Source organism: Lepidochelys olivacea (genome assembly GCF_965140295.1).
Source record: "Lepidochelys olivacea isolate rLepOli2 genome assembly, chromosome: 10".
Lineage (NCBI taxonomy): Eukaryota > Metazoa > Chordata > Testudines > Cheloniidae > Lepidochelys > Lepidochelys olivacea.
The window spans coordinates 9,236,264-9,524,621 of NC_140420.1; the positions used below are offsets into that span (position 1 = coordinate 9,236,264).

The 288,358-nt window shown below is 44.9% G+C and overlaps 4 protein-coding genes, 1 long non-coding RNA gene and 1 pseudogene across 10 annotated transcripts in view; 3 read left to right on the top strand and 3 right to left on the bottom strand.

The window, feature by feature from the left end:
* KPNA7 (karyopherin subunit alpha 7) overlaps positions 1-1,002 on the top strand; it is a 21,672-nt gene extending 20,670 nt beyond the window's left edge. For all 3 annotated transcript variants that reach the window (XM_084640479.1, XM_084640478.1, XM_084640480.1), the window contains one exon: positions 771-1,002. In XM_084640479.1, the coding sequence (XP_084496605.1) occupies positions 771-857 (87 nt within the window). In that variant the 3' untranslated portion in view covers positions 858-1,002. The remainder of the gene's footprint in view (positions 1-770) is intronic.
* An 8,787-nt stretch (positions 1,003-9,789) lies between these two features.
* SMURF1 (SMAD specific E3 ubiquitin protein ligase 1) lies at positions 9,790-68,906 on the top strand. Of its 2 annotated transcripts, none has more exons than XM_084641289.1 (18): positions 9,790-10,020; positions 41,397-41,435; positions 42,912-43,020; positions 43,633-43,766; positions 43,902-43,967; positions 45,338-45,413; positions 45,906-46,144; positions 46,949-47,033; positions 49,419-49,565; positions 50,237-50,438; positions 51,568-51,671; positions 54,132-54,246; positions 58,361-58,539; positions 59,393-59,530; positions 61,067-61,187; positions 62,843-63,044; positions 63,955-64,039; positions 65,190-68,906. In XM_084641289.1, exons 1-18 carry the CDS (start codon positions 9,966-9,968, stop codon positions 65,287-65,289), a joined length of 2,196 nt encoding a protein of 731 aa, XP_084497415.1. In that variant the 5' UTR covers positions 9,790-9,965; the 3' UTR covers positions 65,290-68,906. The 2 variants fall into 2 exon arrangements, with proteins under 2 accessions (XP_084497415.1, XP_084497416.1); XM_084641290.1 differs by having other exon boundaries at positions 63,964-64,039.
* A 15,272-nt stretch (positions 68,907-84,178) lies between these two features.
* Positions 84,179-85,282, bottom strand: LOC311526866 (urotensin-2 receptor pseudogene; annotated as a pseudogene). Its single transcript has one exon. The product of its transcript is annotated as a urotensin-2 receptor pseudogene (transcript).
* A 26,780-nt stretch (positions 85,283-112,062) lies between these two features.
* Positions 112,063-231,020, top strand: RNF216 (ring finger protein 216). 2 transcript variants are annotated; one of them, XM_084641098.1, is made up of 17 exons: positions 112,063-112,166; positions 139,884-140,009; positions 141,247-141,380; positions 144,855-145,724; positions 149,055-149,131; positions 152,071-152,173; positions 152,988-153,152; positions 154,386-154,500; positions 154,810-154,949; positions 156,003-156,053; positions 157,175-157,312; positions 158,720-158,868; positions 159,377-159,455; positions 204,357-204,454; positions 207,446-207,668; positions 221,280-221,349; positions 224,780-231,020. In XM_084641098.1, exons 2-17 carry the CDS (start codon positions 139,943-139,945, stop codon positions 225,097-225,099), a joined length of 2,799 nt encoding a protein of 932 aa, XP_084497224.1. In that variant the 5' UTR covers positions 112,063-112,166; positions 139,884-139,942; the 3' UTR covers positions 225,100-231,020. The 2 variants fall into 2 exon arrangements, with proteins under 2 accessions (XP_084497224.1, XP_084497225.1); XM_084641099.1 differs by lacking the exons at positions 221,280-221,349; positions 224,780-231,020 and adding an exon at positions 209,669-209,870.
* LOC311527738 lies at positions 117,349-121,661 on the bottom strand. Its single transcript, XR_014713430.1, has 2 exons — positions 121,551-121,661; positions 117,349-119,253 (listed from the first exon to the last, which is right to left on the bottom strand). It is a non-coding gene; the product is annotated as an uncharacterized lncRNA (long non-coding RNA).
* A 15,780-nt stretch (positions 231,021-246,800) lies between the features above and the next one.
* FSCN1 (fascin actin-bundling protein 1) lies at positions 246,801-272,814 on the bottom strand. The gene is made up of 5 exons (XM_084642253.1): positions 271,820-272,814; positions 252,745-252,901; positions 250,607-250,728; positions 250,013-250,180; positions 246,801-248,397 (listed from the first exon to the last, which is right to left on the bottom strand). The coding sequence occupies exons 1-5, from the start codon at positions 272,640-272,642 to the stop codon at positions 248,195-248,197; spliced, it is 1,473 nt and encodes a 490-aa protein (XP_084498379.1). The 5' UTR covers positions 272,643-272,814; the 3' UTR covers positions 246,801-248,194.
* Positions 272,815-288,358: the final 15,544 nt, after the last annotated feature.

The following is a 288,358-nucleotide window of genomic DNA, read 5'->3' on the forward strand; positions in this document are numbered from 1 at the left end:
GGTCTAGAAACTATTGTTAAAAGGAACACTCATCATGACTAAAATCCTGCAGTTTATAGGGTAGCTGTTCTGGGTAGCTGACCCGAATCTTGAAGGATTAGGGGCACAGGAAGAAGTCTGTTTTTGCCATCTTCCTTTTGAAGACACTGTCAGGCTGTAACAGCAGTGATCAGAACTTGAGTGAACCCTGATTCTACTGCTATGCTTCTGTGAGACACTTGACCTGTAGCCATGACAGTCAGCCCATCTACACAATCAATACAGGAGGCCTAGAATATCACTGCTTTGTGCAGTACTAGATGGCTTGGAACAGCACCTGAACTAGTCCCTCATCTTCATGGCACTGGCAGGGAGATGACTGATCTGAGCATTCCACTGCTATAAGAAACGAGTCATTTAGTCAAGTCAAATGGCCAGTCTCCATTGCATGAAATAGTCTTAACTAACTGCCCCCGATATGTTCACACTACAGCTGGAAGCAAGCTCAGGCAGCAGCTTGACCTCACAAGCCCATCCAACTTCTTGGATCGGAGCAAGGATGGCAAGCTGCAGTCTCTTCCGCTATTTCTAGTGTACTAGATTGAGTGAAGCCAGTCAGAGTGTCTGCCTACTTGGGCTGGGAGGCTTGCTCCCAGCTGCAGCTTAGACCTACCCTGAGTACTTTCTAGATTTTAGAAGAGCAACAAGAGGGCATAAACTTGGGCCACGGCAATCCCAACAAGCTGCTACTGCCACTATCATTCAGCTGAGGAGTATCTGTCTTTCTCTAGGAGAATCCAAACCTGCAGCCAGAATCTGACCAAGAAAGACCAACCTTCAACTTCTCAGCAGAGAAACCGGATTTCTACACCTTCTAAAGACAAAGCACCACAAAACACTGAGATGGTGGGTGGAGGTGTCCTCCTGTCTGGCAGCCAAGCCCTTAAAGAGGAACAAAGATGTTTAGTCTTTTTTTGTATTTCTGAAATCTGACAATAAATCACACTTTCTGGATTTGTACTACATGCTTCTGAAGCCTCTTTCCAAATCACTGCTGTGAATGTCTTCAACAGGGTCTGTCCTAATCTCTCACTACTGGAGTCTAACAGACTGGTTTTCAGGCAAGGGGCATGGATGGAAAATTCAGTCCACCTCATTCACAAAGCAAAATAAAAGCATTCTTAAGTTATACTCAGACTTCGTAAGAGAACACCCTGCTGCTTAGAGCATTAGAATAAAGCAAACTTTTATCTAGCCACATGAGATAAAATTTTCAAGTAAGCTTGGATGTGACTGAAACCTCCTTAGCTCTAAAATAAGCGATTTAAAGAGTTTCCATCTCGTAGGTGCAAAAAAAAAAAACCTGACCAACAGAAGGAAACTAAGGGCACTCTTTCGTGGTTGACCTAAGCATCTGCTAAAGAAGATTTGTACTTTCTAAAACTGGCCTCAGTTGCTGATGGCCTAAAATGAGGCCTGAACAAGTAGAAGCTGCTGACTTTATCTCATAGTAGTGGCAAAACTAGCTGTTGCAGGCAAGCCACAGCTTGCCTCAGGGGCCAAAAAAATAAGTTTGAGCCCATGTTTACTGTTGGAGTTTCCTGCTAATTTGCCAATGGCAGCTGCATTTTGAGCCATGTTAATGGAAGTTACATTTCCCTGGGGGGATCAGGAGGAACTAGCTCTTCCATGTTCTCATTGCAGGCTGAGCATGGGGTGTACAGGCTAGGGTGAGAAGAGAGAATACTCCACTGTACAGCTTTTAAAACTGGTTCCATGAGTCAGTCTAATGTGTACCTGTACTATAAAGATAATTAGCTTGATTAAAGCACAAGCATGTACTGAGGCTGCTTTTCACCAGGCTCTTTGCATAGCAATTATGCATTTCATTATATGTAGCCTGAAGGCATTACCTATTTCACTGAGACTATCTTTTTAGATAACCATGAATTTAGCAATTTCTGTTTTGCTAGTCCAAGGAACAGCTGTCTGCAAGAATAGGCCCCTTGACTGTATAGTGACACTGGCTTTGGAGGAAGCCTTATTGTCTAGTTCTCAAACTAATACTCTTCAGAGCAGGAGCTGCATGACCAGGACTCCCAGCTCTGATGGGGACTAGAACAGTTAAGATCTCTACCCTAATTATTGCCTTGATTTAAACATAGCTTGTTATAGCATCCAACTTCTGAAGCCCTTGTTCTCATAGTAATGTCACACTGCAGAGGTCTGATCAATCTCTATACCAGTGGTACCCAAAGAGTGGTCTATGAGTCTCCTGCTGACTAGTAACAGGATAGCTTTTAATGCTGAGGGGAATAAAACTACATTAAATGCTCTCAAATACTAATCTAGGCAGTGAGTGTAGCTGCTGCAACATTGTGTAGACTACTTCCTGCTGGCAAATAGATGGATAAAGCAGTCCATAAGACTATCTAAGATCTGGCCTACCTCTCTGAAGTCTATTTCAAACAGGTCCTCATGTTCAAGGATGAACTTCAGAATTCCCAACCCCTCAATGCTTTCACACAGCACCAGGAGCTGCAGTTAGTAGTACAGAAGATGCCCTCAACTGTTTGAGGGTGAATGATCTCTCAGTGCTTCATAGAAGGTAAACCAGGGAAGGAATGAGTCTCCTAGAAGACTGCACTGTTCATAGCACTCTAATGAACTTTATCCTTCAAACCTCTTCATAAGAACTGCTTCCAACACCCCAATTCAGGAGTTAATAGCAGAAACCATAAAGTGTCCTAGCTATGGACTTGGTCTTCCATTAATAGATGCCTGATGCTCTGACACTTCAGCTCCCTGATGTTTATCTTCTATAAAGCAGATTCTGCTGCAGGCCATGAGGAGGTGGTGGTGATAGAAAAGGGAGGGGCTGGGCAGAGGGCATCCGAACCTTGGTGTTTGCAGACACTTCCTGTGCCTGTAATTACTTGACTCTACGAAAGGCTGCCTGTGGTGTCCAAATGAAAAATACATCACAGCTTCTTCCTCCTATGCTTTTTCTCCTAATTAACAACTCTTGCCTAAAGACCCTCTCACAGAGCAGATCAAGAACCTGCCTATTCATTCCCACATGCAGTATCCAGTCTTCTGTAGAAAGCAATCTTGGTTTGGGTGGCACAGCAACTAGGCTTGAGCAATGCTAACCTCTAGCTAACTCATTTGACTATAGCCCCAGGCAGTTATAAATGAAATCCTTGCTAGTTGAAAGCCATGTGCAATATGAGGCTGCCTCAGTCCTGGTGCAGAGGGTTTGCCCCAGCCTTATCCAGCTACTACAACAATGAGGGCAAGGGTGATGTGGCAGTTGGACATGGTGCAATCTCAGTTGGAGCCATTGCTTCCATCATAGAACTGTGACCAGTTGCCAGGGGAGCTTGCATGGCCCCTGTCTAACTCAAGGGACATTTAAGTATTGCAGAAAACCCCAAAACCAGAAACTTCCCTAGCAGGACTGGAATATGCTGGAAGGCAGATGAACATCGGTGATGAATTTGCTTGAGGTAGATCTACACATGCAAGTGAGACTGCAAAACAGATGGGCATGTGTGATATGTCTAGTTACCTTTTGACACCCTACGAAAAAAAGAAATTAGGCCTTGGATTATTCGCTCTGTGCTGGCCAATCACAAGCCGCAGTGACAAACACTTGAATGGCATGTGGGACAGTTCAGATGGCTGTGATGATCATGAGATGGGAAACAGGTATAGCCATAACTACAGAATAAAAGCTACCGCATAAAGGGTAGGTATTATCTTGATCTTCTAATGTCTGTAGGAGTAATGGCTACCCTATTGGTGATTGGTGCAGAGTGGCTATATAAGGAGAAATACATAACGTTTTCATGGAATGTCAATTCCACCTGATCTCTTCTCCTCTCCCGAAAATTTACCACAATTTAAGATTTCATGCCCCATTCAGGTTTCCTTTTGACCAAAAAAAAAAAAAAAGCCCTAGACTTGTTTAGGGGTTTGCACCCAGTGTTGCAGTGTATTAGGAAAATCTGGTACTGGAGAATAGAGAACCTCCTTCCATTAAAGTTAATTCAGCCTGGAAGCAGAACTGAACCTATTTCCTCCTCTTATTTACCCAGTTGTAACTGAAGTGTTAATATGGCCAAGAGTCGCACACACGATCCATCTGCCCTGGTGAGATGCATGCAGTTTTAATCATGTGGGAGACGTGGGTATTCTTCTCTGTTTAACTTTAAAATACCAGAGCTGCTGAATTACAAAGTGATCCTTTATTGTTTTTTTATTTCTTGGACATGATACTGTATATTCAAAACTGGGACAAAAGGTTGCCTGAACATGTAATTTAAACTATTAAATCTTTTGTCTGGGCCAATGGGTTAACGTCAAAAGGGCTCCTCAGCTCAGCTGCCTGCTCCTTCTGGCATAGCATTGCTGCTGAGACTGATATTGTAGCTGGAAAGTATTGTATTTCACCAGGTAAAAAGAATCTGAGGCAGATGTCTCTTTGGTGTAAATTGATACATAGCATAGAGGTGTCTCAGAGTAACAGCCGTGTTAGTCTGTATTCGCAAAAAGAAAAGGAGTACTTGTGGCACCTTAGAGACTAACCAATTTATTTGAGCATGAGCTTTCATGAGCTACAGCTCACTTCATCGGATGCATACTGTGGAAAGTATAGAGGTGGGCCTTCCTCAGCCACCCTGTGACTGTCGCCTTGAGATTGGATTACTTTAAAGCACTGTACCTGGTTGTGTCTGTGCTGAGCTTTTTCATAATCTCTTACCAATAGTCTAGCAGTGGTGAGTACACCAGTGGAAACTGTCCTCTAGCATTTGAACCACCGAATTGTTTAACTTGGCAGCGCTGCTAGATGACGTGGGACTGATCTAAGCTAGCTCTACCGTCAATAGAGCTCCAACGATGGGCGATCTTTGAAAGATGCTCAGAATAGGCCAGGTCCATAAGACTCTTACTACTCAGAATCTCAGCTGCCCAGTAACCAAGCAGCGTCTTTCTCAGACAGTATATTTCACTGATGCTCTGTAGTCTGCACTGGCTTCCTTCAGTTTCAGGGAGCAGTTGGAGGAGCTGTAAATGCTTGGGATCTGGCTAGGCGAGAGACAGCCTCTTTCCCCAAAGGATGCGACAGGGGAGAAGCTTGAGCCACTGCACACTGGTTTAAAGGGGCAGGGACTGGTGCTAGGGTGTTGTCAGGGAGAGGTCTTTTCCTCTGCAGCCCGTTCTCCTTGGGCTGATAGAGCCCTGCCTTTGTTGCTGCTTAACATTTCTATTGCAGCAGCATTCGCCCTGCACCATTCAAGTGCATATGGCAGAAGTCAAATGACACCAATCATCTTTATCCTGGGCTTGTTTTTCCAGCTCTTTTATATCCAGATGTAATAATGCTGCTTCAGCCATTACTGTGCAACAGAGCGTGCCTCTAGGTCAGCGGCTCAGTCTCTTGGCTTGGGGTCATCAAAGAAATGCTTGTTTAGGTAGCTTACTCTCAGACATTCTCATGAGGTGTCCCAGGTATATTCCATCTCTTCGTTTGTACTCCTTATACTGTTTTGGTAGCTGTACCCACTCTAGGATCTCTTATTATTGCAGTAACACCTAAGTACCACCAAAGGGATCAGGGGGCTGAACACTGTGCAAATGCAAAGCCAGGATCCCTGTCACAAAGAGCGCACATGAATGCACGCTGCAATGCTCCTTTAGTTTCCTTGGCTTTTGTTGTGGGGCTGTTGGATGAGCAGGGGTGAGATGCTATCCTTTGGCAGTTGACTTTACTGTGACTGGCTGAGCTAGCATATTCTTGTACAAGTGGCTAGAGTATTGGGATAGATGCCTGAATAAATATGCACATACCAGTGTTCTTTCAGTTGTCTCCTAGTGAGTGACTTTGCTACCCACAGGAATCTGCTTGCCTGCTTCACGGATGCTGCTAATCATCAACCTGAGAGGCCCCCTGCCTCAGGCACTGACTGAGTGTGAGGTGGCAATTTTCACTTTTGTTTTTACTGGGGCGGGGGTGGAGGAGTGGGGGGGGGACAGGAGGGTGTTTGAACTGCCTGACTTCTCTCATCATTGAAGGAAGCATCAGTCTGGCTCCAGAGTGTAACCCTACCCCGCCCAATCTATGCAATAAGAGTAACTGTTAGGATCTTTTGGTGGTATATCATTGCTAGGGCTAAATAATTCAACCAAAAGAGAGTTGTAGGGCAAAGGATTAATTATCAGGGATTAGTTGTCTGACTACCTAGGTCTCAACCTTGTATGAATCTGATCTCTCCTCTGAGAAGTTTGCATCCAATATAAGCACAGAGTGGAGATCAGATACACAAAGCTTAGGGTGAAGGTCCAGGCTTCAAGCACTGCTGTTTAATTCAAATACAAAATGTATGTGATTGTCCATGTCGAAAGGCTTGGAATAAGTGTTTTAAAGGAAGGATTTGAATGTAGGAAATCATCTGATGGTCTCCATTTCACCCATCAAACCCGAACATCTTATCCAACGGTACTATTCAAGAAGACCAAAAATTCATGGAGTTTTCCTCTCTTTGCAGTCTACTTCCTGGAATTTATAAGAGAGGTGGCTGAGGTAGTATATTTTATTGGCCCAACTTCTGTTGGTGAAAGAGACAAGCTTTTGAACTCCACCAAGCTCTTCTTCTGTAGAGCTGAAAAGCTTGTCTCTTTCACCAACAGAAGCCGGTCCAGTAAAAGATATCTCACCCACCTTGTCTCTCTCATATCCAGGGTTACCCACAAACTACAACGACACTGCAGATGACAATGGAATTTATAAATAAGTTTCCCCCTTTACCGCAACATAATTCCATGTATAGAGAAGATTCACTGCTGAACTGATGCTATGCTTAGTTAAGCCATCACAGACCTGTCTCAGCAAACAGATTGCAACGTCTACAACCTTTGTTCCTAAAAACGACAATCTGGAGACGAAAACAAACGGCAAGGAAAGTCTGCTGCTGGGAGACAAGGCATTTAGCCATCAGCATCCTGAAAATCAAACAGCAGGGATGCAGGGGTTAGTCTTAATATCCTTGCCTTCTTTCTCAGTCCTAATTTCTGAAAATATTTAAAGGAGTGGGACTTCTGGACTGAAAATATATTTCAGGCTGTCCAGTCCCTAGCTGAGCTGAGGATCTGGCCCTACCTGCTATATACTTCTAAATCCTGAATTATTATTTTTTTAATGGGAAGGGGCTTGAAATAACTGCATTTAGCCACTACCCCCCATCCCCTTCATGCTCCAGGAATCTTCATCTCATTCATCTGTCCAGGCTTCAATTTTTTCACCCCAAAGAAGGGAAGATTAGAAACTGCTATCTTAGCCTGTGGAAGGAGCCAGCCATGTCACTTTCATCCAGCAGTAGCAGATGATGATTTCAACCTAAATACACTCAGAAGCAAAGCAAAACCCAAGTGCGTATTGTCCTGATTCCAGCTTCCAGTTCAATAAATCAGCAGGAGTGGGGAACTAGGTCATCTCCTTGCCAGCAGAAAAAAGAAAAGCTAACATTTGCCACACACTAGTGTTTACTCCTTCTGTCTGGCTATGCATAGCCTCATCTAACCTCCTCCAGTAACATGTTCTATGTTCAACCTAGCATGTGCTTGCCTGAGACACAAAGCACCACATGCAAATAAATAATCAAGGCATGCCAGTCTTAGCCCTACCAAAGGGTATAATCTATAGATTTATTAATGGATTGAATACAAGAGACACAAGCAGAGTTTGGAGGAGACTAAATCCACCTCTTTTGGGGGAGGGATTATGTTGTATTTATTATTCAAATGTTCATCATTGTTTGTTTTATTTTGCTGATAGCATTGTGTAGCTCCCTGAGCTAGGACGGCTTTGCTGTTTATAAAGACAATTATGTTATCCTAGCTTTGTAAATCAAAGTTTTATGATATCTATGCAATTTTTATTCTAGTTGATATTCTGTATCAGCGTACATAGGCTATTTCAAAGTTTGGGTTGGATGGGAGAGTAATGGTGGTAGTTATAGCAGGAGACAGGGTATCAGGACTCCTAGGTTCTGTTCCTTGCTCTAATTTGCTATGTAATCCTGAATAAATCATTATACCCCTCTGTGTTCCAATCTCTTTGTAGCACAGAATAGTTGAGAGGGTTAATTAATGTTTGGAAAGCACTTTGAGATCCTTAAATAGAATGCTGTAAAAGAATAAAGAAAAGATGGGAATTGTCACAACCTGGCATGAGAGTACCGTTGTGATTTAGCATAACACAGAGACCTGGAAACATGAGCCTTCAACCTGGCCATGTGGCAAAGGAATGTAAGCATGATGCATGGAGACATCATGGTGTGGAAAGTTCAGCAGATTCTGTGATATTGTGGCATGGAAATGTGCCAAAATGCTTGTTGTCTTGATATTTCCATGCCATGCCATATCAATCTTGTTATATATGTATATACTCTCATCACTGTAATATTTGAATACCTCTGAAATATTACACATAGATATATCAATAACCATCTCTCTCTCCTTTCCTAGCCAGTAGGAGAAGTAGCTTGATTCGTTTTGCTTTATAATTTTTTGTGTGTTTGTTTACATGTATGTGAGTCACAAAATTATTGAGGGAGTGAGCTTTGCCTTTAGTTCTGAGGGTCATTCTTAGCTCTCATGGCTATGAGTTCCAAGTTCTTCCTGTCCTGTAACGCACGTACAAGAATGCATTTATTGACATTGAAAGGCAGTAAATTCATAACTGAGAAAAGGAAATACTTTAATTCAACTGTGGAACTCATTGCTACAGGATGATGTTGAGGCCAAGAATTTCGCAAGGTTCAGAGAGGGACTGAACATTGATATGGATCACAAGAATATCCAAAGTTAGAATAGTTAATGCTAAAAAAGGTATTTTCAGGATTTAAACCACTCTCTAACGATTAAGGGATTAGGATTAAACTTTCTTCAAAGGCAGATTATCCCACATCTGTTTACTAAGGGGTTTCTTGCATCTTCCTCTAAATAATCTGGTGCTGGCCTTGATTGGAGACAGACTACTGCACTAGATGGGTTAGGGGTCTGATCCAGTATGTAGGAGAATTCCTATATTGTTCCTGAGAAATGTAACTGCTATGGGCGGTCACGGTTGCAAAGGAAGCGGGTATCTTCCAGGTACCTTGAACCAACCCCAAAGAGGGCTTTGAACATCATGATGGAGACTTTTCCCTGTATCCTGTATTCAATGGGGAGCCAATGCCTTGGAGAGCACTAGCATGAAGAGTCCACAGCAACTAGTGATATTGAACAAGACAGGCTGCTGCGTTTGGTACCAGCTGGAGCTTTTTCAGGGTGTCCAGCTTCGTTCCTACATATGACAAACTGCAGTAATTGAGATCAGGAGTGCATGGAGCTGGGGCTGAGCCCCATAGGAGGGGAGTCCAGCATGGCTCAGTCCCAGAGGGCCCTGGAGGGGCAATGGGGGTGACCCATGACCCTTCGGGGGGAGGGGGCACATGGTGTGTAGCATGGCTCAGCCCCAGAGAACGGAGCGCAACACAGGCCTCAGTTTCCCCGTGGCCACCCTGAAATCCTGCACAGAGTCGGTCCCCTCCCTGGTAAGAACCAACCTGCTCCCCTGTGGCTGCACTATTCATGCCCTCCGCTGGGGGCGCTGCCCGTTCCGCCCAGAGCGTGACACCGGCCAGGCTCAGCCGGCGACCTCCCCGAGATGGCGGCAGCCGCTGGCCGCCGCGCTTGCGTCACGCCGTCTTCTCGCGCAGGAGCGAGGGCGGCGCGAGCGCGCAGTCCTCGTCCGGGTCGGGCTGGGCGTCGAGCTGCGAGCGGCGGCTTGCTGAGGCGCTGTGGCGGGGCCGCTGTGTGGGGCGGCGGCGGCGGCCGGACAGGGGCAGCCCGGGCCGGGAGAGGCAGGGCCCGGATGGGGGTGACTGTGGCCGGCGGCTGATTCCTACCCCCCCTCCCTCCACCCCTCTCCGCGGGGAGCGATGTCGAATCCAGGGACCCGGAGAAACGGCTCCAGCATCAAAATCCGGCTCACAGGTAGCGGAGCGGCGAGGGGCGGGGCGGCCGGGGCGGGGGTTTTACACCCCCCCCACGCGCCCACACCCCGTGGGGCCTTGCACGGTAGAGAGGGGTCGGGGGAGGGGGCCGGAAAGGGATGGGGATCAGAGCCCGTCTGTGATTAATCCGGTGTTGCTCCTCTGGCTTGGGGTGTAGTCCTGGCCAGTCGGGGCCCCGGGGGGGCTGGGTTTCCTTTCCCCTTCCCTGGGAAGGAAGCCGGGGTGAGGAGGGTGGGGGTGCTCGGTTGGGTTTCCTTGACCCCGGCGCTCATGGGAGGGCCCACCAGGGATTCTTTCCTCGAGTTGCAATTGGGGCCGAGTTCCAGAGCGCTCAGGGCTGGGGGGGTGTGGGGGGACGCTTTTCTCTCGTGTGGTGTGGTTTCTGAGGAGGCTGTAGCTTGCTGAAATCCAGAATAATTCTGGGGACTGAGTTAGAGAGTGCTGGGTAAAGTTGAGAATTTTTCTTTCCTGTTTCTCTTCCTCTTTATTTCTAGCCAGACTCTGTTTCCTAGCAATGGTTTTTCCATTCTCACCGCTTCCTCCTGCAAATCTCCTTACCTGACAGTCTACCATTTGTATTTCTCAAGCTTCTTTCTTCTGTTCCTGTTCCTTTCCCAGTTGGCGTTGTCAAGTGGGAGGTGTGTGAAATCTGAAGTCCAGACACCACTGAACTGCCTCTTTGGCTTTTTTTCTTCAATCAACTTTACATGTCTCCCCTCCCATTGTGTTTTGCATTTGCTCATTAGAGATCCCTTAACTGATGAATGTGTGAGTCCTGGTGTATGCATGCCTTATGGGGGATGGACAGTTCCTGCTGGGAAATATCCCTCTTTGGCAGTCTCCAGATGTCCTGTCCATTCCTGGCATCTTTCCTTTCCCCACAAAAAAGTCTGGTTTTGCTAGATGTGTTTAAAGAGTCATATTTTTCTGCTTGTCAATTTTGCTAGTGGAAAATCAGTTCCCCCCACCCCCCTTAATAGTTTATATGTTGTTAGCCCTAATTAATAATGAATTTGCTTTTTTCTGCAGTGGAGAGGTTCACTTGCTGGAAAACATATATTGGAAAATGAATCAAACATTTGTTTAATCTCTTTCAGACATTTTCACCTAATTCACTTTCCTACTTTGAAGTTCATGTTTGGTCATGAGGTTGTAGTGGGTACATCAGTTTGTTATACCCTTACAGAGCTGAATTACCTATTATTTTATAAAAGGTGCAGCCTGCACTGGCATTTCTTGTTTAAGGGAAAGACATGTGATTTCTGTTTCTAAAGATGACAGCATCATGAATTACTGATGAATAAAATCCAGTACAGGTTTTGAAAGGCAACAGGTACATCCATGATAGGATCTCTTTGATTGAAAGAACCATAATGCTATGCTACTGCGTGAACTTAAGATATATAGTTTTTGTTGGTACATAAAATATCATGGATTAATGAGAATATGGCATCAGTTAAGCTTTAATGATAAGCCTAATTTAGTTCCTAGTTACAGTGCAGTCAGTTATAAACACCTGCGTTAAAACCCATTTCCTTTTATAAAGTGCAAAGCTAGCTGATTTCAAATAGTATTTCTAGGAAACAGGGTGATTAAATATATGTTTCGGGGGGGGGAAGTAATTGGCTGGAAGATATCAGCTCATTATTCTTTTTGGATCTAAACTACTACTGGTTTAGAATTTAGGCTTTGTGAGAAAAGGGTTTTAAAGATAGAATGAGTGTTTTATGAAACTGTACTTTAAACATTTTTAAACGTTTTATAGATATTTGATAGTTTTATACTGGTGTATGTTAAATACATGCTCACAGATTTGTATAATTGTTTCTAAAACAGAAGTGCAGAACATTTTTTTGCTGATTTCAGAAGGAGTGGAGTAATTATTGTATAAGGGACACTGGCAGTCCCCTTCAGAACCCTGTACACAGCCCAAGTAAAAATTATTCTGAACAGAAGTTACTGGTTTTGCATTTTTTAAACTAATACTGCATCAGGTAGCTTGTATCTTCATTTTCACTTCTGGTTTGCATGAATCGACCTTCATAATTCAAAGCATTTCAGGAGATGCTGCATTTTTTGTTAATGGAGTAACTTTGGTGTCTTGTTTGAGCATAACGTTTTTTAAACTATATTGAGGGAATCTCCCACTTGGTCAATCTTACTTTCAGTTTTATTAATAACCCCGACAGTGAATTAAAATCGGCAAGATTTACTCTAAAAATAAATAATTACTTTTGGAGATTTGTCCCTTCAGAAGTATTAAACACATTTTACGTCTTGCTTCATTTGAAATGTGCTTGTTGACTGATCAACTTTGAGTAACTATAGCTAATATGCCTTTTGTTACTACATTCTGTTTTGTTGTTGAGAGATATAAGCTGAATTGAAACAAAACAGGACATCTTCTGTTTGATATACTACCTACATCATGTTGCCTTGTGACTTGCAATTTCTTTTCCTGTGATTATGAACCAGCTCTGTGGTTTTACATGAGCTGAAAATTACTATGTAAATACCACTTACATAGAAGATGCCTTCAAGGACCACTTCATAAATGAGATGTGAATATTGGTAGAATCTTTCCTGTGTTTAAAGAAATGAACTTCATTCTTGTACATACACAAACATTTGCATTAACAGAAATGTTTTATTTATTTTTACTTATCCCAAGTTCTCGACACTTTGACAATGATTAAAAACACAGCTACTTGTGGACAGGATCAGACACTGTGGGCACTGCCACAATGCTATCCATAAAAAAAAAAAGAGAATTGCAAATCCCACCCCCCGGTTTAAAACAAAACAACAAAAAGCCAGTCCATGGAATAGAATGATCCCACCTTTCACAGACCCATGCTCTCTGATGTCCCCCCTATACTCCAGACTTCCTCAAAGCCTGAGCAAATAAGGTCCTGGTGGAGGTAAGGCGTGCACAGGTTTTTACCATCATGTTGTCTGTTGCTTTTCAAAGCAACTCTGGACAACACAGTGTAAAAACATGTGTATATTAGTGTTGTTATCAGTGGTAGTGTAAGAATGAGAGCGTGCGCTCTCTTTAAAAAAAATAAATAAAAAAGCTAGGTGCTTTGGTGGCAGTGTTGGGAAGCAATTTCAAGGAAGAAAGGATAGTATAGCCCTATGGATCAGTTCTGGGGAAAGGGGTTCATGCATAAGAATCTGAGTGAAAGAAAATGCAAAGATCCTTATGGGCTGAATGGACAAGTTGGTAGTAGAGGCAATTCTAATTGACAGAAAAGAAAGGGAGCTGGGGCGGAGAGGAGCAGTGTGATAAAACATGAGCTGATAAGTTGGGAGGGACAGAATTCTGAAGGGCCTTGAAAAGTAAGACAGCCATTTTTAACTTGATATCATGGAGGTGGGGAGCCACTGGAGAGATTAAAGAGAAGGATGATATGGTCAGAGTGATAGGCAAGGAAGACTATTTTAACTGCATTTTGTACAGATTGGAGGGTGCAGTAAAGGTGTCAGTGAGGGTATAGATGGGAGTCCTAGCTGTCTTGACAGGAAAAAACGGTTGGATTTAGAAATGTTACGTAGGAACAGGCAACAAGATTTGGAGGCCGCCTGGATGTCTGAGGCAAGTGGAAGCACTAAAAGGTGACTCCTGGGTTACAGATCTGATTTTTACAGGAGAGATGGTTGTGTTAATAGTAGCGGAGAAAGGAGGAGAAGGGAGAATGGTGATACATACACCAATACCTTACAGTAAACCTTGGATGAAATTTGGAGTAGTTCAGGTGCATTTAGTGTATAAAATGAAATGATCAGTATATTTCAAAAGCATGGCTTCCAAACGTTTTGTAAGTAAACTCACCTGTAACTTAAACCTTTGGGGAATAAATTGACTTCAAGTTCAAAGTAAAATATTAAATTATATTTTAGATAGAATGCACTTACATTAGTGAAAAGGCAAATTTGAAAAGCACTTGTCACAAATGTATTAGCTTGTCTTGCTTTGGCTTCATTATTAATGTAATATTGCTTGCAGCAAAGTTAACTGATTGATCAATAGCAACATTGAGACCGGTGATCCAGACAGTTTTATGTCTCATTTTCAGAAATGTTGAATAGCACTGCACATCTGTCTTTGTCTTGTCAGAAGCAGCTATGTACAACATATTAGGTACTTAGTATTTTTCATACAGAATGTAGTATACTGGTTGTAGAAAAGGATTGTCCTGGTACTGGTCTGACTATTATTATCCAGGGGTGAAAATTGAAATGGCTGGTTAATAAGCTCAGTATGTTACACCAGTTGGACAGGGAAATGATTTTGTTGTAAACAGTAGGGTGGTGGGGAGGGGCAGGGAATAACAGTTGAGTCACTACAAACTCTGGATAATAGCATGGGATTTCATCAAAATCTGTGACCAAAACTTTCTTACTTTTTTACCTCAATTTCTCTCCTGTGATGATTCTCAACCCCTTTACTGCAGACACTCTTCTGGGAGTCAGGTGGCTTTGTGGTTGGACCACTGGACGGAGTTCAGTCTTGGCTTTGTCACAAACTTCCTCTGTGACCTTGAACAAGTCACTTAATCTCAGTGCCTCGGTTCCCCATTTGTTCAGTGGGGATAATACTACTGCTTTTCCACACAAAGGGGCTGTGAGAGTAGTCATAAGATGTAAGAACGGCAATACTGGGTCAGACCAAAAGTCCATGTAGCCCAGTATCCTGTCTTCCGACAGTGGGACACCTTGTACTGGCCAGAGGGAATGAACAGAACAGGTTATAAATCAAGTGATCCATTCCCTGTCGCTCATTCGCAGCTTCTGGCAAACGGAGGCTAGGGACACCATCCCTGCCCATCCTGGCTAATAGCCATTGATGGACCTATCCTCCATGAATTTATCTAGTTCTTTTTTGAACCCTGTTATAGCCTTGGCCTTCACAACATCCTCTGGCAAGGAGTTCCACAGGTTGACTGCGTTGTGTAAAGAAATACTTCCTTTTGTTTGTTTTAAACCTGCTGCCTATTAATTTTATGTGTGTTATGAGAAGGAGTAAATAACACTTATTTACTTTCTCCACACCAGTCATGATTTTATAGACCTCTATCATATTCCCCTTTGTCTCTTTTCCAAGCTGAAAAGTCCCAGTCTTATTAATCTCTCCTCATATGGCACCTGTTCCATAACTCTGATAATTTTTGTTGCCCTTTTCTGAACCTTTTCCAATGCCAGTATATCTTTTTTGAGATGGGCGACCACATCTGCCCACAGTATTCAAGATGGGGGCGGTACCATGGATTTATATAGCGGCAATATGATATTTTCTGTTTTATCTGTCCCTTTCTTAATGATGCCCAACATTCTGTTCGCTTTTTTGACTGCTGCTGCACATTGAGTGGATGTTTTCAGAGAACTATCCACAATGACTCCAAGATGTCTTTCTTGAATGGCAACAGCTAATTTAGACACCATGGTTTTATATGTATAGTTAGGATTATGTTTTCCAAAGAGCATTATTTTCCATTTATCAACACTGAATTTCATCTGCCATTTTGTTGCCCAGTCATCTAGTTTTGAGATCCTTTTGTATCTCTTAGTTAAGTCCCAGGGAGACAGCAATCTTGTGTAGTTTTGTATCATCTGCACATTTTGCCACCTCACTGTTTACCCCTTTTTCCAGATCATTTGTGAATATGTTTAATAGGACTGGTCCCAGTACAGACCCCTGGGGGACACCACTGTTTACCTTTTTCCATTCTGAAAACTGACCATTTATTCCTAGCCTTTGTTTCCTATTTTTTAACCAATTACCAATCTAAGAGGGAAGGTCCTCTCATATCCCATGATAGCTTACTTTGCTTAGGAACCTTTGGTGAGGGACCTTGTCAAAGGCTTTATGAAAATCTAAATACACTATATCCACTGTATTCCCCTTGTCCACATGCTTGTTGACGCCCTCAAAGCATTCTAGTATATTGGTGAGGCATGATTTCCCTTTATAAAAACCATGTTGACTCTTCCCCAACCAATTATGTTCATCTATGTGTTTGCCAATTTTGTTCTTTATTATAGTTTCAACCAGTTTGCTTGGTACTGAAGTCGGGCTTACCGGCCTATAATTGCTGGGATCACCTCTAGAGCCCTTTTAAAAAAATTGGTGTAATATTAGCTATCCTCCAGTCATTTGGTACAGAAGCTGATTTAAATGGTAGGTTACAGACTACAGTTAGTAGTTTTGCAGTTTCACATTTGAGTTCCTTCAGAACTCTTGGGTGAATACCATCCAGTCCTGGTGGCTTATTACTGTTTAGTTGATCAATTTGTTCCAAACCCTCCTCTAATGACACTTCAATCTGGGACAGTTCCTCAGATTTGTCATCTAAAAAGAATGGCTCGGGTTTGGGCATCTCCCTCTCATTCTCAGCCATGAAGATGGAGGCAAAGAATTCATTTAGTTTCTCCGCAATGGCCTTATCGTCCTTGAGTGCTCCTTTAGCATCTCGATCATCCAGTGGCCCCACTAGTTCCTGCTTCTGATGTACTGAATTTTTTTTTTTTTGCTATTACTTTTTGAGTCTTTGGCTAGCTGTTCTTCAAATTCTTTTTTTGGCCTTCCTAATTATATTTTTACACTTCATTTGCCAGAGTTTGTGCTCCTTTCTATTTTCCTCACTAGGATTTAACTTCCATTTTTTAAAGGATGCCTTTTTGCCTCTTACTGCATCTTTTTCTTTCTTCAGACACAGTGGCAGTTTTTTGGTTCTCTTACTATGTTTTTTAATTTGGGGTATACATTTAAGTTGATCCTATATTATGGTGTGAAACTCTCATAGTATGGTGATATGGAAGGGGAGGCATATAACTAGAGAAAAAAAAACGTAAATTTTTTTTTCTTTGTATTTGGTGGGTAAGAATCCAGAGTGCAGCTTTTGTAATAGGCCTGCTGATATCTTCATTGAGCTACCAGAGTGGGAATCCAGAGAACAGCCTTTTCTTATGGGCAGGCTCGTGGGTAACAAGTCTTTTTTTTTTCCTCCATGTAAGTCAAGACCATCTCAAAACCTTTGTCCTAGTAGAAGAAAATTAAATTTTCAAAAAGAGTTTGCTTCAACATCCCCCTCGGGTGGGGGAAGTAGGAATAAAGTCGCCATTGTTCCTAACTCAGCTTTCTTTTCTCAAACTCAGAATCTTCATATAAAGAATATAATTTGGAATACTGTTGAACAATTTAATTACTGCTTTTTCTTCTTTTTATTATCTACCAGGCTAAGAACTATTCTTTTCTCACCCGTTCCTTTTAACGCTCTTTCATCTTGTATTTGTGTTTCTAAAACTGTTCTGAATGTCTTCTTTCTGTGTCTGCGAAGAAGTTAAACTTTTACTGAAAATTGGTTTCAATAGTGAACCACTGAACCAATATTGAAATGGCAGAAGTGGAGCAGATAAAACATCTTCATTATCATTTCAGATACAGAAAGTGTGAGATTTGCTAATTTTTAGTCATGTTTTCTGAAACAGCATTGAAGATGATGTATTCGTACATACACCACTTTTATTACTGATTTAGGGATGGAGTGGGACATGCTTCTGAAAATTATTTAGTAATTTCAATTTTGTAGTGTAGAGGTGATTAAGTTTTACCTTGTGTTCCCATTTATACAAGGAAATTGACCTATTGCTGACAGGAGCTGGCAAACACTTTACCTGCTGCTGGTGAAACAAAAGTTTTCAGCATGGAGTGGTATCAGTTATATATAGCATGCTGAAGTTGGAACTCTGTGCTTCACAGAATACAAAAACATGCTCTCTGCCCCAGAGAGCTTACAATATAAATTTTAAACTGGACTTAGGCCTTGATTCAGTACAGCACTTAAGCATGTACTTAACCTTAAGAACATAAGTAATCCCTTTGTCTTCAGTGGGAACACTCATGGGCCTAAAGTTAAGCACATAAATCCTTTGGTGAAATGGGGCCACAGTTATTGGGAATGATTAACAAAGGTGGGAATAAGTCAAAGAAGGATGAAGGCTATGCCAGTTCAATACCGTGGTTACTTAATTTAGTCATGTGCACATCATGTGGTTCATTTAATGTTCTTTGGTATAAAAATAAGTAAGATGAAGATATAAAGTAGTGAGTTCTCTTCTCTATCTTTGCTGAATATGGTTCTCTACACTGGTTCCATTGGAACCAATACTTGAAAATATTTCAAGTCCTCCTGTGGACAGAATAAAATTCTGGAATGCTGCTGAAAAATTTTGTCTGTACTAGCACTTTAACCATATGCAATTTTGGTTCAGAGGGAACTGAGAACTATTCTCAGCAACCATTCAGCTTCCCAGTATGGACAAGGCATCTGCTATTTTGTTGCTGAAGATGGTTTGTCTCTTTCTACGCTGGTAGTTAAACTTTATAGAACATTGGTCCAGGATACCTCTTACTGACAATCATTGTAAAGTGCATATGTTTCCTGTTGTAGACAGGGTTTTGAGTTTGGTGTGAGTGCCTGTGGTCTGCACTGAAGTCTTTCTGAAAATCTGCCATATTTGCTTGACACCTCCCGCTGTGCTAGAAATGAGTGCTAGTGTTGACTGACCACCAGCTTTTTTGCTGCCATATTATCTAACCCTATTTAGAGCAGATTGTTAAAGACACAGTCAGTCCACATTAGAATTCCCACTGTTGCTAGTATTGATAGAGTTGGTGGAAGATTTTCACCAGTACCTCAGTGTAGATGAGGTCTGTGTACATGGTAGGAGAAGAAACTTGAATCTAAAACCTTGTTTAGCTTTCCTTTTGAAAAAGGAAAATCTGCAATTCCATACTCCAGTTAAATAGACTGTCTGCTTGTAAATTGTGATTCAAGACAATTTGATAAGAGAATTGCAGTGGCATTTTAGTAATTTCTGAATGGGAAATCAGAGAATATGTTCTGCCTCTTCTCACATCCCAGTAACTGCCTTGTGTAGACCTGAAAAGGCAACATTTTGAGCCTCCCCCACCCTTCTGTGGTGTGTGTGTGTTCGTATGGATTAAATTATTCTTTTTTTAAAGAGAGAGACACATCCTGGAAATATTTTTGGGGTGTCTAAATTGGAAGATATGTTCGTGACACTAACTTGGCTTAGATAGCAAAGTAGGGTTGTATTCTGGGAAGAAAACTGTTTAAAAAAAAATCTCACAAAGGGGTATAAATAGCTTGATACCTTCCTCTTCAGCAAATTATTTTTTTCAAGTTAAAGGCCAAAATTCATACTGGCTTGTTGTCAAGGTCACTGTAAGCACAGTAGTCAGAAATCCCTAAGGCCACCAAACTCAGAGCATAGATGGGTAGAGTAGGCAGAGCAAGATTTTTTTAACCTCTTTTTTTGTTTTAAAGATATCGAAATTACTGTGTGTAGTAAGGCAGTTTAATAAACATAAGTATTTAATTGGAATGTTTGTCCATCTATTTGTGGGTAAAACAGTCCACGGTTGTTTCAGAATAATGTTAAAATAATGCCTATTAAAATGAGTATGTGGTGATGCATGCTACTCCATCAATTCCAGCTGTGTTCTCCTCCATTGCAGCTGAAAGGAATTCTAATTGGCTGAGGAATGTCTGTAGCATCATGTATCAGTGAACCCAAAGGTTTAGGCTGGCTGTGGCATGATGAAGCAATTTAAATGTTTTAAGATCCATGAGTCTGACTCTTGCTCTTACGGTTTCTTGAAATTGTGACAAATCCTCTGCAGCTAGGCGCTTATATTATAGTAACTTTCTATTTTATTCTTTAATTTCTAATACTCAATTAGAGTGTGATGTAAACAATGTAAGTTTGAAGGAACACTGTCAATTCAAAATTATCAATTTAAAAAATGATTTCAGATATACTGTCTGTCATTAAGTTTCCTTGCCAGTGTTTATGATCTTAGTTATATTTACCAAATACTTAGATTTTTTTCTCTCCCCAATGACTAAAAGATCTACACAAACAGGGGAGACTGACTATGCAGGAGAATGAAATATACAAAAAATAAGCTGAAAAGTAAAAGATAGTGTTCTCTAACCTTTTAGTTAGAGTATCTTAGCTCTTATCGGTAATATAGGTTTTAAAAAAAATCAGATGAGTGATTTTTTTTTTAACTTGATAGTCTCTCCTTGTAAATTTTGCAATTTAGCATCTTTCAATAAAGGGGGGTTTATTATTGTACTTTTGGGGAAAAGTATAGAATGCTCATTATGCTTTTTGTATCTTTGTACTTCAGTCTTCTGATTATACTTTCACTCAAATGATTAGATTAAAATAAAATGCAGCACTCTTCTGAAGCCTCTGTAGTTCAGCATATTACTATCTGAAGATTTGCATCTCTTGTTTCCTTTACAAAATGGCAAGATAAATCTGATTATGTTGATAAAGGAGGTAATATATTTTGTTTGAATAGTAAACTTTTTGGTCTCTGGAGTGTGGAGTATATTACAATAAATCTTTACATTATATCATTCTCTTTAAGTTCTAGATAAAAGAAAGTTGTGGAAATGTATTTTAGACAGCTGGCATTTGATTCGCTTTGTACTCAAGATGACTATTAATGTAAAGCTGAAATGTTTTTTCAGATGCTGAGTGGTGCCTGGCTTGCATCCAGTGTATGTACCATGCTTTTGAAAACTCTGGGTTGAAAACTCTGCCCCTTTGATCGATACTATTATATTTACTATAAATCCCATGGCAAATACTACCCAAAAAGCTTTTTGAAAAGAGAGAGCATTTTGTGAAACTAACACTCCTAATTGTTATACTGAAAGTGCAAAGGCTAAAAAGTCCAGATTTTTAAATGCATGTGAAGAGCTAAATGTACTGTACCAGGCTTGTGCTACATTTACTTAAGTCAATAGCGGTTTTGTATGCATAATCACAAATGCTTAGTAGTACTTAATCCAGCTATGTAATTTATATGCTTTACAGTGATAGGTATATTTTGGGTTAAAATCTCCTGTGCTTGCTTTTCAGCCCAAAGATAATCATAATGAGAAAGTTTGGTAAATTTATATTTGTGTGTTTTTGATTAATCAGTGTATATAACAGTTTTTTTTAAATGGACCTGATGCTGCACTCTAACTGAAAATTATGTAACTTCATTCTTCAACAATGACTAGTGTTAATAGCTTTTTTGAATACATCTTAGACAGATATTCTTTAGAAGTCTTTGGAAACATCAGTATATGATTTTACACTCAAGCTTACAATGCAGAACTCCAGTTTTACACATGCAGTTCAAATGTGTGTCAGATTCAGGGATAATTAATATTTGATTGTTAAAAGAAATTATTTTAAGAATAATGGAGAAACCCTGTTTAACAAGAGTCTGTCTACACTATAGCAGCGCAGCTGCAGCATCACAGTGTAGATGCTTCCTACATCAATGGAAGGGGTTTTTCCATTGTTGTAGTTAATCTACCTCCGTGTGAGGTGGTAGCTAGGTTGATGGAAACATTCTTCCATTGACCTAGCCATCTCTACAGTGGAGGTTAAGTCAACCTAACTGCATCACACAGGACATGACATTTTTCATGGCACTGAGCAATGTAGCTAGGTTGATCTAACTTTTTTTTTTTTTTTAAGTGTAGACCAAGCCTACGTATCTGAACTGTTTTCTTCTGACCAGGGTATGTGAGCACAGGCTCGTGTTGTGATGTTAACCTTGTATTGAATGTTTGCCAGTTTTGTTGGGTTCTTGAAGTAGCATTTACTTTGGCATTGTTAGACAATAGCTGAAATATCAGCAGTGTCCCTCTTTTCTTTAAGATGGACACAAATAAGGTCAACCTAGCTGTTTAAGGTGATTGTTTTTAACAGGCAGTTCTCTTATCTCTAATTTTCATATTATGCACACTCTCATTGTTTGTAAATGTCTTATTGAAATAGTAGACTCCTCAAATACTTTAGCATCAAGGAAAGAAGAAACGGATGGGTGCAAAAATAGTAACGTACCACAATTTTCTGGATCTGTGACATTTTCTGAAAATTCTGTGATCTTGATTTTAAAAACCCTCTTTCCATTAGGAAGAGCACCTCCACTATGTGAAGTGATATACTGTTGCTTTGTTAACCTAGACTTAAAATTCTCTACCACCAAACAGCAATGGTACTTATCTCCTTTATATTTAAAAAGCTTAACAAATGATTGTTATCCCCAATTTACAGCTGAGTACTGAGGTGCAGATATGTGAAATGGTAAAAGGGGTAATTTTTGTAAGATTGCCCAGCTAAATCAGTGACAGAATTAGGAATGGAACCCAGTTCTTTTGAGACACAGTCCATTCCCTGTCCCCTGGACCATGATGCCAGCAAAGATATATATTTGCCCTTCTTTCATCACTTTATTCAATTCAGGTGTGAAATTTAGTACTGGCATGAAGCATTTACTTGGTAATGTGTGGGGGAGTTTTTTTTCTTCAACTCAGAAGTTAAATGCAAACCAAAAGCTTATTAATGTAACATTAAGTTTACAAATTTAAAAGCATATCAGAAAATGAAAATGATAGTTTTCTTTTCAAGATTAATGTACACTTACATACTGTGTAGTGAAGTATACATTTAACGGTAACTAGTCATTTAAAGTGTTGTAGTAATACGGGCAAATTAATGTTACATTGAGCACCATATTTTTTCATTTCTTGACTTCAAGGTTAAATTTAAAACCTGAATGTTGTATTAACATAACACTTTTTATTCAATAAGTATTGTTTAGATCTGTGTGTATATAAAAATATGGGCAACAAACATAATCAGAGTTGTTGTAATTCTCCTGTCTACTCTCTCCACCTGCTGGCAGTAACCTTCTTGCCTCATCTTGCAGGACTTTTGAAAACAAAATAAAAATGTAAAAGGTCACTGTTATTTTCAGTTTTTAGTTTAAAAATTAAATGCCCTCTCATTTAGAGGCCTCCGTTCAATAGCAAAGGTCCACCAGTATTTACGGAGCAAGTTTTGCTTCCCTGTATCTGGATTGTTTGAAACTCACATAGTGGTGTAAGCCACGGTAGTGATTTTCATTCTTCTTTGACTTGTCTAGCCATAGTGTTTTGATATGCGTTAGTGGAAATTAAAAATTATAAAACCACCCATCAAACTGAATTTGTAAAAACTTGCTTGGGAAAATAAGTGTTCTAAGTAGTCTGCAATCCAAAGCATTTCCTGTTCTGCATGCTTATCAAGCCTGTGAGCTCTACTTCCAAGCTGAACTAGAACAGATTTGAGAATTATTCCTAGCTGACTGGGGATGGGGTAAAAGGGAAGGAATAAAACAAAATTTTAGAGAAAATAGTACCACTTTTTTATTATTATTTCAAGCTACTAAGCGTACAAATGTTGTACACAGAAAACGCTTCATACTTTTGGGAGACCAAAAGAAAGAATTACTGTTCATTTGCGGAGGTGTGAAATGATATAAATGTTGTTTCAGAGTAATATATATAAATGTTGTTGGAATACTTATTTGTGTGATCGATCCAAAGACTCTGTACATTTTGACAGAACAGCTTCACTGTAGTAATCCGCATACCAAGAAAAAACAAAATGGCCTACTTGTTTCCTGGAATTTTTCTGCATTCACGCAGTTGTCAATCGGCAATTAATTGTTAAATAAGGCTGTTATGCTTTCAGATGCCTGAGTGGTGCTCCTTTTATGGTTGTAGCAATGGAAAGAATCATGTTGGAAGTCCCACACCTGGTCTTGAGTCTGATTTTTCTTTTTAGGACTATGGAGTCTAGATGTAGGAGGCTGGAAAAAGTGGTCCAGGGAATCAGTAGGTACTTTATTGCAAGACTTTTGGCCAGCATGACTCGTCCAGAGAACCAGAAGCTGATACCTGTCAGTTTTATAGGTATTCATTAGTTCTATATAGCAGCAGTGAAAAAAGGCAGTCCTGGTCAGATTGCACTCTTCCTCAGTTTGGCAATCCTGTAAGCAAGAGCAGAGGTGCTCTAGAGCTATCTGTCTGCAGACTTCAGAAGGTACCCTAACTGCTATGTTCATAACCATAAGGGATAGAAACTTAATTTTTTAAATGTAAGCTTTGACTTTGCAGAAATTGATAGTCACTAGGACAATTTCCTACTTACTTCAGGTGAACAGTTTTGACACGACATTTAGAACCCCTCTTTGTTGTCTTGGTAGAATACTATTTAATTTATCTTTTCCGACTACGTCCTTCAAATATTGATTATTTTTTTACATGTGCAAAGTGCTCTACAAAGATCTCACTAGTTCACATTCAGGACAATGCATCAAATTTCTACCATTCTGCAGTAGTTTAGAATAGCTTGTGCTTTTTTTTTAAACACCATATTATTTCATTTTGAAGTGTTCTTTGTGTGTTCCTAATAAGGAGTGGAACAATGTTTTCATACTTTTTGAATGTGGTATACGGAAGTTTAAATTTTTATCGGTTGTGTACTGAATTCTGCCTGATTTGGCTCTTTTCATCCTTTCAGTTTTAGTGTTACATGTTCTAAGTAGGTGTGTCCTTTGTTTTAGATGTTTGGGTTAGAAATCAGACATTTGGGGTATGAGAACTATGAATATGACATGAACTGAAGCAGTAGGTTAGGATTGAATATCTTGGACTGTTCTGTGGAAAAGAACAATTTAAAATTATTCTGTTGCTAGTGTAATTTTTAAAATGATTGAGTATGTATAGTAAAGCTGTCATAACAAGTGCAAGTACATTAAATAGGTTGAAAGTATAATGAGGAAACCCATCTTTCTGAGAGTCTCTATACTCTGCATTGCAGCAGTCTAGTAGCAGTCACTGCCTCCAGGGATGTAGCATGAACTTTATGTTGATGGTTTTGTAATTCTGTTTCTCTCTCTAATTTGAACTGTTCATTGGGACTGTTTTAATGGAGTATTGTGGAGGTAAATGAAATATCTAGTTAGAGGAATGTTAAAATCAAACCCAAGCAAATACTTTCCTCCATATTTAATTTAATTTGAACTAGAATATTAGCATTGTATATGTTAACCATCCATGTGAAATATAATATGCTTACTTGTTCAGTCAGTTTAAAAAAATCCTTCGTTTTCTACTGAACAGGTTTTCTCAATTAACTTCTAAAAATTATTAATTATAAGGTTTTAGTTCAAATCTTAGCATGGTTTGACTCTGTTAAATTTATTTCCCATGGAAAACGCATCAAAATTAATATTATGTAATCTCTGAAAATATTGCATCTTCTCTTTGGACCCAAAAGTCCCATATTTTTGCAGGGTGGGGGGCAGCTTTGGTATATTTTCATTGGAGCTACATTGCAATTATTTATCACCTTCCAGATGAGCATTTCAAAGTAGTACTGGAATTAAAATTTGTTCATTCATTGGACACTGATTTTGGATGTAAGAACAATTTACTAATAGCAGTAACACTAGAAATTTCTCAATTTTATGTCTTTAAGATCTCAATCCTAATACTACATTAAAGCAGTAGTTGTCTCTTCAGGTTCTCATTCATTGTAGATATAGATTTGATTGAGGTCAGTTAAATTGGTGGTATCCTGTTAGCACAGAAGTGTGATCTCAGCTGCCAAGCTGTATCCAGAAAGTCATAATATTTTAATAATTATGCATATGGAAAAGTAAGCTAATAAACTAGCTTTGCAATGAAAATAATTATGGCATAGGTTGAAAAGTTTTAGCTAGAAAGCTTTGACTATAACACTATAAAAATCTATTGCTTTCATCCTGAACTGGATTGTCATTTTGTTCTTTTTGGTTTGCAGTCAGTCCTTAGGTAAAAAAATTTCTAGCATCTTTTGATGGAAAGTTTAGGCAGTGACACTTATCCTTCTCCATCTGCTTCTAAGAGGATTCTTCTTGTCTTTCCAGATTCCATTCCAGTATGTAGCCTAATAGCTTTAAGCGGCTTTTCACGGTTGGCTCAGTGAGGATAAGGACAACCTAATGCTTGTGGTCCAAGGGCTTACTGTGTTTCTCAGATGCCAGGGAATTGTCATGTCCTGCAGAGCATGAGCTGAAAACAAACTTAAATATTTAACATAGTTATGTGGTACAGGATACAGATTGGAATCATTTTGTATCCATGTTGTAAATTATGCTTGAGTTCACTAAACTCACAAGCAGGTTGTGAGCAGAATAATAAGGATAAATATTTTATGCATACAAGAGACATAGTTTGCTTGTATCAATTCTGTAATGTTCATAGACAGTGGGATGATATTGATCAATCTTCTAAAATGAGAGGTGAGCAGGGATCTTTGTAACTGCGAACATGGAAAATATGATCTGCTTCTTACTCTGAAAACATTTCTCTTATTCCCATTGTATCTCAGTTGGTAGATTTGGTGTAACCAGTTTTTGTTTTGTTGTTCAGCCCTGGTGACTGCCAGTAGTGCTATGCTGTACAAACAGGGACTATTGATCACATTTGAAGTCATTAACTTGGCTGTTTAAATAGATGCTGTCCTATATAATTAGCGGAACAAGAGAGTAACACTGGCTGATACAACTTTATTCTAAATAAAAGCTTTCTTTTCATAACGTCTTAATTTGATGCCATTCAGATATTTTTCTTGTTTTGTATATTTAGCTTGCACAAGAACTAGGTTTTTAAAAAATTATTAAAATAAACAAAATATATTTAAAATCGAGGATAATAATTTTGTAAATGTAAGTGAAGAGTGGTATCAATATGATGTGAGACTGCAAAGCCTTTGATGCTAATTGTAAAATCATGCTTGGAGGAAATGGTTACCAGGGTGTTTTGTGAGGTAAATGACTAGTTCATCTCATGCTGCCAGACAATTTCTTCGGTAGACTAATGAAAATATTTGGGGAGGAATGGCTTATCTCTCTCTGGCTCCAACTGCTTAGAGTACTCTGTACAAAATGTTTCAGCTTGCCGCCTCCTGCCCATAGTACCTTGTTTACACACAATTTACCTTTCACCTCTCCTTAGCTGAAAGGAATGAACATCTTAGCAGTTCTGAATTGTTATACTCCAATGGAGAAAAGAGGCAAGATATAATAGGTGCAAGCTGTTTTTTCAGTGGCTCTATATCTTTGTGGTATGCCTGTCAGTCTTCTGTATAATTTGTATTTCCTAGGTGATGCTTAGCACAACTGAATGTGAAGGTCAGCTACACAGTGTTTTGTGGTACACATGCTGGATTCCTTGAATATATATTACAAATGAGCGCTAGATATGCGTTAGTGTAGTGTGAACAGCATTGGAACAGAATAGTGGTAATCTCATTAATATGTGTACAGTATGTGCCTGCAGACAGTCTAGTGTTCCTGAGTCACATTGTTGCTAGTCTCTCGAGAGTCTGCAAATTCAGCAGTAGGATGCATGCTTATTGACCCACATTTCCTCAGGCACAGAAATAGTCACGTGTGTCTTCCACACCAGGAAATGCATCTCATTTACTGTTTGGAAACCAGACAAGCATTGATGTACAGTAACTTGGTTCATCAAGCATTTATATGACTCCAACCAAAGTGCTTTCAGGGATTTACTCTTGTATGACTGATATGTGATTTAGATAGACCAGGGGTTCTCAAATTTCATTGCACCGCAACCCCCTTCTGACAACAAAAATTACTATAGGACCCCAGGAGAGGGACCAAAGCCTGAGCCTGCCCAAGCCCCATCACCTCAGGTGGAGGGGGCAAAGCCAAAGCCCCGCTGCCTTAGGCCGGGAGGCTAAAGCCCAACATCTTCAGCACCAGACAGGGGGCCTCTAACCTTAGCCCTGCTGCCCAGGGCTGAAGTCCTTGGACTTGGGTTTGAGCTTTGGTCCCGGGCCCCAGCAAGTCTAAGGCAGCCCTGGCAACCCCATTAAAATGGGGTTGTGACCCACAAATCACTGAGATAGACTATAGAGAGTATATGTGTATGCTTCCTTTAATTTTTGTCTATCAAGAAAACACAAATCTCTATGTGCACACTACTGCCTTATTCTTACAATAGCCAAGTAAAAAATTGCTTACCTCTAAATCAAGTGTTTTAATTGTTTACCAGATATTAGAAATTTTTATATTAATCCAATGAAAATGGTATTATATAGGGGTATTTCCTACGACAGGTTAGCTGCTGTTATCTAATAGAGAACAGTGATTTTTATATTAGGATTAATAGACTCTGCAAAAGGATCAGGAATTGGGGGATGAATGAGAAATTTGATTTAAAAGAAATACTATAGACAACTTGTTCCATACTTTCTATGCATTTTCAGCTCTAAGCAAGAAGGCTTTAGTGGTGATCTTTAGAGAACTATAGGTGTCCAAATAGTAATGGGAATAAGAGTTTTAAGCTCTTTGTGCCAAACTACAGTAATTTGGACCGATAAATGGAGGGAATGTACGATAGTTTGGGGATGTATAATAGTTTGAGTATGTATAAATCTCAGAATTTGACAGTTGAAACTTTGTAATGATTCAATTACGAGTAATATTTTAATCGAGAGACTTCTTATATTCAAAATCAAAGTTGTTGCCAAGAATCTCATGTTGTTTGATGTCTTGTTGCAGAAAATTTCTGTTCGCTACCTCCCAAGACTTGAGAAATAAATTGCTCCCTAATGCTAAAACTTCCAAACTTGAGTTCCTAAAATCAAACACCTAACTCCGTATTTAGGTGCTTAGGTAATAGGTCTGATTTACCAAAAAACAAAACAAAAACTTGGTGCCTCTAGTTTCTGTTGAAATAGGTGGGAGTTATCAATGCACTTCTGAAAATCAGAGCAATTACTTAAAAATAGATTTTGGTGTGCAACTTTAGACACTTAAGTTTTTGGAAAATATAGGCCTTAGTCTTCAGATTTGGCTGTGCATTTTTATTAATCTTCTGGGAATGGCTTAAGAAAATTATGCCTTGTTTTCTACTTCTGATAGAAATAATGTGGCTATCAAGGATTATTAATAAAAACCAAAATTGATTGATAGATGTTTGACCGCTAATCTGATACTTTAGGTGTTCTGTCTGGTGCCAGTGTATAGAATCGGTGGAGTTTTACTGTTTAGGTCTGTCTCTGTCTAGCTGCCATGGCAATGTGACTATAGAGCAGTTTCACACTTCCTGGGTCCAGTATTAAATGGGTTTCACTGTGTCCATTGCACAAATGGCTAAACTATGTGCAGCCACAGTTGGAAGGGTCCTGGAGGGAACAGTGATTGATATTGGTTTTCAAACACAGCCTCATTCGAGATGTAGACATGGTCAAATGTGGGTAATGAATGAAAATGGCTTTCTCCATTTTTAGTACTTATTTTCCTATAGGAAGGAATCCAAATGGTGTTTAGAATGACTTTAGGGTGTTTATGCTGCAATAGCTTCATGTGGCAGGCTCACTTTGTTTGGCTGAGTGTTTTAGAAAGGACTACATTGAAGAGAAGGCAGTATATCTGTGCTAAGAAGCTGATCTTTCAGTATCAGCAGGGATTGAAACTGTTCATCAGGATCTCATGTATAGTAACTAGCTGTGCATCAAAAAATGGGTAATCTAAAATCTTTAGAATTATAGATAAATCTTTTAAACTAATCTAGCTGATAGGCAAATCTTGCACGTGAAGGTCTTAAATGTGAATGTCATTAATACCTTGATACGGTCCTAGATAAAATCTAAGACTTTATTAGTGATCTGCGGGAATTCTTTCAAATGACATACGACACAACTGTCAACTTAAAATAAATATAACAGGGATTCAAGGCCGGTCACTCATATAGTTGTGAAATGAAGTTATATTCATGGGAAATAACTAAAACTGTATCAAGTATGTGTATTTTCTCCATATTGAAAACTAACAGTACCCCTGTCTAGCTGCTAGTATCTGAGCAGTATCAGTGCCTTGATGCCCGGCTGTGTGACACTGTACCTGGAAAAAATATTGGTGGGGCGGTGGAAGAGAAATGCTTTGAAGAACTTGCAAGCACCGGGACATTATTCTCAGCGTTCTATGTTAGTATGCAGATTTTAGGTTCCTTTAGGATTCTTCAGTGATACTGGATTACCAGATAGCATCAGCTGCCAAAAATAATTTCTTCTATTGGCCAGGAAGCCATGCCCCATCCTTTGGATGTGTGGTCATCCACACATTTGTTACCCTTGGCTTGAGTATGGCAACACACTGTACCAAGGAAGGAAAATGACACTGATGAAAAAAGTCCACCTGGTTCAACTAATGGCTGTCCATCTGCTAAGTAGCCCAGATCAATATGAACACCTCATCCTAGTCTTTTGGACACTCTTAGCTCCCCACTGAATACTGGGTTTAATGTCCTGATCTTGATATTTATAGCCTTCAATGGGCTGGGGCTTGGTTACCTCAAAAATTGTCGCCCTTGTTGTCATGCTTACCCAGACAGCTGTATCTATCAGGAACAATGGAACTGTTGATAACAAGGGTGAAATTTGTGGAAGCAGGGAACAGAGTTGCCTTGGCAGTGGGGCCCAGAGCTTTGGAATTCTCTCTATCACAAGGATTGATATAAGTAGTCTTACTAAATTTAGATGGAAATGTAAAAGCCATCTTTTCGCCATAGGTTTCTTACTAAAATATAAATGTGAAAGCCAGGTATATGCTCTAGGAAATAGGGGAAAATCCCAGACCACTGGTTGCTTACGGTACTCAATATCAAAATGGAGGCTGCAGTATTAATACCTATATACAATAGTAAGTAAAAGCAAAATAAATCCTATAGGTTTAAAAAAAGGAGAACATGGAATGTGGACTTCTTGAAAAGTACTTCAGTATGTATTTATTAAGAGGCCGCTCCAGTAGTAATGTCAGATTAATTTAAGAGACTTTGATTTTATAATTTTACTTTAAAGAATAACCCTTAGTTCCAGTAATTAGTTGATGTAAGATTAACTGCTGGAGATGTAAAATACTGGTTTATGTTTCATGTTTAGACGTATTCAAAATCTGACCTTAAAGTTTTTGTGTCTGATATTTTACAGAGTGAAGTTTCCTTCTTTCTTAAATTGATGTCTTGTACTGGAAATCCTTCATTTGAACGTATTTAGTGATTTAAAAGAATTTAGGGAAAAGGGGGTGCTAGGGTGCTGTGGTTATGATGGTTATAGAAGTACCTTGGATAGTATTAGTTGCCATCAAAAGAATTGGTTGTAATTGAAAGTTGGAATATCCCTGTTGGTTCCAGGTCATTAATTGAATCTACAAGAGTGTGTGTTGGTTTCAATCTATTTAAATAGCAGATCTCCCCTGGACTTTCACTTGCTGTTGGGTCAGTTTACTCCTCTCTTACCTTATAATGAAAAGGAGTACTTGTGGCACCTTAGAGACTAACCAATTTATTTGAGCATAAGCTTTCGTGAGCTACAGCTCACTTCATCGGGTGCATACTGTGGAACAAGTACTCCTTTTCTTTCTACTTTATAATGGTATCTTTTAGCAGAATTAAGTTTACTGTTTGCTTCCCCCAGTTAAAAAGCTTTTTTCTTTCTGGTGGCTCTTGATTCCATCATCCGAAGTGATGTATAGTTTCAGCAGAAGCCAATTGCTAGCCACCTTTACACAGTGCATTACATAGCAGCTTTTGTTAGATCTGCTCAGCTGAGTGCCAAGCTTTGACTGAAGTCATGCCTGTATTTTTACTTTAAGACCATGTTCCATGCAAGTTGTTTAACTGAAATCTTTCAAAGTGATACATTTAAACTCTCATGGGATGAACTAGCAGTTTGCATAGTTTACAGCTTACAGATGGCTTAACTGCATACATTTTTAAAATAACATTGTTTGTTTTTAAGCTCTTGCAAACATTCCTGTTGAGCGTTTGATGAAAACCAGACACTAATCTGTACCAAAAAAAGTATTGTCTATAAAAATTCCAGATAGGCTTATTTTCATTTAAATACTTTTGCTCTTGTATTGGTTCAACATAAGAGACCCTGATTTTTTTGTCGTCTTCCATTTATTTGAAAAATAAAATTTAATTTCACATAATTGATTTTTAATATATATGGAATTCTGAATCATATCCTTGTCTCTTTTTTGGTACGATCTTTACGTAAATTAAATAGCATCTAAAATTGGAGGTAGTCTTTGATATAGTCTATGTGAAGGGCTATAAATCCCAAGCATTATTTGGCTGAGATGCAAAATGCTTTTTTATGAAGATTTCAGGATTGAAATGGCAAATAAATGCTTGCCATTTGGATGGATGTTTTAGAGCTTTGACCATTTGGGAATACTATAATGTCACTGTTGGGCTTTTGTCTTGTTATATTTAAATAAACTTTCTCAACAGCTTCAATGCAGAGGCTTCTGCTTTCCACTGTAGGACACTTGAAGCCTATGACCAGTCAGGTTTTTGCTATATTTTTACTGATGAGATAATTTATTTGGCGCTTAACTGTGTGTGTGTGTGTGTAAACAGGGTCAAAGATAATACTTGGTTAATAAGTATAATAGCTAACCATGTTTTGCCCTTGCCAGAGTTATATAAGCTGGCATGTGGTTCTCTTTTTGTCACCATTTCAAATGTTTTGCTCTGTGGACAATATATATAGCCGTCCAAGTTTTCCCAGTATACAAGGGACAAAGAAAGATGTTTCTTTGTAAGGACTCTCAAACTTGGTTGACACATGGATATTTGTTTTAAAAAAAAAAAAGAGAGAGAGAGAGCAGCTGTGTGCACATAACTCGACCCTTGTCATTTGTGTTTCACGCATTGGTCACAAAAACATAATTATACTAGTAGAGTGGCTGGCTGAGCCCTTCGCTTTCAAAAGGGAGAACAGAGAGCGTATCTGGTAAAAGAGCAAGATCCAAAATGGTGCATTTTAAAACTAGTATGTAGGTTTTCAGAAGACCATTACATATTTGAATTAGCACCCAAATGATCTGCTACACACAAGTTTTATAAAAATATATATTTTAAAGAAAATCAGTTTTTGAGAAATTTGAAGAGCTTTCAAACTTGTGAAAGAAGAGGTTGAATATTATCTTAAATTCATTCAGTAAATAGCTATCTAAATCATCTGAGTATTCTGTAAACACTTTTCTGCTAAATATGTACAAAGGAATTCCAAAGTAATTTTGGAAGAAAGCTTTTTGGATATTCACTTGGTTCTTTTCCTATTTCTCATGTCCTTAGAAAGTTACTCATTTATGTTTTGCATGAATTTCACTGTACAGTTGTGTTTGTAACCATTCATAAGTGGATGAGTAGTTTAAGGCTAGAGTTTGTATTTGTGGAATGTTTGATTTCCTGGAAAATTAAAGGGGGGGGGGAGTCCAGGCCCCCATCTATATATTTAGTAATTAAGAATGTTTTTGCCTAAATATTCTTGTGGGTTTGATGTGTTACTAAATGAATGCTGTCTGCAGTTGGCAGCCCTTTTGTTTAGGTGGTTCTGTACTCTGCCAAAAATCTTAAATAATTTGAATGAATACTGATAACATTAACAGATGGGTAATTAAAGCACATTCATATAACATATCTAAGTGACTATTTCCATAATTTTTTTTAAAGAAACAAATAGTCCTGCCTTCCTAATATTAAAAGTTAGTACAAACTGATAAATGGCCTTTGCATCATACTTAGCGTTGTTCCTTCCTATTCCACACATGTACAGGATCCCAATGTCATTTAAAGATGTAGCTTCAGTCTTTTCATAAATAGGAAAGAACTACATTTAAAGGTTGAACCTAAAGACAATTTTAATAGCTAAAATCGGTACCTGTATTGTGTTCCGATCTCAAATTTTGTATTGAATTAACCATTCACTGTCGCACCTATGATATTTGTAAAAATCAAATGCATATTGGTGAAGTTATGATTAAAGATGCTGTTGTCAGATGCTTGCTTTTTGGAATATTATTTGTTTTGCTGTTCAGCAAAGGCTGGGACTATGGTATAACGTTAAGATATGGGGCAAGAGTCAGAACTCTTGAGTTTGATTACCAGCTCTACCTCAGACTTGCTGTGTGCGCTTGGTATTTTCATGCTTTAAGAATGTTTTTAGTGCTTGGATAACAGAAACAGCTAATTTTAAAACTTCATCATGGGCTTATTTCTCAAAGGTTTTGATGTTATTTCAAGAAAATTGTGTTGCATATGTGCAACACTTGACCTTCCAACAAATTTTTTAATTTTATGGCAATGGTGGGGAGCTGTGCACGTCAATATCTGTTTCAGAGAATGATCAGATATGTGGGAAACATTCAGATAAACATTGCTAGTCAGAGTATTTTTTTTAAATTGAGTGGAAATGAATATAATTTTATGGTTTTAAGAAATAAAACTCCCAAGAAATCCAAAATTGTGGTTACCATAGCAACTGTAACTTGGATGTATTGTTCCTACATCAGGGCATAAAATTAACAGCATAAACAGAAATATGCTGCATATATGGAAGGGAATATTACTACAGCTTTTGTTGGAATTGTAGCTTTGAATTTCCTGATTTTTGTTTAAATTCTCAGCTATGAAGTTGCGTTTTATTTTCTGAACTTTATTCCCTGTATATACATCACGTAAAAATAAAAAATTCTAACCAGTCTCTTAGTTGTCCACTTCTCAAAATACATATTGTATCCAGACTGTGACAGAAGACAATGGTGTAATTAGAGCATAATGTATTCTCAAATAGTTGAAAGATAATTTGTGGGCATTTCATAAAGAATTCACTTGGTCAGATTTGTTGGAAACATTTGTTAGAAAAGAGGGAAGAAAAATTTGACTGACTTTGTTTTCACTTTTGTTGTGGTTCTGGTGGATATGTTACTTAGGAAAAGATTGAGAATAGTATACCGTGCAGTGGGAATATGTGGCTGTATTCCTCTGAAATGTCAAGGGAGGCAGAATAGTCCAATGAATATGGCACTGAACTGGGAATTGGGAGATCTGGGGACAGTTCCCCGCTCTGCCATTTACCCATCTGTAAAATTGGAATACTGATAAGACTGAAAAGTGCTTTGAGATCTGTGGCTAAAAATCACTATTAAAGATCTAAATTGTCTTCATTTGTTTTGTGAGGCTGGGAGATAGTTAAGGGGGGAACATATAGGTAAAAAGGTGACTGAATAAAAGGAGTAGGTATTGGGTAGGAATTGAGTATAGAGGCTAAATGAGTGCGGCTGGTGAACAGGAATCAAAGGAAACTCCTACTTTCAAAAACTGATCTGCTTCCAGGAGAGGGAGCAGTGGCTGCACTAACAAGGCACTTCTGACTTATTGAATTTCTGTTACAGAAATAGTAATTGTGCAGTGGGAGTGGGTGGGTTCTTGGCACAGAGGTGGAGGGGAGGACACAGGGTGAGAGTGGCTATGTTGTGTTGGGGCACAGGAGGATCATTCATTAAGTGATACAATAGCTAGAATTGAGGGCATTTAAATAAATATTTAGGTTAGTAGATAAGTTGGATCGGGCACTAATTATGGGTGGGTAACGAGGGGGACAGATGGGGAAGTTAATATTAAAAAAAAAAAAAAAATTCCGTACCTGCTAATATCTCCTGACAAAATTAAATGTGCGTATGTTTGAATAAATAAAATTTGATTTAATTCAACACCAATTAATCTTCTTCTTTCCCACATAATTAATTCTAGAACTCTTTAACATGCCCCCCAATTTATTCTCTATTCCCCATTTCTGTAATTCGCCACATATGCACAAAGGCCTAATTCTGTTCCCCTGCACACATTCGTCCCCTAATTCCTTCTGTAAATTCCTGCACAATTCTGCTCAGAACTCTAATCTCAGTCCTCATGAATCAGCACTGCCCCACCATTTAGCCCTATATTTTTCGCTCGTGTGTGTGAGGACAGTAAAGGTTAAAATATTTCCAAAAGCTTGGAAAGCTAGCCAACTCTCCCACATGTCCAACCCCCTGCTCAAAGCAAGACCAATCCCCAGTTTTTGCCCCAGATCCCTAAATGGCCCCCTCAAGGATTGAACTCTCAACCCTGGGTTTAGCAGGCTAATGCTCAAACCACTGAGCTATCCTTCCCCCCAATTGCTAGCTATCGCTTAATAAAAATGACTCGCTCTAGGTGTGTGGTTTTTGAATCTCTCTTCAGAGGTGCCTACTGTTTGTAGATGGATATGTAGTGAGTTTCAACCCAGAAAAAAAAACATACTTTGAACCCCACTGCAGCCCACATAAAAAGGCTGCATAAAAAGACCTAAATATCTTAAATCTAGTAACTCTTCCTTTGGCAGTTAATTAAGAGAGAACTTCTTAGGAATGTAAAGGATAATGTATTGATTCAGTCCTGTAGCCCAGTTGAGTTCTAGTTTTAGTTAAGATGGAGTGAAATATCAGGATAGGCTTGTATTTCCACTGAAGCCTGTTCTTTGCTGACTAGCGAACTGTCGTCATTATAATACTATTCTCCATCATTAATGCAGGTCAGTCATGTGATGTTTGCAAAATATTCAGATTAGTTATTACATGGACATCTGTACAGGTTTTCAGTTTGCCTCTGGTCTCTGGGTTTTAAATATCAGAGATCCAAGTATGTGATTTCTGAAAAGTTAAATACACACCACCCTCTGAAATCTTTCAGACCCTGAAGTGCAAAGTTGACTGAATTGTAAAAAAAAATTATTTCTGTGTCTCTCTACATTGGGAGCATTTTGCTGATATAACTATACTCGTGAAGTGCTCCTAGTGTGGATGCAGCATGTACTGGCAAAAGCACAGTTTTGCCAGTATAACTGTATACACGAGGGGCTTTTGCTGATGCAGTTACGTTGGTCATAGCTTGTCTCACCCTCACCAACATAGCTGTGCCAACAAAAACTTATAGTATACACCTGACCTCAGACACACTGGGGGCTTTCTACACATGGAACTCTGCAGCCATGCTGCTGTAGCACGTAGTGAAGGCGCTGCCTACGCCAGTGGGAGAGCTTCTCCAATCTGTGTAGGTATTCCACTTCACCGAGAGGTGGTAGCTATGTTGACGGGAAAAGCCCTCCCATCAACATAGTGCTGTCTACATCCGAATTTCAGTTGGTATAACTGTGTCACTCAGGGTAGTAGATTTTCCACGCCCGCTAAACAACGTAGTTATACCATAAGTTTGTAATGTAGACCACATCTAAACGTAAACTAAATTGCAGCCCGATGTCCTTGTGTGGTATACAGTAATATTCATTACAATGTGTCAGTTATTTTGCATCTAGGACTTCCCGTTTTTCACTTTTACTCCTCTCTTCCCATAAGGAAACTTTCCAAGTAGTCATTTATAAATAAGAATTTAAAAACTTAACAGCATTAAAGATTTTAGAGCTTAAATAGATATGACCTGTTAAAGTTCCTACTCTGTGCTAACTAACTTGACCTATGATTAGGGAGGGAAAGTCAAGACTGGTGTCAGATGTGTCAGTATTTTCCAAGTCAAAATCTTTTCTGCACCCTTATGTCCGCCAATCTGGATTAATGCATCTGACTGAGAATGCAGAGGGTTAAACACCTCTTGGAATGCAGTAATTGAAAGTGCATTTATACAAACAAAGATAATTAATTATAATACCTGATAAAAGCACAAAGATGACCAAAACCTAGCTCTGCAGACATCTTTCAATAAGACCTCCCTTCTTTCTGCACAGGAAGAGGTGACCATTCTCAGAGGACTTGTCTTCACTGCAAAGTTAACTCAAGTAGTTCAAGTGTTGCTCCTAATTAGAATCCCATCCACACCCAAAAAGCCCTGACTTGAGTGCAGTGCTCCTTTTAACTCAAGTTGACTGGCCTGAGAAGGGGTATTGGCTAAAACTCAAGTGAACACAACTTGTCAACTTCTAACACAACCACTCTGTAGTCTGGGTACAGGTTAGTGCCTCTGGTGTGCTTCTAGTCCTGCAGTATCTTCCCACAATTCCTTCCATGTGCCCAGAAAGGATGGACAAGTTCTCCTACAATGCAGTGGCAAAGAGTTCAAAGTACCTCTGCTTAAAACACCACCGGTATGCTAACGTATTGCGCACTATTTGGCTTATGTAAACCCTTCTGGTGCACACTAAAAGTTCCATAGTGTGCTTTAACATAACGCTGTTTGAAACAGCACTACATTAAAAGCACACGAAGGAACATTACAGTGAGATTACTCATTACAGTATATACAAAAGAGAGAGGCCTAACTCCTCTATTTTTTGGCATCTACGTAAAACTCAAATTGCAAGAAATAAGCCCCAAAGAATAGAAGCCCTAAGTATAACAACAGTGTGGACGCAGAAGCTCAAGTATTATTTCTCATTGGGGCCACTCCCACTTGAGCTCACCAATTAAAGAGGAGTAACTTGAACAGATAACTTGAGTTAACTCTGCAGTAAAGTCATACCCAGAATGAGCACTGACGCTGAGGAAAAGACATTTTCCATACTTGCTGCCAAATATGGTTCCACAGTAGTGCTTTACAAATCTGGCTCATGTGGTCTTTGAATCTGCTACTAGAATTGGCAGGTAGTTCCACAAACCCTTAAAAAAATATTACAATCTGGATGTAAAGGCTACCTTTGGGATGGAAAGCAGCAGTCATTTAAAAATGCTTCTCAATTCTACGCAACAGTTCAGGACAGAATGTGAAGAAAACTATATCCTGTTGAAACAAGGTGACGGGAAGCTATTTGGAAGGCATAATGTAAATGACCAGCATGCCAGGGTTAACACCCCCAATATTTTTGCAGCAAATGCAGTGAGATTTTTATGTTTACAAGTGGTATATAGCGCTCTGGCAGTACAATGCCCATGGCTAGACTACCATAGTGCACCCTGCCAGAAGAGTTTCACTGGCGGTAGTGCACTTTAAGAAAAAGTCTGGCATAAACACAGCCTGGAGGAGGAAAGCCATCTCCTCAATCACCAGCTCCACTTCCTGTTGCAGTCCCCTATCAAGTGCCTTTGTCACCTCTTTGTTTACTTGGATTTAAAAATCTGAGTTTTGTAAGTGAACCCATTGATAGGGCAGTTAAAAGCATTTTTGCTTCAGTGAGTTTAGTGCACAAATAGTGGAATGAAGCCAGGGTCACAGCTTAGGGATGCTGGCTACTGAGACTGCTTCATAAAGGTGTTTTTGGAGTATTGACTGTTTTGTGGCAGGAATTTTGTGTTACTAGAGTGAATAATAGCTTTAACTAAAAATGAGGGTTTTACAGACTGCAGTACTAAAATTGGCAGTAACACTCTACTACAGTAGACCAAAAGCTAGTGGCAAAGAAAAAACATTAAACAGAGAATCTAATCTTTCAGTAGTCAGGAGCTGCAGTGGCTTTTATTCAGGAGCTCTGCAGAAGGAATCTGCAAGAAACCCCCACAAAACTTGGGTCAGTCTGAAAATATTTAACAATGAGATTGAGTATAGGATTTAACTTGTATATTGGGAAATTTTCCCTTACTTCTCCAATAAGCTTTCATATTGATGGTGAGAAGTGGGGTGAGAGGCTGAACAACTCCATACTTTAAAGGGATTTTGTTAATTAGAAATTTCAACTAACAGTTTAACATTTCTGACTCTAATTTTTCCTATATTCACTTTTTTCTGTTTATTTCTTCCTTTTTTCTCAAATCAACCCCAGCAGTAGAAGAAAATTAAATTTTGCTCTAAGTGCTCACGTAGTAACTGACTCTGATTCTGTAATGCTATTTTATTTCAAATTGTGTCATCAGTGTTCTTATGAGTACAATGCTTCACAGACCTGCAGATATTTCATTTTTTGTTCAGGGGGGAGGGGGAGGGAAATGGTTATGGAAGAAGATCCTGTGATCTAGTGCTCAATTTAAAAAGACACTTATGATAATTGTATTAAAAAAAATCTTTACCTGTTGCTACAAAGGATGTAAAAGCTAATGGTTTATTTTTGCAGTTAATTCAAGTTGAATAGCAAGCTAATCTGAACAGTTTCATTTGGTTGTACATTTTATGAATTTAATGCAGTGTTGTTTTCAGTCATATTTGCTCTTTGACAGCCTCTTACTCCACTTCCTAGTTGAAGGCAGATGCTGGTGGCATTGCTCCTAGGAAGCTGAAAGGGTCTCAGCAGAGGTGTGCCAAGATCGTTTTTCCCACACTCTTGTTACAACTACCTCCTAAGTCTAGCTTAGCCAAGGTGAAGATGCCTGTGTCTGACCCCACATTCCTAAGGCTGATTTTTGTGTAGGATGGGAACCCGTTAGCTGTAGGATGGGGAAGAATGAGGAGAGCTGTTGATAGGTAGAGTGATGGCATAAGCATTATACAAGCATCCTGCTATTTGTGTCCAGAAGTCTCATCCTGACAGAGAGGAGACCTTCTCAACAAGTGGTTAGTGATACATGAATTGAACACTGGTTTACAGCTAGCCGCCTTTCTCTCACACACTCACTTAAGTAACACTTAAATATTTTGAAGATATTAAAGTTAATATTTGACAGTCAGTGGTTATGCTTCCTAGCCTGATACAGAAGTTTAATGAATATTGGACAACTCCTTTGAACTGAGACTGGATACTGAAAAGCTCTTATTGAACAGTAGAATTAAGATTGGAGTCTTGAACAGAAGAGGACCTTATAGAAGTGGAGATAGACCAAAGTCTTTCCTTCCCTTACGTCACTTCACTTCTGCTTTCTCTGCTGTTCTTTTCTGTAGAATTGGGAAGAGGCAAATAATGTCTGATTTGTGGACCTTCAAGAAGGTCATGGATAATTGGATGCTTTTTTGGCTGTGTTCCCTTGGATGGGGTCTTGTCTTATATCTAGGGCAAAAAGATATTGTATTGAAGATTCCTTGAGCGCTTTTGCTTTTTTCCCTTCCTCTTTTATCTTATTTTATTACATGTAAAAATACCTTTGAATACAAGAATTGAATTTGCTGGCAGATTGAGGTGGAGAAAGCTAGGGTTCAGTAGGAGGGTAGGTTCAAAAATTCTACAAAACTGTTACTGGTACAGTACAGTAACAGCTGCTCGAAAAGCTATGACCAACAATCTGAATGGGTGGCCATGAGGCAAGAGAAGTCACTTTTGGGTATGTAAATATAAAATACAGAGAGCACTTTCTGCATTGGGAAGTTCAGCAAAACTGGCACACTTTGAAAGATACTGAACTCTGTCTTTGTCATATTAAACAATTCGTGCCAAAAGTTCATAAAGACCAAGTTTCCTTTTATTTATTTATTTTTTGGTATGAGGCCAGCATTGAGGTATGAGGGTAAAGGCAATAGGGGATTAATTTAACTGCCTCTGTACATGAGTGCATGCAGAGACTACACTGATTCAAGATTTTGAGGGCAAGAAGAAAGCAGTGTTCATATTTAACTAGGTCAGTTTTAAGTTAAGATCAAGATTGAGAATTTTTGGTGTCTAATCAATATGGGTGTTGAAGATATTTTTATAAAAGGATTTTAGATACATTAATCTGTTTTTGTTTTGCAGTATTATGTGCCAAGAATCTTGCAAAAAAAGATTTCTTCAGTAAGTATAACTGACAGATTTCTGATACTGTATAAATAGCTTTATGGTATTGTTCTCACACTTGTATTTTTAAACTATAAATTATTATTGTCCTAACTCCTATGCATGTCTAACTCTCTCACAGAGAAACAGGGATAACTTCCACATTTGCCAGTAGCATTGGATTACTATTTAGGTTCATATGATGTAGACGGGCAGCCTAGATACAAGACTGGAGCGGGCAGAGGGGCAATAATTCTAGTCCTGACTCTACCACTGATGTCACTTACCTCTGTTTCAGAGTAACAGCCCTGTTAGTCTGTATTCTCAAAAAGAAAAGGAGTACTTGTGGCACCTTAGAGACTAACCAATTTATTTGAGCATAAGCTTTCGTGAGCTACAGCTCACTTCATCGGATGCATACTGTGGAAACTGCAGAAGACATTATATACACAGAGACCATGAAACAATACCTCCTCCCACCCCACTCTCCTGCTGGTAATAGCTTATCTAAAGTGATCACTCTCCTTACAATGTGTATGATAATCAAGTTGGGGGGGGGGGCAGAGGGTGAGAAAACCTGGATTTGTGCTGGAAATGGCCCAACTTGATTATCGTACACATTGTAAGGAGAGTGATCACTTTAGATAAGCTATTACCAGCGGGAGAGTGGGGTGGGAGGAGGTATTGTTTCATGGTCTCTGTGTATATAATGTCTTCTGCAGTTTCCACAGTATGCATCCGATGAAGTGAGCTGTAGCTCACGAAAGCTTATGCTCAAATAAATTGGTTAGTCTCTAAGGTGCCACAAGTACTCCTTTTCTACTTACCTCTGTGTCTATGTAAAAGAGGCGTGATACTGACCTCAAAAGAGATGGTAACACTTAATGTTTGTAAAGCACTCTGAGCTTATAAAATACCATACAAGTGCTGGAGCCTAAACATCATACCAAGAAGTGCATAGAAATGCATAGATACTAATGAAGGTATTTGTTTAAATGAAATACTGTTTTAATTTAAGCAATATTTAATGTTTTTTCCCCTAAAGAATTTCAAAATTTGCTACTGGTTAGAATTATGTTAAGCAAATCTGTGTCATAAAAAAATCTTTTTTTACATCCGATGAAGTGAGCTGTAGCTCACAAAAGCTTATGCTCAAATAAATTTGTTAGTCTCTAAGGTGTCACAAGTACTCCTTTTCTTTTTCAGAAAAGAATTTTAGGATAACTAAATTTTCCTTACAAGAATGTTAAAAACTCATGGCAGAATTGGGATAAAAAGGAAAACTGAACAGGAAAAAAAAAAGTACAAAGGTCAAATTATGGTCAATGCTTTATTGGCCCTATATAAAATTACAAAAAGGTAACTTGCTGAAACTGAAACTTGTGATTGTTTTTTTTCTTTCAGTTGCTAATGCATTAAAAATGTCTCTCTCTCTCTCTCTCTCATTATTAATTTGACGCTGTGATTCTAATTGTACCTTTTCCCCCTCCATAGGACTTCCTGATCCATTTGCAAAAATAGTAGTAGACGGATCAGGTCAGTGCCATTCAACTGACACTGTGAAGAACACGTTAGACCCCAAGTGGAACCAGCATTATGATCTGTGAGTTACTTATTCTGTAAAACCATTGCAGGAATCTATCTGGAAAGTAAAACACAAGTGTAAGCAAGCCTCCTTTTCCCCCATCTGTTAGCAAGAAGAGCCACGCTTCCTGAGGAAGCTTGACTTTATAATAACTTGTGGTTCTTAAAATATTCCTGGTGGGTTTTCTTTTTCTTTATGGACACTTTAAAAAAAAATTAGGCATGATTTTAAAGCATCAAGGTGTTTCAAACACAGCATGAAAGCTTTGACTCTAAGCTTGGCTAGGTTCCTGCATCAAAGTTATTTCCATTCTCCTTGTTGCAGTGATTAAAATGTTTTCAAAATAATAAACATAAATCTATAAGAAATAAGTTTGGCATGTAATGAATTCATGTCTCATAACTTTTAATGAGGTTGTCTGTAATTAACCAGAGCTGTAACATTAACATGCTGTGCAAAGTTACAGCACTCTAATTAATGCCGTAGCAAGATTAAGTGTTTCTGTATTTATGATAAAGCGACATGACTAAAATATATCAGAATTCAATCGAGATGGAGCAAAGTGAAAATACTGTAGAATAATAGAACAAGCTTGAATTAATCTGTTCTTCTAAATATATATTTTTCTAGATATGTTGGGAAAACAGATTCTATAACCATCAGTGTATGGAATCACAAGAAAATACACAAGAAACAGGGAGCTGGCTTCCTGGGGTGTGTCCGTCTCCTTTCCAATGCCATCAGCAGACTAAAAGATACTGGATGTTAGTATATTTTTTTTACATGCATTTTAAAAAATGTATTTTGCAAAAGTCCTTGGTGGTATATATTTGAGTTGTGAATATTAACTTCAGTTCAATATTTGCTTGGGTTGAGTTTTTTTAATTGTTCGTTTGCAGACCAGCGTTTGGATCTATGCAAATTAAACCCCACAGATACTGATGCAGTACGAGGCCAAATAGTGGGTAAGAACATTCCTGTCTGTATAAAAAGAAGCAGTTATAGTTCACACTTACAACTCCTCGGATTAAAACAAGATTCAGATGGTTGCTAAAAGGGAAAACTTGCCTAAAAAAAAAAAAAAATCTTTCAAATGTCATTTCCTGAAGTCACTTATTGCTTCAATCCCCTTTGTGTTCCTTATACTAATATTAATTAGATGTCCTGGTTACTGAAAATGAACAGGGACTAGGTTAGATCATTTGAAATTTGTTTAATCATTATCTAAATTGCTTTCTTCCAACTGGTAATTGTAAGCGTAAATGGTATGAATAAGTGGGAATGGACGATTTTGGTGGTGGTTCTAATACAGCTACTTAGGGTAAACTTCCTATATGGAAAACCAATTGTACATGTAGGCCAAGGTGATATATAACAGGAATTCATTGGTATTATCAACCCTAAAGGAAGATATTGAGATATAAACATTTTGCAGAACACCATTTTTAAGGCACTTTCCTGAGAATACCACCTGATAGAGAATTGTTGTTTTGACATTGTGGTAGTGTGCTTGCCTAACCATCTTAGTGACAGGTTTCAGAGTAATAGCCGTGTTAGTCTGTATCCGCAAAAAGAAAAGGAGGACTTGTGGCACCTTAGAGACTAACCAATTTATTTGAGCATAAGCTTTCGTGAGCTACAGCTCACTTCATCGGATGCATGCCTTGGAAACATCGGCATGCATCCGATGAAGTGAGCTGTAGCTCACGAAAGCTCATGCTCAAATAAATTGGTTAGTCTCTAAGGTGCCACAAGTACTCCATATCTTAGTGTAAGCTGATCTGTAACTTGGGGTACTTAAAAATGAAGAAAGTTTGTCTAATCAGTTGTTGTTTTTCTTGCTCTGTTCGGAGCATTTAGCCCAAATTTTACTCTATTGTTTTGTTTTTTAAATATTTTGAACTATGCCTTCAACTTAAAAATACAATCAAATCCCCTTTCTTTTCCCGACTCCTCTTCACTGGAGGCAATGTAATTGGCAAAAATTGTAATTCTCCATTGTGGTGACATCTAGTGGTGAATAAAGTTCTAGTTCCAGGCTTCCTTGACTCGGTACTCACAGAAGAGATGTAGAACCTTCGTGAATGCTGATAAATAAAAATCATCCGTATTATAAACAAAAGTAAATGCTAGCTTGGATTATTCATAGGGAAGACTCAGCCTAGCTTTTGGAGCTGTGATGCTAGTAGTTTGCATTTGGGAAATCAGGATACTACCTCTTTCTTAATCAAGAACACTTATTAAAATATTGATTAGTGCAGATGTGAAGTATTGATAAAATGATGCACTCTTGGAATGGCAGGATTTGTCTTCAATATTTCTTTTTCTATTTCAGTCAGTTTACAGACACGGGACAGAATAGGCTCAGGAGGTTCTGTGGTAGATTGTAGAGGGCTGTTGGAGAACGAAGGGTAAGTGTCACATCTGATTCTGCTGAGTATTTAGTTTCACTTAATTCCATTCATGGTATTTTTGTTCATGCTATGTGTTATGCTTTGGAAAAATAAAATCGGGAATTCTTGTGAATAGTAATGCAGCCAAATTAACTAAGAAATGGTCCTGAGATATAATATCTCTGGACCATTTCTTTATAAATTTGTGTGTATTGCTAATCACACAATTTAATTATATATTTATACATACTTGTGTGTGCAAGCACATAAACATATACTGAATGAAATTTGTGTGTGTGTGTATAGAGTGTACACACTATATTTAAACATAAATATAAATTCAATATGTGTGCACACATTGAATGAATGAAATATATAATTATTTAAAGTAAGGTATAGTATGTGTCATAGAAGTTGCAGTTCATTCAAATCAAATAATGGAGAGGAAAAAAATTAGCCATTTTTGTATACAAACCTTTGTGTTAATTTTGTGAGCGTCCCTGCTTTCAGAACGGTTTATGAAGATTCTGGACCTGGAAGGCCACTCAGCTGTTTCATGGAGGAACCAGCACCATATACAGATACTACTGGTGCTGCTGGTGGAGGGAATTGTAGGTTTGTGGAATCCCCTAGTCAAGATCAGAGGCTTCAGGCACAGCGACTTCGAAACCCTGAAGTCAGAGGTCATGTACAAACACCTCAGAATAGACCACATGGTCATCAGTCACCTGACCTACCTGAAGGTTACGGTAAGTGTTTCCGGAACTGTACATTTGCTGAAGTCTTTTAGAGAGCTTTATGTCTAAACTTAATTTCAATATAAAATACATGCTTTACTTGTTAGTACAGGCAATATCTGTATGTCTGTAATGGTCTGTATTTAGGAACACGAGATAAGCAGTACAGATATAAACTGAAGAATGGCTGCTTAGAAAACAGCTCCTGCAAGAGACACCTAGCGCTGATCGTAAACTAAACATGAGTTTGTAGTGTGATGCTGTTGCAGAAAAGCTAATGCTAAATTTGAATGTTTATGCATGGAGAGTGCATTTAAAACCCTCTTAAACTAGAGTAGCAGTGCTATTTTGCTTTCCCTGTGACCATATTTTGTACAGGGTTGAGGCCCATAGTTTAGGAAAGAGTGAGAAAAACTACAGGAAAATATAAAGGCAACAAAGAAACAAGAATCAGAGGATAAGGTGAGAGGGAGAATTAAATCTTATCTAGGAAAAAAGACGACACCAGATTTGGGAGTAAGGCAATTATCTAGTTTATTTTAAGATAGTAGTATAATCAACACATTATAAAAGAAGAGAATTAGTTCAAGGCATCGTGATCTGAACTTAAGATATTAGAAATATTAAGAGCAGTTGGATAGTGAAACATACTAATGAGTCCAAAGTGCAAGAGATCAGACTGGATGGCTTAAGTTATCTATTCTCTCCCTGATTATGTTGTAAAAGTATATGCTTATAGCTTTAAGAAACTGCTTATAGATTTTTAAGAATTTATAATTTAGAATAATTAAGGAATATTTTCCCTCCTTTATGTAGAACAAAGGACAACGGTACAGGGACAGGTTTATTTTTTGCACACACAGACTGGAGTTAGTACGTGGCATGACCCCAGGATACCAAGGTATGTATTCATAGCTACACAAAGTCAGTTATTTTCATCTTATGGCAGTCAGCTGAATCATGAAGTGCTGATATGAAGTGATTCCTACTCTGAGAGACAGCAGAATAAGGAATCATCATAGATTTCTTTATTGACTTCAATTCAATCCCCTCAGGATACTTATTTGCTTATTAATTACAAATTAACTACCAGCGACTTTTAAATCAAGTAAAAACTTCATGTAACCTTTACTGAAGTCACACTGATAAAACATTGATTTGACTTCATCCTTTTAATAAAGTTGCAAATTGCTTTGTTGAATATGACCTAAAATTTTTCTGAAATTGAGAGCAGTTTGAGTGCTCAATTGAGAAAAGCTAAATTCTGCTGGCTTTAGACTACTGATAACTTCTGACTCCTGAATGGTTGGTTGATGTCTTCAATTATAGTATGGCTCACCTTTTGTGCAGCTGAAGCAGAAATATTTTGCCAATTCTACACTCTAGAGACTTGAAAAATTACTTTTAAAGAACTATTTAAAATTCGCTTAATTTCAGACCAACAAATTTCAGCTGGGAAAATATGAATCCTCCACAAAATTAATTTGGTAAAGCCTTTTTAAAGAATTAGCCTGTGCTAATCCAGTCTTTTGTGACTATACATCCATCGCTGGCTAGTTTCCCTGAGGGGATTTGCTTCTCCATAATGTTCCTATAGGCAGTCTGTGCCCCAAAGCCTGCAAAGTAAAACTATGAAAGTTTGCAACTTTATGCTCACTGTGCAGACAACATAACTAACTGGAGTAATGCAAGATACTGGATAGATGAAGCAAAGTGCAGAGACAGGCTTCCAAGAACAACAGTTTAAGTAAACAGGTCTCAGTGTCTTACTAGCGATAACATTGCCTTATTTTTTAGCAAAGGTTGTTCTCTTTCTGTACCTGTTCTGAGACAAGACTTCATAATTGGGGCAGAAACTTGTCCTTGCCATTAAGCACAAATGTACACTAAAAATTGGATGTGATCAGATCACTAAACTACTGTTTCAGATGTACAGCTGATCTAAACACATAGCCATAACCGAAATCTTTTAGAAAACCTGATGAAAACCTGCTTTTTCCTGCACTAAGGAAGTTTAGATGATTTAAAATGTGCTTTCCCCATAGCCTCACAATCCACTGACTTATGTTCATAATGTATTGCTAGATTTAGGAGTATTCCCATTCAGAATATCTGTCAGGCAGCATCTTGAACCTCAACTAAAATGTGCATCATAGCAGCTGTCTAGTGCGTTTTTCACTTCCTTATTAATGAGAACAACTTTGCTGTCTAAATAAGTCTTCAATGACTCCATCCCTTTTTTGCCCCTACTAGTATTTTCCTATACTTAGGCTGCTGGAGTCCTCTGCCTTTGCAATTCTGCATGTGTAAAATACATCATGTCAATGGAATTGAAATGTTACCTGTAAGTAAGTGTACTGTCTTCAATAGCACTTGTAAAAAATTACATTTGAGATTACCTAGAATGAAAAGGAAAATGTTGTCAACAATGCCTCCCTAAATAAATGAGTTGTACTGAAATTATTAATCATATGGTTAGAATCAGAAACTTGCTCATTAGAAGTGATATCTCCTTGCCTGCTTGTACCTATTTTTATCACTAACACTTTTAAAAAGATAGTGGGAATAGTCAGCCACCTCAGCTTTTAACGGTCTGGGTTCTTGAACACTGTAATTCATAGTCTTACATTTCTGAATGCTGTATTTTTTGGGAAGAAACCCCTGTTAGCATTTAAAGGAGTTTCCTTTAATGCATTTGTATTGGTAGTCCTCTTCCCATGAGAAATCCCTCCATGGTGTTTATGCCATTTGAAAATATTCCCCATTTAATTGCTTAACCAAGTATCCGTATTTAGTTCTCAGTTATTCTTCAGTTCTAACCCTCTGGCTCCTAATCACTTTTATTGCTGTACTCTGAACTCCTTCCAATTCCTCATTCTCTGTGTTAATAAGATGTTCAGAAATGACTGCAATTTTCCACATGCAGTTGCAAATAGGGTCTATTATCTCATTGCTCTGTAGTGATGTGCCTCCGAATGTGTAGTCCAAAACTACGCTGTCAACACTGACCTTTCTTTGCTGCCATATTGTATTGCAAACTCATGTCTAATTTGCTTTCTGCTATCACTCCAAGGTGTTTATAATATTCCTGGTTTTCAGATCTATCCCTCCTGTTTGAATATCTGGGTTTCTTGCATAACAAATAAAACAGAATGCCATGTAAGACGGGGGCCAATCTCCCCTCGCCTTCATGAACTCTAAGTTCACTCATCTTATTTTCAGAGTAATTTGTTTTTCTTTTAATTACCAATACTTTCTAACTGTTTTCCTTCTCCTCTCTCTCTAGAGACCTTAACAGTGTGAATTGTGATGAACTAGGACCTCTGCCACCGGGTTGGGAAGTGAGAAGTACAGTGTCTGGAAGAATATATTTTGTAGATCACAATAACAGAACCACACAGTTCACAGACCCAAGATTACATCACATTATGAAGTAAGAACTTCACACGGTAGAGAATTCATCTTTTAATTTTAGGCTCCTGTGGTTTGAAGTATCTTTTAAAATAGCTTAGCTTTTTCTTTGTCCCTAATCAGTTAAATTTAGATATAATGCTGTAACTTTTTGAGACCAGCATATTTTTTTAATCCTAACAATAGATACAGTATTTACTACCTCATTTTGGTGTTTGTTTTACTTGCATGGAGCCCAAGTAAAATGCAATGAGAATGTGGTCTTAAGCTGTTTAATTTATAAAGCTCTTATGCAAACAGTTTTGTAATGGAATGTCCTAGCTCTTAAAGTGGTCTCAATGTTGGAGAAGTCAATGAAATTTTTCATCACTGTTCAGTCAGCAGTCAATATAAACGTTGTACAAAGGTGAATAATATTGTCTTTCAGAACTTCTTAATTAATAGTATTATCATGAACCATTGAATTGGGAATAGTTGAGTTATCTCAGTTTTTGTATGTATCCTGATTTGTTACAGCCTCCAATAAAAGGCAGCAGGGCTGCAGTAATTACGCTGCTCAATCCACTTTGCTTCATTTAAGTATTAATGAAAAGGCGGGTTAACTAGTTCTTTCATTGTCACGACCATTGCCTTATGCCACATTTTCTACTGCTTTGCTTTTAGAGTAAATGTTTTACTTCGTTTTTTCCAAAGCCATCAATGCCAACTAAAAGAACCGAGCCAGCCTTTGCCAGTCCCAAATGAGGGGTCATTAGAAGATGGTGAGGAGTTGCCTGCACAAAGATATGAAAGAGACTTAGTACAGAAATTAAAAGTCCTTAGACATGAACTCTCTCTTCAGCAACCACAAGCTGGTCACTGCCGCATTGAAGTATCCAGAGAAGAAATATTTGAGGTATGTAGCTTTGTGCATCACCGATGAGATGTGAGAGTCAAATGCTGCTGTTAGTTCTTATGCAAAATTGCTCTTTGGTCACAGTGAATCTGATTCATCCTAGGGCATGTACAAAAGTAGATATGGCTAAGGAGATAAAGCTGCCGTAAAACATAAGCTTGGGCTACAAAATTGCAGGATTATTTTTCATACTTAAATTTGTGGCTAGAGAAGAGCAGCTGAAGTACCACATCAGGGCATATTGAATTATCTGTCTGGTTTTTTTTTTTTACCTTTCTGACTGGGTAGCAGACCAATCCTATTACCTTCTTAACTCTGAGTTTCAGTTTGTGATTAGAGCCCTTGCTTGTTTTGAGTACTTCCCTTCTCAACCCCCTCCCTCCCCCGCCCCACACACTTCCCTTAGGAGCGTGGGGAGGGTAGGTCATGCAACGCGACACCGACAGAGTTTTTTTTTTAAATGCAGTGCAGCACAGTATGAAAATATACGGGAATAACATTGAGGAAAATGTTAACTGCTGAGGTTCAAATGTTGAATATAAGGTTGTGGTGGTATGAAAATATCTTCAGAATGTGCCATGCAGAGAGAAGTCTGTGCCGGCGTTTCCACACTTGTGCAGCTTGTCTTGTCTCACTGAAACCTTTTTTTCTTTCTGTAGACTTCGCAGGAAACTTGACCCTCTTTATCTAAAATTACAAGTAGTCAAGAATTTAATGTGACAGTTTGGTTAGATTTTTAACAAATTAATCTGAATTTTTCTTAGTGAAATCCCTTAGTTGTATTTTCAGTCCATCTATCGTTGATTGACATTATTGCTTGTGCTTTTCAGTCATAAAAAGATTTATTTTAATTGGGGAAGTCTCTTCTTATTCTGGGAATGGGTAATATTAAGATCATGTGTACATAGAAAAAACATCTGAATTTATAGAATCAGACTCCATGTATCTTCTCCTATTTAACACTAATACTAATGGGATGTTATTGGAGTTCACATTGACACCAACCATGAAATACTCTAATGCATTATACTGGGGAAATCTTGACTCAGATGACAACCTATATGGTTCTAGTGTTTTATAGTAGACTTATAACCATGGAAAGGAAAGGTCTTATTTGTAATATATATAGGAGTCCTACCGTCAGATAATGAAGATGAGGCCAAAAGACTTGAAAAAGAGGCTGATGGTGAAATTTCGAGGAGAAGAAGGCTTGGATTATGGTGGAGTGGCAAGGTGAGACCTTGATTTTTTTAGTCCTTTTTGTCTGGAATGTTTTAGTTTAACTGTACAACAGCCTTTTAAAGTGCTTAGTGACCCTCACCTGTTGCCACCACTAACATGCTGTGAGAATTCATCTTTACCCTGACAATGCCTCTGCTACAATGTTTATTCAGGTCTTAATCACTTCCTGTCTAGACAGATGCTGTTCCATATCTTTTTATGATTTTCCCAAATCTCTGCAGACAACTTCAGAGAATCCAGAATTATGTAGTTAGACTACTCTCTTGTTCCAGATAGTGGAACAGTATAACCCCTGCTACTTTCATCAAGATCCTGTCCATCTCCAAATTCTATCCAAAAACTGACTTCCCACAAAATTCTGCTTGTAATTTTTCTTATTTGCTTTATTCTTTTTGGTTTTGCCCCTCCTTTTTCATGTCACATCAATGCTTAACAATTGGAAGCTGCTTTTTTACTATTACTGTGCTGTCTGTGACTCTTCCTTCCAGCACCTCAGTACTTCTGAGTCATTTCCCCTTTAAATATTACTTTAAAACCTTGCTTTTTCTTACAGTGAGTCACTTGGTTATACAGTTTGCTTTAATGAGAGATCCTTTAGGCAAAATATTTACTGTATGTTTGTTTTGCTGCTGCATTCCTCCTTTGCTTTTGTTACTGGAAGTGTGGGAAAATACGGGTTGAATTGCAGATCATTTTGGAGGGAATACTGTCAACATAAAACTCTCACTTAAGTATGAAAACTTTTCCTACTATTGTTAGTAATAATACCTAAAAATTCTATAACTGAAGTAGGTTTGAAATAAACCTCATTTCAGTTGGGCATACTTTGGATAGTCACACTTTTCTTCCAAATTGTCAGCTTTGTATGGTTGTCACACAGCAAGAGGAATTAAAAGAACATATTTTTAAATATGAAAATGTGATTGTAAATCTACAACCCCTTGGTGGGGCAGATGTGTAGTACATGAAACTACTGAATACTGCTCCCCCCCGCCCCCCCAAAAAAAGACTAATTCAAGTTGATGTCCCTTCAATTACATCATTGCCCTTAAACTTGACTTTTCCTCAAAACTCATGTTCGTATGTGTTCTCAAATGTATGCATATATAAATCTGTAATTTTAAAGACTGGGTGCTGAATTAAGGCACCAGTGGGTTGTAAAGGAGCGCAGACTCAGCCCTGCTGCACCTCCTGCTGGTTGCTGGGAATTAGCTCTTTTCCAGCCTGGAGCACCCTCTGCAGGCCGGTGATCTGCACAGCTCTGGCCCCCATGTCCCTCACAGACCCCAGTGCCCCTTTCTCTGGGGTTCTGCCCCCTGGCCATACCCCCACACTCTGCCTCTGGGTCTCCCCTTCTTGGGGAATCCCCAACCCACTATCCCCACCTTGCCTCAGTCTGGGCTACTGCCAGTCATCGCCAAGCCCCCGCACCCTGAGGCAGACGGCAGTGTAAAGGCCACTCATCATAGGTAAGGGGGTTTGGATCTGTTGCCTTCCTCTGCCTCCCAGTACCTCTATCGGCCTTGGACCAGGCCCTACAGCCTGGGGAGTTGACAGCCTGGAGCACCCCTGCTCAGCCTGCTCCTTCCCCAGCATGGCACCACCCACCCTGCTGTCAGGCAGGCAGCCAAGTCCTGCTCTCTCCCAGCCTCGAGAGAGACTCCTTGGCCTCTGGCTCACAGCCTTTTCATACAGGCCAGCTGGGGCCTGACTGGGGCGTGGCCCAGCTGTGGCTGCTTCCCCAATCAGCCAGCCACAGCCCTCTCCAGGGCTGCTTTTGGCCCCTTCTATTTTAGGAGCAGGGTAGCCACCCCGCTATATGGGTAAAATGTTCAAAAGCACACAAGTGGCTTAGGAGCCTAAAGCTCCTGGAAAGTCAGTGGGGCTTAGGCTCCTACATCACTTAATCACTTATATGAACATATGACCCAAATACACATTAACTGCTCAAAAACTTTAATGCATAGTAAAGGTTGCCCAGTGGTGCCTCATATCCTTCCAGTTAGCTAGCTCTGCACCAAAAGTTAGTTAGCTAGCTATCTGGAAATATTATGAACGCTCATGTTAGGGGGGCTCCTGCCAATCCACTGATTTAAATAACCCAGCAACTTGTTTTCCTTTGGTCACACTCAGTCCCACAGTTCGAGTGAAAAGTATGAGTTATGATTACATTACCCTAACTGCTTACTAGAGTCTGTTTTCCGACTTCTTTTTATTAATGCTAATTTCCTTGACAATACTTTTAAAGTAAAATCAAAATCTGTATGTAAATGAGCCAGACTTTTCCTGGCTTCCTAGAGGAAGCTTTATCGTTCTCCACCCTCAGCAATATAGATTGCCAGATTTCTGATAGAAAATTGAAAATAAATCATTCAGGACTGTTTGACAGAGTTATAATAAATGTTTGAAATTTCAGTGAAACTTTCACTAAAATCCTGCTTTGTTTGGCAGAGAGTGGTTGTATTTACTGTGCCATGAAATGTTGAACCCCTATTATGGACTCTTCCAGTACTCTACTGACAATATTTACATGCTGCAAATCAATCCAGACTCTTCTATCAATCCTGTAAGTATTAACATTAGGGCAATAATCATATGTGTTAAACTTCAGTGGGAGCTCAACCGCACTTCTACTTCTGTAAATAATTGTCCAATCTTAAGAGGGTAAACAATAAAGCTTTGTGATGGGATATGAACGAATGCGATAGCAAGTTTTAGAGTGATGTACCAGGAAGTAGTATGTGGTTTATGATATGTCAGCACTGCTGTGTGCTGTCATGTGAGCTTCTTTGGTACTGTTAAACACCTGGTCCGTTAAGACCATATGCATGGGTGCAGCTTCTCTTAAATACTAGGGTTGGGAAGTATTGGAAAGTGTAAGCACTATTCCTTCCTGAACAATGCCTAGCCAACGAGTGGAGTGGCCCCACATATTTTGCCCTCAGTCAGAGAAGTCAATATGAGACTCCATTTAATAAAGAATTAAACGAGGGTAATATAATGTCAGTCACCATGGGTTTATGGAACATAGATCCTGTCCAACTAATTTAGATTTTTATGAGATTACAAATTTGGTTGATAAAGGTCATAGTGCTGATGTAATAAACTTAAACTTCTTTAAGACATTTGATTTGGTACCACATGACATTTTGATTAAGAAACTAGACTAGTACAGTATTAAACATGACACACACTAAATGGATTAAAAAGTGGCTCATGGACAGGTCTCAGTACATAATTATAAACTGGTGATTGTCATTGAGAGGGTGTTTCTAGTGAGGTATACCGAGACTAGTTCTTGGCCTATACTATTTAATTTTTTTATCAGTGACCTGGAAGAAAACATAAAATAATCACTGATAGTTTGCAGATGACACACACATTGGGGGAGTGTAAATAACACTGAGGACAGGTCACTAATACAGAGTTATCTAGGTTGCTTGGTAAACTGAGCACAAACAATATGCTCTTTAATATGGCTTAAATGTAAAGTTATATATCTAGGAACAAAGAATGTAGGTCATACTTACAGGATGGGGGCCTCTATTCTAGGAAGCAGTGACTGCGAAAAAGACTTGGGGATCATGGTGGATAATCAGTTGAACATTAGTTTCTAGTGTGACTCTGACCAGAAGGGCTAATGTGATCCTTGCATGCATAAACAGGGGAACCTCAAGTAAGAGTGGGGAGGTTATATTACCTCTGTGTTTGGCATCTGGTACAGTCGCTACTGGAACACTGTGTCCAGTTGGGGGGGTAAACAACTCAAAAGGATGTTTATTAATAAACAGGATAGAATTCTGAGAAGTGCCAAGTAGAAGTAGACCAGCCACATGTTGCTTATGCTTGCAGGTTTGCCTCAATTTTTGAGTAGGCTTTTTCAACCTGAGGCCAAATTTCTTCCAATACATCCTCTTGCACAGTACCATCTTAACTTGTCAACATTGGGATTTTAGTCACTGATTTAACTACATGAGGTGTAAGTCATGCCTACACTAGGGATCCCCCCAAAAAAATCACAGCCCAGGAGGCTGTGGCTGCAAGAAAAGATACTGATTAAAGAATTGGGAGCTATGCCTTATAGTGAAAAACTTCGAGCTCAATCTGTTCAGTTTAACAAAGAGAAGATTAAGGGGTGACTTAATCACAGTTTATAAGTACCTGCATGGGGAACAAAAATTTGATGATTGGATATTCAGTCTAGCAGACAATGGTATAACAAGATCCAATGTCTGGAAGTTGAAGTTAGACAGACTCAGATGGGAAGTTAACCTTTGGAACAACTTAACAAGGGTTGTGGTGGATTCTCCATCACTTCCGGTCTTGGTTTAAAAATTGTATGTTTTTCTGAAAGATTTTCTCAGTTCAAACAGAAATTAATTCAGGGAGGACCTCTGGGCTGTGTTATGCAGGAGGTCAGAGTAGATCAGCGTTTCTCAAATGCGGCCACTGTGACTGCATGTGACCACCAGGGGCTTTTCTTGCAGCCACAGCCTCCTGGGCTGTGATTTTTTGGGGGGGATCCCTAGTGTAGGCATGACTTACACCTCATGCAGTTAAATCAGTGACTAAAATCCCAATGTTGACAAGTTAAGATGGTACTGTGCAAGAGGATGTATTGGAAGAAATTTGGCCTCAGGTTGAAAAAGCCTACTCCTTAAAAATTGAGGCAAACCTGCAAGCATAAGCAACATGTGGCTGGTCTAGAGCTGGATGAAATGAACTATTTGCCAACTTCCAACAGAAGAAATTATCAATAAGATTTAGGGGTGAAGGGGTGAATATTCTACTTCATGAGCATTTGATTTGTTTGGATTTTCCCTTCTGCTTGTATTTCTAAAGGGTTTCTTTGGGTTCATGTTCTTGCATTTCTTTTTTCGATTTTGGACCCTTCAGATGTTGTTTGGAGACCATTCCAAATTAAGTTGATCTAGTTAATTCATTAGATATCGTCTGTGACATCTTATCATTAAATGGCTCTTTTGTGCTTGGTCATATGACAGTAGGTGAAATAATGACTCTTTGGGTATGTCTACACTGCAGTGTAAGTCCAGGGTTAGTGGGACTCGCGTCAGCTGACTGTGGGTTAGAAAACCCAGGGCTTGATCATCTACACTGATTGTCAACTGTACATTAAGAATTTTCTACCCCAGGCTTGAACTCAGAGCTCTGGTGTCTGCAGTGCACCACGCAGGCCTGAGTCCCACCAACCATATCCCAGACTTTCCGGTGACTCCTGAAACGTGGCAGCTTTAGCCTTTTGACCATGGTGCAATGTGGGAAACTTGACTGTCCACCCTGCATGTTACAGGAAATTTGAACAGCTAGCTAACACATCCTGCCAAGCAGTCATTTTGGTCTCTGTGCTCCCAGCTGTCAGAACCAGCAATGTTTTGGCTTCTCTTGCTTGTGCTTTCACTCCTGTGTCAGGAAACAGGCAGAGCTTCCATGAGAAGCTGGTGAACATTTCAGTGGTGTTTTCTGGCCCATCAAAGGCACCTGACAAAGCTTATGATGGAGGCGGAGGAAGAAAACAAGGAGAACACAACATGGTAGACTTAAAGAGGCTGATGCTGCACATTCAGTACAGCTGCTGATGCCCCCTACGTAGATCAGCTCTTCTGGAGTAGAGCCACAAGCATAGACTGGTGGGACCACATCATCATGCAGACGGGATGATCAGCAATGGGTTCAGAATTTTCACATGAAGAAAAGCTACATTTCTGGAACTTTGTGAGCAGCTTACCCTACCTCTCCCCTACCCCCACCTACACCTCCCTCCAGCATAAAGCTACATGAGGACAGCCATGCTGGTCCAGAAGCAGGTTGCTATAAAAGTCTGGAGGCTGGCTACCCCAGACTGCTACGGGTTCTTTGCCAACCAGTTTGGTGTTGGAAAAATCAACCGTGGGTAAAGTGGTGGCAGAGATTTCTGAGGCAATCAGGTGTGTGGTTTACTCCAGCATGTTGAGCATAATAGACATTCCTGAAGTAATTTCTGGCTTTGAGAGAATGGGCTGTTCCTAGGGGTGAGGATGGGGCATCAAAAAGCTCCTCCAAGTGTGGCCCCAGGTTGTGCTGCTCCTGAGGCAAAGCCGCCTCTGGGACCAGTTTCAGCAGCTGTCTCATTTCGCTGGCCTCACTCACTTTTTCTGTTCAGTCTCCATTGCAAACACAGAAAGCTCTCTGATGGTGTGTTTGCAGCTCGCTGGTCAGAAAACAATGCATGGTTTAAATACTGACCCACCAAGCTTCTGTATTACAGCAAGGAGGAGGGGGGCGGATGCTTCCATTTCCCTGCAGTCAGCTGGCGGTTCTTGGGATAGAGAGGACAAAGGAAGTTGGCCCATGGGATTGTGGGATACCTTTGGTGGACTTCTAGGACTTCAGTCAGGAGGCTGCATCTACACTGCAAAGCAGAAGGGTTTGATCCCTCTAATATTGCAGGACTCTAGGTCTGAACCAGAGCCTGAGAGAGTTGTGTGTAGACAGAAGGGAGTATGGGCTCAAACGTGAGTGCGCCCAAGCTTGCATAGCAGTGTAGACATACCTCCTGGTTCCCAGCAGGTTGCAAATCCTTGGATACAAAGTCATTGCTACTGGCATAAATATAGCCACAAGATGTCAGCAGTGGACTGCTTTTCCAATGATTTATTCTTTTTCTTCTGTGTCCCCTGCAGGATCACTTATCATATTTCCATTTTGTTGGTCGGATAATGGGTTTAGCTGTGTTCCATGGACACTACATCAATGGGGGTTTCACAGTTCCCTTCTACAAACAGCTGCTGGGGAAACCCATTCAGCTATCTGATCTGGAATCTGTTGACCCAGAACTGCACAAGAGTTTAGTTTGGATTTTGTAAGTACTATTCATTTACCAAGTACTTAACTGTTGAAGACAGAGCACTAGACCTCAGGGGTAGTAAGATATCACATTAAAAGAGAGCCTTCACAGTAGAGCAGATTTTGCAAAAACACGCAATTTCCTAGCCGCTGCTTCCCAATCCAAGAATTGAAGGTACTTGTGAAGGAAAACTCTTATACAGACACCGCTCCGCTCTTGCTGGATCCTTCAAGGAAATCCTAACCTTGTCCTTAGTCGCCTAATATTCAGTTGTGGAAATTATTTATATCAAAATCTAATGAATTCTGTGTGTGATTGCTTGGGAAACAATCAGTGAGGGAGTGTGCCCTTGGTTCTACTGTTTTAGACATACATAAGAAATTATCTTTCATAGTCACATCCTCTTAGATTTACTCAGATATATTTGAAATTCCTTCAGAGTTTCATTGGTCATAAGACAAATCATTTTTATCCATGCAGCTTTTCCTTTTGTGTTCTAATTCATTGTCAATTCACCAGCAGTTCAGAAAGTTACATGATCTTCCTCATACTTTGTGTTGAAATCTGGCAACAAATCAGTTAATTATATTTTAAATATAACAATTAACTGTCTGTTTACTAACAGGGTGTGCCAATGTGATAGAGAAAAGGGAAACTAACATATAGGTTGGGCTTACGAAACCCACAAGGCAATATATGAGAGAGGCAACTTAGGAAACAGTAAATGTAGGGCTTATGAAAGATGGCAGATGGACCCTTCACTCCACAGATTAACTTGCTTACTTATTCAATAAACAACTGGTCTGTGTGCATCAACAGATTTTGGGGGGGGGAATGTCAGTTTTATCCTTTTCCTTTTAATTGACAGAGAGAATGACATCACCCCAGTGTTGGACCATACTTTCTGTGTGGAACACAATGCTTTTGGGCGGATTCTGCAGCATGAGCTCAAACCAAATGGCAGAAATGTTCCTGTTACAGAAGAGAACAAGAAAGAATATGTCAGGTATCACAGGAAGAACCAGCTGCCCCAGACATAACAGGAAGGGGTTGGAGAAGATGAGTTCTTTATACAATTCTTAAGATCTGAAAAGTGAAGTAACGAAGAGTGCACATTTAGAGGGAGTTCTGAAAATTGTTTTTAGTGAACAAGTGTATGTTTTGTTTAGGACTCGGAGGAAAAAAGATTCTCCTAGAAAAAGCATGTTGGAAAATCCTTTGCTTTCCTGAAAGTTCCCATTTCCAGCCCATCACAACCACTTGTGTCCATTATAATGACTCCTCCTTTGTCTAGGGAGGAATGAAGACCTTTCTCTGAGCAAGTAAACAGTGTTCCTTCAATCAGGCAGAGCAAATTACTAGAAAGTAACTCCTTGGCACTTAAGCCCCTGCAAAGCCATTGGAGTGAAAGACCAAGTTCTGTTCTGAGTTGTGGTTCTCTGCATGGCAGTAGTTTCTGCTGGCACTAAATCAGTCTATTCTGAAGGATAAATAGGTCTAAGGGTCTTAGATTTGGGGACATTTTTGCTGCAGGATTTATAAGGTATGGATTTTAAGGCCGGGAGAGGACTAGTATAATTCTCTAGTCAGGGGTTCTAAACCTTTTCCATACCAGACCCACCTTCTATTTAGCAATATGGGAAGGGCAGGTTATGACCACCTGATTGAGAACCCATCATCTAGTCTAATCTGCAGCATTGCACAGTACATAGAATTTCATCCAATAATTGCTGGATGGTGTCCAATAATTTGTGCTTGAGCTAGGTCATCTCTTTTTAGGAAAAAATCCAAAGAGAATTCAAGATCGCACCTATATCAAATGTAGAGAGCAGGTTCATATTTCTCCCTTAGTTGTTTATTTTTATACATATTAATTAATTGCTGCTTTCAGTTGACTTCTGTCCTGTTACTTACTGATATTGAAAAACATGACTAAAATCATTTTGGGATTAGACTTCTGAGCTGGTGCTTAGCAGACATGCCTAAAAGTGGTGATAGGTATTTGAAGGGAGACTGATGGTTGAGGGCAAAACTTTAAGATTTTCTTTTAGAAAATCTGCAACACCTAAGTACAGAATAATACTTTTTTTTGAGGTATTTCAAACATTAATTTGCTGCTTTCCCTTAGGCTGGGAATACAAATGCTCTGAATTGATGGGAGATGTAATGAATGATACAAACAAGATCCAGTGACCTATTCTCAGTAGCTAGTTAGGGCTGATTTTTCTGGCCTGATTTTGTATGAAGTTTTCATCTTTATATACCTTCCTGACACACCAGTGTAATTTGTATATGTGCCATAAGAGCTAGGAGGAATAAATAGAGTTTTTTTTAAAGTTAGTTCTTGTTTTCTTTGTGTTGATATGGAACTGGTAGTTATGGAAGGAAAATGGTCAAAAACGTTTTTTCTGTAAACACAGTTTTTGTCTATCCAAACCATAATAGGTCTTTGACCAAACTTTTCTACTCTGCTAATATAAAAAGGCCCTGTTCTAACCAACACATTGCTCCTAACTTTCCATTTTGGGCTTCCCCCCCCCAGGTTGTATGTAAACTGGCGATTTATGAGAGGAATTGAGGCACAATTTCTGGCTCTACAAAAAGGTTTTAATGAACTTATTCCTCAACACTTACTAAAGCCTTTTGACCAGAAGGAGCTTGAGGTACACGTGTTAATCATTCAGAATGACTTTATTTTGTGATCAGGATGACCCATGAGCAAATGTTTAGAGTATTAATGTAAAAATTGTTTTGCCCTTTTCAATGATAATGAACAGTACTAGAAAGCTGTCTCATTTTAATCACAGTTGCTAGTTTGTTCTGGCTTTTTTGTACACGTGAGATACTAGCATTACGGCTAGGGCTGTCTAAAATGGGAGAAGTTTAGACAACATGTATTTTTACCAAGGGCTAATGCTGGAGGGTGGACAGTTTTGGTTTTTTCAGCAATAAGACTGATTCTATATTGCAGATCGCATAAACAGGGAATTGAGAGGGTCTAGCTTGTTAGCCTCCTCAGAACAGCTTGTCTTCTGTAGTTGTTTACAATCCAGGTCATTTATTGACGCTACATAGAGCAAAGATTAGAGCACTTAAAATGAAAGCAGAAAATTTAAGTATAGAATATACAGAAAAGACCTGGGCCTGTTATTTAAAACCTGAATTTCAAAATGCAGCCACTTAAAATAGTATTTTTTCTTTATATCACATTCATTTATTTCTGTTTTGTGTTCTTTCAGTGCAAATGGTTTGCTCCTTTAATAGTAAAGCAGATGTTCTCAGCTTGTAGCTTGCGGACCATTGATGGTCCTGGAAGCACTTGCTAGCAATCTGTGGCATGCCAGCTAGTCACATAATGCTATTTCTTGTTTCAGTCTTCTAAATTGCCTTGAAAGGCAAATAAAAAATGCATTAAAAACTTTGTAGCAATGGCAGCATTTGTTTATATGGAAAATATCACAATGTTAAATGAATGTGAATGAGAGGGAAGGGGGTCTACAGATCATGGCACAAGACAGATCCATGAGACAATACTCTTTTTTAAAATGTGGTCCACCACCTGAAACAGTCTGAGTACCTTTGGAATATACGATATCATTAATTTTAAGCAATTGGATCTTGTATCCCCACTTCCTTATCACCATTCCAGCTGGTTGGGACCGTGGCCTATCATGACTTTTTCCCACTACTCAGCATTCCATTTTCACTTATGGAAGAGAGATGAGGAATTTGTTTTGTAGTCTATTATTAGAGATGATAAACAGAATAGTGTATAGATATATATGCCATGGCACAGTTGGCAGTTATCTGGTAAGATCTCACAAATTAAGCAGGGTTTCGCTGTAGTCATTGGTGGGATGGAAGACCTCCAGATAAAGTGCTATGAAAAGTGGTGTGTATGATTCAGTAGGTGACCCTCATTTGCCTAAGTCTGAAGCTCTGGTATAGTGTAAGGAGTCTCACTGTGCTTTTCAGGTTACATGTTTAAAAAAAACAAAACAAAAAAAACAAACAAACTAGTGATAATTAAAGTAGGGGGTTGGCTCTGGTTTCTTCTCCAAAACCCAGTTTAAGTAATTGCATTCGCCTACCTAAAATCCACTTGCCGTTTCAATTGGAGAGGGTATTCACCTCCTGTCTTGAGCTGTTTAGTAGCATTACTATATACTGTGTACCAGAAAACTTTTTCATTGTGGGTAAAATGATTTGTGTATGTGCAGTATATTACAGTTTGTAAAGCAGATTGGGGTAATAGATATTAACGTAAGATATCATTTCAGTGCCTGTTGCTTTAAAGTGTTTTTTAATTATGTAACAGCTAATAATAGGAGGCCTGGATAAGATAGACCTGAATGACTGGAAGTCAAACACACGTCTAAAGCACTGCATGGCAGATAGCAATATCGTAAAGTGGTTTTGGCAAGCCGTGGAAACGTTTGATGAGGAAAGAAGGGCAAGGCTGTTACAGTTTGTGACTGGGTCCACACGTGTCCCTCTTCAAGGTTTCAAGGCTTTGCAAGGTGACTGATGTGGAGTCTGAGTTAATGCATAGTCGTAGAAGGCAGTAAAAGTTGTTCCATATTCACTGCACAATAATAGTAGCATGTCAATATGTGGCCCTAGAATTTAGTAATCTAATTACCGAGACCCTGCCCTTGAATTGAAGTTCTCGTTTTTCAACACCTCTGCCAGTAATGAGCACGTTAGCGGTTGCCAGTAGTGACAAGTCTGTATTCCTGTTATCAGGTAGCAATTCAGTTGGTGTCACCACTAGTATGTGCCAGTCTCCTGAGAAGACTATTTTCTGGCCCGGTGTAGTTAAAATCATTGTATATACAACCACTGTATATTTAAGTGCATGAAATTTACAAATCTCATTGGGTCCCCGAATACACATGAACAACTTAAACTGTTTCTTAAATGAAGATTTTATACTCTGACTCAAAACCTTTGCTATAAGTATTTTTTTATTAGACTTTGAATGTATTTCCCGAAATTGCCTTTCTGGCAACAGAATTTCAGGGTCTTAAACGCATTATGAATGGACCCGTTATAGATGCATGTTGGCTGAGAATAAATGGAGCCTTGCAGACGTAATGCTTTGTGTGCATCTCCCAAGTGCTGCTTGCCCTCACATCTCTCCCATTTTGAAAACGGGGAAGCTCTTATTTAAGTAAAAACCCATATGTTTTCTGAGGGCCATGTTGGGTGATATCTTTGTTCTTAACAAAGCTACTTCCAGCTACTTCCCCAAAACCCCTGGGCCAACTCTGCACTGACTGGTGTTCGCAGTTAACCTCTGGTACATTCCTGCTTGAAATTGGAATGAATTCCCTTCTTCCCCCCCCCCCCCCCCCCGGTATTTGGCAAATTCATTATGTATTATAACTGTGTTGCTGAAGTGCGTTAACTAGAATATCTGTCTGTAAGGTTCTACAGGCGCTGCAGGACCCAGGCTGTTTACCATCCATTTGATAGATGCAAATACAGACAACCTTCCAAAAGCCCACACTTGGTAAGATGAAGGTGTTGTTAAAATCTGCTGCCTCTTGTGTTGGTGCACAGTATATTAATTTATTTCCATTGTCCAGTCAAGTCTTCACAGATAAGGGGATACACGTTACAAGAAATAATCAAAGACAATGATTCAGTAATTCCATGTATTCCTTGTGCAGCAGTACAGTAATGGTGTTCTTGCATGTACATTTAGCTATAAAATTAGAAAAAAGGCACTACTAATATGTTTGCAGAATTGAGCTTCAAGAGAATCTGAGATTAGCTTTTGCATAGACCAACTCTCTCTCTCTCGTGTACAGGAAGCCATTTTAATAGGTACCCTAAGTATTTTGGCATTCAGAACCAAAATGTAGGAAAACTCTTACTTTGAAGCAACACTTCCAATAAATTATCCACTTAACTGCCTCCCTAATATGCCTCATACTTGGGGCAAAGTACGTAGCCAGTACTGCCCTGTATGTTAGGCACGCTGCTGTCTGACATTTCATTGGACCATCAGCCCCTCAGACAGCAGTAGCATTGTCTTGATACAGGAAACGCTTTGGATTCAGTAACTTCTCCCCCTGTTAGGCGAGGAAAAAGTTAGCGTTACGATGACTAAACCAGTGCTTCAAAATGCTTTGGACGCTAGCCAGAGGCACGGTAACCTGGTGCCTTTTACATGTTGCAAGTGTTTTCAGGTCAAATATTGCATGGAAATGTTTGTATTGTTATTGAAAGCTTTTAACTTTATTCCACCATTGGAATTATACATTATTATTAAGCAAAAAAAAATTATCAAACATTTCACGTGTGAAAGCTAAATTTTTATTTTAAAAAGTGTAGCCATATTAGAGGCAATATTTTTTTAAAAAAAAACTAGGTAAAGGGTAACACTGAACAGTGAAGTTAAACAAGCTCAAATGCTAACAAAATTCCTTTTTCCCCAGTTCACATCTCCCATGTGCAGGTTCATGAACTACAGGAAAAGGTGCTAAGTAAGCCCTAATCTTGTTTAATTTGGTCACTGAAACAGCTAATAATTTTCACCTCTACCACGGTTCATTTTATAGAGTACATCTTTAAACATGGGTTAACTAGGTTTTTGTAAGTGAAATGTTTTGGGTCATATACAGCAATGTTCATACTGTTGTTTTCATCTTGGCTAGCTTTAACCGGATTGACATTCCGCCTTATGAGTCATATGAGAAGCTTTATGAGAAGCTACTGACAGCTGTGGAAGAGACATGTGGATTTGCTGTGGAGTGAAGAGGCAACCAAAGGAAACAGACACTAGCTCATGGACCACCAGATCAAAAGCTAGAAGAAGCTTGCTGTGAACTTCCTGCTAAGCTGTCTGAAGCATTGGAACACTAGACAACTTAGAGAGATGCGGTTGTTTCCCCTCCTTTGTTGGTGGGGGGAGGGGGCTTTTGGTGGTGGTTCCCAGCCATTTTCTCCCCTTTGTTACAATAATCCCCACCCTCTTCTTTCATCCCCATAAAATGAAATGCAGCCAAGTTCAGCATTTGGCTTTGATTACACCAGATATTCTGCTAGACTTGTAACACATATTGTGATAGGGTCAATGACCTGTGGTCTTTTTATAGGAGTATCAATCTGTAGTTGAGTATCTGAGCTTGGTTTGCTGAGGACTTGCAACTGGTAGGAGTACCTGGCTATTTTGTCTTAAAGCAAGCTTGAGCCTCTTGTAGAGTCCAGCAGCTATTGAATATCTGACTGGCACTGGAATTCAGAATTGCACGTTTTAAACACCTGTTAAAACAAATTTCTAGCAGAAAATAAAACTCCATATGCACATGTAACTGAAGTTCTGCCTTAGCAGGAAGCTCTCAGTGAAAGTAGTGGCTCACGTCTAGAAAAATGAAGGAATCCAGGGCAGCTTAAGTGGTGTATATTATTTCTTTTTGGATGTCCTGGTTGAAATTTAATTGTTTTGCACATGGGAAAAATATTTCTCCTGCAGATTCACTTACCATAGTCTGTCCAAATGTAACTACTTTTCAAAGAAGCTTGGTAAAGAGAAAGCAAACAGACAAAATTTTCAAATCAGATAAATCCAAAAAGCTGTGATTTCTGTGCCACTGTTTTATCTGAGAGACACTTGTGAGTTGAAATTCTAAAAGATTTTATGAGGAAATTGCTAAAAGCTAAGCTAATGGAACAAAGTTCTGTTAAGTCATTGGCCTTGTGAAAGGTGTTTTTGAGGGGGAGGTAAAAGGATAACTATATAGTGAATAAAGTCTAAACTTTACGTAAAGCTATTGGAAGGTTTTATCTTAAGTTCTATAGAGATGGAAATTACTCCAGAGTGCCACATATGGCATTTTTTTCAACTATCTGAAACTAATGTTCAAGGTTGGTACTCTAACTCATTTGCTAAAATGGATTCCCAGTGCAATGGGAAACGAAAGCAAATCAAGTACCTGGGTCAAATAACATTTCTTCCAGTTTGCACACCAAGATAAGACAGTATTTTAACAAAATAACATGACTTCATAAAGAGCAAGTTAGCCATCAAACATGTCTAAACATAAGTAAAGCAGACTTGCTTTGTATAGGATTTTCTTTGGCAAGCCTGATTTTTAGAGAGATTCATTACTGAAACATTTAACAGATGTTATGTTTATGGAATAGTGCATTGGAATTCAGCTGTGGGTCAGAGATTGTTCATAGAAAATGTCTACTGGAATATTTCTATTTTGTCTTTTTTAATTGAATTTGATAATAGCTTTAAACTGTGATAGGACAAAAAGTTATATACTTGTCAAAATCCTGGAATCTTCCCCCTTTGTTTTATTTTCCATTGACCATAAGTCTTGTGATTTGATGTTGGGGGTATCAGAATTGCATTCCAAGTATGAAATTGTATAATTTTGAGAGATTTGCACAGTTTGGCTAGAGAAGCTCACATGGCAGGATTTTGTAAGAAAGACCTGTTCAGACAGCTGTACGTAGAGTCTTTAGAATCTGGTGGCACTTAAGGACCAGTTTCTGCATTATGGGTTATTGGGCATGGAAGGAGAAATTGTGTGACACTTGCAGTAGAGGGAAAAATGCAACTTTCTGCAGCCGCACATCTGTGCAGTCTTGTATTGGGTAATGTAATTCCACTAGTCCTGGCTTGTTGAAAATGGCTATGAAATCAGTCACTGCCAATGGGATGTATTTAACCCTTTCAATGCATTTGTATGTGCAATATACCATAGGCAGATAGGAAAAATCCAAAACAGGTTGTTGCCCCAAAATATTATATGCTGTCTCACGTTGTGTTTTTTTTCACTGAAAGGGCTAACAATAAATAAATAAATAAACCCACCAGCTTCACACAAAAGCACAGTTGGCTCTCTAAAACCAATCAAGGTGAGGATGAGGGCTCTCAGTCCGGAGAACTGCAAGTCAGCAAGCAAGTTAGCATGTGATAGTTTCTCTCTTTTTAGATCAACACTTCGTTGGTTGCACAAAATAGGCAAGGATTTCTGTTTTGTAAAATTCTATGTTTTTGTATATTTAAAAGCCGTGCTAATGTCCCTTCTCCATGTTGGCAGCAGTGAGGAGAGGGAACTGTCCTCTAAATTACTTAAGCGATAAATCTTTGGAACAGCTTTCCCACCTCTCCCGTTATGTTGTCTTCAATTTTGTGCCACTACCGTAACGATGGAGCATTAATTTTATCATTCTGTACATGAATGTGTGAGGGAGGCCTTGAAACTGTCTGGATGGAGAAAATAAACAAGCTAGGCAAGTGTGGGTTTAAAACAATGCTTGGTTCTGCCTAAGACTCAGTATTCTGGTTTCACATCTGGTTTCATGGCCAAGAAATTGTGAAAGACAAGCAGAAAGTTGAGATGAGATGGTGCTGGAGGGAACTTAGTCATTGATTGACTGAGGTTTTTACTGAGTCTGTTCTTGTCACCTCTGACACCCAGAATTTTAAAGCATGTTCTTTCCCTTGTGGTCTGCCAGCATGAAGAAGATGGAACGTGTTCTCTGCAACAACTTCCAGTGTTTGAACTGGTTGGTTGTTTACAGACTTGCCCAAAGAATAACACAGAAAAGTTTACCGTTCACATTTCACTATCACCCATCTGCCTTGTACACAAATACATTTTGGAGCAGACCTGAGGAAAGTGCAAGTTACATCTTCTGAATTCTTTCTTGTACCTATTCCAAAAGCAAATTTAGAAACTGCTCCAGTGGTACAGACTTTCAGTCCTTGCCCTGATATTGCTTATCAGCCGATCCTATACACTCAGGGATGTAGGAGACCACCACTCTGCTTGTGTTTTAAATCGGGAAGAAATGAGACTGCTTTATGAATGTTAGAGTTAACTTGGGCATTATGTTTGACAGAGCCCTGCTTTAAAAGGCTGCTTGTTGGTTGAGATGGTGAAATCAAAGCTTGCTCAGCTGTACATTTTTAGTTCAAGTCAAGGAAGGTGGTTTTGAAATCTAGCAGGTTTCATAAAAGTAAAGACCCCGCCACCACACACTCTGTGCCCAGGGTCACTGCTGTGTCGCACAGCAGGGTCCCGAAACACAGTATATGTGATTCTGTTTTTAATTTGTTAATTTTTGTTCCTTGACCACTTTATAATGTATTTTTAATTTATTATTTTGTAATGTCTTGTTTAAGTATTGCTGCTATCCTTGTTATTCTTCCCACTGTTTTTATTGCAGATTTATTTTGTGAAAGTTGTACACTAAAGTTTCATTTTATGTCTAAATCAAAGTATTTAAAGAAATACTAGTTCTATTTAATGTGGTTATGGAACCAGCTGGAATAAACAGTGATTGTATAGTAGGCTGGACCCAGGAGGTCATGTTCATTTTTGTTACATATGCAATAAACTCACAACTTTAAACTCTTGGTATCTACCATTTTGTTTCTCAAACTGTGGATAAGAAGTGATGATTGTGACTAAGGGAGTGATGTCAGTCAGCCCATATTTGGGGAATGGTAGAACAGTAGGGAAGGCAACAAAGAAATGGATTTGAAATGCAACTAAACTGAGTATTTAGCAAAGCTTACAGTAGAACCTAAGGTGTTTGACAGTCTGCATCTATAATGTTTTTTACAAAAGCTATGTAAAGCATTGGTTAATCACTAATGCAGCACTAGCAATGATGGACGCTCTAATGGTGACCAGACACTTTTACCACAGCATTGGCTAATTCTCTGCAGACAAGCTGTGAAAGGTAGCAAAGAAATCCGTTAGATTTAACTGAGAACACATGGGTTCTTCAGATGAAAATCTTCCCCAGGTAGCATTCGTTATCTTTTAAGCTGTACAGTTTGTTGGGACATTTTTACCAGTCCTAATTTGCTTCCCTCCTCTGGCTTGTCATGATCTTTGCTGCTCCTTCTGCAGCTTCCTTCCTTTCTGCGAAATCTCTACCCCCAGGAAAAACAGATATTCCATTTTAATGGTACTTGGGTAAAAGTAACTGACAAGTGTGGTCTCATATTACTAATGTTTTGCTTTGGCAATGAGAAACTTATTTTACCGAAGTGACATAGACTACTGCTTGGCTGTATTTCCAAGGTGGATATGGGTGTTCTGGGCTTGATACGGGGGCATGTGTTGTGGCATAGCCTTTCCTGTCTAAAGCTTTTCTTGCTATGGTTTGTTTGATCTTCATGCATATTGTTACAAAACTGGGATCATTCATCTGTTTTTGCTGTTTGTTGTTGAGTCAGTTTCATGGTATAATAAGTGAATCTACATGTAATGAGTGAATGATTGTGGCCTTAATCCAAGTTTTTCCTTTTTCAACCAGCTAGTAGGGATTTAACCACTTTTGCTGATGGTTTGGAACAGAAAAAGCCATCAATTCTTCACTGCTCTGTCAAGCATTTGTGCTACCTTGTGTTTTCTTTATTAAATACTTTGGAAAAAAAATTCCTGGTCTCCATAGACTTCTTTTGGTATGCAAACCCATAGAGTGCTTTGGAATTTTTTTTTTTCTTCCTGACACTATAAATAGGTGGCCATCTGTCAATTAATTGATACTTTTTTGAAGTGAGGGTCTTGGATTTTTTTGCTTTAAAGCAACTGAGATGACAAGGCTATATTGTACTCTCTGAACTTTTAGTAGAGACAGAAAAATGTAAAGTTTCTGCTAAAGGAAAATATAGGGATAATTAGCGGACAAATAACTTGCCCTCTTATAAACAGAAATGCAGGAGGTCCAGATGGAATAAATCTTTTGGATTACGTTTTCCATTTCCTCTGCCTTCTTTCGACAAGTCTGGTGGAAACAGCATCCGGTGATAAGGATCTGCCCATTAATGACCTCACTTGTTTATGTATTTATGATGCTGCCTGTGGTGTGCTATGCACTGTACAAACACGCGGGAAAACAGTCTCTGCCCCAAAGAGCTTAGTTTAAAAAAGCAAGACAAAAGGTGGTGGGAAGAGTTGTAATATACAAACAGTGGGATAGGTGGTGATTGGTAAGCTTATTTAATACATTTGTACAAATGTATCTTATATTTTGATCCCCAGCTACCCCCTTCCCTATCCCTTTAGTTCATTCCACACCCCCTGCCTCTCTCATTTCCCTTTTACCCAGCCCTCTTCTGCAGTTACCCCATCTGTAAAATGGAGATCATTATACTGACTGTTGAAAAGCGCTTTGAGATCTACCAAATGGAAATCTCTCTGAGTGTTATATGGCTGAGTTGCAGAAAAACTCAGCCAATCAGAGCAGCTAAACAGAAAACACCCTTTAAAGTCCACCTCATCTTTAATCCATACATTTTACCTTTTGTAAATTACATTTTCTCATTCCTTAACCTTAACCTTAGTGGAATTATCTCTGAGTTGTAAAAGGTTAACCGATAAGCTTGGTGCTTATCAGTTTCTGTTAACAATTTAACTCCACCCATGGTCCCTGGCTGCCACCGGCAGTCGAACCCCACCTAAAACGTGGGAGTGCTGCAGCACCCCTTGCACCCAGTTAAATGTTTAACCGTGTAACCAATAGAATTTTAATCAGGTACCTGGTTTTTTACACGTTATTTACATGCCTAATTTATTACCCCTTTCACTCTCCCTGCCCTCAGATGCCCCACGGTTCTCTCTCTCCTCATTAGGCCAGAAGCAGTTCAGAAACACACTGGCGACATCAGAGCACCGTAAAACGTTGTGTTACTGCTTCTCTGCCAACCCCTGCTGCAACCCCTGACTTCTTCCAAGAGAGGTGCTGGAGCTTGTCACTGCTGCTGATGGAGTAGGTGCTGCAGCCACGTGCCCTAAGCAGCTCTGTCCACTGGTCCCAGTGCTTAAATGGGGAGTTTGGCTTGCAGCGTTGAGCAGAGAGGTGCCAAGGTCATGGTAGTGTTTTCTTAGCTAGTGGAACCTAGTTAGGGATGTTCACCCAACAACTGAGCCATATTTTGGGTGGCTTTACCAGGTATTCATGGCTGTGGGTTGCTAATTACGGCATGACCTGAAAGGGGAGGGTTAATTGTTCTGGCAACTAGCGATGGTGCTTAGTCTCTCTAGACTCTCATTGGCTGTCAGTTATTTACTAGGGGGATTGTCCAAAAAAATGCTTGTGTATTGAATGTCTTCTCTGAGCCCTGCTTGGACCAGTTTTCTTCCATTCATCTGGCAGCACTGGTTTACAAGAGGTTTGCAAGGAGATAAGTGAACAGTCACAAGGAGTTGGGATTGGAAACTAAACTGAGTTGCTGGTCTCCAGTTGTAGGGCTCTTCTTGGAAAATTAGGAGCTAGGCATCCAGGATGCAGGCTGCTACCTTAAAAGGTTCTCTCCAGGCTGTTCGTTTGTGGCTGGGATGTTTAAAGAAACCAGAGGGAATCCGGTGTCCCATTCTTACGAAAATTGAATAGGATTTAGGTGTCTAACTCAAGTTCCTTTGCAAATCCTAGCTTGTTTTAGCAACAAAGAGTAAAACCAGCTTGAATGATTTCTTGGGGGTTGTATTTTCCAAAGGGGAGCTGGCCCAGGTCACAGGGGAACTACCTTTTTAGAAAAGCTGATTTGTCTGTGCTTGGAGCAACCACAAACCTAGACAGGACACTTGAAATTAATTTACTAGTCGTTGGGTGTCAATCTTGCCCCATGTAAATGGATGCTATAGTGATGAGTATAGATACCTTAAGATTTACCACCAAAGGTTTCTGGGAAAGCAACCGGTTGTGGCAGTAGAAGTAGAATCCTTGAAGGTTCCTACTTAATTACACAACAAATTAGACCTCAAAGTTTATATCGAACTACCGAGTGAATTGCTGGTCATGCTACTTGGGTAAAGGGTTAAATCTTTCCAGGAACTGGCATCTACTGAAGATTTGAAACTGATTAGCAGCTACTTTGCTGTTAAAACAGGAGTCAGGACAAAATGTACCCCCCAGCTGCTAACCCTGTCAAAGCCTCTAATTGATGGTGAAAGATTCATTTAAACAGAACCAGCTGCCCTTGCGAGCCAGGGCCTATCTATTGGGAGCTGAAGACTGTCTTTTTTTTTTTTTTTTTTCTTTTACAGGCAGATGCCCTTTGATGAGGAAATCTTTGAGAAGAGAGAGAAATTATGGGAAGTCTGTCATGGTTACATTTACCCCACTTGTGCCAGGTTTCATCACGATTACATAAAATGATAGGAAGAAATTTAACACTTCCAAGATCCCCTTGTTGAATCTGTTTAGCCACTAATCTTCGCTTTTGTATGCTGAGAATAAGGGCTCAGCCCTACTGCTGTGTGCTGAGTGGGTGTGGTCTTCATTCCTTTTACCAGCTCCTCTGTAGGGGTCAAGTCCCAAGTGAGAGGGCTGAGCCTGGGTGTGGAGAAGACGCATGGCTGAAGCTACGTGTGAGGATAGGATTCCACTGAAATGAGATTATGCCTTCCAGCAAAATCAGGTGTGCCCGGGGATAGCATAGGGGCATTTTGATCACATGACTGAACAGATGGGGGAAGCAATTATTTAGGTGAACTTTCGGGATGGCCTGTAAAACTTGCCATCGAGTGAAAAGCTAAAGAAGTTGAATCTATTTAGAAAGATCAAGATTTATCAAAGAGAAAGTTAAGAAGGCAATTATCACAACCTGTAAGTACCTACATGGAGAAAAATTTCTGGTTGTCAACGGTTCTCTAATCTAGCATAACAAGATCCAGTGTCTGGAAGCCGAAGCCAGACAAATTCAGACTAGAAACGAGGTGCAGATTTTTAAGGAACGGGATTAACCATTGGAACAATTTACCTAGGGATTTGGTGGATTCTCCATCACTCAACATCTCTAAATCCAGGGTGTGTGTCTGCTCAACCAGAAGTTATGGGCTTGATACAGGGATCCCTGGGTTAAATTCTATGGCCTTTACTATGTAGCAGGTCAGACTAGATGATTACAATGGTACCTTTTGGCCTTAATTTCTGAAAATACCTGATCCAAAACTCCTAGAGCTAGCACTGATGTGTGTTATTGTTGGCTCCTGGTCAAGGCATGTTGGACTGAGATGCAGTTGAGCCACTCTGCATCAAACCTTGAGAAATGATGCAGGGCTTGGGGCGGGGAGAAAGCAAAGGAGAAAAGGATCTTTTTCTTCTCCACCGAACCAGAAAGATCTATCACTCACCCAGATGATGGAGATGGTACCACAAGCGTCTCCCAGGACCTTGCAGAGTAGATGAATCCCTGTGGTCAATTTCAAGTGCTCCTGCTCTTAGTTCTTTCCATCTTCCATCGATTCCTTCAGTGTTACTTTAACTCTTAATATGTCTGCTTAGTAACTCCCTGTGCACCGGCTCTTTGCCTCCAGCCTCAGTGATCCCTAGGAGGGCACTTCAGATAGAGCGTGTTAACATGTGTCTGAAAAACAGAAGCAGCTCTGTAAGAGGCCAAACTACACAAGCTAGGCCCTGTGTCCCTGGAAATGAAGGTTTCTGAAACCTTCTAGTGCTTGGCCGCCATCCTATTTGGCTCTGCTCACCTCCTGAAAGGGGTTATTAGGTTGGCTTAATGATTGCTGTGCTTTTGGCAATCAAAAATTGTCAGCCCACAACAATCTGCTGCTCTTGGCAGAGACTGCCACTGGTTGGCCCCCACTGCATACGAGCAGAGGTATGTATGTATGGGGAGAAATTATTTTCTGAACTTTCTGCTGCTTACAGAATAGAACCTATGGAGTGGGTGGGAGGGGACATGAAGGGGTCCCAGGGTGTGCTCAGGAGCTCAGCGGGTTTTGGGGGGGAGGGGTGCTGTGCGGAGAACGTGGACCTGCGCCGAACTTCATCATATTGAAGTATTTTGGCCTCTGTTTTCTTTTGTTTTGCAGCAGCATGATCACTCAAGGGGCCTTTGGTGCAAATGTTGACAGCACATTTTCTGCAGGTCGTCGAGATGGGAGCCCCAGTCGTTAGTGTCAGGTCCATGCGGCACAGCGCAGTTCCTCCAGGCCTGAGGATGCTCGGATCTGGTTGCCAGGTTGGGAGGTGTTTGGATCCAGAGTGCAGGCGCACGCCCACTCATTACAGGAAAAGAACATGACTGTAGCAGCTGTGAGGTCTGAATGGTTCTTGACGGGATTCAAGTCTGCCCGAGGAAGAAGCCAACAGTCTTTATTCAACTCCAGTTACTGATTTATTTCCCCCTCTCTTGAAGGGCTGCCAAGGATTCAGCAAATTCTACTGCAGCAGTGTCAACCCGCTGACCCCAGTGTGACAGGCTCCTCCTGAGGACTAATTTATGACTTAATTGGCCATGATGTGAAGAAATGCCGTTAAATAACCGCTTTCAAGGGGACGATCTTCCTAATCATTACATGTTGTTGTTCATTGAGAGTGTCGGTTTGATGCGCATCCATGTGGATTTTGCTGGGCCCGGTGCCTTTACAGTTAGCTTGTCCACTGAACTCAAGGTATGCTTTATGTGCTTCATCTTGAGGAGACATCAGGGCCAGAAAGTTTAGCAGAACTGTGCGGGAGGGGGACAGGGAGGGCCAATGTAAATTAGAGGGGATGGAGGATAAGAGGGAAGGGCAATGAGAAAGCAAGGGGGAAATGTGTAGCCATCATATGTGAGGGACATTGTGAAGGAAGGAAAAGGAGGCAGGAGTGTGCAGAAGACAGACTGGGGAAGGCCTAGGGGCGGGGCACTAGAATACCTAGGAGAGCTATGTTTGTATTGCATGTGGAAACCAAGCAGCTCCTTTCCTTTCTGTGCTTAATGCCCCCGAGACTGGCCTAAGGTGGTAGCCCCTTGCCAGAGCAGGCAGTGTCGATGATGGGGAAGATGCAGAAGCGAAGCCATCCTGACGTCCAAGGTCCCAGGGGAGGAAGGGTGAGAGTGACTCTGGGCATGAGGATTCAAGAGGGAAACGGCAAAAAGTCAGGAATGCAATAGTAGAAGCCTACCCAGTGTGCCTAGTTCATCCCGTCTGCAAATTATGGTATTGTGGGCTAGTGGTTAGGGCAGGAGGCTGAGACAGGGGCAAACTGGCTCTGCCAATAATTTGCTGTATGGCATTGGGCAAGTGGTTTCACTTTTCTGTGCCTCAGTTTCCCCATCTGCAACAAGAGGATAACAGCCACCCTTACAAATCACTCTGACACATTCCAGTGGCCGTGCTCATAGGGCTCCCTTTCAGCACCCTGGACAGCATTTCCTCCCCCACTCCTTTTCCTTCGTTTTGACACCAGGCTATTTCTTCACCACCCGGGGCTCAAAAACCCAGCAATGCTACTCCTTGACAAGTGGACTCGCTGGATCTTCATTAGCCAGAGCCCCCTCCTTGCTGAGCCTTGATTGACACATCGCTCCCATTTTCCCCCTTGACTTCTTGTGCCGGTCCTGAAAGGAGGTTGGTGCTTCCCCAGGGGCACTACTGGACCTTCACGTTGGGAAGCTGTAATTCAGTCTTGTGTGCTCTCAATCAGAGATCTTCTCAGCAGTGCCCGTGGGTCCCTGCCTGTGCCCTACACATCCTCCAGCTCTAGTATGAGGGTATGTAGGGAGGGGCAGACCCACCACTACTCTAGGTCCTTCTCAACCACCTGCGGCTGGACACGACCATTGCAGTGTGGTTTTGTGGTTATACCCAGAGGTAAAAGTAAGTTGGTCCGGTCCAGCATACTGGACCGGCTTCCCTGGTGGGGATTTAAAGGGACCAGGGCCGCGGCCTCTGCGGGGAGCCCTGGGCCCTTTAAAGCACCGCCGGAGCTCCGGCAGCTCCCCGCAGCGGCCAGAGCCCCTGGCCCTTTAAATCACCTCTGGAACCCTGCTGCCGCTACCCCGGGGCTCCAGCAGCCAGGCTCGGGTGGTGATTTAAAGGGCCCAGAGCTCCACGGCGGCTGGAGCCCTGGGCCCTTTAATTCGCCCCAAGCCCCGGGGCTCTCAGCTGCCTGTGCAGCTGGTAGCTCCAGGGTGATTTAAAGGCCCTGGGGCTCCCAGCCAGAGCCCTGAGGCCTTTAAATCTTGATTTAAAGGCCCTGCCTCTTCTGGTTGAGGCCATGCCCCCTCAGGAAAGTACCTGTAAGTCCCTTAGGTTACTTTCAGCCCTGGTTATACCTCTTGACAAGAATGTTTGTATCTCATGCTGATCGTCAAAGCCTTCAGGAGGGAACTTTTTGACCCCAAACACAGCATTACAACACTGACCAGACACGGCCCTTTCTTTGGGCATGTGCAGGAGCAGAGTTGCCTTTCTCGGGAGCAATAGCTATTGGGTCCCTGCCAAAAGCAGGGTATGCCTACAAAAACCTCAAGAGTGGTTCAGCCAGTGGTGTGCTGGGGGCCTTTGTCCTGCGCCCCAGTATCCTCTTGTTCTTACCTTGTGCTTCCTGTCTGTCTGAATCCACCCATTGTCTCACCTTATGCTTAGATTGCAAGCTCTTCGGGGTATGGATGCTGTCTTTTCATGATGTGCTTGTATAGACGTTAGCACTGATCAGTGATTGGGTTCCTAGGCATTACTGGAGAACGCATCATAACAGACTTGGGGCACCAAGCGGCTGCTCTGGCCTGTCACGTCTTGTGTTCTAAAGGCCTGGCCCAAAGGCCCACTCCACATAAACCTAGCAAAGACAGCAAGGGACAAGTGAAATGGAGAGCCGACGAACTCCAAGAGATATTGGTTAGGATCAGCCCATTTTGTTAGCAGTGTCCTTCAGTCATTTAGGGCTCTCGTCTGGTGCTCAGGCTTCTTTTCTATGCCAAGAACTCATCCTGGGATAACGTCTCCATTTAGAGATGCCATTACGAGATTCACCATGCTGGAAAGGATCATTCAGCCACGATCCCTTCATCTTCCCTGGGGTGAGTGGAACATGTCGTTCTGGTACCGCGTGTCCTGGAATTGTCATGGCTGCAACGCCCCTCCTGGGGGTTCCACCCTTTGCCCAGGCAACTTTACCTCTGTGTTAGGAAATGATTTAAGGCCTCAGTGGGAGGGGAAAGACAGTAACAGCCCATTGCCCCACCAATTCAGGGAAGCGATGGGCAAGCGGCCATGCCCAAGGTGAGGCTAGCAGGAATTGCAGCCTGGCTTCTTTTTGTAAGGCTGCAGGATCCTGACCTGATTTGAATCAAGCCCCATCATCGCTGTCCATTAATTAATTGTGTAGCTGGTGGAGACTTGGAGGATGCAGCTGGTGGGAGCTTACACACAAGTTGTTGCTGAGGTCTCTCCTGATGCACTGCTCGCTTCTCCCTAGCAATCCTGTCCCCTCCAGGAGGTGGACTTTCCCCCCAAACTTTATGGATATGATTTATTCTCCCTCCCCCTCACCACCCCTGGGTGTTAGATTAATTGGAGATGGCTTTCACTTCCTGTCCTAAACTACTGGGCTGTGTTGCTTTGCATGTGTTACTGACTGCTGGCAATGTCTGTACTGACACCACAGGGATTGGTGAACACTGGACCTGTACCCGTTAGCACCAAAAACACAAGCACCCACCACTAGAGCTAAAGGAGTCCTCTCCTCCCCTTCTCTTCTACACAGGTTCTCCACTCCACTCTTCACTGTGGTATCAGCGTGAATTCAAAAAGGGCATTTCTAAGCAGCAGGCTTTTAGCCTTGCTTGAGCTGGCCACTAAAGGGAGACATGATGCTGCCTTCCTCACCAGAAGTGGTAACATTTAGGTAGTGGGGGCAGTGGTTCGTGTAGGGGCAGCTTGTGAAGCTCTTTGAGATCCTTCAGACTGAAAAGATACTCTAGAAATGTTGGATGATGTCATATCAACAGCTTCCCAAATGCCTAGGGTTTCTTTTGCTAAAGGTCAGGACGTACTTTGATACTTAATGCATCTAGGTGAGTGAAAGTGTTCTGAGTTTCCAAGCTTGGTAGCAATCCTGTGAGAGATTTTGGGCGGGATGGGCCCACAGGGCCTCTGTACTTGTGCTTGCAGCTACAGCCCAGTGGAGAGCTGATTGTGCGCAGTGTGAGGGCAACTGGCTTTCTGCTCCCCGCACAGGAATCAAAGGCCTGCTCCACAGAGTGCGAGGCCGCTGCAGCCGAGCAGGGAGGTAATAGGTGGATGTAAAAATGGAGCGTGGACGAACAAAGGTAAGAGAGGGGGAGGAAAAGTCACTATGGAAACAGGTGCCTAAAGAGGCACCACCGGGGGTTTAGAGAGAAGAAATCCAGCCAGACAAGCCTGACTGGTCTTTTTGTTCTGAAGGGTTACAAAATGCCGGGCCAAAGGGCCCGCAGGTGGTGCAGCAGATTGGGATCTCAGTAAAGCCTCAGATACAGTCTCACAGAATCGTATTTAAAGATCCAATCAGGGCTTGCACAGAAAAGCTGGCCTGTGGCCTCGGATCCGAAGCGCTAGGGTAGCTGTGGCTCGCAGCGCATCAAGCGGGGCAATTGCCTCCTGAGCACCGCAGGGACCAGCGTGGGGTCCGTTCTGATTGTACGTCTTCGTTACTGATCTGGAAGGTACATCTACCCAGCCTGTGGCAGCGAGGCTCAGAGCCCGGCTCGACAGACCCAGGCTCGCGCCACGGCACTAAAACCAGCAGTGTAGACGCTGTGATTCAGACTGGAGCTCACCCCCCTCTCTAGCCTGCACAGCTCTTCTTAGTGCTAGAGCGTGAACCCGAGTCTGCGGAGCAGGATCTGAAACTCATTGCCGCTTGCTGTGTGATGGACCTGAAGAGGGAGTAAAGAGCACCTCAATGAAACGCCTAGATATGAAATTGGGACAGTCCTCTGCAGCGTGGACTAATACCAGTGAGGAGGCTGATTTTGTGGCTTCCAAGCGTCACAGCAAATCTATGCAACCAGAGAGACTTTAGTTAAATGGATGGGCTGCTTCCTGCCCTTCGGGCACCAAGCTTGCAGCTGACTGAGTGGTGCTATGGAGGGGAAGGGTTGTCTTGTAGCTGGGAGTAAGGAGTCCTGGGTCCGGTTCCTGGCTCTGCTAAAGTTTTCCCTGCAAGGGCACTTAATCAGCCTGTGCCCTCATCTGTAAAATGGGGACAGTACTTCCCTGCTGTCACGCATGGGTGTGACACCTCCCCAGTGCAAAGGGGCCACTCTTTGTAAAGTGCTATAGGATCCTGGCATGGAAGAAGCCATTAGTCATGCTGTGTATTTGCTAACCTCTCTGGGCCCAGCGGGTGAGCGACTGGCAGCCATTCACTGAGCTGTAGTTTTCTGCATGGTGTCCTTCAGATAGCAATAAAGTGGTAGCAACTTTAGATCCCTGCTGACCTGGATTAGATCTGGGCCACTGACCCACTGGTGAAAGACTCCAGATCCACTCACCAATCTCCAAATCCCCCCACCAGCCTGTCCCTGCAGGACGGTGATCGTGTTCCCCGTTTGTCTGTGACTCACGGCCCCCCGGCATGGCAGTGACTCTGGGAATGTGTTCTTGTGTGAGGGGAGTGGGTCAGAGCCTCTGTGTGTGTGGAGAGGTGATGGCACTGGCAGTTTTGCCTGAGTGAGGACTGCGGGCCTGGGCCCACTGTGTTTTGTATACAGAGCCCATTAAATACGGTGACGAATTCCCACTCCCAGTGGCCCTAAGAACTCATATCTCCAGTAGAACAATGGCTGGAGTATGGCTTCCAACCTAGGACCTCTGGGCCTGACCAGCCCTTGGGAGGGAGGGACTGGCGGATGTATATCTTGACTCGTAGGTTAAATTTCCCCGTTTCTAAAGTGGGACCAGTGGCGGATTACCACACGGGCCAATGGGGCCTGTGCTCAGGGACCCCAGCCAATTTGCGACCCCCGGAAAAACCTTTCCCCACCGTGGCCCTGGGGCTAGAGGAGCTCTTGCTTCCCACCGCGGCCCCGGGGTCGCAGCAGGGCACAGCATCTCTGGTGTCGGGGCAGAAAGCGGCAGGGCTGTGGATGGAACAGGGGTAGGGTCACAGGGGAAGGGGTGGAATGGGGTGGGGCCACGGGCAGGGCCCACAGGCAGAAGGGGTGGAATGGAGGTGGGACTGCAGGCGGAAGGGCTGGGGTGGGGCCACAGTTCTGATGCCAGGGCACCAGGAGATCTTAGTCCACCTCTGAGTGGGACCCTCCCTTTCCCATTTCCTGGCAGTGCCCACACGGCTTGGCCCACTCCCCCCCCCCCCCCCCCGCGTCCCCCTCTGGGCCAAGCCTCGTAAACTGCTCCCACCCACACCATTTAAAGGGACCTGCTCTCAGCTCTGGCCCAACCGAGAGCTTCCCCTCTGTGCAGAGAAAACTGTCTCCTTCTCTTTCCACGAATTTTTATTTTACTGATGAAACCTTTGCACGCAATAATAAAAATGCAACGTCTGGCGCGGGGGGGAGGGGGGCTAGCAATCAATGGGCTTGAGTGCCCGCCTCGTGGTGCCCTGTGCGTGGTGAGAGAGGAATGCAGCAGAGCTGGGCGGGCTGGGCCACAGCCATTCCTCACTCTGATGTCGCAGGGGAGTGGAGCCCAGGGAGCCTGGTTGCGTCCGCACTGCAGCCGGTCACCCACCCGCCTCCTGGGCTTGTCCGGTGTTTTAACTTTGGCCCTTCTGTTGGGAGAATTGTTCCCTGGGGTCCACCGACAGCATCTGTGCCGTGCACAGCCCTTCGTCCACCACGTATTCTCCCCACGCGCCCTGTCACAGTGGTTACAACCTCCAGCGCTCTCCTGCTGTGAGGTCCCAGGGCTTAACCTTCTCTGCTGAGCTTGGTCACCTGTAGGGTACAGTTCACGATGCGCCATTGTCAGCCAGCTTCTCCTTCCTGGGGTGTTACCATTGGGTGCTGTCAGCCAGCCAGCAGGGATAACCTACAGCAGAGTCAGTTTGTTGCCTGCCTAGGGAAAATGTTAATTGTGTTCATTTTAATTTCATGATGGTGCCCAAGTAGCAGGCTGAGGGGGACCTAATAACAGAAGAAGCTCAGTTAGATGGCAACCATCACTGTTGGGGCAGGAACCAGTAGAACAGGGGCAGGTGCATAGGTGCAAGTGACAGCAGGAGGTTTGGCACCGTTGTTCCTCCCCCGCCTCTGTCTCCCAAGGAGAGCCCAGCGACAGAAGACCTTCTTGGGGGGTGAGTTGATAGGGATACAGCTCTTCCCCACGGACCCTAGAGAGAGGGAAGGGGACACGAGCACAGTGATACTCAGACTGAGGTTTGGGAGCTGCAAGTGGCTTTTTAATGCGTCTCCTGTGGCTCTTTGCAGCGGATGATACCAACACAACTTTTGACTTAATTATTAATCAATCAGGATGCTTTTTCACTAGCTTATTAACCACCTGTAGTTGATAACATAATAATACTTGGCCAGTCATTTTGCTGTGAGAATACTATATATGTATATAAACTAAATCTCTCCCCGCCAGACTGTTTAAATCTGAATCTATAGCACTGCAGTAAATGAGATAATGAATTCACACCACTGTGGCTCATTTGGGTCGCTAATTTGGCTTCTGAACCCCTGAGGTCTGAGCATCCCTGCAACAGAACAAGTGGCGAGGATCTTATGGGGAAATAACTGTTCAACTTGGGCCCGATTGTCTTGGGTCAGACCAGAACGGGCCTGGAAGGTGACTGTGAGGGAGTGCACACGAGGCTGGAGGTGTGTGGAGGGCGGTAGGGTCGCAGGAAGAGAGCGACCGGGTGGGCCAAGCGAGTGGATGTGCCTGTGTGGGTGGGCGGAAGTGGATATAACTCTGAGAGTGGGTGGGGGTGAAAGCTGGAGTGGGCACCTGTTGGGGGGAGGTTAGGGGCTGGGAGAGGAGGTGGGGGGGGCGAGACGAGCGGGAAGAGTCAGTGGATGTGTGAGGAGAGGGATGGGGGAGAGCATCCATGGCTGTGAGAGCATGAGCCAGTCAAGTGATGCAGTGCGAAGCTCAGGCCAGCAGCCTGTCCCCCTCCACACCTTACCTGGATCAGGACCATCTCTGCAGGTTGCAGCTATTTTTCCAGAGCTGGTTTTTAATTATCTTTACTGGCCTACAAAGAATTGCGTGCAGGGCAAGGAGGCATTCAGTAAGACAGAAGCCTGGTGGCCTCAGACACGGGTCAGGCCAAAAGCAGTTGCCCCAAAGGGCTCAGACATGGCGGTCTGGGAGCCCCGCTGCCTCGTTGAGGGCAGCAGCAAGCACCATCTGGCCAGCGCAGAGGGACTCCTCCAGGCCTCCAGAGGGGGCTGCCTCCAGAGAAGGACAATTGGTGGAACATGTTAATGAACGCACACTGGAGCCAGGGGAGTGTCTACATTAGGGCTCCCAGTAGGTGTTAGCAAGAGAAGCCATTTGTCACTAAAATTCCCTAATCTAGGCCAGGCCTTTCAAGGCCCCTTGTGGCCTAGGGAAACTGTTTCTGCTTGTGCAAACACCATGCCTATGTTAGACTGACTTCCCCCGAATTTCCCACCACTGCTACCCGCAGCGAAGTCCCACCAGTCATAGCGCTTGGGAGAGTGTCCGTGTAGACAGACTCCCAGCCGCCACTGTTGTGGAGAATTGCTCGGAGCAGGCTTAGTCACTGTGGTGGTTAAAATGCTGTCAGCCTGCCTAGACTAGAGCCCTTCCACTGGCAGACCCATACAGCGGTGGTAGCAATGGTGGGAAACGGTAAGCTGATGTAACATAGGCCAGGCCTTAGAACCACATCCAGCCTGTCAGATCCGCCAGGGCACTAAAATGCACAGTAGAATTGACTCTGTCCTTGAAAGTTAACTTCTGTTGTGTGGGTGTGACGAGGGAAGGTCACAGCCTTCTGGGTCTGGATTTAGCAGTCGTTCGATAGCTGTCAAAAGCAACGTGTCCAAAACAATCCCGAAAGCACGATGGCACAGAACTGAAAGGATCAATTCAGTTCAGAGCCCTGCATTTTGCCTGTAGATCATTTAACTAGTAAATCTAAAATAATTTTCAATGGAACTTCAACGGTCACAGTGAGACTGGGTTTTAATGATAATCTGAGATACTCCCCAAAAAAGAGAAGCTGGGAACCTCGTTCTTCCAATGGTCAGAGATTCTGCCTCTCTTAGCTGGGAGCTATTGTTTTACCTCTTTATTGTGGTGACATCGTCATTGTTTATTAACATCCTATCAGCTCTAACACACTGGGCTCTTCAAGGGAAAGATGTTGATTAAAATGCAAACACAAATTAAATTAACTGGTTCTACGGGGGGGGGGGGAAGCAGCATCTGTGTTTTCCATTCAATTACATTAGATTTAAAGGCTCTCTCTTAATGTGGAGAAGCAGTGACTGCCAAGTATTAAGCGATCCTTAAAGCCTTTATCTGGTGCTGGATGCCAGAAAACTGAGGCATAGTGCTTGTGCCATGTAGCCTTCTTTTCCTTGCCACACCGACTCAAAATGAGTGTTACATAAACATAATGTAGACCAGAGCTGCTACTGTAATGATCGTCTACATGTGTAATGACCTACCAGCACCATGTGCGGGCAACATGGCTAGAACTCAGGACTTTCAGCTCCAAAGCCTGGGCTTCTACCATGTTCCCAATAAGTAACTTGGTTAGCTGGTAGCTGTAGTAGGCTCTTATCCTCTATGTGGATCGGCCACCAGAGGGGAATATGTTGCTCATACCTAGTGTGTTACATTTGAATGTAATTTCTGGTGCAGCTGTGCCACACAGGTGGTACCAAACGTAAATAAAACCCATGAGCATGAACCATTAAATAATTCCCTTCCCCTTCACACCGACTCACCTTTCACAGAGTGCAGACATCCTCATTAGTGAGCCCTGTGATCTGAGCGATGGCTATGGATTCTGTATATGCGTGGCTTCCAGAGACCATGGACCTCCTCGAGGAGTGCCTCTTGGGCTTTATCTTGGAGAGGTTGATGCAGTTCTTCTGGCGACTCCTCAGGTACTCTTTGTAATTCTTGGAGAGCAGCGTGTAAAGGAAAGGGTTAATGCAACTGTTGCTGTGGGCCAGGCAGGTCACGATGAAATTGATGTAGACCATGGTGGTGTTGGTGCGATTCGCTGGCTTGTAGTAGTAGATGCTGAGCAGCTGCCAGAGCCAGAAGGGTATGAAACAAGCCCAGCAGGTGAGGACGATGCTCAATATCATGTACAGGGTGCACCAGTTCATTTCCCTGGTGGTGAAAACAGCAGTCTGAGATCTCTAGTGTGTCCTGGCCAATTTAATGTATAAGTAGCCGATGACAAGCCCAGGGGCCAGGATGCAGGTGTTAAAAAGGATGGTGAGGTTCACTTTGTAGGTCTCCATCTGCCAAGTGGGGTGGCACATGCGCTTGGTCACCCCGCCCTGGTCGCTCAGCCTGAGGTCTATGAAGATCATGGTTGGGAAGGTAAGAAGAAAGGACATCAGGCAGGTGACAGCCCTCCGGTAGTCTCTGGATCTCCCAATAGTGTCTAATGGCTTGACTACAGCTACACCTTGACTACACCTTTCGGTGCTCATGATGGTGAGGATGAAGATGCTGGTGTGCATGGTGAGGAGGTCCAGGCAGAACAAGACCCTGCAACCCACATCTCCAAAGTACCAGTCCTTCACGAAATATGTGCAGACCACGAAGGGGATGGTCGACAGGTACAGGAGATCTGCCAGCACCAGGTTGACAATATAAATGTACATCGAGCCAGTGAACGTCATGGAGAGATTCACGACCACCACCGTGTAGATGCTGCCAACTGTGCCCACCAGGCGCATCACGGCCAGGATGCACCCCAGGAAGGAGGTGACCAAGACATCACTGGTGTCAGCGAGGACTTCAAACGTGGCATTGGCATGATCCATGGCGTTCTTAGGGTGGCAGGGCACAGAAGTGCATTGACCCAGCTCCATCTCTCTGCGATTATGGATTTTTCCAGCCCCAGAGCATAATAATAGATGCACTTAACTGTGAAGATGTCGTGTTGAGACGCTGTCGTCAGACGTGCAGACAGATTCCATACAGCTGAGCAGACAGGGCTGCGTTAGATACAAAGGTCCCTGTCACTATGACAGCATCATTCTGATTTTTTGCCGGTGCCCACAAATTTACAGCCTCTAAAAAAACAATTGCCACTCTCCCTCAGCGTTATGTTTCACCCTGCAGAAGACAGCCTTCAAGGACCACAGATGGAAGTGAAGATAGGAGTCCGTTATCTGCAGACAGCCGTCTTCAAGTCCAAAGGCTAAAACCCCTAATGTATATTAAAGCTGTAGCTGGCAGATAGATGGGGAAGCGATCGCTCTCCTGGAAATAATCCTGATGCAGCTGCCTGTCCAAGCTGTTTTCCTTCCCCTGAAAATTCAGGCATTTATTTACTCTGATTGCCTTCTAAGTGGTCCTTGTGACCCTGGGGGCTTTTAAGTTGTCAGCAATTGAACTGAAGCTGCGAGCAAGAGTTGCTCTTCTCCTGACCTGTCCAAAGTTCCCTGGCATGTAAAATGACAGATAAACAGTGGCCCGAGTGCTGTGCAATAGGAGCTGATAGCCTCCCAGAGACAGAGAGGGAGAGAGAGATGTGAGGGTGATCTGCTCTCCTTGCAGATGCTAGAATGTAAATTGGAAGCAGTGTTGGTTTAATTCCAAGGCAGATCTTAGCTGCTGTTAACAAAGATAAGGCTGGACCACTGAGGGGTCCCTGCCAGTCCTCAATGAGGTGGGTATTAGGCTCTGGGCTGAGAGCAGAGCTGGGATGATCTGTTCCAGCAGACGCCTCTCTCTCCCCATGCTGGTAAATCCATGCATTTTCCAAGAGCTGGAGCTGGAGAGACGTGGGATCTGCTGCTCTGACAGCCCCCCAAGAGGTGGGATTTGTCCCTTTTCGGAACAGAGGAGAGGAGGTAAAACCAGCATTGACACATTCTTCCCACACGGATGCATGCACACACCTGGCACCTCCTGCTCCCTTAGCAGCGCTGGGTGTTGGGCTCTGCCTCTTGAAATGTATTTCTACAGGGAGATCTTTGCTCCTTTCTTTCTAGGCTCTTGCACTGTAATTTTAATTTTGCACAGCTCTTCCTTTGTGCTTCAGGGGGGCGCTGAGAGGCTAATTCCGCTGTGCAAGATGCACATACCCTCATTTGATTTGGGCATGGTGGGGGGCTATTTTTAAATCTGCTGCCTCTCAGGATGGAGAGGTATTGAACCTGCAGCTGGAACATGTATTCCAGGAAAAGTGAGCAGAGAAGCATGAAAAGACCAAAAGGAAATGCTGTCTAATGCCTCATTCCTGTAATAGGAGGGCCATAAAAATCAGAAGAAAAGGAATGGCATAACCCTAGCTAACAGTGGCATGAACAAAGTGTGATCACTTACATTTCCACAGTGCATTTTATAACAAAAGATTGCCAGAACAGATTAGATGAAGATCCCCTTCCTTTGTGATGGAGTCACCTCTGGGGTGGAATGCATCAGCTGCTTAGCAGCACACAGCAACAGCATGTAATTGTTTAGGAGAGGAAGCGCAAAATAATAATGCTGGATCTAATTGCCGCGGCTGTTTAAGCACATGGTGTGTCGTTATCCCAGTTTGTATTTTGGCAGGATACTGGGGCTCCCAACTCTGGCGAGACGGTCTGGGGCATCCTGGGGGAGTCCGCTCGAAGGAAGAGAACCCCCTCCCCCTGCAGCAAGTCCCTGACACTGAAATAGTGCTGCTGTTGCTCCACATTAGCACTGGTAAGAAGTGCATTTCTCCCACGTGTATTGATTACGGCATGAAACTTTCAGCCACATCCTACATACAGGCTGAGGCCATCCGATACAACCATGCTTTGGCCATTGTCTCAGTGAGTGCCTTGCACTTCCTATATTATATCAGGGATCCCTAAAAGGTACGTTGCCCTCACTGAGTGTGGCATCTATGTAAGGATGGAAGAGAACCCCAGAAATTCCTTAGTCACTGGTCCGCTACGTAATAAATATTACAATTGTTAAAGCCACAGTGGCAGGTTGGGTTTACAAGACATCCTGGGTACTGATTTAAAGTGCAGCTCTGCTCTGAGGAGTGACAGTAAAAATGGCACCATTGCATCTCCATCGGGTGTGGGTAATTCCAGACCAAACAGTCACTTTAAAGGTAAAAAGATTTGTTTTTCCTTCGCTGCCAGTCTGAGATCTGACAGCCAAGCAAGACTGATTTTCTCTCTCTCTCTCTCTCTCTCTCTCTCTCTCTTTCTCTCTCTCTCTCATATACTACACCCATCTCTGTAGTATCCGAGCACCTTCCACTTAAAATCAATAGCAATAGCAAAGCCCTTAGTCGACTTCCTGGAGTCCGTAGCACTTTTCCCTTTTTGGAGACAAAACTGCTGGGGGCAGGATTTTCTTTTAGCTGGCCTTCAGAGGTAGAAGCTGTGTCCGTGTTGTAACCTTCTCATACACTGTTGCCAGGGAAAGGTGGTGCAGACTGTATCAGGTCCTTGGTGGAATCTGTGCCAACTCCATTACAAAGCTGTAACTCACCAGAACTTAGCAAGCAAGTCTGCTGATGTTGCATGAGAAGGCACAGAACCCAGCTCCTCTCCTCTGGCTGTAGTGGCTCTAAACGGGTGTAAGGCTGCTGCGGTCTCTGGAGTTGATAGTTGTGACTCTGGCTAGGAGCTGGGGGAGAACCAGACTTTTTGTTCTGCAGGAAAATCTGCAACACTCAAACGAGATTTCCAGTCAGAACGGGGGGGGGGGGGGGCGGGGGATGGAAATTTCCCATAAAACAAAATTCTGGAAAATAAAGTTAATCTTGGGTCGATTGAAACATTTTGTTCCAATTTCCAACGTTCTTGTCAAAGTGTCAGGCCACATTTACAAGATAATTTTTAAAAAAAAATTCTAAATCAAAAGTTGTTTTGAAATGAAAAATCAAAAACGTTCTGAAAATCTCAGAATGGAGAGCTTAGACCGTATCGATCATTTTTAAAACATTTCCCCCCCGATGAAATTTTGTTGACACCGACACATTTCCACAAAACGTTTTGCTTTCAGCCAATTGGCATTTTCTGACAGGATATCGTTGTCGTGAGCCCAGCTCTGCCAGGATTTGCACAGAGCTGCTGTGTTAGGAGGTCCCAGTTTTCGTCACTTCTCAGTGTTGGAGCTGAACTTCAAGGGGCCTGGTTTGAATCTGCAGCAGATGGATCTCAGCTTTTCCCCCAGGCGCTCCAAGCCACCCAGGGTTTCTTGTAGTTTCCGAGGATTGTGAGCGTGGGGTCATGGTGCAAAATCCCAGACTTTGCTTAGGTACTGCTCAGGGTATGGCTGGTGCTGGGAGAGGGCACTGCGGGTGGGAAGGGTGCCCAGGGCAGGTGCTGGGCAAGGCTTGTGCTTTTGGACAGGGGGTTGCTGCTGGTTGTTTCTCATCTCCAGCCCCACAGCAGGAGCAGCCTCGGGGGATGTCTACAGTGCAGCTGCAAGCCCACCTGACTCCCTAGGTGTGAGAAGCCAAGCTGTGATGTCCAGTCGGATGGCTATCTTTAGTGTGCTAGCTTGGACCCCACTAGCCCAGGTTGGTCTATCCAGACTGCAGCATTGACTTATCCTGGTGCAACACTTGGTCTGCACACCAGGGAGGGGCAGGAAGGAGGGCTGGGGAGCTGGCTACTCTGGGAGTGCAGGAGAAGAGACCAGCAGCTGTAGGAAGTGGGGGATGGGGAGGGAGCTATTACTCCCCTGCCCCAACTCCCACAAGGTTTTGCTTTTCCTTCTCACTGGGTGAGGTGTAATCCAGCAGGCAGCCTCTGGTGACCCACCTGCAGGTCCCCCCCTCCCCACTCAGAATTCCTGACCAAGCCCAGGGCTACTGGATAGGAAATTGTTACTGGTTTGAGCGTATCACCCAGGAGCTCCAATCCCAGCCCAGGCCCCATTGCGCTAGGTGCTGTGCAAACGCTAAACAAAGAGACAGACAGTCCTCTGCCCCGAAGAGCTCGCAATCGAAGTCAAAGGTGGAATCATCTGCCAGCAGCTGGATTTTCCATGCATAGACTTTTCTGAACACTGTCTCCTTGCGGGCTCATCCCGTGCTTGGAAGCCAGCAAGAAGCACGTTGACACGTTCTGGCCAGTGGGCTCCACCCCAAAGTAGCAGCCGGGCTCCGTATCCGCAGCTGTAACCGACGGCAGGCCCAGGAGGAGAAGCTTTACATTCTTTCTAACAGCAAATGCCCTGCCCGGTCTCCCAAGTGGGTGGCCGGTCTGTGCATGAAGCGTATTGCAAAGTAACTTTGCCATGCACTGAGTGGAGGCCCTGCTTCTTCCGTAGAAAGGTCTGCAGCTTCTGCTGCTGCCAGGCTCCCTGAAGCAGAGGCATCTCAATAGCCCTGAGGCTCTTCCCTTCTCCTGGGATTTCACCGCTTCAGCCTGCAGGATGCGCTTGGACAAGGGGCTGTGGCCGGAGGGAATTTCTCCTGCGGTGAGTTAATAGGCTCAAGTTTCAGTTATTGTGCAGCAGTCAGAACGTGCCGCTGTCTGCAGTGCGCCGTTGTCGTGTGCTCTAGGCCAGTGGTTCTCAACTGTGGCCCGCTGGGTGCTTGCAGCCCAATCAGCACACAGCTGCGGCCCATGTGACCTCCTCAGGGCCATCCAGGCAGTATATCTATCGCGTGGATGCGGCCCACGTAATGCAGAGAACCGCATATGCGGCCCACAATGGTAAATTGGTGGAGAACCACTCTCCTAGGCAATTAACCTTCCCCGGGCTCAGGCGCTCTGGTGTTTGTTCATTACTGGAGGAGAGCCAGCTTTGTCCACCAACTGGGGCTCTTTGGGTCTGTTCCATCTGTCTGCCACAGGGCTGAACTGAACCCCCTGGCATGAGCTTGGGCTTGTTGTTTGATTTATTCTTTTGCCAGGCCTATCCATGGCTCTAGGTGCGCTAACCGGTGCTGAGCTCTCTGCTCGCTCCAGGGCCGACACCACGGTCACCACTGGCCCCCTTCTCGATGGACTCCGCAAAGGGCCATAAATGGGCCATGAAGAAGGACTTATCCTGCCCCCCAGAGCTGGTCCTGCCTGCTCAGGATTGAGGCACACACATGGGGGGAAGCTAGCACTGCTCACCCTGTCCCCCGATCAGTGGGGAAAGAGGGGATTTAGCTGCCAGTGCTATGAACCTGTTGTTTTTTATGGCTCTGGATGCTTACTGCTCTCCAGTCAAAGTGCAGCTGTCCCATGCTCTAGTCACCCTTGACGACCTTTAAAAATATACGAATAAATAGACCCCTCAGATCAAATCAAACCACATGACAAAACTCTACCTCTCTTAGGTATCTACATGGCCCCCTTATCCGAGTATCTGAGCACCACATAATTGTCAGTATATTTATCCTCGCAATACCCCTGTGAGACAGGGCAGTGCTATTATCCCATTGTACACATGGGGAAACTGAGGCACAGAGCAACTAAGTGACTTGCCCCATGTCTCACTCATGTCCAGATTAACCAACGTGCGCTCGGTGCCCTGGCACGGGGTCCCCACCTCAGGAGGGCCCCCTATCACCAGAAAAAGAAACAACAGTAGTGGCAACAAAGCCCTGAGTGGCACCAGGTCACAATGCCACTCACTCCAATCTCGCCCACACACATCCCCCTGCCGGGACGGAGGGGTGGCTGGGCCAAACCTGAATGAGTGGTGCTGTCATCTGGCACTTGGCCTGCACGCTTCTACCATAACCACTAAACCATCAGGCTCGCACTGAGCCCCATAGCGAAGAACATCTGTGCTTGGGGGGGAGGTGGGACGCTGAATTTTTGCCTCAGGTGGTTATTGTCTTTTATCTCACGTTGGCTATCCAATTGAAGGAAGATGAGGGGGGCCAATTTCCATAGTACACAGCACCTCAAAATTCTTTCATCTGGGCCTGGTCACACAGAGGCTGTAGCAGAGCCGGCAATTGAACCTGGCTTGCCTGTGGTGGGGGGCTAGCACCCTAACCCCTTCCCCACACCATTCTTCTTGTGGGCTGTGCACTATGCTCTGAAAGTTAACAGCCGGGGAAGTTACGGACTCTGGAGGGGAAGGAAGTTCCAAAGGAAAGAAGGAAAAAAATAACTAATCCTTGTATAATTTATGAATCTGAGCCTCTTGGGGCAGGGGAAATCATCTGGTTGGCTGGACAGATTTGTTTCTGCAAAGAGGACAAGCCCTTTCCAGGATGAACTTGCCCTGTGAATAGGGTGGGGGAAGGCACACCGGACGTGTTGGGTTTGTCAGCATTTGTGGCTCGTACCAGCTCTCGGCTGTCCCTCTCTGCCCTGCCTCAGTGGAATTCTAGCTCCATATGCCCGCTTGCAGCTCTCACTAACACACTCAAGGCTTTCTCTTTGAATGAGCGCGACACATCCAACCCTGTGCGGAAATACCCAGCTATAATTCACAGCGTGGCTGAGTGGCGAGAGAGAGGCGGAGCCTTCAGCGAGCGCTGCCCACCCCGTTCTGCAGGCGTCCAAGGCGCACTGCCCTCTGCGGGGTTGACCTTCCGGCTGAGGGGTTGGCATTGATTTTTTTTCCCCCCCAGTGCCATGGAACTGCGTTCTTTGAAATCTTTCCGGGGCTTGATTCCCCACCTGTCTCGTTGGCAGTGGCTCTGGCCTCAGCAGAAGGGGCTGCCTCTGCTGAATGAGGGATGAATCCTGGCATGTGGCTAGTGCTGGTGTAGCTTAGTTGGGCCTGATGGGGACAACATGGGCTGCTGGTCCCTGCTGCTAGGGAGGGCTGATGTTCAAAGCCGCATTTGTGAAACCCTTTTCCTCGTTTCGGCCCACATCCCCGTCAGCCAAAGGCTGGAGTATGAATCACTGAGCCCTGGCAAAGCTCCTGTAATCCTTCTCTGCTGCAACCGGGCAGCTTAAATCACAGGCTAAACCCTCGCGTTCCCGCGGGCAGAGCCATTGTTCCCAGGCCCCTCTGTTCTGCTGCATTGTTCCTGTAACGGCAGCCACTGGACTTGAGTGTGGCCCAGTCAGTGAAGCCCTGGCCTGTGTCATGTGACTGGGGCCAGGCCATAAAGAGCAGCCTCTCGGCAGACACCTGTATGCCCGGGCCTTGGTCCCAGCTCGATGTATGGCTGGCTGCAGAGCAGAACGGCGCGTATTCATGGGAGACTGGCACGTACAGCAAAGGGGCAAACTCCTGTGGGTCTTTGGCCAGGCACACGCCTGTCAGGCCTTCCCCACCAGCCCCAGCATGGCTGTTTTCCTACCCATGCCCCCTCTGCCATGGCATAAAGCCACCTAGGGGGAAGTATTGTCACTGCATAGTAGCTCACTGCCCAGAGCGGGGAGCTAGCCACATAAAATAAAGTGTAATGCTCATGTATAGGGGTTTCCACCTGCTCAGGGGAAGAGCCAGGAATGACCATGGCTCTTCCCCTGAACTGCCCCCACCAGGCCTGACTGTTGGCTCTCCTCCAGGGGCAGGGATGGGGTCTATCTGAGCAACCCCACCACACCAGTCAGCTGAGCCAAGGCTTTTTAGCAACAGCCCCTCCTAATAGCACCCAAGCAAATAAATATCCCTTGGAGCAAGCAATGGGCATGCTGAAGATGCAAGCTATGGTAGACCCCTGCAGCCACAGCTACAATGTAAGAGCAACCACTCTGTGTCCTCGGTGTTTGATCCAGCATGAGCTGTGTTCCCCAGCAGCAAGAGATATACAGGAGCCTCGACTCTCGAGATGGATGTTTAACGGAGGCATGAAAACGAGATGCCACCGAAAGATGACACCCCCAAAGATCCCGGATCCCTATTGCAGAAAGGAGCGCTCTCAGCCTTATATGGTCAGGTCTGCTCACATTTTGTTGAGCAGACAGTGGTACAAAGTATGGATGGGGCGGATCGGAGGGGAAAACAGGAGAACCATAAAGAGAAACCCTCCTGGAACAGTCCCATTGAATTGAACAGGAATGAAACCACTGGGGAGATATAGAAATCACTCAAAAAAAAAAAAAAAAAACCCGAGAGAATTTAATAGACAATAGGACCTCAAGTGCTTTTCTACAGGGTTTTTGATGCAGCCTATAGAATTATGTAGCAGTGATAACATTCTCTATTACTATGTATAGGTTGCTTCAAAAGCCTTATAGAAAGGTGATAATCCTCACTTGAATCCTCTAGGCGCCTTCGCAAGGAGGGGAACGGGAAGTAAGGGTGAAAAGAATGCCCACTGAAAGGCGCCGATGTGATTATAATCTTCTGTGGACAGGCTCATTGAAGCTGAACTGCTGTGAGATGCTTAGGTACCATTGTGACAGGAGTCTTTGAAGTACCATTGAGAGATTCTGCAGGATGCGTCCTTCCCGCAGAGACAGGTAGGGGGCAGTCCAGAGCGGTCCATGCCAGAGCACCGGGCCTGCCTGCCCTGATTTTTGGGGTACATTTAGGTTTTATTCCTGCTCCAACTGGAGCATCTCAGCAGCTCTGATTAGCAGTGAACAGGGTTGCTTTGCCCTTCAGTGCTCATTTAGGGGAATTCTTCAAAGTGCTTTGTAACAAAGGAAGCCTTGCAACAGCCCGGCAAGGTGGGTAAGCACTCGATCCCTGTTTGTAAAATGGGGAAACTAACGCTCACAACCCTATCATAACAAAGAGAGCATCCGTGATCAGCACTAGGATGCAGATCTTGAAGCCAATGCAATAACTCTTTAGTTGCTGGGAAATTATCCAGATGAAGGCCAAAAAAAAAAAAAAAATCCACCCTTAAGTGGACATCTTTGGTCCCTGCCCCTGGAGGAGCTACCCTGGGTTTCTAGTGTTTTTGATTCAGCCTGAAGTTCACCATGTACACTCACCTCTGCCCTTTGCCTGTAGGGAGATTATTCACAATGGCAAATTAACCATCGCAAACTGAAACTCCTCAGCTGTTAAACTGTTCCCCTGCTCCTGATGTCAGTGTAACATGGCACAACAAACGTGGCTAAGGAGGATTTTTTTTCTCTCTTGAGTCTATCCAGGGTTTCCCAGTGAAAAAGCAGCCCTGCAGTTTAAATCACTGGTTATGAAATCATGAAGCAGAAACAGGAGAGAAGTGGCCTGGATAGCGTGTCCTGCAGAGATGGATGGATAGATGGACGGACATGAGCATTGCAGAAGAGGCCTTCATTGGTGGGAATTCATTGTGTGGAACTGACCATGTTCTGCCACAGAACAACAGCCAGCACAGAGAGGAGAAGCCAGCATCTATTCCTTCTTGTGCATCATCAACAGGATACTCAGTGAGCTCTAGCGAGTTACCCTTTTGGCAAGCCCTTAGAGGTTGCACAGACATCAAAAAGGACACAGTCAAATGGCAGTGGAGTTGCTGAATTGAGGGCCCGAATTGTCCTGTGGAACTCTTATTACATGTGATGCTGGATGAGATGGAAAGAACCCAGCTTGACCCTCAGATCCCAGGCTGCATTAGCAAGGTTGGCTGTTAAGAGGGAGCAAATCTCTTCCTCCTTGTAAACAAATCACAGCTTGAGCTGGAGTCAATGAAGAATAATAAACACGGAGCCCCAGAATACCGGTCCGAGTTACTTTTTGGAGTGAAACCACAACTCTATAGCTCTAAAAGAGCTGAAGCCCATCCAAGGCAATGTTGCCTGCAAGTGTCACATCTGCCAGTCAGAGTGTGATGACATAAACCATGTCTTTCTCTCTGGAAGATTAAATGCCACTGTTGGATTAAACAGCTTTTGTGGATTAGTCTCCTCTGCTCAGCTCAGCTGACAGAGACAGTAGCTGGCTTTGGATTTCTTTTAATGTAAACTCTGTCAGACCCTCTTGGTGAGTCTTCAAATCCCCTTGCCTCCACCAGCACACAGAGCAGTGTGGTGTGTGCATGTAGATGACTCTGGGGGGGCACAATCTAAAGGGGAGGACATATGACTGCCCCATGTGTTTCCTCTGCCTAGCGGGCCCCGTCCTGAGCCCATCCCGGGGCTGCCACGTTCTGCCGCCCCACCAGAGTTACCTGCAGGGGGGGCTCTGTCCTTCTCCTCCTGCGCCTCCCACCCCCCGCAATGTTCAGCCCCTCTCCCTGGCAGCTGGGGTGGGAGCAGGACAGAGCCGCTTCTCATGTGGCTGAAGCTGGCCACTCCAGCAGCGCAGCGGCTGCCTGAGAGAGCCTGGCTGGGGGGGTGGCGGGCTGCACTCTACCTGCGCTGGCTGCCAGGGACAGGGGCTGAATTGGCTGGAAATGTGCTGCGGGGGAGGGGAGACTGTGGCTCACTCGGCCCCTGTGCCTGGCAGCCGGGCCTGGCCACCTCCCCAGCCAGGCTCTCTCAGGCAGCCACCGCGCTGCACAGAGCAGCGACCCGGAGTGGCTGGCATGAGAAGCAGCTGGTCCTGCCGCCTCCACTCCCCGCTGGGCCCAGTACAGGGGCAGGAGTGCCAGGGGGCAGGCGCAGCGGGAGAAGGACTGAGCCCCTCTCCCTCCCTGCACTGCCCCTGGCAGGCCAAGCATAAATCTATGTGGCACTTGACCCGCACGCCCCCCCAGCCCCCCGTGTCGTCTATGCGTGGGCATGATTTATTGAGAATAGACTATTGCTCTGTCAATTGCCTTGGGCAGCATCTTGTTTTCTGAGCATTCTCCTGTGAAAAGCTCTTCTCCTGCTCTTTGCTGTTCTCTCCTTCCTCCGCTGGATTTGCAAGGGGGTGTGGAGAGGAGTGAAAATGCACAACCAGTGGCCCACGGGCTGGGAGCTTTTATGTCTCCCTTGGCACCAGCTGAGCACTTCCCTCCACTCTGGTATCTAATGGGATGTTTCACTGACAATCTGGCCCCTACACTCTTCTGGTCTTGGGGAGGCACAGACAGGCCCCAGAGGGAGAAGAAGAGGGGCACCAATGCTTCTTCTCCTAATCCCCTCAATGATCCAAAGGTTCTGTGGCAAGGGCTCTTTGTTGGGCTAATGACCAATCAAGGCCCAGAGTGCAGACTGCTGGCCGCAGCAGACCCAAGGGAGTGGGAGACTAAACACTGTCAACCAGCACAGACCCTGGGCCAGAGCCAAGGGGAAAGAGGAAACCAAATACTGCAGGAGGGACCCAAAGGTGATGGGTACACTCTGCCCTGCAGCAGGCCCAGACTCAAAGGCCCACAAGGAAAGTGAGACAAAACCCTGATAGCCCAAGCCTCAGGGGTGGGGCGGGTCTAACCATGGTTGGCCACGTGATGTAGTGCAAGCTTACATTACAAGCGATCACTTTAATTGCATCCCTTCCAATATTTCAAGTGACCAGATATGGCCTGTCTGCCCCCTGGAGACCAACGGTGGGGCGGCTGGGCCAGACCTGAGTTGCGCTGGGACCCTGTGCACCAGGCTGCAAGGCCACTTAATTTGGGGGCCCCTCGCACTCTCTTTTTGGTTCTTGTGTGTTAGGGTTCTGGATTCCAAGAAATAAAGTCGTGTTATGTTGTGACCTTCCAGCAAGAGTATTTTCTGTTTTTATCTGACTTCTCTGTGAGCAGGCCATGAGCATAACAGGCCAAAGCAAAATGGGTTAGGAGGGATGTAAACACGGCTGGGACATGCCTATCTGCGGGGCTACTAAATACCTCCATTTCCTGCCTCCAGTGGGCTCTAGCCATCACGAGTCCAGGCACAAGGAATGCTTAAGGCAGCATTTCCAGGGGGGTGTCACAAAAAGATACCAGGAGGTTGCAAGATATGGACAAAAAGTCGGGGGGGAAAGCAAAATGCAAGAATGCCAGAATATGTCCTAGTTGAAGTGGCTTCTGTCCCTGGGGCTGGCTGGCCTTGGCCCCCCCACTCTGGGCATTGTGGTCTGGCCTCTGGCATATGGGATCACACCACCACTCACTCAAATTTAGCACGGTCACCCTCCTCCGTCAGGTGCTGCAGTGTGATCCTGTGTGCCAGGGGCCAGAGCTGCTGCTGTGGGGTGAGTGCGGGGCAGGCTCTCTCTGCAACTCCACCCCCTCTCTGGTAACATAAGTGAGCCGAAAGAGGGTCTTGGCATGAAATAATTTGGGACCCATTGTTCTAGGGCATTCCAGTTTCAAGAGGTACCTGTATGTTGGCTAACATGAATTGGTATAACCTGGTCTCTGGGGAGTTTGCTTCTGATGATACCCTTGGGCAGGTTGGGGGTTTGTTTGAAGGCCAGAAGAGGGGGTTTAGGAAAGATTTATTTCAGGATGTGATCCCCATCAAGTATGGATTGTAATTGCTTGATGATACCCGTATGGGTTCCGGTATGGTTTAGTAGGTGACAACTAGGGGTGTGTGATCAGTGTGTTTTTTCCCCTGTATTGAAGCAGGTTCTCTCAGGGCATTTGGGTGGCCTGTTGACTGATGCAGTGTCCCTGTTTAGCAATGGTCATTTTAGTGCCTTAAAGTGTGTATCCTGAACTTTCTCTTTGCATATTCTGTGGTACCTGAGTGCCTGGCTGTAGATAACAGATATCTTGGTGCGTTTGGGGTGGTTACTGGATCTGTGAAGGTAGGTGTGGTGATCTGTGGGTTTCTTGTATACAGTTGTCTGTAGGTTTCCATTGTTGAAGCTGTTCATGGTGTCCAGGAAATTGGTGCTGGCGTGACAATGTGCTAGAAAAAATTGGATGGGTGGGTGGTAGTGGTTGAAAATGTTGTGGAAACTTCTGAGTGAGTTTAGGTTGTCTGTCCAGAGGATGAAAATATCATTGATGTATCTCATGTACAGCGTCGGTTTCATCTTGCATTTTTTCCAGAAATTCTTCCTCAAGCTGGCCCCTGGAGAGGTTGGGATATTGGGAAGTCAGCCTAGTACCCATGGCTGTTCCCAAGGTTTGGACGAAGGGTTTGCTGTTGGATGTAAAGTTGTTCTGGGTGAGGATGAAACGGATGAGGTTGGTGATGTGCTTGGGGTGGATATGAGTGGTGTTCATTGTCTTGCAGATATCTGAGGCGGGCAGCAATGCTGTCACGGTGAGGGATGTTGGTGTGAAAATATTACCACACCCACCTTGTGTCTCTCATATCCTGGGACCATCATGTCTACAGCACCACTGCAAACAAAGAATTAAACGTATGATTTTGTCATGGAGGTCACGGATTCTGTGGTTTTAACAGATGTCCAAGACTGCGTTAGATTCAACTTCAGCCCCGCTCGGGTTTTGGTTTCAGCCCAGCATGGTGGGGCTTGGGCTTCAGCCTTGCCGTGAGCATGTCCTGATGTTATACATTTTTACCATGACGGCTCTGTGAACTTTGCCTAACTTTACTGTGACAAAAATCATATCCATACAAACAGTCAATAGATGAGATGCCAGTACATGGTGCTTGAGATTATGTAACACAGTTCCTGGATTTTGTAGGGCCAATAAAACTCACTGTCGTGTGCTACAAATGGTTTCTTCCGTTCAGCTTTGTATATGGAGTTCTTTGCACAGAAAGCTGCTCTGCCTGTGTTTTCAGACCAGTTTTGCAGACCCAAAAGTTACGGATGCAGAGCCAGGCTTGGGGTGCTTATCCAAGCTGAACTTCCAAAGCTTTGAGGCGGGTGTCCTCTGGTTCCACCCCACTTCATCTCAGTGGAATCAGGTGTGGCTGATGATGGGGAGATGAGCACACAGATTGGATCAGCACAGAAACATGAACCCTAAAGAGGACACTTCAAGCTTTTTGTTTCTTTGCCCCTGCCAAATATTAGTCCAATATTTCAGAAAAGAAACTCCGAATCCAGCTCCAAGAACTATCTCATTTGTCTCCAGTAATTTCAGTTCCTTTGCTCCTGATCTTTTCTAATCAGGCTCATTTTTCTCAATTTGGATTGTTTTTCATCCCGCTGTACCAGGTGCGGAGTAAAAAATAAAGTCTCCGGGAGCCAAATATTAGGAAACACTCTAACAGGCCCCTAGTTAATCCCTCACCTGCTTATCTTAGTATTGGGTATAAACACTCCATTTACCTGTCTGTGTCTCCATTTCATTGCAACAGCTAGGCATTCCGGTTTCTACCAAGGAAAATACAAGCAAATACTAAGGCTGATTGTGTATGTGTGTGTATATCTTTCATCCCGAAGCATCTTTGCAAACACAAGAAGCCGTACAGCATCACCATTCCTTCCTGCCCCGGGCTTGTTCCTCCTTGAAGCCCAGCCTGGTTATGTCCCTGCGTATGATGGCCTGCCATCTAGTTGGTGGCTGGCTTCTAGGTCGGACTGACCTTGGTAGTGTCTGCATTATTTTCTGTGGCATCCTATTAGCTGCTTGTCTTCTCTGGTGTCCCTACTGTCGTAATCTTTTTGATCGCAGCCAATCCCATACTCTGACTTCCCATCCTACTCTCCCTCTAACTTCTTCATTTGTCTGAAAATCATTCCACTCTACACCTGCCATCATTTGAAGAATGCTCATCTCCTCTGCCTCCAGCCTTCTGAAGTCTGTTTCCTTTCATGCAGCTGCTTCCAGACCACAGAGTAACACTGTTAGTATCCTAGAGTGGTAAATGTTCACGTTGGCACCAAATGCAATGTTTCTCTGTCCATAATTTCATCAATTTCTGAGCAGCCCATGGAGCTGCACATACCACTCCCTGTGCTGTCAGGGCTGCACCCTGCCCTGGCACCAAGGGCCTCGCCTTGCCTCGCCTTGTCCCAGTGCTTCCTTCCCTGGTCTTAGCCTTGTGGTGCCAAGGCAGGATGCAGCCCTGAGAGCACAGGGAGAGGTACCATGCAGCTCCGCGAGCACCCCATGCCCTGGTCTCCATGGAATGCCCCAGCATCCGGGCTGCTGCAGTCCCCTGCCTGCAATCTCCCCTCCCAGCTTCAGCATTGGGACTCCACCAGAGGTTCCCCCTTTAGGCAGGGACGCATGCGCCCCAGCTTATTAACTCCTGTGTGGGCAGCAGGTCCCTGGCCGCAGGCAGATTTGCGGGATTGCAACCAGGGAAGGCATGTCCCAGTGCTTCTTTCCCTGGCTGCAGCCCTACAAATCTGCCTTCCCCTTATTCCAGATGAGGGCAACTTTTTGCTGGGCACAAGAGGTAGCTAATAAGTAGAATCTACTGTATTGTGATCACTGCTATTGATTGATTACACTGGACTGTGCACACAGGCACTCTGTGCTAATACATCCTATGGGGGGAGGGATAGCTCAGTGGTTTGAGCATTGGCCTGCTAGACCCAGGGTTGTGAGTTCAATCCTTGAGGGGGCCATTTAGGGATTGGGGGCAAAAATTAGGGATTGGTCCTGCTTTGAGCAAGGGGATTGGACTAGATGACTTTCTGAGGTCCCTTCCAACCCTGATAGTCTATGATTGTATGATTTTTGTCATCCCAACCCCCCTCTACCCACTCGTTTGTTTCATTCACCTGTTTCTTGTGTCTGTTAACTGATGAGCTTTTGGGGGCTGGAACTTTCATTCAGTGTGTTTGTACAGCACCTAATGCAATGGAGCCCTGAGCTTCAGCTGGGGCCTCTGGCTGCTAGCGTCTTACCAATAATATTTAATAAACGTGCTTTGTGACTGACAATGGGTCTTAAGGATCAAAGCCACACAACACATAATTGGACTTGGCTCATTCAGTAACAGGCATGTGTCAGATTGTGGGGAGAGATGAAGAATATCCATTTCCCAGCAACATGATCACTGGACCTTGATTTAATTCCTTCAGTGTATTTCTTGTGTTCTGCCTGCCTACCTCCTCTAGACCTATATAGCTGCTATCAGTCAGATCAAATTAATTGACTGTACCATAGTATTGTGACAGCATATGGTGTTAATAGATAAGAGTTTGTACTTCATGCAGCTTTCTCTATGGACCTGATTATCCTGGCTGTCCTTGTGTAACACCGACAGATGCTGGTCTTCGGTGGGTGGGATCGAACCTGGGGCCTTTGGAGCTTAGTGCATGAGCTAAAAGCCATATGCCTGTTAGCTAAGGCTGTAGAGCAGACTCATTCATTTCTCTCTCTAAGTGGTCTCGGTGTCATCAGATGGGACAGAACACCACACCCAGGAGGTGTGTGGGTTACATTTGTTTCTCTGGCCATAATAACCGGATCCAAACACCCCTGAACTTCGGGAAAGTTTGGATCCCACAACACACAAGATACTTCTGTGTTCCTCACTCCTCTGTGCACCAACATAGGGTGGAGGGGGGCGGGAATCTTGAAAGTAACTGGCAGTTGGAATAGGTGGGCTGGGAGGAAGCACATGGCTTTTATATTACTAGAGCTGTAGAGTTCAGATTCAGAAATCTGGGTGTGTTTGAAGCGGGGGTTTTAGTTCAGTTCATAACAGAGATTGATCCCAGCCACCAGATCCAGTTTGGATTCTGAGCTCCCCCTCATACAACCCGAAAAGGAAAGAGTGAGGAGTGTATACTGAGCTCATCCCTCCCACCAAACATTCAGGGCTTTGCATTTGTGGTCTGATTTCCTGGTTTCTGCTTGTTAGTTATCTACATTGCACTGCTGTGGGTTACCCCCATCCCTGCTTCTTCATACCCTTATTTATCTACCCAACTCACACCCCATCTGCTCGTGCTTCCAGACCCAGACCCCACACTCACCCATGCATGCCCACATACACAGACCTGACCCTTGCAGGGAAGAAGTGTTAGCATGTGGCTAAAGCACAGGGCTGGGAGTTAGGGGATCTTGGTTCTATTCTCGTCTGTGCTATTGTCCCCCTATGTGATCTGTGGCAAGTCATGTAACTTCTCTGGGCCTCGATTTCTCCATCTTTAAAACGGGAATAACAACATGTACGTACCTGTTGTGAGTTTAAATTCATTAATGTTGGTTGACTTCTTTGATCTTCTCAGATGAAATGTAGGATTCAAATATTATAATACACATACCTCTATTCAGACCTCTATATCCCATATCTAGACTCCCATAACCATACTCTTGTACCCAGAGCCCCATTGTCACAACGAACCCCGAGCCCGTTCCAACACCCAGACCAACTTGCAAATGTGGATTTAAAGTGAAAAGGATAAACCTTCAATGTGCATCCTTGAAGGGAGGTTTGTCCAGCCCTATATGTTTACACAAGCATGTTGCTTTACCCTTGCCACTCTATCTCCATTTAGGGGCTTATCTTTTTTTTTTTTTTTTTTTTTTTTTTGCAGTGAGGGGATTTATTGGCTGGCTATAATTTAGAGAGGCTGAGAAGAGGGCACGGGGAGTAGTTACGTCTCTGGCTTCTGCCCCTGTTCTCTTTCACTCTGTCTCTGGACCTCGATTCGAAGCTCTTCATGCAGCCGCTCCTTGGCTCTCACCACCTTAGACTGCAGGTAAAACGATCCCCCCACTGACTTATCATTCATCTTGAATGAGTGATCATAGTTCTTCTGAATTTCCTCGGGGCTGAGCTTGGAGATGTTGAGGATCTGCTGGGCCTCCTGAAGGCTGATCCCTGGGATGCTGGTGGCTGCAACAGAAGGGGCTTGTCTTTGGAAGGAAGGCAGAGAACACCAGGTAACACAGACATCCGTTCAACTGGAGACCTTGCCAACTGATTGATTTTCTTGATCCCAGAGCCCCACCTAGTGGATATACAGTAGTTTAGTTAGCGAAGCTGCCCTGAAATAGCATGTTGGAAAGGCAGCAGAGTAGAAATGAGAGGTAAGTGCTATAAAACCCCAGTCTGATGCAGTGAGTAATTGTAGCTACACTGTAGCCCTCTGGTGTAATCAGCACGTACTGCAGCAAAGAGTGATGTTAACAGCTGGGCCTAATCTCTCCAGTTAGAGATGGGCATGGTGTGTGCAGATCTTATGATTGCTTGACCTGCAATATCCCTGCTATCTCCTGACCATTCACATTGCCCTGCCAGCACATCTAAGCCCTGACCTTCCATTCCGTTGCCTGGGCCCTCACACAGCTTTGCCAGTGAACATCAGCCCTCACCTGCAACACCTGCTGCTTGAAGCTCTGGGAAGAGCAGAAATAGTGCCGTGATTCTGTGCACGCGGCCAATGCCCACGAGTGGCGAGGTTTGAAAACACACTAGGATCATTTCATTAGAATCTTAAATTGGCTTTGAATTGCCTTCAGTTATTTACTGAATGACTTGCACTGAAAAAAACCCAAAAACCACAATCACAGAACTTTTCCTATTGCGCTGGCTGCATTTTTAAGAGGAGCCATAAAACAGTGAATTGGTTTCAAACGAGCCTCTGATAATGGGATGAGCTTTTAAGTACGCACAGCTATTTCCCAGTCTATTGTTCAAGGTGCAGCCTTTGCTACAGAATTACCTAATGAAAAGGGTCTGGTCTATGCTTAAAAATGAGGTTGGCATAGCTACGGTGCTCAGGCGTGTGAAAATCCACACCCCTGACAGGTGTAGCTATGCTAGTGTAGATGCAACTAGGTTGATGGAAGAATGCCTCCTTTGATGTAGCTAGCATCGCTCGGGGAGGTGGTGGTTCCTACAATGACAGAAAACCCCTTCTGTTGCTGTAGGCTGCGTCTACACTACGGAGTTATGCGGGCATAATTACCACACCCACAGTTGTGCTACAATAGTCCCTGCAGTATAGGCATGGCCCGAGTGGTAGAGGGATGTATTTCGTTGCTGATAATGCAAAAGTCTCGATGTATTTAAGAAAGGTTGATAAATTAGATTTCGAGTAGATTAAAGAGAAGTCTGTTCAAGGCGACTTCTCTGCGCACTCTGTGGGCGCTGCCATTTTCGACTGCATGGCCACCCCTCAAAATAGTTTCCTACATCACTTGCCAAAGCTATTAAGTTAGCTGACAGACTCATTTCCTTAAAACACCTATGACTCAGTCATGTGATACTTTATGTTGCTTGGATATTTAGACACTGTCCACTTGAAAATGAAATATACTGTGTGCATTTATTCATGAAAGTTGATTTAAATAAGGAGCTAGCTATTCGAGCTCGCCATGAAGCATTTTCCCATCCTGCAAGAATTTTCAAGAGGCTGAATGCTTTTCCCATCCCAAACTTCGATTAAAAAAAAGTTGAAATCTCAAATGTTCATGACTAAAAAATTTTAAAAAACCATATCCGGTCAATCAAAACATTTTGTTTCAATAGCCTTGAAATGGTTCATTTCAATTTTGACCTTTAATTTATTTTTTTACTTCAAGTTTGAAACAAAAAGTTGCTTCGACCCAAAACCGTGCATGTTTTCATTTTGAAAATGTGGAAACCGGATGTTTTCTTCAAAAAAATTTTTTCCAAACATTTTTTGAAACCGCAACACGGGTCAAAACTGACTCTTTCCTGCAAACCGTTTGTTTAGATGAGCTGACATTTTCGGACCGAAAAAGTTATCTGCGGTCCCGCTATCGACTAACCTATACATTTATAATGCTCCCATTACTCTGGTATCTAAATACTAATAATGACTGTGCACTTGTATAGTACCTCCTATCCCAATGCACCTTACAAAGACTAATTAACCCTCAATGCCCATGTGTTCTGGCAAAAGCCAAAATCACAAAGAAAGTCTGACTCATAGGCAACTGCCTTATCTTTCTTCAGCAAGGCAGTCTTCCATTCACATCATAAGATACATTTAAAAATAGTGTTAGGGATCAGCGTGGAAATATGAATTGACCAGCAAAACGCAGAGCTGAGAGGTGAGGAAAAAATCCTCAGAATTGTATGCTCTGGTTCTTACTGAGCTACTTGATGTGTGTGTGTGTGAGTGAGAGAGACTACAATTAACAAAAAAAGCAAGAAAATTCTAACAATCTACCATCAACCCTCTTCTGCAGTTCATTAATCCACACGCATGTGAAAAAGAGAGAGTGAATTGTGGCATCTGAAAAAACCCAAATGTCTGTACTGCAATTTTAGCCCTGCAGCCTAGCCTGACCTGCCCCTGCAAGCCAGAATCAGCTGACTTGGGCCATGCCGGGGAGTGGAGGGGGTGTGTGTCTCTCTCTTGTATTGCAGTGTAGGAATATGGACTCTTGTTTCTCTCTCTAAGTTCTTATCATGTGTCCTTACCACACTATCCAGTTCTGAGAGCCCTATTCTCCTGCGGCAGAATATGAGTGGAACACCCATTAGAAAAAGGAGTGAGTAGAAAAGCATTGTGTGGGAAATTCATCTTGGGGGGGCCAAATGGGCTGAGTATGAGATTCCATTGGAATGACTCCGTTTTGGCCATTGATTTAAAGGATCACTCTGTTTTGTCGTGCTCTGGCTGACATTCCAGCCAAAGCAGTGAAGATAGGTTGCTGTTTTGTTCATTTCATTTTAGAGGTTTCGTGAGACAAAGGAACTTTTCCAAATGTTCTAGAGTTCTTTAGTGCCCTAATGTTCATCCATTCCTCCTTTACACAAGGACTGTCAGCAAGGGAAGGGTTTTGTACTTATGGAAATGTATGTTAAGAAAGCAATAGCCCTGTTGAGTGAGAGCCCCTGATCTTCACCACGTCAAGCAAAGCATCAGATTGTGGAAATGAGCTCAACATCTTGCCTAAAATGTAACGCAGAGGAAAGTCAGTCTGTTACAGCTCAGTGGAATGATGTGATCAGTGTTGCATGCTGTGCATTGGATGGATGGTTAATTACTAACAACTAGCCATGGGGAAGGGGAAAGCAAGGAGATAGGACACATGGGGGCATATTCTGCTGTCATTCTCCATGAGGAAATCCCATTAGCATTAGCCAGAACCCCATGTGTTGAATGAAGGAAGAATATACCCCCAAGAAGAAAAATTGGACACTCGGGTGTGGTGGCTTCTAGACGCAGTGGGACCTGTCCAGTTTCAGTGCAGTGGGTGTGGAGGCAGGATTTGTAGAGGCGGTCCAGGGAGGTGCCCAGCCAGTGCATTCTGGAACCCAGCTCTGTAGGGTTCCCTGTGCGCTGCTGTACTGGGTGCAGTGGAACAGTTGGTGAATCTATCACTATGTGGATCCTTCAGCCAATGCTCCCTGCAGAGGAGAGGATTCAGGACCTGCAGGACTGCTGAGCAGCTCTGCAACCTCCGTGGTGAGTATTCCTGAGAACCCCAGTCAGGTGAGCTGCAAGCTGGGGCCAAGGATTTGGGCCCAAGGAAAGAGGAGGGGCAATCTTTGTGAAAGAGAAAAGAGAGGCTAGAATTAAAGCGTAGAGGGGTGGGGGAGGGCGGAGACACACAACAGGAAGGGAAGAGGGGGGTGCTGCAGCAGGTAGTGAAGCCAAGCCAAAGAGACTTTCCCCTACAAGAGCAGGAATGACCCAGTTAGGAAGGAATTTTCAATGCTGATAAATGCAAAGTAATGCAGACTGGAAACCGTAACCCTAACTACACACACAAAATGATGGGGGTCTAAATTAGCTGTGACCACTCCAGAAAGAGAGCTTGGAGTCGTTGTGGATAGTTCCTCCGAAAACATCCACTCAACGCACAGCGGTTCAAAAAAGTGAACAGAGTGTTGGGAACCGTTAGGAAAGGGATAGATGATAAGACAGAAAATATCATATTGCCTCTGTATAAACCCATGGGACGCCCACATCTTGAATACTGCGGGCAGATGTGGTCTCCTCATCTCAAAAAAGATATATTGGAATTGGAAAAGGTTCAGGGAAGGGCAACAAAAATGATTAGGGGTATGGAACGGCTGCCATATGAGGAGAGATTAATAAGACTGGGACTTTTCAGCTTGGAAAAGAGACAACTGGGGGGGATATGAGAGAGGTCTATAAAATCATGACTGGTGTGGAGAAAATAAATAAGGAAGTGTTATTTACTCCTCATAACACAAGAACTAGGGGCCACCAAATAAAATTAATAGGCAGCAGGTTTAAAATAAACAAAAGGAAGTATTTTTTCACACAATGCACAGTCGATCTGTGGAACTCCTTGCCAGAGGATGTTGTGAAGGCCAAGACTATAAGAGGGTTCAAAAAAGAACTAGATAAATTCATGAAGGATAGGTCCATCCATGACTATTAGCTGGGATGGGCAGGGAGGGTGTCCCTAGCCTCTGTTTGCCAGAAGTTGGGAATGGGTACTGGGGGATGGATCACTTGATGATAACCTGTTCTGTTCATTCTCTCTGGGGCACCTGGCACTGACCAGTCAGAAGACAGGATACTGGGCCAAGTGGACCTTTAGTCTGATCCAGTATGGCTGTTCTTATGTTGTTATGAATTAGAAAGGAAATGGAGAGGGAGGAATGGAGGGAAGGAATTTATTTTTTATAATTTCCATTGCAGTAGCCCCCAGTCAGGGGTCAGGGCAGCATTGTGCACATGTAATGAAAGATGGCCCCTGCCCCAATCTGAGTGGAATGAGGAGGAGGAGACAAAGAACTGGAAAAGGAGATGGGAGAAGAGAGGCCACATTCAGCTGCAGATCTGCACCTAGAATGATGTGTGCGCAAATCCCATTGACGGACAGGCTGTGAGTGAGAATGAAGCCAAAAGGGGATACCCTGTAGATCTGAGAAAGTAACTTGGCCCAGAGCCTCTAGGGGCAGGGAAAATTTTTTTTTCTAGTTGTTGCTGCTTTTATTTTCCAGTGCCATAAAAACCTAAAGGGCCAGACTGTGCCCAGCCACCAGTAGGTGCACAGAAGGGGGGAGAGGGTACAAGAAGCCTCCCCCTGCCACTTGCACCCCTGTGCAGGGACTAAGTATGGTTCCATTGGGCAGCATAGACCCTGCTAGCATGGCCACCTTTACTAGCTACCCAAAAGGTTGCAGGGAGAGGCAGGGGCAAGGGAGAGCCATGGCTGAGTCCCCCTACCCTCTTTACAAAAGCCAGCAGAGTTATCCAGGTATGGAGTGAACACCTTCTACTCCAGTTCCTTTAGGAGCCCCAGAAGGAATTTTCGCTGAGTCAATGAGGCTTTTTCCTGGGGACTTCTTCTGCAGCACGGCCCATCTGCCCCTCTCCGGTGCACCTTTTGCTGGAAAAGCCAGCATGTAGCCCTCCCTAATTAATTAACCCACCAGTGCTGCTCTTTAATACTTGATTGACTGAAAAGAGAGTTTTACAGGATACTCCAGTTCAACCTAGCCTCCTGCCAGTCCTGCTTCAAGTTTAATCTCGGTGAAAACACTCTATTGTGAAAATCTTCCGGGAAACCGCTACCTAGTAATATCTGGTGCTACATAGGGATGGAGTGGAGCTGCACTGACGCTTCCATGTGCAAATGCAATAAATTCAGCTAATAAAACAACTAGTTCCTCAGATTGTAATACCTATACGTACGCTGCCTGGCATTGTAATATGTTTTTTAATCATCTAACTAAATGGCGTAGCCTGGTGCTAGCTGGGACAGGGACCTTCTCTCTGTACTACTCAGTAATACAAATAAATAATAATAAATTTTTGGAGACAAGAGTGTAGGGAAAGGGGTGGTCTTTTCAGCTGCATGTCCTACAGCAAAATAGTTTCCTCCTTTAGGGTTTCTAAACAGGGTTACCAAGGCTTACTGATCAAGTAACAAGGCTCCGTGAATTTCCGTTCAAGTGTCAATGAAAGAGTTCTTCAACCCTCAGTACAGTCAGATGTTTCTTTCCGTCTGAGAATGTGTTTTACATCTGACAGGGTTCCACAGGACAGGCTTGGATAAGTCAGTGATCCACTGGATCCATTGTTAGTGGCACTGGCTATATTCAAGCAGGTTTCCTGATGGTTTTTGCCATACTAAATATAGTTTTGTGGCTGATCTACTCTGTCACTTTTATTTTGAATAAGCTCAGTCTGGATAGTGGCTTACAATTTCCATACTCGAAAATCTTTGTTATTTTTATTTATGTATTTGTTTGACACTAGTTTATTATTATCCTCCAGCTGGGCATAGCGTGGCCATCTACCAGATTTACAGCTGCCCCTAAATCAATCAGAAAGTTCATACTTGTGCCTGTCACACTGTTAGTTTAGGCAGTAACTTGCTCATATTACTGCTATCTGGTTTCCCTCCCAATCTTATCCATTTGTTTGCTGCATCCACCTGCTGCCTTGTCATTAACGTAAACTCTTTAGAGCAGGCGCTGTCTTTCTACTATTTGTTTGTACTGCATCTTGTATGATGGGCCCCCAATCCCTGACTGCAGCCCATGGGCATTGTGGGAATACAAATAATAAATTCCAGCCTGACAGTTTGTATATGTAAACGTTTCCTCCTCTTTTCATCTGTGAGTCAGTCTCTATGTGGTGACCCTTTTTGAAACTTCATTTTCTGTTGCAATGTACCTTGTATGAATGTCTGATTGGAAGGTTTGGGCTCTGTCACCTGGCTCCTTGCCTCAACATACTGATCTTCATGAACTTTCTTTCCAGAAGGGCCACAGTGCCTGACTGTATTTACAGCAAGTCTTTTCTGACTTCAGACTAGTGGGTTGTGGACTATGTTGCTTTAACCAACTGTGCTGATTTTTACCTGGTTACTGCACATTTGAGATCTGGAACAGTGTGATCCAGAGGTGAAAAGCTTGTCAGTTAGATGTTAGTTTCAACTGGAGTGGAGACTGAACAAGGACTCCTTACTTGATCCATTTGTGGGTATGTTACATTCCAGGAGCCTGATTCTTCACTGCCTTGCACCTTGTATGGTCATGCAGACCTGGGCAAACTGAGTGCAAAACATTAGGATTCTGATTTTTATCCAGTTGAAACCATTTTTGTCTACTGGAGGCATGACTAACTTATAGGAAATCAGGAACCATGACATGCATGACTTGTCTTTTTGCTGGTTAGGAGTGCTTTGTTGCACATTTAGCAGTTCAGAGACCCCTTCAAATGTCTTGGGCATGTAGATCAGACTTTTCCAGCCTCCAAGAGTTGTAGGAAAGGCAGTAGAAAAAGAAAAGTCCATGAGGGTGCTGGCAATTTTATCATAGTCCTTTTATTAGAGCCCAGTAGATAGCAGTTTTTTATTTGATGGGAGTTGCACAGTGGTTGCCTTATAACCAGCATTTTTTATTTATACGGAAATACAAAATGCTTCTCTATAGCAGGGTTATGGGCTTAGGTTTATTTCTTCTACAGATAAGTGGGGGAAAAACACCTTGTTCTTTTTGTCTTCTTAATTGAGTCAGTTATTTATATTGAGTTCAATATGAGTCATTCAGATACTGTGGTGATGTGAGCAACATAAATAGCTAGAGAACTAGAAAGCTAATTCAGAATCACCATGAGCCCATAGAGTCAAAAGTTACCTACTAGTTAGTGTTGCTTTTTTACTTCATTGTAGCAATGCCATTTGCTATGAATTTCTGTGGTTTCATGTAATAATGACTAGCCCCTATGTAGCGCTTTTCATCAGTAGATCACAAAGCATTTTATAGGTCAGTATTAGTCCCCTTTTACAGATGAAGAAACTGAGGCACTTAGCACTGGAGTGACTTGCTCAAGCTCACCCTGGGAAGGGAATGGGATGGGGAGGAGACAGAAAAGAGCTAAGGGAAAGGGATGGGATGGGATGGAGTGAGTGGGTGAGGAAGAATAGAGCCCAGGGCATGGAATGGAACAGAATTGTACTATTTCACTAGTGTACTGACCTCATAGAAACTGATTGTGCCTCTTTTATTAATTTAAATTTTATTTTCTTTGATGTTTACCTGATATAAGATCATCTTCAGTTGTTTTAAGGACATTGTGATTTATCCCTGTATTGTACTGTTTCAGTAAGCACACACTACTATAAGACAGTAGTTATATTGAAGTTTGTATTATCACTTCTAGCCAGTCCAGTGTCCCAAGGGGAATAGCTTGTAAAGTGCTTATGACGGGTCTGGGTGGTTGAGACAAAGGACTGGCACCCAGCAATAACCTGTGTTCAACCAGGAACTGAACCTCTGCTCCCTGGGGCTGAAACTCACCCTTGCCAAAGGGCTGGCAGGGCATGAGGGCTAGGTACCACCTTGGGGCTGAAATGAGTCATGGGTCTTGGGCACACCCCTGACCTTTACTGCAGGTCAGACATTTGCTCTCCTTGTATCTCGGGGGTGGATCTGGATCTTGCAGTCACCCTGTTACTAGGGGGAAATTTGGTATATATGAAGATCATTCAGTGGCCCATGTCGGCCTCTTCACTTTTAGGGGTCTGCTGGCCATCTTGAAGCCAGCCTACCTCTGCACCCCCTGGCCCTGTGGGCTCCACTATCCAGGCCAATGTTCCCTCTAATTTTTGACCGGCTCTGTGTGTAAAATATTTCTTCTGTGCAAATTAAATGTGTGGGGTTTAGGATCTGTGTGCATGTGCATAGCTTAGAGGGAACCGAGCTCTAGCCTCATACTCCCACCCCACCACATGATGGCCCGTCAGCTGGGCCTCTGCCATCCCACCCCATCGGCTGGGCCTCTGCCATCCCACCCCATCGGCTGGGGCTCTGCGCTGCCAGGGAAGGGGCAAAGCCCAGCCCGGATGGGCTCTGTTCTCCACCCCCAGTCCCCTTCATGCTGGGCCCCTAGGGCTGTACTGGGGTGGGTCCATCTGCCCCCCCCCCCCAGCTAGTGCTCTGCCCCCCTCCCCACCATGGCCCCGCCCCCAGGCTCTGATTCCCTCGCTCCCCCCCAGCCATCCCGGGCCCTAGGGTCCCGCTCCCTCCCGCGCAGGTAGGGGGCCGCAGGAGGACCAGCCCGGGCCCTCTCTATGGTGCGCTCCCGGAGACGGGCCCCTTCCGACCGCCCTTCCCTTCCCCGCGTCCTCGCCTCTCTCTGGTCGGAGGGGGCGCGGTCACGTGGCGGCCAGGCGGCGCAGGCGCGGCGCGGGCCGGAAGGAGGCAGGGAGCCTGGCTGGCCGCGGCGGCTCAATGAAGCGGGGGTCGCGGGAGGTGAGGGTCGGACGGAGCGGCCCAGGGGGAGGCGGAGCGGCCAAGCCGGGTGAGTACCCCACGCCGCTGGGCAGGGCCTGGCCCCGGCGGCTTGGCCGCGGCTCCCCTCCCCCCTCCTCCCCCCCCGGGCGTCCGGCGGCCCCCTCCCGTCACCTCCTCCCCCAGCTCCCCCCGCCCCGCAAGCCGCGGGGAAGGCGCCAGGGCTGGGCCCAGAGCAGGGAAGGGAGCGAGGCGGGGGCCGGGGGTTCCGTGCCCGGCACTGCCCCTGGCTCGCCCTGTGACCTTGGGCAAGTCACAGACCCCCCGCCCCCAGGCGCGGCCGGGGTCCCCTCCGGGCAGGGGGAAGGAGGCGGGGCCGGTGTCCCTGGGGTGCGGCAGGGCAAAGTTACTGCGCTGGTGTTTCCTTCGGGCCCTGAGCTGCCTCTCGAGCCCGGCTGGGGGGGGTTACTGCCTCTCGAGCCCGGCTGGGGGGGGGGGGGGGTTACTGCCTCTCGAGCCCGGCTGGGGGGGGGGGGGTTACTGCCTCTCGAGCCCGGCTGGGGGGGGGGGGTTACTGCCTCTCGAGCCCGGCTGGGGGGGGGGGTTACTGCCTCTCGAGCCCGGCTGGGGGGGGGGTTACTGCCTCTCGAGCCCGGCTGGGGGGGGGGTTACTGCCTCTCGAGCCCGGCTTTGGGAGGGGCTCCCTAGTTGTGTAGCGCGTCTGTAATTGACGTGATGCCCCTCAGCAGGGACAGGACCTGCTCGTTCGCCTCAAAGCCCGGACTTCCAGCTTGGAAGGAGCCCGCGAGAGACGCTGCTCCGGCTACAATAGCCCAGGCGAATTTGCTTCAGTGCCTCTGATCTGGTAGCAGCTGTCGAGCGTGTGCATGTTGGCCGCCCCTGACCCTGCTGGCGGAACGAAGCGGGCTAAGAGCCCCTCTGGCCGTGGGCCGTTTTGCCCAGCCTCGCCTCGGCTAGGCCGTGCTGCGTGTTTACCTTCTGAACAACTAGAGCAGCACGCCGGGGCCTGGCCGGGAACAGCTCACAGAAGTACACGAAGTTCGCCTCCCCTTCTCGCCTCGTTTCCTGTTGTGGAACGCTTCGGGCTGAGTAGGAAGCTTGAGGGTTAAAGGAACCTCTCTTTTGAAAAACAAAACCTGACCGGCTCCTTGAGGTTCTCATTTAAAGGGGGGCATGGGTTCAGATGCTAGTGCCATGAGTGAGAGAGCAGCTGTGGAAGTGAAGTGCCAAGTTGTATGAGACACAAGCAGCTCTGCCACATGATAATAGACGATACAATGGTGAAAATGATTGTGTTTGGCCTGTGCTAGCTTTTCTGCAGTTGCTACCATTGGAGCTACACCTCTAGCAGACAAATGACTGTGCAAGGTCAAGGTTTCAAAAGAGAGTCACGTTCCCAAGGTAACTTGACGCTTTGTATTTTGAAGTCAGACCCTTCCTTAGTTAGAACCTAATGCAGTGAAAATTGGAACTAGATTCGTAACTGGTTTCCGGCAGGAATGAGGGAGAAAATTTTTCAGACATGTATCTACAATATGGTATATTTAATCTGGTATATTATAACAATGCCATTTTTAGAGAGTAAGCTTTTCAGGTTCATACCTCTAGTGCTGGACACTGTTGGTGTTCCTGGAAATTAGTAATATAGGTTTGCAAGCTTTACTACTGTGAGCCATCTTTCTTAGGAGTTCTGCAGCAGCTTTTGCAAAAATGCTAATGACAGTTGGGCACTTACCTGTCATTTGTGCCTTTTGAAAACCTCCACCTTAATGACTGCATCCAATGAAGTGAGCTGTAGCTCATTTATGCTCAAATAAATTGGTTAGTCTCTAAGGTGCCACTAGTACTCCTTCTCTTCACTTGTATCCAGTAAATGTCTGAAAAGTGGCCTGTGCTTCAGTCTTGTTTTTTAATCTTAAAATAGCTCTATCTACAGTACAAAAAAGTAAACAGTCCATTTTTCTCTTCAGCTTTTTGTCAAAACTGGTTGAAATTTCAACTTTTTAAACAAAGTTTTGTGTCTTACTCCTCAATCTGATACCTTTTGGTGTTCTTTACATAAAATAAGAAGTATGCTCCATCCACACTCACATTCTTTACTAGAGGTAAGAGTGAAATACTACAGGGCTATGACTTAATTTATTGGTGTCTTTCACCAGCACTCTTTTAAGTAGGTGGTGGTCATGTTTCTGAATGTTTCAGCTCTGATCTAAATAGCTGCAATAGCTTGATAGCTGAAAAAAGCTGCTGATCTTCATGCCAAAATGAAGCAATTTGCATCTGTTTTCATGTCTGTCTTCACTCTTTCCCCCATCCTAGAGTCTTGGTTCTTTTTTAAGTGTCCTCTGTTCTGTGTTTCCTACCCTTCCTCAGACACTGCAGTGTGTAGAAGCTTGACAGTCATAGCTAAGGCCCTGCCAAATTCACGGCCATGAAAAACACATCATGAACCGTGAAAGCTGATCTCCCCCCATGAAATCTGGTCTTGTGTGGTTTACCCTATACAATACAGATTTCACAGGGGAAACCAGAGTTTCTCAAATTGGGGGTCCTGCCCCAGAAGGGAATTGTGGGGGGAGGGGTCACAAGGTTATTTTAAGGGGGTATTTACACCCTTACTTTTGTGCTGCCTTCAGAGCTGGCTGGCTGGAGAGTGGCGGCTGTTGACCAGGCACCCAGCTCTGCAGGCAGCAGCGCAGAAGTAAGGGTGGCAACACCATACCAGGCCATCCTTACTCCTGTGCTGCTGCTGGCGGTGGCTCTGCCTTCAGAGCTGGGCTCCCAGCCCAGCCACCGCTCTCCAGGTGCCCAGCTCTGAAGGCAGCGCTGCCGCCTGCAGCAATACGGAAGTAAGGGTAGCAATACCACAGTCCCCCCACAACTCCTTTTTGGGTCAGAACCCCTACAATTACAACACGCTGAAATTTCAGATTTAAATAACTGAAATAATGAAATTTACTATTTTTAAAAATTCTGTGACTGTGAAAATGACTAAAATGGACTGTGAATTTGGTAGGGTCCTAATCATAGCTCTCTGGGAGAAGATGGGCCTCGATGGCTAGAGAGATCAACAAGATATATCTTACGCCTCTGCCGAGAAGGCTCTTGTGCCTGAATGTACTCTTCCTTTTGTCCCCTGGAATCTTCAGTAGCTGTGTGGGAACACAATGGATATCCACTGCTCCACTGACTCAAATCTTTAGCTGCTGAAACAGTTGTATAGTGCCATGTTGGGAGGGGAGGGGTACTAGCTGCAGGGTAGGATCCTTATTCTGTGGCAGTAGCAAAACGGCAGGGCCAACTTTAAAGATGTTATCCCTGCAATACTAATCAATGTAAAAATTCCATCTGTAGTACTGTTGCCTTGCAAAATCCTACTTACTTCAGTGGGCTTTTCCATATTACATAATCATCTTAATGGGTTTTATTTGCTGGGTGTCTGCATAATGAGTAAGGATATGATTTGGTCATGGAGGTCATGGATTCTGTGACTTTAACAGATCTCCATGACTTCTTTGGCTCTGGCTTTAGCCCTGCACATGCCAGGGTTCAGGCTGTCAGCCCCACGCATGGCGGGGTTCAGGCTTCCGTGATTTATTGTTTATTGTCCGCGTCCTGTCTGTGACTTTTACTAAAAATACCTGTGACAAAATCTTAGCCTTGATAATGAAACTAGATATTGACAAGCAGTTCTTCTCTACAGGAGGTTACAAACACTTGGCAAAAGATTCATACTCATTTTCAGTGGAAGAACTATCATGGCTTGGTTCAGTCCATACTGTGTAGTGATGCTGCCCTCCACGGTTGATGCAAAGCATTATTTAAAGTCTTTTTTGTGAGTGGTATATGATTTTTGGCCAAGCTGATCACTGTTATACAGCTAAATAAATGAGTGCAAGTGGGTGCTTTAAAAGTTTGGGGGGCGGGGGGTGTGAGGAAAGGTGGGATGTATATCGCTTACAACAGGGCAGTATTACTCCTTATTTATTTATTGTAGCACCTTGGTGGTCATCCATGACTAGGGCTCCTTTGTGCTAGGTGCTTTACAAACACAGAACAAAGAGCCTGTGGCTTGCTTTTCATCTTAGACATACATTTCAGAAATGCTTTTGGTGCTATAAATTCCACAGCAGGCAGATGCTGTGTCTTGTTTGGAAATGGGGTGGGTGTTAGTACGGTTATCTGACAGACATGGCCAATTAGTTGCGTGTTTAGCACTGTCTTGTAACTGGACACATACAGTACATTCTAATAGTCTCTAAGTGGCAAAAGTAGATGACTCGTATTAGGGTTAAAATAACTGATATTGAAGGATGAGTTGAAGAAACAACTGAAAGGTGACAGGAAGTGTTGCAAAGTGGCCAGTAGCTGATTAATAAGAATAAAAACAAACAGCAAAGCAGTGAGGAAGTGAGGCCCTATTGCTGTTTTCAGAGTCTGGAAGAAACTCCCATTCATTAGTTTGAAATGTGCATCTAGAAAAATACTCTGACATTTTGAGTAGCTTTCAGTGTAATAGTGCAGGCTAACTCCTATACACTAATGGGTTTCAGTGTGCAGATAAATCTCCGTATTAAGTATTTTTGCATAACTTTCCTGAAACTTGGTATTGAGCCTTGGTATATCATAGAATCATAGAATATCAGGGTTGGAAGGGATCTCAGGGATCTAGTCCAACCCCCTGCTCAAAGCAGGACCAATCCCCAATTAAATCATCCCAGCCAGGGCTTTGTCAAGCCTGACCTTAAAAACTTCTAAGGAAGGAGATTCTACCACCTCCCTAGGTAACGCATTCCAGTGTTTCACCACCCTCCTAGTGAAAAAGTTTTTCCTAATATCCAACCTAAACCTGCCCCGTATGGGAACTTTGTATCAAATCCTTATATAGAAACTTTGTATTGAACCTTGGTATGTTATATAGCCCCTAAGAATAGAATAAGAAGAAAAATCTTTTTGCTAGGAGTAGAATAAGATCTCCCCCCTTCGTAATCAATTGCCCTGTTGAATGAACGAGGTGTGAATGAGCAAGGCATGGAAGGCAACCACCTCCAGACAGCTGCGACCCACCTCAAGAACAATAAAACTTGTCAAGTGGGCTCACTAAAGAAGAGCAGACATGTTGATGGCCTTGGGGGTTAGAAGCAAGCATCTTCTTTTGAAAACACCCTCTTTGAACAGCATTGGGACAAAACCCAGAAGGAAGCAGCACAAAGGACCAGTGGACACAGATACAGATTTTGAATCTGGTATATATTTGCATGAGAGGGAAGCTGCTGTAAATGTGAGGTGTCTTGCAGAGGACTCCGGGTCTCGTCTTTCCAATATGGGAGCATCAATTCAAATCTGCAGAAGCCCGGCTCCACCCCTTCCCCATCTAACTCACTTGGCTAGTGAAGTTAAGGGGAGCAACTAGTTGGTAACAACAACAAGACAGAGTGTGTGTATGTGAGAGCATGAATGTAATATCTGTCATACGTATATGATACAGTGTTAATGGATACATGTATTACCAATAAATGTAGTGCTTGCCTTATTGCCCCTGAAAAGATCCTGTGCAGTATTTTAAGTACAACAAGTGCTTGCAGTAGGCTTCATTCTTTTCAGGGGACTTAAAACTGTGCTAATGTTTCTCCAGTCAGAAACGTGTTGCATGTGGACTCCATCTGGAAACCTTTTAAGTTTTGGCTTAAATGATATAAGTCAGAAAAGTGGACTTGTGTTCTGAAATCATGTTAGATTTTCTTTTCCAGGCAACTAACAAAGATGGGCCTTCACCGAACTAATGACCTTTTGATTGTGGGGGTGGGTGGTATTCTGAAGTTGCTACACATAACTTAAATTACTGTAAATGGGAGTTATACAGACTGTGATAGATCCCTTGCTATTTACAGTAAGTACATGGCCAGTAGAAGCCATGGAATATGCAACTTATTTGGGAAGCTATCTATTAGCCCATGTGATCAAGCTTTAGGTATGTATGGACATGATGGTTCTTATAGGCTTCAGTGCAGACACAATTCATTGGGTAAACTGTCTCCTCATGACAAGCGTCTGTCTGTAACACTAATTTGAAAAACCAAATCAACTGAGAACCACAGTAAAATGTTAAGCAGCTGTCTGAAACTGATGAGCAAAGAAATGTACAGTTAATATGTTCAGATCATCCATAGCTTGCCATGTTTCCTGAAGTATTGCAGCATAGAGAATATGGAATGCTTTACGCTGATCTGAGTCACAGATGTGGAGCTGAAATTACCTTGTTTTCAGTTGTTGGAACTCTTGCATTGCTCTTATAGAATTCTGGCTTCCATGCTGATTCATCTTGCAATATCTTAAGTGTGGAATTTTCAGACTGATCACTGGTCCCAGTCCAATATCAGTTTTCAGAACCAGTGCGCCTCTCTAGGTAGTGATCAGCCCAAGTTTCTAACCCATTGCAATTATGAAAGATTCAGTGTTTTTGCTGCGCTGAATGTTAACTATTTTTAAAGGACAGTTAATATTTGTACCTGTCAGGGTTCCCTCTTCTAGGCAGTTTTCTATGCTGTTGACACTCTAACAAGTCTTGTTTCCGCACGCAAGAGGCGTTATAAATGCCCATTTAAATAGAGAAAGTATTGAATTTAGGAAATAAGTAACGAATTACACTGAGGCAAATTACTATGTCTGTTTCTGTCTCCTGCCAAGATAACTAGCTTCAGACAGCTGGCATACTGGGTCAGTCTTCTGCGAAGAGGCACTTGAAGGTGGTTGTGAGAATGAGAGGTGGTTAATGGGGAGTGGCAAAGCTGGTAGTGCAAGGGTTCAGCTCGGTGTTTATTCTCTTTGAGTTCTCCAATGGCACTGCTCAGCCAGGGGAAATGTAAATCGAGCGTGGGTTCTGGCCTCTGTCTTCATGGAAATCTGACATTTCATTGTCCGTGATGCTTGTCAGTCATGTTAAGGCTGTTTTTAAGGTTTGTCATTGTCATTATTTATAACTCAAAATGTAACAAAGTTGATGAACCAAAAATGTAGCCAGCTGCTTGGGCTCTGAAGATTATTGTGATGTATGATACTTCAAGTTGATTTCTGAAGACAGGCACTGTATTTCTCATTCACACCAACTTTTCACCTCTGTAGGTTGGCTTGAGCAACTGTCAAAACAAGTTTTTGGTGAATTAACATTTGTTTTGATAAGCTTTTAACTAAGGTCTGTAGAAGTCTGACTTGCTGTTTCTGTGCACTATAATTCAGAAACATGTCCACCTACTATAGATGCCATTCATTTTTTGAATTACATGTGGTAAGAAACTTTACAGCAAAGGGACTGCCAGTAAACCTCGTCTGTTTTAGTAGCACCTGCTATTCGAGGACCTGAAAGTGCTTTATAAACACTAACAACTTCTCAGTACTGGGAGGTGGCCAGTATTGTTCCCATTTCTCAGTCAGAGGCAAGTGAGAGGCAGGTTGTGACTTCCCAAAGGCATCGAAAAGCCATTGCAGAGCTGGAAATGGAACTTACCCACTAGGTAACATTCCTAAGAAGAGCCGATTCACTTTTGGTTTTGATGTGAGAAAATAACAGCTCTCCAGTGCTTCTTGCAGGTCACTTTTGCTTAATAAGGTACATAAAGACTAACACCGAACCAGGATTTGAAAACATGCATTTATCCAGGCTCTAGTACAAAACTTTCCCTAATGGAGAAGTGGGTTAAGATGGCTACCTGAGTTAAACTGACAGACTCCAATGTTCACAACTACATGCAGCAGAACAGGGAAGCTGACCAGAGAGTTGTCAACCTCAGTCCGCTGTTGTTTCAGAGGACTCCTGTAATATTTTTGGGGAGAGGAGGCAGCTGCAGCAGTGCAACTGAAAGGGAGAAAAATAAATATTCCTTTCCATTTTTTCCCCTACACAGAGAACTTGCAGCTGCATATGATTTTCTATTCTGCCGCTGCTTGTAGGGTTTTCAGCAGCAGATGAGGGAAACTGGCAAGATTCATAGGTTTTTAGCTCTGCTACAGAACATGGTTAAAGTCCCATCTACAGCAAACATTGGAATTGTATTGTAGTGGATCAGGCTAACCTGTGTAGTAACTGGTATCCCTTTGGAACAGTTGTAGTATAAGTAAAGTAGGCTTGTAATTATTAGAATATAGTCTTAATTTTAATACCACATCAACAGAGCACTCAACAGGTTTTGTTTTTTATTTGTGGCTCTGCTCACTGGTCCATACAGCCTATACAATTAATAGGCTGCTTGATGAAGTACAATTTTATAAATTCCCTTGCAGGATTTTTGGACTTTTCTAGATGAAAACATACTGCATTTGGCATTTCAGATGTGTGAGAGACTGAGAGGTGTGGGGTTCAAAAACAAAGGCAAAAGGGAAATAATTTTTCCAAACCAAGTTTGCACAGGCTACAGCCAAACCTTCTTAGCTTCATCCATAGTGACCCTTATGTTTGGAGAGCATTTATTTTTGACTAGATGAAACTGATGGATTCTAACTGGTGGTCTGATGTCACCTGTAGAACTGAAACATAGATGTGCAGTGCCTGCCTTCAAAGCATTTTAGCTGGTCAGCAGAGAATTTATTTTGTTTGTATGGACTTTTTAATTAGTGGTAGAGTACATAAAGTAGAGAGACCTCAGAAAAGCGTAATGTAAAATACAGAACGCTTCTGAGACTGGCCACTGGCTAGTTATCCTTGTTTCAGTTCTGAGTAAAGATGCTAACTCCTATGTCTTTCATATATGAATACTTGTGCTTTCAGGTGTCTTGACACATACTAATTAAAAAACAATCAGATAAAAAAAGTCAAACCCTAAACTGGCCATTCTCATGTGACAGGGCTGAAGCTGGTCCAGGGGCTGCCGGAATCCTGCCTGCCAGCCATGCTCTGCTTATGAGAACATGCAATCATGGCTTCTCCTGAGCAGAGATGAGTTGAAGGCAGAGAATAGAAGGACCATTTCACAATAAAACAAAACATACTTGCCAAAAAGAGGCCTCACAGTCTGTTCTTGTGAATATCTAATAATTGGGAATCGTTAGCCCTTGAATGAACACTAATACATTCAGATTTCTATTCCAACAAGATTACCTCTGACCAACTTTTTAGGTACAGCACATTGTTTGTGTGCACTTCTCCAAATTATGGAGAAGTAGTTCTGCATCCATGCTAGCAGAAGAGTTTATGAATGCACTGTGGTAGATACTAGGGTAGCAAACAACTCTTGCAACAATTAACTAACTACAACTTTGGTTTGCATCTTTTAGAAAAGAGTACTGTATGGGTAATTGACACGCTTCTGGGTAACCATAGTAGCAAGCAACTGATTTTTAAAGGGACACTGCCAACTTAAATCATATGTTGTTAATCACACAGTAGAGGTTAGTTTGCATTTCTTAAGTTATTAAATCATTTAAAATCCTGTTTACGTACCTGCGCTCCTTTTCTGTTGGCCGTAAGAAATGCAAGACATAAACAATAAAAATCAGTTGTTGTTTTCACTCAGAGGTCCTTAATACTGGAATGTTTGGGTCTCAAATGCTTCAGGGGAACATCTGCTTGTTCTAAAAACAGCTTTCACTGAACCCTCTTTTTTAAAAAAAAAAAAAAAAAAAAAGGCCTCTGTACAAATTGACCCCTGAAACTCTCCTTTCTCCCCAAGATAAGCAGGCTAGCTGCTGCAATAAAAGATATTGTTACTGTTCCACCCAGTCGTACCTTCTACCTCATTTCAAACTGTCCCTGTTAGTGAAGAGTGGGTTATGCTCACCGACTCCACCTCTTTTGAAAGTGAAACTGTGGTAACTCCAGTCAGAACACAACATGCACTCCCCTTTTCTGTTTGTCCTTAGTGACGCTCCCTGGTTAGTGCATTATGGATGGATCCACATCTAAATCAGATCTTCCTGAGTGCTGCTCAGTATTCTCTCTCCTGGATTCTTCAGTCCACTGGGTTCATTCTCTGCTCAGCTGCTCTACATTTGGAGTACCATGAGAAGCCCTTATGCTCACTGTGTTACAACTAGTTTCCCTGCCTCCCTTGTCTCCAATGCTGACTGCTGTTGTCAACTTAAGGTGGCTCTGAGATTCTGGCCTGCATCTGTTGGTTTTGAGCTGATCTCTCCCTTGCAGCTTCCATGAGCTGCTTCTTTTAGCCCTGATTCTTGACAGCAGTTTGCCAGCTGCCTGCATCACTTCATGCTCTTGCTCCCAGCTGCAGCATGTTGGGGTTAGTCCAGCCAGCAGTCCTATCTCTCTCGCTCCCCGTTAAGAGCCTAGGCTGGAAGCTGGAGAAGCAGCCTTAAGGGCTCTTGAAGATGTGCATCCAAGGTGTTAAACAGCAGTTTAAAAATCACATTTATGGCTGGATTTTTGTATCTATTCTTGTTACAAGTAACACTGAAGATTCCTGAAACTGTCGAGACAAATAAGAGGAAAGACTCTGCACTATTTTTACTTTATGTATTTTAGTACTTTATATACTAGTAGATTCATTGTGTCCCTTCTGCAGGCAGCCAGTCAGTTTCTCCTGCTCTGTGTGTGCCTTTTGCACAATGAGGAAAAGAGAAATGTATTAAAAGTAAGAAAGCAAAGTCAAATAGGTTGTCAGTGGCACTGACAGGCAGGTGCAGCACCCGAAGCCTCCTCAAGTTTCAAAGAATGGTTTTAAAGTAACTTCAAGTTAATTGTGTTCCTCTGAATCAGGAAGAGAGGCTGTCTGCCTATCTTCATTTCAGTAGAAGTCACAGCTAATCTACAAGAGTGAAAACTAGAAGAAAAACGGATGGCTGTTGTAATGGAGTGTGTTGAAAAGCAGATCACATGGTTTTACATGACATTCCTTTGGTCCCCACCCTCAGGACAAAATAGCTTCTTAAAACAACTGTTTGTTTGAAAGATGAGTTGTGAGCTGTTTCGGAAGCCATTTGTACCACCGTGTGTGTGTTACTTCAAAATTCCAGTACAGTTGTATTTCTAATAACTGAACCATCCCTCTAGTGAACTGCCAGCATGACTTTTGATTATCCCAACATATTTGCTGTGGTCCAAAGGGTTTGAATGGTTGAGATTCTGTTGCTCTATCTCAGGCAAGGAAGTTGCAAGTTAAAATTCTCTTTTGGAGTGTACAGGGCAGTGATTCTCAGTCTCTTTACCATTGTGAGCCGCATATGCAGTTCTCTGTGGTGGTTTGTTTTTTTGTTTGGTTTTTTTTTTTTATTTTGGTGGGCAGCATCCACACTATATATACATACACATACGCTACCTGTATGGCCCTGAGGATCTCACATGTGTTGCAGCTGTGTGCTGCTTGGGCCACGGCTTGAGAACTGCTGTTCAGATTAATGTTCTGTACAGTATCTTAGTGCTGAGTTATCCCTTCACTTGCAAAACTTCGGGGTTCTTCACTTCACTCTTGTTGCCGGCACCCAGTGCCAAGAGGCTAAACAACAGCTGAAGTTGGTTCGTTACCTGGTGTGCTACACCCAATAATCACAACGGGGTGGAGAAGCAGAAAAGTTTATTTGAAGCTTCAAAAAGGTACAGGGAGATTTGAATCTCAAATCCTGTACACAAAGCAGGAAGTTACACAGGCTTTTATACATCCTTTTTCCCAGCATACTTATCCAATAGCACGCTGCCCCAAGTATCCATATAGCTAGCCAATCCAGTTCCCAGCTAGTTCCCTGGTTCTCTGTATCATTTGTTAAACTATACATAAAGCTGCTTTATTCAGCATTGTTCTTCCATATCTCCCCTGTTTGGCCTTGCTTAGTTTCAGGCAGTCTGACTCTGCAACATATTGTTGCAGATTCTCAGCATAAGTGCTGTGTGCGCCTCCAGGCGGGGGGGCCAAGGACACTTGGGCCTAGTACGCAGAGCTGCTGCGAGTGCCTCCAGGCGGGCGGGGGGGCCAAGGACACCTGGGCCTAGTGCGAGGGGGCTTCATCGACACTCGTGGTCTTCCATCCCCTCGAGTTACCTAGTGGCCATGCCCCAGTGTCCCCAACAACTCCCCCCTTTGAGAACACTCAACAACCTTGGCTCTGAGTTTTCTCACTTGGGCTACTTATTTCTTTACAATAGGACTTTGCATAAGCACTTTGTGATAGCCCTGAAGAGAATGACTTTTGCGAAAGGGCCCTAACACATGATACTGCACAGCATAATACCAGTAATACAAGCAATACAGGAAAGAGAATTTTCAATAGCAGGCTAAATAAACCACCAAGCCAAGACGACAAACCCCAGCCTGAAAACAAGGTTTGCAACCAATCGTTCTCTGGGGCAGTATAGGCAACCTGTGCTCCGGCTCGGGCATGGGCCTCAGCCTGTACCACCTTTTCATAGATCTCATAACTGCTATCATTTACATATACACAACATCGGGGCCCGACGAGGCACAAACCCCTCCTTAGGATGCCAAGAGATAGTCCAAAGCCAGCCTGTTTTGGAGGGAAAACGTCCTGAGCTGCTGCACCTCTTTATTTAATGTTTTTACTGCTGACTCTAAATCACTAACCGAGTCCTCTAACTCTAAGGCCACCTTCTCAAATACCATCTGCAGCCTTATAGTATAGCAGCCTATGCATGCCATGGCTGGCCCGGTAAACAGTGGCGCTATTCCCAGTACAGAGCACCCTACAAGCTTCTTGGTTGTGAGGGGATTCTTCATATTCCAATGCCATAGTCAGTCGCTGCAGGGTCTTTTCTCGTGACTCAACAGAGGTGTCTCGGGCATTTCTAATCTTTCCTTTGGGCAGTGTGGCAGTTATGGAAAGATGAGGAACTCTATGAGCTATATAACAGCTACCTGCCCAGTTGGCTGGCAGCACCTTGTAAGCCTTTCGGCCACATACAAAATAGTGACCCTGTAGGGCCCAGTAACGACTGTTTCTTAAGGGGATTCCTGGGATATTTAAGGCTGCTTTGGCTGCTTTTTTAAACAATTTATATGCCCCTAAGGGGGCATCTTATTTTTTTGATTGGGTACAAGTGGGGGCGTTTCTAATTGTGCCGTTCAAATTACACTCGCCATAGGGACCACTACAAACCCACCATTGGCTTGCTACATTGGAGATATTAACTGAACGGCAAGTTATATTTCCAAACCTTTCTTTTGTGGTAAGAGTATTTGTAAGAGTTTCCCTAAAAGGGGAGGAACCATTACACCCACACTTTTGCCTCCCCTTTTGGTCTTTATCCAGTACCCATCAGCCCACTGTGTAATAACACAGGAGCTTTTTCCCACAGGACGCCCATAGTGATCAGATTGGTTTCAGGTAAAACATAACACTCCCTCAGTGAGTACTGCAACTGAATACTCCTGGTCCTGATAGGTGGCTTGCTGTAAAGAGGTCTTATTCCAGAATGGCGAGTCTGTTCTTTCCTGCTCTTTGGTGGTGGCTAATTCTGCTAGGGTCAAGGGCAGCATGTCAAGAGGCATTCCCGTTTTGGGGGGACAGTGGAATTGGAGCACATACCCAGCAATCAGTCTGGTTTGTTAAATTAGCAACATGGTGCGCAAGCGAAACAAAGGAGTTATGCTCCCAATATGCACAATTTGGAAATACCAATACAGAGAGTAACAGTGTTACCCAATTAATTATCACCAGAGTCTTTCCAACCCAGGGTCTCCAGTACCTGGGTGGGCCCATTTTAGCATTAAGGTGCCCACTATTTGTGTCTTTTAAACAGTAGCTTTAGCCCGAGATCGTCACTAGATGAGGAGTCAGCAGGTTGGACGGTCCACTGTTCTGCTGACGAGGGGGCGGGTACTGCCTTCAGACGAGAGTGATGGATTCAGTTCTTGTGTCCCTCGATCTTTGCCGCTGAATGGGAGATCAGCAGGACGGTATAGGGTCCTTTCCACTTTTCCTGGAGAGGCTCGTCTTTCCAGGTGCGAAGAAGCACAGAGTCACTGGGCTGTAAGGAGTGGACGGGAGAGTCCAAGGGGAGAGGCTGGGAATCCTTGGTATACCTGTGAAGAGACAAGAGAACAGCAGACAGGGAACACATATACTGTGACAAAAAAACATTACCCAACTCCCATTCCCCTGACAGAACCGGGGTGCCATTCATAGGCCATGCCCTTCCAAACATAATTTCAAAGGGACTGAGCCCTAATCTACCCTTTAAGAGAACGCGGATACGGAGTAGGACGAGGGGCAAAGCATCAGGCCATCGCAGTGAGGCTTCTTGGCACACTTTTGAGAGATGCCGTTTAAGGGTCTGATTGGTATGCTCCACTACACCACTGGCTTGCGGTCTCCAGGGCGTATGGAGTTTCCAGGGGACCTGTAAGGCATGTGAGATGCTTTGAATGATTTTTGATGTGAAGTGTCCCCCGTTGTCAAATTCCATCCACAGGGGGAGTCCAAAGCGAGGAATGATCTCCTTAACAAACTTGAGGGCCACTGTTCTGGCAGTGCAGTTACGGCATGGGAAGGCTTCTGGCCATCCGCTGAACCGATCCACTATGACAAGGAGATATTTGAACTCTTGGGTCCGGGGAAACTCAGTAAAGTCTATTTGCCACGCTTGTCCAGGGTCCGGAGTGGGTTCTAGGGCAGCTGATGGCACAGGATGTCCCGGTCGGGGGTTATTCTTTTGGCAGACTAAGCAGTCCGCTTGTACCTGGGCAGCCAGGGGTCGGAGTCCAGAAGTGATAAAATATTTTCCCATTAGTTGGATAAGTGCTTCCCTGCCAGCATGAGTGGTTTGATGTAGTTTCTGCAGCATTGGCTGGATTAGGCCCTTTGGTAAGAGGACCTTCCCTTCTGGGGAATGGAGCCATCCCTTCTTTTCCCTGAGACTGAGTTTGTCAGTTAGCTGTCTCTCCTCCCCAGAGTACTGAGGGGTTGGAAGCTCCCCTACTGATGGGATAAGGGCATGCATATGGGCGTTCTCAGTCTGAGGGGATGGCAGGGTGGCAGCATGCTTAGCCTCTCTATCTGCCCGGGCGTTACCTCTGGCCACATCTTGATCCTCCCTTTGATGGGCTTTACAATGTACCACCGCCACTTCCGAGGGGAGTTGTACAGCTTCTAGGAGCCGGAGGATTTGGGGCCCATACTTGACTGGGGAGCCTTGGGCTGTCAGCATTCCCCTTTGCTTCCATAGGCCAGCATGAGCATGCAGCACACCAAAAGCATACTTTGAATCAGTAAAAATGTTGACCCGCTTTCCTTTTGACAGTTCAAGCGCACGGGTCAGGGCTATTAGTTCGGCAAGCTGGGCAGAGGTCCCAGCAGCAAACCTTCAGCTTCCACAGTGTCATGGAGCGTCACAACAGCATAAGCCGCCCTCCTTTGCCCATCTATTACGGTACTGCTACCATCAGTGTACCACTCATAATCTGTATTTGGGAGGGGTACATCCTTTAAATCCGGACGGCTGAAGTACTGGACATCTATGATCTCTGAACAGTCATGTTTCTGTTCCTCTGTTTCTGACAAGAGAGTGGCTGGGTTAAGGGAGGGGCAAGGCTGTAGGGTGACTTCAGAGTTCTCTAACAGCTTAGCCTGGTACCGAGCAATCGGAGCCTGGGTGAGCCAAAGCCCTCCCTTTGCATCCAGTAAGGCTCCGACCGTATGGGGAGTATAGATTTGCATAACCCCTCCCAATGTTAGCTTCTCCGCTTCCTCAAGCACTAGGGCAGTAGCTGCAACCGCCCGTAAACATGCCGGCCAACCCTTTGCAACCTGATCCAATTGCTTAGAAAAATAAGCCACGGGTTGTCTCCATGCTCCTAACAGCTGTGTGAGCACTCCGAGGGCCACCCCCCTTCGTTCATGTACATACAACTGAAATGGCTTAGAGAGATCCGGCAGGTCCAGAGCTGGGGCTTCCATCAATTTTCTTTTCAGGATTTTAAATGCCCTATCAGCCTCTGGGGTCCAATAGAAGGGGTCATGATCCGCTCCTTTTACACAGTCGTACAGGGGTTTAGCCCACAGTCCAAACTCTGGGATCCATATCCTGCAAAAGCCTGCCATACCCAGAAATGCCCTGAGCCGCTTACAATTATTTGGAGAGGAACTTGACAGATTCCTTTCTTTTTTTTTTTTTGCTTGAACGCTGACGCTCCCCTTGCCTTAGCTGTAACCTGATTCCTCTCCACCTCAGACAACAGGGTTCTCAGGAGGATATTACAGTCGTCGGCTTGTGACTACTGAGGCACCCCTCAAAGACTGAAATAAACCTGCTTGCGTTCGTTGAGAATTCCCCAGCCTGTGTTTTAAAAGCTGCTAAGTCTATTGGATTGAATGGCACATGGGTGTAAACTTGCATAGTGGTAGCCTGACGTCCGTCTGCCCCTGGGCAATCCACAACCGTCTCGGTAAGCAAAGGATAGAGTCCCACCGAGGGGGCAATCTCTGTAACCCGAGGCATCCTACCCTTATACGGTGGGGGTGTGGGGGCCGAAGGGGACACCAGCTCTGCCATTACAGTGGGGGTGGGGGTCTGGGGACTAACATTAGCTACTACCGAACCAGTCGGAGTCAAATTACAACTTTGCAGAATTACAGCTCTGTTTTATTTTTTAAAGCCATAAACGGTTGTGCGTACAAATATTCATTCCATTTACCCATTCACTGACAAAACAAAACTAATTGGAGGATCGTGTTGTAATTAATTGACCCTCCTGGTGGCCACCACTCCTGGTCCTCTAGTTGATATTGAGGCCAGTCACCTGTACAGAATCGTTTTAATTGGCTCTTAGTCATTGGATCCGCACCAAATACCTTCCAGTTTGCTAGAATGCACTCTAGGGGCGTACACCATGCCCTAACCCCTGAGCTCTGTCCCTGTCCCATACCTACACGGTAACTCTGGGCGTCCCCAGGTTCCAACAGAGCATACAATCCGGATTTTAAAAGGTTCCTACCTTATCCAAGGGACCGGTTCTTCATCGTGGCCTGCAGCTGCTCCTCCCCCATGTCTAAGGGACCGGTTCTTCACCGCCGTCCACAACTGCTTCTCCACTATATGAATGCATTGCACAGTTGTGCCCTCCGGGGTCGATCAAATCGCGTCTCCTCCGAGGCCACCGATGAACTCACCAGTGCGTGCTGGGCGTCGGTTCTCACCGCAATCCTCGACCTCCAGGAGGGGTCCGGGCAAGGCTAAATTGCAGCCTCGTCGCCCACCCAGGGACGCCAAAAGCTGTTGCCGGCACCCAGTGCCAAGAGGCTAAACAACAGCTGAAGTTGGTTCGTTACCCAGTGTGCTACACCCAATAATCACAACGGGGTGGAGAAGCAGAAAAGTTTATTTGAAGCTTCAAAAAGGTACAGGGAGATTTGAATCTCAAATCCTCTACACAAAGCAGGAAGTTACACAGGCTTTTATACATCCTTTTTCCCAGCATACTTATCCAATAGCAAGCTGCCCCAAGTATCCATATAGCCAGCCAATCCAGTTCCCAGCTAGTTCCCTGGTTCTCTGTATCATTTGTTAAACTATACATAAAGCTGCTTTATTCAGCATTGTTCTTCCATATCTCCCGTTTGGCTTTGCTTAGTTTCAGGCAGTCTGACTCTGCAACATATTGTTGCAGATTCTCAGCATAACTGCTGTGTGTGCCTCCAGGCGGGGGGGCCAAGGACACTTGGGCCTAGTACGCAGAGCTGCTGCGAGTGCCTCCAGGCGGGCGGGGGGGGCCAAGGACACCTGGGCCTAGTGCGAGGGGGCTTCATCGACACTCGTGGTCTTCCACCCCATCGAGTTACCTAGTGGCCATGCCCCAGTGTCCCCAACACTCTCAAACAAAAACAAGGCCTCAAATTGCAGTAACCATGTCAAGGTTCCTCCCCCACTCTGAACTCTAGGGTACAGATGTGGGGACCTGCATGAAAAACCTCCTAAGCTTATCTTTACCGGCTTAGGTCAAAACTTCCCCAAGGTACAAAATATTCCACCCGTTGTCCTTGGATTGGCCGCTACCACCACCAAACTAATACTGGTTACTGGGGAAGAGCTGTTTGGACGCGTCTTTCCCCCCAAAGTGCTTCCCAAAACCTTGCACCCCATTTCCTGGACAAGGTTTGGTAAAAAGCCTCACCAGTTTGCCTAGGTGACTACAGACCCAGACCCTTGGATCTTAAGAACAATGAACAATCCTCCCAACACTTGCACCCCTCCTTCCCTGGGAAATGTTGGATAAAAAGCCTCACCAATTTGCATAGGTGACCACAGACCCAAACCCTTGGATCTGAGAACAATGAAAAAGCATTCAGTTTTCTTACAAGAAGACTTTTAATAAAAATAGAAGTAAATAGAAATAAAGAAATCCCCCCTGTAAAATCAGGATGGTAGATATCTTACAGGGTAATTAGATTCAAAAACATAGAGAACCCCTCTAGGCAAAAACTTAAGTTACAAAAAAGATACACAGACAGAAATAGTTATTCTATTCAGCACAATTCTTTTCTCAGCCATTTAAAGAAATCATAATCTAACACATACCTAGCTAGATTACTTACTAAAAGTTCTAAGTTTCAGAGTAACAGCCGTGTTAGTCTGTATTCGCAAAAAGAAAAGGAGTACTTGTGGCACCTTAGAGACTAACCAATTTATTTGAGCATGAGCTTTCGTGAGCTACAGCTCACTTCCATTCCTGGTCTATCCCTGGCAGAAACCAGCATATAGACAGACACACAGACCCTTTGTTTCTCTCCCTCCTCCCAGCTTTTGAAAGTATCTTGTCTCCTCATTGGTCATTTTGGTCAGGTGCCAGCGAGGTTACCTTTAGCTTCTTAACCCTTTACAGGTGAGAGGAGCTTTCCCCTGGTCAGGAGGGATTTCAAAGGGGTTTACTCTTCCCTTTATATTTATGACACCATTCCTCTAGCCAGTCATCTTTCAGGGCTCACTTTGGCATTATAGGCTGAGTGACCAAGGTTCCCTCATCCTTGGAGCTGAGCATACTGCTTTTCCAACATAGGACTCTCCTCTTCAGCTGTCCAGAGTAACTAGACAATACAAAACCTCACCACAAGGGCATTAGTCTGATTTGACTCACCTTGTTTGGAAAGCCTTTGTTTGAGGATAGGTCCATCAGGGACGCAACCCCATGCTCCAGGTGTCCCTAACAGCTAGAAGCTAGGACCGGATGATGGGATTGATCCCTTTATAATTGCCCTCTTCTGTTCGTTCCCTCTGAAGCAGCTAGCACTGGCCACTGTCAGATGACAGGATATGGGCTAGCTGGACCATTGGTCTGACCCAGTTTGGCCCTTCTTATGAACCTTCTAGTACTTGAATTTGACAAGTGGTAACAGAGGAAGTAACTTTAAAGGCACAGTCAACTTTGAAATGTAGATGGTTTCAAAATGAGTTAAAAGTAGTATTAGATACACCTGCCTCTGAGTCCTCTTGCCAATATTTGTGACTTGATAATTACTTTCCAACTTTTTAAAATGTCGCTCTTCTTCACCCCCCCACCCCACCCCAGTTGATATGTGGAAAACCCCACACAAATAGCAAAAACTGTCCCTCCAGGAAAATTGGCTATTCATAGTGCTCTCTGAGGAACATTCAGTTTACTTTTTTGCTAATCTTTAAACTATAGTGGTCATAGATGTTACTAGTAATAAAAGTGAATGGAGAGAACACCCTGGAGAAATATGGTTAAATGATGGTGGTCATAAAAGAGGCATTGTTTTAGTGGTAAAAAGGGTATAAACTATGATAGCACTATCTATTATTATTATTTTAAGTGCAGTAAGCTATGCTGCAGCTGGAAACAAAGTGGCCTCGCCAGCGAAAGTCTTTGTCCACACATTCATAACTTCTAGAGCCATGGTTCTCAACCAGGGGTACGTAGAGGTCTTCCATGGGGTACATCAACTTAGCTAGATATTTTCCTAGTTTTACAACAGACTACATAAAAAGCACTAGCGAAGTCAGTACAAACTAAAATTTCATACAATGGCTTGTTTATATGGCTCTATAAACACTACACTGAAAAGTAAGTACAATATTTATATTCCAATTGATTTATTTTATAATTTTATGGTAAAAATGAGAAAGTGAGCAATTTTTCAGTAATAGTGTGCTGAGACACTTCTTTTTTGTATTTTTATGTCTGATTTTGTAAGCAAGTAATTTTTAAGTGAGGTGAAACTTGGGGTTACACAAGACAAACCAGACTCCTGAAAGGGGTACAGTAGTCTGGAAAGGTTGAGAGGCACTGTTCTAGAGCAGTGGTCTCCAAACTTTTTTGATCGCGCACCCCCAGGGAAAAAATGATGGAAGGACTGCCACCGGCGTGCTGCCAGTGCTTCTCCTGCCACGCACTCCCAGGGGTCGTCTTGCACACCCCACTTTGGAGACCACTCTTCTAGAGGACAGGACAGTGTTTACTCGACTGGAGCCAGTGTTCTCATCGTATTTCCCCCCCCTCCCAGTGCGTCTGCTGTCCTTTGACCTTGGCGCAAGTGTAATACATAAATACAGAACATTAAATGACACTTTTAAAGACAACTATTATAAAAAATAACTAAGCAGAGTTCCCCTCTAAATTCTTGTGCCATCTGAACATATCCATCCCAACACAAACAAGGAGAGGCTGAGAAGTACTTGGGGAGGGCACTTTGCGTTCTGTCCCTTGCACGCAGAATTTCTTTGGGTTGTTGTTCTTGGAATTTCCTTTTTTTTTTTTTTTAATTCAACTTAAGTCACCACTGCACATTCCTGGTATTTTTCATAAGGGTTTTTGATAGTCCTCGGAAGTTCCAGTACATCAATGATCTCAACATATTCAGTACACTAGAGTAGCTTCTTCAGCTTTTTGCTGCAATTGGGACAGCAGGAGGCTTTGCAAATCATGATGTCCTTAGGCATGGGCCATGACTGGAAAGTACACCTATGAGTCTAGAAGTAAGTAGAGGGATACTGCCAACTTGAAGTCTAGTAGGTATAAAAAATTAAAAGTAGTTTTAGGTACTACACCTGTTAAAGTGCCCTACCAGTCTTTGTGGTTTTACAATCACACTGTTCTATGAATTTTTCTCCCTTATTGCAGTGTGAAAGACCCACACACAGAGTAGTGGATGCTGACTATACATTTCTGTCAAATAGGCAGAGTAAAGAAGCAGAAATAGAGAGAAATAACTCTTTAATCTCATCTTGGTTAAGTAAGAAGGGTAGGGGAGCTTCAATGTGATTCCATTTTTTTGTTTATGATGGTGTTCCTTTAATATACTGTAAGCTGCTCACAGAGGCTACAAAATCGTGGTACAAACTGTGTATCATCCTCCCAAAGATTGTTAGCCTAAAGGGAGTGAAATATAAATCCCAGTTCAATCTTCTCCTGTGTTGGTGGAAGTACAGGGACAGAATAGCTTGTCTGCCATATTTCTGTGTATTTCTTCTCCATTTTTTGGACAGGTTTAATCCTTTTGTTAGTATCCTTTGAATGGACCGTATTGGAATTGTGGTGGTGATTAGTCTGGTTATAAGTAGGTTTATACTTCCCTTGTAACTAAAGTCCTACAAATGAGGATGTAGTGTAACTTTTTTTTTCATCTTTTTTGCTCATTTTCTTTACTATTCGTGCAGTGAAAGACCGTGTTCATTCAGTGTAAAACTGTAGGGTTCTTTGATCTTTGTTGCCTATCGAATTGTTTCCAGCCTGGCACTACAAACTCATATCAATTTCTTATTCATGCCACTTGGTGGAACTTGTCCATGCTTATAGGTTCTTGAAACAAACCCTTATTAGGATATTAATGAATGTCTTGTTCTGGGTGAAAGTCTGTTTTTACCTTTTTTAGAGTGATTCATCTTTGGCTTTTTGATCACTGCCCTTCAGGAAAAGAAAAGTGGTAAGATGGAAGGAGTTGGCACTGCACTGAGTCTGGCCTTTACTCATGAAGTTGTTTCGATGGTACATGGCAGTCAAATTCAGAATGCCATCCATTACGTTTTTTTTTTTTTCAAAGCTCCGTCATTTTCTGGGTATATGTGCACATGTCATTCTACTGCAGGGGAGGGCAGGTTTGTCTCCTTTAAATTTGTTTGAGATACGATCTGTCTATGTATCTGCTTGCCATTACTCCTCAGGATGTTAAAAACTTGTCCACTCTAAGTGTTTTTTTTTCTTGTGAAGTAATTGGAAGAGTTTTCCCTCTGGGTGAAACAGCTGGTTATGGAGAATAAAATCCTGGTTTCTTAGTTTTTTGCCTTGAGCAGTAATTTTCTGATGTGGACACCAATGTTTTAGTTCCCAGCATGACGAGTCATGTTGCGGAGGAGGGAACAGGACTAGCTAAATTGTTATGGACCAATTTGGATGGGGTTTGGAAGGAGAAGTTCTCTGAAAGTTCTTCTGCACTAAAGCATATTGCCAATATTGTTGCAACCCCTAGCAACCTGTAAAACACCACACATGCACACACAGGCGCTTGCAGTTGTTTGGCCTTCCTCTGAGCAAAACTGATTACTGTGACATGCATTACTCAGTGCAGTGTCACTGGGGGCTTTTTTGCAGTGATTGTGTAGATAGCAAATGCTAATGGCGCAATGACAATGGTGCAATTAGTCCTCCCTATGCAGTCCCAAAATTCTCCTGCCTACCTTTTGGTGAGAGTTTTGACAGCTTGTGCATGGCTTATCACCTGACAAGCCACTTTCCTGTTAGCTGCATGCAGGCTCTGAAAGCAGCCAAGGTTGGGTAATTGCAAAAATCCACGGGTCCTGCATTGCTATCAGGGAATACTGTGCAGGGCCTTCTTACACTGTGTGCCTCTCTAGCTAAAATAGATGCACTACATTATTGCAATTTGCTTTAATCAGTTGCATCGGTGCAAGGTGAAATGAAGCAACTTGTAATGTAATGCTGACAATAGCTCATCTTAATTAATTAGCCTCTTACAGTTTGTATGGCAACTTCCACCTTCTCTGTATATATATGTGACTTCTTACTGTATGTTCCATTCTATATGACTGTATATATATGACTTCTTACTATATGTTTCATTCTATGCAGCCGATGAAGTGGGTTGTAGCCCACGAAAGCTTATGCTCTAAGAAATGTGTTAGTCTCTAAGGTGCCACAAGTACTCTTGTTCTTTTTGTAATGTAGACAAGACCTTAAACACAAGAATATTTATATTAAATATTGACAACTGGCAGCCTAGGGGCTGGTTAATTTTAGGTCCTGTCTACAGAAAATGACACAATGCTGTCTTTGTTAAAAAGATAATCGTCACAGTAAGGGCTATTTTCCTCAGTAGTGCCAGCAGTTAATGTCAGAGTCCTCCTCAGTAGGTTATTAATTATGCCCTGTGTGCAACATTAACTCTTGCATGTTGCAAAGAGAACTATTAACTTTCTTTATTTGATGTTGGGTTCAGTTTCTTAAACTGGGGTGTTCTGCCTGGTGTAGTGGGTCTGGGTGTGGTTGACTGTGCCAGTAAGGAAAAACTGCTCTATTTTCCTAGAGCATTGACTCTCACTGCTGGTGCTGTAAATTTGTATTGAGCAACATCCTTGCTCTACTGATCTGAAAACACTTCTTTCAACACTCAATCATGCTTATTTGTCTACAGTCATGGGCTTTGCAGCCGTGTATTTGCACACTGCCCTGTAGCTAAGGCTTGTTTTCCTAGCTGGGAGTTAGCAGAGTCTCTAGTGCTGAGATTCAATATGTGCTTTAGACTTTGTGAAGTTCATTCTTCGTTTTGCCTCTGTATTTCTTATGCAGATGATAAAGGTGACTAGTTGTTTGGATATACTTTAACTGTTTCCTTCCTCTTTCTGTAGCTGCTGCCGTTACTGCAGTTTGTCTACAGTAGTAAAGTAGAATCCTAGGGACTGAAATGTACCACTTTTCAAATGACTGGCAGATAGGGTCTTTGTATAGCAAGTTCTCAGCTGTGTTCCTTCTGCCCTGCATAAGAATGCATACTTCATGTCTGTAATATAGATCACTTTTCCATCCTCACAGTGGGCAATTAACTCTTACATCAAAAAGGAACCCTTTTTACCTACAGGACAACTTTGGGCTCCGAGCTCCTATTAAAATATACGTATTTGAAGTTGGGAGTTTGGGGAACTGGGAGTGGGAAGGACAGGAGTTGTTAGGTGGTGTGATAACCCCGTTATTGTCTAGTATGTAAAATACAAACTTGCAGTGTGCCATCTTCTGTTCATTCTGGTGATGGGGTTTTGAGGTGTGGGGGGAGCATCTGTTTGTACTGGTGCATGATGGGAGTAGACACATAGCACATGTGACTTTCAAAGCATCTAGAGACCTAGAGTGTCTTGGGTGGTTCCTGTGCAGAAGAGCTGTTCTAATTTATACTCTTACAGGCCCTGTTTAACTTCTGTGTCAGCTTAATTAAATGTGTCTAAACGTCATAAACTTCTCCTATGACAAGTTTGAACTCCTCAAAGCAAGGTGTTTCAGACTTGTGGTTTTTAAAAAAAAAAAAAAAAAAGCACCAGCCCACCACCACCTCCTTGCCCCACTGTGTATAGTCACCTAACTTAGACTCTAAGGCAGTGGTTCTCAGCTAGGGTACATGTACCCCTTGAGGTACACAGAGGTCTTCCAGGGGGTACACCAACTCATCTAGATATTTGCCTAGTTTTACAACAGGCTACATAAAAAGCACTAGCAAAGTCAGTACAAACTAAAATTTCCTACAGACAATGACTTGTTTATACAGCACTATATGCTGAAATGTAAATACAATACTTATATTCCAATTGATTTATTCTATAAATATGACAAAAATGACAGTGAACAATTTTTCAGTACTAGTGTGCTGTGACACTTTTTTTTTGTATTTTTATGTCTGATTTTGTAAGCAAGGAATTAAGTGAGGTGCAACTTGAGGGTACGCAAGACAAATCAGACTCCTGAAAGGGGTACAGTAGTCTGGAAAGGTTGAGTGCCATTGCTCTCAGGTAATTTGGTTTGCTTCCCTGCCACTTTGTCTTCGACATTTCCTCTCCCTCCTGCAACTGAAATAGCCATGGACTGTCACAAAAAGCAAGATGGAAATCTCTTTGTCATGGTGTTGTAGCGTCGTTGGTCCCAGGATATTAGAGAGGCTGTATGGGTGAGGCAATCTTGTATTGAACCAACTTCTGTTGAGCTAACCAGATCTCTTCTTTAGTTGATTCAGTAAAAATTACCACTGTATCCCTCTTGTTTCTCTAAGATGAAAATCTGTTGTTTATGCTGGAATGGCTTCTGGAATCTTCCTTTGAGTTCATAGTCCAGATTCTCTTTTGTGCTGGAATAGTCAGTTGGGTGCCATCTTGCACATTTCTCACATTCAGATGTGAGAAACTTCATCAGGGTGAGAAACTAATCCAAGCCAAAATCCTCTGCCTTATAAAGGAATCTAATCTCTTGTAGAGAGTAAAGCATGATCTGAGGGCATTTGCCAGGTGTTAAGAACAAAGTCTGTGAAAGACAACGAGTTCCCGGGATTCCTTCACTTGCCTGTTTGCAGTGTTGGTGTGGGTGTGCCATGGACGGGGGAATAATACGTATTTGCATTCTGTATGTTCACTGCCAGGGAAAGTGTAGTGCACAGTACCGTGATACATACCTGAAAGCTCCAGCTAGATGAATGAAGTGTCAATTTGGGATTTCATTGTGTGTTCTCAAACAGTTTAAAGATTCATAGAAAATCAAGATGAAAAACTGTTCTACCAGTAGATAAAATTGCTCCTGAGTTCAACTTCTGCATAATTCTAGTTCACTGCTTTCTTCATAGTACAGATACCATCTCTTATTGGCTCTAGAAAAAAACTGTGATATGGCTTGCTTCATAAAGTACGGATAGTGGTGATGGGGTTTATCAACTGATAACAGTGCCATTATTTCAATTGCTACAGTTTTGTCCAGTTACCAGCCTACACAAATAGTTAGTGTCTTCTACCAGCAGATGGCAGCAGAAAACCCCACCTGATAGTCTGTGTCATTCTTTGGTTTACCTCTGAAGACTGAGAATGGCATTTCTGGTAGTGTAAGTCTAGAGTTTTTCCTTTAGGGATCCTAAAATGAGCTACCCATCTCTCCCACCAGGCTCTGGTAGTTTAAAGCCAGTTTGTCACTTTCTCCATAGCATCTCATGCCTCCTTGATCTCATCCGCTTTCAGTCACTTTAGCCTGTTCCTCAGAATAAAAGAAAACTGGACCATGTCCTGTTTTGAGGAGCATTGAGAATTTTCTGCCAAAGACTGGGTGTGGGTGTGCACGTGGGAGGGTTGGCCAAGCAGCGCCTGGAGGACCCCAGAGATGCTTAGTCTGTATCAGGAAGAGCTATTCAGATAAGTGTATGAAGACTTTGTCCTCTACGTCTGAGTCCTTCTCTGTGAAGCATGTGTGCGCTTCTACTCTGCATCTATAATTAAGGCTAAGACTTTGTTTCGGTTACTTTTAGTAAAAGTCACAGACAGGTCACAGTCAACAAACAAAAATTCACGGAAGACGTGACCTGTTAGTGACTCTTGCTGTTCTGTGATTTCCTCTGTCACCGTGGTGGCTGGCAGATGTGCCCCCCTCCCCCCCGCCCAGGGCAGCTAGGAGCTGTGGGGTACCCATATTTCCCAAAGAGAAAAAGGGAGACCCCAGCCACTCCTTGAGGAGTCCCCCTCTATTCCCCCCCCCATGCGAGGCTGTCTCCCATCCCTGGAACCCTGAGGGGGAGCCCCTTCAGGAGACTGTCACCTGTTAGTGGAACCCTGCCAGGGCCCCGCTGCCTGCCAGCTTGAGTCCCACAGTTCCTGGGGCTGAAGCAGAGAATTTCACGGAGGTCTCGAAGTCACGGATTCAGTGATTTCCATGACATAAACGTAGCCTTATCTGTAATGCACCCATGTGAGCATCTTTACAAACTCCTAGAACAGATTCAGTGGTGTAACACAGTCTCTCCCTAGAGAGGCTCTGCGGAAGCTATTTTCTGTGGTTTCTCCTGTCCTTTGTTTTGCCGATGGGTGGTGGTGGTTGAAATCCTACTTCCCCATTGTTCTTTTCCAGGTCAGAAGAGTGGCAGCTTCTTACTCGTCTAGTTTTCTTTCCTATCAAGTCTTTCTATACTGGAATAGGCATTCCATCTGTTGAATGACTTGTGATCTTGGCTGAAAACTAGGAATAAAGGAGAGATTTAATTGTTATCTGAGTTTCCTGGCTTGTTTGCCAGAACACTAAAATTAAACCAAGTTTAAATGATTCCTTTCTTTGGATGACATTTAAAATAACTAGGCCTTTGGCTTCAAGAATGGCCCTCTCAGTGCAGTGGTAGAAACAATAAATCTGAGAAGCAGATCCCATCAGTGAATTAAAGACTGTAGATGAGGCTGTTTCAAAATTAGGTGAAGTGTAATGGTGAGGTCTGCCTTTAAAATGGCCAGAGATACTACCTGTCTTAGTTCTGACTAGTACAGTAAATATCAAACACTGATTCTCTCCAGTGAAGGGCCACCTTTACCTTTTGCTTGACTCTAGTAGCTTCCAAAAAAATCACCTTTGCACCTCAAGTGGCTTGTTTTTTCTTTGCTTAATATGATCACCGTGTCACAGGCTTAGCTCCCTTAAAATGTGTGTGCTTGGCTTTTCCTGAAGTAATTTTGCATTTCTAGAACCTGCAATGGAAAAAATCCAACTGAGCACAGTTGCAGTAGGGTCTTGGAACACAATTGTTCCTGAACTGAAATTAGTCCGTGTGTGGTGTGGGCTCTGAAGAGAGAACAAGATGGGACCATCTGTGTGTTCACTCCCATTTCTGTCTTGTTTTTCAGGTCCTGAGGTTGTGATTGCCATGCTCAGGTATTGATGCTCATATGCACAACTGTTTAAAATGGCAGAGGGAGGTGGCAACGAAGAGGTAATTCACTTGAACAGTTTCCGTAGCCACAGTGGGAAAGGTAAGTAACTTCACATGCACTTGCAAAGTCCCTAGATCGAACACTAGTGCTTGCAAGCAGTAAACCTCTGAAAGCTGTGAGAGTAATACCTAAGATGTTAGCATGCTTTGCTGCACCAAATCACATACTCAATTGGTTGCCAAGAAGTGTGAATTTCTCCTTCTCCCGTTCCACTTTCTTCAGGCAGTTTGCTAAACTCCTGGAAATAGCCGCTCAGAATAGAGCTACTTTCACAAATCTTTGAGAGGCTAGTAGCGCAGCCTACCTTTTAAGGGTCTCCTGGCATGGAGGCTGGCTTTGCATTCATGTCCTAATAGACTATGTAAGTTGGCATTTGTTCCTTCACAGGTGGAGTTTAAAATACCGGTGTCTTTGTGTATTTGGAGATAAAGGGATAAATCTGTTCTCTGTAGGCAAGTGATGGGCTGTCATGGCAGTTTTTTGTTGTACTGGATTACTGAAGGTTGAACCAAAATCTTGAGTATCAAATCCATGCTTTGCCTCTGGGATAAGAGAAACCATAAATCTCTGGATGAAAAGTTTGTTCAAGGTTCCAGTAACTCTGTTTATTTTCTGTGTTCTTATTTCATTCTTGGAAAGAGCCTTTTAAGATAGGGACACCACTTCCTGGCAGAATACACTTTTGTCTGGAGTAGTAGATTTCCTAAAGCCGGTGATCCTACCTCATTCACTCAGACTCCTGCTAGGTCATTCTTTGCTTTCATAAGCAAATGAATGACACTTGGATCCCTTTCCCTCCTCCAGCACCTGCTCAAATGATCAATCAAATGAACAGCCTTTAAGATGTTGACCGTGCTGGAGCCTCCTGTATGCAGTGCCTCCTATCCCATTCCTTGTGGAAATGAATTGAAGAAGCTGAGCACTGAGACTAGAGTATCTATTAGCACTTGCAGCAGCCTGTGCTGCTATACCATTCCTAAACCAACTCCTGCTGGAATCTGAGATGAGGATTTGCGCAGCACTAAAGAATAAACTTATTTTTTACATATGCTTCTGTTTGAGGTGTCTTCTGCTGTTGTCTGCACTTGTATAGATTTCCTTACGTTAGTATGCTGACTGGTAAGGATTCTAACAATGAATTTGAGATCCTTTCCCCATTATAGCATTGCAAACTTTAGGACTTCTATTTTTATTTTAAGATTGAAATTGTAGGATCTAAATGTTTGAGCTGCTGCAAACCTTTAGCAAATAGATAATGTTATCTGCCTTACTGCAGAGTGGATAAACAGGAGAGATGAAGGACTTATCACCATATCGGACTCCTCAGATGAAGAATTGCCTTTGTTGCTAGATACGCCAGTTCAGCAGCGGCAGGAGGAAGACGACGACGATGTAGTCATCCTGGTGGAGGTGATTTTCATATGTTGTACACATTACCACATTATTCTTTGCCTCTCTGAATAATCTATTGTGCAGGTGAATAACATGCTCCTTCAGAGCTCACAGTGACCACTGTGGTAGCTTATTCAGCAGGAGCACCTGAGCTTAGTGTTAGCTGATGGCTGCATTGGCAACTTTTTGGGATCTCAGCTCCTCCATCTTATTTGGGTAAAGTGAGGTTAACAAAACCATGCTGCTTAAGACAGGTGGTGTAGCCAACAAAGATTACAGCTCCCAGCATATAATGATTTTTCTCTTAATCCAAGAAGATGGAGTACTGTATACTGGGATGTGTAGGGCTGCTCCATATTTAAAATGAGGGTGGTCGTGGACTTTGCTTGATTTATGGGCATGTCAGCCACTTCTGCAGTCAAGAGCACAAAATTCTTGCCCACTGCTTTCAGTAAACTTCTGGACTTGCATTTAGCCATCTGGCATGTCTCAGTAATCAAATCTGAGCGTTAAGAACCAGAATGTCCTGACCGCTGACACATAAGGGAACCTGTGGTAAACTGACTCTGTGTTTCCAGCCTTCTTAAGAGAAAAGCAGTGTAAGGTAAGTGTGCAATGACTGTTTTTGGCTTTAATCTTTAACATGAAAAGGATCAAGCAATGCCATATGGTCTTAAATTTAACCATTTCCGTGTAGTATACCAGTGCCCTGGTTTGATGCCTACATATTATACTTTGGGGGCATATGCTCCTGGCACAATGTTGAATGCATTGCATTCTTGACTTCAGTTTTGTATGCAATAAGCTTTTGCCAAGGCATGCAATTGTGGGGCTATTGACTACTGCTTTCCTCTAACACCTTTCTTCTCCTCTCCATATGCACTGCTTTGGGTCTTGGGCCGGCACCTCTTTCTTGGGATGGAAAGGAGCATTTTTTTCACTCTGACTGCATTTGGGATGCAGTCGCCAGTGTGTTAACCATAATTGCTTTAGCAGGTCTCATCTAGACTCAGACTCTGCAATTCTAGTCCCTCTGGGGCAACAACAGTGGTGATTAGTGATCAAGGTATATTTTTTTATTTAGAACAAAAACATTTAAGAGAAACATCTTAAAAATAGTAAATCAGCCTAAACATAATGCTTGCTTACCACTCCCTGGATCTGGGAAGGCCCAATTCCTTAGATTCCTCCATGGAGCCTGTCTCCCTAGACGACTCCTGACAAGTGCCCTTACCTTCTCAGGAATCCACTTTTAAATGTTTGAATCCCTTTGAGCTGGTAGGTTCCAGCATTACAAAACAAGGTTTACAGTTGGAGACAAGATACAACATCTCTGAAGTTAACAGTTGGTGCCACATTGTCTTTCTAGTATGTGCCTAGGTGTTCTGATCTGGGAAGGCATTGTTTTTCTTTCCTCTTTTGTTCTTCCCCCACAGCTCCAATATAAGTTAGAGGAGTGCATTCACATAGGAAAGCCTCGTAACCCAGAACACACAATCTTCCCTTGCTGACCTGGTCTCACACAGTGTTAATAAAATTATTATAGTTCATTGCTTCCCAGCTCCACTTTTGCCACACCACCTTGCCAACATTTTCTCTCTAGTTTCTTGGAGGTGGTTATCTTTCCTTGGGGGCGACGGTCAATACAAAAATATCTCCGAGGTTGCTCTCAGTACTGTTGCTGTGGAGAGGTGAAGTCCAAGAGCATTGTCACCCTGAATTCTCCTGACTAAGCAACCCAAGGGTTTGGTACAGTTTAGGGACACAGGTTGTCAGGTGTACTACAAAAGGGATCCATGCTTTCTCCATGTCAGAGGGGACAACTAAGTTGTAAGTGGATCTCTTGAGATGATTGGATACTTAGTGTATCATGGTATGTTCATTGTTTTTCTCTAAATAAGCAGAAGCATAGTACTTGAAGACAATGTAAACAGAGTTTTACAGTTAACCAAAGCAGCTCTGTGGCCAAACTTTTTACCTTGTTGTACTCTTAACTTGGATCCTGAATTCTGGATTTTAAGTGAACTAAAATGACTTAAATACCTTACTCTCAACTCCTTAACAGAATATGTATAGATCTCTTTCAGTATCACTCCTCCTACTCTTCTGTTTCTCTTTCCTCCAATCCTTGTCAATTTACTCTGCCCAGTGTGCAAAATTAACCACTTCCTGCCTCCTCCCACTTGCATCTGAGTACATTCCTCCACTGGCCCCTAACACATGCATCTGGCTCTTGGTGTCACACAAACCCTGTTCTTCAAATTTCTTAAAAGTCTCTTCTGTGACAGGCTTATGAACTGTACTTTTCCACTGAATGTAATGTTAGTGTAGGAAAAAGTATAACCACTGAGTGGGCATTAACACCACCACCACATTACCCTGTTGCTGTAACTCTTGTCTGTCCGTCACCTTCCCTCGTAATGTCTTGTATCCTAAATATGCACAAGTTCCCTGTGATATGGAGCTTGTCTCATATCTCTAAAATGCAAGACACACTTATGGCACATGGTGCCATAACCTGATTTTTGGAGTTCTATCCCTGCAAGACTTAATGAGTCCTCAGAGGCAGACATCAGCTCCCTACACTTTTTTGACAGTTAATGTTGCAAGAAAACACAGGACTTGAACCAGACTGCCAGACTGGGTTCTAATGGGTTACAAAACCTTTTGGTTTATCTAAAAATACTTCTAAATATGCTTTTTGATGATCTGGTGCATAATACATTCTCAGATTTTAGTTACATTTTTCTAAAGCTGCAGAAATACACATGTGATATTCAGGCAAAGCATATTCTACCTTATAACATTATTTCTCACCTGCACTTGTCGTCATACAGAACAAGTTCAAAAACTGCAACTTACTTAGATTGTTCTAAAAAGCATATTTTACCTTCAAGCTATTTTAAAAAATCCTATAAGTTGTCCAGTTTTTTTCCCATTAAAGCAACTACAGGTGTCTAGCAAAACCGATTTCTTAACAGAGTGCCCATTACATTCCAGTGTTTGAAAAACATAGGAATGGCTCTTCAGCCTCGATTCATGGGTTACAAACCTCAGTCTGCCAGAAGCAGAAACAGTGGCTGGGACTAGCGCATGAATTCTGGTTCCTGCTGCCTGTTAAGTGAATTGGTGAACTGAGGTGTGGTTATCAAACTGGTCAGAGTTCCCACTTCTTATTTTAATGGTGGGCGGCGCAGAGTGATAGGAGTCCATTCAAATCATGTGTACTTAGTTTGCCCAGACATCTTTTACTATTAGTTTTGGTCAGAGTTAAAATACAGTTGAACTGTGTTACGAGAAAATCATGAAATATAGGGTAGGGCAAGTTGCCTGTAATGAGTATTTGAGCTCTTATCCTACTGCTTGCTAAACATCTTACTTCCCCTGCCTCAGGCCAGAGTTTTAGTTGGATGCACAGGTCATCTAGACAGACTTCTCCATGACATATGCAAAATGGAGTGCTCCCACTATTCAGTTTTCTTTTCTTTTTAGACCCCAAAACAGCAGGTTCTGCGTCCCAATGTCATCAGATCCGCTGCGAAGTGGCAAGGTGTGAACCAGCTGGGAGAAGTATCTAAGGGTGACATGGCATTGAAGAGCTTACATCTGCAAGAGGGGATTCGGCCTTTTGTGGTGTGCCAGAGAACCCATTGTAACCACATGGGGGAGAATGGTGCAGGGCCAAGCAGAGACAAGAATGGAAACCATGCCTCACAGCTGCCTGGACCCTCTGAACACTGTAGGCACAGGGTTGAAAGAGGGGGTGATTCAGAGCCTGGGCCAAGTGTGGTTCAAGCAATAAAGACAAGTCCAAGTCCCAGTGGTGAAAGGGAAATAATCAACCTGGAGGAAGCTGGCTTCCTACCTAAATGGGAGGAAAATCTGGAAGTACAGGACCAGGAGGATGAAGACCTGGATCAACACCTCTTACAAAACCTCAGAGGAGCAATTGCTGCTGCAGCAGCTGCAAGCAGACAGGCCACCAGAGACAACAGTCGGTTGGATCATCCTTATTTCCAGCCTGTAGACAATGAGCCACGTACTGTAGCAAGCTGTTGTGCTCCACAGCAAGGGCAGCCTGAAGCAGAACTGGGATCTTTGCTAAGGGCATACCGGGAGGAGAACCCTGGGCCAGCCTTTCCCAGACCTGAACCACAACAGGATGGGATTCCAGGCCCAGCTTCTCCTCAACCAGCTCATCCACCAGAGGAAATGAGAGGCCAGTGGGCAGCAATAGACAATGAACAGCCAGGCCCAGCCTTCCCTGCACAGGGATCACATGAGCCTGGCTCTGGTAACGTTCCAGAGCAAGGAGCTGCTGGGCAGGATGAAGACCTCACTGCCCTGCTCATCAAAGAAACAGTAAGTATTCTGTGTGCTGTGTTAGCTGAGGAAGTCACCACATTCACTTGCCCACACTGTGCATTTATAGCCTTTAAAAATGATTGGGATTTTTGACAGAACATGTCCTGATACAGCACTTCACGAGTTCAAAGCACAGCTCCCATTGATTTCAGTTGCAACTGTGAGTGCCTGTTACCTTGTCAAATCAGACCCCAGGGTCTCAAGTTGGACACCCAGAAAATGAACACACAATTAGTGACCACTTGTGAAAAGTTAGGCAAAAGTCATTTAAACTGAATATATCTCAAGGAACTCTGTGGCAGTGGCAGGGATTGAATTCAGTTCTCCAGGGTAGCATTCATCTATCCTTACCATGAGACCCTCCTGCCTCGTTCACTACATGTTTTTTGACTTCAGCAACAAATGAATCTAGGGTCCTACAGACATGTCTCCTTTACTACACAGCCCTGATTCATCTTCAGAGCAGTTTCATTCTGTGCACTGAATGAAGCAGAGGACCTGTGGAAATAATAGTATGTGATCCTGCAATTATAGACTGCATTATAATGCATAAAACAAAGGGGCTGAATTAAGGTTGCCTGAGCAACCTTAATTATAGCATTTCCTAACGTCTGAGTGCCTGAGTTGGCATCCTTAATACTGTTCTTTTTAATATAGAGTTGTTGAGTGTAACTTCCTAAATTTTTTAAAAAGCCATCTGAAAAACAAATTCCATCATGTGGCATCATATTGACATTCACATGGGTCATCAGCAGGATTGACACCTTTAGATCCATCTCACTTGAGCCAAAAGAGTAAATGATAGCAGTAGAAGGTTGTCATCCTCTATGTGGACTAGCACTAGAAGTGGATGAGACTCTTTGCCAGTAGCTTTCACAGATGTCTGACAGCAGAGGAATGGTGAGACTTGGGAATCTTGGGTTCTGTTCCCAGTTCTGAAGGAGTGTGTTCTCTAGTGGGCACAGATTCTCCTGCTCATTTCCCTCAAGTTTGACTCCCTTCCTTCTCCCCCATCCTCTTTGCCCTGTCCCAGTCCTGCCTTCTTGTCCCAATCTCCTTGCCCAGCCAATCCTAGTCTCACCTCTCCAGACTTCCCATCCCACTCCCAGTCTCCTTGCACAGCTGTTTCCAGATTTCCCTCCCCATCCCCTGCCACATCCAGCTCCTGTCTCCTCTGCATTCAAATTAGGCAACTTTCTCCTCCATCCTGCCTAGGCTAAGCTGGAGGGGTGAGGGTGTCATTCAGAGCACAGGAGATACAGGCTTCCTGTGCTCATTTCTGATGCCTCATTCTGGTCCAGCCTGCAGCCCCCCAGATCTGCAATTGCAGGGGAAGTCCTGCCCACATGCAAACTGGAGCATGCCTAGTGCAGACAGATTATTTGGGAATTTTACCTGTGAAGCTCTAGCAAGTGCCTAATGAGCATGTGCAAACTGACTCCTCCTCCTAATTCTCCCAACCCCCCCAAAAACTTATTATTTGGCCAAATTTGGATGGATTTTCATGGGGATGGAAAAAGGCGCAAAGGTCACCCCCTGCCAGATTTCAGTTTCCTGCTCCAAAGCATGGAGGTTCCAGGGGTTTTGAAACAAAATGTCACCAGAAATCTTTTAACATGGGCAAAATGTATTTTTTCCCTAGCGTCATTTTGGGGATGCTGAGCCATTCTGGCTGAAATTTTCCAAAACACTTAGCCAGAGGCAGACGCTTGGCATGTAAATTTCATTGCAAACAGTTTTACAAAGTTTCATAAGCAACTGAAAACAGGGTCATACAATGGGGAAGGAGTGTCAGGTAACTTTAGGAAAAGGTGGGGCTGGTAAGACTGCCTATAATAAGAACATAAAATCATGACCCTAACTTGATACTGGAAAACCATCCTTTGTTTATAGCTTTATATTCCTTACCCCACCCTTTTTCTGTGTTGTCTTCTCTGATTGTAAGCCCTTCAGGACAGTTATGGTCTTCTACTTCATGTGTACAATGCCTAGTGGAATGGAGCGGTCATCTAAGCTGTGCAACAATAACAGATTGTGCTACAATCTGGAGGCAGAAATACTCCTTATCCCCTGGCATATTTTAATCTCTCCTCATATGGAGGCTGTTCTGTAACCGTAATCACTTTTGTTGCCCTTCTCTGTACCGTTTCCAATTCTAATATATCTTTTTTGAGATGAGGTGAACATAAGAACCGCCACACTGGGTCAGACAGAAGCTCCATCTAGCCCAATATTCTGTCTTCCGACAGTGGCCGATGCCAGGTGCCCTAGAGGGAATGAACAGAACAGGGAATCATCAAGAAATCCATCCCCTGTTGCCCATTCCCAGCTTCCAGCAAACCAGAACTGCATGCATTACTCAGGGTCTGAGCGTACCATGGATTTATATAGTGGCATTATGATATTATCTGTCTTATCTATCCATTTCCTAATAGTTTCTAACATTGTTAGCTTTTTTTGACTGCTGCTTCACATTGAGTTTCAGAGAACTATTCACAATGACCTCAAGATCTATCTTGAGTGGTAACAGCTAATTTAAACCCCATCATTTTGTATATATAGTTGGGATTCTGTTTTTCCATGTGCATTACTTCACATTTATCAACACTGAATTTCTTCTTCCATTTTGTTGCCCAGTCAGTCACACGGTTTTGTGAGATCCCTTTGTGCTTCTTCACAGTTCCCTTTGGGCTTAACTTTGGATATGACATAAAGTTGACTTTTGTTCTTGAACTACTATGGTTTTTTACAGTCTTGCAAGTCAAAATGCTGTACATGATCAGGTTTACTCTCCCTATCCCTTCAGGGATAGGGTGGTGCCTTTTGTAAGGAGAATGCTGGAAAAACTTTGTACAAAAACTATAAGAAATGTTCGGTCTTCTCAGTTCTGGTTTATCTTAGCACTGACAGACACCTGGGTGCTTGGAGTGCACTCCTTTTACTGATTGTGTTTCAGGGCGTTGCGTGTCTTAGCAGAAAAGATTAAACTACTTAGGACAGGAAACTGTTAAACAATAGCTACACTTGCTTCATAGAGCCTTCCTTCAGTACCACCCCCCAGTGTGTCCAAGGGTAGCTGGCCTAACTTCTTGTGAAAAGGGATGGGTGGGTGTGGTGAGTAGATAGTGAATGCGGGAACCTAAACTCTATAGTTGCCACTCTCCAGGCTGGTTAAGCTTAAATTTTCTCATAGAAGATGCTCTGGCACCTGAAGGAGGGGACAAGCTAGCTAAGTTATATATGTTCTGTTCCTACTGATATTGCTGCTAGGTTTTTTCTATTACTTTAATTTCCAGTATAACAAACCTCTTGCTTTTCCCACCATAGGAAGCAAGATTCCCAGATGTGAGGAAAGAGTATGTTGAGGAATTAATTCACATCAAGAACTGTTATGACCTAAATGTGTAAGTACAGAGCGGAGAGTCCGAGCTTCTCACATAGCAGTAAATTGGTTAATGGAACTGTTTGTTCATGAAATAACAAATAAGTTGGCTACAGTCATACATTTGTTGTCCTGACCCTAGTCATATTGCTTCAAAATGTGCCGGGGAGGAAGTCTGCATTGCCATGAGTGTCTAGAAGCACAGATCCTTCCTTAATCGTAACAGAACCCTTCTTGAAAACAAAGCCTCCCCCACTCCTGGCATTGTCCCTGCTCAGCAAAACCGGCTGCCATTACGTTCTAGCTCCACCAACCTTATTCTTGGTAATATGAAAAATATTCTGCCTTCAGCTTTTCTATTCATTCAAGTCTTTCTGTGTCACAGCTAGAGTTGTTTAATTGCTAACAAACTTCTAGAAAAATGCAGGTAGGTATCTCGGCTGCAGTAAAGCACAGAGATGACTTTTTTTGTAAAGCATTGCTCAAAGGAGGCTGAATTATTCCAGAACGCCTAAAGCTCTCTCGCTACGGTAGAAATACCCCTTCAGGTACAAGTAGCGCTTAAAATAATACTTTTCTGGGTTCTTGGCAAAATTGAGTAGTATGTTGGTACCTTGTATCATCTCACTTTTGGAATGTTCTTAGTATCACAAAGTTAAAAAGTCTTATTAGGTCATGCAGGGTTGTGCTCTGCAAAATGTTTTTCTAGGACATTATTCAGCCTGGTTTTGAATGTCCTGGCACAGAGGCTTCCATTCCTTCCCTTGGGAAATACTCCGCAGCCTACAGGATCTCATGTTCAGGAAGATGTTTCGTTACGTTCCCTCAAGCTGGTAGTTCCTTAAATATATTCCATTGCTTCTAAATAGACATTTAGATAGTTTCTTTCCATCCTTCATGTTTACACCCTTAATATTTACAGACTGTCCTGATGTATTACTAGCATTCCTCCCCCTGTTGCTTTAAAAACGCCAGTGGATGGGCTTGGCTTTCCTTTGCCTATCTGATTTGAAAAGAGTTTCCTGTTTGTTCCTGCGCTCCAGCTTGTGACAAACTGGACGTGTACTCCTTATAAAGCTGACACTATGTCCTGGACTCGCCACCTGATGCTTTGATGCGGTTTTCCGTAACGCTGCAGTGGCATGTCCTATTAGATTTTTCTCTAAATATTTTCTATATACATGACACAACTAACATGTCCTGGGTTGATAGCGTTAACTTCATAAATATCAGTTGCTGGTAGCCTAGAACTTGAGCAAAACTTTGGCAAGTAAAACCAGTCCGAGGATTGTTAAATTATTTTGCCAGTTGCGTTGGTGGCTCCAGAAAAATTATTCTATGTTAAACACTGTATTTGAGATCTCTCTTGATCACCGTAGGATCAAAATGCCACTGAACACTGAGTAAAGAACAATGTACTTCATTAACGCAGCACCACCCTCTTCCTCGTTTCCTTGCTGAAATCTTGACAACTAGGCAGTTGAGGAGTCTAATGTCTTGGTATCAGCAGAACTGGATAAGTTGCAGGATTTTGAAAGAAGAGAAAGTGGCTCCAAGTATTTTCCTTCATCAGCATGGGTCTGTAGCGTAGAGCCTATCAGTATGGCCTGAAGATGCCCTTTCACAGTCTAAAACATGTTAAAACTGATTAGTAAGCAAAGCAAAAATTGAAAATAATGGTCAGTAGCTGGAGTGTTCACAATCTTTTATATGAGGATAGTTCTTGCCTGGCTAAACAAGACAATTAATTGAACAATATCAGGATGCATGAATCTACAAGTTATGTGGAACCATAATTAGGACAGTCAGCAATGAACCTAGGATGTTCAATACATAATGGTCCTAGAATTCCAAGTCTGCCACAATAGCTGTGCTTTAAGATCTCTCCACCAGAGACAAGAGTTTGGGACTTTGGCTTCCCTAATAGAAGCCACTAATTTCTCACTTTCCTATCCATGCTTTGAAGCATCCTTTCCCCATCAGTCTCCTATCATTGAGTCAAATTACCCATATTATCCTGCAAGGGTTCAATAGAGTTAAACTCCAATTTTAGCTTATAGGACCCTATTGATCTAGGACAAATGAGGTGAGTGGGTGTTCATATTCAGAGCGTGTGCCCTACATTCAAACCAAGTTTAAACATAGTTAAATCCTCCAACCTCCATCTATCCTCGCACAGAAACAGAGAAGAAACCAAGAATTTGAAACAGCTCTCCGGCTTGGAAAGGCTGGTGCGGGGCTGGTGCAACACCTTGTGCTCTTGGATTTCTTTAATCTTAAAACCAAAACTTTCAGAAGGTGTTTTTGCACTAGCTGAAACAGCAGCCACTGGGTTTGCGCTTGTGCTGCACGCGTGATGACTGTTACTCTTCCCCATTCAATCTCTGCGCTGTCAGTTCCGCAATGAAGCGCAAATTAAAAAGTAGTAAGTGTTTTTTATTTGAAATCCAAAAGTGATTTGAAAGAAGGTGCCTAATTTAACGTGGCCACTTTTCTGGCCGTAGCTGCCCTTAAATGTAGTGACGTAAGTCATATTTGCCATCTCCTTTCTGGTATGGAAATAATTATGATGTTAACTCCTCTGTGTGAACTGAACTTCAGGGTCAAGTAAAAGAATGTTCAAATGTTTGAACAACAAATAAAAGCGAGTGGATTTGTCTTTCAAATCATCCTGGCGGTAGTTTATTCTAACCTGAAATGCCGTCTTTTAGCCTGTGGTGCCCAGCTGTAGCATATCCATAGAACTTCTTAATTTGAAGAAGCTAAATTTGAAAATCGGGGTAGCCGTGTTAGTCTGTATGCACAAAAACAACGAGGAGTCCGGTGGCACCATAAAGACTGACTAAGATTTATTTGGGCATAAGCTTTCGTGGGTAAAAAACCCACTTCATTCTAAAATTTAAGAATGTATGCAGGGATGTGGGCTCACAAACCCACAAGTAACTACACTTATCTTTGCAGACTTTGTAATTTTCTTCTGGAAAATCCAGATTATCCAAAGAAGGAAGGCAGAGTGGTTTTAAATCCCAATAGCAGCCTGCTCGCCAGCCAAGATGAGACAAAGGCAAGTGAGAAGTATCTTCATATCTAATATGCATCCCAGCAAACATATTTGATTTGGGCTGCTTTCAGTAAAAGCTTTTCCTTTCGGTACGTTTGTGCAATGAAGCCCTGATCCCTGATTGGGGGTCATTTGGTATATCTGTAATATAAGTAATTCTATCCAAAGCATGCTTGTAAAATGACTTCCAAAGGGCTTTCTTCCATTGGGTATTGTGCATTCCTAGTTCTTGCCAGTTTATCCCTTCAAATGTACTGTACAAGACTGCACCACACGCAATCTCCTTCCATCAAGGAGAAATGGAAAGTACCCTAACTCCTTCAATCCTCGTCAGTAGGTGATTGATATTAATATGGAGTGCTTCTGCATACCTAGCTCCTTTGAGTATGAAGTAGACTGAAATTCTAATCTTCTTCTCGTGTGGCATTGGAGCACTGCCATTCAGCCACTAGACTGGCTAGCTGCTTCAGTGTATTTCCCCACTTTATTTCCATCAAAAATAACTGGAAAGGTTCCTTGTCTCCCCATTGGCTGCTTTCCTTTTATTTAAGTAGATCTCAAATGGTTATACATGGGCTAGTCGGCATAGAGATTAAGTCTCATGCTTCTGAGAACAGAGCAAATCTTAATCCTACTCAGATGAACCCACTGATCATTAGAATAATCTAATTCTACACAAACTGTGCACACACTCAGAACAGTCAGTTTAGTTCTGTGTGATCTTGCCAGTGTTCGCTCATCACTGCTGAAAGAGGAAAACCTTTTTATTTTTAAAAGGTCAGGCTTGCATTAACTCCTGTTTTAATGTTCTCTCCAGGTGCCTAAAGTGGATTACTTTGACTTTTCCAAACTCGCCCCACTTGATCAACGATGCTTTATCCAAGCAGCTGACCTCCTTATGGCCGACTTCAAAATGCTAAGCAGTCAGGACATCAAGTGGGCACTACATGAACTCAAGGGACACTATGCAATCACACGAAAGGTTCTTCAGTCAGATTCTGTTTTTCTTTCCAAGGCTGCCTATCCCTGGCGCTGGAAGGGGGAAGCATGGTGCCTTTGTTTGCACCATCGGCTAGTATTAAAAATGCTCCTTTATTTGGAGTGCAATTGATCTTCAGATCAGTGGCTGGTAGGAAATGGCTGATTTTGTGAAATTTCTGAAGTATCCCATCCTGCTGCTGATGCTGTTATGCTTCTCCCAGAATACAGAGTTATTGGGGGTGCTGTCTAGTTAGTGGTGATACAACATAGCCTGTCCCGAGGAATATTCCAGGCTTCATGGCCAAAAGGAGGTGTAATTGCCAGTAGAGCCTATGCTAACCAAATCTTAAGACAAACGTGTCAGTTGTATACAAACACAACTTAAACATAACGGAGTGTCACCTCCTAAATTAGATGAGTAACAATCAGATGCGATCAGACCCTTGTGTAACTTACAGCTGATGTGTGAGATCCCTCTCTCCTCACTCATTCTTTTTCTAATAACTTGGGTTATAAAGAATTGGTTGAGGCTGCTGAGCCATTCTGGCCCCCTCAGATTTAGCTTGCATGGTAGTTTCCTTTTAGAAGAATATCCATGTAGCAGAACTGCAGAACAACTCAAAGAAAGTGAGTTCAATGGGCAATACATTTATCTTAGACTAGTCTAAATTGTTGCTGGCTAGTGACCAGTTTTGTCTGAAACTGTTAGACCCCCCCCCCCATCTAATACCACAACATTGAAATAAGACTAAACACCTCACCCCTTAGACTAGCTTAATGCTTAAGTAGAAAAGTTTTGCTCCTAGTTGAGTTCAGAGAGAGCATGATATGGCCCTAAAACCTTCACAGATTACCCGCAAAAACATTCTTCAGAATGTGTTACAGACCTCACCCACTACGTTCTGGGCACTGGCATTGCAGCATTATAGATAGCACTGTAGGGGCGGTTGTATATCGTTCCTCTGCGCCTGAACAATACAGCACTCTGTTTCCCACACAGTGTGATCGCCCCATGTCTCTACGGTGGTAGGATGAGTGAAGGAAGGAGAAGCAGACTTATTTCTGAGGCTTTTGCTGCCCTGTCTTCAAGTCAGACTTGAAGGCCCTGTGAATTTTTAGCGCTGTAATGGACGCACACAGTTCTTGTTTTCTTGCAGAGAGTAGTAGAGACTTATCTGGAGCGATTGTGTTAACAACCCTCTTTCCTTGTTTCCTCTTTTCTTTTTTTTTTTAGGCCTTTTCTGATGCCCTCAAAAAATGGCAGGAGCTGTCTCCGGAAAACAGTGGGAAGCGAAAAAGGAGGAAAGAAATGAACCAGTTTTCCTACATTGATTTCAAATTTGAGCAAGGTAAGCAGCAGCTGGTGTTTATGGTAGTCTGTGTGCATCTTGCAAGCAGAGCTTACCCACCACAGAAAGTACCATTGTTAGGTGCTCTGACCCTGAAACCTCTGTTTTCTGCCATTGTCTAGTATAGATGTGAAGATATGATGGTATTCATGAATAAATAATATGTCTTTTTGATACAGTACTGCTTCTGAACTCTGAAGTTGTATAATGAGTAGTGGTCTGTCGTGTCACAGGTATAGATAAGGAAACACCCTGAGCTTTGATCTCACTGCCCAGTCCATTCTCATCCTGCTTCTTATCCTGCTTTAGGTGACGTGAAAATTGAGAAGCGGATGTTCTTCTTGGAGAACAAGAGACGGCACTACAGGTCCTACGACAGGCTCTCGCTTCTCCCACCCGTGCAACTGGAGCAGGAGTTCTATGAACAGAAAATTAAAGAGATGGCAGAGGTGAGACTGTCATGAATTGCCCTCATTGTCTGTCTGTCTCCTGCATAAATACACACACCTGAACAAAACACTGAATATCAATTCTCCCTCCTCCCAGTTCCCATTCATGACTTTTTAGAAATGAGCTGTGGTTTGGCACCTTGGGACTAGCCAAGCTAGCAACCTATTCAGAGCTTATTACATGCGTAGGCAGCTAACTACCATTTCTGCCTAGAGTAATCTCCTTACAGCTCACATTTTCACTTGATTTGGGATGCTGAGCTGAAGTTAAAATGTCATTCTGGACCCTCCTTAATCCAGGGGAGAAGTGTGGTTGGATTTTGCTCCTTGAGTTCTAGGACTGCTCATTCTCTGCCCTAGTAAGCTTTAAACCTCCTCCATTTGGCAGTAACATGCCTTCTTTCATCACAATACCAATGGTAAGACTTCCTTTGGAGTTCGTGAATACAGCTCTATAATTAGCAAGCATGGTCCCTGTTGTGCCTACAAGGCAATCTGTCTACACACTTCACCTTCTGGAGGCTAGGCAAGCTATCTGTAGAACTCCTCTGTCTACCTACATTGAAACTAAAAGCAGAACTCAAACCCAAGTCTGCCAAAGCAGAAACCTGCCACCCGTTACTACAAACTGCCTCTGCTGCTCATATTCTAGGAAAGGACTGAGTTTATATCTTCACACTGACTTGTTGGGGAAAGAATTGCTTTAAAAACTTTATATAAATTGATGGTGTTACTTTAAAAACAAGGCAGATGCTCTCAATCATCTCTGTAAAAGACCTTCACTCTGGTATCTGCTCTGCCCATTGGGTCTGCAAGAGCCTGAATTTGCTGACTGTCTGGAATCTGGTTCATAGCAGTGGTGGGTTTAAGAGCAGAGTCTTAAATAGCTTGATAGGTAACTGGAATTGGAATGGTAGGTTGAGCAGTTTGTGGGCAGCCTGTCAAGTGTAACATACTTCTGATGCTTTAAATCTTAAGATTACATAAAAGTGTTTAGTGTCTGGAATGGAGCGTTATTAGTTCAATAATTACAAATGCACATGTCTTTGTCAGCATGCAGACTTCCTTCTTGCCCTGCAGATGAACGAGGAGCAGTATCAGAAGGTCAGTAGCTCTGTCACCTGATTTTTGTAATAAGTATTTGCATTTACTCCCTTATTTCTAAGCTGACTTGTCTGGCGTCTCACATACTCCATTCATTTGCTGTAGGATTGTTTTTGCTGAGCTGGCAAAACCCCTAGTGTGTGTGTGTGTTTGGCCTGGCTTTTAGAAAAGGGTACCAACAGCTGAGTTCAGGAAGGCAGTATTGATGCATGTAATGAATTGTAGTAACTCATTTGGTTGCTGCTAACCTGATTAGCCATGCCAGCACTGCAGTAGATTAGTAATCAGGGTTGCCATTGCTACTCACATTATGACAATTTAAAACAGATGTGCTATTCTTGGAGAGGCTTCTCTTCCATTCGCTATGGGGGGCTTATTAGAAATCTGAAAACTTAAGCCTTTCCATTTCAATTAAGAGAGATGATGGTTGGACTTCTATTCAGCTGCTATGAATTACCTTTTTCCTTTCAATATCCATTACCTTTAAGCTTTGGAGTGCATATTGGCCTTTACAAGGAAGGGACCATGCCTAGTTATCAGTGCCATCGTATCACAGACAGGAACTGTGCAAGCTTCCCTTCTTCTAAAACACTGCTGCCAATGCACCATATTCCTGACCTGTGATATGGATAAATATCCTTTGGGGTAGTTGCAGGCCACTAAACTTGAATCCTAGTCTTCAAATGTGAACGGTGCATTCTGTTCCCTTCCTCCCCTCTAGTGATACTTTTATTCTTCTGTCATTCAAATCCCCTCATTCTTAGCACTTAGGCATACTAGCAAATACACCAAAGTGTACATGGGTTTGGTAATTGGCTACAGCGATGGCTTGTCCTACATTGCAGTCTGTTAGAGAGTAGTTAGAACTTCCGTTTTTTAACTTTCTTGGGGAGTTTAAACTCTAAACAAAGCAACTATTTGACTGTTACAAACTGTAGCTATTCTTGTTAGAAATGCTCATGCCACTTTCAGCTTATTGGGAGTCTCAGACAGGGTGGTAAGGTTGTGTCTCAACTGCACATGCTAATTTTATGGGTGTCTCATTTATATATTTGCAATAGCCTATTGCTGTTGCTATTTGGGTTGGATGGTGGGGGAATTAATCTTTCTAATGGTTGCAGGATGGTCAGATGATCGAGTGTCGTTGTTGCTATGGGGAATTCGCATTTGAGGAACTGACACAGTGTGCAGATGGTCACTTGTTCTGCAAGGAGTGCCTAATCAAATATGCTCAGGAGGCAGTCTTTGGCTCTGGGAAGGTAAGCGTGTCCCAACGAGAGAATGAAAAGTGGATGGAGGCATGTGTAGGTTCATGTAATCAATAGTGTGAAGTATGTAGGTATGCTGGAGGAATTTGTGAACTTGGTATAACTGCACGTCTTATGAAGTGTTCTATCGTGTGGAACACACTTAGACTTTAGTAGCAAAAAACCAAATTGGTCTTGCCCTCCTGCAGATAGCGAACAACTGCGTACAGGGATCTTTGTCATTGAATTGAATTGAAACTCTCCTTAGCAGTGCTAAATGCACAAAAATTGTTAATGCATGGTTAAGGTTACATAGTTAAGCAAGCGGAATTAAGGTTCTCAAGCAACATTTTTCCCAAAAGTGTGCAGTTGCCCGTATCAGTAGCCAGGCTCAATGGGGTGAGTAAAAGAAAAACAGTGTTTTCACTTTCTTCCTATGTCTTTGCTTCCAAACCAGAGCCATAACCCAGTTTTGCACAGTGGGGTAGGTTGGTGGCTGGGACTCAAGATTTGAACTCTGAGGCAGAGGTTTTCAAACTGTGGGGTTCGCTCTCCTAAGGGGGCATGGAGGAACCTTTGTGGGAGGGAGAGGGGGCAAGCTGCAATGCCAGGTGGCTCAGACTTCGGCCCCTGCAGCGGGACTCAGGCTTCAGTGCTTGGGCAGGAAGTGCTGCCTCCACCCCCGACTCACCTCTTTTTTTGCTCTGTGTTGGGGGGGTGCAACCAAAAATTGTAATTCAAAGTGGGGATCAGCTCAAAAAGTTTGAAAACCGCTGCTCTGAGGCATGCAGGGAGTGAAGACTCAGGGGATTCTCCTTTGTAGTGTTCCAATTCCATTTTTTTGTTTAGCTTTTAAATATCTCTACATTCATAGATATTAGTATGTACCATGTCTCGTGATGCAGCTTGAAGTGGAGGAACGGCAGTGTAGTGGTATAGCAACACTAGTGCATAGTTGAATGTCTGTGACTTTTAAAATAAGTCCACACGGGGGTTGTGATTTGGATGCGACAACAGAAGTATACACTTAGCAGGCTTTATCTTATAAAACCATGTCACTGTTCTGTTCATAAGGGAGAAATATTTCAAAATATTGGAAAAGGGTGAATTCTGCCATTAATGATCTACCTTCTGTGGGAAAATTGCCACTGCGCAAAGTGTTTGACCATGTTTGATAGCTGAGTGTTTACACGGTATATGGCACTTGTCTGATATATTATTATCTGTTCCCCTTCCACCTCTGCACTTATGCAGTCATCTGCTGTGGTCACATCTGGAAATGTCAGTTTCAATACAAACATTTTCGTTGTCTTAGACCCCTCGGTTCTGTTGAATCAATCTTGATTCAGTAGAATTGAGTGATGCCTTTATGTTTTATGAACTTTCCTTGTCTCTTCTTCTCTTCCTTCACCAATGTAGTCAGAGCTCAGCTGCATGGAAGGGAGCTGCACATGTTCATTCCCAACCAGTGAGCTGGAGAAGGTACTCCCAGAGAACATCCTGTGTAAATACTATGAGCGGAAAGCTGAGGAAGAGGTGGCTGCTGCCTGTGCGGATGAGCTAGTCAGGTAGGTTCCCAGCGGGTCAAAGTGGGTTAATGCTGTGAAATGGATGAACAAGTGGTAGTTTGACACCTAGTGTTGCAGTAGATTCTGGTTCTATAGCCCAAAACATTAGCTGGCTTGGTAACACAAGGCAGCTGGGTTTTTTTAAAGGCTGTCTGTAACTAAGATATCTGACTTTTACCCCTAAATATTTTTATTAATAGACGCTAGCTTTCTTTGGTCGGTAGAAACAGATCAGAATCAACAGAGCATTGCATCTCTTATGGTTTGTCAGCTCTGCACTAATCCTCTGTGTGAAATAGTCTAGAAGCAGCACTGAGCACGTGATCTTTGGGACACAAAGAGGGGCTGCAATCAGAGAACTGTAGGAAGAAAAGAGGCAGTGCTGAGGTCACTGAATTTTTTTTTGACAGACAGGCCATAGCTGACTACCTTGTTAAGGGGCGTGTGGAGTTGTTACAACAGAGTTACTCAATATAGGATGTTAATGTTGTCTTCTCTTGTGCTGTAGGTGTCCTTTCTGTAACTTCCCGGCGCTCCTGGACAACGATGTGAAGCGGTTCAGCTGTCCCAACCCTCGCTGCAGGAAGGTAAAGGGCTGATATTTACCTGGTCATCTCTTTCAGAGTTTTGAGGTATACCGCTTGAGGGCTGCTCTGTTTTGCTAGCGGTATGAAATGTGCATGTGACATGGGTGTGGTGGAGGGAGAGAATCCTTGCCAAGGTGGCTGTTGGTCTTCTGGTAAGGCATGTGACTAAAGGCAGGGCTGCATTTCAGGGTATTGTTAATACAGACTTGGTTAAATCCTGCTCTGTACGCTCCGCTTAGGAGATGGTTGCACAGTAATGTCTCTCAAGATACTTAAGCATGAGTTTAAAATGGACTGGTAATAGGGTCTTTTTAAAATGTCATTTGGTTTTTATGACCATTCTAACTGTAATGAAACTTTAAGAGAACGGGGGAAACCAAAATCAAATTCCCTCATAGAATGACACTTCTTATTGTTGCTGGATGTCACCACTCTGGATCCAGACTTCGTTAGTGCCAGAAAGTCACCATCTGCATATATTTCACCATATATGAAGTCTGTCCACTCAAAGGACTGGAAATTTACATACTCTTCACAAAACCCGTTAATCAGCACCCTTGTTGCCATCTCGGCAAAGGGCTTAGCCACTGAATGGGTGATGGAGAATGAGCCATGGAGGTAGTCTCGCCAGGTCAGAGGAGAGGTACGCTGGCAGAGCAGAATGGGCAAACCCTGAACTGCCACAGCTTGTGCTGCATCTGCTCTGTAGAGAAATAGGATTTAGTTTCTTCCAGAGACTTTCTGAGTGCTAAATGCCTGTAGAAATCTTGATGGTAGGACTTAATTTTTTCTCAGTGTGCCTCCTAACTCACTGATGCCAGTGAATTAAGACCTACGTAGTGTCTGTATCCAAGCTCTGATACCTAATGAGCCTTGCTTACCCTAAGCCACGATATCAGGGACTCTTATGGGATGGTCTGTATCACAGAAGCTCCTATCTTAAATGAGTTGCACTCATGCTTGTAGCTACTGTAGCCACTGAGAGTTCTTATTCTAAATTTCATGTGGCCATTTGCCTACTATGATGGTTAGTCTCTAAGGTGCCACAAGTCCTCCTTTTCATCTTGTACTGGAAGTCTAATTTTGTTTTTTTTTTTGGAGAAACTTGTATTGCTAAGAATAGTTATTACATTATTGTCAGCGTTGTGACGCTGAGAGCAAGACTAGCCTGATGAAGGATCAGCAGTTGCTTTTTGGATTCTGGAGCTACAGACCCACTGAACTAATGTCAACCGGTTAACATTTGAGAAATTGTACTGCTAGCCCAAGTGAAAACTACAGCATCCTTGCATGTGGTCTAAGGAAGGCTGAGAACCACTAGATGGCACCAATGACTTGCACAATCAACCAGTTTTTAAAACTGCATGATAAAATAATAGAACTCTCCTCTTTTTTTTTTTTTTTTTTTTTAAAGTGAACCATACAGGTCCACCCCACTGGTTACAGCAAGTAAGCAGAATTCAGAGTTTGAAGAATATTACAGTTTTTTAAAAGTACAGGTATTCTTTTCAGAATGTAAAGTTATGGCATGAAGGTCTGGCAGAGTGTTCAGGTTGATCAGTGCTCCAAATGCACTATCCTTTTGATTGGCTGGTTCTTCTGATATCACGGTATTTCAGGCTAACTTGCCAGTACTTGAAACAGGGACTGGATTTCCACGATATCAACAGGTTGTATTGGTGCATTAGCCAGAGGTCTGTGGGGGCGATCAGGATTTTTAGAAGATTACTTCCAAAAGAAACAATTTTGGGCCTTATAGGAAGAATAATAGGAAGAATTCTTGAAATGGGAGGACTTGTCCTTGTTTTGTAGCTGTGCTTCCAATGGTTTCCCCAAGTTCCATTTATCTTGAGTCTTTCCATGATGGGGATTTTACCCGTTAACATCCCCATTTGCAGGAAGCTTTTTTTTTTTTTTAGTGAGGCGCATAAAGGGTTAGCATGGGAATGTGGGGTGATGCAGGAGTGCAGTGGATGTTCGATATCGGAAGGGCTGCAGAGACTCAACAGTGGTGCCTCCAGCAAGTTACGACAGTTGGCTCTGGAAGGAACCCTTCCTTGGCTGGAAGGACTTTGGCTGCATTGCAGAACATAAAGTGAGGAGAAGTATAAAGTGAAGTGGTAGGGATGAAAGGAGAGTCTTGTGGTTTCAGCAGAGGGGACACAAGATCCTTGTGAGGGGGTGGGGAGTGGAGTACCAGTGGTCTCATACCATTTTCATTCTCTCTCTCTCTCAGCCTCTCTGGTCTCAATTCCAGGGTTCACACTGATGTTGTTTGGCTTCTCCCAAAACTTCCCCTAAGATTTTGTAGAGTGGTGGTTGGTTCAAGTCTGGGCCAAAAGTAAATCTGCACTCCTTGAAGAGTTGAAAGCATTAGCCCATGTGCTTCATCCAGCCTGAGGCATGCAGGCATCATGCCAGACACTCTGCTGGGCTACTGCTTGTGCATCTCTCACACATGATCAGTCCTCTTAGTGGCTGAGACGTAACCAGTCTTAACATCAGCAATGGGCAGAATTGCCAGTAAGAGGGAGGCATTGCCGGTTGCCTACAGTAACTACTGAATAGGCATGTGAAGAGCATGTAATGAGCAGGGATCCTAGTTTTCTGTGATGACAAAATTCTGTGATTTTAAAAAAACATAAAAATCAGCGTTTTCCCTTTAATTTCCATGGCCACAATATATAGGTATCAGTTAAACACAATGTTTTCTTGATATCTTTTTAAAATGTTTGAAGCCTACCGATGCCATCAATCATTATAATAAAATAAAATTAATAGAATGATCCAGTCACAATGCGTTGTCTCTTTACTGTTGTCAGTGACTCTGCTGTTTCAGCCTCGTTTTCATTTCTTTTCATTCAGTTTGTGTAGCGCTTTCCACGTGTTGTACAATTGTCTGCCTTTGAACGTAATCTACAGCCTTCCTGCGTACAGTACAGAATAGCATATTGCTTATCAATATGAAATTTGTCCTTGCTAAACTCAGTGACATGGTCTTTAGGGGTGATTTTTAAAGTTTTTTGGCATCTTTACATAACTTTAATTACGCATATCCGGAGGCTGAAATTAAATTTGAGATGCATTAAAACACGACCCCCTATACGCCACTGAGTAACCGCTGTATGCCAGAAGCGGTTTATTGGAGTATATTTAGCTATGTATATTTAAAGCACATTCAAAAATCAACCACAAGAGGGGGAGCTTGTGTGCATTGAATAAGTGACACTGGCACTTTCGGTAAAATTTAGTAAATAGTTATTTTTTCACAAAATGTAAAAAGTAAAGGTTCTCTGTTAACACCCATCATACAGTTCTCTGCTGGCCGAAGCTAAACCACCTCGACTTCAAGGCATTTGATCCGTCCTGTAGTGAGCCACATACACGATGTGTGTAGGAAGAGGCTGTACACAGTGGTGTCTGGTTTGCAGCAGCGCTCTGACTTGCCGAATGTGAGTGGGACTAGCCCGTGCTGGTGATGCATTACACCACCTTTGTGCTGCCTCACATCAAAGCAGACTTCTGTGCAGCCGCGGCATTTGAACCTTCCAGCCCTCTAATGACGCATGTTACTTTCCCATGCGTTTTGGCATGCTGAGGTCTTTGCAGTTTTCCAAACTGAAGCTGCCAAGCCCCTTGATGAAATTACCAAGCAGCATTTCTCTCATGACTTCAAAAACTAAAAGGGCAGGCACTCATCCACAAGAGAAATACTCTTCCTCTCCGAAAAGAGAACCTCTTCTCCCCCAGTGTGGCCCCTATGATCAGCTTGCATACACCCCCGAGTGTGCAGGCAGTGCAGTCTGTTGTGTTACATGGTGTGCTTGCAGGTATCACAGACCCTTTGTGTTGTGGGCGGGCGAGATTGTCACCCCTCTTTGCAGTCTCAGCACAAAGCAGTGCAGGGCTTCCAGCCAGCTGAAAGATGAGAAGGTGAGAGATGTTGCCATGGTAGTAACACATGCATGAAGCAGCACTGTCCCTCTGGGTGTTGGGGAGCTCAGAACACCAAGCGGAATATTTTCAAAGCCACAGTGGAACCTTCCACTGCATGGTAGCCTCTTGCATTTCCTAGATTCACTTTCTGAACTCCCCTGTGTCACTGAGGAGCCTCTCTCTCCCCCGACAGACTGGGTTGCCTTCCTCGTTTAGAGGGTGGTGCCTCCTAGGGTGCAGAAATTCTCACTGTGTCTGAGCTGAATGGCCCTCTGACTAGATAGCTTCCAGGCTCTTGTTCTTCACAGGGTAGTGTCTCCTTGAAATGAGGCTGTGATTAGGAAATGAATGTGCCCGCTGAGTACTCTCTGCTGTCCTGCTGGAAAAAAGGGTGATTCTGAAATACCTGCATTAGTGGGAAACCCTTCTACAACTTTGCCTTTAGATCTTCAGTATTGTTCCGTTGGCTACAGCAAGGCAACTATTGGATGTTCTTTTATTATGAAGGGCTAAGTTTTCAAAGCTGCTGTTGGAGCTGACTTCCCAGGACTGAGTTGAAGGTGGTGACTATGAACAAGCTCAGCCAGTTGCTTTGAACCTTCATTTCCTGTTGAACTCAAACTCTGACTAAACTTGTACAGAGCTTTTGCTAGCAAACTCTATTTGAGCATGGCCCTTTCTAGCGGGGTGCGAACCGTGCATCCCTGGTCTGTGTTAATAGGTGTGAACCGCATTGTACAGAGGGTGTTACATGATCAGCAAGCTTTAAAGTTACAAAGGCAGTCAGTGGGCTTTGCTCCTCAAATTGGGGTCTGTACAGAGGTATGCTGGACTACTGTAGGAAACAGCTCTATCTGCTACAGAGCGGTTATGCCACCCAAGCCACATATGTCTTGGTTGCACCCTACAACAGAAGGTTTCTATACTGAAGGAAAATATTTGTGTAAACAAAGGACCCACCAGCAGAGAGTAAACACAAGGTGAAATTCCATAGTAGACTTTTTCCCCCCTCTGAGCATGTAATTTTGGAAACAAATACATGCCACCCAACAATATTCTTCATTTGCTTTTCGTAGGTTTGGGCAGCTAAGCTTTAAATGCCTATACGGCCCTAAGACTTAAACTGCATCAGGGACTCTGTCACTATCTTCACAAACAATGCGGAAAGAAATTCTTCCTGTTAAAGAAATTAAGCTTGTCCAAAATGCCTCTGAGTTGGATGTGCATATAGAGAATTGCTTAATTCTCCTTGTTTTGCAACATGTTTTTCCCAGCTGCTGAGTCTGCTATGTCTCATTCAGCTTCCTGACAGCAGTGCAAACATTTTGAAGGTCCCATGCTCTTAAGTGTCACTCCCTATTCATCAGTTCATATGCCTGGGCTCTGTGTATTTCACTGAGAGTATTTATTTGGATTTAGTTGCTACTTTTATTTTGCCTCTCTGCTTTTCGGGGAGTGGGGGCAAGGCTGGAGATGGATATTGCCACTTCCTACCTGGTGGTGGTGGTGGTGACCTCCAGTCCCAGTTTAATTTTTTTAATTCCCTCACCCTGTTTGAATAGTATTTGCTGGGGTGGGGGAAGGAATGGAAATGCGATGCAGCAGATCTTGCTCCTTTCCATACTGATGGGGTTTAGTATGAATGTGTTCTGTAGTCTAGAATTTGAGTCCGCTTGCACATGCATCTGCGCATTCTCATGGGGAAACCCGCTGCTCACTTGTGCCTTGTCCAGTAGAACCATTTTAAGGCTATCTATTCTATTTGCTAATGACCCTGCCCACCCTCTGTTGCAAGTTCCCTGGGGTTCAGTGGATGTATGTCTCTGTACTCCAGGGATTTGCTTTTTTTACCTTCAGGTGAATGCCTTTTGTGCACCCTTCTAGCTGAGTGGTGTAGATGGGAACACGCTCCATTATATTGCTGCCAAAACCACAACAAATGGCAAGTTTCCGTCTGTCGTCTACGCTCAGCTCTAAGGCACTCTGCTGCTGGGCAGGCGATTCATTTTTCTACCATAAAAGGGCAATGAAACTTGTCTGTAGCCTTGGTGCTCTCCGCAGTGCAGTCAGAAGGCAGGGCAAGGGGAGATGCTATCGACACTGGCAGCAGCAGTATTTCAGCAAGAGCTTTGGAATTTCAGTATCTGCTCCTCAAAGGGACTGTGGGAGGGAGGGATCAAGGCCGGACGGGGGTGGGGAGGGGGGGGAGAATGTGAGTGTATTCTCTGCAGATAATGTCCCTTTAGACTTTGTGATGAAGTGCCAAAGCAAGGTAGATAACAGGGTGGGAAGAAAGCACTCATGGAATAGCAAAGTCTATTTAAAGAAATAGATCTGACCTATGAATACAGTGTGTGCACCAGACCACGTGACCTATCCTCCAAGGTCCTTAATGTCCAACTCCAGGGAAATTGCTGAGAGTCGAGTTTGCTCAGCACCTTGCAAGATCAAGGCCCTTCATACATACTTGTATGAAATGCTTTTAAAGGAAAGGTGTACGCTCGAGATGTGCGGGAAAGTAAAACGTAGTTTTAAAAACTGACCTGATGACAGAGATCAGTGAAATAGTGAGTCTCTGTTGTGTATCTAACCCAAAGCCTCCTAAAACAGGAACTTTCAACCAGGCTGTATAAAAATAGCCCATGTAAGTCAATGCAATTTAGTGCAACACAATTTATTCCTGTACTTGGTTTCTACCATATATAGCAATATCCATTCAGTGAAAAGATGATTGTAACACTCTTCTACCACTCACCAAAGAATACCTCTTTTCAGGTCCATAAGAGGTAGTGCTGTCTTCCCTTTATAGCTCAGTCCTTTGGGCCTCTACTGAGCAGAGGCAATAAGTTGGATCTGACTTCATGTGGGATGGAAACTTGGTATGCGAGTAATAGAGTTGAGGCAATCCATTCCTTCCACTTAAATTGTGGCTAGATTGAGCCCAGAATCATGTGGTGGTGGTGAAGATAGTCTGGCTATCTTGAGAATTACTCTGATTCTACATGTCTTGTTGGTGTCTCAGTGCAAAATTGCCCTGAACACTAGTTATTGATCAGCTGGTGGATTCCCAGGATCACTATTTTATGTTGCAAGAGTGTTCTGGTCAGGTGACGCCGGACTGGAAAAGCTGGGTGGTTGCTTCTATCTGGCAAGCTATGGAAAGTGCATTCCATGCATCTTTTAACTGGACTATAACTACTGCCACTGACAGAGGTGGGGTGTGTGATTGTTTTGACTCACTGGGTGGGGGAAGGATTGCCCAGAGGCAAGTCTGGGGATCTTCTGCAGCCTAAGATTTGTCTTAAATTCAGCCCACCTTCTCTGAGACATCCTCACAAAGATAAAGGGGGATTGCCATGCTTGGTTTCTTCTGTTCTGTTCTTCTGTTCTGAGAAGGAACAAAGGGAGGGGGTAGTTTAATGTGATCACTGTGATGTTTTAGAAGGGTCATGGAGGCAACCCTGAACCTCTGTACAAACCAAAGTTATTTAGTCATTGAATTTATTAAATTTTCTCCTCAATGTTGCAGATTCCGTATTTACAGTTTGCATTTGTCCTGGGAGCAGACAGTGAGGCGAACAGGCATTTAATGTTTGCTCAGAGACCTGAGAACCACTCCCCACTTCAGACATTAAAATCCGATGACTTCTGAAAAGGAAAGGCCATGAGTCACTCTCTTGAACCAGTGAGTAAAGATTAGAAATAGGCCAGTGAGTAAGAGTGAGTGAGTGAGTGATTAAATCCCAGACCTGCCCCAGCACACTTCTCTGGTGCTCTGCTGATGGGAGTGTTCTTAGGCTTGGTCCTGAGGTGGAAAAGACTATAAGTGTTCCCAGGCCAATTTTAAAACATTATTCTGACTTTATGCAAGAACTAAATCTCCTCTTTCCCTCTCCCACACTGAGATCCCTATCACAACCACCACTGCTGTGTTACCTCAGTTTTGCCCACTAAAGAACCATAAAACTTATGGGAGGACAGAATGGCTTTCAGGGCACACCTTGTTTTGCACTAACTAGTCATGCTCTTGAAAAGAAAAGGAGTACTTGTGGCACCTTAGAGACTAACCAATTTATTTGAGCATAAGCTTTCGTGAGCTACATCCGATGAAGTGAGCTCTAGCTCACGAAAGCTTATGCTCAAATAAATTGGTTAGTCTCTAAGGTGCCACAAGTACTCCTTTTCTTTTTGCGAATACAGACTAACAGGGCTGTTACTCTGAAAAGGCTCTTGAAAAGGTAATTCTGAATATTGGGGGGGGGGGGAGAGATTTGGGTGGAGTCTTACTATCATGGTAGCTCATTTACCTCCTTCAGAAAAGTGCATCAGGATGGCATGTCCTTGGATATGCAGCACAAAGTTGTGTTTAGCTTCCCCATTTTGTACTAGTGTAAACAGGTTTCTGCATACAGAGACAGTCATCAGGCTTCCTGGGCTAATTCAAAGCCACTGTGTCTAATGTCTGTCTCTGAGGCTGACGGTGGAGTTTGTTTCCTAATTTGGTCACAGCATGCTTGGGGCTGGCTTGCTTAACTTTTTTTTTTTTTTAAACCACTTGTCCTTTTTATATCATTGTAGTGGAGGGGAAACTGTTCATATGAGAGAACCTACCGTTCATCTCACTTTCTCTCCATAGAGGAAGTGGCACTTACTAAGATCTCTGCAGCTTTAAAAAAAAAAAAAAAAAAAAGCTAACCAAGAATCTATGCTAATGACCCCCATCATCTTTCCCCCTACCCATTCCTTTACTGTCCTTTCTGAATGCTCAGGAGCTAATCTTAATGATTTTATTGATTGAGAATCCCATATGGATAGTCATTTGAACTTTTAATGCCAGAAGAGTTTTGAAAATTATCACTCTTCTCTAGAAAAGGGAGAAGCTTATTAAAGAAAGATTTAAAAAAAGCCAAGCACATTCACCTGCATTTTGACTGTTTCGTAGGTACTTTTATAAACAGTTTTGAGCATTTGCATTTCTTTGTGTGTGTATGGCAAAGAAGTGGGGTTAGTGACTTACCTGATCTCCTTATGAGATGTTGGATTTTTGTATTTCATACAGCATCAAAAGCGAAGCAGTGTGACTGGCAAGGGATAATGTGTGAGCTGAAGGGCCTATAAAAATAAGTAAGCAAGTAAGTAGTGAGAATGGGCACCTGTTACCCTCTATAAAAGAGCTAATCTTCCATCTCACACCCCCCCCATCCCCCAATAAATAAATAAATCCCAGCCAAATTGCCATTGATTGCTGGAATGCAGGAGGAAAAACTTACTAACAGTCCAACAGTCATTTGGAGTTCTGTTAAACTCTCCACGTTTTTGGGTTGAAGTGGGCAGCCAGAGCTGCTACATCACTCAAACGAACAATCCTATATTAGAAATGTAACAATAAAATGTGTACGGGTGATCATTGTCTCACCTGGAAGCAAATGTGGAGACAAACAGCTGAAGAATCAATAACTAGCCTGTAGCTTCGTTTTTGATTCATAGGCTGTACTTCTCAGGAAAAAAGATGGGTTTTCCAGGTGAATCTGACCTAGGTTGTACCACAGTCAACTCTCTTGTGCAGGGAGAGACAATGCTCTTGCAATCCTAGCTGTGAGGAGGAGGCCTTACATTCGAGACCCTGCAGGGGAGAAGATCTCTCACCTTTCAGAGGTTTGAGATGCAGGAGTGCACACCCAAATCTCTGAACTCCTCTGCTTCTATTGTGGGTGCAGAGTGCACATCATTTATACCATGTGGTTTACCCGTGCAGCACTGCTTTAGGGTGCACCATTAAGAGATTATGAATGCGGGCGTGAAACAGACGCCAGATATAGCCTGTCTCTGTAGAAATCTTTGTGATGTGAAAGGGGGGGAAGGGATAGCTCAGTGGTTTGAGCATTGGCCTGCTAAACCCAGGGTTGTGAGTTCAATCCTTGAGGGTGCCATTTAGGGATCTGGGGCAAAAATTGGGGATTGATCCTGCTTTGAGCAGGGGGTTGGACTAGATGACCTCCTGAGGTCCCTTCCAACCCTGATATTCTATGATTCTATGAAAGCTAATGTACTAATAGTGTGCCGACTGAATAGCTACAATTGCCCTCCCTTTCATATGCTATAACTTTTAAATGCAAAATAGTCAGTACTGACCCCCCAACAGGCAGTAACAGTAGTCTCCACATTGAAAGTGGAATTGTGCTTTTCAGTTTAGAAAAAACCACGGAGGGGTGGGTTGGGGGTGTATGGTAGCCCTGAAAGTGAGTCACCCACCGGAAAAAAGAACAGGAGTTCTTGTGGCACCTTAGAGACGAACAAATTTATTTGAGCATAAGCTTTCGTGAGCTACAGCTCGCTTCATCGGATGCATTGCTTTGACGTTCACAGCTTAAAATCTCTGCATCCCAGTAAACTTTCTCTATTACTGCTTTTACCCTTCAAGGCTCTGCATTCGTATGCATTCATCCTGTTACTGTTGTTGCATTATTAATGGGGCTGTAGCAATCCATCCAGAATGCTGACATGACTGATTACTACTTGTAACAGAGGCATGAACAGCAAGGTAGAAACTGGGTCAGGAAGCAGTCTCATGGTAAAGTATTGCTACCAGAACTGCCCAGCAGAACCACTTGTGTGAGATTTTTTGTTGCAGTGGAGTGTGTTTATGGGTGTGCAGGTCAGATGGCAACGCTGCACAGCCAGAATGGCTAACAGCATATTAATCCCCTGGGCTTTGTCTCTAGTGAGAGACTGAGAAATTGAATAGTGTGCTGTTCTTTATAATAATACTAAGAGCATCCTAAAACTTGTGCTCTTTGAACCTTCATATTGCAGAATGAAGCCCCTTCTCTGAATGTCAGTGAAAGGAGGGGGAGTATAGATGGCTGGGTTAGTTCTGTGTTCAGAGCTTGCCACACTTAATGCACTCAAACTGTCATTGCTCGCATAAGAGCACGCTATAGCAGAAAGCAGCTGCCCATGTGCAATTCTCTGCTTGACATTAGTGAAAGAGAGGAGTAATTTTTTTGTGCAGCTCATTTCACAGTAAATTTAGAATACAGTTAGGGCTGCTATAAACACAGCTTTGTCCTCCAAACCATCATCGAAACAGCCAGATGGGCGCAGAGGCAGTGCACGGTAGCATGGCTCGACTGGCTAACGCCTTTGGGTCCATGCCCCACCACCACATCTTTGCCATGCTCCAGGAGTTTGGGATGCCAGAGAACTTCCTCCATGTGATCCGAGAGGCGTATAAGGGATACAGCACCACCATTCGCTCGGTCGACGGGGAGACCGCCGAGATCCCGATCTGGAGCAGAGTTAAGCAGGGTTGTCCCCTCAGCCCCATCATCTTTAACATCGCCATGGAGCCATTGCTGTGCGCGATCTCCAGTGGCGCAGGTGGCTTCAACCTCCACAGTGAGAGGGTGAGCATCCTGGCTTATGCGGATGACCTGGTCCTGACCGCGGACAGCCCAGAGAACCTCCAATGTATGCTAGATGCCACCAGTCGAGCTGCCGATTGGATGGGGCTCCGCTTCAGTGCAAAGAAGTGCGCATCTCTCCACATCAATGGCAGCAAAAGGGACTCGGTGCAGACGACAGGGTTCCAGATCCAGGGCGAGCCCGTCATCTCCCTGGCAGAGGGGCAGGCCTACCGGCACCTCGGCACGCTGACGGGTTTCCTTGTCCGGCAGACACCCGAGGACACCATCCAGGAAATCTTGCAGGATGCCGCCAAGATCGACGCCTCACTGCTAGCACTGTGGCAAAAGATAAACGCCCTAAACACCTTCCTGATCCACCGCATCTCGTTCGTCTTAAGGGGATCCACCGTGGCGAAGATACCCCTCAACAAGGCAGACAAGATCATCCGGCAGCTGGTGAAGAAGTGGCTGTTCCTTCCCCAGAGAGCCAGCAACGAACTGGTCTATATTGCCCACAGGCATGGCGGTGCCAATGTCCCCAGCATGGGTGACCTGTGTGACATCGCGGTGATCACCCACACCTTCCGCCTGCTGACGTGTCCCAACGCCATGGTAAGGAACATCGCAGCAAACGCCCTCCATGATGCAACAAAGAAGCGGATCGGCAGGGCCCCCTCCAACGAAGACACCGCCAGCTTCCTGAGTGGTTCCCTGGATGGTGAATTCGGACAGGACGGGTGCGACATCGCTTCACTGTGGTCCTGCGCTCGCAATGCCACGCGTCGCCTGGGGAAACGCATCGGCTGCCGCTGGGAGTGGTGCGAGGAGCGCCAGGAGCTGGGAGTCCTGGTGCCACAGATCAGGTCTGAGGACAACACTATCGTCACCCCGAGAGCCAGGGGCATGCTGGAGAGGACCCTGAAGGCAGCCATCCACTCGCTATACATGGAAGCCCTGAAGCGAAAACCAGACCAGGGTAAAGCCTTCGAACTGACCAGCAAGTGGGATGCCAGCAACCACTTCCTCGCCGGCGGCGGCTTCACCCATTTCGCTGACCGGCGGTTCATCCACCGCGCCCGGCTCAACTGCGTCCCGCTCAACGGAGCCATCCGCCACGGGAACCGAGACAAGCATTGCAGGAAGTGCGGCTACTCCAACGAGACCCTGCCCCACGTCCTGTGCAGCTGCAAGCCCCACTCCAGAGCCTGGCAGCTGCACCACAACGCCATCCAGAACCGCCTGGTGAAAGCCATCGCACCGCGCCTGCGGGAGGTCGCCGTGAACTGCGCCATCCCCGGTACTGACAGCCAGTTGCGACCCGACGTGGTAGTCACTGACGAGGCCCAGAAAAAGATCATCCTTGTCCACGTCACGCTCTGCTTTGAGAACAGGACCCCGACCTTCCGAGAAGCCCGAGCTTGTAAGCTGGCAAAATACGCCCCTCTGGCCGACACCCTGAGAGCCAAGGGCTACAAGGTGCAGATGGATGCCCTCATAGTCGGAGCCCTGGGCGCTTGGGATCCCTGCAACGAGTATGTGCTGTGGACCTGTGGGATCAGTCGACGCTACGCACGGCTCATGCAGCCCCTCATGGTCTCGGATGCCGTCCGATGGTCCAGAGACATCTACATCGAACGCATCACCGACCACCGACAGTACCAGGAGGTGTGAGCCGGAACGACATCGTGCACCCACTGTGGGAAAGGGACAGAGAGACTTTTCCCATTGGACCATAGAAACTGGAACCATAAACTCACTGAACATTAAATCCCACTAAATGAGGGTAGATCCATCCCCCATCATCGTATCCGCTCATTCTACTCCACACCTGAACATAGCCATTATATGGATAACTTACCCCCATAGCTCAATGTCTGTACTTTGACCTATTAAACTTTTACCCCCTATCGGGGAGACTGCAGATTATGTATTCCTTACGCCACCAGCACCTAAACCGAATTTCGCACCCCTTGATAATCTGTACCTTATTCCCTGATAACCAGAAACTTCTGTGCTTGAACTCTGTACCGTTTTCTTTTTATCTCAACATTATCTTAATAAAATTATTAACCTGTGAATGCTGGGCTATTGTGAGTATAAGGCAGTCTGTCTCCCCTACTCTTTTAATGTAGCTGCTCCTTTTCGCTCAATTGGCAAAGCATTCCCTCAGGAGTCTGGCATCCCTCTGGGCCCTTACTGTGAACAGTTAGACTGTTATGCGTGCTTGTTTCTTGAATGCGATGCAAGTGTGAACAGGGAAATGTCACTCATTGTAAAATGTATTGACTGTTACGATAAGTGACAGTTAACAGAAAGCAATCACTTCCACAGCAGCAAGGGCATTTGTCTGTCTTCTGAAGAGAGGCCATCTGGAATGGTTAAAATACCTGGGTTAGTAGAAAAAAATATGCAAATATAGAAAATGGCAAATACGTAGTAATAAAGGACTAAATAAAAAAAGTGCCTTTCCCAAAAAGCTTAGAAGGTGAACTGCTAGCATGACTTTCTGGATCTCTTCCCTTAAGTATCCCAGTAGAGTTATTCTGAAGCTCCTTCCACTTCATTGTAAGTCTTGTGTCTTCACTTGGAAGAAGGGTGTGTTCTTTACAGGATAGCTAAGTTTAAAAATCCTAGCAGAAGAAAGGCACAGGGTAGATCTGCCTCGATCTAGCTGATCAGGGTAAACCTCAAGTTCTCTCACTTGGAAAAAAAAAAACACACACACACACTTCCCCCCGCTCCCCCTTCATGGTAGAGAAAGCACTCTGGGTGCAAGTAGGAACAGAACTAAATCCATCCTCATAATCGTATCCACTCATTATACTCCACACCTGAACATAGCCATTATATGAACAACATACCCCCATATCTCAATGTCTGTACTTTGACCCATTAAACTTTTACCCCCAGTCGGGGAGATTGCAGATTATGTATTCCTTACACCACCTGTTCCTAAACCGAATTTCGCACCCCTTGATGATCTGTATCTTATTCCCTGATAACCAGAAACTTCTATGCTTAAACTCTGTACCGTTTTCTTTTTACTTCAACATCATCTTAATAAAATTATTAAATCCCTATGTGGTGACCATGTCTACGCTAGGAAGAAGGCTATTGGTAATGTGTTACAACATGCTTTGTCCACACTAGAATTTTAATTTAACATATTAATAGAGCAGAAGGATGGGGGCAGGAACTGGCTGGTTAAAGCATGCTGGAATGTGAGAGTCAGAAGAAGCCATGTGAATACGTGGCTTCGTCCTGACCCCATGTGGCTGTCTAGACTAGCTTCCCTCCCCCCCCCCCACCCCAAAGGAAATCTTCAACTGGTAGAAAGAAAAGGAGGACTTGTGGCACCTAAGAGACTAACCAATTTATTTGAGCATAAGCTTTCGTGAGCTACAGCTCACTTCATCGGATGCATCCGATGAAGTGAGCTGTAGCTCACGAAAGCTTATGCTCAAATAAATTGGTTAGTCTCTTAGGTGCCATAAGTCCTCCTTTTCTTTTTGCGAATACAGACTAACACGGCTGCTACTCTGAAACCTGTCAACTGGTAGAAGGTCTAGTAAGACCGCGCACAGGCCTGTCTGGCCACTATGTGATCTAATCCTGTTCAGAGCAAGTCTAGACAACAGTCGTGTGAAGGCTGGTACATGCTCTGTGCTAATTCTGCCATCGGTGGAGTTGCACTGGTGGGAAATTAGCCTCCTTCATATTAGACTTTCTGTAGCAAAGTGGCTGCATGTGTGCAACAGCTAGATGGCATTGTTGCTGGAGGCCCACAGGAATGTATCAAAATAATTGTGAGTATCTAATCTCCTTACCTGACTGGTTGAAGAACATTAGCTCTCTATCAAGACAAACGTTTCACTTGTATTCTTAACAAGGCAGATAGGTCTAAAACTTGAGCAGCAAGATTCAATCAGGAGTTGGAAGGATAGTCTCCAAATATTTTCACATGCAGGTGGATTTTAGGCCAGCCAGCCGTGACAATGTCCTGTGAAACATTTCAGAGTAACAGCCGTGTTAGTCTGTATTCGCAAAAAGAAAAGGAGGACTTGTGACACCTTAGAGACTAACCAATTTATTTGAGCATGCTCGGGTGTCGACCCCCGAGCATGCTCAAATAAATTGGTTAGTCTCTAAGGTGTCACAAGTACTCCTTTCCTTGAAACATTACAATCCTCTGTAAACCTAACTCAGTCCTCAGTTGTCTTGGGCCCCTACCTTTACCTCTCTCTTCTTGGATCTTTTGTTATGATGAGCAAGCCTTCAAAGGAAGGACTCATTAGTCTAATCTGTTGCCCTCTTCCCTGAGTTGTTTATCCAGGGTAAAGTCCGTCAAGTTTAACTCTCTGGCTCAACTGATTTTCAAGTCAGTCTTAGGGCTTGTCTACATTTACAGCACTGCAGCGGTGCCGCTGTAGTGTTTTGTTAAAGATGCTACGTGCACCGACAGCAGAAGCTTCTTCCCCCCTCCAAGAGGCGGTAGGTGTGGTGGGCTTGTCCCATCGACATAGCACTGTCTACATGAGGAGTTAGGTCAGTATAACTGCATTGCTCAGATGTAGATTTTCCACGTCTCTGAGCAATGCAGTTATACCAATGTAAGTTTGTAGTGTAGACCAGGTCTTAGTCTGCATTTGTGTTTAGATCAATGAGGCTCTTAAAGTTGAGCCCAGCTCCCACATTAACTACAGGGTGGCAGGGCTGCCCCATTATTCATAAAAGTAATCCTAAAACAGAACATTTCTATCATGTAGCCAAAGTTCTTGAGGGATGGTAAGATTGTCCATTTGACCAGGCATGCATTCTTCAAATGGAAGCTGGGCAGTAATTGCTTTTTATTTTTTTGGTTGAGTATTTGTAAATGTGGAGTTAAAGGGTCTAAACAGTTTACAACTTCATATTCTAAAAAAGTACTGATGTGCAACTGAAGTCAAGTGTCTGTGCTCAGGAAAATGCTTCCTGTACGTCAAAAAGGTTACATGTGCATTTTTAATGAAAGGCATCAGGATTAATGGAGCTTTGACTGTTCAAGGCTTCTTTCCTTGAAATTAATTTTATTTAAATGTTCCTGAGAATAAAATTGCCAGCCGTAGCTGTATTATTATATGGATTCAGAAACTGGAAAGGGTCTTTCTAAATTATAACACCAAGTGCCAGCTTTCTCTCTCTACTAATTTTTCATCTTGAAGCTTTTCGGTGGAAAGAGGATTAGGTGAAAACACATTTTAAGGGACAATTTTTAGCCTTTTATTTTGAGGAAATTTGCTAATCTGTGAACTGTTCAGCAGGCAGAAAGCACTGGAAAAGGTGAAAGTAAGATGGAGCACAGTTAAATCCTTCACTGTCTGAATGTCACTTGTCCATTGCTTCCTACGGACCATCAAGTTGGAGTAGGTGTCTTTGGGATTCAACACTGAGTAAGTTAAACTGTAAAAAGACAAAGGTCCAAATCAAGACATCTTCATATTTAGCAGGTTTCAGAGTAGCAGCCATGTTAGTTTGCATCTGCAAAAAGAACAGGAGTACTTGTGGCACCTTAGAGACTAACAGATTTATTAGAGCATAAGCTTTCTTGGGCTACAGCCCACTTCATCGGATGCATTGAATGGAACATATGGTAAGAAGATGTAGATATATAGATATATCGATACAGAGAAGGTGGAAGTTGCCATACAAACTGTAAGAGGCTAATTAGTTTAAATATTTAGCAGTGGTCTGAAGCATGCGCCGTACAAGAAACAGACTCTCTACTTACATGGGTTTTTAGGTAGCTAGTGTATCACCAAAGGCCTCAGTCAGGATCAGGGCACTGTTGTGCTAGCCACTGCATAAGCTCATGGAAGAAGATAGCTCCTGACCTGACGAGCATTCTCTAGAAAGACAAAATGTATGAAAGGAGGAAGGGAAGCTATGTACCAGCAAAGCAGTGAGACCAGAGTGATGGAAACAAGACTGTTTTTAATTTCATTATAATAAAACTAATGACCCATGCTGAATTCCTCTGTTTGGTACGAGCCCCCATTATCTAGCTCTTTCTCTCTTTTATATTAACCCTAACCTTGTGTTCCTTGTTTAGCCTTCCCCATTTTCTAGCTAACCTTTGCCTAACTACATAAAACATTAACCTACCTCTTTAAACTTTACCCTCTTCTATTTCCTTTTTGTAACATATTTAACCCTTGCCTTCTATTTTTGGTTGTTTAGACGAATCTCTTGCTTATTTCTACTTTTTTTTTTTTTTTAAGTGGCATTGACTGGACACCTTTTATGCCATCCCATGCTTCAAGTGACACCTCCTCTGCGCTGCCAGGCATTGAACCCTTAGGTCCTAGTGCTGAGGATAGTGAGGGACAGAGGCTGGCACATGTATGGACAGGATGTGTGGCTCAAGGTGGTTTCTGTCTTATCCACAGATAGTGGAGCAGAGGTAATTGTTAAGTGGCCTCTATGTTGCTATTAGTGTAAACAAAGCAGATGTTTCCAGGAGTCAAGAGGAACATTTAATGGAATGTGTTGGCCTAGGCTGATGTAAAACGTTGCTACAAGTTTTCAGAATGAGCTCAGCAGTACTAAAATCTGCTGGGAGTTTAATGTTGAGTCTGCCTTTTCAAACCGAGGGGTCATCTGGGAAAGCCTCAGCTAATGGAAACACAAGTACACTTGTCATAAATCAGTGCCAAAATACTGAACAGACATAGCTGATTTTATATCTTCCAGCCACCAGCATATCTGGCCATTAGCTTTTCAGTGGCTGCTTTTTTCACTATGTATTTATTTTTCATGTTGGTGTTTGACTTTAATGGGGAAAGTGTAGGCTGTAATGGAGGGCTTAGGAAACAGTTCACCTCCATTTGACCAAGGCAGGGTTCTTCCCTTAGATTCACTGAGTGCTTGTGGTGTCTCTTTGACTGTCAGTCAGTCTTTGTGGGGTATGGTAGATGAGAAAAGCATCACATTTTTCTATTAAACAAGTTGTCTTCATGGCAAAATAAAATCAGTGGCATTTCTACAGTGACTTTGCTATGGAGCTATCATGAAATCCAGGAATGGTGTGGAAGGCAGGAAATGAAGCAAACTCAGCGCTGTTTAGAGATCATATAGCTTAAAAACAAAGAAGCTCATTCTCTAAAATTAAAGAGCAGTATTTTGGAGATAAGTCAGCCATCCAAACCTAGCTTACCTCCCACACGTTTCTTTGAAAGTTTGAGCATATATTTACCATTGCCCACAAGATAAAGATGGCATCCGATGAAGTGAGCTGTAGCTCACGAAAGCTCATGCTCAAATAAATTGGTTAGTCTCTAAGGTGCCACAAGTCCTCCTTTTCTTTTTGCGAATACAGACTAACACGGCTGTTACTCTGAAACCCACATTTATTCAACGATTCATCTCTTATGAAGTTGACCGGAAAGGGTTGACTTTTAATGGCTCTTGCATTTTTTTCAGCAGAGACTTCTGTTTGACTTCCCCTTTTCTGTGTCACTGTGGATCAGTCAGGAGGACATGCGCCTCTGTGCTAGGTCTTGAGGTACAGTCCCAACATTGGCTTAGCTTCATACTGCTTAAATTGCAATACTCGTGTGCTTTTAGACTGGTGCAGGTGCCACCCCCCAAATGAGACAATAGCCAAGGACCTGGGTCACAGAGGCATTGTCTATGTGGAAAAGTTGCGTGTGGACACACTTCTTCTGCTACAAACATGGCTTTTTGGGTTGTTTTTCTGCTTAAACCTTCCCAGGTGACACAGGCTAAACCAAAAAAACAAACAAACCAGTCTTATTGGCTTTGCCGCTGGCCTGCTGGGGGGACCACGGCAAGTCGCTTCACCCCCTGTGTCTCAGTTTCCCCATTTGTAAAATGGGTATAACGATGCCTCCCTTTTGTAAAGCACTTAAAGATCTACTGATAAAAAGCTGTGTAAAAACTAGACATTCTGTGCAAACAAGGTTATGCTAGTATGACTGTTGGCTCAAATTCACACCTTAGTTTATACTGGTGTAATCTCATGCAGATATGTCCTGCGTGTGGCCTGTTACTAACCCCCTCTTTAGACCAGGGAGGTGATTGGCAACTGGCAGGGTATCACACTAGGAGAAAAGTGATCTATCAGTTAGCCAGGACCCAAACCATATTCACTTCAGTGGTTACAAGGCTGCTGTTACTAAACTGAGTAACTTCCTTTCTGTCTTCTGGAATTAAGACTGTTAAATCTACCTAGATATTGGCATTGTGCCATTCACAATGAGCATTAAATAACATTGCTGACTCTCTCCCTCCCTCTACCTGCACTGTCCGGTGGGTGAATGTAAAGGTGACAGAAGAACCTAGTTTTATGTAGCATCTGATTCTGCCAAACTGAACCCTGGTATGCATGGGAGACTGATAGTGAGTTGTTCAAGGACAGCTCAGTGGTGTCCAGGATGCAGTGTCTCCTTCTGCCATAGTTACTTTAAGTAAGGAAGTATTATTTTAAGTTCATCACTTATCTCGGCACAAGCATGGGATGAGTTCATTGCATGAAAATGGGGGTAAATAAAGGTGATATTGGAGGCATAATACACTAAGCCCAATCCTTGAACGCCACTTGAGAACTGAGGACTGAATGGGAGCTCCGGGTACTCAACAGCATGCAGGTCAGACCCACTGTCTGTAGCTTGGACTCTTTACTGTATTGCTGTAACTATTACTATCCCCTTTCTCATGCCATAAGAATGGCCGTACTGGGTCAGACCAAAGGTCCATCTAGCCCAGTATCCTGTCTTCCAACAGTGGCCAATGCCAGGTGCCCCAGAGGGAATGAACAGGACTGGTAATCATCCAGTGATCCATCTCCTGTTGCCTGTTCCCAGCTTCGGGCAAACAGAGGCTAGGGACACTATCCCAGCCCATCCTGGCTAGTAACCATTGATGGACCTTCCTCCATGCATGTATCTCATTCTTTTTTGAACCCTGTTATAGTCTTGTTCTTCACAACATAGTAAAGAGTTCCACAGGTTGACTGTGTGATGTGTGAAGAAATACTTCCTCTTGTTTTAAACCTGCTGCCTATTCCTTTTAATTTGGTGACCCATAGTTCTTGTGTAATGAGTAAATAACACTTCCTTATTTCCACCAGTCATGATTTTATAGACCACTATCATATCCCCCCTTAGTCGTCTCTTTTCCAAGCTGAAAGGTCCCAATCTTATCAATCTCTCTTCAGATGGAAGCTGTTCCATGCGTCTAATCATTTTTGTTGCCATTTTCTATACCTTTTCCAGTTCCAATTTTTTTTTTTTTGAGATGAGGCAACCACATCTGCACGCAGTATCCAAGATGTGGGCATACCATGGATTTATATGGAGGCAATATGGTATTCTCTATCTTATCTCTCCCTTTCCTAATGGTTCCCAATACCCAGACAAAAGCTGTGGTAAAACTGCTCTACTTGGGGTCGGTGCTTCAGTCCCTTTGTGTATGCAGCACACGCTTTGAAAGGCAGTCTAGTGGGGGGTCGCATTGCCCTTCCTTGATGTACACCCCATCCTATAGGACTAGCAGGTGTCTATTCAACACACAGCAATTAACATCAGCTATGTTAAACTTGTCCCTGGTGGTTGTGTGCTTACCTCAAGAACATAGCTGTGGCTATACCAGAAAAGATCTAGGGCCATCTAACCTGTTTCCAATGTGGGTTCATTCCAGATGCTTCAGAGGAACGTATAAAATCCATAGAATATACTTGGTTGCCCAGTACTTTTTCCTGCTTGTGCCTCTCTACATGAGCGCTAATGGCCCCCTATTACTTCTCTTTAATAGTTTAATTGTGGATGCTACTCTTACACAAGTGTCTAATGCTATTTTAAACCTTGCTGTTTGCTTCAACAATCTCGTGCAGCAGAATTCTATGGATTGAAGGAGCACTGTGTCAAATGCAAGGTCGTACCGCCTAGGTCACGGTTATAAAACGGGGGAGTGTATTCTGGATTGGACAGTTCTGTGAAAGGGACGTAGTGTCATTGTGGATAACCAATGGAACATGAGCTCCCAGTGCAATGCAGAGGCTGAAAAAGATAACCCAATCCTTGGGTTTTATAAACCAGGGAATATTAGAGTAGGATTAGGGATGACATATTACCAATGTACCTTGGCATTAGCGATATCCTGTGCTCAGTTAAAGAATGATGTCAAAAAAGATTCAGAAAAGAGCTACAAGATTTGAGGTCTGGAAAACTTGCCTTTACAATGAGAGGCTAAAGCTAGTGTTTCCAATAAAAGGTAGAGAAGTGATTTCAACAATCTATAATACCCGCATTTAGAGACGACTTCTGATGTTACAGGACTCTACGATGTAGCAGACAAAGACACAACAGGATGCAATGGCTGGAAGCTGAAGCTAGACAAACTCGGACTAGAAATAAGAAGCAGATCTTTTGCAGTGAGGTTGGTTTAACCATTGGAACAATTTATCGAAGGTTTTGGTGGATTCTCCATCACTTGAAGCATTTAAATCAAAACTGGATGTTTCAGAGTGGTAGCCATGTTAGTCTGTATCAGTAAAAACAATGAGGAGTCCTTGTGGCACCTTAGAGACTGACAAATGTATTTGGGCATAAGATTTGGTGGGCTAGAACCAAATAAATTTGTTGGTCTCTAAGGTGCGACAAGGACTCCTCGTTGTTAAAACTGGGTGTGTTTCTAAAGGAGATGCTGTAGCTCAACTGGAAGTCATGGGCTTGATGCAGGAATTACCTAGTTCCATTCTATGGCCTGTGTTACTCAGGAGATCAGGATAGAGGACCCTACTGGTTCCTCTTGGCTTTGAAAATCTATTAAATGTATTTCCTCCTACCCATTTGAAATCTGCTGCCTTGTAACTTCATTATGGTCTATGGCCATATCACTTCAAGCTGTGATCCTGCTAAATCTCACAAGGTAAGTAAGGTTGGGTCTGAATAGACTTGGATGGGAGACTGCAAAGGAATCTAGGAACTGTAGGAAGTGATAGTGTTGATTCGGTAGGTAGTGCTCTTCCCTGGCAGTACACAGCACGTTAACAGGCACTGCTGCTGGACGTGGTGTGTTGGCAAGGAAACACAAACTTGATATCCTGGCTCGAAAGATTGTGTGTCTCACCAACAGAAGTTGGTCCAATAACAGGTATTACCTCACCCTCCTTGTCTCTCTGATATCCTGGCGTCAGTTGTGGTCTCTAAAGATCCATATGGTAAGTGCTGTAGGCACTAGCTAGATTGCAATTTGGGTAATTGCCTTACCTGAATTTCCCACTGTGGATTTAATTTTATAAGTTATTCTTCACTTAGGCGTGGTGTATGTTCTGTTTACGCTACACAGCTGCTGTTTTGTGCCAGAAGTGGCTGCGTTTCAGTAGTGTGTGACATGATCCCTATTTTTTAAATGTTTTGGGAGCTTTCTGTGAAAAGGCACAACACAAACTTGAACTACGGTGAGTTAATTCCTGCTAATAAACTCTTACCTGTATCATGCAAAGTGGACCTAGAGAGCTATGTTAGTCGAAGCCTTTAACTGTTGTATTGGCTGTGTGCTTCCATTCGTGGTTATTCTTAGAGCCCTGCGCAGTTACAAAATTTATATCCATGAATATAAAGCAGATATCTGCAGGGCTCTACCAGGAACCACAGCAGCCGAACCACAACTCGCAGGAGCCAGCACCTAGCCAAGGCAGCTTCTCCCGCGTGGCTGTACTGCCCCCAGCCCTGCCCACTGGTGCGGGCACCAGGCTCGCCCACAGCTGTCCCTGGTCTCGTTAGTGTGTGCAAGCGGCTCGCGCATTTGCAGACAGGAAGCGCCTGGGACAGCTGCTGGTGAACCTGGTGCCTGACCCAGTGGGCAGGGCTGGGAGTGGTACAGCCACGCCGGAGGAGCTGCCTGGGCTGAGCGATTGCTCCTGCTTGTGGCTGCCTGACATGCTGCTGCTTTGGTCACTGTGGTTTCTGATAAAGCCCTGCAGCTCCACAGAGATCCGCTTTATATCCGTGGATATCCGCAGATATAAATGTTGTATCCGCGCAGGGCTCTAGTTGTTCTTTCCACTTAAGATATTAAGGCAAATGGACAATAGAGTCTGGTACCAAAATGAGCTGGGACTTCCTCACAGTGGCCCACCCCCTGCTTCATACGTTAAGAAGCTTTGCTTCCTTGTAGCTATTTTTCATGTGGATTAGTGCAATGCACCAAAGCAGCTGCATCAATAAAATACCAAGAAAAAGCTGTCGTATTTCAGAAACAGTCAGGCATTCCAATCCCTCGAATCTAAAACCAAAGCAAACATAAATTTTAATAATCCTCAGAAATATGTAATACCACCGTAATGATCCTGGCAAACATTTATAACCTAGTCCCTTCAAGCCTTGTATTAAGCCAAGGGTGTGTCTATGTTACAAGCACTCCAGCAGCACAACTGTGGTGCAGTAGCGTAGGTGCTTGTTACAGCAATGGAAGCAGTTTTTCCATCACCGTGGTAAATCCACCTCCTGGAGAGCCAGTAGCTAGATTGGCAGAAGAATTCTGCCATCGACCTAGTGGTGTTTACACTGGGGCTTAGGTCAGCTTAACCACAGCTCTCTGGAGTGTGACTTTTTCACATTCCCAGTGACACAGCTGGGTCAACCTATGTTTTAGCTGTAGACCACACCTTAGATTGTAAAGTGGGGTAGAGACGCTGCTTAAACAGGGCCTGGAAATTCCGGGCACTCAGAGCAAATCGGAATTCTGCAGGCTGAGTAGGATCAGTGAACTGCTGCTGTCCAGTCCAGAGGGAAGTAGGGGAGAGTAACAGACTGGCTCGTGTACAGCTGTTCTTTTAACAAGTGGGAAAGTGACTGCAGGGACAGAACACTCTGAGCCCTGGGGGAACAGGGCAGCTCCCGCAGATACCTTTCTCAAGGGGAGAAGGAGGGAGCAAAATCGCCTCTGAGCTGGTGCTATTTTAAGAGTAGTGATGGGGGAGCAGAGAACAGAGCCTGGTGGAAGATGATGCGCTGGATACTAGAGGCCCTTCAGCATGCAGTACAGGAGCCTTGCAAAGAGGTAATGTCCAGCATTTAGCTATTGGAAGGGCAGTATTGATTTGAGGGGTTCCCCAGCTTTAACTGGGATGCAGCCTTTTTTGTTTAAGGGGGATAGAACTGGTTGCAGACAGAGTTGATTGAGACTGGGGGAGGAGGGAGTGAAGATGTGACCAAGTGAGTTGAATAGGTGCAGGTTTGGCGGGAGGGATGTGGCGGGGTGGGTGTCTTTCACTCAGATTAGCATGGTTACTGCCTTGGTGAGTAAGAGTCCAACTCTCCAAACCCAGTTTTAAGAGGCTGGAGCAGACGGACTAAACTCCTTACTCTCATTGAAGCAGATTTGAGCCACAGGAGATACTTGGCCCCTGAATTAAACACTGCAAAACTGGAAGTCTCACTGGAGAGAAGCCCCAGTGTAGAAAACAGTGGATGTTCCAATTCATGGGTGAAGTGAATTAGCAAGACCGGGTTGGGGTTGGGGTTGGGGGAAGGAAAGGAGACTTATGCCTGGCTGTAGCCAGTTCCATTAGTCCTCATTTTAATAATTGTTAGTGATTATAGCAGTCTCATTTCAGAGCACTTAACGTGCACTAATACTTACCCTACCCTTGTGGGTAGGTAGGTATTGTCCCCTTTTTTACAAAATGGGGAAATGGAGTCAGTATGGTGCATGAATTCCCAGAGCCACAGCAGTGGAATCTGGCATTAGAAATTGGCAGATCCTAGCTTCCCGTGCTGTGCTTAAACCATGCTCTTCTCCGGAATCAAACTTTGTGTAAGAGAAAAGGAAATGAGACGTACTGCCAAACTCTTGACAACTTCTCTTCTCCAGCCTTTCTCACTGGCTTCCTGAAGCATCCAATTCTGATCCACAGTAGACCTAAGATGCCAAAGGGAACAAATGAGGCTGGGATAGCTGTTCTCAGCATAATTCAACTGCACATAATAGCTAAGTCAGTGCATGAGTCTTTGCAACAGAGAAATGGAAATCACTGACTTTGGACTGGGAAATATACACAGCTAGCATTTTTGCCTTCATAAGTATTTTTGTTTCCCTGTGGAATCTTCTAAATTCCTATAGGAGCCATCCTTCCCTACCTACACACGGTGCCTGCCTCTTGCCTTACTACCATAACGACGAATGCCTTCTTTGGGGCCAGTCAGCACTGCTAGCGAACTGGTTGCAGGGTTTGACCCATTTAAACCCAAAGTATATAGCTCTGTATGCCAAACCTTTCCTGGCGTGCGGAAGACACAAGGGCTTAGACAAAATTAGATTAGATCTCCAGGATGGCCCTGCAGAGGACTGACCATTGGGCGGTGTAAATGCCTTTTGACTGTCTATTAGGTGTACGTTAAACTTCAGGAAGTCCCTTAGTGCTAGGAGATGTGCAAGAGTGACATTATAGTAGCATAACACAAGTTCTGGAGGGGAGTAGCCCCACTACATCGTTCTTCCTTGCCTTCATAATGTGGACCTCTCCACGCACAGCTATGAACGATGAAGTAGCTGTAGCTTAAGTTCACTCTGTTAAAGCCAGAACTCAGCCAAATAAAGTTTCAAAGAGCCCTTCCCCCTCTTCGTTATCTTAGCAGTGCTCCTTCCTTTTTAGCTGAAGGCGCCATTGTATAGACGAGAGCGTCTTTGGTTTTTACACTTTGTGAGGCTTAGATAGCAAACAGCCATAAGAGGGCCCCAGAGTCCCACTCTTGAATGCTTTCCCCTTTGTCCAGTGGTCCCTATGCTTCCTCCTCCATTATAAATCTCACCCAGGCTGTCTCCGGAGACGGCTGTTTTGGGACTGGTCTCAACCGTTCTTGTACCGGTATGACTAAGGAGGGGGGACAATATAGTTATACCAGTATAAAGTTGCCTTATCAGTATAAAATTGGCTATACTGGTATAGCTTATTTCTAAACAGGAAGCAGAATAAGCAATAGTGGTATAACTGCATCCATGCCTGTGGGGGGGGGGAAGGCACCGCTTTAACTATACTGTAGTACTCAAGACTTTAGATAAGCTTGTGAGGAGCCATTCATCTGCATGCAAAGTGCAAGTATGTGTATTTGTATCGTGCCTAGCACAGTGGAGCCTGCTTCTGACTGGGGGCTTCTAAGTTTCTACACAAACATAAATAATTAATACGGCTCACAGTAGATTACTCTTCTTTAGAACAAAATCACTGTGTAAAATACTGGAGTACCACCAAGTAACTGATAAGGTAGAAGTCGTATCAAAACTTTGCTATGTAGCAAGCAGGGACTTGAGTAAAACATGGCCAAAATGGTGTGAACACAGTAGATAGTTTAACCTAAAACACGTTTCTCCCAGGAGAGAGGTGGCAATGGAGGGGAAAGTGTGTCCTGATGCTGGCTAGGAGTCGGGCATCCTGTACAGGAGCACCTTTGCAAGCTTCCCAGGCAATGCTCTGTGCATCCCCCAGCCATTGCAGTGTTGAATTCCCGCACAGCTTGTTAGTCAATGCTAACCGCCAGCAGCCCACCAAAATTCCAGTTCATAGATCCTATTAACTGTGCTGCTCATTGCTGCAGTATCAAAAGTAGCTAACAACAATGAATAGATACAGCTGCACAGTTTACCAGTAGGGTAGTGAAGTATTAGCTCAGATTTACAAGTGTCGGGAAAGAAGGTGTAGTGACTAGGTGGGGAATCATAGAATCATAGAATATCAGGGCTGGAAATGACCTCAGGAGGTCATCTAGTCCAACCCCCTGCTCAAAACAGGACCAATCCCCAATTTTTGCCCCAGATCCCTAAATGGCCCCGTCAAGGATTGAACTCACAACCCTGGGTTTAGCAGGCCAATGCTCAAACCACTGAGCTATCCCTCCCCCCCGTCAAATAACCCCCAACTTCCTGATTGCTTGTCTGATGCCTTCACCGTAAGGACATCCTTGTGACCCCTGTTCCCTACATCCAATTTGACATCATTTGGAGAGAGGTAAATGTCGGGGATGGGGGGGCTAGAAATATGAAGAGCTTGTCTTACTATAAACATAACATTCAAGCCTTATGGATTGGTGGAATCCCATTTTTAGGAACTACTTACATTGCATTTGAACTGAAGAACTCCTATTCTAATTTGGTATATGAATCATCTACAGAGACTGACTAACTTTACTTTAAGTGTAGTCAGTATTTTCAATTGTGCACTTCTCTGTCTGTCTGAAACCTTATTAAAACTTAACCCTTTACAAAACAGACTACCTAGAATGCAGTAAAGCAATCCTAGGGCCTTTATTCTCCTACATTTGCTCGCTAGGGGAGATTAAATTTACTGATTAGGCTCATAATTGAGATTCATGACTTTTGTATAGTAAAGACATCCCTGTCATGTCTTTTTTTACAAGTGCTAATAGAAATATCAGAAAAGGACGAGGATAATTAGAAGCAATCCTAAAATTCCTCCTAGTTGTTTATATTCACAGAACATTACGGGTGATTTATTTAGTACCCACTTGTCAGAATAATGACATGCCTTCATCTGAGTCTGAAAATAATAGAATGAGGTGTTGGTTTCTGTCTGCCCCTCTTTTTGAGGGATGGAATGCAGGGAGTGTCCTAAATCCCCAAAGTACCGTGCCTATTCTTTTCCCCACTGGAAACTGGGGATTACAGAGGCGAATACAGCTGATCTTTTGGAGGATGCATAGCACTTGGCTCAATAGCTGAGCATACGCTAATGGAAGTGCAGGTGGTCAGAAATATACGTACAGCTCATGGCTATTGAAGGTCAACCTTAAAAATAACACACTGAACAATACAGCCAGGGGGTTTTGCAACCTGAAGTCATGTGGCAGAAAGCTGTTCTATATTTAATAACTCTGATATTGTACTGTGTGCTAGTGAGGCTTATTTTTTCCTTTTTGACAGCTCTGTGATGAGAATCTACAATAAGGGTGAGTGTTTGTTTGCCCTGTTCATGCCGAAGGTTGCACTTTGAAATTGGTGCGTCCAGACAGGTTGACAATAACCGGAAATTAATTTTTGTGGGGCTTTTATATAGCACATCCTCTCTGCACTCTTGGGAAGTCAAATATTGTTTATCATAAATGGCTCTTCTATAATAGCCTCTACAGCTGCTCAGTACTGCCACCATAGAGAATCTAAACCACTGCCCCAAACTGTATAATGCAGTGTGTGTTTGTAAAGATTAGATTATCCTCGTCAGGTGGCACAAGCAGCATTCAACTTATCTTGGGGAAATGCTGGTGGTGAAAGACACGCTTCCAGCAGCTCTTCATGAGTCACAAGCTCAGCCATGCATGCTTCAAAGTAAATTTGTACGGGCTGGAGTGGAAGGGAGAAGTACTTGATTCTGTTCCTGTTGACAGTATATTGCAAAAAGGGCACTGTCCATTTCGTGCTCCTGGCTTCTTCCTCTTTAGGAAATTTAGTTTAATTAGACAAGTTGCTGTTATCCATGAGAACGACCATACTGGGTGAGACCAGTGGTCTGTCTATCCCAGTATCCTGTCTTCTGACAGTGGCTAGTGCCAGATGCTTTGGAGGGAATAAACAGAACAGGGCAATTTTGAATGATCCATTCGCTATCATTCAGTTGGAGGTTTCGAGGCACCCAGAGCATAGGGTAGCATCCCTGACATCTGGGCTAATAGCTATTGATGGAACTATCCTCCATGAACTTATCTAATTCTTTTTTGAACCAAATTATGCTCTTGGCCTTCACAACAATCCATGGCAATGAGTTCCACAGATTGACTGTGTGTTTTGTGAAGAAGTAGTTTTTGTTTGTTTTTAAACCTGTCGCCTATTCATTTAATCAGGTGACTCCTGCTGTTACGTGTTAGGGACAGTTCTGATGTATTGTGCAAATATGCATGTGGGGACAACATAAGAGACTTGTATGCTCTGAACTATGAAATTGATGTGATGTTGCTTTTAAATTAAAAATACCATTTCAGAGGAATCAAAGTTTCAGGTTCATTATTGCTTTTGTCCCGCTGTTGTATTGACAAAGATGCAGCCTTTGTGTAATGGGACTGGGAAATAGACAGGGAAAACTCTGTCAGGAACCTCTCAAGTTTTGAGTTGGACAGTTAACTTTTTTTAAGTGCAACTTTCCTTGAAGAGAAAGGAACGCTAACAATGGCAGGTGTACCCATTCTGACACCCACAGCTGAGTTTTGGATCTGGATCAAGGAACCACGTATTCTTTAATTAAAGTATCCATTCTTAGGTGATTCTCTGCCACAGTCTCACAAAGGAGGCTGCCAGTCTTCTATGCAAGGAAAAGAGGTGTTTTCTGTGGATGCTTTCCGCCTCCACAAGGACAAATATTGGTGTGTATCTATTCTCAGTCACAGCCAAGCTTGAGTGGCAAAATGACTCTGCTGACCTGAGGAAACTTTTTTTTTTGGTTAGCACAAGTTCTAATAAATCGAATCAGACAGTCACACAGCTTTATAAGCTTCCAGGGATGGTATTCCATCATCTGACAGAAAAATAAGTTGCTATTAACTTCATAGTTAGTGCAATGTGCATGTTTGTATAACTGTTTTTTGATTCCTGTCATACTTTGTCCTTGGTGGAGGATAATCTTGCACTGTACAAAAGAGAAGATTCTATACTAGGTAGACTTATTTGCACTGTTTGAGTGGTCCATTTTAAATATGTTAGGTTTTGTAAAATCTTGGTTTTACAAAACTAAAGATCAATGTAACTTTTACTTTTGGAATATTTTAACATTCCCAAGCAGTATTTGCTCTCCAAGCATTGTGTCCTTGCCCTACTGCATGATCCGGAAAATGAATACCACTCTAAACAAACTGAAATTGGCTAGGCAGTTTTCACTGTTGAAAATGAGTAAAATGCAAAAATTAAACTGCACTAATGGTGATCAGTAAACTGTTTTAATTCATTTAGTTTTAATATTCTGCAGTAACATGGACACATCTGGTTTAAGCTATATGCTTTTAAAAAAGCCCCATCTAACAACTCTTTAAAAAGTGTCACCACCCCGAGTATACAAAGAAGGAATCTGAAGATTAAGTAAACATAAATGTGTCCATACATAGAGTATGTAGGAGGTGACTAAGTGGGGAGTATTTACATATTTTTTTCAGATTTTTAAAAAAACCTGCCCACTTAGCAGCAGTCGAAGGAGCTTCTGTTTGTATCTCACCTAGCAGAGCAGCTGCTGCTATTGAAGCTGGAGGGCTCTGGTTCAAATCTGTGCTATGGAAATGTTTGGGACGCTACATACAGCGAGTGTAGCTGCCCAGAAAGAAGGTAACTGTGTAAAAACGCAGTCTGCTTTTGACCACCAGTTTGCTGCTGTCTCTTTAATAAAAAACAATAAAACCCCACAAGACATCTGTATTATTCTGCAGACCGACAGCTTCACTGTAGCACATCTGCCTCCCTTAATAAAATTGGACAGTGTCCCGGTGAGGGTGGTGACTGGTCTGTGTTGCTTCCTGCATTTTAAGGAAGTCACTGAAGTTCCTTGTTCTTGACACCACTTGTCTCCCCTCTGTAGAAATGCGGCAGATGGCTTCTTTTCCTTTTATGGCGAGCAGTGCTGATTTCCCCTTACACTCAAAGCACAGGTTGGAAGTGAAACTGAGACTTGCTCAGTTGGGAGGAAGAAGCTTGTTCACACAGAAGGCTGGAAGGGGTGAGGAGGTACTTTGCAACATAGTAAATTCCAGTTTAAAAAAGCAGAATTGCAACATCTACCTAAAGGTGCTGATTATTGTTGGGTTTTGAGGTTGTTTTTTAAGCCTATTGCTTAAAATAGCCAGTAGCAGCTTCGGCCATCCATATTTTCCAAGGGTGAAAAGAAAACTTAAACTGGAACAGGTCTGGGAAAGGATGGCTTTCATCTGAACCAACGCTGCTGAATTTATAAAACACATGAAGACACCGCCCCCTCTTTAAAAATTAATTTGACATGATAACAGTGTGTCAGACACATCCACAAAAGGTTGCTATCTCATCCAAAATAGTTTCCTTCATCAATCCCTATGAGTCCTTTCATATACTAGGTAAGGGGATGCTTATGTTTCTGAGCTGGCACCGGTTTCACTCAAGGACTACTGAACAGGTGATGCTCACCTAGGTAACTAGCAGCAGATAGTGTTAATTAAAGCAGAGGGTAACTCTCAATTTAGGAGAACCTTTGATGTGATTTGTCTCTTCCTAACCCAAAAAACCCTGTAGCCCCTGTTACTTGCTTCAGATCGTATTTCATTAATTCAGTGCAGTTGTAGGTTGGCAAGCTGTTTAAATCACTAGATGTTTAAGGTTTCAGAGTAGCAGCCGTGTTAGTCTGTATCCGCAAAAAGAAAAGGAGGACTTCTGGCAGACTAACAAATTTATTTGAGCATAAGCTTTCGTGAGCTACAGCTCACTTCTCACTGTGAAACCTGTTGGCAGCTATTGTGTTACAGGTATGATTCAGCCTTTCTAAACCTTAATGAAAGGTAAAATTAGTCCATTTGGTATGTCACTTGCTATTGTGCTCCCCATGTGGTTCATGAGCTGTCCCTGCCTCATACAACTACTGACCTAAACAAAAAACAGGTCACTATTTCTCCCTCATTGGGGGAAAGTAAGGAGGCAAAATGTAATGGTTCATTATGGGCTCCCATCCACTCTTTTCCCTCAATGGGTAATTGCAACACCGTTCATTCTTATAGTAGAGTCAAACTAGCTGAACTTTTCATACTTCTGTCACCTGAACAAATGAAACAAAACATTCAACATGAAAATAGTGTGTAAATTCAATACATTTTAGGCACTATGGACTTAATTCCTTCAGCCAGTTACTATTTGATTTTTGATTATTTTTTATTTTAATTTCTCAGCCTTGCTTAATAATAAAAAGACATTTTAACACCTTTATTTCCTCACTTTTGACTGTTGAATGTCCCAAAAGCTGTCAGTATCTGATGGTGGAAACCTCCTATCTTTATGAATGCTGATAAGCGATCAGTAGTAGTGGTCTCGCCCAAGTGCTGGGAAAGCATTTTGAAAATAATTCACAATAGCAGTAACACATCCTTTATCAGTGATTTAATGAGTCTGTCGTGCTACATTCTCTGTTTTGCTATTCCCCTTAAATCTTTGTAGTTGAGTGGTACCTTTGTTATAAAGACATCTCGAAAACTTACTGGAATTGGCAAAGGTGCACACAGTCTGTAAGCTAGGAAGCAAACTATTCCTATGGTGTTGAGGAGGACTGGGTTGTCAAAATAGCATCCCAATAGGCTTGTTGCATTTATCCACTTGACTGTCAGTCCTGTTCATGCATTTTTGCTGCCTTACTTTCCCCAGTTATGATATCCTACGCCTTATGTCTTCCTGAATGTAAATACCTACCACCTGTGGGCTTGCTGCCTGACTAATCCTGGAGACTAGACCACACAAGGGATGTCAACTGAGATACTAAAACCAGCCAGTTGGTATTTTGAGCGCAGCCCTGACTTGACTCCTCCCTTACCTGCAAGCTGAAAACTATTAAAGCACATGCTGCTTGAAGTGCATTTAAAAAAAAAAGTCTTCACGAGAAACATCACAATTTTTTGAGGTCCTGTGCCTCAGCTTGAATTGTAACCTATCAAACAGTTGACAAACGCAAAGGGTTTTTCACAGGAAAACACTGGAAAGGGCTGGCTGAAGCATCGCACTGGCGTGCTATAGTGAGGATTTAAACAAAAGTTTTGCTGTTACATAAGTTTCTAGTGTGTGCTTTCCTAACCCATAATAAATAATACACAACTTGGCATGACTGGCGGCCTCTGATGAAGAGGCTTTGGACTAGAATAGCTGCAGGACAACTTTATTCCCCCAGCAATCATTTCACATCTTTGTGTGTAACCCATTCTATTTCTATTTGAGAAAAGATTATTAAAATTAGGTGTGATGGTGTCTGGGGCTCCATTGTGCTGGTTACTGTGAAAACAGTCCCTGCCCCCAAGGGACTTGTACTCTAAATAGGTATCTTCTTATTATACTTGGAGGTAAGATGCTCTTATCTAAAATAGGCTTTACCAGGCTAGAATGTCCCTGCAGGCTGGAAGTTGGAGCTCTTTGCAAGCCAAAGACCACTTTTAAGTGGTAAAGTATAAATTGACTGTTGTGCTTGGATGCTTAGCCCAGTGCTAGGAGAATGCTGAAAATGTGAATTGAAGTTGGGGCTGCGTGCATCCGTGTCCATCCCTGCTGTTGCAAGAGGAATTTGGGGCTGGTAAATGTTTGACACAGGAAGAATGAGTAAATCCTAACATGATTTCTGATTGTAATAAACTTCCTGATACTGGTGCCAAATGAGTAAAGCAGTTCTCAATCTGCAATGATGTCAAAACAAGCACCAGTCCTTGCAACAGTAAAAATCTCCATGTCTCTCTCACTCTCTCTCTCTCTGACCAATTTTTGGAAGATGCTGGCTATTTTCCCCATTCCCTGAGAAGACAAGAGGTCTTCAGATCCCTTCTGCTGCATGAACCAAAGCTCTTAACCCTGAACTACCTTAAAATAAGTGGTATAATTTTAAAATGTTCTGGTTTGTTTCCTTGCTGTGGTTGGGCATTACCTGAAATTACTACTGCCACTTAGAAATTACTGCTACCTTCTCAAACGAATTTTCTGGAGTCTAGGTGTTCTGGTTTATTTGGGGGTTTCTAATGAAAGGCGGAAGAACATTAACACAGGAAGCAGTCCTTACACCAGTAACAATATAAACGATCTATCAGTGAGCATAATGAAAGCTCTTTGGGGCTACTGCTCAGCAAAGGGGACGGGGGAAGCGTTTGGGGTTTTTGTTTTTGTTTTTTTTTAGCAGTGGAATGTGTTGCAACAAAAAGGAAACACTTTTTCTATGGATTTCACAATACTGTAAAAGGCATTGCAGATTTCTCTTCCTGTCTAACTTATGTTGAGATGAGCCCTTCCCCACCATATTGATGCTGAGACTGCACTAATCATAGGATGGGATGAAGTGTGAAATACATGTGGTCTTTTTCCTTTCTCTTTTTACTCTTAACTGGCTTGTGGCAAATCACAGTTGGACCATTTTATTCCAGAATGAGTTTCCACGCACAGACATGCTCTGAAACCGTTGAAGGTATTAATTAAAACTGATTTAACCACTCTGGGGCAAGATGGTGTGTAGACAAGCCCTTATTAGGCAGGATATTGTCATGCTAACATGTCTCACTAGTGTTTAGCTTCTACACCTTCACTGCAGAGTGACTTTGATCGGTTAGCCTAGCTCGGGAGTATGTCGACTCTGCAAAGTCCTCGCTGGTGGTGTATTCCTGTGTGTATGTGTGTCACTAGGACATCTGCAGTAAGCTGAGCCACTCTGATTCTTTCATGGTGATTTCTGGGAGAGTTTGTCTTCCTGTGCATACTGGAGGAATTGTGGGAAGGCAGAGGAGAACGACTGGCACTCAAACGCCTGCCTAGCCTGTGTCCTCACTGCTAATAGGGCAGGTTACCTGCCTGAATGTAAACCTCACTCAGGCTTGAATTATACCTCCAGCAGGCCAGCTAGCCCAGGTTGAAGGCACCACCAAACTTGGGTGAGAGGTTTTTGTTTGTGAATGGGAGGACGGTTGGGGCAACACCTGAGAGAGAGCCTGGGTTAACTGTGATGAAAACAGACCCTAAAAGTATGCACCACCCTGCTTCGAGAGCTGAGGAATTTGTGTTAAAGTGGGGCTGGAGATTCCTACATTTGTGTATTTTTCCTGGGAGGTAGGGGTGATTTCTCTACTGCTTCAAAGCTTTTAAGTCTATAGGGATTTACGTCCTCTCTGTTGCTGGCTGGAAAATACCATTATTTGTTCGCTTGGTACTGCTCGTTCAATCAGAATGATAGTGTGTACACCTGACAGAACTAATACATCATGTAAGTTACTAAATGCGCTCTCCCATCTCCTACTTCATATTTTGCCAAAGAGTCTGACTGGAATCCTGAAATCTCCACCTTCCCTCTCGTTCTGGGAGTGACTTTTTTTAACCATCTCTCTGCTTTTTCCACCAAAATAGCTGTCTGTGCTCTAAGCCTGCTCCCTCCAATTCCAAAGACCTATGTCTCTCAAAGCTGCAACGTTAAAATAACAAAGTGTTGTTAGAGCTTAAAAGTGGAATGAGTGCCTTTACTCCCCACCTTTACACCTTTACTCCCCAAATGAACTTTGCACTGCCTACATGTCTGGAGAGGCTGTCTTCTCTCCCCTGATGAAAGGATAGAATGTTGCATGGTCTCTTCCAAACCTCTTCATGTATTAACACAATGGATAGCACTCTGTTCTGTGAGGAAAAATTCTGTGTGCGTGTGCTTATATTAAAACCCAGGGACTAACCTCCCCTTCATAATACTCCATTTCTTGATGGTTTTGATTTTCTTGAATCTTTCTAGTGCAGCACTGTTTCCACCTGGGAACATCTCACCAGGCACCTACTGTAGGACATTGGTTTTAGATTTACAGATACATTTCTTATTGTTCTTCCATGTTAGTAAATGAGTTACAGATGACTCACCTTCATGTTAAGGTGAAATTTTTGAGGCTGAGGTTGGCCCTTCACAGAGCTGCTAAGAGTTTTATAAGTCTGCCATAAATATTTCATTTGCAAAATCCATCAATAATTAACCAAACACACATCTTGTGTTATCTATCCGTAATTAAGTGGTTCTCAAAGAAAAGTCTGGTTAGTTGCACTCTGCCCTGTGGCTAGCAGTAAAGTTTACCATATATAATGGCAAAGGAGCTCTTTTATCAATATAGCTTATTACAGCCATGCAGTGCCTGCCCCAAATGAAATATGCTACACTGGATAAAGCATAGTTTTGCTGGTACAACTGTATCAAGACTACGGGCTTTTGCTTGCAAAGCTGTCAGGGATCACACTTCATCACTGCTTTGCTGGCAAAAGTTTGTAATGCAGCCCTGGCCTGTGTCTAAACTTTTACTTTACCCAGGGCTTCTGATTTTCAGCTCTGACCCTTTTGTTAACCACAAATCACCAAATCAGTTACCATCAAAGTTGTCACTTTGCAGAGAACATTTGGAAGGGTATGCCAACCTGAAACTCCAGTCTTGTTTCGAGAAATGAGTTAAAGTATTTCCTAGGTGTATTATGTGAACCTGAGTGTTCCTGAGACTATTGTTACTTTAAAGTCCTTTTCCTGTGTATATGGTTCTCTTCCCTGTTGCTGTGTGAAAGACTTGTGGGAGCAGGAGAACTGACTAGAGAAGGGAAAGAGAAAAATAATTATGCAAAATGTGGTCAAAAAGTGCAAATTAAACCAACTTGGGGTTTGGAGGGAAAGAACCGAAATGAACTCCACCAATCTCTTTCAATTAGAGTAACTAGAGGTATTGCTTGTAGGGGAAAAGATGGTGGTGCACACAGCATTGATGTAAATAGCTGTTGTCCCTTTAATGTAACTTTCAGTGTATGTTACAGCCTTCTAGTGGAACCTTTGCTGTAAGGCTGCATCATTTTTGTTTTACACTTTTCTATACCACAGTGCAATCTGGATGTGACCACTTAAGGGACGGATGCCAACTTGTTGCATGGTAGAGTTGCCCTTCAAATAAAAGTGAAACAGAATTGTACTTCGTACCTTTTGGAAGCAATTTCAGTGTGGTCTCAAAGTCTCTGAAGCTACTTCAGTGTGGTCTATAATGGCGAGCTCTGTTGATTTCACTGTATTTTTCCCGCAATGTCATGTCTACTGTTACTTGGTATGTCTGGAGCAGGAGATGATCTAGAGCTCAAGCTATTGGAAGTGGCATCTGCCTTCATAAAACTATTGCATGTAGGATTTAAGTGGATACCACTGAGAGGCCCACTCTGTTAAATGGAATAAGGTAATCAGTCCTCAGCGTTTAGTGTAGCTGTGGGAGGGCTGGGCTGTGAGGGCTTTGAACTAGCCTGCTTGTGTTTAATTATTTACTTTGGCTGGGAAGATTGTACCCATTATCTTGTACCAACTTAGCAAATCTAAAAACTGTGGTCAACTGCATGTGTGACTCTGGTAGCAAATGACTGAACTTGATACGACTTCCTGCCCCAGCAAAGAGCTAAATGGCTCCACGTATGCTAATTTAAATCTTATCGTCAGCATGAGGTCACAGGCTATATTTAACCTGCCTATATAAAGCTAACTGAATGGCACAGTTTCTGACTGCCTGAGAGTGCAGGTTGAAGCAGGTTGGTCCCTGGAGGCCTTTGAAAAGCTCACAAAGAGAGAGGCCTTTCTCACTATGTATAAGCAGAACAACTTCCTGAGCAAATTGGAAGTAGCTTTTTTTTTTCTCCCCCCAGTGCTTATTAGCTCAACGGAGTAGGGCTGACTGTAGAATTAGATTGTGTTACTTTGGAGAGAAAAGCTGGTCCGAACTGAAAAGTTTGTTGTTCAGCTCTTCATCTAGTTAGGGGGAAAGGACAAGATTCTGATGTAATGAAGATTGCTGCGTCTGATGCAAATAGTTCTAATCCCATTTAGTGTTCACATCTCCATGTCTGCAGCCTTAGATTCCCATTTCTCCTGTCTTCGTCTATCAAACTCAGTTCAGAAATTGCATTGAAATACAACTTTAAATAAATCACAAAACATTTCAAATGGTGAAATCTTTTAGGCTGGCAAGCAGCCAGGTTAAACCAGTGTTCTTTTCTACAAGTTTTTGTGTCTTAGATTCTAAATACAGACCCTCCACTTCTCAGTACAGTAAGTATGCAGTAGATTGATGGCCCACTCTGATAAAGCTAATGCAATTTCCAGACTTGGCTAACAGTACCTCAGTACTGTTGGCTGACAGTGTTTTTTTTGCATGGAACTGCTGACATTCTTGCTGCATAGGTCTGACTGCTGCAATCAAATGACCATTAGCCTAGTCTTTCTGAATCAGACCTCCGAAAAACATTGTTTTCTCTGAAACACATTTCTGGAATTTCTGATCAAAAGAATGCAATTGATTATTGCAGAGTACTCCAGCAGGTTACCAGTAACTTGGTAGCTCACCTCTAAAACCTAACCTGGTCACGTAGGATGGGAATTCACTAGACTGCTTTCTACAGCAGTTCAAATTATGAGTGGCTAGCTGAGGGGGATCCAATAGTTTTCTAATAGTGGTCCACGGCCCATATCCTAGACATGTGGAGTACACTTTATCAGTCACTTTTGCTAGAAGGAAGGTTAAATTTCACCTTTCTGATTTCTTGATGATTGGTTGAGTTAAATTTCTTATATGGGAGGAAGAAGGCCATACAAGCCTTTTTACCAACATTAAATATAGGGCTTGTCGAAAAACAGAAAAGCCATTTCACAAAAAAGTTTGAAGCTATTAATTTTGCAAGGCGTTAAAAGAGAACAGTTTCCCCCCTTTTCTCTTCTCCTCTTTGCCACTGAGTGCAGTAAAACTAACAATGGCCAGGGTGGCACGCTTGCATTTTTCTTTTTCTTTTCTGCTGTAACATATCCAGTATTTGAAAAGATAGAGTTGTAAGGTTGCTTTTGTTTCCTCCTGCCACTTTAACTTTTCAAAACAACCTTGATTTTTGGAAAAGTTAAATTAGCAAAAGAAAACTGAAAGTGTGAGTGATGCCAGGTCACCCCCAGGCATCATTCAGTCTGTTGCATTGATAAAATGTCAACACTTTCAGTTCTGATGAACAAGCAACTTTGAAAAAACAGCTCTTCACTAGAACTTTTTGTTTAAAAATCAATTTTTCATCAAACATGCAAACAAAGTTTGACTAGCTCTAATTTACAGTATGAAATTAAACAAACCTCTCTTCACCCATGTTTTAACTTTCAATCATTTGCACAACATAAACTTGCGTAGGTAATAATCTTGCTTAGCATAATCTTGAAAGCCAGCCCAAGCTGGTTCAGGATTCCTGTCAGCACCATACACTCCTAAAGAAACCTAGCTATGCTAAAAAGAGTGGAGGCTTCCCTCTTCCTAGGCTTCACAGCTGTTGACAACATGTTTGATCCTTTTAGCACCTAGGTTCTGTTTTGTCGCATGGCAACAAGTACTGCCAGTCAAGTGTTCTTGTTAAAAAGACAAGCAGCTGTGATTACAGTGCTGGGTCTCTAGGGGGCAGCATTAACTGTGAAACAGATGAAACTTTCAGGAGGCAAATACAAAGCAAATTATCAGGGGAAGGAAGAAAACAGGCTTCATTTTAATCCTTCCAGCTAGTAATTATATTTGAACATTGCCCCCTTTGTGTACACAGGGTGTTATGTGCATTCTGCCATACTGCGTGTATACAGTGCATTTGGTGTTGGCACCTGCTGCCAGTGTTACGCGTCTCCTGTATCTGAATCAACAGTGTTAATCCTCTTCTGGACTAAATAGTGGATGTAGCAATCCACCCTAGGAAGAGGCTGTTTCCGTATTGGCAAGTCTGGATGCCCAGAATGCTATTGCCAAGTTTCCATGCAACGCACAGATAAGTACATATCCTTGTACATCTCTGCTGCTCGGATATCCGTTTCTCTAGCTAAACTAGATTTTAGTTCAGGTTCTTTAACTTGACTGTTCTAGCTCTACTTGAGAGACCCTAGAAACGGTCCCAAATGCTGAGTGTTGTGGGTTTGTCTACATACAGAGGTTACACCCCATTTAATTATTTTATAATGAGTTTAGCTAATCCAGTGCAATTTTGTCTGGACATTTTTAATATCCGTTTAAAACTAGTGATCTGTGTCTCGCTTGCACTTCTCAATTCACTGCTTTAAAAATCATACCCTTCATTCAATGAGTGAGTTCAGCTTTGTGTAGACCAGCCTTAAAATGCTACTCTGAGAGCGCTCTGGTCATCACTGCCTGTAAATAAAACTCTCAAAATCCAATCACCATTCAGGATGCATGAGGCAGCAGAGATTCTGTCCCCGGGGCACTCAATACATTCAAAATCCAGTTTACCTTTACCCCAATTCTGTACTCTGTTTACTGCCGATAATCTAACCCTCTTCGATGTAAGGGCCACACAGGAGTAGCTGCTAGGGTATCCCAAGCTGTCCTTCACATTTTTTGGGAAACGTGGCGGACTCCCAGAGCAGCAGCATTAAGACGTCATTGAATAGCCACAGTACAGCACTTGAATTAACCAGCATACAGAGAGCTACGGCAAGTTACAGGGCCCCTCTTACAGCTGCCACTGAGAGTGGGAGGGTGGTGATGACAGACTAGTGATGGAGCCTGCAGTTGATTTCTTCTGCATTTTGCTTGATCAGTAAGTGGCCTTGTGTAAATTCTTATGCAGTGAGAGGGAGCAAGCATGCAGGAATGCTGTGGGCTGTGAGTCAGCCATCTCGGTCTTTGTCTTCTTACATTTCACTCCATGCACCATTTGTCTGGCCTCAATCTGACAGTCAGTGTTGATCAGATAATGACAGTGTGAACAACACTGGCTAGCCAAGCAGGGATGGAGGCTGATTGGTAGAAGTGTTGAATTTTTAGCTTTGCCTGATCATCTAGAAATTGGATCTTGAAGAGCTTTTTGTGTGGGTTGCGGGAAGGGGTAAGCAGGCTAATTTTATCACTGCTGTTTTGTTTAAATGCATTCTAAACAAACTTTACAGCCCAAGGCCTTGTCCACAGTGCCACTTTACAGTGCTGCAACTTTCTCGCTCAGGGGTGTGGAAACCCGCCCCCCCAGCGCAGCAAGTTACAGTGCTGTAAAGCCCAGTGTAAACAGTGCCCCAGCGCTGGGAGCTCCCCTCCTGGAGGTGGAGTACCAGGAGTGCTGGGAGAGTTCTCGCTCCCTCGCACTTCAAAGCACTCCAGGGACAGCGCTTTGAAGTTTGAGTGTAGCCCTGCCCTAAGTGTTCATTCTGGCACAAGTGTTGAGCCATTTAGAGGGCTACAATTAGACTTTTGCATCTGCAGCATCTTGGAGTAACTGGCAAGGGATTGTCTGTTTTTGATCTCTCTGCTGAATGCTAACGTGCTCTCCTTACCTCTGGCCCCAAATATGGAGAGCTGTGTAACCATTTCTCTGCTCCTGGAAACAAAGGATCATCCTGAGCCCCAACATGTTTGCTCTAATCACCGCAGCTTCCTGTCAGCCTGCAGGAAACGGGAGCCACTACCTTCAATAGATGTACAGTGAAAGAATTACATTACGTGATTGAATGGTTCTCCAGCACATCCTCCTTTCTCTTCTCCTTGCTCAATGTTTTAGTGAATTGTCCCACCCTACATGGCAAGCTTGGGCAGATGCAACCAAGTAATCAGTACTTAATGTCCCGCTTATCCATAGTCATTTTGGAACTGTTCAGTAACGCAATGGCCTTTGAGAGGACAGTGTGTTTATTGGCTAATTTAGGCAAGCTGATTGTTACACTGAAAGCTCGGTGCTGTTAACACAGAGAGCCTAAACTGCTAAAATAGCAGGTGAATGGATGAGTTAAAGGAATGCAGAAAACCAGGTAAAATAAATACAAAACAAAAATAAACTTACTATATTGGAAACATAATGCTAAATTAACTTTCCCAGGTTAGGCTCCAGGATGAACAGAACAGTAAGTAGGCAGCATTTTCCTCTGGCCTAGGAGTCAGGAAACTGGGTTCTGTTCCTGGTGTGACACTGGGCAAGTCACATTGCCTCTGTTTTATCCTCACACTTTTTGCCCTTATCCTTTTAAAGTGTAAGCGGTTTGGGGCAGAGGGTAGGGTGACCAGATGTCCTGATTTTATAGGGACAGTCCTGATTTTTGGGCCTTTCTTATATAGGCTCCGATTTTTCACGTTTGCTCTCTGGTCACCCTAGCAGGGGGTGTCTTTTCGTGTGTTTGTACATTGGGCCGCACAGATTAGGCAATCTTGGTTTGGACGTGTAGGTGCTGTTGTAATACAAATAAATAATTCAGACTGGCTGTAACATTCAGCCTGAGTGCTGCATATAAGAAAACAGACATAGTAAAGAAATGCACTTTCTCTTTATGAAACAGGGCTGCTTTGTAAAGCAAAAAAGGCTTCTTAATAATGGGCTAGACTTTATCACTGTTCAAACTGAGCAATGATCAGAGACCTATGGTTACTTAGTATTAAAGCTAAGATTTTATCACAGATATTTTTAGTAAAAGTCATGGACAGGTCATGGGCAATAAAGAAAAATTCATGGAGGCCTGTGACCTGTACCTGACTTTTACTAAAAAAATATCCGTGACACAGTGGGGAGCTGCAGGGCAGCTGCAGAGACTGACTGGGAGCTCTGGGGCCCCACCACCACTCATGGGAGCTCAGAGCTCCAGGGATCCCCCTCCACCCGTGGCTCTGAACTGCGGGGTACTTGCCACCGGGGGAAACCAGGAGCTGCAGGATACCCCGGCCACCCACAGTGTCTCGGAGCTGGGGGAGCCCCCTCAGCTTCTGGCTGCCGTGGGGGGCAAGAGGGACTGAAGTCAGGGAGGTCTTTGGAAGTCATGGATTCCGTGACAAAATTGTAGCCTTAATACATGTAAAATGCTCAATAGCTGAGCTAGTTAATTCAATTCATATAATGGAGCTCAAAGCAAAATCCCCAGGCCTCTGATCTTGGCAAAACACCATGAGGCTATTAGGTAGCCCATCAGGCCAGATTCATAGTGGTAGAAACAATATGGAATGCTTGCAAAAGCTATGCAAAGTATCTCTGGGGGAGAACTCATTAGAATTCCATTTCAGCTGCACTTAACCTACCTTTTGTATTGGCTAACAGCTCACTTGTGCAAATATTGATTGTGAAGGACTCCAGAAGTATATAAGGCAATAATTGCCATTTCTTTAGGCATGGTGGAGGCTAAAGGGAGAAACTGGACACATTTTAACTCCCTTTACTGGGTGTGCAGCAGCATCTCTCACTCCTCAGTTGTGGAGGAACAAGTCCTCCTGGGAGCAGAAGATGAGAATTCTATTTGGAAGTATATTGAAGATGCTGTGGTCTAAGGGAGACAGAAACAGCAGAAGGTTCCTAACGGTTCACCAGCACCTGAACCATGGCCCTGTCCTCCCACACCATCCCTTCTCTCTGAGGCCCTGTCCCCTGTTTGCTCCTCTCTACCCCCCAACCCCTCATTGCTCATCCTTATGGCTGGTAAAAAGTGTGGTGACCATGGTCCCCTGGCCCCTCCCCATTCCAATGCCCCTGAAGGGAGATGGGGGGGTTAGGTATGTACAGTGTTTGAGGCAAGGATGGGAGCAATATTAGCAAAACACCAATGCTGAGAAACAAGTGGAATGATTTGGCATGAGACTGAGTCGTACCTGATTCTTCAGAAAAGTATTATCTATAATATAGCGAGACCCCTGGAGTTGTTAAACAATCAGTAATAATTGAATCCTAATTGGAAAGACATGGGGTGTCAAGAGGAAATGGGTTGTATTTTGAGTCGCAGTGGACTTGAATATCTTCTCTTAAAGTTCCCAGCTACTGCTTCTACCCCATATATGGAAACTGTGGTAATTTATCAGGTTAGTCAGCCAGGAAATGAGCATAGAGAGAGAGAGAAAAAAAAATATTTTATATGTAACTGTTTGCTGATCAAAGGATGCTAATGGCTCACTTTTCATCCCTCAAATAGAAATATATTAGTTAGTGTCAAAATTCCTTCACCTTACTCTGTTTTGACATCTTTTGTGATCCTGCATGAGAGAGAATCTACAGGGAAGAGGATGGGTTTATTCCAAACTTCTGGTTAAATTTTTCACTTCTGCTCTGGTTAAGGATTCGTAATAATTGGCTCAGATACCTTCTCAGTTCTCCAATTGTCCGCCCACATGCTGCCTTTAAGCATCAGGCCACTGGTGTATTTAAAGTTTTCGGCTCTCTTAATTTTGTGAGGACTTGCTAAGCAGGACCTCGATTTGCTTTGTGGGCAGGGTGACAGGGAGATTCCAGTGCACCTGAGAAGTGGTGATAGGCTTTTCATTATTACCATGCTATGGAAACCCTCCATTTCTAATTATGAGCATCCTCTAAAGTTGGGGAGGGTTAGCACCATTTTGGAGTTCCCCTCACATTGACTAAGACAGCTGCAGTTAGCACCACATGTACATCTTAGTCCCTCAAAACTTCTCCTTGGCTTCACCTGTTAAAAACGGCAGGTGGCCACTCACCCCAAAACTTGTTCAGCTAGGAGTTCCTGGCCACGTCTTACATAGCTAGTGGTGACGGCTTCATACCTAGAGCCCATTGTTAAGCGATTATTGTAACAGCAGAAATCTTCCAAATTCCTGTTGCACGTCCCCGTCATTGGGAGTCTCTAGCTGAGTGCTGATGGTTTGCCAAACTCGGCTGCTGCTGGTGAATCTCTACTCTATGTTCAAAAAGAAAAGGAGGACTTGTGGCACCTTAGAGACTAACAAATATATTTGAGCATAAGCATACTGTATGTTGTAGGCCTGATATTTCAGCACAGATCTACGCGGTTTGGGGAACACCTCACAAGTTGTAGCTTTGCTATTCGATGACGTGTCTGGGGTTGTCTCTTCCCATTAACACATGTTGTTCTCCTCAGGAAACCTGTAGGAAGTGCCAGGGGCTATGGAAGGAGCACATGAATCTAACCTGTGAACAGCTGGCTGAGAAGGATGACATAAAATATAGAACGTCTATGTAAGTAACTTCCTGACTCTGGAAAAACTGGAAACTTATTCCAGTTTCTAATGTGGGTTAGGCAAGAAACCATCTGTGTCGCTAAATTCAGTAATAAGTATTGTGTGTAGGAATACATAAAGAAAGCCCTTGTTTGTGTATTAATAAGGCCCTTGACTTTGTGTGGGTATAATTACATTCCACTGAGAGGGTTCTGGGGACATGAAAAATGAACAGGTACCCGGCTTCCGTGATAGAATATCCATGAATGATTTTCAGCAATGTAGTCCACGAGGTAAATCAAGATGATGGGAGTTTCTATACCAGAACACTGTTGATTCATTTAATCTGGCATCTTGCAGCAGTTAGTACCTGTTCATTCAGAGGAAATACTTAATACTGCATCTGGCTGGTTATGTTGTGTCATACACACAGAGGAGGGGTGCACAGAGACACTGAATAATCCTTAGTTTGTCACCAGGTCACTCATTAATGTTCAGTGCTAATTTAAACTGATAATGCAGTGCTGTTTGCCCAGGTGTCACACAAAACTCTCTCCCCTCTGGCTTCCTCTTCTGCATAAATGGAGATGTGGACGTACATTTACACACACACCTATTTTACATGCTATTACAAGCTAGGGATTATTTTGTGAAGATTTTTTCAGATCTTCATTTGAAACGCAGATGCTGAAATGTAAGGAGTTTCATAAAATCTCTTTTGTGTCTGATCTTTCTCCATACAGTAGCAACAGCCAAAATATTCTGGCATCTCTGTCATTGGAGATTTTTCAGGAGCAGGTTAGACAAACACCTGTCAGGGATGGTCTAGATAATACGTACTCCTGCCTTGAGTGCAGAGGACTGGACTAGATGACCTCTTGAGGGCCCTTCCAGTCCTGTGATGCTCATTGTAGAAAGGAAGTGGGGGTTGCGATACCAAACTGCTGGTCTGGCATACTGGAAATAAAATAGTCTGCTGCTGTTAATTTGGTGTGTCTTCTCTTGGGTGTATCCCAGTCTCTAGTAATATTGTATTTTGTCATCTCTGATCTGGTATTTACTGTGCTTGGGGCAGGCAGAAATTGAGTTTCAATACTAGAATCGAACTGTGGAGGTTTTAGCATTGAGAGTTCAAGTGAAGCATCTCCATTCATCCCTTGGTACATAAATTTTCAGCAAAATATTAACTTTCATGGACATCATTCAGTATCTTTCTGCCACTCCTTTCCCAGTAGAAAAGGGGAAGTAGGAGTATTGTGACTGTCATGTCCCAAATAAGAAGGGAAAACATAGCTTTAAATCCTTTAACAGAGTTTTGCCTTCGGTAGTTGTCCAGAGGAGATTTCACATGTGAAGACAATAAAGCTTCCTGTTGAATATAAGGAAAAGGAAGCACAGCTGGAGTTCAGGCCTAGCTTCCTGCCTTGTTCGGAGTTTCCAAAAATGTACAAACAGCATCCTGTTAAGAGGACGAGGGAGGAGCAGCAATCAGAGCAGATTCAGTTCCATGGACTGCTTTTTCTGTTTCTTCCTAATACAGATCCAAGTATCTGGATGAAATTCAGAGAGGTTGTGGATACTAGTTCATTAGCCACTAAACTATAAAATTTACGCTAGGTCTGAAGTTGATGTTCATTGAATTGTGAGAAATTAATGATGCTGGCGAGAGCAAGGTATATTATGGGCTGTTGCTGTAAAGCCTGTCTCCACACTGCTCTGTGAGCGCACCTCAGTACAACGTAGCCTCTGCTGATGAGTTCCAGACTGCTTTGATCAGGCTGATTGTGTGCTGAACTTGTGTCCACATCACAAGTCCACTAGGATAACTAGATTGAGACACACATGCCCACTCACCCACTCGCCCCATGGAAATGTGTTCCATACACAGCGTGTTCCATACACAGCCTAGCCAGCAGAGGCAAAGGAATCCATCTCTTTCAATTTCAGTGCAGCACCTCCACTCAGCTACCGTGACAGTTTCTACAGTCTCCAACCTACTGGTTTGGACTTTGCTAGCCTCTCTTTCTCCTAGGTGGCAAGTTCAAGGGTTTAGCCTGGCCTAAAGCTCAGTAAGATGGATCTCATAATCAGAAATAGATTTCTCAGCCCTTGTGGTGACAGGAACTAATTGCCAAGACTTTTCCTTCCAAGTCCCACACTAAGATAATATAGTTAATGGAGCCTTTCCAGTGGATTATACCCCAAGAATTATAATCCTAGAATTATGTCCATTGTCCGCAAGCCGTCTCCCAGAGGGATGGGTTGTGCAGTGCCATTGTTAGAACTAAACACTTCCAGATAATGTTCTGGATTCCAGCTTGTATTCCATGCTATAATAAAACCTATGTGCATATCTTTGAACAGTAACATCTAGAAAGTCTGTGTGGGAATGGGGGCAGACTTGAGGGATAAAATGCCCATTTTCCATAGGAAAGACTTGATTTTTCTTTAATTTCTGGTGAATAAAAAAAGTAATGTCAAAAAAATCTCATGCCTAGCCGACTAAAAATTGAAAAATATGTTCATGGCAACTTGGTAACCAAAGCAACAGCCAGACACAAGAGCTGTAGTTCGTGAATGACATTACACAGTTTGCTTTCCCTGCACCTTTATCCCCTTGACTATATTTCTGTGCAGCCCAAGTCAAGAATCATGTGCCCTTTGACTTTGGTTTGAAATTCTTTCCAAGCCAGAGCTTAGCCCTGCTGCATTTTGGCTCACTTGGAAACCAGATTTAAGCCTGTAGAATGTGACCAGTGATTAAATTCCTTTCACTCAATTTGTTTTCTACTCATCAAGGGTCGACTCCAAATGGAGTTCAGCCCAGACCTCCTTGGAACAACACAAGGCTTTAGAGACGAAGTAGGGAGAAACAGGACTGTCTAAGAAGTGAGGGGGAAATTAGGAAAAGTGCTATTGAGAGAGGTGGGTTCTCGTTACTCACGCTGAGAATAGGCAAAGCAAACATAGCAATTCCGACTTCTTCCCTTTTACCCCTCTTATGTTGCAGAGAAGAAAAAATGACTGCAGCCCGAATTAGAAAATGCCATAAGTGTGGGACTGGCCTAATTAAATCTGAGGGTTGCAACCGCATGTCCTGTCGTTGTGGTGCCCAAATGTGCTACCTCTGCCGAGCCTCCATTAATGGGTATGACCACTTCTGCCAACACCCTCGATCACCAGGGGCCCCTTGCCAGGATTGTGCAAAATGCTCTCTCTGGACTGACCCCACGGTAAGTGATTAACAAATCATGGAATATTGCAATCACTGTTGAGTGTTAATGCCTTGTGTTAGGAGCTCTCCACTGTATGAGCTCTGTTTACAGATCAGCATAGGTGCAGGTTTAAGACAGCACAACAGTTTCCTTTCATCAGGGCCAGCCAAATTGCTTTGCTAAAGGACCCCAGCACTCCCTTTAACAAAGAAAAAACTGAAAGACTTCTTGTAAAGATGGTTCTCCAGTCGGGAATGCTAAGAACAATGATCATGGCATCTGGGTAGCGGGACAGGCATGCAGCAAGAAGGAGTGAGAAGTATATGTAGTAGTTAGAGCAGAGGATGGGAGTTTGGATTCCAGGGATTTATTCCCAGTTCTGTGTCCGACTCATTGTTTGTTTGACTTTTGGGGAAATCATTTGTTCTCTGTGCTTGATTACCAATCAGATGTGGGTATTGTGACTCTGGGTGGGGATGGATGAATGAATGTTTGTTTGTAAAGTGCCTGAAAGTCAAAGGTACAAAGTTACTGGTATAATGTATCAGTTATGTCCCCTCTTGCTGCTTTTGGCAGTGCTTAGACTGAGAAGGACTGAAGCGTAGCTTTAACCTGTGGAGAAGGCTGTAATAGGTATAATAATTAGGGAAGTCACGTTCCTGAAGATTTTCAGTTGTACAAAGCCAGAAAATGGGATGGGGGCAGAAGAAGGGAGTTGAGAGCTTCCTGCTACCAGGAAGCAGCCTTCAAACAGCAAAGCTGCAAGCTGGTTTTCCCCAGTACTTGCTTGAGCTTGACTGGTTCAGACTCTTCACCCTTGAAGGAGTAGCCACACTAGGTGCACAGTGGGTTACCAGAGCTTCACTGGTTCATCTTTACGCAGGGAATGCATGCACCTCTTTGACTTCCTTACTCTGTGAACTGCCCTGAGTTGCTGCCATCCTTTAGGTGAACACTAGACTGGCATCCTCACAGTCCCTCCCCTCGCCCTGCAGGCTCTCAAGAGTTTCTAAAGAATTCTGAACCCAGCTAGGTTCAATCGCTGGTTTAAACTGCCATCCCCCCCAAGAGTTGCCTTTTCCCTGATTTCTCCCAGCACTGAATAGTTGTTGCCCAGAACAAAGCCAGACCGTGAGCTAACTACACCTTTTCCCCATGCCACAGCCAAAGTACTTCTGATGCCCATTCCTTCGGTGTCCAAACAGTCTAATTCCACTGTTCCGTTCCCCAGCGGGACCTGATTCCGCAAGTCAGGAACAGTAGCGCTTCCTCGTTCCAACAAGGCTGCTGATTGTATTCAGCAATGACATCTCTGCAGAGTTGGGGAGAACACGAGGGCATTCAAAAAGCTCATACTGTACTTAAAATAAAACAAAGACTATACTGTCATCTAGCCCTCTTCCTCTGGTTAATTAACCAATGTGGCAAAGCAAAATTTCCCACTCTCAGCTGGGAGGTGGCACTGCCAACTTCCTTGGATGACAAAGCGTTGGCTAGCCGAGGAGCTGAAGCTGGCTGAGTTCTCTGTTCCGTGTGTACAGGGGTGCCATGAAACACGTGGGACAGTGTAGGCTTTTAAGCTGAAATTGTAAATGGATCTTTGGTGTATTAACTCTTTTTTTAAAAAAAAAAAGTTTCAAACAGAATAGGTGAAAGGGTTTAGGGCAGCTAATTCAGCCGTGCCCCAGCTCTGTTCTAGTATGGGGAGTTTGGTGGAGGGGAAAGAACAATACAGAGAAAGTAACCCAAGGTCAAGAAATGCAAGATGCAAAGTGAGTTGTGTATCTCATAAGGGGAAATCGAGAGAGGCAGAAGAACATCAGGAACCCTATCCGGCTTCTATCCTCTGTCTTGGTGGAGACATCATTTCAGTGAATTGGTACCCTGCTCAGCACTGTGCCCCCTTGCTCCATGTCTGGGCACCATTGTCATTTGTGTGTCCCTTTCACCCCTTTTCTGTGTAATCCTTTTTATTTTTTTTCTTTCCTTTCTAACCCTCTTTATTCCTTAATCAACAGAAGGCTCCATGCTGCTTGGTATGGAGTTGGGGTGTCCATGATTGGATCTGTAGGACTGGATCATGTGCCCTTGTTAGCAAACTTCGTGCTAAGGCTACAGAGAAGAAATGCTTGAGCCACTCAGCTGCTTCCTGAATCTGCAGCCCTGTACATGCGAGCAGCTCCTGCCTAGCTGTCAGTATTAGGGAGTGCTGCAATCATGAAATGGACGTGTGCATTCAAGTGTGGCTTTTATTAGAGGCAGGGCAGATCTAGAAGCAAGCTGCTTTCTCCACCTTCACTGCTCCTTTTTTGTCTATAAATGTACACCCTGGACTAGTTCAGCATCTCCCTTTCCCCCACTACTTAGGTTGGGGAAACAGAGTTACCACATTCTGGTTGTCTTATTAACAGAGCAAGAAATGGTAGCTATGGTGCAGGAGTCCACCTTGCTCATTTTTATTTCATGAATATGCATTTTAACTTGCTGTTACATTTTGGGATGATGGATAGCCTTGGTGAAGAATCCATTATGGAAGCGTTGGTAGAGACCCTATAGTTAAGACCAATTTCTGTTTTGCCCTTAGAGCCAGGCATGTAACCTCTGTTTTGCATGAAAAATACCATGTATCCTTCCCCAAACTTTGAACACTCACTCTGAGTCTAGAATGAGTCTTCTGAGACTATACAAATGAATCTGTTAATCAGTTTGTTAAAAATTAATTAAAAACTGAGTCCTTTAAAACATTTAGCATTTTCATTCTTTGTCCCAAATGATCTTACCAGAATAATGCAGGCACTTAAATCTTTCTATATAATACAACTAATTTAAATCTGGTCCATAGGCAATATTTTAAAAGATTAAGTTGTAACTAAGCTAAGTTATTAGTGATTGTATCTAATGGTTATGGTTATATAAGCTACAGACAAGCTCAGGCAACTACTAAGTGGGGCCATTGTGACATATGGGATAATTTAACCAATTATCACCTCTGCAGCTAATTTGCATTCAATAATTCTGTTGGTTGTCATGAGTTAAGGATATGAGGGAGACTGGACTCACATGCTGACAGCTCTCATTGGTAAACTGCTTGGCCCAGCTGTCACTTCAGATGTTCTGTGGCCACATGCTAGCTTGAAAGGCTTTCCATGACACTGCAGCCCCAATTCCATTGCACACTTAGGCAGTGCTGCTGGGGGAGTCCTTTAAAGCATAGAGACTTTGGGACTCTCGTTCCCTGTCCCCCGTCACACATTGCTGGTCTCACTAAGGCCACCCTCTAAGCCCATAAATCAGTTGCAGATTAAGGGCCAGATTTTACCAGTATGCTCAGCTGGTCTGTGCTGAACTGGTGATGCGACACAGCTGTAAACCCTAATGACTCAGGCAGTTTGACTGTTTTGGTGAACCAGTGAATCTGCCCTTAGAAGTTTAAAAATTTAAAAATATTTGTTTAATATTACCTGTCTTCAAATTATTGGAAATATTGCATGGTAGCCTTCATGTTGAGTTTCTTGTTTAGGGTTTATGACATTGTAAAACACTTAGGAAATTCCCAAACAAACTAAGTTAAGCTGAAGTTAAATTTGAGAGTATGCTTGAGTAACTTAAGGCAAAAATCATTCCACAGATGTTACAATTATCCCAAAATCAAGCATTGTAAACAGAGGAAATTCAGAGTTAAGCTTATACATAAAAGAACTCCAGACATGTTAAGGTAAGAAATGTACAATTAAGGCACTCAAACAACTTTAACTCTGCTCGTGGGGGTGGGCGTGACGACTCACTCTAGAAACCAGTTTAGTCTAATGTGGGACCACAAACTCTAAAATGCCTTAGTCATAATACTGTGGTTATTACATATAATCCACTCAGGCCCCTTAAAACTGAATGGTTGTTATTTTAATAACTCTGCATCTCTTTGTGACAAATCTGAGGAACTGTTGGAGGTTTTGGAACAAATTGATAAACCAAACAGTAGTAAGTCACCAGGACCAGATGGTATTCACCCAAGAGGTCTGAAGAAACTCAAATATGAAATTCCAGAACTACTAACTGTGGTATGTAACCTGTTGCTTAAATCAGCCTCTGTACCAGATGACTGGTGGATAGCTAATGTGATGCCAGTTTTTTCAAAAGGGCTGTAGAGGTGATCCTGGCAATTACAGACTGGTAAATCTGACTTCAGTGCCTGGCAAATTGTTTGAAACTGTAGTAAAGAACAGAATTATCAGACACATAGATGAACGTGGTATGTTGGGGAAGGGTCAACACGGCTTCTGTAAAAGGAAATCATGCCTCTCCAATCTATGAAAATTCTTGGAGGGTGTCTCTCAATGCACTGTCCACCTGTGGAACTTGTTGCAAGGAGATGTTAGGAAGGCTAAAAGTATAACTGGGTTCAAAAAAGAATTAGATAAGTTCATGGAGGATAGGTCCGTCCATGACTATTAGTCAAGATAGTCAGAGACACAACCCCATGTTCTGGGTATCCCTAAACACCTGACTGCTAGAAGCTGGGCCTGGATGATAGGGGGTGGATCACTTGATAAAGTGCCTTGTTCTGTTCACTCCTTCTGAAGCATCTGGCAGTGGTCACTGTCCGAAGACTGCATACTGGGCTAGATGGACCATGGATCTGATACACTATGGCTGTTACGTTCTTATGCCAATGTGTTCTCTAGCAGCACCCCCCTCTTCCTGCAGTACTGTGTCTCCCCTACCCCATTTATGACACAGAGCTGCCTTTATCCCCCTTTCCTGTTGCATGAAGGAACACACAAGAAATAGTCTGCGTCTGGTGCTCCTCAGGCTCTCCACAGCTGATCTGGGAATGATTTGAAACAAAACCTTTAATCCTGTGGCAGTCTCTTTCATGAAATCATTTCAAGTTTATTAATAACGGCTGTGGCCACACATACATGGAAAAAAGAGAGCATTAAACAGCCCAGAAAGGGAGGCCCTCGTGGATAAACCCATTCAGAGTTATTTTTCTAAAGCAAAAAAACTCAACCCAGAAACAATTAGTGGGTCTGTCCTTTCTCCTTTCGCATGAGGCTGGCAGACATTTTTCAGTGACGTTCGGTAATTAAAGATGGTACAAAAAACCCTGTAGATAAAACAGTATTTTGAAAAGCTTCATTGATAGCATAAAATAGATTCTATTTTGGGAGCTGCGGTTGGGATTTAGCCTCTGTCTGTGACTTGTGAATCTTTCCTTTCTCCTTTGACACTGCGGTTTCTCTTCCCTGGTGTTTTTGACTTCACTGTGTGCATGCACAATGCTGCTGAGGCAGTAGATGCGCCTCCTTAAAAGCATTGTCAGAATTTGCTTTCCATTTGTTGCAATGAAGAGGTACTTTCCCTAGCAACTGAACCCAGCTCTTTATTTAATCTCTCCACGAATCTGCCACGAGCGCTAAATCAGAGCCATCCTTTTCCTCCGTGCTTGGCATAATGCTTTGTGCATTCCTCTGAACTCAAAGGGGAAGCAGCTGAAAGGAAGAGCGGTCTTTCTCTAAGATGTAACCAGAGCCTTCCCTTGTTTTTGGAACCCCTCAAAGTAGAAAACCCGTCAGCTGACAGTCCAGCACTCTTCTTGGTTCTACTCTGCGTCACGACTTTCATTTGACTGGTAGAACTTGCTGAGACACTGTTTGCATACCCACGTACTGGATTCGGGGCCAGATCTAAGGGCTAGTCTATACTGGCAACATTAAAGCACTTTAATGTGGCTTGTGTAGTCGTGGCAGAGCGCTGGGAAAGAGCTCTCCCAGCACTCTTAAAAAAAAAAAAAAAAAAAAAACCACCTCCGCGAGAAGTGCGGCTCCCAGCACTGGTGCACTGTCTACACTGGAACTTTACAGCGCTGAAACGTGCAGTGCTCATGGGGGTGTTTTTTTCACACCCCTGAGCGAGAAAATTGCAGCAGGATAAAGTGCCAGTGTAAACAAGCCCTTAGTCTTGTGTTGCCATTTAAAATGCAGAATATTTTAATAGGTCTTGGGCAACTTTGTGATGTGGTGTCTGCGGTCATTGATGTAAATGAATCCCTGCAGGGCCTAATTGCTTTTCGCTTGGCACCTCCTTATACTTCATATATAAGAGACTTGTATATAAGGACCAAGATAAGCAAAGTCGTCTGCCCCCCCACCCCCCTGCGCTACCATCATCACAGAAATGGATCCTGTGCCTATGTGATCTTAATGTGTGAACCCTGCTTGGTGCTGTAGAGGAGGCTAAGAGAACCATAGATTTCCTACTGTTAACAAGCCAGAGGGGACCGGTACCAACTTGGTGTGATTAGCTTGAATTTGTGCAGCCGGTGAACAGACCGACTGGAATTATTGGCTGATGATTCTTTTTTTTTTTTCTCATTAAATCTGTTGGGATGCATAACACTGATAAACACTATAGATTGTGCTTGCTGCTTTACTTGGAGGCACATTGTGTAACATGGTTTTGTTGGCACCCAAGGATTAGTCCTTCCTAACCTCTTCCCTGGTCTTGCCTACTAGTCTGGTAAACTCTGCCAACACAGTAAGGGTGCATAATCTTAACCCTCTGATTACTTTCTTGGAGAAAGGGAGGGTGCCTTGTCCTTGATTGTAAATAGTTTTTATCGTGTCTGGAAACATCGAGTTCATCTTTTGGCTTCACCTGCTTAACACTAGCAATTATAGGCTCACAAAAATTGCCAGATCAGATTAACGGTTCATATAGTTCAGTATCCTGTCTCAAACAATGGCCAGTACCAGATGCTTTAGAAGAAGCTGCAAGAGATGCTGCAGTAAGCAGTTATGGAATGACTTGCCCAGAAGGAATTTCTCTTATTAATTCCCTTCAGTTAGAGGTTGATTTATGCCCAGAAGCAGGGGAGTTTATATCCTTTCTAGAACTCTAATTCTTTTAATCCTTCCAGTTAGAACTCTGGATGTTCTTGTTATCCATGTAGATGTCCAGTACTGTTTTCATGCCGCAAACTGTTGCTCTCAATTATTGTTGCAGTGAGTTCCACACAAGTCTGTAATGTGGAAAATTGTTTGATCATGTCTGCAAAATGATGCTCAGAAACTGCCTACTCCTCACAGAAGCCCTGTGTGACAGATTTACTGTATGTCTGGATATGTCTCCATCATTCTGCAAACTCCATTTTGTTTTATGAGCATCATTTTGATTCTAAAATGCACCATGCCTGCCTTTTTGCCTTTTTTTAACCTCCATGTTGGACTGGGTTATCCAGTAGATGTTATCAGGGTCTCTCTCTGTCCACTAGGAGACCAATCAGGAGTCATTACATTCAATGGATGGTCTTCCATTCAAATGGAAGCACCTTAAAACAGTCAGTTGGCTGCAGCCAAGGGGCACCAGTTTTCCCAGTGTGGACTTCAAGTGGGCTGTAACAAAGCAACAAATCACCTGATAGTGAATTTGAAGCTCCTTGGAGAGGGGTGTCACCTGACAAGGGAGGGACTGGAACTTTTATAAAAGGGAGATGCTCTCAATTACAGGAACAAGAAGGCAAGACTTTCTGAGCAGTGAGGACACTGAAGGGAGAGATTGCAATGCATATTTTTTATTCTTCCATAGATGTATGTATCTCATGTGCTTAGTCTATGTAAAGAGTGTTTGATTGAGAAATTTCTTTGCAAAGTCTGTGCATGCATTTCTTTAATTGTCACAGTGTCTCTGAAGGATGAAATAGTAATTCGGAGGGTCTAGCCCTGGGGAGCATGCTGTTGCTACTGGAAAGGTTTGGGGATGACCTAGGCAATTGGACTGTGGAGTCCAATTTCCCAGGAAGGAGTGCTAGATAGAGGTTCTGCACCCCGAGAGTGTGCTTAGAGGCCTAGAGACAGTGTTGCTGCTTTATGGGGGATCCAAGGTTTGGCTCTATCACAGCAGGCTGGTGAGCACAAAGGGAAGCTCATCCAGGATTGTAACCTCCTATGGCAAGTTTAGTGCCATACATCTTTCATGTGGCCGCCTTTTTTAATAGACCAGTATTGGGACCTGAATTGTTACTGCTTCATGCACGGCTTCTATCAATACTCGTTCTGAGTGCCAGTCAGTGTAGCTTATGTTTGCTGTTTCCGTGAAGTGCTGAAGTTCAAGTACAAGCAGAATGGCTAAATTTCCAACCCCGTGTTGTGCTGCGTACCTTACTAGTATTTATATCACTCCTTTTAAGAACTAAAGAGGACTGATAAATCTGTGTATAATCTACAAATGGGAAAAGGGGGGAAATCTACAGAATGCCTGCTGTCCCAGTAACAACAATAGATCTTTGGTCAATAAATGCCCAAAGGAAGTATGTCCACTGCAGAAGGAATCAGTAAACCACGCTGGAACATCACACCTGGAGCTGCACCGGAAGTCTTTTCAGAGCAAAGAGCAGCTGCAGGTGAAGCACTAGTGAAAACTGTTCTTGGGGTTTTTTGGGAGATAGGAGTTGGGGTGGGGGGAATAGCTTGGCCTACAGATGAGTTTACAGATGAGTTTGCCTACTTTATTCTGTTGATTATCAGGGGATCATGGAATAGCTTCTGCTGTAGGGGCATAGCAGTAACATGTGAGAGCATTCCTATTATAAGTGGTGATCATTTACAGCACTAGGATCTCTGGAGTAAGAATTGTTTTGTCAGATTTTAATTCTGACCTGTAACTGTGTACATATAACAGTCGGCGCTTTTGGTGTTAACTTTTCCTCCACAAGAATGTCCTAAAGTCTCTCTTATTGCTCACACATTGCATCAGTTTTTGTGCCTCAGTGTTCCAGCTGGTATGCACTTTTCTTAACTACTGATAGTAATTAAACCCTATTAAGCACTTGCCAAAGTTTTAATGCAGGGTTTGATTTTAAGTGGGAAAGTGTGTTTTATTGGCTTTTTTTTTGTACGCTTACATTTGTAGACATCGCTCTTCTAGAAGGTGGGTGGAAAATGGTTCTAGGCTGTGGCTTTGCAGTGCACAAAATGTGGAATTAATTATAAATATTCCTGAAAATTGGATTTCACAATGGAAAAGTTGACTGCTTCATTGCTGCCTGACTGCATCAGAATTCAGCGGCTAACTTGTTAAGCAGTGTCGTTTTCTGGGAGCATATTAAACCTGAGCTCTATGACCTGCACTTGACTGCCTTTGGGTTTCTGCATTGATCTTCAGACGTTACTTTTGATCTATAAAACCCTAGGTGGGCTGGGGCCTGCCTACCTACCTAAGAGATTCCATCTTTCCCTGTGCTATGTTGCCACAGTTGTGGTCAGCTGAGGCATCTGAACAGAAGCCCCCTCAATATAAGAGAGGGTGTGGCTGGCAGAGTGTTCTTCATTAGGGCCTCAAGCTTCTGGAACTCACTTCTTCCCCCTGGTCTGTAACAGTCAGAGTTTTAGTCTCCAGGGTGTGCTGTAAGGCCTACCTTTTCTCTCTGGCTCCTGAGGAAGTGGGTTGTAGAGAGAGCTGCTGTGGGACCCTGGGGATTGTGTGCGAGATTATGTATCTGTTGATGTATCCGCTTCAGACGTCATCCATGGAATTGAGCTACTGTGACAAGTGTGTCTGCAGAATCCACAATGTACACAGAAATTATACAAGTCAGCAGGGCTTTGGGATTGTCACTGAGTGACACAAAAAGCATTCTCTTTGCTCAGGAGGTAGGAATCTCCTAAAGATGAATCTTTCCTTGCTGAGTGGTGGTAAAACCGCATCATGTACATCGGCGGTTCTCAACCAGGGGTCTGTGAGCTCTTTCAAGAGGGCCGCAGGGCCCTGTGGCTGAAACCCAGAGATCCCCGGCACCCACTGCAGGGTTGAAGCTGGGAGGCGTGGGGCTGAAGCCCTGATCCCTGGCACCCCCTGTGAGGCAGAAACCCTGAGTCCATGGGAAGAGTTGGGGACATGGAGGGCATTGGCGCCCTTTTCTCCTCTCCCCCTCCTCCCCCCCGCCCCAAACTGCAGCACAAGAATATGGCAGTCCCTGGGGCAGCCCCATCTCCTCTCCCCAGCCAGGTCGGAGATAGGAAGCCGGAGCCGGGCAGTGCGGGGCAACTGGTGCTCTGGCTGGTGCCATGGAGCAGGCAGCGGCAGCGTTCCCTCCTCTCCTGCTGGTGCCCCGGGTTGAAGCTGCTCCTTCAGCTCCCAGCCCCCTTTGCTCCCGCAGAGGCAGCTGGTAAGAGCTGCCTGGGTGGGGGGGACCTGGCTTCATGGCTGGCAACCACTCTGGGAACAGGGACCGCAGGGGAGCCCTACCAGCACACAGCCCCTAATACCCCTCTCCCTGCACCCTGAGCTACCCCCTGCCCGCACACGGCCCCACCTACCCTGCTGCCCGCACACAGCCCCTCGCTGCACCCTGAGCTACCCCCTGCCCGCAGACAGCCCCTCGCCACCCCCTCGCTGCACCCTGAGCTACCCCCTGCTCTCACACAGCCCCACTGACCCTGCTGCCCGCACACAGCCCCTTGCCACCCCCTCGCTGCACCCTGAGCTACCACTGCCCTCACACAGCCCCTCGCCACTCCCTCCCTCAGCCCACAGCCACCCCCTGTGTGCATACAGCCCCAGCTACCCCTTCCTTACACCTTGAGCTACCCCTCCTGCCTGCACACAGCCCCTAGCTATCCCCTCCCTGCACCCTAAGCTGGTTTCAAACTTTTTGAGCTAAGCCCCCCACCTTTGAGTTATATTTTTGGTTGCCCCCTGCCCCCCCTCCCCCCTTCCAAACTCAGACTGGCTGGGTGGCCTGCTGAGGTGAGTCAGGGGGTGGAGGTAGTGTTCCCTCCCTGGACCCAACCATGCGGAGGTGGCTTGAGCCCCACTGGCCCCTGCCCACCCCCACCACCGCAATGGAAGTCAAACTATGTCTATGTCCGAGCCCCCCCCCACACACACACACCTGCTGGGCCCTGGAGTTTTTATAGCATGTTGAGGGGGGCTTCAGAGAGGAAAAGGTTGAGAACCCCCGACGTACGTGGCAGGAGCAAGCTATTCCAGGGGGAGCACTCCATGGCTTTATCCCCAAACTCTTACGAGAGAGCTGGTATGCAGAAGAATGGCTCCTGGCTAGGGCCTAGCAATTGCATGTTGTTGGGGTGGGGGTGTTGCTTAGGATAAAACAAGCTGCAGGCTATACCCTTTCTGTGGAGGAGGAGGGCAGGGTAAGGTTAGCAGAAGTAGTGACCTGTTCCTTTATATACAGATTTTCAGATGCAGCTGGTCCAAGAAGTGGAAATACGGGGGTGGTGAAACTGCTATTTCAATAGTATTTTAAACCAGCTGAAAATGGAAAATACTGGTAGCCTGAGAATTCTAGGCCAGAGATGAAGATAAAAACTCAACACTGGATATGCCTCTGAACTCCGTTTGCCTCTTCCTAACTATATGCTGTGTTCTGTGACTCTCCCAGTCAGGGAAAATAGCAATCTGGAATCTGTAGTTTGGACTCAGAGGGTAATTAAAAGCTTGTGCATGATTTATGGTACGCTTATTCCATAAAATAGATGTACTTCAGCACTTTCATGGCAATATGTAGACTGTCCTTAACAATCCATGAAGAAGTGTTTCGGAAAGACTTAAATTTAACCACTGACTCAGAAGAATAATCAAAGACAGGGAAGGAATCCTGAAGAAAGCCATCAAGCCGATTAGGATAAGGTTTCCCAGAGACAATTAGGATATCTTCCCTCCCCCCCATGAACACACCCTGAAAAAGCTTAGCCACCAATACTGCCTGACACGTACTGGAGGACTAGCTCTGAATCAGGAATCTGGCAAAACTTACAATCACTTTTATATGTGCACACTCATAACATCTTTCACAGGAGTGTCCCAGAGCACTTTCCAAAATACAAGATATTTTCCACATTAAAAAATTGCAAGAAGAAATGTATGGGTTTTGCAGTAATGGAAATAAGATGGATAGAATTAACTAGAGCCATGCATATTGTGAGCAATGTACTGTTTAAATTCCCCATATATCCAGCTGCACTCTCCAACAGTTGAATAGAACATAACTTTTATTTCTTACACAAATGACCCCCAAGTGCTTCTGACTAATGCAGATATTCTGTGTCCTGCAATAGTTCCCACGCCTTAGGTTTTAGAAACTATCGCTGAGGAAAGAGGTGCTGGTCAGAATGCTTATTTCCTGCTCTTCTCAAAATATGACAGGGCGTCAGTGTTTCATCTCGGTAGCCTCCAATGGCTGGCAGAAAGTAACCTTAATGTAACATTGCAAAGAATGGTTAAGAGACTCACGGCCATAAATACAAACATAGGTTCTACAACCAAACATCCCAAATGTTTTGTTAGGCACAAATAGGAAGCCATCTCATTGGCCCTTTGATGACATGATCTGATTTGCCTTGACAGTTCTTGCTTGCCGTTCTGTAATGGAAAAGCCATTATCAGAGTGATATGGAGCAGGCAGAACTGGATAGTTGATATCAAAAGAAACAAACAAAATGATTCCTGGCTTTCACACTAAAATTAGAATGATTTGTATTAAGTTTAATGATATCAACTTGATTGGGATCATCTGGGTATCAGAATCAGTTCCCCTCACTTAGGCACTTTTCTCATCTATCTGGGTACTTACGGCCCCCATCACTTCACCTCCCTCGAGGGCCACTCATACAGACCTTTGTAAAGTGTTTTGATCATTTTACGAAAAGGGCCATCTATCTAAATGCCAGCTATTAGCCACCACAACTGTCTAAATGTATAGGATTCACAAGGCTATCGCAAATCCAGGAGGTGCAGAAGGGTAATGCAAGTGATTCAGGAGGAGGCTGAAGAGGAGGAAAAAGAAGTGAAGAAGTTATTGGAGGACCCAGGGTGTACATGCTTGCTGGAGGTGGAGGGATCTTTCAGTCCCGAGTTTGATCTCACAAACCCTTTTATATTAGAGGAATAAGATGGGTGAGGTAATCTCTCCTATTGGACCAACTTCTGTTGGTGAAAGAGACACGCTTCTGAGCTACACAGAGCTCTTCTTCAGACCATCTTGTCTCTCTAATATCCTGGAACCAACACAGTTACAACAATACTGCAAATCCCTTTATATAATATAACTGAACATTCTTACTGTAACTTCTAGATGGCTTTAAAAAACACGCTAGAATTCATGTCCTCAGAATCCAAGATAAGATCTAAATGACTCATTAGTGCAGCATTCAGCTACTAGAGCCAGGATTTAAGTTGTGTTAATCCAGTTGTTGGGCCCACCACTCTGGAGCTGTTGTGGTAGCGTAAATATTTAATAGACTATTGCCATTTTAAAAGATTAATAGCACTCCAACAACTCTTCCGGACGCGAGAGAGTGTTTCGCTGCTGCACTCTGGTTTGTCAAGCTGGTGAATTTTAACACTGATCCAGCTGAAAAGTAATCCGAGGGCTCTTAATTATTCTCCGTGGAGTAGGCTTGGATTCTGTACAGAATCGGTTCTGCAGTACTGCTATTGTTGATGATGCTATTCTGACAAAATGTAGAGTGGTTGCAAGAGGACCACTCTGCCAGTTTCACTTTTAACACTCACACAAAACTGCATTAGCCCTGGTCAGAATGCAGAGATCTGTTTGCAGCAGTAACTGGTTTATTAACCTGTTCGTTTGTTTATTTCCTTGTAATTTAGGAAGATGATGAGAAGATAATCCAGGAGATTCAGAAGGAGGCTGAAGAGGAGCAAAAGAAGAAAAATGGAGGTAGGTCATGTAATTGCCCTCATACAAAACTGAGGATCCAGGGTGGATTTTAGAGGCACCAGGAGAGAGCAAGCGCTTCTAAGCTGCTGGTGAGTCTCTGGTCCCTAGTTGCATCTTCAAAGGCCAGGCTCTTTGCAAATTCCCTTGTAATAACAGCACTCTAATAAGTCTCATTTGGAGTATTGCTACAGAAGTTTGTTGGTTTCATATTGTACAAAAACTTCTGACTGCCTTAGCTGTGTCCATAGTAGGTAATGGCTCTGATCTGCCAGGCAGGAACTAGTTTGTTTTCTGGTCCTCTTGTCTTGTAGATATTGGGATTGCCTCAGAAGGGTGTGCTTTGTCTCTCAAGTGACCACTTTAGCTTAAGGAGTTTTCAGTTGTTTCTAAAGGAAATGTTTTCTGGTCCTTCGCCAAAAGGGGGGTGGCTACAATATATGACCCCAGAGGCCATCTCTGGCAATGCAAGGATGAAAAGCCTTGCACAGTGGTGGGAATGCTAGTAGAGACAGGGCATAGGGATCTTTGCTGGGGTGTCTTCTAGAGCTGAAGCCGTTAACCCTGGGGGTGGTCAGAAAAGGCCTAAATGACACTGGTTGAAAATTCCTGTGCCTCACTGTTGCTCCAGCTTGTGGGCTACTCAGGGCAGGAGACTATGCCACTCACCTGTTCTTGGACAGTGTGGGAGAGAAAACGGAGGCTCCTCCCGGCTCCAAGAGCTCCCCCTGAGGAAGAGGGAGAGGAAAGTCAGACTTCTCGGTCCAAAAATCTGTTGTCTTTTAACTAAATTATCTGAATTGTGACGGATTCTGGTCTTCGAAATTAAATGAAAACAAAGACAGGAAGCTGTGGAGGAAGTTCATAAGACCTAAATGAAGATGAATCAGGAACCAAATTGAGGGAAAGCCACAAAACTAGTCTCTCCCAACTAGGGCCTCCCCTTGTACTCCTCATTGTCCAAACCTAAAAGAGCGGGGCCTGGACAGTTCTGTGGGGTGAGGGATTCCCTGCACTGGAGCCAAGGGGGATTCTACCCATACAGGTGTGGTCTGGAAGGGGAGAGGAGTCCACAGTCCCGTGTATTTAGATATTCTATGAGTGCAGCTGGGAGGGGATTCTGGAAGAGCAGGAAACTCCTTAGGTATCTGACAGCTACAGATTCAAAACTAGTGTAATGCTGATGTGCCATGCTCTTCCCTGCAAAGCTCTGCTAGGCATGCCAGTGCTGCTCAGCACCTCTGAAAACCAGAGCAGTTCTCTGAGAGTTGTTGCCATCCAGCAAAGGATGTAATTAGAAATCAGTGTTCTTCGCGGAGTATCTGTCTGTCGATCCCACTTTAGGGTTGCGTGTGCCTCATGCTTGCAAGACCAGAAATTTGAGGAGCAGTGTCAGCAGAGCTGCACATGTGCATTCCTTGTGCCTCCTCTTGCTCCCATATGAGGGCATACAGGGCGGGGTGGATACTACCCCTCTCCCATTTCCCTCTTACAGCCCTTGGCAGTGAGACAGAGCCTGGCAAGTGCCTGACCTGCTAGTTGGTAGCTTTGACTAAATTTTCTTTAAACCTGAACTATTCAGAACTTTTATTATCATCTTCATCCACTGTAATCCTATCGACGTGTCTGGACTACATATTGATGGCTAGACCCTCTGTACACCCACACATCTTCCACAGGGCTCCTTAGCATGGCAAACTTGAAATTGTAGGCTTCAAGTCCTGCCCATCCTATGATGGGCTACTCCAGGGTTTCTCAAACTTCATTTCACTGCAACCCACCTCTGACCCCCCCCCCAAAAAAAATTTACTACATGACCCTGGGAAGGGGGACCGAAGACCGAGCCCCTCTACCCCAGGCAGAGGGAGTGGGGGGTAAAAGCCTGAGCCCTGCCCCCCTGGGGGGGGGGAAGCCAAAGTTTGAGAGCTTCAGCCCTGGGTGGTGGGACTCAGACTTCTGGCTTCAGATCCAGGCCCCAGCAAGTCTAACGCCAGCCCTGGTGATCCCATTAAAACGGGGTCGTGACCCACATTGGGGTCCCCACCCACAGTTTGCAAACTGCTGGATTCCTTTAAAAGATAGTCATGGTGAGCATACCTTCTGTCTAGAGTCACCATACCAGCAGATGCTCCCTGTGCCTTTCACTTTCCCCGAGGGTGTGTGAGCTGCATGGCTCAGACTCCAGCTTCTGGAACAATCCATGAAGGTCTCTTCAGACATGGGAGAGACTTGTCCACTAGCAAGATCTGAGAGACAAGCCAGAATCCCGCAGCAGACAGGCTATGCCCAAGACTGGCGGAGAGAAGATGACATCAAGAGAGGAACCAACACAGTTGCCTCCTGCACCCAAAACAGACGACAGCATCAAACAGCCACCAACACCTCTGACACTGAAGTCCGGCACCGGACTTGGTTTGAACTTGCAGGCAGAGACTCTAGGCAGAGCTTGGTGTCCTCGGATAAGGATAGACAACACAAAGCCTCTTGAGACAAATCCACAATCCTGAGCAGCTCAAGGCTCCCCCTTGTTAATAATTAGTATGTGTTGAAGTGTGGGGAAGGAAGGATTGGAAAGCCCCCTTAAACAGAAGGTCCTGCCCCTTTGCTGGATCAGAAAACAGGCCCTGAGTCAGTTTAAACTCAAGCGGTTTATTAAGAAGTCTTTTCTCTGTTGGTCTCTGGAGAATCCAATTTGAACCAGTATATGCGAACCTCTCCAGGTGGTGGCATATCTCTGGTGGTGTTACAACCTAAGTGAATTTGCATAATCACCCCCCACTGGTCCTAGCTCATGGAGGAGCTGTGCTCACCCTCCCCCATGGAATTGCATACCATCCCTGGCCCACAATGATACATAAACTTAATACTGTAAGATCTCCCTAAGATATTGCAGGAAATCGCACCCTCCATCCCTGCTATTCAGTCCTCCGAGCCCTTGCAGTTCAAAGCCAGTGCTACTGAGTTAGGGCTGTGGCCACTCCACCCTTTATGCCCTGGTGAAGAGGCCCAGGGTGCATGCCGAGCCCTGACAGAGAGTGCTACTCAAACGTCCATTCTCACGTGGCACATGGGCGCCAACCGTGGGATCAACGCCGACTAAATCTTGGAGAATCACAGTTACTGTAGGTCTGTAACCATTCTCTCTAGAGCCAGGGTTACTCCCTGCTACCATCAGAATTGACAGAGCTGGAAGCCTCTGCCCATAACCTCAGTGCTAGAAGGATAGAAGTGCTGCAAGCCGAGGATCCAAATGCAGTGGTAGAGCTGCACCTGTCCGCCCCATGCCTGCTTCTTGCTAGAGCTCCTAGTTGCTCCGTACATGAACAGCGCACGCTCCCGCAGCTGGAACTGAAGAACCTCCCTGTGAGCAGAGGAGGGAGTTTCTGCTCCGGCCTAGGGTGTTTCTAAAGTTCTGTTTTTAATTTCTTTGCAGAAAGCAGTTTCAAGAGGATCGGCCCTCCTGTGGAAAAGCCTGTGGAGAAAATCCAGAGAGTTGAAGTCATCCCAAGACCAGTCCCTCAGAACCTCCATCAGCCCCGAATGCCCCCTTATCCCTTCGTGCATCCACCCTTCCCACTGCCTCCTGTCCGCCCACTGTACAACAACATACCCCTGAACATCGGACCCATCCCTGCCCCATACGTGCCCCCACTGCCTAACATGCGGGTGAACTACGATTTCCCCCAGATCAATGTTCAGCTGGAGCACAACTTGCCTATGCACTTTGGTCCGCAGCCTCGGCATCGGTTCTGATCCAGTTCAAACAGCACTAGTAATGGAGTCTGCAAGGAGAAGCCACGCTGGCCCCACCACCACCCTCCCCTCTGTCCCCCATCATTTCAGCCTGCTGCAAGAGGTACAGATCTAGATTCCCCTCCCCCCATGCACAGTATTTAAGGCTTCTATGGTGGTTAAATCTTCGTAGTTCAACATTTGGTTCTCTCGAATCTTCTAACCGTGCTGCCCACCCTTTGGGCAGTAAGAGGGTGCATAGTTCAGGCCAGGGGAACTCTGAGGGTCTTTCTGTTTCACAAAGGCTGTTCAGTCAACCATTGAGAGGGAAGTGATGCTACATGGGAATGTAGCCATTCGGCCCACCCCTTGTGCCAAAAACTTACCTTCCTATCTGCAAAAGCAGTGCCCCTCTATTTAATGCAAAGGCTAGCTGGAAGGGAAGGTGATGTGGGGCAGCTTGAAATTATTCAGATGCTGGTAATAAGATTCAGCTGTGTCCTCCCCAGTATTATCCAGGCGTGAAGAAAAAGGGGTGAATCTGAGCATCAGGACTGATTATCCCTCGGAGAATAGTCCCAGGTTTTTACTGCAACCTGCGATTGCCCTGACAACAGGAGTCTGTACAAGCAAATCTACAACCATTTTGCTTAGCCCGGAAGCGCCTGTCATGGTGAGAGTCCAGTGCTAGGATGCAGAAGCCATCTGGCTGCAAAGTACCACTCATGCCACAGCACAGCAACTCAAAGAAAGAGGCTACAAACCACTTTGCAACCTGGCTTAGTATTGTAAGGCCACGACTTTCAGAAATGATGCTTGATTTGGAGTGTCTAACCTGAGACCACTTAAAGGGGGCATGATTTTTCAAAGGATGAGTAGCCAATACTGCCTGGAACACAGGGTCCTTTTCAGTGTCTCAAGTTGGGCACACATAATCACTAGTCATTTATGAAAATCTTGGTTGTAACAGTTGGTAGAAACATACAAATTGTTCAGAAGATAAACATGAAGGCCCGGATTCAGAGTTGCATAGGGGCTAAACTTCATGGCCCCCAGTGCAGTAACCGATTGTGTACATTTAGTGCTGTTGTGCATGCAAGCCTGGTAACTGTATACATACACTCTGCACATATCCAGCTCTGAAAATCTGGGCCCACGGCTTTCCGTGCATGTTTAGATCACTTTAAAATGGGCTGGAAACTGATCAGAGGTGCTGTCCTCGTTAGGGTACCGCTGCTCTGGATCTGGAGGCATACTTTCCGGTTGGTGTAGACGTACCTCCACTAGCGTGATGCCGCTAGTGTGCGAAAAATAGCAATGTAGCCGCAGCAGCATGAGCAACGGGCTGGGCGAGCTGCCCAAGCGCATATCTAGAGTCTCAGAGCAGCTCGCCCATCCTGCTGCTCATGCCACCGCAGCTACAGCACCTCAATCCGAGGCGATGCGGGTATGTCTAACCGAGCCGGAAATTACACCTCCGGTTCTGGTGTAGGCATACGTACTCTGAGCAGCAAAATACCCCTTTCGACACGTTTAATAAGCTTCTGAAAAAAATCAGTTTAATCAACTTCAAACTGTAATACTGCTGAGCTTAGCAAAAGGGATGCTTAGGAGGACCAGTTTTCCTTTAAGAAGCAGTGTGGCAAACTCCTTCAGGCAATCGGGCTCACTCCTGCTTTACCTGTGACCTGAGTTGAGCAGGCTCTGGCTGGCTTGAACTGGGAGCCGTGTTTGACTCTGGGGCAGTATTGTGGTTTGGCTGCAGACTGCGTGTGAATAAGCCAAGTGAGGGATGAGGTAGACTAGAAGGATGGGGTGGAAGGCTTGAAGCTGCCTTGTGTCAAATGGGTACATTTTATGCTAGAGCTGCAGCTTTGCAGGCACAAGCCTTCCCCCTGCACCCTTGCTGTAGTGACTGGAAGGAAGAGAGTGGAAGATGAAACTATCAGAATATCCTTCCACAACTGTGGTTGTCTAGTTAAAAAAAACCAACCAACCACTTCATCACACAGCTGTCTCCCAAACTGTTTGGTATTTGTTGTTGTTGCTGTTAGGAACCAGATCAAATTAATCTCCCCTCTTTTGATTTCCCTCCCTGGAAGTTAACACCCAAGATTTCTTTGCAGGTGTCTGCTTTGCCTCACTAATCTGTCCGATTTGCCCTCTCTGCAAGCAGCGTCTCTTTGGGCATTGAGCAGGCAGTGAACCAGGGTGCTGGGAAGTCTGCGACTGGCAGCTGCAGGAGGCACCAGGAGGAGGGCAAACAAGAGTGGCTGACTGTGCTGTCATGGGCAGGGTGTACTCTCATAAGGAATATGGCAGCGAGCAATCCCTGGCTGGGCTGTGAGGAGGACATTGCTATCAGTAGTGGGATAGTCTCCCCGAGGACCTTGCACAGTGGATGTTTTCATCCTTTTTGGAGCTGATACAATTTCTCCACTCCCAGATGCTATGTATAGGCTGAGAGATGCCCTGTTAACTATTTGTTTCAGGTTGTCGAGTGCTGTTGCCAATGTAGAGTTGTTCACCACACCGTTAACTATTTGTTGACATTGCTGCTAAGACTTTTTAATTTAAAAAATAGTCTAGGGGACGTAGTGGCTTACCGAATGCTGCTCAGCTGTTTTTTATTCAGGTTTAAATCTGCACCTTATACTGAATGATCCCCTCAGTAGCCATGGGCAGCCATGTTGACAGACTGTGTTTGGGACGGGGATGGAGGGCAGATTGGATGTGCGCACTTCCTAGCCACTTTTGCAGTTTCTCAGTAGTTCGGTTGAAAGGGCTCCGCCATATGCCTTCCCCTCCGCACGGCGGCAGCTGTGTATGCAGAACGAGTCCTACCGCTTCGTACCCTGCTTCAAGAACGTGCCTGGAACGTGCTATCCCTCGTGCACAGAGCGGAGCTCCTGCTGTCCCTCTAGCTGGTCAGTGCCCGCACTGGAGATGGAGCTTAGCTTTGTGTCTTGTCTAATTGAATCGAGGAGTAGTGTCCCGGGCTGCCAGTCCACCTCGGCTCTTGCTGCGGAGGCGGTGCTCCGCATGCTATACTGTGACCTGTCTAGCCAATTAAGGAATAAGGCTAATGTATTTCAGAAGGAGTCTTTTCTTGTTTTCCTCGCTCAGCTGGGAGACTAGAGGCATGAAGTTGGGTCTTAAGGAAGTAGTTCAATCAGGGATCCAAGAGTGCCAAGGTAGGGTGAATTTTACCTTTGTCAGCTGGCCCTTCGTTTCATCCTGAGAGACATGAGCAGAAAAGCCCTGACCCCCTGTTACTGGTTTTACAAATTGTAAAGAAAAAAGGGGCCAAGTCCCTTGGGAGGGTTGTTTTTAAAAAAAGTAATAGAAACAAAGCAGCATGCACATGGGTACAGGGGAGCCCAGTTGGTGTCTCCTGTATGATGCTTCAGACATGTATTTCTAACAACTACATCTCTAAGCAGCATGGAGCATCTCCTGACTAAGGGCTGCTGCCTTTGCAGAATGCTCATCTCACGGACCTCCTCAGTCTGATAAGTTTATCTGGAATCTCATTGTGGGAGGGGAGGGCACCATAGCTGAAACAGCTTGTTGGCTTAGGAACTGGCTTCAGCTGACGTCCTAAAGAAAGTACTTCCCCTGGCAGGACGCCGGTGGTCACCTTAGCATGCTGGCAGTGGTGCTGGTACAGCTAATAGGAGTATTTGAGAAATAGGAGCATGGGAAATCTTGATCGCTGAGCTGGCTTTCCAAACCATGGCCGGGGCCTTCATCCAAAACAAACCTGGCCCACTGGAGTGAGTCTGCTGCCTCCTCGCCGCCATTCAAATACTTCCTAAATAAATCAATTGTTCTTTGAAAGCCTCAGATGAAGCAGGTACTAATTCTAATACCCAGTGCCTTTGGGGAGTCTGTGTCCTTCATTCTTCAAGTGTGTTGCACAGGGACTCTCGAATACTCTGCTTATCAAGCACAATTACTGTTCTTTCAAATCCAGTTAAATATCAATTGCTTTTCCCTACACTTCCCCCCCCCCCCCCCATTCCTGCATGTGCAGTTACAGTAGAAGAGACTATTTGGGGATGGTTTCATAGCTGGAAGCACTCTCCAGTTAAAAATTTGAGGTTATGAATCTTTGGCCATATGTGCGCGTCTCTCTCCATATCTACAATAGACTCCTGTAGTGAACGTCTATCACCACAATAAAGAGCTGGAAACAACCAGACCCACCACTCACAACTGAGCCATATCTTTGAAGTGGGTGGTGGTACCAACTCTCTGTAATTTTTGTTAGGTTTAATTTTTGGGTGGAAAGATTCAATTTTATACGGTAGTTACTACGTTTTTTTTTTTTTAGTTCCCCTCTGTCAGTCTGAGTTCAGCAAAACTGCTTGGACAGCATGAGTGTTGGGATTCTACTGTACTGTACCAATCACTCAAGCGAATTTCAGCCTCAGTGCTTGACCAATAGTATAGCAAATGCCTATCACCATGCAAAAATAGAAGTGGTGTGGCCACTTGCACACAGCCATATTGAAACCCTAGAATATAGACCATTAACAAAAATAATGGCCTGGCTCAAACTCCTGGCTTTTGTGTGTTTTTAAAATATATATAAAATATATATAAAGGCCTGTGCAGGGAAAGGCTGGAAATGGGAAGAGAGGCACTTGGCAAAGTAGCCAAGGAAGGTCTAGTGTCTGTACTTGACCAGTTTTTAGTCTTCTGTGTTAACGGTAAGCACTGGTTCCCACTACATGAGCAAACTTTGTACCCTCTGGATTTGATGGCGCACGGCAAGCCTCCTGACTTTCCCATCTTCACATCAAAGGAGGCAGGATCCCCCCTCGGTAGTGTTTGGGGACATTGTGGTGATGAGGAGCCTTCGCTGAGATGTTCCTGAAGCATGTGTATGCCTGATGTCTCTCCATGGGCGGTCCTAGCGCAGCCCTGCTGAAGAGAAGGAGAGAATTCTTTCTCCCATCACAATGGTGAAGGCCCGTTTTGTGTCTGCGAGGAGAGAAATCAGGGCCCATTGTATGAAACCAACATCAAGTCCTGTGGGCAGCTACAGGCAGTCCAGAGAGATCAGATCAGCTCTTCACCCAGCATCGCCCCTGCATTTCACCTTTCGGTCCTTTCTGGGTCTGTGGTGGGGCTCCTGTCACAGAGAAAGCTCTGGACTAGGAATTGCCCTGCAGAGAAATGTGGGACCTCTCCTTCTCTGTCATCCTAACTGGCGAATTTAGAGCCCTCCATTGTCTTCTAGCAACAGTTGGGTTAATGGGGATGTTTCTCCGCTTAAAGAACAAACCATTTCCTGCACAATTAAAACCAGAAAATTCCATGTTTTGGACTTACCTGGTGTTTTTATGGGTACATCTCCCCTGCAAAATAAGACCCACCACAGCGAGTCTCAGAGCCTGGGTCAACTGACATGGGCTCTCGGGGCTCAGAATAGCAGTGTAACTGTTCGGGCATGGGCTGGAGGCTAGGATCTGAGACCCTCCTCCCTCACTGAGTTTCTGAGCCCAGGCTCCAGCCTGTGTCTACGCTGCTGTTTTGAGCCCCAGAGAGCCCCAGCTGAGTTGTGAAACTCGCTGCTGCAGGCTTTTTTTTTTTTTTTTTAACAGTTTAGACATAACCTTTGCCCCCTTTAAAACCTCAATGTTCTTCAATGGGAGATGTCTTGTGGGCCCAGATCGATGTTATGACTGGTATTTTTTATGATTAATTGCAGTGTCCCATTTTACTTGCCTTAAAGGTGGAGAGAGAAATTTGGTATTTGCACTTAGCAAAACATTATATTAAAAAAAAACAAAAAAAACCCAACCTTGTAAAAACAAATTGTGCATGTTCTGCAACTTTGTATAGCAATAGCTGAAAATGAATAGGTGGTTTATTAAAAAAAAATATTTTTCTTTACCCTCTGGTAGAAAACTGTTCTAATTCTGTGTGTAAAAAGTCCCTGTATAATATTGTAATTTGAATTTTTTGTAAATAAATTTTTGTGCACTCTGGCTTTCACTTCCGTGCTTTTCATTGCTCCATCAATGTCCATGAGAAGCTGGTTGGTTGGAGTTTGAGGATAATTATAGGTGACAGCTGGTAGAAAGCAGAGACCAACCATAATTCTCGTACCAGGTTTCAGTCAGAATGGTTAAAAACTGTGAAAGTTAGTCAGCAAAACATTCGAGCCTCCTGTAAAAGCTTGATGTGTTCCAAAAGCCTAAAAGGAAAACGAGAACGGGATATAAAATGGCTTCCATTCTCTCATTGCTGTGTGAAGCAGGACTAATCCTGTAAAGTAGTCCTTTAAAAGCACTGCATGAACATGTGTACACACACTCTAGCCCAGGGGTTCTCAAACTTTTGTACTGGTGACCCCTTTCACATAGCAAGCCTCTGAGTGAGACACACCCCCCCTTATAAATTAAAAACACTTTATATATTTAACACCATTATAAATGCTGGAGGTGAAGCGGGGTTTGGGGTGGAGGCTGGCTGCTCACGACCCCCCCCATGCAATAACCTCACAACCCCCTGAGGGGTCCTGACCCCCCAGTGTGAGAACCCCCGCTCTAGCCTATCTGGATTTTCAGGGCCATATTCACCTGTATGCTCTGGCTGCTTTGTGGTGTGAATGTTTAAAATAGAAATAGGAAATGAAAGAGGAAATGTCCATACTGGCAGCCTAGCAACGGACTGGGACAGGAAGAGTGGGGAGACGGTTGGAGGCAGGGGACTGTGGGAGACTTAGAATCATAGAATATCAGGGTTGGAAGGGACCCCTGAAGGTCATCTATTCCAACCCCCTGCTCGAAGCAGGACCAATTCCCAGTTAAATCATCCCAGCCAGGGCTTTGTCAAGCCTGACCTTAAAAACCTCTAAGGACGGAGATTCTACCACCTCCCTAGGTAACGCATTCCAGTGTTTCACCACCCTCTTAGTGAAAAAGTTTTTCCTAATATCCAATCTAAACCTCCCCCACTGCAACTTGAGACCATTACTCCTCGTTCTGTCATCTGCTACCATTGAGAACAGTCTAGAGCCATCCTCTTTGGAACCCCCTTTCAGGTAGTTGAAAGCAGCTATCAAATCCCCCCTCATTCTTCTCTTCTGCAGGCTAAACAATCCCAGCTCCCTCAGCCTCTCCTCATAACTCATGTGTTCTAGACCCCTAATCATTTTTGTTGCCCTTCGCTGGACTCTCTCCAATTTATCCACATCCTTCTTGTAGTGCGGGGCCCAAAACTGGACACAGTACTCCAGATGAGGCCTCACCAATGTCGAATAGAGGGGAACGATCACGTCCCTCGATCTGCTCGCTATGCCCCTACTTATACATCCCAAAATGCCATTGGCCTTCTTGGCAACAAGGGCACACTGCTGACTCATATCCAGCTTCTCGTCCACTGTCACCCCTAGGTCCTTTTCCGCAGAACTGCTGCCTAGCCATTCGGTCCCTAGTCTGTAGCGGTGCATTGGATTCTTCCATCCTAAGTGCAGGACCCTGCACTTATCCTTATTGAACCTCATCAGATTTCTTTTGGCCCAATCCTCCAATTTGTCTAGGTCCTTCTGTATCCTATCCCTCCCCTCCAGCGTATCTACCACTCCTCCCAGTTTAGTATCATCCGCAAATTTGCTGAGAGTGCAATCCACACCATCCTCCAGATCATTTATGAAGATATTGAACAAAACCGGCCCCAGGACCGACCCTTGGGGCACTCCACTTGATACCGGCTGCCAACTAGACATGGAGCCATTGATCACTACCCGTTGAGCCCGACAATCTAGCCAGCTTTCTACCCACCTTATAGTGCATTCATCCAGCCCATACTTCCTTAACTTGCTGACAAGAATACTGTGGGAGACCGTGTCAAAAGCTTTGCTAAAGTCAACAAACAATACATCCACTGCTTTCCCTTCATCCACAGAACCAGTAATCTCATCATAGAAGGCGATTAGATTAGTCAGGCATGACCTTCCCTTGGTGAATCCATGCTGGCTGTTCCTGATCACTTTCCTCTCATGCAAGTGCTTCAGGATTGATTCTTTGAGGACCTGCTCCATGATTTTTCCAGGGACTGAGGTGAGGCTGACTGGCCTGTAGTTCCCAGGATCCTCCTCCTTCCCTTTTTTAAAGATTGGCACTACATTAGCCTTTTTCCAGTCATCCGGGACTTCCCCGGTTCGCCATGAGTTTTCAAAGATAATGGCCAGTGGCTCTGCAATCACAGCCGCCAATTCCTTCAGCACTCTCGGATGCAACTCGTCCGGCCCCATGGACTTGTGCACGTCCAGCTTTTCTAAATAGTCCCTAACCACCTCTTTCTCCACAGAGGGCTGACCATCTACTCCCCATGTTGTGATGCCCAGCGCAGCAGTCTGAGAGCTGACCTTGTTAGTGAAAACAGAGGCAAAAAAAGCATTGAGTACATTAGCTTTTTCCACATCCTCTGTCACTAGGTTGCCTCCCTCATTCAGTAAGGGGCCCACACTTTCCTTGGCTTTCTTCTTGTTGCCAACATACCTGAAAAAACCCTTCTTGTTACTCTTGACATCTCTCGCTAGCTGCAGCTCCAGGTGCGATTTGGCCCTCCTGATTTCATTCCTACATGCCCGAGCAATATTTTTATACTCTTCCCTGGTCATATGTCCAACCTTCCACTTCTTGTAAGCTTCTTTTTTATGTTTAAGATCCACTAGGATTTCACCATTAAGCCAAGCTGGTCGCCTGCCATATTTACTATTCTTTCGACTCATTGGGATGGTTTGTCCCTGTAACCTCAACAGGGATTCCTTGAAATTCAGCCAGCTCTCCTGGACTCCTTTCCCCTTCAAGTTAGTCCCCCAGGGGATCCTGGCCATCCGTTTCCTGAGGGAGTCGAAGTCTGCTTTCCTGAAGTCCAGGGTCCGTATCCCTGACTCTCTTCTTTGTCATTTATCTGGGCGTTTTTCATTTGGCTTCAGCCCCATAAATGTGCGGGGGAAGGGTCCCTGAGCCCCAAAAAGCAAGTAAAAATAGGGAAGTGTGAACTCATACTATGGGGCAGGGGCAGTGTTACAAAAAACCACAGCCAGCTTCATGCGCAGAGCAAGACTTGGCTCTAAAATCAGGGAAGGAACAGGCAAAAATGGCTGTGACATACGGGATGAGGGGAGCAGGCATCAGAAAGCATTTACGTTGGGACTCCATGCTCTTGTCAAGTCCTGGCTTTCCAGACCCTCTGTTCTGCAATTCTTGGCGCAGACCATGGGCAGAGGGGAGATATAAGTCATATAATCCCTGTACAGACAAGGCCAGTGCTGTCATAGCTCAATGTAGCTGTCCTCCCCCTTCTCTCCCACCCACGGTTTTTACCTCTACGGGCCACACTGAGATAAAACTGTCGCTTGCCTTGATTTGGCAGGGATTTTACTTCATAGCTATAGGGGGGCTGTGGTGCGGTGTGCGGGCGCATACATTAAAAAGAAATCAACCCCCTTTTTTCCCTAGTTGAGATGTGGCCTCAGTGACTAGCTTCAGTAACTCCCTCCCTGGTGTCTGGTCTAAGCTACACAATGATCTTATCTTCTCTGGCTCAAACCAAAACAATAGGGCCCAGTTGCGCTCTCCTTGTACTGTTTTGGGGATGGGAGCGGGAAGGGTTATGCATCCGATGAAGTGAGCTGTAGCTCACGAAAGCTCATGCTCAAATAAATTGGTTAGTCTCTAAGGTGCCACAAGTACTCCTTTTCTTTTTGCGAATACAGACTAACACGGCTGTTACTCTGAAAAGGGTTAAACTGACTTTCTGAGTTGTGGCGTTGTCACTGCCCATCCCATCTCCCTACTGAGGGGCTTGCTCCTAATGCCAGGTAAGTAGCTTTGTTTGGGTGGGGAGGTTACATTTATTTTTCCCTCCCCTTTCTCCTAGGGAGTGAATTTTTTTCCCCTCCCCAGGAGAACAGAACCGTCCCCAGTCCCATTAAGCAGCCCGGCAGCTTTGTGTGGATAATTAACAGGCAAATCCAGAAAGATTAGCCAGGCATTTCAAAGGCTCTGTGCCTCCCGCATCCCCCGCTCTCCAGCTGCGCGGCTGGCTCTGTGGAAGCTGCAGGTTCACTGTACTTTAGCGTGCAGGCCCTCACACTGAGAGGCTCCACAGTAATGCAGTAGACAGCTTGCTGTGCTGCTTCGGCATAGATTGTGCACTCTCCCCTGTCTTGTTAGTACATTTAATTCCTCCCTCTCAGCTCAGCTCGTTTTCTAGGAGGTCGAATTACACACACACACACACGTCTACAAACGTAGGTTAAAAAACAAGGTTGCAAAATCAAGTGCTTGCAAGTTAGGCAAGGACAGATTAAAGGTGCCTTTGCAGCCTTAATTCAGCACCCTTGAGTGTAGATGCATGACAAGTTTTTTAATTACGTGATCCGCTACCCGTTTTTTTCCCCGGAGGACCCCTGACTCATTCAGCGCACAGGACTGATGGGTCTCAGCCAGTAAGCAGCTAGTCAGTATTTGGTTTTCTCCTTGCACGCTATTCAAACCCTGCTCTGAAGACAGAATTATTAATTTCCTCATGGGCTCTTCTCTGCCACACATCACTAGTATCTGAGTGCTTCACCAACATTCATTTATTAATCTTTACAACGCTCCCATGAGATGGCGGTGTTGGGCTAGCCCCATTTTACAGGTGGGGAGCTGAGCCAGAGTTTAAGGTGAAAAGTATCCACTAATTTTAGGTACCCAGTTTGAGACGGCTAGGACCTGGGTTTTCAGAGTACTTAGCATTCTATAGCACTGGGTAGCACAGCTCCCATTGACTTCAGTTGCTCCTCTGAGGACTCTGCACTTCTACAAATCAGGCCAACAGATCTCAAGCCAGGCCTCCAGAAAATGAGGCACGCACAAGCCGTGGAAAAGTTTGTTTTAAGGGACTTGTGTAGCCATGCATAGAAACTCTGGCAGAGACCAGGATACAATCCAGTTCTCCCTTGCAACTTTCAACCGTCTTAACCATGAGACTTTCCTTTTTCTTCCTGCAATGGCCTGCCTCATCCATTGCTTCCCTGCCAACTTCTGCAGCAAATGAGGCAGGGATCCTATGGTCATCCTGCAGCCTGGGTCATCCACAGAGCAGGTCCATCTTGGGCACTGAATGAGGCAGGGGTCCTGTGGGAAAACTAGGATGATATTCCGTAATTGAAAACTTGTCATGCATATGCACAAGGGGGCTGAATTAAGGTTGCACAGACAACCGTTATTCTGGTATTACCGAATTTTTGAGTGCTTGACTTTGCAACCTGGATGTTCTTTTAAGATCAGGTTTGTGTGCGTTTGTGAGAGACTTGAAAAAAAGCAAGCTGAAAAAAATTCCAGCACATGCCATCACGTTGGGACCTGCATGGGTCTTCAGCAGGATTGAAACTTCTAGCTCCGCTGCTCCAACCTCTGCGACTTGAGCTAACAGTGTAACCTGATAGCAATAGTAGGTTGTCATTCTCCATGTGGACCGGAGCAAGAAAGGGATGGGAGACACTGTGCCAGTGGGCTTCACAGATATTTGCTGACAGCAGAGGGAGGGTGAGGCTCAGGAGTGTGGGCTTCCATGCCAGGCTCTGGAGGGGAGTGTGCTGTAAAAGGCACAGGCATTGCTGAGTTTCCCCCTTTCCAACCTGTCCTTGTCCTTTTGCCCCTGGCTTCCCATCCCAGGCCCATTCTCCACTCCGCAGGCTTTGGCAAAGTTACAAGCAACAGAAAGGAAGGTCTTATAATAAGGATTGTGCTACCAGCCCCATCTAGAACTAAGTAAATTCTAGCTTACCTATTGAAGCATCTTCTCTATGAATGGTGCTGGCACTAAGGAAGCTGGGCTCCTTGGTGCTTCTAGAGTACTGGTCACTGTAGTATTTAAGTGCATACTCAAGGGTCCCTATTACATAAAAGACGCAGCCATGTCATTGGCACTCTCTGGGATTGTGCTTAAATACTGAGGCCTGATTATTTTCAGAGAAGCCGAGCAATTGCAACTCCTGGCCTTAGGGGGGGGTTGTGGGCACCTGGGTGTGCTGGGAATCGCTCCCATGAAACAAACATTGAGACTCTGGCCCAAAGCCGTCTGAAATGCTAGTTGAGTCAGTGGTATAAGTCAGCCCCATCAGAAGTAGAAGAGAGGTTTACGGTAGCCGCTTTCTAGTGCTGGAGAGCAGAATTCCAGTTGTGGGTTTGTACAGTACCTTGCACATCGAGGCTCTGATCTGTCAGGGTTTCCAGGAACTGCTGTACTACCAGTAATAGTAAGGGGAGTGTTCAGATAGTATGAATGGCCGCCATAGACTTGGCTGCAACAACCCCACCGACTCTTTGGAAGGGCAGGCAGACTGTATTTGAGACTTTCACATGCAAAGAGCAGTGGCTGCTTTAGCTAAGGCGGAGCTGAGTGGGGACCCAGGTCTGGAATGGAAGGAGATGCTTAGCAGAGTTGCTGAGGAAGCTTGTCTGGCTTGAGCACAGAGGGAGCAATCGTACTGCTTACCCATGACTCTTCGGGGTGGGGAGGTGGCTAATGAAAGATTGCAGCAGATGCACACAGTAGGGAAGCTGACCTTCAGGGAACGCAGCCTCGCAAGACACAACAACAAAGCTCGCCTTTTTTCAAACAGCTGAGCAAACGCCTCAGAAAACACCATCAGGCCTTGGCTCCCAAGCTCAGAGAAAAGCCTGCCCCAGATGAAAGGGAATCTGTGGTGTGAACCACGCCTGCCTCTTCAACTGCTCCCTTGGGGGCAATGGAGCGTGGCCAGGAGCGGGATGAGGCCTTCTCCAGGAGCCTTACGCGTGGGCCAGTTGCTGCTTTTACTCTAGGGTGCGCTGTGAGATGCAGCCCTAGTGCTAGTGATCTTAATGCACCAGGGAGCACCCTTGACCCCAGAGCTGGAGAGCACAAGGGATTGCTGGCTAGCTCCTCTCTGTAACTGTGTGTGTTTAGCAGCAGGGAGCAGGAGCTGGGATTTTCCAAGATCATTTATAGCACAAACGCAGCCCCCTCCTTTCACTCTGCAATCTGCTCTTCACACCACTGCTGTCCACATCCACTTTCCTTACTGGCTGCCCCCTCTTGCTGGTTTAATTACACCAGGGAGAATTAGGGGTCAAGTGAAAGCAGCTGGGCTGGGGCGCAAAGCCCTGAGAAATCTGATGCTGCAGCTAATTACTGTTTAAAGCAATTATTTTTAAAAAAAAGTTGCTTCCAAGGGCTGCTTCTCTGGGCCCCTGAGGGTGCAAAATACAATAGCTGCCTCGAACAAGGCCTTCCGCTTCTGATCAGTGCAATTCTGCCGCTGCTTTGCTACAATTGTCTCAGCGCTGATGGTGCAGCAGATGTCAAAGCTTCCACCCTTCTTCCCCTTCTAGTAGCAGCGACTGGGCGTAAGGATGCAACCACAGAATAGTTGCATCTAATGCAGTAGTGCTGCTGAGCCCCCGAGAACAGGACCCCATTGTGTCAGGTGCTGTATAAACGTTAGAGACAACCCCTGCCTGGGGGAGTGTACAGTCTAAATAGATGATATGGTGATAGGGGCTCAGAAGGCAGAGGGAAGTTGCTGCTTATTGGGACCCCAATGTGTGGGGAGGGGCAGCTGGAAGCTTGTCCCAGGCATGCAGCTGATCACTGAACAAACAAGGGGGCTGGGGGGAGCATAGAGTGAATGCCTCGGAGAGGTGCTGGGTGAGTAGAAGCAGGGCTGGGTGATTGGCAAAGGACAAAGCTTGGGAATGAAGGAAGGGGCCAATGGGCAGTTCTGGGGAACGAGAGGGGGTGCAGGCTATTGCACTGCATGCGGCGTGCTCCGGATATTGATGGTGTTCGGCCAACTGCCGACGCGGTCAGAGGTGGGGCTCGGAGACGTGCCACCCTCCTGCCTAGAACAAACTTCAGCAAGTCGACACCACGCAACCCCCCCGAATTCCTCTAGGACGGCAGGTTCAGCGTGTGCTTAAGCAAAGCCAAAGGAGCTACAGGCCATGACAGGTGGGAGACACCAGGGCCATGAATTTGGGGTCACCTTTCTGCCTGGGCTCCCCTCTGCTCTTATGCTAAGCCCAGAAAGCTCATCAGTGCTCTGAGAGGTGCTCACGCCGTCCCCACTCCAGAGCAGCCCAGCTCCGCACCCCTGGGGCCTTGCAGCCCATGCTGGATTCCTCACCACTGTCACCAAGTCTCTGAACTCCAGGGCACTGAGTGGCACAATGGGGGCCGGCCCAGCCTCCCTGCCCTGCATTCCCAGCTAGCTGCCCTGCAGGCTTGGGGCTGCCAGCGTGTTGCTCTGGATCCCGGGCTCTCCCCCTCCCTCTTTCCATCCCTCCAGGGAGCAGAGAAATGCCCATGGCCAGGAACCTACAGGGGATTTCAGATAGGGGAGGGGCAAGGAGCGAGGAAGCTGGGCTGACACATTATTTCCAGGGCATGGGGAAGTTGGGGGGGGGAGGAGGGGGGAGTGTGAGACCTGAGTGGCTGGGCTGTGCTCCCCTCTGGTCAAAATGGTACAGCTCCCTCACCTGAAAGCTCCTGCCTGGCTCCTGTCCCAGGTGCCTTCCTGAGAAGGGGGAGCAAGGAAGCCTAGAGCTGCAGCAGGCGTGGGGCGTGCCTAGGCCCCAGGAGGACAGCAGCAAGGTAGGGAGGGGCCCGCCAGCAGTCACTGGGGTAGTGGAGGGCAGGTGCTTTCATTGTGAGCTTCATTGTGTGTGTGTATGTGGGGGGAGGTGCACTACTTGAATTGCTCCCCTGTGGCCCGATTACGTCACACCTGAATGTTCGCAAAAAGAAAAGGAGGACTTGTGGCACCTTAGAGACAAGTCCTCCTTTTCTTTTTGCGAATACAGACTAACACGGCTGTTACTCTGACACCTGAATGTTGTTGCATGTGATGCCATAATTGGTTGTAATGGTGTCAAACCTGTTTCTAGGGCCATTTTCTCACCCCAGGAAACAAACAGCCGTTTTGTAACCTGTACTGGGTTAACGGGGGAGGGGGAGCTGTTATTTTGATGGCACAGTGTCCCAGCTTGGCAGGTTTGGAGGCTGAGAGGTGAGATCAGGGCACAGGCAGTTGCCAGCCAACCAGCTGTGGTAGCCGATGGCCCTGGGCGTGGCAGGGATGGTGATCTCTGCTGTGTTTGTGGCATGGAGCCTCTCCTTGTCCAAGGAAGTTAAGCCCACCTGGCTTTGTGGTTGTGTCATACTCTAGTTAACGCTGCCTCTTATTTTGCATTGAGCGCGACTATTGGCCAGTAAGCACCTGCTGAAGTGAAAGGTGTTTGACGGACCTGGTGGTTTAAGGGACTGGGACCTAGATATGGAGCCTTGCACCTCAGACTCACTGAATGTGATATACCCCACAATGGGCGTTGCCCATTATGTCTTCATCATGGCCTCAGCCAAGTTCCCAGTTGGCATCACATGTGGTATCATGTTTGCACCCTTACAACAGAGAGGCCAACCGTGAAATGGACCATTGACAACGAGCTCATGCCCAGCTCTGGCCCCTCCAGGTCAAAATGAAGGTTGCTGGTAGGACAGCTCGGGGAAGCTTAACGGAGCCACTGATGGAAAAATCAAGCCTGCAAGGCACCAGGGCTACAGCTCCAGCACTAAATTCCCCTTAAAGTGTTTCCAAAACCAGAGCCGAAGGAGTGGTACCAGCCAGAGTAAAGGTGCTCCATAAGCAGCTGGGGCAAGGTGGGGAAACCTCACAGCCCCTGAAGGTGCAGTGGGGTGAACTCTAGAACGTTTTCAGGGCATTTGCCTGGTCCATCCATTCCTAAACCCTCTTACATCCTTCTTCCCTTACTCTTTGCCTTCCAGCTATGGTCAGTTTTCTGGCTGCCTGCACCTACTGATTCTTTTACCTTTTCTTCCCTTGCCCTCTTTCCTCTCTTACCTGAGTCTCTGCTGCCCCAGAGATGCCCTGCCGTGTGCTGAAACCTTACAACATATATTTGGGGTCCTGAGTGGCCTGGTGCCTTGGCCACTGGACTGGGACTCAGGAGACCTTGGTCCTGTTCCTGGCTTTGCTACCTGTCTGTTGTGCTAGCAAGTCACTTCCCCACTGCGTGTCTCAGATTATACGTCCCTCCTTTGGATGGCACTTGGAGACAGATGAGTGAAACGTGCTATGTAAGATCTAGGTGTTATTACTCTCTCTGTTCCTCCAGTGCTTGCTCAGAATGGGGGCAGAGCAGGGTTTATGGACAGCAGCTGAGCAGTGCTGATGGCTTTAGTTTATTCACAGAACAGCTCCAAACTTTCTTTTTAAAGGTGGGGCTGATCCCAAGGCTTGGGCTGAGATTGGGGCCTGTCCTTACGGTGCCTGAATCAGGTCACTGGGCAAACTGGTACCTCAGCCCAGCTGTTCCTTTCAGCACAAACACAGCAAATGGAAGGAGGGGAGGGCAAGAGAGGAGAGGAGGAGGAAACTGTGTTCTTTGGGCATTGCCTGGCTTCCTGGCCATGGCAGCCAGGTCTGTCGAGTGATCTAGCTGAGCCTATGCTGCTGGAATTGTGTTTTATTAAAGATGGTGTGGCAAACCAAGAGGCCAGGAAGGAAATGGCCCAGTGAAATGAAGTGTGCGTGTTGGCCAGCTGGCTGGATCTTCTTTGCAACCCTATCCTCTGAGCTGCTTGAGTGCTGGCAGGAGGGAGGCGAGGGAGGAGGGCCTCTTCCCGATGGGTGGCAACTATTCATAGCCAGGGAGCATTCAGAAACCTTTCCAAGCGCCCTGAGGGGCAGCATCAAAGAGCCGGGTGACCCTTGGAGGCCAGGCGAAGTCCCATTCGCTGTTCAGGGCAGGGCAGCGAGGTCAGTGGTCTCCATTCACCCATGAGTTCAGCTTGGCTGCTCTCAGGAAAAGACAGATGACGCTGGTGCGGGGGAGTGCAACTGAAGAGCGCAGGAGTGTCCCTCCCCCTGCATCCCAGCAGGGTCATCTCCAGGGGAAAACCCCTCCAGGCTCCAAGCATCCTGAGAAGCGCTGGCCAGGAGGGCACAATGCGGCTAGGAGGAAGGAAAGTGGGGCTGGGGAAAGGGGGGACTGGGTTTGAGCGAGTGTGTATCTCCTCTGGCAAGGGGAGGCAGGGAGGCTGTTTGTGATCCTGCCCCAGGGTGGGGAGGCAGGGAAGCAGAGGCTCACAGAGCCAGCTGGGGAGAGGTTGGCTCCTGATGCTGGCAGTGCTGAAGTGAGCCCCCCAGCCCGGCAGGGAGCTTTGCGCAGGGGAAGAGTGTGGGATGGAGAACCCAGTGCTGCTCCTGAGGCAGAGCTGCCCTGTCTGTGTGCATGGTAACTCGCTCCCCAGCGTACCTGGGAGGAGGGCTGGATGTGGTCCAGAGGGTGAGGGGTATCAGGTCTCACAATCCCCCCTCCCCAGAAATAGCAGAGTTGGCACCCTGCGGGGGGTGGGTCATGTTAACAGAGGTAATACTTCGGTTTTGTAATGATAACAGCCAGTGCTGGCCTGGAACCTAGGGTTGGTTGGTGCCTTTCACTACTCTCTGTAACTGGGCAGGGTTGATTTAATATTAGACTAAAAGCAGGTGATGGGGGAGGGGCAATATTTGCCGTGAGGTTTATTTAGCGTCCCCTAAAATGGGAGGGGGGGGGCTGAACTGCATTAGGGAGCACTAATGTGATCATGCTGTGTGACCTTTCACTGGCTTCTACTCTAGAAGATGCTTGCTCCTCTTACTACTTTGCACTACTCCAGCACATGTCAGCTTGCCTCTGTGAGCTGATCAGCCCTGCTTTACAGGTGGGGAAATGGAGGGGCAGAGTTTAAGTGCACTGAAAACTCTGTGGTGGAGCCAGAAACTGAGCCGTGCCCATAGCTGATTGGTGGTTTATTGGCCATGCTGGAAAAAAAAAATTATTTTGGATCAACACTGACTGAATTTTTTTCAAATTTTCTGGCAAAAAGTTAAAGGCAAAACAAACCTCCTGAGTCAAAGTCAGGAGTTCAAAGGTTTTGTTTTTTAAAAAAAAAAAAGGAAAGAAATTTGAAACTGAAAAGTGGCTTCAAACTGAAATATTCTGGAAAGGTTGAATGATGCCCACCCACCCGCCCAGTATTTTGTTGTTTTGGTTGCTATGAATTTGCATTTTTCAGTGGGGAAAAAAAGGTTGGCTGAAATATTTCATCCAGCTCTCCCCAGGAGTCCTGAGGCCGTGTCCCCCTGCTCTAACCATGAATCCAAACTCCCTGCGCAGATGCACTTAAAAAAAAAAAAAAATCGCATTTGGCTGATCTGGTCGTGTCCCATCCCAAAATGCTGAGGCTGCCTGATTGCTCTGTAACTGCAGAACAGCCTTTGACCTGCTGTCCAGCAAGGATCCTATTGACCCTCCTCAAAGGAAACCTAGCCACCTGCTTCTCCACATCCCCCATCACCATAGAGACAGAAGGCAACTGTCCAGGCCTGGCCTCAGTGGATGGCTGCACTGTTAACTGCTGGCTAATTGCTGTGAGTGGGACACGCTCAAACCCAGGCCTCTGAAAGATGGCCCCTGAGCAGAGGCTGCATTCCCTTTGCATGCTGCATGACCTGCTGCATGGCTGGCATGAGCCCTCCTCTTTCTGCCTGGCCTCAGTGGCTCCCCCGGTGCTACCATCCTTACCTTGGAGAGCCCTTGGCCTTAGACCTGTTTCCATGGCAGCAGGACCTGCTGTGTAGAGCAGCTGGGATCAGCTCTTTGCATCCTCCTGATGGCCAAGGGACTCCCTTCTGCCCTTATCCCTGAGCTGAGGACTGTCCCAACCTGCCTCCCCAGCTGAGGTGTTTAAAAGTAAGAAACTATCCACCCAGTTCACATGTGCTCATTCCCATTGGGTGTTTATCCCACTCCCCTCTGCACAGAATCCTCTTCCCAGGTGCATTGGGGGATCCTGGAACTTATCACTGCAGCTCAAAGGAACAGCTGCTTCTCCATCTGGCTGAGCACATCCTCAGCCCAGTCCCAGGGTGGGTGGCATCTATGGTACTGGAACAGGATCCTCTTGTGCAGAACGCTCCAGTGAGCAGGGCCACGTGGGTGGCTGATGCCCTGCATGGGGCAGCCCAGGGAGCTGTGGCATGACTGACTGAGCTTCTAGCAGGAGCCAGCTACTCTGGTAAGGTTATTGCTGCTTAGGACAAACCTAAGGCTCTGCTGCAAGTTGCCTGTATCTTAGTGGCAGAAAGAGTCAAAGGCTGCAAGTTGTAGGGGAAGGTGTGTGTGTGAATGCAGGTTAGAAGCCATTTCAGTTGAGGCTTTTCCCATGAGAACTAGCCCTGACAGACAGGGGACTAAGAGTACCAGGCCTAAGTAACAGCCCGAGGCAACTTGCTCTAGTCCCCCAGCTCTGCATAGGCTAACAGGCATGGGCAGGACAGTAAGGTGTTTGAACTCAGGCCCTCATTTGAATGGTGCTTTGCAGAGGTGAATAGCAGCAGCAGGATGCTCTGCTCTGGCAAAGCACCTGCCTCTGCAGCTGCTCTAACAAGGGATTAGTCCCTCCAGGCTGCCAGCAGACACAGGATACTGCAGGCTGAGTGTGGAATGAAACCCCACCCCTGTTGGGTCACTCTTTCCCACTCCTCCCAACACCTGACCTTACTGTAGTCTTGGTTCTTCACTTGACCTGGTGCCAAAAAGAGAAACAGCCCCAGCAAGCAGCAGGCTCCCCAGCTTAAGGGGAAGCCAGTGCACTAACCTCAAAAGGAGTCCCACAAACAGCCCTGCAACAGTAAGTAGAGATGGGCCCTGGGTGTTAAGGCCTTGAGATGACATGCTCCCTTCTCTTTCCTGCAAAGGGAGATCATGGCTTGAATGGAGTAGAGCTGAATCAAGCCTCTCCACCCTCAAGCTACAAAAGAACCTTTAACATTAGCATTCTGTACCAGCTGGGAGCAGGTTAAGAGCTGGGTGTGCCCCCTCACCTCCTTAGCATGCACTGGCTCATGAGCTGATAAGTCATTCAGAACTGCAGGGCCAGGAACTCACTGGATGTGAGCCAAGCTTCAGTCAAGGGAAGCTTCCTTTAAATCCCCTTTGCAGAGCTGCCAGAACCAGCTATTGGTGTGGGGTGAGGATGTGGTTCTTCGTTATGGACTGATGCTGGCCTCCAGCTCGTGACCTTAGAGCATTTCTCTCTCCCAAATTAGGCATTAAGAGCAGGAAACATAGCTGCAGGAATGGGAGCTGGCAGGCACCACCTGTCCATACTGGGTAGAATGGTGGCCTTCCTGATGCTTAGAAAGGGGAGTAGTGTCAACTCAGCCACATGTAAGCTTTGACCAGGTTTGACTTGACAGGATGCACCTTGTCTAGTGTCAACAGTAGTAGGAGCATTTCTCTTCAAGTGACTTACATAGTGGCCTTCCTGCTCCTCTCCAGCCCCTAATCTGCTTGCACAGAGCCCAATCCAACAGCACGATGCAGAGAAACTACCGCAGAATTGCAGGCACAAACGAACGAGTTTCCTTGTTTCCAAATGCAGGTTTTTATTGGTCTTTCTCCACTTGAAGCTATTTAAGTTATACAAATGGCACTTACAAAACATAAAAAAAACCCTCAAAACTGTTAACAAAATTTCAGAGTGAGATGTTTTCAAAGCCATGACACCCGATAAAGGAGACTGAAAAATTCTTGACCTATTGTCACATGGAAGAAGCCAGAGCAGGAGTTACATGGTTCGAACTGCAGCTAGGAGTGGGGAGAAAAGGGCCACAGTGGATGCGAAAGCCAGCAAGCGTTGTGTGCCAAGTCACAGGATCGTTCAGGATTTCAGCAGGCCACCTGTTTCTTTAGAGGCATCTTTGTCCCTAGAGCAGATTGTGGTTCAAACACTGACAGATCACCCCTGAATTTGAAAGAAGGTAGATGAACCCAGAGGTAAAACCCTGGCATCACAACAGGAGCGGAGATGATGGTAGGGAGCCCATCTCATCCCCACTCAGATTAGGGGTGCCAGCTGCTCTCTGAATAGAGAGTTTAGCACCAAGCTCCTATAGGAAGGACCCATATAATGGCAATGTGGCTTTAAGGCTTATGAACCCCTTCCCCCTACCTTGCCGCCGACCACTAGTAGTGGCCCTTTGTTTTGGCACAGATGTGAAGCCACAAGCACCATGCATGGTTTATAGCTTAGCAAGGCATGGAGATGTGGACTGACCAATGGGAGCCAGCCACTGGAACACAACCTGTGGCTGTGATGCAGCACCTTATATCTGGAATACATCCACCTGTTTTCTCCCCCCGCCCCAAAAATCGGTCCAGGCTCAAACTGGGACATCTGGTTGGCCAAGTACAAAAAGGTAGGCTATTTAGGTGGTCACAGGGAGTAGAACGCCACCCTTGGAAAAGCCTCAAAGGGCAAAGTGCCTTCTGATACCCTAAAGAGAGGTTTAGCATTACCTATTACAAATGCACACATTGTTAGAACTCTAATGCAGAGAACAGCTGATAATAGTGCTATGGAGAGCATATATAAATAGACATTAAAAATACTGTTTTGGTCCTTTCTGCTTCCAGTAATGTTGCTAAGTTTTCATGCCATCAATGCAGAGTTAGCACTTGGGTCAGAGACACTGACTAGTCCTCCCTCCTGGGGTGGCAGAGAGGAGATAGCTTTATCAGACCTATACACTAGAAATGGGCATTTTACACTTTGCCACCACACTGTTCTGTGGTGAGAATTTTAAGATTCCAGTAGGGTATGAGATAAGAAGTGAACAAATACCACTGTGCAAAAGTTGCTAACGAGTTTTCTATTCTAAACTGAGATCTGCAATTTTTGCTTCCAGCCACTGTCCAGGGAATGAGAAATATCAGCCAGTTTACACTGCTCCTCTCCTCCCACTGCTCCTGTAGCCCAGGAGACTTGGTTGTTGGGTAAAAACCTCAGAGATATGGCAGCTGGTGGGGCAGTCCCGCTGTGTGCCAGACTCACTTGACTCCTCCTGAAGGCATGGAGAGGAGGCGGGTCAGAACCCTTGTAAGGCCTAACCCTTGCTAATCAATAGGCAAGTATGCCCACCCTGTTCAAGTTCTACTACCCCTTTTAAACAGCCACAGGGAAATCAAATTCCCAGCCTGGCTGGCAGAAGTTTTTGTAGAGGAAGTCTTCCCCAGTTGCACACAGAGGTGAGCCAGAGGGTTGCTACCAATTTCACTCAATGTGTCCAACTACAGTATCTGTATCAATTCAGAGAGCCTGTCCCCTTCCAAAAAAGTCTAGGATTAGCACTAAGGCAGCTTCATTAGCCTCTCAGGTGCACATCTCAGTGAGATGTGCTAGAACCTGCTGAGACAGGCTCCAAGATGCTCCTTGGACACTTAGAAGCACACGTGGGGCACAAGGGGAATCCCATTGATGGAGCTGGGAGTCCGAAGCCTTCTAGACTGATTGGCCTTAGGAGAGTTTCTAGATGAACCCCCTGCATGTCTTTCCAGTTTTGAGAGTTAAGCTTGCTAGTCCTGCAGCTGGGTATGATCTGCTAGATCACCTCTTCTGCCCCCACTAGGGACTGAAAATATTTATCCTTCATAAACCAAGTGGGAAGAAAGTTTCTTCCCATGCTGGGAACTATGGAGAGCACATTTAATCATAGAGACAGAGATTAACATAACCCATCTCACCTCCCTTGGTCTGAGCAAATACCAGGAGCGTGGGATGCTGGCACTCAGATTCTCCAGCTTTGTGCAAGCTAGCCCTTGCTCGACAGCAGCATAGGCATTGGCAGTAGAGATTGAGATATGGTGCCAGCACTCCAATATGGCACAAGAGAGCAGAGGTGATCTTATTCCCTTTAGTTTTAGGGGAAGAGGACAACAGAGGTGATGCTCAGAGCCAGGGTAGAGGATGGCAACTACAATTTTGAAGCCCAACACAAACCCAAGGAAAGACCCCACTAGCTCTATAGACAAGTTGCATTTTCCCTAGGTCACTATCCAGTTAAGAGATAAAGAAGACCAACCTCCAACAAATTGGATTGGCTTCTATGGCAGGAGGGAGCAGCAAGCCAGTCTGAAAATCTTTTTACAGAGAAAAAAGAAACCAAAAAAAACAAAAACAAAAAAATATTGGCAAGGGGGAAGCTAAAGTGCATTTAATATTCCCAGAGGGTGGAGGGGTCGATTGCATCGGTGGAAGCCTTGAGGACACCAGCATGGTCACCCTTCAGGTATTTGCCGTTGGTTTTGATAGCCACTTTGTTATAGTCGCAGAACTCGAAGAAGAAGTCCACGGGTGTATCGCTGCTGCTGGTGACAGAGGACTCGCTTCCCACCATCCAGTATTTCCCAGTGGAATCTGCAGATAGGGTGCGGGGGGAGGGGAGAAAAGCAGCATCCTGAATGAAAGATATCTGGGATGGACGCCAGAGGCTAGAGAACACTGCCAAGCTACTAAGCTGAACTGAAGACGACAAAAAGAAGTGTTGTGAAATTACAGATAGGAGGAGAGGTGGTGCCATTACAATCCACACGAGTTGTGATCCACAGTATTGGACTGTTCTTTAGAGAGATCAGCTCAACATCCAAAGACTTTTAGGACATTTGAAAGGAGAGCCAGTTTTGCAGCCTGAGCTGTTCAGTTTGCCCATGGGAAGACTGGAGAAGGCCACTCAAGGCCAGCCTGCTTGTTTCAAAGTTTCTTGTGCTTCTTAACTGAACCTGAGTTCTTGACAGCTTAGGGGAGCCATGAGACCCCATGGGTCACTGAAATCACAGGGGGACAGAGTAGCACCTATGCTACCCAACACTCAGTCTTGCTCCTAGTGACTCCAGCCCAAGTTCAATGGCAGTGACAGGCTCACCCCCAGCCAGCGACAAATGTCACCTTATTATAGTCCAAGATGTCTGGTTGTTGGCAGTCTCCAGGACACCAAGGGCTGAAGAGCTAGAGAGCTGTCCCTCTGCAACAAGGCTGAGGATTCACAGTACAATAGCAAGGGGGTTTAGGTTTCACTGACATGCCAGAATTGCCTTGGATTAGGTTGGTTAGGCAGAGGCTTAACAAGGGGAACCTGAACAAGGCAGAGATCAGAAAGGAGTCTCCTAGACTCAGGCCACCCCAGCCAAGTGGTAAGCCAATGGTCACTCTAGAACAGTGACTCAACCTTTCCAAACTACTGTACCTCTTTCAGGAGCCTGATTTGTCTTGTGTATCCCCAAGTTACACCTCAAACTACTTGCTTACAAGACAAAAATACAAAAAAAAGTGGCACAGCTGAAAAGTTACTCATTTTTACCATACAATTATAAAATTGACTGGGATATAGATATTGTATTTACATTGTGTATATAGAGCAATATAAACAAGTCATTGTCTTTATGAAATTTTAGTCTATATTAAAAAGAAAAGGAGTACTTGTGGCACCTTAGAGACTAACCAATTTGAGCAAATAAATTGGTTAGTCTCTAAGGTGCCACAAGTCCTCCTTTTCTTTTTGCGAATACAGACTAACACGGCTGCTACTCTGAAATTAGTCTATATTGATTTTGCTAGTGCATTTTATGTAGCCTGTTATAAAACTAGGCAAATATTTAGATGAGTTGATGTACCCCCTGGAAGACCTCTGTGTATCTCCAGGGGTACCGGGTACCCTGGTTGAGAACCACTGCTCTAAAGGCAGCCTAGATCAGACCTCTAAACCTCCTTTAAGTCCACAGAAGAGAGTCATCCAGCAATGCAAAGAGCCTCCTGGTCATTCTACTCTATGAAAGGGTGCCACACAGCATTGGTCTGTGGTGTAGGAGATTAAAGCTGTGTAGCCCTTAGGATAGTAGCACTGCTAATGACCAAATGATCTCCTTCATGCATCACGTCGTTACTGTATGAACAGCTGGGCTATTCATACAAATACAGCCACAGGGGACAATGTGGGTAGGTGGAACCCCCAAGGCTGCATACCAGCAGGACTGACCTTTGATATTGTATGCACCATCATTGAACTCCAGTTGAAAGACATCATAGGAGGAACGATTGCAGTCCAGGGTTCCAGTCACCTTGCGGCAGCCAATGAAACCGTGTTCCCCACGAAGGACAATGATTGGCCTGTTAATCAGCTTCATCAGGAAGTGTTCTGTCTCACCTACCCAGCCAAAAAGGTCAGGGGAAGAGATGGAGGAGAGAAGGGCAGTTAGGTACCCGGCTTGTTAAACAGATCCAGATTCCCTGGGGGAGAGTACGAGAGATGTGCCATGGAGATTCCCCTCCGCAAGGCATCCCAAGCTATCCTCTCAAGGTTCTAGATTTGACTTGGGGTGGGTGAAAAAAAACAGCCAAGGTGATTAGAGTCAAACCCATTGACCACCTCCAGTCTGGTGGATCAGAACCTGGGAGAGGAGACAGCCACCCTGCTCTTTGCCACCTTCACTCTGACAGGCCAGGGATGGCAGAACAGTAGCCCAATCAGTGAGGTCAGAGGTCTCTAGCTTTCCCAGTGTCACCCCAAGCTCTTCCCCACCATTACTTTCCCAGAAATCACTAGCCTACAGAGGCCAAGGCATCCCCTCACCTGCTGCCTCAACAGTGGCTGCGAGCTGCCCGTTCTTCTTGGCTGTGACATACTTGCCATTCGCAGCCTTCAGGGTGATGCGCTTGTCGCACCATTCGATGTCAAAGTAGCAGCTGGCGTTCCTGCCACAGCAAAGACAAACAGCAGACAAGCCATTGGGAAGGGAAGAGCTGTACTGGGGACCATTCTCCTCCAACAGAGGGGCAGCGCAGCTTGGGGCCCATGGAGAATAGCAAAGCCCTATCCAGCCAGGCAGGGCAGCTGATGTTTGAGATCCTGCATAGGAGGGTCTGGTGGACTTATCCCAGCATCTTTTCTAAGGAGTTTTAGGGTTAAAAGAAATTCACTATCTACTGTGCAATTTAGGTCTGAACGGCCAGCAGTTAGTGGAGCAGACTATACTCTTGGCAGTAATCTTTGGGCTAAGTTCCCCTTTGTTCACCTGATAGTTTAGCCCTAGGAGTTTGCTTCCATGGTCTCATTCGTGACATGTCAAGGCTTTTGCCCTGTGTAAAGAGAAGATGTAGGTTTTACCTGAGACGGGCTCAAGGAAGACATTCTGGGGTGGTGGAGAGGGAAGTCAGACACCTTCTGAGATCTACTTTAGGACTCCAGTCTAGATTTGAGAATCTGGAGTCTTGTTTCTCTATCAGGCCTGACTTGGGGAAATTCCCTCATTTTGAGTTCCACAAGGACTATCCCCATATGCAGTTAAAGATTATGAGATCCAAGGGGATTCTTTGAGGCAGTGCCTAAGGACAAACTGGAAGTGGCAAACCTCAGGCCCAGGTTTCCTTGCTAGGAGGGGGTTTGGAGAGTGTTCAGTTACAGAAACTCAGGCTCACTTGCCCAGAGGTTTTGGGCAGAGGGACTGAAGAGTCACCTGGAGTCAAACTGACCCTCTTGCTAGGCTTTGCTTTGGGTGTGCAAGTTCCACAGTGCAGGGGAACCACATCCATCTGGTACTGGTTACAGAAGGCAAGGACGCTCTTAGGTATGAATTCCATTGAGGAGGAAGGCACTCTAGACCACATGCTTTCAGGACAGCTGCTGTAATTCCTAAGTGATCAGTGTCCCCCCAGCTTTGTGCAGTGTTTTAACCAGTCTGGTTTGACTGGATGAAATAGTGAGAAGTCTCACTTGGTGTACCACCACTCAGTTTAGGTGAGGGAGGATCATAAAGGGTCTCTTATTTTGCCTTGCCAGGCCTGCTGTCCCAAGGACACCAAGACAGACAGCAGAAAGTACAAGATTCTGCTGCACCTTCAGATATGGATGAAGCTTGCTGCATCTACTGTACTCTGGAGAAGCTGATGGAGTCTTGGGGCAAAAGGGAAACTTGGTGTTGGGGTATCTGCTTGGAAGGATGGAGTGCCTGATCTTGGAGGGCAATACTCAAGACACTGGACCAGGGCCCATGCAGATAGGACAGCTATTATAAGGACCTAATATTATAGTTCTCTTGTGTAGATGGGTGGGTTCTAATCAAGGCTTTATTTTCACAAGGAAGGTATTAGACCCATTTCTGGCACACAGCCTAATTTACATCTAAGGGTTCAGATAGGAACTGCAAAGGATTATTCCTACTTGCCTCTAAAGGGCCTTATTACAGCCTTCTGTAAAGTTTGGCAAGTTGACTGCTCCAGATACCCAGTTGTCCTTGTGTCAAACAGGCCCAAGTGAGGCAGTGTAACAATTCACAACAGCTACTGTTTGCCCCCTCCACTCTAAGGGGAGGGATGCTTGCAGAGGATTGGGGCCTTATCAGGCATGGCATCACTACCCTACTAGGGCCATGCGTAGGAATGCTGCACACCTTCACCGAGCAGCATCTCTTGCCTGCATATCCACTAAGTGCATTTGTAGTTGGAAGTGAAGACATTAGTGTTTCAGCCTCCTGTGGAGAGGGACAACCTTGGGGGTGGACCAGTTGCTTTCAGTCGGACCCTGGACTCAGGCATTTCTACCCCAGTGCTGGGGTATCAGGGCCACCTTAGAACAGATGGCATTCAGAGGGTAGAACAATTTTGTTTCTACATGCAGATGAGACCCCTGGATTCTTTGGCTCCAAAGACAGCGACCAAGCAGAATGCCCTGCCCGCTACAAGCACTGGACAGAAGACACTCTAGAGACTTACTTCGCTGAGGCAGTGGACTGTATCCCTCCATTGGAGGTGAGGGTCCAGTATTTCCCAGTATAGGTCCTGAAGGCACACTTCTTGGTGTCCTTGTTAATCTCCAGTTGGAAGGTTTCTTGGTCACTTTCCTCATCCTGATTGGCTGAAAGGTCCATCCCTATAGGAGAAAGTCAGGAAACTTATCTTGTGGCAAGAAGCCCCCTCCCCATGAGACTGACCCCTCCACTCCCCCACCAACCCAGTCCAGCTCAGACTGGACAGAGCAAGGACTATTAGAGAACAGCCCCTAATGCAGCCAATTTTCAACATGTTTGTTAGGGACTCAATGAGTTAACTGAATCAGCAGCACAAGAATATCAACCACAAGAAAGTGGGGCAAGTTTCGCAGAAAGGTTCTGCGACAGTTTGCTTACTCTTAGCGAATCCCCCTTAGCTGCACTAGTACCCCATGCATAGGCTTTCTGCAAAAAAAAAAAAACAAAAAACAAACAAACAAAAAACAAAAAAAACACCATCCATGGAACAGTTTTCCTTACATTAAGATTTTAATCTGGATGCTCAAGTAGTTGGAACAGAACATTTCAGCTAAGTCTGCAAACAGCTGAGCGTGCTACTCTTGGCCCTAGGGCTGATCAGCCCATCAAATGAAAACGAGAACAAGGGGAAGTTACAATTGGCTACTAGATGTTTTCATGTGTAAGAGATGCTAAACTAGTCAATCCATACTAGTAAATCTTGCTTCAGCTACGTGACTTTCCACCACATCTGTAGACTTTACAGCATGCTTAAAACCAGGGCAGGGGCTTCCGTGTGTTAATTGTCAAAGCACTTCCATGTTTCCTAGTCATGCTGCAGCACTGGAAATCAGAGGCTGCAATATGGCTGAAACAATTTGGACCCTATTGGCTGTACAAAGGAGGACAGAATTCAGGGTGTCATTGTGGTCAGGTCCCTCCATCCCAGAACGACAGAAGTTAGTGTCCCATCTAAACTCCTCTCTACTCTTCCAGGTCAGCTGGAAGAGATTAACAAGGATGTCAACTGGCCTAGACTAGCATCCTGTACAGTTGAAAGGCACTCCATATTAAAACTGGAATCATAGGACATCTGCACTGGGCCACTTTCACCCTAGATCCAACTCTTGAGCCTGCTTCTCTCCCATCCCAACACACTGCCCTGCTCTGCCTGGCTTGTGCATGCTGGCAGTTCCTTGTTGTTCTAACTGTACTGTCTGGCCTATCATTAACTCAGGCTAGTCCTCTTGCTGCTGCTCTGTGCAAAACTGCACTGCTTTATCCTCCTGTACACTGCTACCCAAACAGCTGCCATGGCACCCTGAGCCAGTCTGGCCCGGTGAGATACTGAGAGGCCTCACTTGCATCTGACCACAGGCATTTATCCTCAAGAAAATATGCTTAGTCAATACATGCTTGGGCCAAGTATCCCTGCATAGAAAGGGAAACTCACCAAGCTTGGCAGCTTTTTCCTAAAAATACTTCTGGGATGTGAGTCACAAGCAAGCACTTTGGAGCCAAGAAAAGCCCAGAGTAAGATTCCAGTGTCAGACTTCAGAGATCTTAGCAACCTACTGCTTTTGCTTCTATTCCTGGAGCCTGCCATTCTCCACTGGGCTTTGGAATCAGAACTGTGTGGGTAACTCTGCTGAAATGAATGCTAGCAACTGAGGGAACAATCAGGCTGCCCTAGATGGACAGGGTTTTTCCAGGAAAAATATGGAAATGGCTGGTTATTGAGAACAAGTTGCTCGCCCATTAGCAAGAATGAAGTGCTGAACTTGACAAGGATTCCGGAGCTGAATTAAAGTGGGAGCATTCAACATAATTGCTCTGCAGTGTGTGTTTTAAAGGGCCATGGTCTACCACCAAAATTAAGTTGCCATTAAATTGTGTTCACAGCATCCTTCAGTGGGATAAGGTAGAATATTTTGTGAAGGGCTTTTTCCACTCTGATGTTTGAGGGTCCTCCTCCAGTATAAAGCCTGCCTGTCACCTCTTCATTAATAAGAGTGGTAGCAAAGCTGGAACTGAAGACTTGCAGAGCTGGAAGGGAGAGAACAAAACTGCCTATATCAAGTGCCTTCAAATGCACAGGACAACTGACTAGTTTTCCTCTAATCTTTCATCTCTTACAATCTTGAGGGTTACACATAGTAGTTGGCATAGAATTTTCAGAGTCAGATTGTTTAAATTAAAGGGATGTGGTGGCCAAACTGCAAAAGCCATGAGATTAGATAGGCCCAAAGCTGCACTTCCATAGAAGGGAACAGGCCTAGGCAGAGGCAGGCTAGTTAGACAACTGTTATCTAGTCAGACATCAGGGTGAAGAGTGCCTCCTTTGTGAGAAGTTGATAGGGGCAGTGTTAAGAGATAGCTAGGGAAGGGTCGGGCACAGCTTCAAAGGGTTAGCGATCCCTCCCTAAACCTTCACATGCATTTAATAGCCAATACTGAGGCCAGCTAGGTCTGGTTTATAAACTGATTAACTGGAATGATGAGCAAAGCACTTTGCTTTCAGCTTTTTGTTTACCGAGCTTGGTTAGCCATAATCTCATGATTATGAGCCATGTCTCAATTGGCTTCTTGTCGGTATCTTTTCATCCAGGCCCGTCCCTCTCAGTTGAACTAGTGTGACTAGTCAGTGCAAGAATACTGCTGGTGCGCATCTGCACGTGTGTCAAGCATTTGGGGGGCAGTCTGAGCCGGCCTTCTTTCCCAAGGAGAGATCCTGCTTACCTCTTGTCCTTTTGCCCTGCTTCTGAGCTCTGTTCTTCACAGCTCAACAAGTTGTGGGCGTCAGTGCCACCTTTGAAGGTCCCTGGATTCTGGAGCCAGCCAAGAACCAGTCCAGTCCCTGGCTTTAGCCTTGAGGCGCACTTTTTGCTGTTCAGAATAGCCAGAGCACAGCAGTGCTCCAGCCGCGCCTCCTTTGCCAGGGTTTAGAGTGGTTTTCAGCAGAAATATGCTGCCAGAGAAGCCTCTAATGCTGGGGAAATCCTGGGGGGTTAGATCCAGCTGATTTATAATGCCTTTAACCTGGCTGAGGTGACTAAAGGGGCCAAAATCAGGGCCTTTGCCTCTGCTCAGGTCAGCCCTGTTGGTGAGCCTGCTATCTGAACCAGTCTGCCCCCCCCCAGGAGAATTCTCTCTTTTGCCTGAGCCTCTCCTCCAATATGACCTTAACTGAACAATTTGCTCATTCACCATGATTTTGACATAGCCATGTCCAGTCCCATGTGCTGCAGAACTCAATGCAAGCCAAGCAGACAGCATGCCAGGCATTCAGCATTAGTGTGTAGGAACGCAATGGTTTCAAAAGGAAGCTGTGTGGCATGTTTGGGACTGATGTAAGTTATTTATGGTGCTGGCAGCAGTGACTATGCAATGATCAGGTGACAAAACATGGATCAGAGGGAGGGATAGCTCAGTGGTTTGAGCATTGGCCTGCTAAACCCAGGGTTGAGAGTTCAATCCTTGAGGGGGCCATTTGGGATCTGGGGCAAAAATTGGGGATTGGTCTTGCTTTGAGCAGGAGGTTGGACTAAATGACCTCCTGAGGTCCCTTCCAACCCTGATATTCTATGATTAGCTGAGACAGGTTTGAGCCAGATGGGAACATCTCAGGTGTGTCAGCTACAGAGAATGAAGAGCTCTACCAGGTTATGGGATAGTGTCTTCTGCTAGAGCCACCAAGGCCCAGTCTACAAGGATGGTTTTAGGAAAGTCTCTGATCTGCAGCTCAATAGGCTGATGTGTGGAGGGAAGAGGGGGGGAATTTTTACAAGTTCTCTGTGCAGACACAGCCAGGAGGTCTCAGTGCAGCCCACTTGATCAGATAGCTTATGGGAGGAGAGGGGTAGGGTCCTGACAGGACAAGAGTTTTGGGTAAGGACCTTCAATCCCCAGCTGTAGGTCTAACTTTGGAAGGGGCACAGCTCTTGCTACCCACTATGCTGCTACCCCCCCTTTGCCTGCAATTTTCCATGCCTGCCATTTGGGGTTTGCTCCTCTGTGCTCAGCTGTAGTAGAAGCAGCTAAGGCTCACTCACATCTGGAAGTCTATTTGAATAAGCCTTTACACAATGGCCATACACTGAGGAATGCAGTGAGTCAGAGGCTGGCTCTGGCTGGTCTCCCCCCTTGTAGGGAAGGAGGGGCAGAAAATAAGGCCTCACAGAACCAATGAATGAATGTGACCGCACCAAGACCTGAGTAACAGGAAGAGTTTGTCTTAAAGGACTATGCAATGGCCAATTCTCTTAGTTCTGACAGCTTGCAGGTTGGGGGTGCTGCCCTCACCCTGAAATCCCCCCCCAGCAAAGTGGGAAGGAAGTATAGAATATTTCTTGGATCTTGGGTAAACAGGCAGAGGTGAAGGACATTAAGGTGGCAGCTGGCAGGAAGAGCCACAGAAAAAGGAGTTTTGGTTTCCTGCTAAGTTCCATGGAATTTCTCAGTTCCATTTGATAAAAACAAACATTTAGGGTTTTAGTTTCTTTCACCTCTGCTCTCCCCTCTAGAAGGGGATGTTTTCTCTCCCAAACCCAGTGTTCCGTTAGGAATAGAATGGTTTGGAATTTAAATGGTTTACATGAGACGGAATACAATTACTGGGGAATTTTTCATTCAAAGCTGTTTTGACCAAAACTCTTTGGCTGGCTCTACTGGCAGGGATGATCCTACTCCAGCAATGATTTTGGGCCACTGCTTCTGTTTGACAAGCACAATCAGGCCAGCCCTAGGGCAGCAATGAGCAGCCTTCCCACAGATGGAGTAGTCAGAGGAAACTGCACAGAGAAGCCTGCTCTCTCACTAGGTAGAGTCCTATGTTCTAGCACTTGAAATTTGACCAGTTCTTCCTAGTCTAACAAGGTTCTAGTAGAACCACATGCTCCCAAACAAGGTGTCAACCTTGCTTAATTGGGGGAAGGGGAGGAGGTCAGGTATATATAGTACTCCCCCATCATGGGGGGGGGGGGGAAAGCCAGCAGTAATTCTCTCCCCTACTCCTTTTCCTTATGGAACACACTAAGTAGAACGCTGTAGACCAGGGGGTTCTCAGCCTTTTCTTTCTGAGCCCCACCCTGCAACCCAACTCCACAGCCCACCTGTACCACAGCTGGTTTTCTGCATATAAAAGCGGGGCAATTGCCTGGGGCCCTGTGCAACAGGAGCCCCTGGGAAGCAACACTGCTCAAGCTTCAGCTCTGGGTGCTGGGGCTCAAGGCCCTGGGCTTCAGCCCCATGCAGTGGGGCTTTGACTTTTTGCCCTGGGCCCCAGTGAGTCTGATGCTGGCCCTGCTTGGCCGACTGGACCCCTTGAAACCTGCTTGCGCACACACCCCCTCCAGGAGGCCCCAGACCCCTGGTTAAGAACCACTGCTGTAGACTATTCTATAGTTGGGAGTGGAACAGGAAGTGAATCTGATAGTTTGCAAGTTATGCAGCTTCTAGAAGACTCACTGTCTGAACTGCCAGTAGAAAAACCCACTTGACTATTGACAAAGGTGATTTAGGAATTCCTTGTAATTGGTTTTCTGGACCAGAACTATAAAATACTGCAGGGTTTTATGCAATTGCAGAGAGGGTTAACTGCAATTTTTGTAAAACCCCAAGACTGGATTAAATGTCACCTGCAGCACCTTGTATTCCAGCTTGGGTACATTTTGCAGAGCCTCTCAGACCTGCTGAATCAAAGCTCTTTGGGGTTAAGTTATGCATGTTCCATTAACTGTGGATTTCACCTATACACTGCATCTCCCCAGAACCAGCCTTGAGGTTTTAAGAGGATGCTTTCCATGGTGAAAGCTAAGCACGCCAAGTTTGCTCAGATTGAAATTTGGCTTGTCTAGCTATCTGTAGAGTCTTATGGATACACAATACAATGCATATGCTAAATTAAGGGCTCCAAGCACTAAGCACCAGCGTTTAGGGGATATGCTGGTCCATTAACCAAATTCCCAGTCACTCACTTGCTCCATGACCTTTGCGCCATCTTTTGCCCCTCTAGAAGCAGGCAGCATACCTCACGTGGTGTTTTGTGGAAGCATGGAGTAATGCTACACTGAGAGCAAAGGTCATTAAAACACATGAGCAATGGCTTCACCACCCCCACAATAGGAGCTCAAAAAACCCCAGCAAGCTGAGTTTGTTCAGTGCAGCTGGGTTAGTCACCAGTCGCACCAATTTACCAGGTAATTGGTGGTGCTCTGTAAATGTTAAGTGGTCCATAAATAAGATGGTCACTGATGTCTCTTGAAGGTGGTTAGAGGCGATATTGATCTGGATAATCGAAGTGTTAGGAGTGTGCCATGGCTCAGTGCTTTGAGCCTCTAACCCACTTCTCTCCCCCTCCCTGCTCCAACTTGACAGGGTTAGTCTGTGGCTTCCATCATGTAAGCTAAAGAGAAAAAGGAGTACTTGTGGCACCTTAGAGACTAACCAATTTATTTGAGCATAAGCTTTTGTGAGCTACAGCTCACTTCATTGGATGCAAGCTAGTTTCCCCACCTAGATAGTGGAGTATCACCTATGCATTTCCAAACAGACATGGAGTACAAGTGCCAGGCTCCTCTCTCTCTCTCATGCTGAATTCAGTTTGAATGGCTAGTGAGCTGTGGGAACAAGGAGGGCAGCAGGAAGTAGTGTCCCAACTCCTAAACTAGACATGGAAATCTAACTCAAGCCCCACTTCTTGCACCTGCAGCAAGGTCAGCATCAGTGGACAACTACTAAGACATCTCTAGCCTTTCAAATGCAAGAACAAGGGCACCTTCTCTCCACCACCCTCCCATCTGGAATTTAGCAAGCACCCAGCATGACCATTTACAGCTGCTAAACAGGCACAGGCTTGCCTCCGAGCAGTGGAGTGGAGTACCTGGGGACAGAGCACAGTTGTGGGATCACCAGAGCCCCTCATTCTCTTCTGCTCCCCAATGCTAGGTACATTTATACTGCAGCTGGAGGGGTCATTCCCAGCTCAGGCAGGGACTCCCATTAGCGTCGATCCAGCTAGCCTGCTGAGGATCGCTCAGCCACTGCCGGTGGCACCATGGCAAGTACAATCCCACCTGAGATCCAGGAGAGTCGGGCAGCTTTTAAAAGCTTGTCAGCTCAGAGCTACCACGGGGATATCTACACCAGTTGGAAGTTACATCTCCAGTAGGGAGGTCCCCTTGCACTCTGCATGCTCTGACCTTGCTGCTGGGGTCTAGGCTTTGAAGGAGGCTATTGCCAGCTGGGGCAGAGAAAGAAGGGGAGCTGGTAAGAGCTGCCAGTGCAGAACAGACAGAATATGGCTGCCCACAAGCCTCTCTCACATTATTTTAGCAAGAAGCTGAAGGGGACAGCGTTCTGTGCACTGCATCTCCAGGTGCAGACATCTCCTTCAACTGCGATTGTAGCCTTGGTTTTGGATATGAAATGTTAATGTACATCACTGTACTCCCAGGAAGATCTGTTCTTGGCTTCCCTTAATCCAAAATAAGTCATCTGGAGGGATGCTTTGCTCTGTATGGGGAACAGTGCTGGGTTGCAGAGGGCAAAAAGCAAGACATGCCAGGAGCTAGATTCTGCCTTCCTGGGGTTCCTCCTTCTCCCTTCTGCCCACAAAAGGGCTGAGACTAGTACTCTAGTCACTCAAGTCTGGAGGGGGGTTCCAGATGCCACTTATTTAGATCTCTTTCCTGTCAGAAAAATAGGCCATGCCTGTCCTGCTCCAGCTGCATTACACCCATTGACAGGGGGTTTGCAGAACATGGTCTCCATGCAACTGGAGAACTTGAAGTCTCCCAGCCTTCCACATCAGGGTTTTAGTTTTAAATTATGAGCCACTGTTTCCCCCCCACCACCACATCCCTGCCTTCTATCTAAGCAGATACTGCATCTGCATCACGAACTGGAATGTAGGAAAAAGAGCCAACAGCTAGATAGCTACCATGAAATCGTACTGAACAGAGACCAGCTTCCCATACACTATGGCTCAGCAGGAACCACCTGCTGAGGTACTTGGAATGTATCAAGAGTTAGCCAAGAAACAAAAAGAAAAGGAATGCTTGTGGCACCTTCGAGACTAACCAATTTGAGCATGAGCTTTCGTGAGCTACAGCTCACTTCATCGGATGCATACCGCATCCGATGAAGTGAGCTGTAGCTCACGAAAGCTCATGCTCAAATTGGTTAGTCTCGAAGGTGCCACAAATACTCCTTTTCTTTTTGTGAATACAGACTAACACGGCTGTTACTCTGAAGCCAAGAAACAGTCTCCCACCTGGGGGCAGGAGATGAAGTGGGAGTGATAAAGCAAATCTAGATAGACAATGGTGCGTTTCTTTTTTCATTTACAGACCTCTAAAAAATTTCAAATGGAGGTATAGATCCCATTGGAAATCTTAGCCTGTGGATCACTGGGAGCTGCAGACCACAGGTTGAGAACAATCAATTTAGTGCTAGACAAAGCACTGGCTGCCCAGAACCCACCCTCTTCCCCACCACCATTCAAGGGTCAGCTGTCCATCTGATAGTCCCTTGAGACAATCCAAGTATCAGATGTAACACACTGGATTGTAGGCCCATAGGTGGTCTTACTCACAGGGAATAGATCAGGTTGTGGGAGGAGAGAAGGTTCTTGGAAGCCCTCTCCCCAAATGCCAGGCCAGAGTTGGGTTACATAGACTCAGCAGAAAGGAATGCAATTACACTCCAGCAGAACAATGCTTCAGAGGGCTGTAATGGAGACGGAACAGGAGGTTTGGAGGGTCACAGCCATGCAAAATTAGGGAAATGTTGCATGGTAAAGTATCTTGAGTACCAAACAGGCTTTTGTACCCACAGCTTAGCAGCTGACGAGGGGGAAGAAGAAAAAAAAACAAAGAAAAAGCCTCCTTTCCTGCATCAAGGATTAGCTAACTCTAGGGATACAGAGCAGGACTACTTGTGGCATCTTCGAGAGTAACAAATTTGAGCAAAAGCTTTCCTGAGCTACAGCTCACTTGGCTGCTATTCTGAAACCTGTTTAGGGATGAAATTGTTCACTTTGGCCAGCTGGACCTTCTCCTCCACTGGTCAAGGCTAGATTGGTTCATCCCCACCTTCCAGAGGATCTGGAGTGTAAGGAGAAGCCAAGGTCTCACCCACAGCAGCTTCTCCCCCACAGCGAGTGATTCCAGGGACATGTGGCTGAGTCAGTGTTACTAGTCAGAGGCTTTTACCATCATCCCAGGCTGTGCTGCAGGCAATTATAGTAATATTAGAAGCCTTAGGGCTCCCATTCTGGTAATTCCTATATCCCTGTCCCTTGCTCTGGATAACGTATGCAGACAGCTTATAAGTACTCCAGCCCCCCATGCACCATACACCACTTGGTGTCTCGCCTGTTGCTTTTGACTTTTCACACCAATCAGCAAGTCTTACGTTGCTTTCTGTGTAAGAGCTTTGTGCACTCATTAAGCATTGTGGGAGGAAGACAGTGATCAAGAGAGCAAGGCAATTGTTGCTTTCTGACCTAGGTGCATTTAGGGGTGATGTGTGAAAGATCAGAACCCCAACTACTAGGTTGTGTTGCCTAGTCGCCTCTCAACCTCCCTCCCCCCCCCAGAGGGTCTATGCTCGATAAGATTAAAAGGCAGATGTCCAAGCTGAGAGGTGGGCATGCTGCTCACACCTTGAATTTGGCACTCTGCCTGATTCTAAAGCCAGAAGCAATATTATATTGAAAGAGTTTTCAGTTGTTATCCCAGAGCGCTCTGCAAATACCATTACCGTCAAACTTTAATTACTGCTCTTTGTAGATTTCCAGTCTGAAATCAGCATGACTCCTCCTGACCTTTACAGAGCTGCTAATTAAAGTTAGAGACAAGAGGGAAATGAATAGGGAAAGGACCAAGAACTAATCTTCAGGGAACTCCAAAGTGGATAGAAAGCCACTTCAGGAGAAAGTCTGATTGGTTGGAGAGGCTCTTGCTTTTGGCCAGATGGATGCAGTAGTCCTGTGGTAGAGGCTGCACTAGGTGTAAAGGAGAAGCCTTTATCAACAGAAACGATGTAACTGACTATTGAATAAGGTCAGACAAACCTAGAGAAAAATCCACCCAGGATATGGAATGAGGAGAGTGGAGGCAAGGGAAAGTTATGCATCTCTGGTGATTTTTTTTTTTTTTTTTAAATTAAGTTGGACTGTGGCAGGTTTCATAATTAAGAATCTGGGGGAGGAAGTTGTCCAAAGCAATAGGAGGAGCAGTGGCAAGGAAACAGGAACAAGAGGTCTCGGAAAGTCACTTCCTAGGGCAGTCTTTACATGGAGAAGACTCCTCCTCACATTTGGCAAAGAAAAGTCGGGGAGGGCAGGAGAACTTGGGGTATTAAAGAGGGCAAGGGGATTGCCAGCATCTTTGGAAGCCAGGTGATAGGAGGAATTAGTCTTTGCAGCTCTGGTGAGAGCTCCCAGTCTTACCTTGGTGCAGGGGGATTAACGACATTGTTTTGAGACATTTTGGAGCTAGAGGGAGAAGAGTGGTCTGTATTTTGTTGTGCTATTAAAATAGTTTTAGATGAGGAGAATTCATGCCATTAGGGAGCGTATCTCAATTACAGCACTTCTACCAGGAGTGGACATCACCACCAAGGCATCTTGGTACAAGCATTCTTAGGCGTTAGTACCATTAACAATGAGCCATATGTACATCCCCAATTGTTCCCTGCATCAGGAACATTACATAACAAAAGAATTCTCTCAGCCCCAACCCCTCTTTGCTTAAGCTCCCCCAAGGGAAGACAGCTGTGGAAACGGACAGGAAGAAAAGCCAGAGTTGGATCAGGAGAGGGATTCCTAATTCCCTAGCTGCCAAGCTTTCCCACTGCTGCCAGCACAACAGGCTGAGAGATTAACCTCTCAGTACCCCAGGGAGGCACAGACTCTGAATGAAATACGCTTGTACATTCACAGAGTCAAACAGGTCTTCCAACATCATTACTCAGTGGTGAAGTATTCTAGCAGCACCACCCTTCCCTCTGCCCTGAGCCTACTACACACGGGGTGGTAAGTGATGGATACACTCTGTAGCTGCTGGAAAAATTCAGGACCCCTAAACAAGGCCATTTCTAGACAGAAATGAGGTAGATTACCTCTGAGAGAGGGGACCCATTTCACTGCTCTGGAAGTAGTTTCTAGATGTAGATCCTTATAGTGAGGTGCACAAGCTAAGCAGCATTCAGACAGTCCCCTATATATAGACTGAAGCAACCTCTGAATTTCTGTAGCTTGTATTAGTGCAAGTTATTACAGGATGGCAACAAGTAGAAAGCTGAAAAGCGTGCAAGGAGACCTCACGCAGAACAAAGGGACGGAATTACAAGTGCACACCTGCCTTTTCCGTTAGCTCCCATGGCTCAGACTCCAGCAACATAGGCAGAAGCTTAAGTATTCTGGGAATTGGTACACAGCAGGCAGAATTAGTTGCTGCCCAGTGCTTGGAGACTTGAAGTAAATGATGCAGCTTAGCATTTGCATCTATAGCTTTAAAATTCTTATGTATGTACTGAAATTAGAGCTCTATGGTGTAAGTAACAATTCAAGTGACATTAACCCACTACAGAATCTGCAAACGCTTGTTATCTATAGCACAACAGACCTCTAAGCCCAACTAAGATGGAGGCCTCTGAACTAGGTACCATGTTCCAGAAGAGCTTGAGGCTTGCCTACACAGAGTTGCAAGGATTTAAACTAATGGGGTTATTTTAAGCCAGTGCAAAAAGATGTTACTGATTTATAAACCAGGCTTGGTTAATTAGATTAGGAATGTGTTTAAATTCAAATAAGTCATAACTAAAATGAGGGTATCCAAACAGGGTTTTTTTTGCCTAAACCACTTTGTGTTTCGGCTGCCCTGACAAGTAAAGTAAAGGGTTGTCTAAACACAAACTGGGCAAGACAGAGGGCACATTCTCAGTGTTACTAGTGAGGGATTGAGGCAGAGAGATTAAGTGACTAAGATCTCAGGAACGCTGTATAGCAGAGCCAGGAACTGCATTCACGTCTCCCAAATCCCAGTCCAATGTCTTAACCACAAGGCCATCAACCCTCCCTGAAGGGTTATTCATAGATCAAGCCTCTTCAGCATGTTAACCCCATCGGAGAAAGCAGCATGTCTTTCTTTGTGGGGCTATATGGTTACAAGCTGGTTTTCAGATTTGCAGGTTCTTCAGTTCCAACTGGAGAATAAGCCACCTAAATAATGTTACAGGGCTCTGCAGGTCTGAGGCCTCCTGACCCACTGAGTTAGGCTTCAGGTGACCATCCTGGGGCCAAATCTGGCTAAAATTAGAACTACTTCATTAATGGCCTGAAAGTCTTGAGGTGGAATTCTGGGTCACACGTGCACTGCAGGACCAGCAGCAGATCCAGCAGCATGACGTGGGTCCTTCTAGTAGGGTAGGCAACACATTCCATTCAAATTCACCACTCAAAGGGTCAAGCCCCTTGAGTATTGGCACATGGGGGCTGACATTAAGCCAGATGTACATTCATGCTACCAATGCAGATAATATATGCATAGTTCCAATTTCCTGGTCTGCAAATAGAACACGAACAACTAGGCTAGGCTAACCTTGAGGAGACCAAAACCACTTCCAGCATGAACACACTTGCTAGACAACAGTGGCTAGACAACATACATGGCATTTATGCAGTGCTTTCCATATGAAAATTTCAGGGCACTTATGAACCCAAAGTAAGCTTCAGAAGGCATCAGTGAGGCTTAACCTCTCTATCAGTAAGAAGGGTTATTCAATTGACTCTGGTTAGGATATGTCTACACTGAAACCACACGCGTGCACACACGTCTAAAAGCCCAGGTCAATTGACTCAGACTCATACTAGGGATTAAAAATAGCAGTGTAGACATTCCCATTCGGGCTGGAGCCCAGGCTCTGAAGCCCAACAAAAGGGTTAGGCCTCCAAGCCTGGGCCCAAATGTCTACACTGCTATTTTTATCCCCATAGCACAAACCCAGTCAGCTGACCCAGGCTCTGAGATGCTCTGCCATGGGCTTTGTTTTCTGTGCAGTGAAGATCCACCTTAGTGACAGAGCAGCAGATTGAACCTAGGTTTCTTGATTCCTATGCTACAGCAATGAAGGGATGCCCTTAAGGAGGTAGCCAGCAAGTCAGTCACATAACTGAAACAGTATGGAGATAGACAATTAGAGGCCAACTCAAAAGAAATCCAGCACTCCAGCAAGGCACGGTTACAGCTGAAAGATGCATCCAAACCTGCCACCCAACACTCAAGTAGAAGGGCCTCATTTGTGGCCAAAGGACTCCTCCTTGAACAACATGCTATGCTGAAGATTCTAGAGAGCTCCAGTGTTGTGGCATTTTACCCAGCAACAGTGTCCGTGTGGAGGTCAGCATGACAGACCTTGTGTCTTACTACCTGAAGGGACCTGCATGCTTGGGTAGGACTCCGTGCTCCAGTGCTAATTTAGCCCAGATACACCACTTACTTCCCACCCATGCCCAACTGCTTTAAGCAGTCATTGCTGTGGGTCTGCCAGCAAAACTAGAAGCATACAGGAAAGAGCTGCCAATGCTGATGGAGGGAATTTGGCAAGCCATGAACTCAGGAGCCTAGAAATAGAACCACAGTCTCACCTGGGCCAAGATCCAGGGCACTTGTGGGTTTGAAGGCATTTTAAGTTGGTTTCAACTTCCCTTTCATCTGAACTTCATTCCCCAACTCTTGAGGCTACACTCCTCACTTTCTGGCAGTAGGTACAGAAGCTCAGTTCAGAGGACTGGCCTGTACCCCTCATTGCTTAGCTTGGATGCATGGAATCTGGTTGCTTAGTCATTCTTGCCAGGAGACCATCCCCCCACCATACCTGCAGCCCTGCCCAGACTAGTTTACAATAAAGCTGCTCTGGGTATCGTACCTCAAGTCTTACACTTGAATGGCGACTCCTAGTTAAGGAGAAGAGACAGTTTGTTGGGGCCAAGTCTGGACACAACCACTGGTAAATAGACTGAAGCCTACGCAGGCTTTGAAGAAATGAGGTCTGCAGAGCAGTGGCTAACGCAGCACCCAAAGAGGGACTTCTCCTAGAACTATGCTCTGGTTAGAGTCCTGGATGCAGCGGCAATAAGGAGTTCTACTACTGCATTGATTTCCAACCCCTTCCTAGCCCCCCCATTAGGTAGGTTTGGATCCCCATATTAACAGCATAGCAGGTCATTTAACCTCTGTCAGGGCAGAGCTGGGAACATATCAAGAGTCACCCCCCTATTCCGAGTATTAAGACAGTGTTGCCTCTGGCTCTCTAGCCAGGTGACTGCCAGAAGTAGGTGAAGACTAAGAGGGAAGGACAATAGGAGCCCCACTTACAATTGGCATTTAGCTACCAGAGATCAGGCACTAACCCACACCTCTCTCTGCAATCACCTGTCCCCAGTGTACTGTGAAGGCCAGGAGTCAGAAACCTCTCCAGAATTCAAATTCCCCTTCCCCACAAGCAGCAGAGCTATGGAGATCACTTAAAACGGATTGCTTATGCAGGCTAGCTTTGATCACTTTGCTCAGTTCCTTCCTAACCTCCCCCCCCCCCCCCCCAGCCCCTCATGCTTCCTGCTTCTGGCACACAGCCTGTAAATTCACTTGATGTTCCATCAGGTCAAGCCATGGTAGAAAGTATCTTGCTCTGACAACATATGGAGGGGATAGGGTGACCAGATTACAAAAAGTGGCTGATTTTTCACACCTGCTTTTTTTTGGGGGGGGGATTGTTGCATATATAAGACCCTAATATCAAGGAATCTGGTCACCCTAGAAGAGGGTGATCACCCACTCCATCACTCCTGTGTCCAATAATTAAACAGGGAAGGGGAGTCCTGTCTGAAGGAGCCTCCCACCAACAGAAGAAAAGACATCTAGTAAAAGCTCAGCAGCCGTGGGGGTGCTATCACCCCAGGGAACCTAACTCCCACACAGGAGGCTTTGTTACAGCAGACCCAACATCCCCAATCCCAGAAAGAGGTGGTTTGTTTTTCTTTATCTTCCAAACCACATCTTATTTCTAACCTGAGATTAGAGGCTGACCTTGATATTTGCATATGTGAGCACCCTGTTAACATAACCCCACTCTCCTATTCCCTAGAAAGGGTAGTCTGTCTCCTAGATAAACCAGCTCCTTCTGTGCTCTTGGCAGGCTTCCCAGGTAACTGGGCATTTCTTTCCAAGTAGTCTAGTTGATTACACCTTTGTCTGATCTCGCCTGCTCCCCAGGCAGACTGGGTTTCTAAAATAGCCTGCAAGCAGTTACCTGGGCATAATCTCTCTGGAGGCTTTGTAAATCAGAAAAGGAAGCAGACAAATCTAGATCATCCTCAAAAGAATTATACAGTCACTTCTTTTCCATGCTGCCTGCCTGATAGACCTGTTTGATTTAGGTTTCCGGCTGATCCAGCCAGGACAGCTTCAGAGTCTAGGGTACATTCCTAAATCCTGACTGGGAAGAAGCGATTAGTTCTGTGGCTCTTCAGGCAAGCCCTGAGGGAGCTTTAAATTCATCTCCAGGAAGGATCTGAAGCACCCAAAGAAGTGGTGAATCAGAGCTGCCTCCCAGTCATCAGGCTGAACTCCCACCATCCCCCACTTCCTGTCACGAATCCCCAACCCTAGCAGACTTTTCCTTAGGTTAGTGAGGAATGAATCCCTGATGTTCAGGGCTTAATTCCAGGAGGGACTGACAGTGTGGTGGTGTGGGGGGAAGGGGTGTGCGTTGTGAAGAGCTTTTCCCATTTCCAAGTGTTCTCTACCTGAGTAGAGTGGCCACAAAAGCCAAGTGATCTCTGCTAACTCAGCACTTGTTGGGCCTGTGTTCACCGATTTCAGCTATCCCTGGGGCTGCGTATGCTCCAAGCCTAGGCAGTAGCTATCTGAACCCAGGAGCTCCTGTGGGCGAGTCTTTCCTTCCCTCCAGATACCCAGACACAAGGGTCCTTTCTCAGAGGCCCTTTAAGTCTATCCACTATGTGTCTAACTTCTAGTTAGGCCAGGCAGAGCCCAATTAGTGGAGAGGTAGCACTAACAAGGGGCAGATGCTAGCTAGGCCTATGCTCACACCAAACTCAGTATTTTGGAGGGAGAGGGGGAAACTAGTTGAGGTTGCAAAGAACATAGGGAGAAAACCCTTTGGTTTGCTACCTATGTTCTTTGCAACCTCACCAATGGTGGTGGGAGACAAGTCACACCAAGGTACTGCTGCCCTCCCCAGTGCAAGGGGTGAGGGGAAGAAGAGCATGACCCCCCAATGAATCAGTTCAAAATACAGATCTTTCAGGGCCAGTATCAAGTGTTCATTTAGGATGAGACTCCCTTAGTCTTTTAGCCAGGTCACTCAGAGCGTCAGTCTCCAGAGCATCCTCTCCTCTGCAGTATCAGACAATAAGGACAAGCTTATCAGTCTAGTAGGGGAAAGGGCTGTCTAGGAAAGCCTCCCCTTGACATGTGTTTTTAGCTTTGTTTCTAATTAACCTTGGAACAGAGGGAGAAACCAGCAAGGGACTGAAAGAACAAGCAAGTTGTGCCCCAGCTGAGCTCCACAACTGTTCATTGCTGCTGCTGGCTAGGATTAACCAAGCGGAAACTGGTTCCCTGCCTGAAACATACTTAAAGGAGAGATCATATTGCAGCTAATCATTCCACTGCTACCCATGACAGTCTTGAGAGGTATGAGATGTCTTTCCCCTTTATGAGACGTCTTTCCCCTTTAAGGGGGAGACTGAATGAAGCTAATGCAAGAATCCAAACTGGGATCCATCTGGACCCATGAACCAAATCCCTTTCTCCCCCACCCCAAAGGTTTGCACTTTGGGCTTTTAACATGTGCCAGAAAACTTATGGGAAAAGTCAGGGGAACAAGGGACCCAAATTAACAGGGATATAGCCAATGTTTGGTCTTCTTGCTCCTGGTTCTTCCTACCCCACCCCCCCCCTCGCCCTCTTCAAATTAAGGATCAGGCCCAGAAGAGAGATTCAACAGGGAAGCAGAATGCCACATAGACTCACTAGTCTGGGTCATTTGATCCGTTTCCGCCATAGGTGATGGAGCCCACAGCCCCTTTCACTCCTTCCAAAGTGAACAGAGATTTCCCTGCTCTGGGAAGACTCCCCAAGACCTTCAGGCAGCCCAGCCACATTGTTTGGGCTTCTCCACTCATAGCCACATACCACACCCTGAAAATGAGCAGTGTTATTTCCACCAGTGCTGCAAGAGCCTTCCTCCACTTCCTTGGCTTGTAGAGAGGCATTCCCTCTGCAGCCTGCTGTAAAATGCGCCTATCTGACCACTGCTGAATGCCTCCCCACCCCCACCATACCACCCCTCCTGACATCTGCTTTTCCAATCCCAAATACTCCAGCGTGACAAAAGACTGGAGCAGCAGCTCCCCCTCCCCCCAATGAGCTCAGCAATAGCCATTCTTTCTGAACCACAAGCCCGCCCTTGTTCTCCTACCAGCCTCCCCATCCCCCTTACCCCCCCCCCCCGTTTGACTGGGCAAATATTAACTATCAGCCAAAGGAACAGTTGGTATTTTTTGGAGTTGGGTTGGACATGGTTAAGTCAGTGAATTCCCTGTAGCAGTCTGCGGAGTAAAGACAGAGCAGGCAGTCATCCAACCATTACAGACACTTGAAGTGAGGGGAGGTAGGAATCCTTGTGGTTGCACATCCATTTTGGGGATTTTTCACAGAAGGGCTTAGACCGAATTCATTCCTCAGCCTTCACACACATATGGAAAGCCAAGCTGTTACCATGTTTATCTGACCTGTACCACAAAGCCAGGCAGTTTGTAATGTACTGGCTCTCACCTACACAGCTGACGTATCTAAGATAGCTTTGATCAATACCCTCTCACCCTGCAGGAGGGGAACCATTTTACAGCTCCCCCTCTATGTTGTTACCAGCCTTAAGCAACTGGTGGTTAAGCTTGTGGGTGCAGAAGGTGCAAGATGGGACCTGCATTAAATGCTTAACCGCACCGCTTTGTGCAGTCTCTCTAAACTCCCAGTTAAGAGCGTGCACACATGGAGCGCTATGGTCAAAAATACCGCACAGGGTTCTTTACCCTTCATACACAAAGCTGATCACTTCTGCACTCTATTAAAGAAAAATCTGGCTTCCAAAGGGAGGGGAGGAAAACCTCAGCAGGCCCGGCCAAAGCGGCAGCAGGCAAAGGCAATGCTCCCTTTGTGTGAGCTGAATGTAGGTCATGTTTTCGCTGCACAACCAAAATCAGCCGCTAGACACCGAGTTTCAGTTAAAGCCCTTACATAACCCTGCCAAATTCTGCCCTGCAGCGAGCAGGCAAGGGAGAAGCCTGTCTGCACAAGCCAACACGCACTGAAGGGCCATTGCCGTGGCCCGGCGTAAGCAGCCAAGCGGGACTAGGAGGCCAGCATGCACACGCGTCCAGGGGAGTAGCTAGCCCCCGAACTGTAGGTCTGGGGCTGCCCAGCACGGCTTCCCCCTGCACACAGCCCCGGGGGAGGGGCTGCCGGGCAGTTCTGCAGAGCTCCAGGAGTAAGTGGGGGGGGGGCGAGGTCTGAAGCAGCCCACTAGGTCATGTTAATCACAGCCCCTTCTCTGGCAAGGGGGGGGCAAGCGGGAGATTTGGCGAGGGGCCGTTCTGTCGGGGGGTTGAAAGTAGCTGCTGCCGTGGAGGGCTGAGATCCCCTGGCCGCAGCTGGTCGGGCCGGCGGCTCCCGGCGCACGATGAAGGCAGCGAGGACTTGGATGAAGCACCGGGGCCAGCCCCTGCCGCCAGCCCCGAGGCGCACGCAAGGCGCTGGAACGAGGTGGATCCCGGGGAGGCGGAGAGCCACGGATCCCAATAAGGCCAACCCTGTACGCGATGGGAACCGCTTTCCGAGCCAGGGGGTGGGGCAGCCCCGATGGGCACAGGCCCATCGCAAGCGAGGTGTCCCCCCGCCCCCGTACAAAGGCCTGGGAGCTCGCCCGAGGATGCTGCTGGCAGGGAGGGAGGGCAGCGGGGGGGTCCTTACCTTGCCTGGTGGACACGTTCCTCTCGTTGCCGGCTCTCAGGACCACCTGGGGGCAGCTCTGCTCCAGCACGAAGAGCTCGTCCTTGCCCACCTTGGTGCTCTTGCCGGCCTTGAGGGTGCCGCTGGGCCCGGAGGGGGCCAGGTAGCGTCCCTCGCCGTCCCGGAAGGCCACCTTGCCGGACCTGAACTCCAGCGTGTAGCCGGTGCCCTTCTCGGGCTTCTCCACCAGCCGGCCGTCGTGGCGGAGGAAGCGGTGGTCGCAGGTCTGGACGCTGTAGCGCTGGTCCTGGAAGACCAGGGTGATGAGGGAGTCCACCCCCCAGGGCACGTCGCGGTCCACAGCCATCTCCTCCTGCTTGGCGCTCAGGTGGGCGTAGCGCTTCCTGGTGAGGCTGTAGATGTTCACCTGCGGGTGCATGGCGATGTGCACGCTCCACTTCTCGGCCGCCGACACGGCCTGGGCGAAGCAGGAGATGCGGTCCTCGGTGCCGCCGAAGTAGCGCTTGTGGGGCTCGGACTGCAGCGACCAGCGCCCGTCGTCGTGGGCCAGGATGACAAAGCGGCAGTCAGCGGCCGTCTGCTCCCGATCGCAGCTCACGTTGCCGTCCTTGTCGGCCGCCAGGTAGCGGCCCAGGTGGCTCTTCAGGAAGACCACGTTGGAGTCGTCGCCGTCCTGCTCCAGCGTCCAGATCTGCTTCTTCTTCATGCTGGGCGCCGAGGCGTTCACCTTGAAGCCGAAGGCCTCGGCCGTCAGGTACTTGTTGCCGCAGTTGATGAGCCCGAACTGGATCTGGAGCGGCGCCGAGGTCCCGTTGGCGGTCATGCTGGCGCAGCGACGCGGGGGGGAAGCGGAGCCGCTGGGGCTGCAGGAGCCGGCTGGGCTGCAGCGAGAGAGAGCGAACGCGCGACAACAGGGGGTGGCGGCGGCGGCTGCTGCTGCTGGCCTGGGTTTTCTCCACGCCTCCCGCTTCCTGCCTCCCCCCAGCCTTTGTTCGCCTGGACCGCGCGTCCCCCCCGGCCCCCCTCTGCCGCCGCACAAAGCCCGATTCACAGGGAGCGCTCCCCAGCTGCAGCCTATATAGAGGGGAGGATGTCGGGGCTGTGCTTGCAGCCACGCCTCCAATTGAGACTCTGGGGAGAGGGGTGGGGGAGCGAGGCTTCTGCAGCCACTAAAAAGAGGGGGGAGGTATGTTCGTTTCAGCACCCTAAATAAACGCACTGCAGGGAACGACACCCCCCCCCCCCGGGAAACTAACCTCCCTTCCCCCCAGGCGTTTTTCTCCAAACAAGCTCTTTAATTGACAAACATCCCAAATCTGCTATGTGCCTGGGTTGGGTTTTTTTTAATTGCAGAGCGAGGATTAGTGGCTTGGTGCAAATGGGTATAAAATAGTAAAAATAGCCAAGCAGAAGGCAAAGCAGATCTATTGGCTGGAAATAGGCAGCCAAGGAAAATAAGCAATGGATTTAACAGAGCTTCAGGTCTCTTCGGGAGTCTTCTAATATTTCTAATATTGCATTGAAACTGTAATCAAACCCAAGCACTTGTTCATTTCTTCGATGTATGGGTCTTCTCTTGCGTTTCCCTTGGGGGTGGGGGAGTTGGTGGGTGGTTGTTAATAAAGTGTCACCTCCCACTAAGCACTATTTAAGGTGCACTGATCCTTAGCATATGAATGATCTGTGCTGCCTGCACCCAGAAGGCCCAATTCTGATCTCACTTACACCAACTTTAAACCAGGGCCATTCCAGTGGTTCAGTGGAATTTCTTTGGGTTCTGAGCCCAGCATAATTCAGCACTCTATTTTCCATCAGTGCCTGGGCTCTGGGGATGCTGATGTTTGTAATTACTTCAAGAGGTATTTCTGGGGTCCATAGTTTGGAAACAAATAAATACCACTGTGCCCAAGGGTGAAGTTTCACTGGGATACCACAAATCCAAGCAAAAACTATGAGCCTCGAAGAGTTTCAGCTTGTGGAGTTCCCTTGAATTTTTCCTTTAGGAGTGGAGGGTCGGAGTTGCCTCTCCTGCCTTTGGATTTGGCCTGCAGAACCAATCATCTTTCCAGACCAGCTTGGATCTTGGAGGATGCACCAGAGGTCAATGGCTCTACACCAGCTCTGAACTCCCCAGTTTTGCCAATCCAAGTGCCATGGATTCTCTGGGATCCTTCACTGGGGAGGTTCTACAGTATGGAAGGAAAGGTTCAGGCAATATTAACTTCCACTGTTTCTGCCCACAGTTTTGGGAGGGGGAAAAGTTTGCATGAGCCAGTTCTGCCCTGCCCCCTATCACTGCCTCTGTGCTGAACCCCCCCCCGGGAGAACTGAGGGGACAGAGAAAGCATGCTAAAAGCAGGCAAAACTTCCCCTTCCGTAGGAGTAGGCTCACATCTGCCTCCTGAGGGGGCCTTGGGAGAGTCATCAGAAGCCAGAGTTCCCCAAATCTGAATGAACATTTCCAGGGAATGGGGGGAATTGAGTGGGAGGGTGTTGTGATTTTCCTGGCATCAGGAGTCCCTTGCTAGAATCCCCTGAGTTCTCTGGTGGCTCAGTGACACCTCAAAGCCCTCCTCCCTCCATGAATATATGTTCCATGGAGGGGTCTATAGCTCCACTGGGGGCATTCTGCTTATCACAGCCTCAGATCTAACCTGGGTCTGATTGTGGCCTTAATCCTCAAAATGCTCGCTCAGGCCAATAGTCCCACTTACCTACCTTTTCCCCCCAACCCGAGCTATATGTCCTCACATGTGCTTCCGGGGGCTGATGCTCAGCTATAGTAAAGCCCCTTTGTGCTGCTCTGGCAGTGTAAAAGGACCACACAATGGGCATATGTGGCCCCCTGAGAATATTCCTGTGCAGGGGGACTTCCTGGCTGGATTGGAGCTGGCATAGGGACTCTTTCCTGGCCCTGCTTCTAGCCCCTGGGGTGGGGCATGTCCAGGATGCACTGCACTATGGCTTTCCTCTGTTTCCTGGGCCCTGTAGGGGACCTTAAGGCTGTTATAGCACACAGTGGGGGGCTGAACAGACCCTATGTCACCCCAGAATACAAGAGGTTCAAAGGTCGCTTAAAGACACCTAACCACTCCCTTCTCTCCCCTCCCGCAACTGTTACTGCCCCAAGTGAAGAAGCTGAATAACTGAGCATCAACCTCCCTGAGGGGCACAGCTCCAAGGGCCACTGGGTCAAATTCTGCTCTTGGGTGGGCTGCCCTCGGGGCACAGATCCTGCCAGTCAGTGCAGCGACCCCAGCGAGTTCTGTTGGGGCAGGATGGTGTCAATTTACTAGTTATTCCAGATTTACCCTCCAAGTATTTCCAAGCAGAGTCTGTCCTAAAATATAGATATATTTTTAATTTGGGTTGAAATAAGTGTTCTGAACCCATTAAAAAAATCCACCTACTGGGTAATAACCAGTTTCATTTTATTTAATGAACACCCTCCCCCCTTGTCTTAAAGTGATAAAAATCTACGTCTTCTCACCAATCTGTTGTTTCACATTGACATTTGGGCCTAATGCTGGTCTATCAGTACCATGCTGGCTTTAGGACTCTGCCAGCATCTAGCAGGGTTTAGGCACGTAGCTGTTGGGAGCTGAGCTCTGAATGGCTCGGCTCAGCTTGGCTCGGCATGGACTGCTGGCTCCACTCGGAGTGCAGCAAAGCAAGGCCTTGCAGCCCCCGCAGGCTAGTGTAGCACAGTGCTAAAACTGAAAGCGACAGTGTCCAGTTAAAAATCATGGACCAGACCATCCCATCTGCCCTTTGATGACGGGAGAGGAAAACCCATTCCTTTGGCCCAAACAATGGCGGAGGCCCCTCTCTCTGACACTGAGGAAACTGCCATGTGTGTGTTGGCCCTCATCCTCCAAGGTACTTAGGCTCCTAACTTCTATTGATTTCAGGCAAAGTTAGGAGCTTATATACCTTTGAGAATCTGGGCTTCAGTGGCTTGTGGGGCAGGGGAATGCAAGGTAGGTTTGAGGAGTTCTGGGCCAAGGGAAAGCTGCTCATTATCCTTCTCTAAACCTGCCAGAATCTGGTAGGGGCTCCTGCTCTGTGCTCTCAACCCCCTTGGCACAGTCAAGGAACCAATGAGAGCGTGTCTTCTGAGGGGAGGTGTGCTGCCAGGGTGGACTCAGGGGGGCACTAAGGGGGCACACAAAGCCACTGGGCCTCTATGTGTATATTGGATGTACTCCCTCAGCTGAAGACATTGGCAGGTTGGTGGGGGGGGGACCGAGCTGCCCACTACACAGGAGGCAATACCCTACCCCTCATGAGGAGATGATTCTGAGGTAGCTCTCTTTTCCCAGCCCTCCCATGGGTTTTCCTGCAAGAGTCTGGGCTTTAGAAGGAATTCCCTACAGGTGTCATTAATTGCTAGAGCTTTTCAAAGCATGGCTGGGTCACTTTAGAAGGGTTTGCTTAAAGCTGCTGTGTGAATCATGCTCTCAGAGTTTCCAGTGTGAATAACCCTAGACCCAAAGAGAAAATCAAACCAGAGGGTGTTTCACAAGTATTATGCAAAAACATTTGTTTTGCTTGGGGTCAGTGCAGGAAACTCCAAGTTGTCTCATGTTTGCATGACTAAGAATTGTTGTTAATTACTGGTCCCCAATTCATTCAGAAAGTTCAGGAACTGTAGCCAATCCTGCAGTGAGCCTGGGATGGACTCTGAGGTAGTAACATCACCAGAAATCAGGTGAGTTTTGTATGGGGTGTGTTTTTTCTGCAACATTGTGCATACTTGGTTATTAACTCCAGGCATTATTTATGTAGCTAGAATTATAAAAGTCTAATGTACTATCCACTGAATATGCATATTGTTTATTTTTTGTGTGTCGCTCAGCTTGGACAATGAAACTAGACTAATCAATTTAATTTTCTAGTTTCTGATCAGTGACATGGTTCTCAGTGGGTATCGAACTCATGAGCTTTGGCACCAAAAACTACAGGCCTTTCGCTGTAGCTAAAGGAGAACTCTTTTTTAACTGTAAATTGCAGGCTTTTGTCCTCACCAGGGCCAGCCAGTAGAGGGAGACATGGTCAGATTCACTAAGACAGTCTGTTATCTATGCTGATGTCCCAATCCTTGTCAACCATTTGTATTACTCATTCAACCCATCTGATTTAAATATATTTATATTACGTTATCACATAGTAATGTTCCCCCAGGAGGGGGCAAGCTCTGGGATGTGCACACAGTAGGGGACTGGAAGGGCCTTTTCCCGGAGGAAGCAGCTGGCCCTCTTCTCCCATCCATGCTCTAGACAGAAGTCACCAGAGCACAATCTCTTCTATTGTCAGCACTCCAGCATGGTGCCATGGTGCCACTGTGGGTTTGGAGTTAACTCAGCAGATACAAACCCAGGGCCTGCTCCTGTTCCCATTGAAGTCACTGACAAGACTGCAGGACCAGGCAACCGAGCAGTTTTCCCATCCTTATAAAACGTCCCTTCTACTGATCACTTCAGGCATGCGCTGTGGTCACTATAAGAGTTATACTGTACCCAGTGTCAGCACTTTGCCGATCGGCCGCGCAGGGCACTGAGAAAGCAAGAACCAGCCCAGTCCTCTTCAGGCTGTAGTGAGCCATAAGGTTAAAAGCATTTGAAGCCCAATTTTGTCACCCTTCCTCCTTTAACTGTCCCAGAAAATCTCTTTTCCCCCCTGGAATTTCCAAGGTGTAGTCTCTGTCCAGAGAAGGTTTGGGGAACTTTCTCTATATCTGGATCAGTCTGGAATATATTTTGCTGTCTATAAAATGGCAGACATCAGCAGTGTTAATGGCTTGTCATTCAAGCTAATACCGTTGCCCCACAATTGTACTCTTGTGAGTGTTCTGTTCCTTTAACACCGATCTGTGTCGTAGGGCTCTGCTGCTCTGTGAAATGAAAGCTAGAGGGCTAAGTGCAATCGAAAAGCCTGCAGCACCAGGTATAAAGGGTCTTTTCCTGCTCACAAGGACAGTTTTGCATCCGATGAAGTGAGCTGTAGCTCACGAAAGCTCATGCTCAAATAAATTGGTTAGTCTCTAAGGTGCCACAAGTACTCCTTTTCTTTTTGCGAATACAGACTAACACGGCTGTTACTCTGAAACCTGTCAGTTTTGCTACTGGCCTCCATGGATATGTCTACATGGCAATTAACAGCCCCTTAGCCTGAGCCCAATGAGCCAGAGTCAGCTGGCACAGGCCAGCCACAGGTATCTAACTGCAGTGTAGACATATCCCATTGGGCCAGTACTGGGCTCAATATGCCTTCACTTTACAATTTAGGGGCCAGATCCTGAGAGATGCTGAGCACCTCATGCAGTGCTAAGCACTTTCAGTTCCCAGCAAAGCCGGTGGTAGCAATTAACAGTGCTTCTCACCTTGCAGGATCTGGCCTGTCATCACTTCCCTATTCCATTTTACCTTCTGATGTGGCTCTGCTAGGTTTTTCTTTAATAAATGCGTTCCTGTCTCAGGCGCTCCTGTTAACGTCTCCCATGTCTTCATGTCCGTATTTCAGTGTAATGCATGGGAACCAGCTTCCTTGAGGTAGCCCAGGTGTTCCAGGTGCAGGACTAGCGGGCTCCTCTATTGCATTTCAACATTTTTTGGATTTCCTGTGGACTTCCACAATAACGTCTGGACAGTGAGTGCTGTGGGCCTTTGGGCCTCATCCTGGAGCCCCCGGATCCAATAACTCTGCAGGAGCAAACCGCTCCCAAATGCTTTTCCTGTAGCTTCCACTCAAAAAGTGACGTGTTGCCAACCTTCTAACAAGGGCTCCCTCGAAAATGATCTGCCCCTGTCAGTGTCACGGGTTATATGCCTGGGGTGAAATACTCTCCCTGCTTCTGGGAACCCCCGCATCATCTCCATACTCCCTCCCCCTACTCCCCAAAATCTATTTACTCTATATTCCTCCCCCCAAAAATAATCCCTTCCACATGCGTCCTTCCAACTCCTCATGCATCTCCCTCCCTAGCTGAGGCTCCTACAGGTTGCTTCCCTACAAGGATTAAAATAAGGGGAAGAGGAGAGAGTATGGGGGAGCATCATTTTCCCTCTTCTTTCCTCCTTTGTGGCTGTTACAGTGAGATCTCCCCCCACTACACATCCCCCAACCTTCTCTTGGCAATGGTAGGGGGATTGCCCTATGGTCTTTGGCTATGGGGAAGGCAGTAGGTCTCCTCTAAGGCAGGGTGGTGAGCTGGTGAATGGAGCCCATTAGGCTCTTGAGGTGGGTGAGTCTCCTCTGCCTGCTGCAGTCTCCCCTTGCTATACGGGGGGTGGGGAGTGGACCTCCCGGGCTGGCTAAGGAATCTTTGGGGCCTGAGTCTCCTTTGGTTGGTGGGAGGGGGAACATAGCCCCAGCTCCTTTCCAGATCCTAATCTGGGGCTGGGGAGTGCAAGGTGGCTACAGGATTCCCACTCAATGCAGTGCTCAGCTCAGCTCCTCACTTCCTCTTCCTCCTGCTTCGCTGGAACAGCTGGCAGGGGAGCGGGGTTGTGAGAACTCTGTGGCGTGTCCCACAGGTGCCCCTCCAGGCCCTAGTGCCCAAGAACAGAGGTCCCCTTGCTTGCTGCCAGGCTCCCAGCAATAGCGTGCTTGCTCAGACAACGGCTCGGCATTTGGGCAAGCAGAACTGACCCAGTGTTTCAGGGAGGGTTGGAAGAGGTTTGTGCCACCTCCCCATCTAGATGTTGCCATTTCCTCTCCCTGATTTGGAGCCCACTGTGCCCAGGGCCGGCCTAAGGATTGTGGGGGGTGTATGTGTGTATGTGGGGGGGGAGTGTCAGTGAGATGATTCCTTAGCGGTACGCTGACCCATTTGATGTTCAGAGCATGTGTCCAGGGAGATCTTTAGCCTCCCACACTCCCCGTCTGTGAGTGGGAGCAGGGGTGGGGGAGCCCAGTTTTAGCTATTGGTCTGTTTAGATCAGTTGCATTTTCAAGGCTCTTTGCAAGGACCCCAAAAAAGCTGCTGTTACCAACCCCATCCAGCTCATTGCTAGCTGCTGCATTTCCTCCATCTCATATAGTATTTCTGCCTTTCTGCTGCGGAGCAAGGGTTTCCTGTCGTGCTAAATTCCTGTGTCGCTGCTGGCACGCTGGCATGAGGTTGCTTTGAAAGCTGACAGGTTTGCAGGGTGGCCGGGGGTGGGGGGAGCTGCAAGGTGTGAAGCTAATGCGATTTGAAACTCACAAAACTGCTGATTGCAAAGTCAGGGCCAGGGAGAGGGCAGCAGGAGCCCTAGATTCTTTGTCCAGTCCAGCACTAATGCTTCCCCCTGCTTGGGGAGCAAAATGAGGCTCCCCTCCCAGCCAGCCCGAGAACTGGGGGATGCTGGGACCGAGTCTGACCAGGACTCCAGGGGCCGGGTGCTGGCTGCCGCTGCAGCCTCTCTGCACTGGGCCAGTGGCACAAAGGAGCTGTAGCCAGCTTAACCAGCCAGCTGAGGATTCCTTAGCATGGAGGAGTACCTGGGTGGCACAGAACCGGAATAGTAGCTCTAGCCCAGATCACCTGCAGCCAGCCCCCCACCCCCACCCCCCAAGTGTATGGCCAGGAGAAAGGGGCAAGGCCACAGTGCTTTGCAATGCAGCCATCCTTGGCTGCTGTAATGGCACCTTGGGAGTCACAGCAGCGAGCACAACTTAAAGAAGCCCTGAGGCTGCTCTACATTGTGTGGGAATGAACCATCACCCAGCATCAGGGGGACATAAACGGGCTCTTAGCCCCACAGCTTAGAGCCACCTTGCAACCTACCCACATCTACACCAGACAGAACTCAGCCACAGCTAGGGACTGAGGCCCCTCTTTCTTATACTATGAAAAGAGAATGATAAAGGGCATGATCCTGTTCCCATGAAGGGAATGGGAGTTTTGCCCTTGACTTCATGGGAGCAAAACCAGGGACTCAATTCTAAGAACATTTCATTGCTCATTGGTAGCTCATTTTATCTATAGCTCTCAGTGCACTTACCTTTGTTGCTAAGGTATCACTATCGTTACCTGAGTTGAGGAGATCAGCTATGCAGGCAGCCCGCTGCACTGCAGTAGGGGTAAAGTGAAGTTTTGGGTGACACCAGGGTAAACCTTTACTCTTCTGAAAAGCGCCATGGGAACATCAAGGCCCATGCAGAGCAGATAGGACCTTAATGTTTAAGAAAACTCCCACACAGCAAACTGTATGGTAACCCAAAGAAACCTTAGTTGGCTGTATACTATGGAATATGTCTCAGAGAAGAATTTAAGGATATCATCAAATCCTTTCCCAAACAACTCCAAGAGAAGGTCTACAACCTCATCTTCCACTAACCCACCCCAGGGACCTTCTACATGCTTCCTGAGATGCACAACCAAGGGAACCCCAGCAAACCCCTCATATCTGGCCATGGCACTCTGACTGAAGGAATATCAGGACTCTTAGAAACTGTCCTCAAACCACGCACCACACCAAGGGCCAGCTTCTTCCGGGACGGAACCGACTTACTCCACTGCCCAGCTCAGGGAGCGAGAGAGTGGCTGGGGGACTGGTGCCTGTGTAGTGGCTGGCATTCCTATTAGACCTCTAGCTTTTTGCATTGGTTCTCCACCTCCCCAGCCAGCTGGCTGTTTACACAGCTCCTGTCTTTGCGGCACATTCGATACTGTCTCCATTGCGAAGGCAGCTAGCAGATCAGAGCCCGTCCTGCAGCACTGGGCTAACACAGCTGCTCGGCTCTACTGCACCCGGGGGATGAACAAAAGGGGGAACCAGAGCTATAAAAAATGCATGAATTTTAGAAAGGGCTGTGCAGAAGGAAAAGGCAGCAGGTGGCTGAGATGAGAGAGCAACCAGCACTTCTGCAGAGCAGTGTGCTTCGGCTCGCTTCACTCCCACCCGCCGCCTACCACACCGTGTCCCAAATATACCACACTCCCCTCAGAAGAACAGGGGATAATAATCTTAGCTATCAGCCAAAAGCAGAAGCTAGAATCCCAACCCTTCACATTCCAGATGGATTCAGATTCTAGTCCCAGGCTTTGAACTGGTACTGGTGCCCTTGGTTCTGGGTCAGAACTAATACTGGGTGGGAACTGTTTCCTTCTTTCTTTTGGCGTGGGCCTGAAATATTCCCAGAACTGGTGCAGTGTTGACCCAAAGTGTCAGAAATCTCCCCCGAACAGCTAATCTAATGAGATTTCTGCATTCTTGAAACCAAAACCCCCTCCGGAACCCTATCCCCAGTTCCCCCTTGAACCCAAACCCTGACATAAATCTAATAGGGAGCAAAACCTCACCATCTTGTCCTCTCGATATAGCTAACATGTGGGAGTGTGTGTGGCACCCAAGGCAGCCAACGTTTCCATCATAAACCCTGGTATCTGGGAGTGACCCATCCTTAGAACTTCAGTCTGAGCTAAAAGTTGGCGTGTGAAGTCTGAACAAGGAAGGAATAAGTTACTTAAAAATGACTGATCCAATTCAAACATATACAAAGGCCAAATAAAACCCCAGCCTTAGAAAATGCTGTCGTTTCACTGCTCTGTGTTCTTATAACCCAAAAATAGCTTTGATTTAAAACATGACATTTCCAGGACAGCGTAAGACAAGCAAAGCACTCCTTCCAGCTGAGAAAGTTTATCAATGCTCCTACTGGCTCGGGAAAGGTGGAGCTGCTGTATAGCTCCTGGCAGTGTAGTTGCTTGGGCCCAGGAGGGTCCTGGTTCTGTCACAGGGATGCAGGATGCACACAGAATATATCATATTCTGTCCTTATTCACCTCAGTGTAACCCTGGAGTTCTTCTGCACAGATGTGTATAGAGTTTCTAGGGCGTCACACCAATGTACTGAGAACAGAGTTTGGTCCAGAGAATCCAGCTGTTGGTTGGTGGAATATGCGGTAGTGTCTGGCAGATGCAGCAGGCATCATATGGACCAGTTGATCTGACGTGCTGCCCTGCGTTTACAGATGGTCCAAAGAGATGTACTTAAGGCGTATGACTTCCCAGTACTCCAGGGGAGTGGTGTATACTATAAATGTGTCCCAGTAGTCAAGGATTACACCGCTAACTTCCCACTTTGCTCATTGTACTATAGGACTATCCAAGAGGTTGGTGTCACAGTTCAGGGCAACCGCCCCTGTATTCCCCCTCGTAGTCCTGTACGGGCACCCATTGTTAGGATCCTGGCTCCCAAGCCGTCACCTCTCTTGGGTGGAGACCCGCATCTCTCTCCCCCACTGACGAGGGTATTTCCAGGCTGCTTGGCTCCCTACCTATACTGTGCATTCCGCAGCAAGTCAAACTGCCTCCCCACTCCTGCTGGGCCTTCCTTCCTCAGAGGCTATAAGCCGTGCAATTGCTCACAGTTGAAAGTGACCACACGGCTCTTTCCAAGCAAGCACATCTTTTCTTAAGGTGAAAGCATTACAGAGAACACATGAAACCCAACGAAAGCACCCACATGCATGCTAATAAGCTTACCGGAGATCGCCCCAACTCCAGCAAGAGGCCCTGGCAGGTGATCAATCCTTTACACCCCACCTAGGTGTTTTCCTAGGTTACGAGTTCATAATACCACGTTTGGCTGAGAACAGGAACCCCCCCAGGAAGCTGTGAGGTGCTCCTTTCTACGGTTTGGGCCTTTGATCCTGGGAACAGGATAATTAATAGACAAAGGCACCTTCTCAGGGCGAAGCTTCAAGGCTGAGTTCTTGCATAACTGGAGCGGTTACTTCTGCTTACACCCGCCTTAGAGAGTTCCTGAGAGATCCACTTACCTTCAGAAGTTCACATTGTTTCAAGTAGTCCTTTGATGCTCATAACACTTCCCAGGGTTTACATTAGCCATGTCTCCCCCGCCCCCCTCCCCAGAGCCATTAAATACAATCCCACAACAATGCCATAGCTGTCGGTAGGAACAAAGGGTCAGATTTTCAGTAACATTCTTGTAAATCTGGAGCCACTCCACTAACTTTGGAGGATGAACTCCAGCTTTACACTGGCACCAATTAGATGAGAATCTGACTCAAAGCCCCTTAAGGAACCTGGCTCATTGATCTCACCTTCCAGTACATAGGTGTAAGGATGGGTGCTTAGAATAAGGTAGTGCTGGTAAAAGACCAAGCAGTTTTTTGTGTGTGGGGGGGGGCGGAGGGTGAGAAAACCTGGATTTGTGCTGGAAATGGCCCAACTTGATGATCACTTTAGATAAGCTATTACCAGCAGGAGAGTGAGTTTGTGTGTGTACGGGGGTGGGGGGGGGGTGAGAAAACCTGGATTTGTGCTGGAAATGGCCCACCTTGATTATCATGCACATTGTAGGGAGAGTGGTCACTTTTGATAAGCTATTACCAGCAGGAGAGTGAGTCTGTGTGTGTGGTTTTGGAGGGGGGTGAGGGAGTGAGAGAACCTGGATTTGTGCTGGAAATGACCCACCTTGATTATCATACACATTGTGAAGAGAGTGGTCACTTTGGATGGGCTATTACCAGCAGGAGAGTGAGTTGGGGGGGGGCAGAGGGTGAGAAAACCTGGATTTGTGCTGGAAATGGCCCAACTTGATGATCACTTTAGATAAGCTATTACCAGCAGGACAGTGGGGTGGGAGGGGGTATTGTTTCATGGTCTCTGTGTGTATATAATGTCTACTGCAGTTTCCACGGTATGCATCCGATGAAGTGAGCTGTAGCTCACGAAAGCTCATGCTCAAATAAATTGGTTAGTCTCTAAGGTGCCACAAGTCCTCCTTTTCTTTTTGCAAAGACAGACTAACACGGCTGTTACTCTAAAACATTTCTGTTTGCAGTGGCTCATGTGACAGTCTGATTAGAACTGTCACATCATGCCAGCCAGGCTGTCTCTCCCGTCAAACGGACAAATCCGCAAGGTGAGCAGCTCAGAAGATGATTGCCTTGCAATAACTTCAGAGAGAAACATTCTCCAAGGTCACCGGTCAATGTCAAATCCTAACTGCAGGGCCTGCTTTCAGTGCAGGCTTCAGCTCAGGCTTCATCAAACCCCTCCTGGTACCAGCGGTGCAGTACAGCCGGAACAATGGCCACAGCTTCAAATGGAAATGCCCAGTGCTTGCAGTTTCTTCCAGGCATGGGAGCAAAATATGGCTGTGAAAAGCAAACTAAAGGAATCCACCCGTCAGCCAGTGAGGATGTGCTGCTCAAATGACAGCATCAGGGAAGAGTGGGCCCTGCAGTGTATCCACGCTGTCCGGTTAGGAGCTGTAATGAATATGCTAGTGCTTAGCTCAAGACTCACGGGTGAGGTAGCCTGGTTACAAATTAAGGACCCATCAGTATTCAATACATTGGAAACTCTTTTCTTGGCCCGAGATGAGGATTCTGGCATTAAGCTAACACTGCTGCCTACCTAGGAAATGTGTCTGTTCCCAATGGGCAAAAACCTGAAGATGATAAACCATCAAAATTCTCACCAGGCCAGATGCCAAACCCATTTAGGTCAGCTGGAGCTTTGCATGAGGATTTGGTCCCATATAGTTAATGTACATTCCATAAGAGGCATTGCACCTATATGTAAAGTATAGGGGCCAAAGAGAATATTTCAAAAGTAGCCATGACAGGGGTTCAGTTGCGGATCTACCCTGTGTGCTTTGCACAGGTGTCACTAACAAGGTAGTAGGGAATCAGGCCCAGAGAGACAAGCAGTGAAGAGAAAGAAATCGTATTGGCAGCTGTCTCCCCACACACACCTCTCAAACTAACATGGCCCATGCAAGTTGGCAGTGACAGACAGAGTTGGTGATGTGGCATTCGACAGCATCACCTTTCAGATCCGAATCTTGGATTAAATGGTGCCCAGTTTTATCTGCCTGGAGTTTCATTTCCCTCTGCCACCTATGAGCTGCAGCTGGGCCAAATGCATGTAACTGAGTCTGTGATCCCTCAGGATTATGCATGAACAGGAGCACACGGGGCATGTAGCTATGCAGAAGCTGAGTGAAGCACGCTTAGCACCGACCCTGCTGGCTCAGCAGGAGGGAGTCTGCCTTTCTGGCACATCTGGTCCGTGTGCTGGCTGTGAACCATGAGCGTCCCCGCTCACGTCTCCGCTAGGAACACAAACTGAGCGGGTCCAGCCATTGCGTGGGAGACTCCACTTATTGGTTATGTATGCGCTCGCGTCTGGCCACCTGCTGGCAGACACAACCATATGTTCTGGTGACACTGCTGACTGCGAGAGCTAAACTGGAGCATTGACTCGCCTCTGAGATCTGGAGACATGCAGATCCACCCAGGGCACACTGGATGTGGTGCAAAAATCAGAGGAAGGCACTTACTGCTGTAGGCTACCTGTCCCCATCTGCCTGCTAGCACAGTGCCAGGCTACCAAGCACAGGTGTGCTGGAGCAAATCCTAATTGTGATATGAAATCCTATGACCATAGGAACTCCTTTCCCAGACTGGGCCAGACATCCAGTATCCTGTCTGATAGTGGCCAGAACCAGATGCTTCAGAGGAATGTGCAAGGTGGCCTGTAGCGAACAGTTACAGAATAACCTGCCTATACAGCTAGATTCTTCCTATCCCCCTTAGGTAGTGGTCAGCTTATACCATAAAGGGGATCTATCTCTTAAACTACATTGTGGCTGTGGATAGTCTCACTCTCATTATTACTTCCAATCCCTTTTTGAATTCTCAGTGATATCATGTGGCAGTGAGTCCCGCAGGTTAATGGTGTGTGTTTCTTTTTACTGGTTTTCACTCTGGTGAAATGTCCCCTTCTTCTTGTGTTCTGGTACAGGCTGGCCAGCCCTTGAAGGGAGGGCTCAGCCTTGCCCTGTGATGGATGAGCTACCCCTGCCTAATCCTGATCAGCTGGGGCTCACCTGTCCAATTCAGTTATCGGACCGAGCTGGGGAGGGGTTGGATGATTTCAGAAAGGGCTGGCAGAGCTCAGGTGGGAAAAATCATGCTAGGAGAGGGCTGTAAATGCTCTTGTGGCAGGTGTGGGAGAAGGCTAATTTCCCCCTTTTCTCCCCCATGGCAGGTGGGCTGTACACTAGACCTAAGGAGACAATGTGGGGGATGGACTCCAGGAAAGAAGTCCTGGTGGTCAGTGACTTGGCAGGAGCTGGGCCTTGAGGAAGAAAGTCCAGGTCAGTGCTCTATGAGTGAGGGGGAAGCCCAACCCAGCCCAGCCAGGATACAATACCCTTTTGGTTAATGCTCTTTTGACTAGAGAGTGCTACTCAATGGGGCCTCCCTGAGGGAAGGTCGGCCTGTTGCAGGACTAGCCTCACGCCTAAGATGGAAACTGAGGTGGAGCAACTGTTGCACCAGGTTGCAGGAGGGCAGGGGGGCATGCAGCCATGCCATGCGTTGTTTTATAATGCTATCATGTCGCCTCTCTAAACTAAAAGGTCCTGATCCTTTCAGGCTCTAGCTCCATACAGGCTCCTAGAGCTACCTGGAAAAATTCTGATCCAAACAAACCTGCACAATTTGCTGCTCTGTCAACCTGGATGGTGCTGGTTTCACTTTGAAGTTCCAACACAACCCAGACAGGGTTTGGAAACCTGCCTGGTCTCTTGCCCTCCTGGCTCCTTGGTAGCGCACCTGCCAGACCGCCTTGGAGTTGCGGGGAAGCTTCCAGGGTATGTGACTCAGAACAGCCTGCCAGGTGGATTGCCCCAGTCCTGGTGTTCCATTTCCTCTTGGGGAGAACTTCAATATTTTTGGGGGAGGAGGAGGGTGTTTCAAAAGAGGCTGAAACCAAACTTAGAAATATCAAAGTCCTCTGCAAAATGGAACTCCCTTTCTCAGCCCAGCTCTGCAGGCTAGCTTTGAAAATGGCTCTTCTGACTTCTTCTTCAAGTGACGGTCCCTAGTGTGTTCCACTGAGGGTTTCCACATGCGCACCATGCGTCAGGAGCCGGAGAATGTGACAGTAGTGTCTGTTGGTCTGTGCATGTGCCCTGACTTGCCTTGTCTGAGGTGATAAAGGGCGGGTCGGGCGTTTCCCATTCCTTCTCACCGCCACACGGTCCAGGTCAGAACTTTCAGCATCCTCGTCTCTGACACCCCTTTAAATTCATCGTTGTAAATAGCTTTAGAATTTTAGAGGGTCTTTAGCTGTTTTATCGTAGTTTCAGTGATTAGCATATTTCGTTTGGGTTTTTTTTTTCCTCTTTGAAAATGCCCCTCACATAGTGTCTGTGTGTATATGACTTCATGAGGAAACAGCAAGGTTCAAATCCTGCCCTAAACTCTGTGGCTGTGGAGGGGTCCCTGGCTGCAGAATGGATGCTGTTCTTCTGTATTGGGGAATGGCAGGGAGAAGTTGAAGGGACTTGTGCAGGGTGCATAATCCCCATTCACCTCTGTGTGATGGAGAACTCAGTTCTGTGGTGGCTTCCTGCTCCCCAGCATGCAGAGGAGAGGGGCAGGGCCAGAGCCCCAAGGCTACAGATTCCCTTCTCTTCCCCCCAGCCGAGAAAATAAACTAGGGGCAAAGGGCAGCCTCCCTGGGATGGCTTCATGGTGTGTGGTGGGGGAACGACTGCTCCCCTCCA

Excerpts from the sequence above, each read along its gene's own strand:
- SMURF1 (XM_084641289.1), top strand. The coding sequence starts at position 9,966 with ATGTCGAATCCAGGGACCCGGAGAAACGGCTCCAGCATCAAAATCCGG. Across the intron at positions 43,968-45,337 it reads AGTACGAGGCCAAATAGTGG|TCAGTTTACAGACACGGGAC; the intron begins GTAAGAACATTC and ends TTTCTATTTCAG. Across the intron at positions 49,566-50,236 it reads AGATTACATCACATTATGAA|CCATCAATGCCAACTAAAAG; the intron begins GTAAGAACTTCA and ends TTTTTTCCAAAG.
- RNF216 (XM_084641098.1), top strand. The coding sequence starts at position 139,943 with ATGGCAGAGGGAGGTGGCAACGAAGAGGTAATTCACTTGAACAGTTTC. Across the intron at positions 154,501-154,809 it reads TGATTTCAAATTTGAGCAAG|GTGACGTGAAAATTGAGAAG; the intron begins GTAAGCAGCAGC and ends ATCCTGCTTTAG. Across the intron at positions 207,669-221,279 it reads CTCTCTGGACTGACCCCACG|GAAGATGATGAGAAGATAAT; the intron begins GTAAGTGATTAA and ends CTTGTAATTTAG.
- FSCN1 (XM_084642253.1), bottom strand. The coding sequence starts at position 272,642 with ATGACCGCCAACGGGACCTCGGCGCCGCTCCAGATCCAGTTCGGGCTC. Across the intron at positions 250,181-250,606 it reads AGCCACTGTTGAGGCAGCAG|GTGAGACAGAACACTTCCTG; the intron begins GTGAGGGGATGC and ends TTGGCTGGGTAG. Across the intron at positions 248,398-250,012 it reads TGGTGCATACAATATCAAAG|ATTCCACTGGGAAATACTGG; the intron begins GTCAGTCCTGCT and ends CCCTATCTGCAG.